General features: G+C 40.6%; 3 protein-coding genes across 4 annotated transcripts; 2 read left to right on the top strand and 1 right to left on the bottom strand.

Moving 5' to 3' along the window:
* Positions 1-93,289: 93,289 nt before the first annotated feature.
* On the bottom strand, positions 93,290-166,584 carry LOC124796354. Of its 2 annotated transcripts, none has more exons than XM_047260507.1 (4): positions 166,200-166,584; positions 131,557-133,363; positions 107,421-107,526; positions 93,290-93,505 (listed from the first exon to the last, which is right to left on the bottom strand). In XM_047260507.1, exons 1-4 carry the CDS (start codon positions 166,427-166,429, stop codon positions 93,369-93,371), a joined length of 2,280 nt encoding a protein of 759 aa, XP_047116463.1. In that variant the 5' UTR covers positions 166,430-166,584; the 3' UTR covers positions 93,290-93,368. The 2 variants fall into 2 exon arrangements, with proteins under 2 accessions (XP_047116463.1, XP_047116471.1); XM_047260515.1 differs by lacking the exon at positions 93,290-93,505 and adding an exon at positions 106,989-107,252.
* On the top strand, positions 166,577-209,011 carry LOC124796374 (selenoprotein M-like). Its single transcript, XM_047260539.1, has 4 exons — positions 166,577-166,771; positions 166,878-166,948; positions 167,754-167,823; positions 206,992-209,011. The coding sequence occupies exons 1-4, from the start codon at positions 166,676-166,678 to the stop codon at positions 207,106-207,108; spliced, it is 354 nt and encodes a 117-aa protein (XP_047116495.1). The 5' UTR covers positions 166,577-166,675; the 3' UTR covers positions 207,109-209,011.
* Positions 166,959-167,747, top strand: LOC124796365. The gene has a single exon (XM_047260527.1). It carries the CDS (start codon positions 166,983-166,985, stop codon positions 167,697-167,699), a length of 717 nt encoding a protein of 238 aa, XP_047116483.1. The 5' UTR covers positions 166,959-166,982; the 3' UTR covers positions 167,700-167,747.
* Positions 209,012-278,052: the final 69,041 nt, after the last annotated feature.

A 278,052-nucleotide genomic window follows, 5' to 3' on the forward strand; every position in this document is an offset into this window, starting at 1 on the left:
ATCTTGGTGCTTTGCCACATTACACCTCTGGCCATGAGCTTTTATTATGCGCAGTATGAATCGAATCTGAATTTCACAATTGGCGGCCTCCCCTTGTGAGTGGAGTCTTATCCTTGGACTGTCATGATCTTAGTTTATGTAATCGAGATTTTTCAAATTTTTTGTAGCAGGTGAATGCTTTTCTGTAGCTGCCAGTATTACCTGGGCATCACCTAACAGGGATGAATTTATTGCTTCCCACTTGGTTTTACAATGTGCTTCTGCTTTTCATGTAGTAGCACCGCCGTCTGTATGTAAGGAAAACTACACGGATAACAGAGTGCTTTCTTGTCAGTACCCTTGCTTAATTATTGTGGAATTTCTCATCAGCATCGTAATCGAACTGTCTACACAAGGTTATTGTAACTTCCGAAATATGGTTAGGAAAGTCCTACTCAAAACATATTTGCCACACTTTTTAAACGGGCATTCGGCATTCCAAACCACTTCACAGTAGTTACAGAACTGTTTGTTTTTTTGATTACGATGCACTGAACCACTACATAATGGAATGCTACCCATAAACACAAGAGCGACATTTTATGTTACACACTGCGTTCTTACAGTTTTTTGTATATTCAAAGATTAGTTTAGAGTCAAGTCTCTTTTAGATACGGAATGCAAATTATTAAGATGTTTATGAAACGTAGGCATAAATTCCACAGTGCTTTTGGTCGGTATCTGTTGAAAGCTAATCATTTTCTTGTAACTTTAGAGAGCTCCAACAGCAACAAACTTGAAACTGATTTGTGAGCAGTTTTAGGAGTAACTTCGTGATAACGCTGACAAATGATTAACATCTTGCAAGTGCAGTGTATCCTGTGGCTGGTTGGTTATGGTGTGAGGCACTTCATGTATGATCTGTCTCCCTGCTGCATGCGTCGCCGTTCGATCGCAGTTATTGAAGTTAATTACTGTAGTGGACCTGCTACGCAGTGCCAGTAAACCGTATCAGATTACTTCTTCTCCTTTGCATTTGGGGCGCCTTCTGAAAGAGAGCTCTTATCCATTTAAGCTATTGAAATGATATAACAGGTATGCATTTGCCCTTCTTTATTATAATAGTGACATTTCCATTGTACAATTACTTTTACAATGGTGGATGATGCAGATCGATCACAATTTGTAGGTCACTATACATCGTTACATGTTATGTGTGACGTGTTGAATGCGAAAGCGTATTTACGATTCTACAGCCACCAGGACACTGGCGTTTAGTCTTAAGATAAAGATTCGATAGAATATCTTGGTGCACTTAGTATTGCAAATAAATACACTCTAATACAAAAAAGACGCACCACGAAGAAATTACGAGAATGGGATGGAAATCAGCAGATGTGATGCACACGTACAGACACATAAATGATTACAATTTCAGAAAAATTGAATGATTTGTTCAAGAGAAAGAGCTTCACAAACTGAGCAAGTCAATAATACATTGGTCCACCTCGTGCACTCATGGAAGCAGTTATTCCGCTTGCCATAGATTTATAGAGTTGTTAGATGTTCTCCTGAGAGATATCATGTCAAATTGTGTCCAACTGGCGCGTTATATCGTCAAAATCCCGAGATGGTTGGAGGATCCCGCCAATAATGTTCTAAACGTTCTCAATTTGGGAGAGATCTGGCGACCTTGGTGGTCAGGGTGGGGTTTGGCATGCACGAAGACAATCAGTAGAAGCTCTCGCCGTGTGCAGGCTGGCATTATCTTCCTGAAACGTGAGTCCAGGATAGCTTGCCATGAGGGACAGCAAACTGGGGTGTAGGATATCGCCGACCTACTCCTTTGCTGTGAGGGCGCCGCAGATGACAAACAAAGGGGTCTTGCAATGAAAAGAAATCGGGCTGTATGGTGCGTGATGGTCAGGTTCATATCCCACCGTGCCCGGGACGCCTCCAGACACGCCTTCAGCCTGGAATCTCATTGACTGAAGTAGAATTGTCTTCAGTGACGAGTAACGCTTCGAACTGACCCTCGATGACTAGCAAAGACGTGTCTGGAGACGTCGGGACAGTTCTGAGATACCAGCCTCACTGTCGCCTGACAGCCGGGAGTTATAGTCTGGGATGCCATTTCATTTTGTAGCAGGACCCATTTTATTGTCATCCGCGTCCCTCTTACAGCACAGCGGTACGTCGATGACATTCTGCGCCCCTTTTGTTGGCGTTCATGGCAAGCCATCCGGGGCTTACATTTTAACAAGATCACGTCCGTCTGGACACGGAGGAGTTTCTACTACTTGTCTTTGTACGTGCCAAACTTTACCTTGGCCGGCAAGATGGCCGGATTTCTTCTTAATTGAGAGAGTTTGGAGCATTTTGGGAAGGGCCCTCCAACCAGCTAGGGATTTTGATGATCTAACGCGGCAGTTGGGCAGAATTTTGGACGGTTCCCTCAGGAGGACATCCAGCAACTCTGTCAATCAATGCCTAGCCGAATAACTAATAACTGCTTGCATATGGGCCAGAGGTGGTCTAAGCATTATTGACTTTCCTAGTTTCAGAAGCACTTTCTCTTGAAAACTCATCCAATTTTTTTGAAATTGTAATCATTTGTTCGTCTGTACATGTACATCACATCTACCGATTTCCATCCCATGTAGGTAATTTCTTCGTAGTGCGTCTTTTTTTGTCCTAGAGTGCAATGAAGTTTATTATTCTAAAGAAAAAAATTACCTGTTTTACTTACACAACACTTTTCTCGCGGGTGTTAAATATTAAGCGTGAGTATTCAAAGCTCCTATGTTTCACAGACGTATGGAGAAACTGGTGAGATAACGCTTCAGGTCAGTATCCTAATGATGGACGGATCAACAAGGCTAGGACGAGACCCTAATGCGGGAAAGACCTCCAAGGCTGAGACGCGTGACACAGGGCTGGTGAGGCAACGCTACAGACCAGCACTTTAACGCTGGATGGCCTACCAAGGCTAAGACGAATGACACAGGGTTACGTACAGGGGCTCTGGAGTAGGACATAAGAAATTTAGATCACCATGTTCCCAACATGCAAACACGACGTTCAATACGCCGAAATAGTGCAAGGAACTCCATCTGCTTCCAGTCACCAGGAACGCAAAACAAAAAGAACCAATCAAAAGCAGGCAGAGCAGCCTGCAGTTGAAAATGTAGCACTGATCCATTTCTCTCCAGTCAAGAATGTCTAAACGAAAAACTTCCCACCACTGAAACCTCTGACTCTCACGATGAACGAAACACAGGACGCAATTCCACGGCGCCTAATGTATCTGATGGCAATCCTTTAAACCTTGCGATAAAAAGGAAAGAAAAAATAATTGTATGGAAAATCTAAACGTCAAAGAAACCACCGAACTATTTTACACTCCACTACAGTAATTCATTCCAGCATACCAAGACATGGTCATGAAATTCCGAAAAAAAAGAAAACAGTGACAAGATCACTACATGTCAATTAGACTTAGGAACAAAACTTAAAACGACTGGCGCTACCTACCAAAGTAATTAAACCACACCGTCCAAAGAAAGCAGAAGAGACACATGACGGGGCTACCCTCAGCGTTGTAATAGTCGGGTTGACCACTCTGTAATAAAAAAAAAAAAAAAAAAAAAAAAAAAAAAAAAAAAAAAAAAAAAAAAAGTCTCGAACCTCAAAGCAACAATTTACAAGCTCCTAGCTCACTATTTAAGATTACTCTCTGCGCTACAGGAGTGAGAGCCACGTAATCCTTTAACGAAAGCAATGTGTAAAGGGCAGATAGTTCCCAACACGCATCGGAAGACTGCCGAAATTAACTCCACTGTGGAAAATGAACTGGACCACATGTAAATTTAAATGTACCCGAAAAAAGAAACCCCAAAATTCAGCAGCTACAATGGTACGAACGTTACTACTGACCCAAATTGCAAAGAAAAAGAAAAACAGCCTACGTTAGCCAACAAAACCGAAAAAGTGGAGTGCGCTACCTCACCCTGCCACTCAGATCAACATGAACGCGATCAAACAGAAAACTTTCTCCACACTTTCCTCACAACCCTTCTCAACATTACATCCGAAAAGAGATCATTTAGAACGGAAACAAAAGGTTTCTAAAAAGCACCTGCAACGACATTTGGAGATCACGCAAACTTGGAACAACATTCACTTCATCAGGCCGACGTATAAGAAGACCTAACAGCTAACTTATCATGGGACACTTAAAAGTAATTAGTCCTTAAATTCAGTCCTGAAAAAGATATTATCACCATCTGTTGGGCGTAGCTGAATGTTTCTGGGAGAAGAAGGAATTCTTTGAAGACCTAACGAGAGAAAAAGAAATTGCCATTATTTACTGCAGATATCTGGTGCACAGGCAGAGAAACTAATCTCCATAGCTACGTCTGTCATCTATTAGGCCGACCATAAAAAATCCGTAACGTACTCTCAAATGGATGTACTGAGAGTCTCATATAAAACACCTAGCTGCTATACGATTTAACCTGCCAGACAAAGTATATATTCAACAAGCAACTGTATTACAGGTTACAGCACGACGTAGGAACCCTCTCTCCCCTGCAACAATACTTATACCTCCTATCGAAAAACTGCCGATAGAACCCATTAATTACATATCCTAACTCAGTCCAGCTATAATTATCGGATATTTCGATGCTAGACCAACAGCATTTGCTGACAAATCAAACAACAAAAATGGTGAACTTCTCGCAGACACTTTGAGCGAAAATCTCGTCACTGCTCGCAGACTTTTCCCAATCACTGTGGCATTTTTATCTCAGATCACATAGTACGGACACCACAGGTAACAAATTGGCGTCACATATCTAGTGACCACCAACAACTTGTTATGGGGCTACATCTATTGACCATGAAAAACAATTAAAGCTGTATATTACACACTCAAGAAATCTGAACTTCGAAAACTTCAGATTCGAATACTTAAGCACAAACCCTAAGGTGCTGTAAGCCACAAATGAACTACAGAATTACAACCAACTCCTAGCATAACCAGTAGTATCTGTTATTGGAAAATCGCGATAAAAAGAATATAATACATCACAGAGAAACAGTCCCGACACGTTTTATAAACAAAATGGAAGAGGAAAGAAAGCTCTACAAACAATTAAAGCATCAAGCAATTGAACGCGCTAATATTAATTGGCCCTGACTCAGAGACCTAATAAGAAAAGAAATTAGCCATTTTAGGTCTAACAGATGGGCAAAAAAATTCACAGGAATTAATTCACATAATCTCAGCCTTTTTTTGAAAAAAATTTGGACGAATCGTAGGACACACCACTTTTAAAGAGCCAGCCTTAATGGTAGATGTCATTATGGTTGACTCTGAGAAAGTAGAAGTGTTTCACAACGTGCTAGAAAAACTCGGCAAAACCCTTTAAGAAGTGACAGCACGGTAACACAACTCAACAAGAGCTGCCTCATGAAATTACGAAATCATCCCTTGAGATTGACGGCACTGGAACGTAACATCTTAAATTATCCCTACCACAAGACATCTAAAAAAATTAAAACCTTTATTAAACGTGGCCTTAAACTTAAAACAGTTCGTGTTCAATGCAAGCAAACTAAAATCAAAACGACTCCGAAATCCAGTAAATCAAAAAACAATCCCAACTACTATAGACCCATTACCTTGTCTCTAGTGTTATTCGTTCAATACTTGAATATGGAATGAAGGCACAGCTAACGGTAGCTGGTCAAACTAACATCAGATCTACCGAAAAGAGGATGCTACAATAGCTGAACACCTAGAATATAACTTTCCTACTGCCTCATCACATGAAACGCCCAGTACAAAGAGCATACAAGATAAATTCAAGGAATAATGCACTAGATACGGACTCAGCAGAATAGAATACCCTGGATCCACAAAATCTCTCCTTCACCACGAACCCAAGACCTTCAACTAAACACACTTGCAATACATATCGCCTCTCACGTCGTTCTCGAAGCTACATCAGATATAAACAATGAAGAAATAAACGTGCTTTCATAGATCAAAAATATTTTGTAGATACATAGAGAAAGACCTGGCATCATTACATTAGCTAGAACAGCAAGGATATGACTCTGTCAGAACAGATCGTGTTGGTGTATCAACCCAACTACACAAAGCAACAAGGAAACATTTTAGACCTTGAAACATCCCCTTGAAAAATTATGAATGACAGTGCTGGAAAAACTCTTCGTTATTTGATTTTCAAACAGCTGAGCAAAACTCAACGTACTCAAACAGTTTTTTCTTTACTTATTCTGATCATCACTAAACTGACACACAATATTTTTAGCGCAACGCAATCTGACTTTCAACAATCCCTACAAAGGAATGGCCCTGACTAACAATAACCTATACCTTTCATGAATCACTTACCTCACAAAAAGCTTCGTTACTCGAACAACTGCAGTACAGCGAGCGCCAATACTGCCAGTTAAATAAAAGATTCTAACTACGGAAGGTACTAACTACTGATAGACATAGCAAATGAAAGATTTTGATATAGAACAAACAGTGTATTTACCTTAATAATGTTCAAAAGTCATCATATATATCTATCAATTACTGACAACTATCTTTACAAATTTCCTTTTTCCGTCGGACACATGTCCAGACCGTCCGCTTATAGCAACCTCTCAAAACTCTGTCATCTCTCTCTCCACATCCACCACTGCTGGCGGCTCACCTTTAACTGCCCAACGCTACGTACTGTTGACATCCAACTGCCCAACACTACTCAAGCGAATATTCCAACAATGAGTCCAACCAGCCACAGACTGCACACAACACAGTCAGTGATTTTCATACAGAGCGCTACGTGGCGTTACCAACATAAAAACCTAAACAGCCTACTTACAACCTCTTGTCTAAATGTCCTGTCTTTAACAGAATTACAGATCATTTACTTTCCAGAGCTGTGGTGAAAGATCTCCATACCAGATCACCGATCGCATGCACATGCAATACTACATAATCAGTGAAATCAGGAATTTTTAAAAGTGAAGCTAAGAAAATCCAACTCGCTAAATTTTTGAACAATACGTTGAATTATCTGTATTTATATTTTTAATGCCTTTAAATCTATGTAAAAACCATTTTACATTATTTTTATAGTTCTTGGCTGAAAAGAGGTTACATCTGTAGCCCACACCTCGCCCTTTTGGAAAAGAAAATGCTCTTGGCTCCATTTTCGGAAAGAAGCACGAGTCCCGTGCTTTAAGGCAATAATTACGTAGTCCATAATTTTCAAATGTTTTTGGCTCGGGGTTCACTTTTCAAACAGTAATTCGATGGAGACCTTCAAGGATGAAGTACACTATATCAGAAAAACATACAGATTCTGAAAATTTCTTTATTAAAAGATAGTAGCGGATGATCCGCATCGCTTCCTAAATTTGTCTTGGATCAGTAAATCCCCTTGGGCCTCTGTAGCTCTCTTCACATTGTCCCCGTTGGGGACCACTGGTATACAGCATGAAGCCTCACCTATTCAATTTAGGTCATTGACAATTGCTGTAAGTGTTTTCGAAAGGCAGCTGTTCCACTAATACTTAAGTGACTGCAGCATGTATAACGTCGGCTAAAAGAGCCAACGCTACTGCTCGAAGCAATAGCGAACTCTAAGTAAACGTGTTTACTGGAGCAGTTGCTGCCAAGATAAGAACACCGAGAGTGTGTGCGGAGAGCAAAACACTTAAGCAAGCAACAGCAACCATCCCTGAGGGTGTCTCTACAGGACTCTCGGGTGGTGCCTGAATATGAAGCCTCTCAACTCAAAATACAAAACAGTTGCGAATATCTCGTTGAGATATGGAGAATTATACACGGGGTGTATCAGGGAATCACTGACAAACACTGGAGGACAGTAGTTCACACAAGTGGATTTTTATTTTTTGTTTTTTTAATGGATCATATCTATAGGTTATGTGCATGACTGAGGTGCAGTGGTCATCGTACACAACGCACTGAAGCCAAATTCTCACTTGTTTATTAGCCTTCAGCGGACCTGAGAATTACTTAATTCTTGTATGGGTACTTGCAAGTATCTAAATCCTGCTCGAATTACGAAATTTTGTGCACGCTAACAGGATTATGCTGTACCGCGAAGATTGTGACAGTAAAACAGAGAATCGTCGCATCAACGAGCAACAGATTTTTGCAAGAAGAGATCCTCAACAAAGCACCTGTGCTGTGTTTCATCCGCGCCCTCTAAAGGAAAAAATGAAAAAAAGATTATAGCCGTAAGGATGACCTGGAAGCACCGAAATTTGTAGTTGCCATATTACAGTGATTTAGCAATACACTTTCAACCGATACGTTTCCTGCTATGGGCTTAAGTGACGTATCTGCTTGAAGACTACTTTTGGAGTGCAACTTACAGGAATGGTACATTCAGAAGATGCAGACACTGGGCCACCTAATTTCTTCCTTAGTATGTAATCTTTGCTGTGACCACTTCATCAAAGTGCTAAAATTTATAGTTGGTTGGTTGTTTGGGGGAAGAGACCAAACAGCGAGGTTATTGGTCTCATAGGATTAGGGAAGGATGGGGAAGGAAGTCGGCTGTGCCTTTTCAAAGGAACCATCCCGGCATTTGCCTGGAGCGATTTAGGGAAATCATGGAAAACCTAAATCAGGATGGCCGGACGTGGGATTGAACCGTAATCCTTCCGAATGCGAGTCCAGTGTGCTAATAAAATTTATACACAAGAGTTATTCACAGATGAGACCTACCTCATGTTTACCAATTATTTAAACCTTTCAGTAGCCTTCTGGAGGAAGATAAATTCTTCTTGATGTGGTAACGCTCTTAAGTGATTTTTAATGATTTTAAATGCAAGATTTATACGAAAATATACACCCATTTCCACATTATACTTTGTACACTTGTCTTCATTTTGCCGCCCCGTGTAGCCGTTCGGTCTAAGGCGACTTGCCAAGGTTCGCACGGCTCCCTCCGTCGGAGGTTCGAGTCCTCCCTTGGGCATGGGTGCGTGTGTGTGTGTTGTCCTTAGCGTAAGTTAGTTTAAGTTAGACTAAGTAGTATGTAAGCTTAGGCACCGATGACCTCAACAGTTTGGTCTCATAGAACTTACCACAAATTTCCAAAACATTTCTTCATACTGTGAACTAATACAACTAATTACGAAATATTCTCTGTTGTAATAGCCGACCGCGGTGGCCACGCGGTTCTAGGCGCTGCAGTCCGGATCCACGCGACTGCTACGGTCGCAGGTTCGAATCCTGTCTCAGGCGTGGATGTGTGTGATGTCCTTAGGTTAGTTAGGTTTGAGTAGTTCTAAGTTCTAGGGGACTGATGACCTGAGATGTTAAGTCTCATAGTCCTCAGAGCCATTTTTCTGTTGTAATAAATAGTTAAATGATAATTCCGAAATTACAATGCAAAATAACAGTATCAGTGTCCTATTATACAGCGAAATATAGCGAATCAAGCACATCTGTGTATTCTGGTGTCACTAGCTGCTGGACACTGCTACACTGAAAGAGATTTAGACTCAAGCAGTGTCAGATAGACCATCAGAGACAGAGCACCCCGTGTTCGTGCTGCTAATAAGCTGAGTACACCATTAGTTTGTTACATATTTTTATGAGCTTCAAACAGGAGCGATTGCAGTAAAGGGTTTGAACTGTGATTGTTGTGTACAGATGCGAACTGAGTTGGCAACCCTTCGCTCACAGCTCCAGGCTGCATTGGCTTCCATCATACAGCTTGAGGCTGCTGCCAAGGAACACCACTGTGGGTGGTCGGACGGGGGGATGCGAAGGGCATCGAGCACATCCCATGTGTCCCCCGATCGGTCCACTGCTGTGGCCACCCCGGGTATTGCCTGCACCGAGGTCGAGTGGGGGTTCATTCCAAAGTCTGGCACCTAGTGAAAAACTTTCCGAGGGGCCGATTGTAGGGCCTCTGCAGTTCGTTTGATGAACAGGTTTTGGGTGTTATCTGTGGCTGACGATGTCTCTAAGCCGGATACAGTTGCCCACCCTTTTACAGAGGAAGCTTCTCGGCCCACAAGGTCTGGGCATTCACAGAGGGTGGGTTTGCTGATAGTTGGGAGCTCCAATGTTAGGCATGTAGTGGAGCCCCTTAGGAACATGGCTGCCAAGGAGGGGAAGGAAGCTAGTGTGCACTCCATGTGCATACCGGGGGGAGTCATTCCGGATGTGGAAAGGGTGCTTCCAGATGTCATGAAGAGGCCAGGTTGCAGCTAACTGCAGGTAGTGAGCCATGTCAGCACGAATGATGTGTGTCGATTTGGATTGAGGAGATTCTCTCTGGCTTTGGCCAGCTAGCGGAAATGGTAAAGACTGCCAGTTTTGCTTGCGAGATTAAGGTGGAGCTCACCATCTGCAGCATCATTGACAGACCGACTATGGTCCTTTGGTGCAGAGCTGAGTGGAGGGTCAGAATCAGAGGCTCAGGAGGTCCTGTGACCATGTAGGCTGCAGATTCCTTGACTTGCACCATCGGATGGTGGTTTCTGGGTTTCGCTTAATAAGTCAGGAGTCCACTACACACATGAGGCGGCTAGTTTATGTTTAGTTTCATTAAATTTTATCTTATTCCTTGCTTATGAAATATTATTTTTAATATATTACTGAATTTTCTAATGTGATGCCTTCCAGTATATTCTTCAGAGAATTAATTTCAATGTAAGGTCTGTAATCCTAGGTGTACAATTAATGAAGTTACTATGGACTATTGTAAAAATATTGTTATTATCTTTCGAAAATAAATTTCATCTGTTGCAATGAGTCCTTTTGTTAGACAAGCTACCTGTCTTTTTAATCCATTATCTAAAGTGCTGTAGCCTCTCCACGTAAAGTGTTTCCTTGTACTGTGAAATCTTGCTTCTCGCCAAATTTTATGATTCTAGGTCAACGGGATTTATAGGTAGTTAGTCTGTGAGTATCAAAATATGTGACATAAATGAAAGCATTCATTCACTTGGAAACTTGAATTTTTTAACCCACCAGGGGACCATAGATCTTAATAAGTGACAAATTTGAACTTGATACATGTGCTCGCTCCTCAGAAAAACAGGTCTTAACAGATGGACAGACAGTCGGTTAATATATTACGAACATTTTTTTCATGTGATATAATTGCATATTAAAAATCTTCGGATTTTTCCTGTACCGTTACTATGAAGACTTGTTGCTTGTCAAATTTTATGATTCTATGTCAACGGAAAGACGCTGTAGGTGTTGATGAGTGAGTTTGCGAGCATCAAAATATGTGAGATAAATAGCCGTACCTTTTTATTACATTGAATTAGAAGCTTACATTTTCTACATCGCTGAGGGAACATAGACCTTAGTATGTTACATAAATTTCGACTTATTACGTCTACCCGTTCGCGAGAAAAACGGGTTTTAACAGGCAGACGGACAGACCGTCTAGTAAGAAGTCACAAAAATTTTTTCGTGTGAGGTAATTACAGATCAACAATTTTCGGATTTTTTTCCTTTAGGTGTATTGTGAAACTTTGCTTCTCATCAAATTTCATGATTCTAGTTCTAAGGGAGTGCCATATCGGGTTTGATGAATTAGTTGACGAGTATTAAAATATGCGAGAAATTGCCGCATCTTTTCACTGCGTTAATTTAGAAGCATCAATTTTTTGCACTGCCAAGGGGCCGTAGACCTTAGAATGTAGCATAAATTTCAGCTTGGTAAGTCTATCTGCTCCTGAGAGAAAGGGCTACTACCAGTCGGATAGAAAGAGACACGGACAGATGGAAAACAAAGTGGTCCTACACGGCTCCCATTTTTACCGATTGAAATACGGAAACCTAAAACTACGTAGGTTTCAATGTTGGCGACTCCAAGGTACGTTCCTTGCTAGGCACGTCTGGTTGTAGCTGTATAATACGATAGATTTTATCCAGTATATTCGACATTTTAGTTTATAACCAGAAGAGGAACTATGGGGCAGCTTAGGAGAACATAATCCCACGGTAAGGATCCTGTCAGCACACACAGATCTTATGTGCGGTATGGTTTGAGTGATTGCCCAATAACACTTCAGGGATTTGGAATCACTCGCGCACTCATACAGAGATTAGCGACAGCTGTTTTCGACGTTACATTTCATGTCTGTCTGAAGACTGCTCATATGCCACACATCACTCTTGTCACCTCGGCCTTCATTGCAAATAGTCGTCATTTCCTCGTCCGCTGTCATCCATGTTGCATTTGTCGTGAACACCTGGTGTTTGTGTGTGCCATCTTCCATGCCACAATCTACAATCACCACATATGCTGTTTTCAATCATCTTTTGCCATCTTCACTGCACCCGGTGACATCAGTGGCAGTATTATTTATTTTGAGCCATCTAGTTGTTTATAACTGTCTGCCACATATTACTGAGCGAGGTGGAGCCGTGGTTAGCACACTGGACTTGAATTCGGGAGAGCAACAGTTCATACAAGCGTCTAGCCATCCAGATTTAGGTTTTCCATGATTCCCTAAATCGCTTTAGGCAAATGTCTTTGAATGGACACGTCCAAATTCCTTTTCCATCCTTCCCCAAATCCAGGCCCTTGCTCCGTCTCTAATGACCTCACTGTGGACGGGACATTAAATGCTAATCTCCTCCTCCTGCTACATATCCCCATGAGCAGTGATAAATCTCCCTTCCGCAACATCCAAGAGTTAACTGCATCCTCCCCTCTTTCACTCCTATAACTGCACGCACTAAACCCACACTCCTTGGCCCCCACCTGTCATTCCGACCTTTCCCATCCAAGCTCAGCACTTACCTCGTTCCGATCCAAGGACAGTGAGCATTGTTATTGGATTTCCCCTTCCCCTGCAGTGTTGCCACATTGTGGTGGGATAAATCCAATGCCGCGCAAATCTACATCTACTTCTGATACCACTAAAGTGATCCACCCTTCCTTGTTCCACGCGTGAATGGTGCGTTGGTAGAATGATTGTTGCGTTGGTAGAATGATTGTTGGCATGCCTCTGTATTGGCTCTAATTTTACGAAATTTTCTCGTCGTGACCACTTCGCCGACTGTATGTGGGAGGAAATAATATGTTGTCCGACTCTTCCCAGAAAGTATGATACACAACGCTTGTTGTAGCGTCTCCTAATGGAATTTGGTGAGCATCTCTGTAACGCTTTTGCGCCGTAACGAAAGGCACAGCTCTTCGTTGGACCTTCTCTATCTCTTCTATAAGTTCTGTTTGGTAGGGGTCTCAGATTGATGAACAATACTCAACAATCAGTCGAACAAGTGCCTTGTAAGAAACTTTTTTCGTGGATGAATTACATTTCCTTCACATTCTTCGTATGAATCCTAGTGTGGCATCTGATTTTCCTACTATTTGTTTTTGTGGTCACTGCACAGAGTACTGATAGTTACTCCTAGATATTGCTTCCGGAAATTTGTCATCAATAGTGTACTTTTACAGTAGTCAATCTCTTTTCCATTGTATGTGTGGTATGTTACATTGCGTTCTGGGTCAACTGCCAGAGCCTGCAACATTCATCAATCCTGTGTCGGCCATTTTGTAGTTCGGTGCTCTGTTCTGACTTTGCTACTTTCTTGTAGACAATGACATCATTTGTGAACAGTCTTAAAGAGCTTCTGACACTTTCTGTTATATTATCTATGTCCATTGTAAACGGTAATGAATCACAATCACCTTGTTTCACAATGTAAAAACATCAGAAAAGATCTTGAGAAAGAAAATTCTTTATGACAGAAATCCCGTGTAAGACTAATCAGGAATACAAATTCCTCAAGTGTGCTAAGTTAAGACGGTGCTGCAGATACACCGAGCAAATGTTCTACTTCATCATTTGTCAACTTTTGTTACCCCTGTACTTTTCAGGCTTCGATAAGTTCCTCATCAGCAGCCTTTTACCTTTTTCATTAGCTACTCTGTGCACAATGCCACACACATCTCACGAAACAATTAAGACGAGAAAATCAGAGAAATTCAAGCTCACACGAGTCTTACTAACATCTCTTCTTCCTGTGCATTATTCATAAGAGAGGGGAAAATCACACAGTACTGAAGTTAATTCAGATAATACATGTAGAGACACTAAAATTACTCCAGATGATACATGTGATGTGAATAAGGGTGTATGTGTGTGTGTGTTTGTGAAAGATAAAGAACAGACCGCTGTTCACTAACATTAACAAATTTTATGGAACGAGCGAATGAGCCGTGGTAGGAATATCCTTAGAAAGGAATTTCGCGTAAGGGTTAACTGCTGAAAATGGTCGGTACAACGACAAGACAAGCCAAGTTCGCGAATTGCGTCAACTGTATGACAGTTCTATGCGAACTGCATCAATGATCAAGAGTGGGTTTTCAGTCCCCTGATATGGTGCTGCACAATTAAATGATAAATATCTTTGCAACATCTGTGTAATGTTTCGTCCAAAATTATCATCCTCAGTTTCTGGCCTTCCCTTAATCGTTCTCGCAACGACCTGAACCACATTTAATGAAATGTATTCGTAGTTGGTCGTGTGGACAGCTATCAGCCACATAACGGAATAAAAGCAATGAAAAATCACAGTAAGGGGGAAATCCGGGTTCGAGTCCCGCCCTTGCACAAATTTTCATTACGGTCATTCCATTATACATCTGATGGTTGCCTATATTCGCAACTGCAATTACATTTCGTGAATTTCATAGTGGCTCTAGTCGCCGCAGTGTCTGTTCCTTCGAACATGTATGCGTGTCTGAACAGACATTGCATCGTACTTCCGAACAAGCTAGGGGCTGCCATACTGCGTGAACCACAATTATCTTTGACAAGTAATACTGTGACATTCTTAGAGAATAGTTTGTAGTCAGGGAGTCTGTAAGACATCCTAGTCGTCCGCGCGGCCTCATTTTTCAGTTAATTTTACGACCCGTAGCGGCGCAGTAAGGAAGCATGCTGATGCTTCGGTCTCTTCCAATGACACACGAGGCGTCCGTCGGTGCTTGTTAATTAAGTGCGTCCGTAATACTTTCCCAATAGTAGTTGTTTACCTTGAATGAATACTTACGCTCGGACTGGAGCTGGTCATCTGTAGGTTGTTCCTGACGAGATAGTGCAAAGATATTAGCCATCGTCTACTGATGCTAAATGAAAAACTAGAAGATTTTATATATACAAATAATGGTTTTTACCATCTGCGAAGGCCAGAAAGTACGCATTCCTGATCCACTGATTCTAAAACTACTGCGCTAAAAATTATGTAAACGTACATATGACATTCTTGGAATAACAGTGGCGAGTTTCTCTTTGGAGAACAGATTTATTCCTGTACCTGTACGTAAAACGACCTTCAATAAACTGGTGTGCGGAACTTAAGGACGAAGTTAAATTTCGCAGGGTGTTCGCTGCTAAGTAATATAGTTCGATGAAACTTCGACCACACATACAAATAACTGCTACAATATAGTACAGAAGGTAACTGAAAGAAATGCACTACTGGCCATTAAAATTGCTACACCAAGAAGAAATGTAGATGATAAACGAGTATCCATTGGACAAATATATTATACTAGAACTGACATGTGATTACATTTTCACGCAATTTGGGTGCACAGGTCCTGAGAAATCAGTACCCAGAACAACCACCTCTGCCCTGAGATTTCTGGGTGTCGTTGTGTAGTTTTCATCATCATCATTCATCCCCATGACGGTCGGAGGAAGGCAACGGCAAACCGTCTGCATTAGGACCTTGCGTAGTACGGCAGTGCAGGTGTCCCGCATCATTCCCTTACGCTCTGTCAAGAAGCATGGGACTTCATTTCCATTCCATTCGCGTTCCAAGAGCACCTCCAGCTATGTTGTTCGAAGCAGTCGCGCATTGTCACTCACAAAAATGAAGCCAGGGTCTAAGGCATCCTGAAAAGACGCACGCACAGAAGGAGCACACTGTCACAGTCATGTTGACCAGTGAGTGTACGGTACTCAAGGATTTGTATGTCAGTACGACCATGCAACATTGTGCCCCCCACCTATGACACCTGGGCCGCCAAAATGATCATGTTCGAGAATGTTCCCCGGTGCATTGGCGTGTTCCCACCTCCCGCCATATGAGGGTGCGTTCAGAACCACTACTCAGTCTGAATCTGCTCTCATTCGAGAAGAGCACGCTGCCCCGCCCCTCATTTGTCCAGACCCCACGCTCTTTGCTTCACCGCAGTCGCTGCCGCCGATGTGAGACTGTAATCACAACACAATATACTGGTCGTCGGGCAAGGAGACCTCCCCCTATGCAGTCGATGTGCCATTGTGGAGCGTAGGGGTTGCAGGCCCGAGTCCTGTTAAATGTGCCCGCAGTTGCACTCTCTGACGTGGGTCTTTTCATGCCTCTTGTACAATGTCACAGTCATCTACTGCTATAGTTGACCCTGGTCCACCGCCTCCTCTCTTTCGGGCAGCAGTGCCTATGGTTCGTAACGCTCTTCATGCGCGTGAAATAATACTGTGAGCAACACCAAACTCGTCAGATTTCGTCCTTCTTCCAGTTTCTCGATGGTTCCTACCCGTGTGAAGCCTTGCAAATGTAATGAAGAACACACCACAGTGCACCATACAATCACGCTGGCCTCACACTAAGTGACTTGTAACCTTCTGCACACGTGTGGGAGACTCCTGGCAACATTCTCCCGTACTGTCATTCATTTCCACTAAATTGTTAACATGTTATGTTACTTTGTCTAACTCGTCGAAGTGTTGCAGAACAGCGTAGATCCCGTGGTACCAAAACTATATTGAAGAAATACTGAACCATAATTTCCCATTCTTCTTCTTTTTTCACGTTTCAAGTTCGCGACTATTAGACCAGTGGAGCGACCTGCATTATCGTGTGATGACAATTTGAACGATGCTTTCAGAACGAAAAAGACCTATGGGGGATTACATTTTCCAACGCGATTGCGGAACAACATAGTCTTGGCACCGTTCTAGCTATGCTACAAAATCTCCGTAGGTGTGTGATACAGTGATTATGATAATATGCAATGTACAAGTTGTATGGTACTGGATACAATCGGCGTGGGTTCGCTGTTTCACAGCGTTCACTTTCCATTTCCCACAAGCGTCCATTCAAATGTTCAGTAGTGATACTCGGAATTTTACACGTTCCCACCAACTGTCGTATCACTGAATTCTGTAGGATCTCACCTGCTCCATTACTGACGTACACGATATCAGGTTCTTCCTCATTGTCAGCAAGGCATTCGAGACTAACTCTGACAATTATAATTTTTTTGTACCACACTGAGACCGCATTTCACTATTATTTCGGAATTCTCTGCCCCAGCCGCTGCATATAAAGCAGAAAGAGGTTTGCTGCTTCTCTGCGCTTCATGCGCTACCATGGCTTCCATTTGAGTCACTTGCCTGTTTAACTTCTCGTTGCTCTTTCACACATTCCTCTAATTTCTTCGTTTTATGCTGTTTGCGAAAACGTGATAGCACTGTAGCTATGTGCGTACTTCATACCATAACAAACAATCTGAAAATCTACTTTTTTTCTTCCACTGCAGCACGTCTGTCACTTCTCGGTCAAAGACTTTTATGACTGAGAACTTAATTTCTTGCTGTCTCGCGCTAAGACTGAGTGCTGATAGGGTTTTCAATAAATGCATATTTCATTAGTTTACTGATGTTGAGTTCGAAAGGGTGATATGTAGTGATTACTTAGGCGAAGAAGAACTTCTTAACCAAGATTTCTACAAAAAACTTTACTGCAGATAGCCGTTTTCGGTAAAACTAAGTTACCATCTTTAGATCTGTAATAAAATTACGAGAAGCAATACAAAATATTGTACAAATAACGCAATATTAACCGATAGAAGATTCAAATGACAACTTACTTCATAAAGGTTAGTACGAACATCCTGTGCCAGCTACACACAAAATCTTTCCATTGTATTTCCAGGTACATAAAACATGAAATGAACAATGCGTTGGCGCATTAAAACTAAAATTACTACGTACATCACAGTTCGCCAAAACAACGTTCCCATAACACAATGCGTCATGCCTACCAGGGCGCCGCAAGACTAACTGTCAACACTCAACGCATGTGACGGACTGACAACAAGCGCAACAGGTGTCGCTGCAGTACATAGATTCCACCAGTAAAAGTCAAATACGTAATTTAAAAACAACTATGATACCAAATTTACAAATATCAGAAATTCTGAAATGTTTATAAAAAAAATTTTTTGATGATGTCTTCATGGCAGAAAACTGCTAAGAAACCCTATACACCATATTTACAATACTTGCGCTATATTATAAGAAAACTGCAATTATCTTTTTCACAGATTCGCTAAATATGCGAAAAAAGTAATTATAACAAAAATAGTGTTTTAAACTTATTATATGAAACAGATACTAGACTCTATGCCAAAAGAGTTTAGTAAATTATTAAAATAAAAATACAGCGGTGTTCAACCGAACATCTGAAGCTAGCGCAACCAATTCGAAAATTGGACCATTATAGAGCAACGCGTCATATTCAATACACCAAAAAAATTAGGCGATGCGATAGCCTATATCAGGGCCATAAATACTACATAGGATACCAAAGGGAAACCGTCAGCCGGCCGCGGTGGCCGTACGGTTCTGGGCGCTACAGTCTGGAACCGCGAGACCGCTACGGTCGCAGGTTCGAATCCTGCCTCGGGCATGGATGTGTGTGATGTCCTTAGGTTAGTTAGGTTTAAGTAGTTCTAAGTTCTAGGGGACTGATGATCTTAGAAGTTAAGTCCCATAGTGCTCAGAGCCATTTTTGGAAACCGTCAAAAATAAATACAGTCCACATCTTAGATTGAGTTCTACTGAAACCAGTTATCTACAATAAAGTTTTTTATAGCGATCTCGGCTAAGAAGTTCTTCTCCTAAGGAATACTTCATTAATCTGGGAAAGGTTGCTCTAGCATATAAATTTCCTTAATTAGTAAATTTATGAAAAATAGTATTGCTCTTGAACTGTGACTGATTGCTGTCTACCCTCATCTAACTGTCTACCGTCATCTAACTTGGACAACCGCGCTGAAAGCCAACGAGTGGCGAGGGACAGCGCCTGAGACGCTGAAATCCCATTCGCGAGCAGAGATCTCGAATTCCCTTCTGGTAACGCAAATTTAAATTTTAATAGGTTAACGAAATCGCTTAAGGAAAATGCTGAAGTCATTCCTTCAAAGATGGCGCGGCTAACTTGATTTGACATACTTGTCCAATTACAGCTTGTGTTCTGTCAATAAATATCTCATCATCTACGGGACGTTAAGCGCTAATCTTCCTTCCTGAAGAGGGTCCATACCACACACGGCCACGGGTACACAATATTAGACTGCATGTTTCCCAGAAATGAATGCTTCATTACTCAGCGAAAGGTTGCTGCAGGATATAAATTAAAGAGGAAAGAAATTAATGGATGCAAATAGGCAGTTCACACGTTCAAAGTTGCAAATACACAGGAGTTTGCAAAGAATGCTTGCAGCTTCGAAGCTAGGTCTGACTACTTTGGAACGTCGTGGGAACGAAGCGTAGCACAGGAGGTGACTCCGTCTCCTCGATTAGTATTCGTATCTCGGCTCGGTATAAGTACGTTCAGATTGAACTCCGTCGTCTTCAGACGAGGTCAAAGAATTCACGGACAAATTGCTCTACTTAAGATTAATTACGCATCCCAGTTCTCCACCGTACACATTTTCACTGTCGTAAATCTGGCCACCAGGAGAAATAACCAACTACTATTTCACGTCAGCATGTACTTATATCCTCTTCTATTCTGCTAGGATACTAAGCAGAAGAATCAAATCGTTGGGCCGTATGAATAAAGTGAAGTAAACGCTTTTCCTTGGAATTTCGAAGCTTAAGCTGTGGAATTTACGAATAACATGTGAAGAAAGAGCTTTAGCTCGTGGGACAAAATGGAGAAAAAAGATTTTCCTTACCTTGAGCTCTGGCTTCGGCATTAGATAAATTTTATGAATAAACAAAAGCTCTTACTTCATTCTGGAAGCAATACCTTCAACTATGTGTAGGCTGGTCAGCCGTGGACTCACGTTTGCAAGTTGCAGATATGGGTCAATTAGCAACACGTGTACGACGTGAAAAATGATTCAGACCACGTCGATGTCCACTAGGAGAGCATTATAGAACTCTGTATCGTTTCAATGAAGAAAATTTTAAATGGATCGCGAATCATTTTGCGGCAGACACGAAGCAAAGAAGAAGTGGACCACTGTCGTCAGAACTAACGATCAAGAAGTATGCAGCTGATCTAGGATTCCAGCACAGCAGAAGAAAATGAGGAATTGTCAAAATACTGTGAGTAAAACAGTAAGAAGAGTTTCTAAGATAACGGAAGAAGCTGACTTATGGATCAAATTTCCGTCGTCACGCATGAAGTGACTGTGGCAAAAAACGAATGGCTACTAAAATGTGAATTTTCAAGTGCTGTAGGTGTAATTGACTGTATGGACGTGCGGATTCCGAAACATTTGCACTGTGGCGACGAATATATGAATGGAAATGTTTACGCTAGTATAAACGTGCAACCTTTGTGCAGTGTGGGGAAACACCACACTAGCACTAAGGCTAGCTAGCGCGGAAGAGTATATGACAATTGGATGTGGAGAAATTTTAGTGTCAGGGAAGACCTAATTGAATTTAGGAGCACTGTTCTTTTCGGTGATGAAGGCTATTGCCTAAAGCCCTAACTGATGACCCCCTACCGCAATCCAAACGGAGGAGAGTCACAAATCATTCAACTGCCTTTTTTTATAAAAAAAAAATAGGGTCGTGATAAAGCATTGTTTTGGTTAGCAAAAGAAACGTTTTCCTATTTTGCGGTTTGTTTTATAGAGTTTAGAGTTTCCTTATCAAATGTTCGAATAACTACAACTCTCTGCTTTGTACTGCATAATGTTGCGAAACATCTACAGAATGAATATTTTGAAGATACGCTACAAGATTCCCATGACGATGGCAACAATGAAGAGAAAATTCCTATGAGAGTACGTGAAAAACGACAGCAAATTGTAGCTCTAATACAAAATGCAGGATTTTGAATTATTTTATTTATACATAGAAATATACAAAACTGCTTATCGTCTACAACGAGCTATTGGTAACACAGTCTAAAGAACAATATAATACCGGGTGATCAAAAGTCGGTATAAATTTGAAAATGATTAAATCACGGAATAATGTAGATAGAGAGGTACAAATTGACACACATGCTTGGAATGACATGGGGTTTTATTAGAACCAAAAAAATACAAAAGTTCACAAAATGTCCGACAGATGGCGCTTCATCTGATCAGGATAGCAATAATTAGCATAACAAAGTAAGACAAAGCGAAGGTGATGTTCTTTACAGGAAATGCTCAATATGTCCACCATCATTCCTCAACAATAGCTGTAGTCGAGGGGTAATGTTAAGAACAGCACTGTAAAGCATGTCCGGAGTTATGGTGAGGCATTGGCGTCGGATGTTGTCTTTCAGCATCCCTAGAGCTGTCGGTCGATCGCGATACACTTGCGACTTCAGGTAACCCCAAAGCCAATAATCGCACGGACTGAGGTCTGGGGATCTGGGAGGCCAAGCATGACGAAAGTGGCGGCTGAGCACACGATCATCACCAAACGACGCGCGCAAGAGATCTTTCACGCGTCTAGCAATATGGGGTGGTTTTTTTTTTTGTTCTAATGAAACCCCGTGTCATTCCAAGCATGTGTGTCAATTTTTACCTCTCTATCTACATTATTCCGTAGTTTATTAAGTTTTCAAATTTATACAGTCTTTTTGATCACCCGGTATATACAGGGTGCAGAAAAATCCGCGCATTCGGACTTCGCAGCGCGATTTCTCACGTACTAACAGTACAAAGAAGTCTCTCACAAAATTTCGTCCCGCGTATATTTCCGCAGTAAATCGACGTTCAAGATTGGCACTCAAGCAACACTGTAATCACATGTGCGGTAACTACCTCTGTCAGGATACAGCAATAGTGCTGAGCACTTGGTGTAGTGGATAGTGTTTAGGGTTAGCATGCAGGCTCGATTCAGCATCGATTCGTGTTTATCTTTATTTGCAAAATGTAGTATGGATGGTACTGTATCTGGTGTCTTGATCGTCATACAGCGATTACTGTGGGCCTTCTACAAAACATTTGCACATACATACCAAGAACAGAGAAATGGAAATACAATCGTTTTCACTGGTCAGAAACCTTTTGCACGTTGTGGACGCGAATTGTTTCACACCACTGCATCTACTAGATTTCAAACCTGTTTTCTGAGTACCCTTTATCAATGGTTCCATCGATTGGTACCAACTATTATTCTTGAACTGGTGCAAATGATGATGTAGTGTTATAAAACATAACATCCGAAGATGGTAACATAGCCTTCCGAAACCAGTTAGTCTAATAACTGCTTTACCAGTGATCTTGGCGTTTGAAAGTTTCTGCAGATCGATCCAGGAATATATAAGTAGGAAAATATCACAGACGAAACACACGGTCAGCTGAATGACACAAGGCAGTAAAGAACCGTTTCTCTTTGTTGGTAAGTAAGAAGTATTCCCAGATTTATGAAAATGTTTCGTATCGAATATTATCTGGGAAGATGTAACTTTTCATTGGTGGACAATATTTCCAGTAATATTCACCAGCGATGTTCTAAGTGACTAACATTAAAGGAATTTGTTCACATTAAAGCTATCACATTAACACCTCCATGTAAGAAGAGTTCTCAACGGCACATATTGCATTGTTTAATTGTTAATGAAAGTAAAGAAAGCTAACAAAAAGAAACACGTTACGTCAGATAAAACAGAATTACAAGCAGCTGTTAACTTATAATGCGCTTTAATTATCAGTACACAACAGAAGCAAACTGACATGTTTGTTGAAGATGAAAATTTAAAAAAGAAATCAAAACTTTCTAAGTAGGGATTCTGTCAGATATGGCAAAGGACTTTGAGGAGCAGTGAACGGAATGAAGGGAGGGACAATGCCTTTAACGAGGTTATAAGATGAATACTAACAGAGGTAAAACAAGGATAATGGAATATTGTCGGATTTCATTAGCGATTCTGAGGGAGTTAGATTTGGAAACGAGATACGTTTTGTTATTTGAGTTGTAAAATAGACGACATTCGGCGGAGAGAATATAAAACGCAGACTGGAAATAGCATGAAAAACATTCCAGAAAGGAGGATATTTATTAACATCTAACACAAATTTAAATGTTAGGAAGTCTTTTCTGAAAGAATTTGTCTGTATTGTGCCTTGTACGGAAGTGAAACGTAGACGATTATCAGTCCAGGCGAAAACAAAATAGAAATGAGTAAAATGCGTTGTTAGAGGAGAGTGAGAATATACTCAATCGAACTGAAGAGAAAAGAAATTTACTGCACAGCTTGACGGAAAGAAGGGCTTAATTGGTAGAACACATCATAATGAATTATTGGTTTCGTAGGGGCGGGGAGGGTGGAATTGTAGAATGAGACCAAGACAGCAAGTGGGCTCAAATGGATGTATGTTGCGGTAGTTCTGCATGGATGAAGAAGCTTGCAGAGGAAAGACCGTCGCTGCATGAAACTAGGCTTCGTATTAGAGACTCCAAGGACAAGATGATAGATCGTCAATAGGCTGTTAGTGGTTGAACTGCAAATTTTAGTGACTCGGATTCTTCTGTGACAGAGAGGGCGCAATGGTGAGTAACTGGACTAGCATTCATGGGGTTTGAGGTAAAGAAACCCTTCTGGCCCTCCAGATTTGGGTTTGCTTGGTTTCAGAAGGGCAACACCAGTTTCCTTCCCCATACCTGTCGAAACTGATCAAGTGATTCGACTTTAATGGCGTAATCGTCGACAGGAAGTAGTGCAACAGACGTGATACGTGGAGTGGCAGTCATTAAAATAAAGGCGTTTTTCGTTGCGACGGGATCTTCTCATGAAATTTCAATTACCATTTTCTTCTCCGATTGCGAAAACATTCTGTAGGCACCCACCTAACAGGGAGAAATGATCATCACGATAAAATAAGAGAAAGCAAAGCTCGCACAGAAAAAATTAAATGCTCCTTTTTCCCGCGCGCGTTTCGAGAGTGGAACGGTAGAGAGACAGCTTGAAGGTGGTTCATTGAACCCTCTTCCAGGAACTTTATTGTGAATAGCAAAGTAATCACGGAGATGTAGATGTAGGAAGTTAAACTCTAATATTCCTGTCTTCTTTTTTTCGCCACGATATTTTCCTCTTCTTATACTAAAGTGAATAGATATTAATGGATTATGATACTCTCCTCAGTTGTCTTGTAGCATTATACAGTTTGGTCAGAAACAATATGACAGGCTTGTCAGGGTGTTTCAGGGTAGAGTGAGCTGAGAAACAACTGTTAACAAAAAAATTCTACATGTTGCGCCGTTTCCGAGATAATTAGCATTGACCTTAGCCCATCACGTGTTTGCAAGAGCAAATTGAAGCCGCCCACCAGGTACAATTACTGTCAATTGTACTCAGAGCGTAGATGTTAGCGCACGAGACTGCTCAGCCTTTAGCTCGGGTTCGATCCTTGTAAAGGTGAAGGGAGAACAGTACTAATAGAATGAGATTTTCACTCTGCAGCGGAGTGTGCGCTGATATGAAACTTCCTGGCAGATTAAAACTGTGTGCCCGAGTGCACACAGTTTTAATCTGCCAGGAAGTTTCACTACTAATAGGTCTCTGAATACTTTTAATCAGTTAGTGTATCTGTTCCGAAACTTAGCAAGCTCTTATTATCTTCACTAAACAAAAGTGTGGAACAGTGCCGAATGTCTTCCTGGAGTCAATGAATACCGACTCAACCTGGACACAGCAGTCTGATGGACGAATAAAGCGAAATGAGTTTCACAAAAGCTAGTTGATTTTTATAGAGGCGACTTTCGTTATCCACAAACGTACTAATATGTGCGCAAATACATTCCAGAATCCTGCCACAGATCGACGTAAGTGACATAACTCTATAATTATGTGGATCTTTATGACGACCCTTCTTTATAGCTGGAATTTCCTGTTGTCTTTCCCAATGGCGAGGCACCCACCATTGCTTAAGCGAGTTGGGGTAAACCGTTGCTATAAGGCGAGCATAATTTCTGAAAATATCACAGGTATCTCAGTCGTTCTGTTTTTAGCTGACTTTTCGGCGTTTGTGCACTAATTGAAAGGAGGAACCGTATTACGATCTTCTCTGATAAGACAGCTTTTTTGGCCTTATGTTCTCTTCCGATTCGGTGCCAGTATGGTTACTAAGCAACTAAATAGACGATTTCGATCCGCTTACTGACGTTATGGAATACCAGAACTTAGTAAGATTGTTCGTGAGAGCTGTCAGCAACATTTTTTACTTTCACATTAATTGAACGCTTCTCTCATTTCTCTCCTTACTCTCATTTTCTCTTCGCTGAGTTCCCTTCTTCTTCTTTTTTTTTTTTTGCCAACTAGACTTAAATCTGTGATGACGCGTTTTGAACTTTCTAAAATGGCTGTTGATCCGCAGTGAGTTTTGCCGTCCCTCAAAGTCTTACTCGGCAAATTTAGCTATTTGTGCACCACATTCCCGTCCTCACCACATTCCTCAAACTACCTTTTTTCAGTTTTAATTGACAGTTCATAAGAAATAAATTATGATTCGAGTTCACTGCTAGCTCAGAGATAGCCTCTCGATTTCAAGAGTTCTATTTGGGATAGGTATATCTTTTTACATTCTGATTTTTATCTGAGCAATAATGATTTACTATACACTATTTCTTTAATGAAACATAACCTACAACAACGGTTTTGTCACGTTGAACATAATTATTAGTCAGACATACATAATACAATCAATAAGAGTAGTCAGTTACATTATCAGTAGGGTAAGGTGGGGCTAAACGAATCATTTAAATTTTTTGGGCCCCAAAGGGGTACTAATTATTTTATTACACTCATTAAATTGTATTGGAGAATAAGTCATAGTTTGAAGTTTTGTATGACATAGGCACATTGCTTCAAAAACTACTCTCCTTCAGTGTAGATAATAAAATATAGAATGTTGAAACATCTAGAAACTAAAAAAAAAAAAAATTGTGAGGTTATTTGAATCGTAATTGGGGCTATATGAGTCATTGTCATTTGTCATACAGTGATACAAACTATGTAAGATTGCACTTCAGTTCCAGTACTTTTACACGCATTCCCCACGGGGGAATTGTGTACGACCAGCAGCCCTTACGCAAATTAGTTCTAACTGCAAATGTTGATAAATCTGCGGGTCCCAAATACGATCAAAATGTTAAAATATCAGTCAGGTGTATAGTAACCCTAATCTGTGTCTCATACGTGCATCTATGTGTGTGGAGGAGGAGGAGGAGGATATTGGTGTTTAACGTCCCGTCGACAACGAGGTCATTAGAGACGGAGCACAAGCTCGGATTAGGGAAGGATGGGGAAGGAAGTCGGCCGTGCCCTTTCAAAGGAAACATCCCGGCATTTGCCTGGAGTGATCTAGGGAAATCACGGAAAACCTAAATCAGGATGGCCGGAGACGGGATTGAACCGTCGTCCTCCCGAATGCGAGTCCAGTGTGCTAACCACTGCGCCACCTCGCTCGGTATATGTGTGGAAAAGAGATTTATCGTTAGTAATCTGATGCATAAACCACTGCACAAACGTCAATATGTGATGTCGAGAGGTCCTGGTGTCTATACTTTCTGAATACGGGGTATGCCAACGTTGAATTCAGAAACTCATTTTAGTTTCGTCGAATAAAGAGCGTTGTAGAGAACGAAACACAATTTCTTAGAAAATAAAGCTCAGATCTATTGATAAACTGTGTTTATTAATCACCAAACGTACCTAAATATGCATGTACAACTACATACATACCCCGCAAGTCACCATATGGTGCATGGCGGTAGGCACCTCGAGCCATTATTAATCTTTACGTTTCCTTTTCCACTCGCAAATGGAACTAGGGGGAAACGACTGTCTATATAATTCCATAGAGTCCTGGTTTTTCTTACGTTGTCTTCGCTGCCATTACACAAGCTTTACGTTGATAGCGGCGCAATTCTTCTGCGGCCTGTTATATATAAACGACGAAACTTTAACAGCGTTTCGAGAAATGAACGTCTTCTTCCCTTTAGATATTCCCGTTGAAGTTCACGGAGCATTTCCGAAGATCAGTTAGTTAGCTTCATGTTCCATAGATCATCCGAATTGTGTGGAACCAGTCAATTTTCTCTAGTGTTGAACGAACCGACCGGTAACAGATCTAGCAGTACTCCTCTGAGTTGCTTCGATGTCTTCCTTTAATCAACCAAGACGGGATGTCAGACACTCCAGTAGTACTCAAGAATGGGTCGCACAACTATTCCGTACGTTAACCACTGCACCATCCGGGACACAGCGTCATGCAACTGCACGGACTATTTCGAAACGCCTCAAGGCTGATCCACATTCCCACCGAGTACCACCTATCTGTAGTCCTTGCCCATTTCCTCCAAGTTCGCTACTCTGAGATCCCCACAGGTGGTCGGGCGTGTTTGTGCAACCGTACAGAAGAAGGTTGATCCATTGCCCAGCTAGGCGTATCATTTTTATGAAAGTGTGATGTCTGTTCTTTCGGCCATGTTCATGCAGCTTAGGATTATTGCTCACCCTGGCCATCTGCTAATGTATGTAGAGAACAAGAGCGGTCCTATCACAGTTCCCTGAGGAACACCTAAAGATACCCTTCTCTCCGATGAACACTTCCCGTTCAGGACCACGTACTGAGTTCTATTACTTGAAAGGTCTTCAAGCCACCCACGTATCTGAGAACCTATTCTGTATGCTCAGACCTTCGTCTACAGTCTGAACTGTGGCACTGTGTACAACCCATTCTGATAACCAAGGAATGTGCAGTCTGCCTCTTGCCCTTCATCTACAGTTCGTGGTATATTGTGCGAGAAATATGGCAAGATAAGTTTCTCACGGCTGATGCTACCAGTCTTCCATGGGCAACTGCTACCTGAGTTGAACTTAACTGAAAGAGTGTTACCTGATCTGTGTATATTATTTTGCTGGTGACTCAGGTACCTTTCACATACATCTGAATACTTTGCATATTCATGCTTTTAGTAATTTTTAACGAGGAGCAAAAACATATCTAATTGAAGATTTAATGCTACTGGCAGCTTTTAGAAGCTTGTTTTTTTAGTTGATTCAAATGGTTCAAATGGCTCTGAGCACTATGGGACTTAACATGTAAGGTCATCAGTCCCCTAGAACTCAGAACTAATTAAACCTAACTAACCTAAGGACATCACACACATCCATGCCCGAGGCAGGATTCGAACCTGCGACCGTAGCAGTCGCGCGGTTCCGGACTGAGCGCCTAGAACCGCGAGACCACCGCGGCCGGCTTTTTTAGTTGAAAGGAGAATAGCGTCGAACAGCGAAATACTTTGACTTTTCGCGGAAAGTGGCTCTTGCTACACTTTCTACTAGTCTGTATCTATTACACATTCTGGCTCCTTTTAACATGACATAGAATTGTTAAATTTGTCTGTGTGGTGGGGTAGAATGCGAGGTTGCTTTTCTCTCTCTCTCTCTCTCTCTCTCTCTCTCTCTCTTTTTTTTTTCTTTTTTTAGAGAAAGGGGGACTGGGGACGGATTCTTGCGTGAGAAGATCAAATTGCATCGTCCTTTACCTCCACGAACTTCTATCACGCAAAACAACTACTATCTTCCTCTAATATATACAAACGCAAATAGAGCAAAAAATGAGGTGTAAGTAAAGTGGGCCGGCCGTTGTGACCGAGCGGTTCTAGGCGCTTCAGACCGGAACCGCAATGCTGCTACGGTCGCAGGTTCGAATCCTGGGCATGGATGTGTGTATGGCCTGAGGTTAGCTAGGTTTAGGTAGTTCTAAGTCTAGGGGACTGATGACCTCAGATGTTAAGTACCATAGTGTTTAGAGCCATTTGAACCATTTTTGAAGTAAAGTGATGTCGGCTACTGTCATTGATGAAACTGTGCTTACAGTTCGACTTAAAACTGTTCCTTTATTTACGAAAAAGTCTTTAAATCTGAAATCATATTTTAAATAAAACAACGAAACAAATGCGTAATTTTTGTAGCGAAGATGTCATTTGAGGCCATTTATTGTTCCAGGTCTCCAAGTAGGATAGCTGACTGTAAGCGTAAGCCGCTACTATGAAGTTGTAAACAATATTTTTATATCTTCTACTTCGTGTAAGACGTTGCAAAACATGTAGTCCAAGGTATCAAAACAGTGATAAGTCACTTCTCATGTAAGATTTACAAGTCGCCGAATTTACTATTTACCTTAAGAACAGGTTTTCTATCTCCCGGCGAAATTCCGGCCTTGCAAGAGAATTGCCCGCAAGGTCAATAAAGTCGCTATCGCCGAGGATCATTCAGTAGCACTCGACGCCGATTTCTCGAAAGCGAGATTGAAGGATCGCCACGCGCAGCGAATGTGCCAAGATGTTTTGCAATGCTACAGCTGTCCCTGTATGTGAAAGTCTATCGACTTGGCAGTGGTTAAAGCGATGAGAAATTGCGGACATGAAGCGTGACGTAATCGCTTCGGGACCTAGCAAGTGCGTGTTTACAGCTTTCCGCCCGTCACTGGCCCGTGAACCTGTTCATCGAATGCTTAAAGCCAATATAAACGACGCCCGTTCAGCTCGATCAACGAGTGCGTGGTGTTTCGTCAGACTGCAGTTAGTCGCATGTTGTGACGTCACTGGAAAGAGGCCTTACATATGTATCAAATACTGCGTTGTTTTTCTAGTGTAAATGACACAATGAGGCATGCTAAAGCATTAAAAGTCTTGAATGTTTTTTCTTTTTTTTCAATCACCGTGTTAAATGCTTAACTCGTCTGGTTCCTGTTTAAAATTTCGTTACAGTCGCTTTCTCTGTCACACAAGTCGTGCTCATCTGCTTAAAAACTAAATTCGTCTGGCATGAGTGGCTGGTAGCCCTTAAATAGGGATGTTCAGCCACTTGTTTGAAAGTTCTTTCAATTGAATGCCACTTCGGAAACTTGCGCGCCCTTAACCTGTCACAGGAAACCTGCTGAGGAAAGGGGACCTGCGGTTTAACGTGGAATCCGAACCACGTCTCGTTCTTGACGTACTTTCGCACCATTGAAATGTGAAAGCTAGCGTAAAGGCAGACTGAAAATTCCTACGATGTCTGACAAGGATTCGATCCCACCACCTTACAATCTGCAGGCTCCCATTTAATAATTTCATTTCTTTCCTTTCTTTCATTTCCGTCTGTTCCTTCGCCGTTTTTCTGTCAAATACCAGAGATTGGACTTTGACTCGCCTCTTTTTTCACAGAGTGTGGCCAGCCGTCTGACTGAGCAAGCCGCCGGCGACCACTAGACTGTGGAGCCCGACTGCTCGTCCCGCATTGTCGCTCGTATGCGCTGTGAAAATGAGTGAAATAGCTTCGTGTTCTGTAGAGAAGCGTAAGCACGAGAAACCGCGAAGAACTAGCGAGATGATTCTGCTTAATGTCTTCGAATGTTTACGGAAAAATAGTCCGTAGCTACCTACGCGTCAGCTTTCAGAAACAAGATCTGACTACGCGATTATAGAAGTAAGTGTCTTACGCCAGATTTTGTACACTTTCAGTAGTCCATTAGGACAACATAATGTGCGAGCGATAACGCTTACTACTTAGGAGATTTCGAGAAAATCGAAAGAGAAGTTTTACATCATGGGATGTATTATTACGCGCAAACGAAGTTGACACTTGGCGCGGTGGCTGATGTGACAGACTGCAAAGTCATTTCATATTTACAGCCGCTCCCATCATCCAGCGCGCCGAGTGTCAACTTCGTTTGCGTGTTTAATAGCGGTGCGCAGCGAACCTATGCACGCGTTCAAGCTCCGTAATCCTGTGTCGCTGGTTCGAGTCCCCCTTACCGTTTCTTTTTTTTAAATTTATATATATTTTTAGTTATATTATTTCGCACAAACATTCGAAAGGTAATATGATGAAAAAACACCTGTATTTGCATGAACTGTTATTGAATTTCCAGTGTTATTTCGCTGTTTACTACCTTTTATTACTACAACACATACACTGAAGCGCCGGAGAAACTGGTATAGGCATGCGTATTCAAATACAGAGATATGTAAACAGGCAGAATACGGTGCTGTGGTCGATAATGTTTATATAAAGCAACAAGTGTCTGGCGCAGCTGTTAGATCTGTTACTGCTGCTACAATGGCAGGTTATCAAGATTTAAGTGTTTGAATGTGGTCTTATAGTCAGCGCACGAGTAATGGGACACAGCAACTCCGAGGTAGCGATGAAGTGGGGATTTTCCAGTATGAATGTTTCACAAGTGTACTAAGAATATCAGGAATCTGGTAAAACATCAAATCTCCAACATCACTGCGGCCAGAAAAAGATCCTCCAAGAACGGGACCAACAATAACTAAAGAGAATCGTTCAACTTGACAAAAGTGCAACCCTTCCGCAAACTGCTGCAGATTTCGATGCTGGGCCATCAAAAAGTGAACGATTCAATGAAACATCATCGATAAGGGCTTTCGGAGCTGAAGGCCCATTCGTGTAGCCGGGATGACTGTATAACATAAAGCTTTACGCCAACACCAACATTGGACTGTTGATGACTGGAAACATGTAGCCTGGTCGGACGAGTCTCATTTCAAATTGTATCGAGCGGATGGACAAGTTTGGGTATGGAGACAACCTCATGAGTCCATGGACCCTGCTTGTGAGCAGGGGCCTGTTCAAGATGGTGGAGGCCCTGTAATGGCATGGGGTGGGTGGGGATGGAGTGAGATGGGATCCCCTGATATATGTAGATACGACTCTGACAGGTGACACGTACGTAAGCAGACTATCTGACCACCTGCATCCATTCATGTCCATTGTGCATTCCGACTGACTTGAGCAATTCCAGCAGGACAATGCGATAGCCCACACGCCTAGAATTTATACAGAGTGGTTCCAGAAACACTCTCCTGAATTTAAACACTTCCGCTGGCCACCAAACTCCCTGGTCATGAACATTATTGAGCATATCTGGGATACCCTGCAACGTACTGTTCAGAAGAGATCTCCACCCTCTCGTACTCTTACAGATTTACGGACAGCCCTGCAGGATTCATGGTGTCAGCTCCTTCCAGCACTACTTCAGATATTAGTCGAGTCCATGCCACGCCGTGTTGAGGTACTTCTGCGTTCTTCCGGGGAGGCCCTACACGATATTAGGCTAGTGTACCAGTTTCTTTGGCCCTTCAGTGTATTATGTATTAGGCAAGTTAAAAACATTATCATGCGCCTTCAGAATCGTTCGTATTTAACTTATAACGAACGAGAAATTGTGTTTTTATCCTGAAAAAGCTAGTAAAATACATTCAATCGAAGATCGCCAATTTTCGGCACCGATATTTACGGTAATGTTGCGTTACACATGGTTTACATCTAAATTGTAGAAAGGAAGAGAACTTTTTTCAAAATATCAGCGAGCTTTTTTTTTCTTTTTTTTTTGTTATCAGTCTACTGACTGGTTTGATGCGGCCCGCCACGAATTCCTTTCCTGTGCTAACCTCTTCATCTCAGAGTAGCACTTGCAACTTACTCCTCAATTATTTGCTTGACGTATTCCAATCTCTGTCTTCCTCTAAAGTTTTTACTCTCTACAGCTCCCTCTAGTACCGTGGAAGTCATTCCTTGATGTATTAACAAATGTCCTATCATCCTGTCCCTTGTCCTTGTCAGTGTTTTCCACATATTCCTTTCCTCTCCGATTCTGCGTAGAACCTCCTCATTCCTTACCTAATCAGTCCACCTCATTTTCAACATTCGTCTATAGCACCACATCTCAAATGCTTCGATTCTCTTCTGTTCCGGTTTTCCCACAGTCCATGTTTCACTACCATACAATGCTGTACTCCAGACGTACATCCTCAGAAAGTTCTTTCTCAAATTAAGGCCGGTATTTGATATTAGTAGACTTCTCTTGGCCAGAAATGCCTTTTTTGCCATAGCGAGTCTGCTTTTGATGTCCTCCTTGCTCCGTCCGTCATTGGTTATTTTACTGCCTAGGTAGCAGAATTCCTTAACTTCATTGACTTCGTGACCATCAATCCTGATGTTAAGTTTCTCGCTGTTCTCATTTCTAATACTTCTAATTACCTTCGTCTTTCTCCGATTTACTCTCAAACCGTACTGTGTACTCATTAGACTGTTCATTCCGTTCAGCAGATCATTTAATTCTTCTTCACTTTCACTCAGGATAGCAATGTCATCAGAGAATTGTATCATTGATATCCTTTCACCTTGTATTTTAATTCCACTCCTGAACCTTTCTTTTATTTCCATCACTGCTTCCTCGATGTACAGATTGAAGAGTAGGGACGAAAGGCTACAGCCTTGTCTTACACCCTTCTTAATACGAGCACTTCGTTCTTGATCGTCCACTCTTATTATTCCCTCTTGGTTGTTGTACATATTGTATATGACCCGTCTCTCCCTATAGCTTACCCCTATTTTTTCAGAATCTCGAACAGCTTGCACCATTTTATATTGTCGAACGCTTTTTCCAGGTCGACAAATCCTATGAAAGTGTCTTGATTTTTCTTTAGCCTTGCTTCCATTGTTAGCCGTAACGTCAGAATTGCCTCTCTCGTCCCTTTACTTTTCCTAGAGCCAAACTGATCGTCACCTAGCGCATTCTCAATTTTCTTTTCCATTCTTCTGTATATTATTCTTGTAAGTTTTGTGGCGGTGTTCGTAGCGACAAACACTTGGCTGTAGAAATGGCTTACGAAGTCACCGCCACACTTTTAATAGCGGGCCGACCGGTCCGCTGGAACAGTGAACAGAAAGATGAAAACCCAAACACTCTGATTAAATAAAAGTCGGTACTTATCTTTATTGATGAAGATACAGAAACACAATAGTGAACTCGGTGTCTACAGAAATCTGTCTAGTTCGAGTCGGAGCGGCTAGGTCAGCGTCGGCTGACGACAAACAACAACTCTGCTGCGATGAACACACAACTGACTAGCAAGTACACAATTCGGTGGCGAGTATACAACTGAGCGGCGAATACAGAACTGTCCTAGCGCTCGGGACTCCTGCGCTTAAGAAGCCAGTAGCCAGCGGTGGCGCGCGCAGACTTGCGGCGATTTGCTGTCTCGCTGGCGCTGCTTATGCGTACGGCGTCCGGACTTGGATACTGCCAACCTTTTGGCAGCGGGCTCGGGTGGCATTACTGGCTAGGACATAACAGTAAGCAGCTTCGATGCATGAGCTGTTAAGCTGATTGTGCGATAATTCTCGCACTTGTCAGCTCTTGTCGTCTTCGGAAAGTCAGATGGTATATCGCCAGACTCATATATTCTACACACCAACGTGAATAGTCGTTTTGTTGTCACTTCCCCCAATGATTTTCCTTAGCAAATTGTATTCATTCGATGTAGTAGATGCCGTTTTAATTTTTGTTTCCCCTGTCTGTAAGAAAACTATCGTTCTGCAACTGGTAATGTCGCAAGCACATCCGACGATTAACGGTACATTACCCTCGTTTTGTGGCATATTTAACTTCATTGTACTGTTGAGCTATGTTATTTACACCTTTGATTATTGATGTTAAACTTGGGTTTTCCAAGCCTGTCGCTTGTCCTTGAAACCTGTGTCCGCAGATCGAAGCGCCCAGGTGCAAAGCATTTCTCGATATCTTACCTGATTGCAAGTATAAGGGATATCGGAAATCGCGCCAGGCATACATTTCCAGGAAAACTACATGCCTCTGGTCGTTTGTATGTCGATCATTATAAATGTAATATTTGTTGCGATAACAAAAGTTAGTAAACAACTAAATAACATCGAAAATTCAATGAAGATTCATGCAAATACTCATCTTTTCGTCATATTATCTTTCAAATGTAGAGTGTATGAATCAAGCAGTTATTGCCCTGAGGAGGACCACTGCAAAGTCGGTCGAAACGTTGGCATCCTATTCGTTTCCTTGCTGCATAATGACTCCGCCTAATACTGAAAATCACTTTATTCAAAGTCCCTATATCTGCCACAGATTTTTTTGTGCTCTTTTCTCTCGTATACTTTACCTCCTGCTTGTTCCCTCATGAAGCTATGACAGAGTCTTATCGTATGTTATTTAATGGTGCTTGCAGTAAATAGAATCTGAAGCTATACTGTTTACCTTTTCTTCATCTTTTTCACGAATTTGTTGTGTTGTTCGGTAACGGACTGAAGGGCAGGAGGTAGAAATTGTAGAGGAAGTGAAGACACTTTTACAAGACCGACCAACGTGAAGAAGCATCTAACCCGTCAACAAGTACCGCCTTTCGTCTCGTATCTTCAACGTAATATGCACACAACAGAATTTATGCATCGTCCTGCTTTTATTTGCTGGTTTAGTAACCACTATTTCCATTGGTTTTAGCACTTCTATATCGATAAGTTAAACACAGAGTTGAGCAGGAGACAGGAGACGTTTTTATAGAATGGACCACTCGTCACGTGAACAACATTAACACTTCATAAATCTTTCGCGAAATAAAACGAAATTATCACGAAGCTATAACATTCATAAGGGTGAGTGTTTCGCGGTATTGTTAAAACTTGTAACGTTTTCATCTACCGAGAACTGAATCAACTACCACCGTCGTCATCATCATCATCATCATCATCGTCATATTCACGCATACCATTTCCCGCTTGTTATTGGCGTGTCCACCTTTCCTAGGCGCGTCTTTATTTTCAGCATTACCATAACCCGTATGCACTATTCGTCATTTACCCTCCCAGTTAAGTGTAAGAGTTCAATAGTCTAAACTTTGCCTATTTTTCAAATTATTACCACTAAATATTTCATAAGCTTTTTACAGTCCTAATACCACAGCTTCACTTATGCAGTCTTAAGCAGGATGGAGTGCCCGTACATTTATAGCGGAACGAAAATAAAACAGTAAAATACGTTTTGTCAACCAGTTTCGTGCCGCCGTATTCTGCTTATAGCTTCAAGAAAATTATGTAGTTTCCACGTAATCTAGTTTCTAGATCAGCATCTGCTGTAACACTTGTTCGGTGTTGTTAGTACGCAACAGGTAGATAAACTGGAAATAGACATTCGAAATAAGAAGAAAAACGCGAGGCCACTGCGGCTGCATGAGAACTTGCGCAAGGAATTCTGTTCGAGACAGGGGCACGCGCACTAGACCTTGACGGCGTCTACAGAGAAAATGGACTACCCATGACGTCGCGGTGTGACGTCTGCACTTCTGTCCCACTCTCTGGAGACATGAACTCTTCATTTAGTGGATACCGCATCTGAATCATCAATGGCAAACTTTGGATAACATTTACACCACTCAAAGAAAGACCAAAGGTTTCATGCATGATTCCTTACCTAAAGCAATCGTTTGCTACGCCACAACCAATCCCAAATTAAACAGCTATAAATCTGTATGATAAATTAACTGTTTATCAGCAATGAAAGTAGTTAGAATTTTGAAGTAAATAGCGCTGTAATAGAGCATTATAGGAGATGTGCAATTGAAGTGTACCATTTCAAATATCCAGCGACATGAAAATTTCGCTTAAATTAAGACATAAAAAATAAAGCGAAATCAGCGGTTTTTGTTACGTTGTGAATATCATATTTTCTCTGTCCCCATGCAGAAGCGTCGGAACGTTCAAGGCAGTAGCACAGTAATGTTGCCAAGGCTGTCAAATCTCATGAATGGCTCTGAGCACTATGGGACTCAGCTTCAGAGGTCATCAGTCCCCTAGAACTTAGAACTACTTAAACCTAACTAACCTAAGAATATCACATACATCCCTGCCCGAGGCAGAATTCGAACCTGCGACCGTAGTGGTCTCGCGGTTCCAGACTGTAGCGCCTAGAACCGCGTGGCCACTCTGGCCGGCAAATCCCATTAATGTTCAATATAAGTGGAGGCACATTACTGTCATGAGGGAGGTTCCGCATTGTTGGATATTACACATACCAATAGAAAGTAGATGAGGCGAGCGAACATAGTGATCTCAACACACATAGTACTCGTCTCTGACAAAGATGAGTAATTAAGGGAACAGAGTGAAATACAAGTATACGAGGTGTGTGAGAAAAGTAATGTGACTTTTTTTTGTCTACCAAAGTTTTTGTTTTCAAACAACAATTTTGTCCCCTTCAAAGTAGTTCCCTCCGGCAGCTGTACACCGGTGGAGTCGTTGTTCTCAGTCTTGGCAGCAGCGCTGAAAGACTTCATCTGGTAGAGTCTTTGACATGCCCGTCACATTCTTTTGAATGATCTCCAGAGTTCCAAAACGACGTCCTTTTAAGACAGTTTTCGGGTTTCGCAAAAGAAAAGGCCAAAAGGTCTCGGATAAGGTGAACAGGGTTGGCTGTGGAGCAAGGGTAAGGTTAAAAAGTCCGTGATGGAAGTAGCTGAATGACATGGGGCGTTGTCGTGATGCAGCATTCGCTTCTCTGCAGTGTGCAGCCTTTCAAGGACAACGTTGCAAAATACTTAATTGACAGTTTGTCCCGGAGGAACAAATTCCTTATGCACAATACCCCTACTGTCAAAAAAGCAAATCAATATTGTCTTCATCTTTGCTTTTCTCTTTCGAGGTTTTTCGGTGGAGGAGATGTCTCAGTGTGCCACTCCTCACTTTGCTGTTTTGTCTCAGGATCATACTCAAAAATCCAGGATTCATCATCTGTGATGGCATGACTGAACCATTCGTGGTCATTGACAATCCTCTAAGAAGGTCAACATACACGTTTCTTCGGTTGTCCTTCTGCTCAGTTCTGTGGTTTTTCGGCACAAACTTTCACAAGTGCAAATATTCGGTCAAAAATTGATGTACAGTGAAAGTGTATAACAGGTCACCCATCTTACTTATTGTTCGATGTCTGTCTTATCTCACAAGAGCTCGCAAACTTTCGACATTTTCGTCGGTTTTTGAAATTGATGGTCTCCCTGAAAGAGGTCCATCTTCATTGTGTTCTCGGCGTTCCAGAAATGATTTGTGCCAGTGAAAAACTTGTGCTCTTAATGAAGAATGTTTTCATCTTAGACCTGTTTCAATTTTCAAAGGTCACAATCGCGGATTCCCGAAGTTTAACACAAAACTTGACTGCATAACATAGCTCTAAACTGCGCTGTTCCTTTTTGATAAAACACATCAGAAACACGACTTCACTGATGGCGCTCTCAAAAATCACCTGATGGCTATACGGAGCTGCAATTCGGACTGAGCATCTGGAAGGGATGAACACACCAGTCTACACAAGCAGAACAACACAGCGTTGCCAGATCGGTCGCAGTGTTGTCGGTTTCATCACTTTTCTCACACGCCTGCTATCTAGGGGAATGGCAGCTAGTGTGAGATGGCGGCGAGTATGGGCCACTTTGTGTTTGTCGGATTTGTCGTTACGCAGCGAATGCATAAACTGCTCTGAATAAAGCTTAGGCACCACTCCGTCATTTGTTAGAATTTGAGTGGTGTAATTGTCGAGCCTGTGACACAAATAAACTTTGTGTTTGAGTGCCAAAGCTAGTGAACGGTGTAATTTTCAGCATGTTTGTACTGTTGCCGATAATATGTAACATTATCATAATAGTATTAACTGCAATAATGAAATTTCGCTCATTCAAGCCACTTTCTGTTTACGCCATGTTTTAATGTGCAATCTAGAGATGGGCAAACTCGTTCATCCTTGGGAACTAGTTCACTGGTGATCGCTCTTTTTTGGAAACCGTTCATTTTTACTCGTTCACCGACCATTTGTGCATGCTATATGGTTCTTATGAAAAACTGAAAATTTGTAGCATAAGCGACTGAAGGATGGGAGGCGCCAAGAGGGGATACTTGCCTCCTCCCTGGAGTACAGGGTCTTTATTCATTACATAATTCTCACACTTGTAGAAGTAAGTTCTGCAAAACTTCTCGTTTAGCCAACTGTAGCGTTATGTGGCTGATCGCAGTGAAATAAGATAAGGTGGTGTACGAAAAACCGGCTGCGACTACAGATTGCTCGCCAATTACGCACGATTTGTTGACCGCTACGAGCAGAATAGATAAACATGTAATAATTAGGCAGTAAAGAAGTAACAAATAAGCTAATCCAAATAACAACTTCGAAACAATAGATAACGATTGCTGGGGGCCGATTTTTCGTGCGCCAGCCTGTACCACTGAAATAATATTGTAGAAGATATCATATCCTCTTTACAAAATATGACACCAAATACTCGATTATGGAGCGCGAGCTTCATTCGATTGTAAGTCGGTCTGCCTTCCATAACAGTGAAACCGCTGTTTTACCTTGGATCAAAAAGGACCGAAAATGAACACTCGTGTGTGGCCTTTGCATGTGTAATAACAAAAAAACTTGCCTTTTTATAACTATGTCTTCTGCTGTTTATCTAAACAATGAAGTAAGCTAATATGCCCTTTTGTTACCTGAAAAGATGTATCTATTACATACAATGTATTTCTATGTAATTTACGTAATTATAAAATACATTTTAATTACCGGTCGAGAGTACGAAAATAGCCAGAAGTCCAGAATTCAAGAAAGGTTTGGAACAGATGATAAACGGGTATTCATTGGACAAATATATTATACTAGAACTGACATGTGATTACATTTACACGCAATTTGGGTGCATAGATCCCGAGGAACCAGTATCCAGAACAACCACCTCTGGCCGTAATAACGGCCTTGATACGCCTGGACATTGACTCAAACAGAGCTTGGATGGCGTGTACAGGTACAGCTGCCCATGCGCCTTTAACACGATACCACAGTTCATCAAGAGTAGCGACTGGCGTATTGTGACGAGCCAGTTGCTCGGCCACCATTGACCAGACGTTTTCAATTGGAAGGAGATCTGGAGAATGTGCTGGCCAGGGCAGCAGTCGAACATTTTCTGTATCCAGAAAGGCCCTTACAGGACATGCAACATGCGGTCGTGCATTATCCTGCTGAAATGTAGGGTTTCACAGGGATCGAATGAAGGGTAGAGCCACTGGTCGTAACACATCTGAAATGTAACGTCCACTGTTCAAAGTGCCGTCAGTGCGAACAAGACCTGACCGAGACGTGTAACCAATGGCACCCCATACCACCACGCCGGGTGATACGCCAGTGTGGCGATGACGAATACACGCTTCCAATGTGCGTTCACCGCGATGTCGCCGAACATGGATACGACCATCATGAGGCTGTAAACAGAACCTGGATTCATCCGAAAAAATGACGTTTTGCCATTCGTGCACCCAGGTTCGTCGTTGAGTGCACCATTGCAGGCATTCCTGAATGTCATGCAGCCGCAAGGGTAACCGCAGCCATGGTCTCCGAGCTGATAGTCCATGCTGCTGCAAACGTTGTCTAACTGTTCGTGCACATGGTTGTTGTCTTGCAAACGTCCCCATCTGTTGACTCAGGGATCGAGACGTGGCTGCACGATCCGTTACAGCCATGCGGATAAGATGCCTGCCATCTTGGCTGCTAGTGATACGAGGCCGTTGGGATCAAGCAAGGCGTTCCGATTACCCTCCTGAACCCACCGATTCCATATTCTGCTAACAGTCATTGGATCTCGACCAACGCGAACAGCAATGTCGCGATACGATAAACCGCAATCGCGATAAGCTACAATCCGATCTTTATCAAAGTCGGAAACGTGATGGAACGCATTTCCTCCTCCTTACACGAGGCATGACAACAACGTTTCACCAGGCAACGCCGTTCAACTGCTGTTTGTGTATGAGAAATCGGTTGGAAACTTTCCTTATGTCAGTACATTGTAGGTGTCGCCACCGGCGCCAACCTTGTGTGAATGCTCTGAAAAGCTAATTATTTGCATGTCACAGCATCTTCTTCCTGTCGGTTAAATATCACGTCTGTAGCACGTCATCTTCGTGGTGCAGCAATTTTAATGGCCAGTAGTGTATAATGGACATGCGCAGCGAACGAAAAAAAAAATAAAAACTCGATACTAAACTAGCAGCAGTCGGAAGTGGAACTGCGACGAGTGGCCACACGAAGAAGGACGTGTCCGGCAGAGGGAGACCGAAACAGAGACGGGAATGGGACCGAGGCTGGAATGGAATGAGACCGACCGACATGCCGTTCCCGTTCCCGGGAACTGTAAGTAGAAAGCCGCGATCGAAGTGAACTTTGAAAGACTGTTTCTTAGAATTCGTTCGTCGCTCCTTCCGTTCAATTTGGTGAACCGTTCCTTTGGACCCTTTGGTTTGCGAACGACCCATCTCTAGAGCAATTTCAGTTGGGTAGTAAGTGCTATACCAAAGTTGGGTGATATGTTCCACATACGTAAATCTTTTTTTGCTGTTCGGTGTCAACGTTCAAGAACATGCGTGCTGGTGAAGGTCGAGGGACCGGTCTGAGACTGCAGTGAAGCAAGCAGTTTGAAGTGTTTTGTAAGGCGAAATAATCAAAGTGACTGTTGCCGATCGTTTTAATGTTCCTAGCACTACAATGCAAAGAAGATTAAAATCACTGTAGAGAATCAGCAGACATCTTTGATACTTCAACTGGGGTTTTCCAAACCAACATCGTTTCTGGGGAATTTTCTTGAGAAAACTGGATTCATTGTGAAAGGTGTGAGGGCTGGGCACATGAATTTTTGTGAAGCCATTGTGGATTCACTGTGTTAAAATGATTTTTTTTTATTTTCAGCTTTGAAAATTAGACAAGTATTATTTAGTTAACTCACATAGTAAATTTGGACAGCGTGTTCCAGAGAATTAACAGCGATTTGGTGATACAACTGGATAAAAACAACTGTCTAGACCGCAATGGTATTTTATTAATGACCGGTTTCGACTTCATGTGGAACTCATCTTCAGAAAGTAAGCACTGTAAGCATTCGTGCATCTGGCTGCTGCTGGCGGCTCCTAGGATGCTCATGCGGCAACACAACCGTAAACTGTTGACTGATGGCTCCAGACCCACAGGTTAAGAAGTGTGCAAATTTCGCACTGAAAACGGGGCTTTAAGTTGTAATAATAATAATAATGGCGTGTGACGAGGGCTTCCCGTCGGGTAGACCCCTCGCCTGGTGCAAGTATTTCAATTTGACGCCACTTCGGCCACTTGCGCGTCGATGGGGATGAAATGATGATGATCAGGACAACACAACACCCAGCCCCTGAGCAGAGTAAATTTCCGACCCAGCCGGGAATCGAACCCGGGCCCTTAGGATTGACACTCTGTCACGCTGACCACTCAGCTACCGGGGGCGGACTGTAAGTTGTAAGCTCACTTATGTTACAAACATGAAAAAGACTACTTCTATAATGATCTGTAACTATTTACCTATTTATACGTTCGTATTAAGCTTACGATAATTTATTTTGTAAATGCCATCTAATGTCTCATTTTTCTGTGAAGCGTTTACTATTGGCTAGGGCTGACGTTAAATGTTTTTGCTACTATAAAGGTGCAATTCATGTTTGCTTTAAGTACACGATATAACGGTCGTGAGTTTTAGTTGCCTTTGAGACTGGACGTGGTGAGCTGATGTTAGTCACGAATGTCTTTAACGCCACAATGAACCATATCAGTCAGTACCCCACTGAGTTTTGAACGAGGTCGTGTAATTGGGCTACAAAAACTGGATATTCCTTCTGTGATTCTGCAGAAAGACTTCGCAGGAATCTAGCCACTGTACATGACTGCTGGCAGCAGCGGTCAAGAGAATGTAGAGTCTGCGTGTTTTATGGTCTGGTGTGCGATGTCATATGAGAGCAGAAGCACTGTTACCCCACACAGCCTGGCTGCAAATTTTCAAGTCCAACTGGTGACTCGATTTGTTGTGCCGCCATTCATGAATAGCATTCCAGGAGGTGTTTTCCAACAGGATAACGCTCACACACATATGGCTGTTGTAGCTCAGCATGTTATATGGAGTGCCGACATGTTATCACGGCCTGCTCGATCGCCAGATCTGTCTCCGAGCACATATGTGGTATCATCAGACGACAACTCCAGTGTGATCCACAAACAGCATTAACCGTCCCAGTACTGACTGACCAAGTGCAACTCCAGTCCACACACTGACATCCAGCATCTATACAACACAACACATGCACGTTTGCATACTTGCATTCACCATTCTAGCCGTTACACCGGTTATTAATGTATCAGCTTTTCACATTTGCAATGGCTTGCCACATGCCTACTGTAACTTGGAATCTAGCAATGTTAATCACTTAGATATGTTACCTAGACAGATGTATTCCCGAAATTTCATTCCTTTAAATTAATAATTTCTTATCTTCAATGTATTATCCTACATAATAAAATTTACTCTTTAGTTGTAACTTTTTACTTTATTTTTTAAATATATTGTACTTCTGATATACAGCGTGGATCAGAGAAAATGCATGTTTTTCACTATTGAATGACTGGGACATGGTTTGATAAAAATAATAAAAACAAGCATTAAGTGATAAGATTTCTAATGCAGTTTTGAAATATACATACTTTAATTAGGTTCGAAAAATAATGTCCTGGAGTTGACGTCCTTCTTGCTGGACACAAATTTGGATCCTCTCCCGAAATTTGCGCATGGCTCTCTCCAACATTTCATTCAGCACGGCTTCAGTTTCCTGACGAATGGAATTCTTCAGGTCATCGATTGTGCGAGGCTTGTTCATGTAGACTTTTAATTTTAAACATACCCACCAAAAGAAGTCGCATATCGACAAATCAGGTGAGGGAGGGGGCCAGTAAACATCACCACATCTCGAAATAACATGTCCATGGATGCTCTCGCCATATGAGCTGTGGCACCATCCTGCTGAAACCATATTTCTCTCATGTTCACTTGATGCCTTTCAAGTTCTGCACGAAGAACGTTGTTTAACATTTTAACTTAGTGCACTGATGTCAAAGTAACTGCAGTTCCTTCCTCTTCAAAAAAATAGAGTCCAACAATTCCCATCTTTGAAATGCAGCACCACACTGTTACTTTCAAACTGTGGAGAGATCTTTGGTGTAATTCATATGGGTTCTCCGGCGCCCAATACCGACAATTTTGAACATTGACACAACAGTCTACATAAAAATATGCTTCATCACTCATGAAGAATGTAGCTTCCGCATCTTCTGTAAAAATTTCGTCCATTACGCGACAAAACTCTCTGTGCTGCACAAATCCCTTCACTAAGCTGCCGGACGATCGTTATCTTGTACAGGTAAAACTTAAGATCATCATGTAAGATGTGGTGAAGCAAAAGACGTGACGTACCCAGCCCTACAGCCTGTCGTCTAGCCCATCGTTTCGGACTAGCAAGAACTGCCGCTCTCACTCGGTCTACATTTTGCGGAGTACAAACTGAATGGGGAAGACCAGGTGGTTTCTTTTTCATCACAGATCCAGTACTTCTAAACGCTGCAACCCATCGGAGTACAGCATTTCGATCAGGCACTGCACCTCGACGTCCAACTCTAAAATTTTGACGGGAAAGACGTTGCACTGTGACTACGGAATCATTGTTTCTAAAGTACTGCTCGACAACGAATACACGATGCTCTACGCTCCAACGCTCCATAGCGACTGAATCTGCATTGTATGAGCAGTCTGCCAACATTCATTCAAGGTCAATACCCCCTCTCGTCACCTTGTACTAGCGGTTCAAAAAACATGCGTTTCCCTTGCTCCACCCTGTACGAACAGATGACTTTTTTGTATACCACAAAAATACCTTTTATATTTAAGAAACTATATTTAGTTGTATGGCCCATACTCCTGATACTTTTATTAACATGTCGAATTGCAAGTCTTAAAAAATCTTTTCTTGCTGTGTGCCACTTCAGTTAGAATTTTTTTTTTTCATTATGTACACGAAACAAATGTTCAAACAAAGGTTTTATGTAGTTGCACCTCATCTCATTGTGTTAAACCTTTTACATAGGATAATATCACATAAATGAGTAGATTATAACAGAATTTTATATTTTTAAATTCGATGGCTAATTATATGAAATATTGGAAACTAAATATTTTTGCCCCTGGAAGCCGTTATATGGGCAGCATGCAGCTAGGACTGTGCACCATGAACGATCAGTTGGGTTAGTCCATTAGTAATATACACTGATTTGACAAGTCATAAGATAATGATATGTACAGGTACAGTTGGCAGTAGTATTGCGAACATAAAGTATAAAAGGGCAGGGCATTGGTGGAGCTGTCATTCATACTCAAGTACCTCATGTGATTGTGGCCGCACAACGGAAATTAACAGGCTTTGAATGCAGAATGGTATTTGGAGCTAGAGATACTTTCTATTTCACAAATTGTTTGGAAATTCAGTATTTCGCGATCCACAGTGTCAAGAGAGTGCCGAGAATACCACATTTCAGGCATTACCTGTCACCATGGACAAGACATTGGCCAATGGCCTTCACTTAACGACCGAGAGCAGCGGCGATTGCGTAGAGTTGTCAGTGCTAACAGACAAGCAACATTGCGTGAAATAACCGCAGAAATCAATGTGAGATGTACGACGAACGTATCCGTTAGGACAGAGCGGCGAAATTGAGCGTTATTGGGCTATGCCAGCAGACGACTGACGATAGCGCCTTTGCTAGCTGCATGACGTCGCCTGCAGCGCCTCTTCTGGCCTCCTGACCTCATCGGTTGGACCCTAAGACGACGGGAAAACCGTGGACTCGTCAGATGAGTCCGTATTTTAGTTGGTAAGAGCTGATGGTATGTTAAAGTTTTAAACATGGCTGCGTCCTCAGCGACCGTTACAACGTAAAATGAAAGCAATAAACAGCCCTCGGTCGCAAAATGAAATCTTTCTGACCTGGGTTTCGGCCACTTCTAAGAGTGCCTTCATCAGAAATAAAACATTTAAACTGGCGTGTCAGGTATAAAATAAATATCAAGAGATAAAGCTTTAGTCACAGATATTAAAATAGAAAACATAGGAGGCAAGCCACTATGGGCTGCTAGCACATGTCTAACTGCGGTAGCATCAGACTGCAGCTCGACATGTGTGAGCAGCCCATAGTGGCTTGCCTCCTATGTTTTCTATTTCAATATTCTGTGACTAGAGCTTCATCACTAGATATTTAAAGGCAAACCTACGTTTCTAGCATTTGTAGACTTAGAGAAAGCTTTTGACAATGTTGACTGGAATACCCTCTTTCAAATTCTGAAGGCGGCAGGGGTAAAATACAGGGAGCGAAAGGCTATTTACAGTTTGTACAGAAACCAGATATTAGTTATAAGAGTCGAGGGACATGAAAGGGAAGCAGTGTTTGGGAAGGGAGTGAGACAGGGTTGTAGCCTTTCCCCGATGTTATTCAATCTATTCAATCTGTATATTGAGCAAGCAATGAAGGAAACAAAAGAAAAATTCGGAGTAAGTATTAAAATCCATGGAGAAGAAATAAAAACTTTGAGGTTCGCCGATGACATTGTAATTCTGTCAGAGACAGCAAAGGACTTGGAAGAGCAGTTGAACGGAATGGATAGTGTCTTGAAAGGAGGGTATAAGATGAACACCAACAAAAGCAAAACGAGGGTAATGGAATGTAGTCGAATTAAGACGGGTGACGCTGAGGGAATTAGATTAGGAAATGAGACACTTAAAGTAGCAAAGGAGTTTTGCTATTTGGGGAGCAAAATTACTGAAGATGGCCGAAGTAGAGAGGATATAAAATGTAGACTGGCAATGGCAAGGAAAGCGTTTCTGAAGAAGAGAAATTTGTTAACATCGAGTATAGATTTAAGTGTCAGGAAGTCATTTCTGAAAGTATTTGTATGGAGTGTAGCCATTTATGGAAGTGAAACATGGACGATAAATAGTTTGGACAAGAAGAGAATAGAAGCTTTCGAAATGTGGTGCTACAGAAGAATGCTCAAGATTAAATGGGTAGACCACTAAACTAATGAAGAGGTATTGAACAGAATTGGGGAGAAGAGAAGTTCGTGGCACAACTTGACTAGAAGAAGGGATCGGTTGGTAGGACATGTGCTGAGGCATCAAAGGATCACCAATTTAGTATTGGAGGGCAGCGTGGAGGGTAAAAATCGTAGAGGGAGACCAAGAGATGAATACACTAAGCAGATTCAGAAGGATGTAGGTTGCAGTAGGTACTGGGAGTTGAAGAAGCTTGCACAGGATAGAGTAGCGTGGAGAGCTGCATCAAACCAGTCTCAGGACTGAAGACCACCACCACAACAACAAGTGACATGCCTGTTTAAATGTTTTATTTCTGATGAAGGCACTCTAATTAGAAGTGGCCTAGGTGAAAAAGACTTCCTTTTTTGACCGAGGGATGTTTATTGCTTTATTTATTTATTTATTCTGATGATATGGTCCGAGTATGGCACAGATCCCACGAAGCCATGGACTCAAGTTGTCAACAAGACACTGTGCAAGCTGGTAGTGGCTCCAGAATGGCGTTGGCTGTGTTTACATGGAATGGATTGGGTCCTCTGGTCCAACTGAACCGATCATTTACTGGAAATGGTTAGGTTCTGGTACTTGGAGACCATTTGTAGCCACTCACGGACTTCATGTTCCGAAACAGCGATGTGCCACGTCAATGGGCCACAAGTGTTTGCGATTGCTTTGAAAAACATTCTGGACAATCCGAGCAAATGATTTGGCCACTCTGATCTCCCGACATGTATCTTATTCAACATTTATGGGACATAATCGAGAGGTCAGTCCATGCACAAAATCCTGCAGCGGCAACACTTTCGCAACAACGAGGACGGCTATAGAGACACCATGGCTCAGTATTTCCGCAGGGGACTTCCAACGACTTGTTAAGTCCATGCCTCGTCGACTTCTACATCTACATCTACATCCATGCTTCGCAAGCCACCTGACGGTGTGTGGCGGAGGGTACCTTGAATACCTGTATCAGTTCTCCCTTCTATTCCAGTCTCGTATTGCTCGTGGAAAGAAGGATTGTCGGTATGCCTCTGTGTGGGCTCTAATCTCTCTGATTTTATCCTCATGGTCTCTTCGCGAGATATACGTAGGAGGGAGCAATATACTGCTTGACTCCTCGGTGAAGGTATGTTCTCGAAACTTCAACAAAAGCCCGTACCGAGCTACTGAGCGTCTCTCCTACAGAGTCTTCCACTGGAGTTCATCTATCATCTCCGTAACGCTTTCGCGATTACTAAATGATCCTGTAACGAAGCACGCTGCTCTCAGTTGGATCTTCTCCATCTCTTCTGTCAACCCTATTTGGTACGGATCCCACACTGCTGAGCAGTATTCAAGCAGTGGGCGCACAAGCGTACTGTAACCTACTTCCTTTGTTTTCGGATTGCATTTCCTTAGGATTCTTCCAATGAACCTCAGTCTGGCATCTGCTTTACCGACGATCAACTTTATATGATGGTCCCATTTTAAATCACTCCTAATGCTTACTCCCAGATAATTTATGGAATTAACTGCTTCCAGTTGCTGACCTGCTATATTGTAGCTAAATGATAAGGGATCTTTCTTTCTACGTATTTGCAGCACATTACACTTGTCTACATTGAGATTCAATTGCCATTCCCTGCACCAAGCGTCAATTCGCTGCAGATCCTCCTGCATTTCAGTACAATTTTCCATTGTTACAACCTCTCGATATACCACAGCATCATCCACAAAAAGCCTCAATGAACTTCCAATGTCATCCACAAGGTCATTTATGTATATTGTGAATAGCAACGGTCCTACGACACTCCCCTGCGGCACACCTGAAATCACTGTTACTTCGGAAGACTTCTCTCCATTGAGAATGACATGCTGCGTTCTGTTATCTAGGAACTCTTCAATCCAATCACACAATTGGTCTGGTAGTCCATATGCTCTTACTTTGTTCATTAAACGACTGTGGGGGACTGTATCGAACGCCTTTCCGAAGTCAAGAAACACGGCATCTACCTGGGAACCCGTGTCTATGGCCCTCTGAGTCTCGTGGACGAATAGCGCGAGCTGGGTTTCACACGACCGTCTTTTTCGAAACCCATGCTGATTCCTACAGAGTAGATTTCTAGTCTCCAGAAAAGTCATTATACTCGAACATAATACGTGTTCCAAAATTCCACAACTGATCGACGTTAGAGATATAGGTATATAGTTCTGCACATCTGTTCGACGTCCCGTCTTGAAAACGGGGATGACCTGTGCCCTTTTCCAATCCTTTGGAACGCTACGTTCTTCTAGAGACCTACGGTACGCCGCTGCAAGAAGGGGGGCAAGTTCCTTCGCGTACTCTGTGTAAAATCGAACCGGTATCCCATCAGGTCCAGCGGCCTTTTCTCTTTTGAGCGATTTTAATTGTTTCTCTATCCCTCTGTCGTCTATTTCGATGTCTACCATTTTGTCATCTGTGCGACAATCTAGAGAAGTAACTACAGTGCAGTCTTCCTCTGTGAAACAGCTTTGGAAAAAGACATTTAGTATTTCGGCCTTTAGTCTGTCAACCTTGCTGCACAACGCTGGGCAAAAGGAGGTCCGACACGATTTTAGAAGGTAAGGCATGACTTTTGTCACCTCACTGTAGATAATAACGGAATAATTAACAGCCTCTTGAGGTGAATCGATAGAATTGTCATGAATTTGAAGAATTGCGTGTTTGCCATCAGTTGTACGGATTTTATCATTTATTTTGTAGTAGTTTCGGTAGATAGGGCATGATTTCGATACCAGCACAAAATTGACTGCACCATAATTACACAGCATAATGCTGTTTCCGCTGACATGATTTGCAAGAGAGTTTCCATTAATGGTCATGTTACTGAGACATTGTATCAACTTCTCTTTTTCAGATTTGTAACAGATGTGTCTGAATAAGATCGTCGTGAGACATGCGAAGAAATTTTCGAAAATTCAGAAATACATTACGGTTAATTGTCCGAATTCTGACAAAATATTTAAATAAGTTAAAAGTTCAAGTGAGATCGGTCCCTCGCTAGTTGTAGAAACATCTTGGCGTTGTAGTCTTTCTGAAACAAAAACTGAAGTTGACTTCAAGGCGACTAGTGAAGTAATAATAGGCTAACAAATGAACTCTGACACAGAGGCATTTGACTTAGTTGATAGGGAAACACTAGATAAAGTGATCAGAGAATTTTGCATCAAATCTAAATTAGCAAACCTTATTCGTGAAGCGCTCACAGAAAGCAAATCAAAAGTAAAGTTTCAGGGTGAAATATCGAAGGCATTCGACATAAAAACAGATGTAAGGCGAGGTGATGGCCTGTCCCCACTCCTCTTTTACTGCTTACTAGAGAAAATAGTAAGATAATGGAAACAAAAACTAAAAGAAGAGAAGCTATCACCAATCAGACTGGGAACTAAAAACAAAGGTACTGAAATTCACTGTTTAGCATTTACGGATGATTTTCCAATTTTTTCTGAAAACCTAACAAATGCTGGAATACAAATCAATCTCTTAGAAGTAATAGCCAACAAAGCAGGTTTAAGAATATCTGTAGAAAAAACAAAATTTATGACAAATATAAAAAATGCTCCGAAATCCCTAGCAACAGATATTGGCCAGATGAAGAGGGTAAATAAATTTAAATATTTTCGAGAAATTATCCAAGAAAATGGCTTAGAAAAATTCGAAATAGGTGAAAGAGTACATAAAATGGAGGGAGCTTGTGGAATAACTAGGAATGACTACAACAAAAGGTGTCTGTCTAAAAATATGAAGATATAGCACTACAACACAGTAGTAAAACCAGAATGTCTGTATGCAAGTGAATGTTTAGTACTGAACTACAAATTACACAAACTTGAAGTCCTAGAAAGAAAACTCATTCGAAAAATACTTGGACCACCAAAAAATACGGAGGTATGGAAATTAAGAAGCAAGGAAGACGTTTATCGCAACATAGAAATCATAAATGAAACACTACGAAAGAGGCGACTGCTATTTTTTGGACACGTATACAGAATTAACAGCAACAGGTTAACTGAACACATTTTTAAATATCTTTGGGACAAGAAGTCAACAATAGCCTGGATTCAAGAAGTTAGGAAAGATTTGGAAAGAAACAAAATAAGTGAAAAAGATGCAACAGAAAGAGAGATATTCAAGAGGAAAGTGTTAAAAATGGAAGGATTCCAAGGCAAGAGGGAGAAGAAGACAGGGTCAAAATGTTCTGAGGAGAGAAAAAGGATACGTAGTGAAAAGATGAAAGAATACTGGAGGCAAAAAGAAAGAACAACAAAGAAGGAAGCATTGGAATTTGTGTGTGGTCCATAGATGACCCAAACGAAGAAAGAAAGAACTCTGAAAAAGGTAGAAGAAATGTCGAATTTGTTTATGGCAGTCTGCATTCAAGAAGCAAGCGTGTATAACCAATATGTTTTGCAGTTAATTGCAGTTTATTATCGCGACTTCATTCAAAACACTATACAGAAAAATTTTCAAAACAAGAGCTCACTGGCTCGCCATTGGGCCACTGGTTCAAAAATGGTTCAAATGGCTCTGAGCACTATGGGACTTAACATCTGAGGTCATCAGTCCCCTAGAACTTAGAACTACTTAAACCTAACTAACCTAAGGACATCACACACACCCATGGCCGAGGCAGGATTCGAACCTGCGACCGTAGCAGTCGTGCGGTTCCGGACTGAAGCGCCTAGAACCACTCGACCACCGCGGCCGGCTGGGCCACTGGTTCTCCATGATAACACTCGCCTGCAAATCGGAAATGTGTTACCCGGCACGCTGCTCGAACCCGATTGAAATATGTTACTTCATACTTCCTGCCATCTGAAAGTAGTTCGGCAGTACTTCCAGTTACTCCTATAGTTGAAACGACGGATATGTGGACATCGTTTCCTTCTCTTGGTGAGCTTGCTACCGCCGTTAGCTAAGCCATTTCTACAAATGAACGGAAAAGGTGCCTTCACTCAAAAAAACACACAGAAAAATTTTCAAAACAGAGCTCATTCTCTTGTCGTTGTGTCACTGGTTCTCCGTAACAAAGCTTCTGAGAGGTTGGAATCGCTCACCGAGACTGAGTGGAAATATATTAAGGAATGAAAAAGAAACGATAAAATGAAAAACTCTTTTTTGCGTCATCAGTCCTCTGACTCGTTTTACGCGGTCCGCCACGAATTCCTCTCCTATGCCAACCTCTTCATCCCAGAGTAGCAAGTGCAACCTGCGTTCTCAGCTATTTTCTGGATGCACTCCAGTCTGTCTTCCTCTACAGCTTCCTCTAGTAATTCCGTGACGTCTTAACAGATGACCTACCATCCTGTCCCTTCTACCTGTTAATGTCTTCCATATATTCCTTTCCTTGCCGATTCTCTGGAGGACTTCCTCATTCTTTACCTTATTAGTCCACCTAATTTTCAACATTCTTCTGTAGCACCATCTCTAATGTCTCGATTCTTTTCTGGTTTTTCCACAGTCCATGTTTCACTACAGTACAACTCTGTGCCCCAAGCACAGATTCTCACAATATTTCTTTCTCAAATTGGGGCCTATGTTCGATACTACTAGACTTCTCTTTCCCAGGAATGCCCCTTTTGCCAGTGTTAGTCTGCTTTTTATATCTTCTTTGCTCCGTCCATCCTGGGCTATTTTGAAGCCTAGGTAGAAGAATTCCTTATCTTTGTCTACTTCGTGATCACCAATCCTCATGTTAGGTTTCTCGCTTTTCTCACTTCTGCTATTTCCCACTACTTTCGTATTTCTTCGGTTTACTTTTCCTTGAGTGGTAGCCCAAGTATACAGTAATTAGGCTGTACAATTTATTTACCTTCAACTAAAAGCGAAACGAAAGAAAACGGACAAGTGAATGCAGTTAACGGCTATGTCGCTACGAAGAGCTGTTTCGTGGAGCTGGCAGAAACAGAAGTTTGCTGCAGCTGTAATCCTCGAGTAGATAACCGGGCGCCTTCGAAGAAGCTTTCCGCTCGCAAAGGACGTTACGTAACGGAGCAAAGGCGTACTGCATAACTATCGGTCTGCCTTCTCAGCGCGTCACTCGAAACCTGTCTGCTGAGGTACGTAGTCGGCGGGTTCAAGGTGCTTCCAAGCAGCGGCAGTCCACCACATAATACGTCACAACGACTGCGCAGAGTACACAGATCGCCTTCTTGCTGTCTGCGCATGCGAAGTACAGTCAGAAAAATTTCAAGAAAAGGCGGGAGGAGCTATGAAAATGCAATTTAAGGTGACTTAAAAAGGTTCAAGAGTACTTGAACAAGCTAACTTAATAGCGCGTATCCAGTGGTTTTAGGAACACAAATGTAGTTTACTGTGGAATTCGACACACAATTTTCACGACATACACGGATGTAGATTCGTACCTGTAATAAGAGTGTTTTGAAATTCGATAATCTTGTATCCAGTGGTTTTTAGAACACGAATGTAGTTTACTGTGGAACTCATCACAAAATTTTCATGACATGAGCTGATGTAAATTATTGGCAGTCATTAGAATGAACGGTATGGTATTTTGGTGACAACCACTAGTGCTAAAATCTGTATAGTAGTTTGGTGATGCGCACTGCTGCTAAAATCGTTTGGCATAATCAGACATAAAGAGAGCTGTCTCAAAGACTAGCTTTGAACTGGACGTAGTTCCATCGTAAAACATTGCTGATGAAGGTGGAAAGGCTTTCTGAAGGCAGTGTCACGGATATAGTCAGACCTGCTTTAGAGGCAATGTCTGTATAAAGGACAGTCGTGAACTGCACATAGTCATGTCGTAAAATGTTGTTGATGAAGGAACAAAAGTCTGTCGTAAAGCAGTGTCAAGAATATGGTTAGAGACAACCGTCTCTACTCTAGAAGGAGTTTTCTCTCTGCAGTGTAGTGTGCGCCGATTTTGAACCTGAGAGCTTTGCGTTCGCGAGTAAGTGCTCTACTGACTGGGATATCGAGGCACGACTCACAACCCACCCTCAAACGGCTAGGTCCCCAGCAACTATTCTCCTAGCTCCCAAACTTCGCAAAAGTTTTCTTATGCACCTTGCGTAAGTAGTACTCTTGGAATAAATATATTCTGGAAAAGTGGCTTAGCCACAGCTTGGGGGAGTTGTTTCTAGAATGAATTTTCGTTCCGCAGAGGAGTGTGTGCTGATGTGGAACTTCCTGGCAGAGCAGAGCTGTGTGCTGTTCCCAGGCCCTCTTTCCCATTGGCCACTCCGGGTAAGTGCCTAGGGCCCCGGGATCGATAGGGACCCCAAGTTCCTGCCAGATCACCAAACGATTACCGATATTTATTACCGTAAAACAAATTTATTTCGAAAACTTGAACGATAATGACTGACTACAGTACCTACAATACCTACTTGCTTATTAGCTTTGCGCAGTGCACAGTTCTGCACGGAGCGAATAGCGACCTAAAATTAAACGTGACCGACGGACTTAAATAAACCGACTCTACGATCGGGAATCCCCCTGTCTTTGTCTGCGGTATTTTGACATTTGTTTTGTTTTCATTTGTTACTGACTGTGCTCTGAGATATTCTTTGATTAAATCGTCGTTTGCCTGTTTTTTTTAGTGTTAGCGACTATTTTCGGTGTAAAAATAAATACTGAATTATAAGATAAAACGTCGACACCGTCAGATCCTAGTGGAGCTGCAAAAAGGAAAAAATATGTACGTCAGAAGGAAGTAATTGAAGAGTTACTAAAATTAACAGCATATTGTACTACTACTACTGGATCAGATTCTGTAGTAGCAATCAAATAATAAATCTTCCACAAATTGCAGGAATTTCTGAATGTTCATGCTTTACATCAATTTCAGATTTCTACCAATTTAGGAAAAGAGACTGAACCAGAAAGCGACCGTCCCTATGACGGAAGTGCAACAATTTCGTAACTTTACCAACACCGACAACTGTGTCAGTTGAAGAACAGTTTTCCAACACAGAAGAAATATCACACGATCCCGCTGATTATTTTCATGATTTTTTTGGGGTCATCAGTCTTCTGACTGGTTTGATGCGGCCCGCCACGAGTTCCTCTCCTGTGCCAACCTCTCCATCTCAGAGGACCACTTGCAACCTACGTCCTCTATTATTTGCTGGATGTATTCCCATATCTGTCTTCCTCTGCAGTTTTTGCCTTCTGCAGCTCCCTCTAGTACAATGGAAGTCATTCCCCCACGTCTTAAGACATGTCCTATCATCCTGTCCTCCTCCTTATCAGTGTTTTCCACATATTCCTTTCCTTTCCGATTCTGTACAGAACCTCCTCATCCCTTACCCTATCAGTCCACCTAATTTTCAACATTCATCTGTAGAACCACATCTCAAACGCTTCGATTCTCTTCTGTTCCGGTTTTCCCACCGTCCATGTTTCACTACTATACAATGCTGTACTCCAGACGTACATTCTCAGAAATTTCTTCCTCAAATTAAGGCCGATATTTGATATTAGCAGACTTCTCTTGGCCAGGAATGCCTTTTTTGCCATTGCTAATCTGCTTTTGATTTCCTCCTTGCTCCGTCCGTCACTCGTTATTTCACTGCCTAGGTAGTAGAATTCCTTAACTTCATCTACTTCGTGACCATCAATCCTGATGTTTAGTTTCTCGCTGTTGTCATTTGTACTACTTGTCATTACCTTCGTCTTTCTTCGACTTACTCTCAGTCCATACTCTGTACTCATTTGACTGCTCATTCCATTCAGCAGATCATGTAATTCTTCTTCACTTTCACTCAGGATAGCAATGTCATCATTGATATCCTTCCACCTTGAATTTTCAGTCCTGGATCTATCTTTTATTTCCATCATTGCTTCCTCGGTGCACAGATTTAACAGTAGGGACGAAAGACTACATCCTTGTCTTACAGCCTATTTAACAGGAGCACTTCGTTCTTGGTCGTCCACTCTCATTATTCCCTCTTGGCTGTTGAACATATTTTATATGACTCGTCTCCCCTATAGCTTACCCCTATTTTTCTCAAAATTTCGAATATCTTGCACCAATTTACACCGTCGAATGCTTTTTCCAGGTCGACAAATCCTATGAACCTGTCTTGATTTTTCTTTAGTCTTGCTTCCACTATTAACCGCAACGTCAGAATTGCCTCTCTCGTGCCTTTACCTTTCCTAAAGCCAAACTGATCGTCATGTAGCGCATCCTCAGTTTTCTTTTCCATTCTTCTGTATATTATTCTTGTCAGCAACTTGGATTCATGAGCTGTTAAGAAGACTGTGCAATAATCCTCGCACTTGTCAGCTGTTGCAGTCTTCAGAATTGTGTGGATCATGTTTTTCCGAAAGTCAGATGGTACGTCACCAGACTCATACCTTCTACACAACAACGTGAATAGTTGTTTTGCTGCCGTTTCCCCCCACGATTTTAGAAATTCTTATGGAATGTTATCAATCACTTCTGCCTTCTTTGATCTTAAGTCTTCCAAAGCTCGTTTAAATTCTGATTCTAATACCGGCTCCCCTATCTCTTCTAAATCGACTCATGTTTCTTCTTCTATCACATCAGACCAATCTTCCTCCGCATAGATGCTTTCAATGTATTCTTTCCACCTATCCGCTCCCTCATCTGCAATAAACAGTGGAATTCCCGTTGCACTATTAATGTTATCACCATTGCTTTTAATGTCACCGAGGGTTGTTTTGACTTTCGTGTATGCTGAGTCAGTCCTGCCGATAATCATTTCTTTTTCGATTTCTTCAAATTTTTCATACAGCCATTTCGTCTTAGCTTCCCTGCAATTCCTATTTATTTCATTCCTGAGTCTCCCGGAAAATATTTGTACCTCCTCCTTTCATCGATCAACTGAAGTATTTCTTCTGTTGTGCAATGGCACTTGTCATAGAATCTGCACCACGGATGGCCACCCGTACGTTATAAAGCTAGGCATCTTGACGCTTCCGAGCTTCTGCTCACGAAAGACATCGTTCTGGATTTATTGGCTTCAGGCATGCTTCGACTATCCGACAGCAACTGGTCTTCACCTATCCGCCTTGTCCCTAAGAAGGACGGCTCCTTACGCATGTGTGGGGACTACAGGTCCCTTAATGCTCGGACAATTATCGATAACTATCTCATTCCTCATATCCCGGATTTCACGCAATTATTACACGGCTCCAAGTTCTTCTCTATCTTAGATTGTTCGCAGGCATATCACCAAATCCCTATGCACCATTTGGATATTCCAAAGATGGCCATCATCACACCCTTCGGCCTATCTGAATACTGTTACATGGCTTACGGCTTGAAAAATGCTGCGCAGACGTGGCAACGATCCATTGATTCCATTTTGCCACCTCTGCCTTTTGCTTTTGCTTATTTGGACGACATTCTGATTTTTTCATCCTCTGCCGAGGAGCACCAGGTCCACTTTGGTGCTGTCCGGTAGGCCCTCACAGCCAACGGGCTGGTGATCAACCACAATAAATCTCAACTCTGTTCTACATCAGTTACATTCCTAGGGGATACTGTCTCGGCTGACGGCCTCCGACCAACGGATTCTCGTGTCGAAACCATTCTCGCCCTGCCTCTTCCTGAAGATTATGCTCCGTCGTTTTCCGGGCGTGGTAAACTTTTACCGCTGCCATATCCCTCAGGCTGTCTCCGTCCAATCGGCCCTCACCGATGTCCTCTTCGACAAAAATGCCACAGGGAAACGGAAGTTGGACTGGACCAAACCCATGCTCGACGCATTTGATAATCTCAAAACTGCCCTCACCAAAGCCAATACACTCGCCAACCCCGATAATGAGGTCCGTGTTTCTATTACAACTGATGCATTTGACTCAGCTGTGGGCGCTGTTTTACAACAACGCACCACTGACTCCACCCAGCCACTCCACTTCTTTTTGAAGAAACTAACTAAGAGTGAGTGTAAGTAGTCAGCTTTAGACTGTAAACGTCTCGCAGCTTGTGAGGCAATCAAACACTTCCGAAGTGACCTCGAGGGGCCACCTTTCACAATCTACTCGGATCATAAGCCTCTCGTGGACGCAATATGCGACCCGGCTAAGTACCTTCCGCCGAGCTGTTTCCGTCATATGGACTATATTTGTCAACATTCGTCGGACACTAGCTACATCTCATATCTTGGTGCTTACCGCACCCTTTAACTTAGATGACCTCGCCACACTCCAGACTGAAGACATCGATACACAATGATTGGTTTCGGACGGCGAGTCATCGCTTGCTATCCAACCTCTAATACTGGACGGGTCGATGACCCTGGTCCTTTGCAATGTTTCTACGGCTCCTCCTGCCCTCTTGGTTGGTTGGTTGTTTTGGGGAAGGAGACCAGACAGCGTGGTCATCGGTCTAATCGGATTAGGGAAGGATGGGGAAGGAAGTCGGCCGTGCCCTTTCAGAGGAACCATCCCGGCATTTGCCTGGAGTGATTTAGGGAAATCACGGAAAATCTAAATCAGGATGGCCGGACGCGGGATTGAACCGTCGTCCTCCCGAATGCGAGTCCAGTGTCTAACCACTGCGCCACCTCGCTCGGTCTGCCCTCTTGGTACTGCCTACTTTTCTGCTTGGGATATTCAGTGCTTTACACAACTTGTCCCACCCCGGAATGCAGGCCATGACAGGACTAGTCATCCATCACTTTGTCTGGCCTGATGTGTGGCATAACTGCTGCACTTGGACCTGCACGTGTGTCCTGTGCCAGTGTAGTAAAGTCAGCAGACATGCAGAGCTTCCACTAGACAAGTTCGATATCCAAAGGGGTCGCCTTCAGCATGTCCACATTTATATGGGCAGTCCATTCCCCCCTTCCGAGGGGTATGAATACATATTATCTATGATCGACCATGTAACTCATTGGATTGAAGCGGTCCCTCTCGTCGACATTACAGCAGAGACCATAGCTCACTCTTTCATATCCGTGTGGGTTGCGAAGTTCGGCTGCCCGCTTTCCCTCACTACTGGTCAGGGATGACAGTTCAAATCCATGCTTTTTGCTTGACTGTGTGAGCTGTGAGGTGTAGCAAAATTCCATATCATGGCCTATCACCCGCAGGTGAACAGCCTGGTCGAATGGTGGCACCAAACTCTCAAAGGTGCACTCATGTCCCATGGTGGGTTATGGTCTGAGGGCCTCCCTTGGGTCTTACTCGGCATCCATTCTGTCCATGAAGAAGACCTGAATGCATCGCTGGCAGAGATTCTATACGAGCCCCTCCTCTCTCCAGCAGAGTTCGTGGAGGATGGACCACTGGCTGCTGCTATCGATCTTCCAGCCTTTGTGGAATGGGTATGTGTGCATGTTGCTCACCTGTGCACCCCCCCCCCCCCCCCCCGCCTCAACCTCATGCCACACAACCAGTGTTCGTCCACAAGGAGCTTGCATTATGTGAATTTGTGATGCTGCTCGACGTCTCTGGCGTAAAGCGCCATATCTTTGGACTCCAGCGTCTTTGTGCTACCTTTGTTCAATGTACTCTCAGCATGCAACTTTTGTATTGCTATGTTGTTCTCGCTTACTTCAATGCTAAATAAACGTATAAACGACATCTGAAGTGTGTTATTACCGCCCTACGATACGTGATATAAACAAATGATAGCGTGGAAAATAAGGTAGTTGTACTCGCCTTCCAAAAGCTCTGTATTTTGTTTATCATGCTGCTTATTTAATCCTTCTGATGTAAATCTATGTTTTCCAGGTGGATGCAATGATTGGAAGCACATTAATCACGTAATTTTAACATATGAGAATAGCCCAAGACATAGGCAATCTACGATGACCTATCTGGCAGGAAGTAAAGTCGTTGGTAGAATTGATACAGACTTATTATCTCAACATCAAAAAGAATTGGATTCCTGGAGAAATGTATTTAAACGGATTGCAGTTGTTGTAAAATTTTTGGCATCGAAAGGGCTTCCATTTCGGGATGACAATGAAATCCTAGGATCTCCCAACAGTGGAAATTATTTGGGACATGTGGAATTATTGATAGAATTCGATCCATTTCTTGCAGAACACTTACAAAAACTTGGGAATTCTCGGAACGATAACACTTCTTATTTATCAGCGAATATGTGTAATGATTTTATTGACATAATGGGAAAACATGTCCTAAAAAATTATAAATGAAAAATTAGCGAAATATTTTTCCATTAGGGTTGACAGTACGCCCAATCTGTCTCACGTTGACCAGCTAACTTTTATAATTCGATAGGTAAAAGACCGTGTTCTTATTGAAAGGTACCAGAAGTTTATATCTATTAAAGACCATAAATGTATTTAGCGGAATTCATCTTGAATTTTTTAGAGAATCATGATATTCCAATTAAAAATTGCAGAGGACAAAGCTACGACAATGCTTCAAATATGTTGGGGAAGTATAATGGTCTACAGGCAAGAATCAAGGACAAATGTGAATACGTCACCTTCGTACCACGTGCTGGACATTCACTAAACTTGGTAGGTTTGCAAGTTGCTGGATGTGTATCAGAGGCATCAAAGTTTTTTGAAATGGTTCTGAAAGTGTTCAACTTTTTCTGGAGCTCTACCCACCTATGGAGTGTACTGACAGAACATTTAGGTTCAAAAAAGTTGTTAACAATCTTTCACAAACCAGATGGTTAGCCAGAGCTGATGCAGTAAGTGCCTTGCATGAAGGTCATAAACAAATTATAGAAACTGTGATGTGTATGGCAGAAGATACAGAGCAGGCAAGAGAAACTAGAGACGAAGCCCTTAGTCTGTCCGGAAAAATGGGAAAGCTAGAATTTATTATACTAATGGAAGTTTGAATAGCTCTATATCCGAAAGAATAGACAAAACTTGTAATTATCTTCAGAAAGAAACAATAACACTGCACGTTACACCTAATTTGTTCGCTTCACTTGATCATTACCCTCAGGGGTGAATTTGATGATTTCGGATCGTCCGCCAAAGAAAGAAACCAGTAATCTGATTACAAGGACCTGTCTCAAAGAACAAAATGTAGAAGCTCACACCAGAGTTTTTTGATGGCTCTGCACTGTCAATCCAACTGAATGGAAAAGAGAAATTCAAAGCAGAAACCTTTCTAAGCAGCTTTAATCTAAAGCAGTGGTTAAGTTTGTATGGGAACATTAGTCAAAGTGTAGGTTCAGTTTTTCTCTTGAAAACTTTGAATTCCACAGAGCTGAGACGAAGTTGCAAAGAATCTGCTGAAATGTATTATGAAGACGTCATCGAGTAAGAGTTGGAAACAGGATGTCTACATTTAACACAATACTTGTAAGTTGTTCATGGCAAAAATAGGAGAACTTATAATATACTGGAAATATGTCACCATCTGAAAGAAAACAAAACTGAAGACACATTTCCAAATGTAGAAATCGCATTGAGAATCTTTTTAAGCATGATGGTGACCAATTGCAGTGTGGAACGCTCCTTCTCCAAATTGAAAATAATAAAAAGTGAATTAAGAAGTACAATGCTCAAGAGAGATTAACCAGTTTATCGCTGATGTCCATAGAATGTGATATGCTCAAAAATATTGATTTTGAGGAAGTGATTAACGATTTTGCCTGTCTCAAAACTAGAAGGATACCTCTTCAATCAACATAGATTTTTAAACACTAACCTGTGAACGCTAAAAGAGTTACTTTTGTGGATTAAATTATATTATCTATTCATTTAATGGGACTGTAAAGAAATAAAAATACACTCCTGGAAATGGAAAAAAGAACACATTGACACCGGTGTGTCAGACCCACCATACTTGCTCCGGACACTGCGAGAGGGCTGTACAAGCAATGATCACACGCACGGCACAGCGGACACACCAGGAACCGCGGTGTTGGCCGTCGAATGGCGCTAGCTGCGCAGCATTTGTGCACCGCCGCCATCAGTGTGAGCCAGTTTGCCGTGGCATACGGAGCTCCATCGCAGTCTTTAGCACTGGTAGCATGCCGCGACAGCGTGGACGTGAACCGTATGTGCAGTTGACGGACTTTGAGCGAGGGCATATAGTGGGCATGCGGGAGGCCGGGTGGACGTACCGCCGAATTGCTCAACACGTGGGGTGTGAGGTCTCCACAGTACATCGATGTTGTCGCCAGTGGTCGGCGGAAGGTGCACATGCCCGTCGACCTGGGACCGGACCGCAGCGACGCACGGATGCACGCCAAAACCGTAGGATCCTACACAGTGCCGTAGGGGACCGCACCGCCACTTCCCAGCAAATTAGGGACACTGTTGTTCCTGGGGTATCGGCGAGGACCATTCGCAACCGTCTCCATGAAGCTGGGCTACGGTCCCGCACACCGTTAGGCCGTCTTCCGCTCACGCCCCAACATCGTGCAGCCCGCCTCCAGTGGTGTCGCGACAGGCGTGAATGGAGGGACGAATGGAGACGTGTCGTCTTCAGCGATGAGAGTCGCTTCTGCCTTGGTGCCAATGATGGTCGTATGCGCGTTTGGCGCCGTGCAGGTGAGCGCCACAATCAGGACTGCATACGACCGAGGCACACAGGGCCAACACCCGGCATCATGGTGTGGGGAGCGATCTCCTACACTGGCCGTACACCACTGGTGATCGTCGAGGGGACACTGAATAGTGCACGGTACATCCAAACCGTCATCGAACCCATCGTTCTACCATTCCTAGACCGGCAAGGGAACTTGCTGTTCCAACAGGACAATGCACGTCCGCATGTATCCCGTGCCACCCAACGTGCTCTAGAAGGTGTAAGTCAACTACCCTGGCCAGCAAGATCTCCGGATCTGTCCCCCATTGAGCATGTTTGGGACTGGATGAAGCGTCGTCTCACGCGGTCTGCACGTCCAGCACGAACGCTGGTCCAACTGAGGCGCCAGGTGGAAATGGCATGGCAAGCTGTTCCACAGGACTACATCCAGCATCTCTACGATCATCTCCATGGGAGAATAGCAGCCTGCATTGCTGCGAAAGGTGGATATACACTGTACTAGTGCCGACATTGTGCATGCTCTGTTGCCTGTGTCTATGTACCTGTGGTTCTGTCAGTGTGATCATGTGATGTATCTGACCCCAGGAATGTGTCAATAAAGTTTCCCCTTCCTGGGACAATGAATTCACGGTGTTCTTATTTCAATTTCCAGGAGTGTATATCTAGAACCTCGCTTATTTACTTTCTTTGTCTATTCTAAAAAAATAGTGCTCTGTCAAGGTCATAGGGGCACCATTATCCTAATGTGCCCAGAGCCTCCAATAGATTGAAGATGGCCCTGGCCATAACAGAACTTGAACTTCAGACCCTCTGCCACACACCGTCAGGTGGCTTGTGGAGTATGGATGTAGATGTAGATGTAGCTTTGCCATCTGCGAGCAAGTGCTCTACCGACTGAGTTATCAAAGCACAATTCAGGAGAATGGAAGGTAGGAGATGAGGTACTGGTGGAACTAGGGCTGTGGGGGTGGCTCACGAGTCATGCTTTGATATCTTATGTAGAGTCTTGACCATTGGAATCAAGGGAGAGGATGTTGTTTGGTGGTCAGTTTCCTCTTTCTACAACACAACTGCACACATGTATTAATAGGGTTCTTTATTTACATGAACAGAAAGCTACTTATCTTTAAGAGAGTCCATGTGTTGCGTTGCTAGCTCTTCCACAATATTCCTCATTAGCCTCACTGCTGGTGAAGTACAAGTCCCACTATAACCGCTACTCTGGTCGCTATACTCTCTCTTAGCCGGTGATGTGAACTGACAGACGCCAACAGGAATGAGAGTTAGTGACTGACTGACTGAGCTAGTGACTAAGTGACTGAGGCCCTCCGGTGAGCGCCGACGATCTCAATACTCGCAGTTGAGAGGGTGTTGGCAGCCTCTCTCCCGATAGCCATGCTTGATCCGGTGCCTACTATCAATCTTCTTGCTGCATCTTCGCCGACCGGTATTCTGGCGACAGCCTATTCCAGTACATTTTAGTTGGCAGAGCACTTGCCCACATGCAGCAGATATCTCAGTTCGAGTCCTGGTCCAGTTCTGATCTTCCAGGAACTTTCAACTGTGTGTATCGCTTATGAGGTAGAAAATGGACTACAGCTTTGTGATTTTTTAAAATATTCTTCCACATGTCTTAAAGATATTTAAGCTGGTATAATCGCTTTTAACGTAGTGTTGCACTTTGCTATTAGATATTTCATTAGGCATGCACTAAATGCTGTTTGGGACCTGTCACTATTAGAATCTATCTTTTAATCAAGAAACACTTGGCACTGCACTTATTTCCTATGACTTCATTTTTGTGTTGGGTTCAAGCTAGAAGGAATACAATTTTCCTCTCTTTAGTCTCAGGAGTTATTAAAAGAGTTTTAAAACATTAAAAAGAAGTAAATTGTTTGCTTTTCACTGAAAATGCGATGAAACACCTATGGTGTTAAAAGTTATAAATGTTTTAAAAGAATTTTTATGAAAGTGGTAGTGGTGATAAGAAGCACTTAAAAATACTGAACAGCAAGGAATCACAAAAGAGACTTTGCAGAGGGAAGGTTGGATAGTCCTGTTCTGGTTGAAAACGTGGTATAGTAATGAAGCAGAAGAGTTTTTGAGAGAGTGTGAATGTGGATATTTTTTTCAGGGGGGGGAGGGGGGAATGGGAGGGGGGCAAGGTAGATTGTTTTACGCAGACCAGCCACTAATGGGAACATTGTAACTTGTACAAAGTTATAAATGTTTTAAAAGAATTTTTATGAAAGTGGTAGTGGTGATAAGAAGCACTTAAAAATACTGAACAGCAAGGAATCACAAAAGAGACTTTGCAGAGGGAAGGTTGTATAGTCCTGTTCTGGTTGAAGACGTGGTATAGCAATGAAGCAGAAGAGTTTTTGAGAGAGTGTGAATGTGGATTTTTTTTTTGGGGGGGGGGGGGAGGGGGGCAAGGTAGATTGTTTTACGCAGACCAGCCACTAATGGGAACATTGTAACTTGTACAAAGTACGCAACACAGAATGTAAAGTTAGACTTTATCATAGTTCGAAAGAACACAAAAAGAGTTTTATGGAGACTATCGTCACATGCTTGAACTTGGTTTACTACGTATACAGCTGGCCATCAACATTACACCTCCATGAAGGCGGCACGCAACAAAAGTCAGTTTGTCACGAAGTGTACTGCATGCTTGAGTATGCAAATAATTGGCATTTCAGCACAGTCACAGTAAGTTGGAAGGCGTAACGCATCCATGTTCTGTATACAGGGAGTTCGGAAATTCGCATTACAAACTTCTAGGACTTGTAAAAACGGTGTAAGCAGGTAATATTTTGAATTGGAATCCGTGTCTGGAAACGCACCATTTATGTACTACAATCATTTTAAAACATATTGGTAACGTGACTACTTTTACAAGTAACTGATTAGGTGTGACCCAGTAAACCATTTGTTTATAATTCCACTAATTAATAGCCAAAGAAATTGCTCATGTACTTGTTGATGGGTTCTCTTCAACGTCATGCAGTACAGCCTCTTCTAATTCGGGTATGCTGCATCTTCTCAGAGCACCAAAGTCACGCCTGCTCACAATGAAGGCACACTTTCTTGAAGCCGTTGCATAATTCTGGCGAAAAGGATAAGCAATGGAGTCGGACATTGTGGAGAACATGTGGAGAACAATCTAAAGGCAACCACCATGTCTTCCATTACCGTGAACTTCACTATTCAGAAGGATCGCATCAGTTTATTCTGCAAATGTACTCAAGCATTTTGCTCTAACACTCACAGACATGTGAATGAGGCTCAAACCACGTCACAGAGGTAGGATAGATGTCAAATGACATCAGCTGATCCGACAAAACCTCTCCATGCCATTACTACACATGATTGAACTTGTCTACAGCTACCACAGACTGTCAGCACCGCAACAATTGTTGCACCTTCCCTTGTCGCAGCAACACAAAAAGGTTTGCTGGCAGTGGTGCAACCAACAAGAATGCTGAACCCAGGAGTGGCACCACGTTGCATATTCAGTTAAGTCCTGGATCTGCATACAGCATTGCTATGGATATATCTGTGTGTGGAGGCTCTGAGGAGAACAAAAGTTCCAGCATCTGGTGAGATGGTACAGGGGGCCACTATCTCCTCTATTTCACATGGCTTGTAGTTTGGACTGCAGCCATTACCATTCTGACATAAGTCATGTGACGCAGGCATTGACCTACCCATGGCGTGACAAGTGCTGCCTTCTTTATCAGTTGCATCATCACTCCTATCAGTAATTTCATCATGATCAATGGTGTCATGAAACCATGTTCTTCCCTCTCGCCCTCTCCAGCCATTCACAGTAAAGTTTCAAAATGTAGTTGTAGTGAAAAATTATTTAACCTTCACTTGAATATGTACCAAGGTCAAACACGTGCATTGTGTCTATGAAAGTCAAAAATATTTATGTAAATATATATACTTCTCTATTTAACCAGTACAATATTCAAGTGATGTGTACAAACGGCACCATTTGTACTATCTCCATGACAGTCAAAGATGTTTATGTCAATTACCATACTGAATAGTGTAAACACACACACACACACACACACACACACACACCGCACGCACGCGCTTGCAAGTCTGCACATGATTGATGAAAGCTATCAGGTATCAACTTGACTGACTTTGCAGAAACCAGACACGAAACAGTATCAACTTGCTCCATATCAACATCCTCGTGAATCTTTATCAGTTTTCCCCAAAATTTTATCCACTTGCCCGAGAAACTATATCAGCTTGATCGAAAACTGTATCAAATTTCTCCCCCAACCTAAAGTGTATCAGCACTTAGGGGACTCATTCTTTTTTTGTGAATATGTGCATGGTGAGCACAGGACCCAAAGCTGATGCAGCACCTACTTCCTTCCTTCTGCTATAGTCTCCCATCTCCATCTACGCTTGCTTTTCTTTCTCTTCTCATGGTGGCACCCTTTGATGTTAATCCAGCTATTTCCTTAGCTTCTACGTTCTTTCACCAACATCTTCACTCATTTACCTTACAACACTGTTTGGCTGAAGTCATTTTGGCCTCCTTCTGGGTTTAAGGCCCATTTTCAATTTTTGTTCTATATTGTGGATCAACAGAGGAAGAACACCTGAAATAGCGCCTACTGCCTCCATTGTTGATGACACTCTGCACACAATAACTATGTAGACTCAAATAAGTGCATTGAGTGAGGTGGCGCAGTGGTTAGCACACTGGACTTGCACTGGAAGGACAACAGTTCAATTCCTTGTCCGACTATCCAGAGTTTGGTTTCTCTTGACCTCTTTAAATGACTTAAGGATGGTTCCATTGAAAGAACTGGCAATTTTCCTTCCTCATCCTTCCTTAATGTGTGTTCGAGCTCCATTTCCAATGACTTCATTGTCGAAGGGATGTTAAACACTGATCTTTCTTCTTTTTTCATATATGTACTTTAAAGGTAATGCAGAAGCCGATCCAACGTGTTGGGGTCATTAGGTACCCTTTCAGCAGGGCCTCCTGACAACACAGGGATCACATTTCTGATGGCTGAGCTGCTAGCTCCCCGCACAGGCCAAAGAGTAGATGCCTGTCTTTCTCAGCCATCGAGCCATCTGCACTCGTGACAAAGGCCACCATGTCAGATGACTGGGAAGACGTTTTCCTCCCATGGTTACCCCATGGTAAGGGGGACAAACCAGATGAAAGGGAATCAAACAATTTACTCAGCACCTGTTGCACATTGTAACAGAAGGGTATACTTTTACAATGACAAAACCATTATTCTTTGTGGAGACATTCACTCACTAGGACAATTGTGCAATGGACCACTACTGATTAAGCTGCCTCTGCTGCAGGACCTCAATATTTTCATGCATGTGAACGACAGGTTGCCATACCAGTGACTAATGTCCCATATAAAATTTGGAATATGGTGCAAGGAGCTATCTTTCACAGAGACCTTACACCCTAGATAGACGAGGAGCTCAGACCTAATCTCGAATGATGAAGTGTACACTGTCTCCAGAGTGTACAAGAAGGTCCCAAGGATAACAAAAATCTACACAGGAACTTTTATCTTAGCCTTTGAAGTAAATGTTCTCCCAGAAAAAGTTACAGTGTAAAGGTGCAATGTGAAACCTTTGAGGAGTTCCCAGTGTTTATGCTTTGGTCATGTGATGGACTACCCAAAAGAAATGAAACTAATTTTTTGGTGGGTAAAGTTTTTGTAATATCGCATTTTGCCACTAGGAGCACATAGACCGAACATTCCACAGTAAGTAAGATGAGTTCTGAAGAAGAGCAGCACTACTTTCAACAGAGTTTATGGTGGCAACTGTTTTGTGTGATTGTCGTTTTAGCAATGACTACTTTCCTTGAACAGCGTGTGGCGATGAAATTCTGACTCTTTCTCTAAACCAGTGGAACAGAAACTGTTGAAATGTTAAAAACGGCGTACAAGGAAGATGCTATGGGGAAAACTCAAATGTTTGAATGGTTTTCCCGCTTAAAAAATGGTGAAACATCAGTTCATGACAAACAAAATGGTTATCCTTCCACGGGTCGAACACCTGAAAATGATGAAAACATTCATGCAAACATCAAGGAAGATTGGCGATGGACCATTGAAGAAATTGTGGAGCTGTCGATAGTGACTGGAGTTCTATGCAGTGAACTGTGACAGAAGATTGGGGAATGAAAAAGATGACTGCCAAATTCATGCCATGACTGCTTACTGTTGAACAAACACAAGGTCCCATAGAAGCATGCTGTTCTTTGAAAGATGAGTCCTGAAATGATCCAAACTTTTTCTCAAAAATTATCACAATTGACGAAACTTGGTGTTATGCTTATGATTCATCATCAAAGCAACAACCAAGCGGAAAACTTCAACTTCGCCTTGTCACAAGAAAGCTCGTCACATGAAATCAAACATTAAAACAATGATGATTTGGTTTTTCAATGTGAAAGGAGTCATTCATCCACAGTTTATTCCGCAGGGCTAGACAGTTAATCAGGCTTTCTACTTGGAAGTATTGAAAAGATAATGGACGTCCTCATGAACAAATTGTACTGAGCACCATCTACCACATTCAATAGTTTTCCCAGAATTCAAAAAGGAAATAAAATGCAAGAATACAAATCACTCAACAGCCTGACGTTTTCTGAGTGAAGTAAAAAATTTGAACGCCTACACCTTGTCAAAATGATGACCAGTTATGCAAATGTCACAGCTATCATTCCCCTACTGTTTTTTTTCCCAGAAAAGATCCACCACTGCTCTCCACTCTCGTGGTTTCAGAGACACCATCTTCAGATACTATTTCCCACACTCAGCTGGAGAAGCAGCTTACTTCCCTGGCATCTGTCACTGACAAGGCTCACTATCAGGACCCCTCTACCCAGAAACCAACAGATCAGAGGCCCAACACAAGCCAGTGGCTAAAGGTGCTGTGGCCTTTAGGTTACAAGGCTATCACTCTTCATTCCTTCCCACTCCTATAATGGATAAGCCCTCACATGAATCTCAGGCACCAAAAGATGTGCAAGAAAAAAAGAAGAAGAATGCAAGAAGGTTGCTCTGGTGACCCCAGAGGCAGCAGATCCCCCTAGGCCATTGTATTCAGAGTCAGTGTTCATTCATGTTTTCTCACCCACATGATTGAAAGACAGTGGTCGTGTAACATGACAAGTCCTCCTGGCCCCTTCACACCTAACCACGATGCCCTCAACATGATGACCCAATGGAACAGTAACAGATGCTACTGTCACCTGCTGGAACTGCAACAATTTATTTCCTCTTATTCTGCAGTCTACATCACCCTCCAAGAAACTCCATTCAGTGATGACTATTCCCCCAATGCTTCCTGGTTACTGTGCATTCTGTCAGAATCATACTGCCTCCAGGAGAACAAGAGGAAGGTACTGTACATTGGTATGCACAGATATCATCAGTGAGTGCATTTCCCTCCATACCAGATTTGAAGCAATGGTCCTCTTCCTTCTTACCTCTCTCATTAAACTCTAACTCTTCATTGGGCATAATATTATCCTCCTTTATTCTTAACACATTATTATCAATGATCAATTCATATACCTCGTCCTCATCACTACTGGATACATCATTGCTATAATTGCATGCATATTAAGCAAATACATAGACTTAATGTGACAAATCTCTCACAATAAATAAATTTTATGGGAAATTATGAAACTATCAACATGTTGTGGAACATCTAACTGTGAGACAGTGATGGCATTATAATAAGGTGATTACCAGAAACACTTTTATTAAAAATCCCAATATGGCACCAGCCTTTATAAAAAGCCATTTCCATCCAAATTTGTTCATGACCTACACAGTCATGGAGGGATTCATTTATCTCAAAGTCTTCATGTTGAGGACACGAAAGGGCAATCTTCGATTTGAAAAGGTCCATACATTCACCATAAAGAAGTGACAAGTGCAGATCAGTGAGTCATCTTGTAGCGCTGGCAATGCAGACTGTGATATCAGCCATAGAAGTGCACTATCTAGGTTATAAAATTATCAGATACATCACACTCCATCTCAGTCATTTCATTTCGTTTGTTTCTCACTCATTTACTGTGATTTATTCATTCTTTGTCAACTTGAACATGAGCACAGCAGTCTGCCACAATGCTCGGATCTCCATTAGCTTGGAAGCAATCTTGTACAGTCCAGGCTATTAATTACGTCAACTCATGAGGATATGTCACTGACAGACACAAGGTGTGAGGCCATGCATGTCTGGGTGTGACCTAAACTTACTTCCCATCTATACAATGATGTTAAGTTGGTAAGTGCTTCAGTTTATGCTACCACTTGCAAAATCTCTAAAACTCTCATGGATAGTTAATAATTCTGATTATTTCTTTCTGTAGTTTTCACCTGAGTGCATTTGAAATTTGAACCATTTTCATTGTTTTCTACACAAGCATAGAATGTGCCTAGTCTGATGTCATCTTGTTCTGTTTCTAACATGCTACTGGCTGGAGTAGGTGAACTTCTCTATCTTTATCCCTTTAATTCTTTTTCAGTTCAAACGTTTTCCTGTGAAACAGAGCTATTTCCACTAATCGGGTACTATCAATTAGTGGCTCCTGTGAAGGAATGGCTACTCAATGTCTGTGTGTGTTCATGAGTACACAGGTTGATTCAAAGAAATGTTTACAAACTCACATGGCACATTGGGCACACAACAATGATCAGTAATCACATAAGAACCGGGAGTCACAAACAACACGATAGGGCACTATGGTCACGAGAGGTCGTTGCAATACAAATTGCTAAGCGAACACAGGCAGAGCACATGGAGACTGTTAGCAATCATGTTGTGGAAGTGTTGAGAGTAACCGTGGCTGAGATCCTTTGATGAGAAGCCATGCGAAATATCCCAATAGAAAGGCATCTTGCCACACTGCATCACCAATTGTACAAAACCGGCTTGTTCCATGTGCAATAGAATAGATTAGATTAGTACTTGTTCCATAGATGATGAATACAACACTTCATAATGATGTGGAACATGTCAGGTTAATCAAAGGTGTCTATACAAGATATTACATTACACAAAATAATACGTGACACTTAATTTTTTGGGAGGTGGGGGGGGGGGGGGGGGGGGGGGAATTACCCACTTACTACATCCAAAAATTCATCTAATGAGTAGGAGTTGCCATTCAGAAATTCTTTTAATTTCCTTTTAAATGCTGTATGGCTATCTGTCACACTTTTGATGCTATTAGGTAAGTGACCAAACACTTTTGTGGCAGCATAATTTATCCCCTTCTGAGCCAAAGTTAGATTTAACCTTGAGTAGTGAACCACATCCTTTCTCCTACTGTTGTAGCCATGTACACTGCTATTACTTTTGAATTCGTTTGGATAGTTAACAACAAATTTCATAAGTGAATATATATATTTGGAGGCTACAGTGAAGACCCCTAGCTCTTTAAATAAGTGTCTGCAGGATGATCTTGGATGAGCTCCAGCAATTATTCTGATTACACACTTTTGTGCAATGAACACTCTTTTCCTCAATTATGAGTTACCCCAGAATATGATGCCACACAAAAGCAAGGAATGAAAATAGGCATGGTAAGCTAATTTACAGAGGTGTAGATCGCTAAAATTTGCAATGACCCTAATAGCACAAGTAGCTGAACTTAAAAATTTTCAGCAGATCTTCAGTGTGTTTTTTCCAGTTCAACCCCTCATCAATGCCTACACCTAGAAATTTTGAATATTCTACCTTAGCTACCGATTTCTGATTGAAGTCTATATTTATTAATGGCGTCATTCCATTTACTGTGTGGAACTGTATATACTGTGTTTTGTCAAAGTTTAATGAGAGCCCATTTGCAGAGAACCACTTAATGATTTTCTGAAAAACATCGTTTACAATTTCAGCAGTTAATTCTTGTCTGTTCGGTGTGATAGCTATACCTGTATCATCGGCAAAAAGTACCAGCTTTGCATCTTCATGAATATAGAATGACAAGTCATTAATATATATTAACAACAGCAAAGGACCCAAGACTGAACCTTGCGGCACCCCATTCTTGATTGTTGCCCAGTTTGAGAAATCACCAGCTTTTTACATATTATGTGAACTGCTTATTTCAACTTTCTGCGCTCTTCCAGTTAGATATGATTTAAACCATTTGAGTGCTGTCCCATTCATACTATAGTACTTGAGCTTATCTAGAAGTATTCTATGATTTACACAATCAAAAGCCTTCGAGAGATCACAAAAAATCCCAATGCGTGACTTCCAGTTACTCAGAGCATGTAATATTTTATTAGTGAAAGTATATATAGCATTTTCCATTGAAAACCATTTCTGGAAACCAAACTGACATTTTGTTAAAACTTTATTTTTACAAAAGTGAGAAGCTACTGTACAATACATTACTTTTTCAAGAATTTTGGATAAGGCTTTCAGAAGAGACATTGCGCGGTAGTTGTTGACATCAGATGTATCCCCTTTTTTATGCAGTGGTTTAACAATGGCATACTTCAGTCTATCTGGGAATATACCCTGCTTCAGAGAGCTATTACATATGTGGCTAAGAATCCCACTTATCTCTTGGGAACAAGCTTTTACTATCCTGCTGAAAATACTATCAATTTCATGTGAGCTTTTATTCTTGAGAGAGTTTATTATCTTCCTAATTTCAGAAGGAGAGGTGGGTGGGATTTCAATTGTATCAAATTGTGTGGATAAGGCCTCTTCCATTAACTGCCTTGCTTCTTCTAATGAACATTTAGATCCTATTTTCTCTACAAATTTAAAAAATGATTATTCAAAATGTTTTTGACTTCTGGCTTGTTATTTGTAAAGTTTCCAATCTCTTTGTTGGTAATGCCGTCATCCTGTACTTTTGGTTGCCTGTCTCCCTTGTAATAATATTCCAAATTGTTTTAATTCTGTTATCAGAGGTATTAATCTCAGACATGATGTACATGCTTCTGGACTTTTTAATAACCTTTCTTAACATAGCACAGTAGTTTTTATAATATTTGGCTGTTTCTGGGTCATTACTCTTTCTTATTGTTAGATACAGTTCCCTTTTGTGGTTACAAGATATTTTTATTCCTTTAGTAAGCCAAGGTTTTTTACATGGTTTCTTATAATTGGATTTAACTACTTTCTTGGGGAAACAGTTTTTAAATTCTCTTACAAATGTATCATGAAATAAGTTATAGTTTAAATTAGCATCGGGTTCCTTGCACACCTCATCCCAGTCTAACTGCTGAAGATTTTCCCTGAAATTTCTAATTGTTGAGTCATTAATTGAACACACAATGGTTTTGGCATAAACCAGATGCTGGTTGCCAATGAATAACACAGATAGATGCGGTGTAAGAAAATGTTCTTGAAAGACTGCAGCAAATGCCAACAACAAGTACACGTGGGTGTATCTTGTGCCATTGATATCTCCCAATCCTCTGTCTGGCGCATTGTATACAATGAAGGACTGCATCTGTTTCATTTCCACTGCATCTGGGCATTGCAACCATGAGACTACAACAAGCTCATAGAATTTGCATGGTGGTTTCTTCATGAAGCCACTGCAGACTGAAGCTTCACAGTGAGTGTCCTCTTCACTGATGAGATTGCTTGCTCGCTCAAGGATGTGTTGACCATTCACAACTTGCATATGTGGGGGGATGTGAACCCACATGCTATGTGTAAGCATGTCTCCCAACACAAATTAATACTTAATGTGTAGGCTGGTATCGTCAGAAACAGTTTAATTGGGCCATACATTCTCCCGGACCGACTTGATGGTCACACATATCTTGCATACCTGTGAGAGGTTTTGCTGGACTTGCTGAATGATGTTCCATGCCTGTTCATCACTACCCAGTTACATGGCCACCACGATCACCCGATCTGTCCCCAATCGATTTTTTCTTGTGGAGGTATCTGAAGGGCCTTGTGTACAAAACACCTGTTACATAGCCAGAGGATCCAGTGGGCAGGACTGTTCCATCAGGAGGATGTCTTTGAGATAACCATGTGCCTCTGAGAGGTTGTAGTGTCAATGTCAGACATGTCTCGATGCAGCCGGACAAAACTTTGAGCATCTCCTGTAGTGGGTGTCCATTTGTAACATGTGACTGAAGAACTGCAATACCATTTAGTAGCCCCAGATGACCTTTAGGACCCACAGTTCCTATGTCATTACTGATTCTTGTCTTATGCCTGATGTGCCATGTCAGTTTGTAAATGTTTTTTTGAATCACTTTGTATCGAAATTATGTTAAAATTCTACTGTTTCTTGTCTGTAACCTCCCCACTTGCCAAACACATTCATACAGAAAGTTTTGGCAGAAACACCTGCAGTATGACAAGAAGTCTGACTCTGCCACTGCCACATTAACAAAAGAATTTCTCTGGAGATAAGAAACTGCTTATCTAAACGGAGGGAAGGAAGTGATAGAAAAAGACTAACAGCCAAGATTTACAGTAGAATCACATTTTTTATAATAAGCGTATGTGAGGAACCAAACCAAATGCTTTCCAGTGCTGGATGGAATGGATGAAGTCCATTATTTAAGCTTAGAATTGTTCTAATTCTGCAACAAATGGACGTCAAGGATATAGGAAAGTGCTTTTTGGATCACTTCTTGTACATGGGTATGACCTGTGCTCATTGGGCAATTTTTGCTCGGGGGACTTACAGTACGTTAAGGTTACAGTAAATTAAGGTTAAAGGATGGGTAAATTTGGTACAGATTCTAGCAGGACTCTGGAACTCTGTTCAATTTTAGTAATTTTAGCTGTTTCTGAGGGCCATTAAAACCAATATCCATTTCATCTATCTCTGCAAAATAGTGTGACAGTTAAAGGGGCAGTACTCCTTGATTTACCTTTGTGAAGGGTTATTTGAACACTGAGTTCAGGATTTCTGCTTTTGCTTTGCTATCCCCGATTTCAGTTCCTGTTTCATTTATGCATGTCTGGACATTACCTCTGATATCACTGACAGCCTTTACACATGACCCAAATTTCTTTGTGGTTTGTGAGAATATTCTGCTATGGTACTTAGTGAAGGCTTCATGCATTGATGAATTCTTCTTGGGTTATCATGCAGTGCCTTGTTGACAGCAAATTCTGCTTAATTCAGCATCTATATATGCCCTATGCTTTGTTTTGCTCCTTTTATGCAGCTGTCTGTGTTTTTTTTTAAAGTAGTGTGTTTCTTGACTTCCAAAATGAGTCCAAAAACATATTACTCCATTAGTGCAACAATGCACATCTTTCTTGAAATGTCTGCCACTGAGGTTTGTTGATCACTTCTGTGACATGCTCATGATGATTAAACAAACCTGTGATGAATTGCGCAGCTCCTCTTTGAATGTGATCAATTTATTTCATTAATCCAATTTCTTGGGGTTCCTGTCTGACATATAGCATTCAAGAAGGGCTCAAACAGGAGTCTTGCAGGTGACTTCTCCTCTTCCTTCAGGGTTCACCATGTAACTAGTGCAAATGGATTGTTTGGATGGCAGCTGGTGTCTCTCCAGCCACAGACATAAAGGAAATTTTAAATAATTGCATCTAAATATTAATTTTTAAAATGAGTGTTTAGTGACATATGTTTTTAATTTTATTTTGAATTGGTTGGAAATGAAATGTGCCTCTAATTACGGCTGATTTGCATATTACCAGTTTTATAAACAGATATTACAACAGCATTTTTGCAACTGAATCACTGACTGCAGAACAAACATAGCTTAAGCAAAGTCAATAGGTTTTAATGCTCTGCCACATATACCATCACAGTGACATACATTGCTGCTTTTTATAATGACCCAGAGAATTCTGTAAGCAGGCTAGGGGTCATATTTTTAAAACTGTTGTCTGTTGGTGGTGCATCAGTGTATGCCGAAGTAAATGTAATGCATCTGTATTTGGTTATTTATTAGTGGATACAATATTTGCTGTCACTCTGAATTCTGTGGCCAAAAAATTTGTCATTTTTTTGCCTTAATTATTTTCTGGAAACTCAGTATCATCCACACTGCTACATTTGTCTGTTTCCTCTTCAACAGAGCTATAAATTGCTATTGTTTCAGAGGAAGACAGAACTCAAAATGTTTCATGGCTATGTTTAAGAAACAATTAAATTGTCGATCAACAAGTCTGACTTATAAATTTCATCCAGCATCATCCAATACATTCACTCTATACATCATGATCAAGTCAGTGTTTATGAATCCGTGACTGAATACTTTTTTTTCCTACAATCAGAACCTATCCGGTCAACACATTTTATCATTAATTTTTGACCATCATGATCAAATGACTGGCCAGTCCCTTCATACCTAAATAACTGATTGTAACTGGGTCATGAAACAAATAATCAATGACTGTTGCACTATGTCCTTCAATACTAATTGTGAAGTTTTCTGTGGTAAATAATACAAAGGTAGACATCAACAACTCAGTATGTTCTTCTCTTTTCCTAGCAACATAAATCATATTATTAATTTCTGTCATTTGCATAATATTGATAAATTTGGACTTATTGGCTGACAGCTACATGATAAACTTAGGGTTAAGTTTGTGCCTAACTTCCACTGTAACATTATCATAGCAGAGGCAACATCGAGGCTGACAATAAGGGTTTGTGATTGTGGTGTTACACGAGGCAGCACAATAGATTCAGAATACTCTTTGTAAGTGCAAATACAATACTATTCTGATACTATACAAACAGTGTGAAACTGTAACAGTATTTTAGCTCATAGGGCTTCCTGCATCTTGGAAACTGACAGTGGATGACAGCTGCAAAAATAATTTGAACAGGGCCAACGTGTTATCAATGATGGGTAATATTATATCAAATGCTATGCGTGTTTGTTATGCCAACCAGGACAATGGAGGACTGCACAGAAAGAGGTTCAGATAAAGACAATGATCTAAAAACAAAATATTTGTGTGCAGTACCGAAGAAATGAGTTGGCCTGATAGTGGATACAAAAACAGTGTGTACACATACTGTGGTAAGAAAGGCATTAAAAATTGTCAAGAAAGGGAATCACATCAATATCAACAAAACTTAATGTATGCAAAATCAAGAGTACTGAGATTGCTGCAGCACATTAGTTAATCTAAAAACAACTGTCAACACTGACGGTTGAGGGGATTGAAAAAATTTAGATAATAAGGACTAGATGTAAACCAATCCAGAGAGTTCTAATGAGATGGAAATGCAACACACTGCAACAATAGACAAAATAAACAAGACTGGGGATCGACAAGCCTCCCACCAATAAGGATTAGGACTGTGGCCTATTTCTGGTACATGTTAAAGGTATCTCTCAGTTTCCGAGCAACTCTCAGCATAATGTTAGTTGACTACATCCCATGGCAGTAGCCAAACTAATCTGTGAAGTTACGCCCATAGCAAAGGAAGCAACTGTCGATATATGAGGGTTGGAACTTAAATAGTGGCAACTATTTATTCAAAACCGATACAAATGAGCTACATATTTGCACCTGTTACTGTCCTTCAAAGTAGTCACCAGCATTGTGTAGAACCCATTGCCAGCAATGTGGAAGGCGTAGTATACCGTTAGCGGAGCCTGTTCTGTTGATGGTGTGAATGGAGCGGTCTACTGTCTGTCGAATCTCTGGAACAGTTCTGGAGCGAATGCCATGAAGCGGTTCCTTCATCTACGGAATCAAATCAAAGTCACAAGGACTAAGTCCAGGGAGTATGGTGGACGGTACAGTATTTTCCAGTCCCATCGACTGAACAGAGCAGCCACAGCTTGTGCTGTATGCACCTGCACATTTTTGTGCAAAATGATGGGTGGATTGTGCAGAAAGTGTCGCCGCTTCTTTCGCAAAGCTGGTCACAGGTGATGCTCCAAAAATGAACAGCAATATTGTGCATTGACGGTCTGCCGTGGAGGAATGTAATGCATTAGCATTACACCATCACAGTTCTACATGACAGTCACCATAACTTTCACCATACTGGAGCTCCGATGCACTTTTGATTTTCTCGGCGACCCATAATGATGCCATTTGTTGGATTGGCGTTCAGTTTTGGCTCATACGAGGTGGCCCATGTCTCATCCAGTGTTACGATATGGCATAAGAAAGCCTCTCCTTTGTGCTCATAGCGCTTCAAGTGCATCTGAGCAGTGTTGTAATGCATCCATTTCTGCATTTCCATCAAGTCATGCAGAAATCATCGTGATTCAATTTTTCACATTCCCAGGTGTTCCTTCACGATGTGAAACACAGTTGTATGCGCTAATCTGATTTTGTGGGCGAGCTCACAAATCATAAGGCGTCGATCACTGTCCACTGATGTGGCAACAGCCTGCACTTCTTCTTAAAAGACAATAGGACAACCTGCCCAATGCATGTCTGCCACAGTTTGCTGACCTTCGTTGAAGGCTTTTATCCACTATGCCACTGTTCTGTATGGCAATGCCAATTTCCCGTGTGTGAGACCTTGATGACACTGTCGTGCTGTATGACCTCTGGCACATTCAATCTTGATCCAACTCCATTGTTCCTGTTTCGAAAACATAGTGACACTGTTACGTTAGAGCACTCGCTCACAAGTGACTGAGTTTCCCTCGATTCTGCGCACGCCGGTGACGTGGGATGGCCAAGTCCATTTGCTCGGAGGTAAGGTAGTTCTGTCAACAACGTGTGCTATCAGTGACAATAGTAGATTCCATAGCATAGTGTCTCCACAGCAGTGTTGCCACTATTTAAGTTCCAGCCTACGTATCTATGAAAGACAGGAACTATGTGCAAACAGATTTCAAATCTGTGCAGTGGGTGAACAGCATTGCAACTATTGCAAGCCACAAGGAAGTAAAATTTTATATACTTCATTTCTTGGTCATCAAGTAGGATCTGATGCAAGAAGTGGACATCATCAATAAAGAACTTGCAGAGGAGTTACATGTCTTGTCTCAGGCAGTTAAAATTATTTTCACTGATCAGAGACTTCCAGCAGTGGTTTTGTTATGTATATGAGGTGCACTGTGAATCTTTATGTTCAGATTGTCATGCAGTGCTATACTTGCCTTAGATATGGGCACACCCAGAACCAGTTTCGCAGCGGTGTGCAATGTGCAAAATGTGCTGGACAACACAATATGACTGAGTGCAATTTCAAGGGAGTTACTCCATATACCTACTGCCAGGACCTCCATCTGGCTATGAATATAAATTGCACAGAATTTCTCATGCAGAAGTGTATTAAACATAATATGGCATACTACAATATGACCATGGAACAGGTACTTGTCAGATAATGATAGTTCATACGCATGATATGCTGCTTCTCTTCCAACAGTCTTTTGGGCACATGACTTCAATGGTCTATCGGACCCAGTTGCAAGCATGTGATGGACTCGCTGCCACTGCCAAGGTGTACTTCCAATCCAGTTCCAATGGCACTGCTTCAACTGACTGTGGCACTGCCATCCCTCACACCTACCCCAGCATCTGCTCCTGGCCCCACGGTTCATTCTTCTCAACAGCAGCTAGTGCTAGACACAGGAAGTACCATAAAATTTACAAGTAATCAGAACCAGCGGGCACAATTAGTGGTCCAAGTGCTCTGGTAATGTACTATAATGTACCTATCCCTACATCCCCAATAGTACAGAAGGCTTGTAAGTGCAAACCTGATCAAAAATTTAAGTGATGTATGTATGGTCATCATCATTAGTGTGGCTCACTCAGGGGCAGTCCATATGGATATCAAACACTGAATGCGCAAGTGATTGAGCACATTCCGTTAACCTTATACAAAGTAATGGTTGGTGTCGAATGGATAGATTTATCTTTGGGAACATCACATAGGTCCATTCTAACAGGGAAAGTTTGTGCTATTTATTGATAGAAAATAAAATTCATGTTACAGAATTTACACAAACTTGGCTGCAAACACAAGAGAACTTCTATATGCCCAAATATAATACAATGTGTAAAGACAGTGAAATCAGGTCTGGAGGAACTGCTGTAACAATATAAATGGGACAGACTTTAACCAACTACCTATAGAAATTGTGAGTGATTCCTTTGAGGTATGTGCTACTAGAAGTCGAATAAAAAAAAGAATGAAACACCTGTTGTGGTAGTACATCCAGCCACTTCAACTAGAGGTAGTTTGTTTGCTAAGATTGGTTACTCAGCAGTTATCATGAGAGATTAAAATGGCAATAGTAGAGACATAGGAAGTACAAAAATGATCAAGGAAATTTAGGAATACAGAAATACAAGTCATTTAAGAATGAAATAAATAGTTAATAGGAAGTGGAGGGAAGCTAAGGTGAAATGACTGCATGAAAAATGTGAAGAAATCGAAAAATATATGATCGTCAGGACTACTGACTCAGCATACAGAGTGTCAAAACAACCTTCACTGAAATTTAAAGCAATGGTGGTAACACTGAGAGTGCAATGGGAATACCACTGTTAAATGCAAAGGAGAGAATGGATAGGAGGAAAGAGTACATTGAAGGACTGTACTGAGGGGCAAGAATTGTCTGAAGAAGATGTAGAAGAAGAAACCGGAATTGATACAGAAGAGAAAGGAGCTGCAGTATTACAATCAGGATTTAAAAGAGCTCTGGATGACTTAAGATTGAATAAGACGGAAGGAATTAATAACATCACATCAGAATTTCTACAATCAATGGGGAAAGCGGCAACAAAATGACCATTCACATTGGTGTGTAGAACATATGAGTCTGGCGATATACCCGTCTGACTTTCAAAAAAAGTCATCCACATAATTCCAAAGACTACAAGAGCTGACAGGTGCGAGAATTATCACACAACCAGCTTAACAGTTTATGCATCCAAGTTGCTGACAAGAATAATATACATAAAACTGCAAAAGAAAATTGAGGATGTTTTAAACGATGATCAGTTTCACCTTGGGGAAGGTAAAGGTACCAGAGAAATAATTCTGACAATGTGGTTGACAACAGAAACAAGACTAAAAGAAAAAAAAAAAAAAAATCAAGACATGTTCATACGATTTGTCGACCTGGAAAAAGCGTTCAGTAGTGTCAGTGTCAAATGGTGCAAGGTGTTCAAAATTCTGAGGAAAATGTGAGTAAGCTACAGGGAAAGATGGGTAACATACAACATGCACAAGAGCCAAGACGGAACAATAAGAGTGGAAGACCAAGAACAAAGAACTCAGATTAAAAAGGGTGTATGGCAGGATGTACTCTTCACTCTTACAGCTGAATCTATAATCCAAAGAAGCAATGATAGAAATAAAAGAAAGATTCAAGATTGGAATAATATTCAAAGTGACAGGATATCAATGATACAGTTGACTGGTGATGCAGTTATCCTCAGTGAACATGAAGAAAAATTACAGGATCTGCTGAATGGAATGAACAATCTAATGTGCAGAGAATACGGAACGAGAGTAAGTTGAATAAAGATGAAAGTAATGAGAAGTAGCAGGAATGAGAACAGAGAGAAACTTAACATCGGGACTGGTGATCACTAAGTAGATGAAGTTAAGGAATTCTGGCACCTAGGCAGCAAAATAACCATGACGGGCAGAGCAAAAAAATGGTTCAAATGGCTCTGAGCACTATGGGACTTAACTTCTGAGGTCATCAGTCCTCTAGAACTTAAAACCATTTAAACCTAACTAACCTAAGGACATCACACACATCCATGCCCGAGGCAGGATTCGAACCTGTGACCGTAGCGGTCGCGCGGTTCCTGACTGTAGCGCCTAGAACCGCTCGACCACTCCGGCTGGCACGGGCAGAGCAAGGATGACATCAAAAACAGAGTAGCACTGACAAAAAGGACATTCCATGCCAGAAGAAGTCTACTGGTATCAAATATAGGCCTTAATTTGAGGAAGAAATTTCTGAGAATGTATGGAGCTCAGCATTGTATGGTAGTGAAACATGGACTGTGGGAAAACAAGAACAGAAGATAATTGAAGCATTTGAGATGTGGCACTACAGACGACTGTTGAAAATTAGGTGGACTGATAAGGTAAGGAATGATGAGGTTCTGCACAAAATTGCAGAGGAAAGGAATATGTGGAAAACACTGACAAGGACAAGGGACAGGATGATAGGACATTTGTTAATACATCAAGGAATGACTTCCACGGTACTAGAGGGAGCTGTAGAGAGTAAAAACTGTAGAGGAAAACAGAGTTTGGAATACGTCCAGCAAATAACTGCTGGCTTAGGTTGCAATTGTTACTCTGAGATGAAGAGATTGGGTACAGGAAAGGAATTCGTGGCAAGCCTCATCCAACCAATCAGAAGACTGATGACTCGAAAAGCACAGCATGGGAAAGTGGCAGAACGGACCAGAAGGGCATACTTGTGTACCGGTACACGACAATAACTTCGTAATCCTGAATGATGGTTATGCCACTAGAACAGTAAGACTAGGTGAAGCCCAGCAGTAGATGTTGTTTCTAGTGCCACCTCAGCTGACACAATCTGACATATGGGAGTTTCTGCATGACACTTGGGGTTCAGACCACTTTCTGATATACATACAAAATGCCGGTGGTAAGAATTACTGTTGGAGACATAGTTCATATGTTTGGAATATAAAAAAACGCAACTGGAAAAAAATACTATGAGGCAGGAGAGGAACAATTCTTGTCACACACTGAATCCAGAGACATAAAGAAAGACTACAATGGATTGGTATGGAGAATTAACACGACAGCAGCAACCCCCAACAGTGACAATCTGGTAACATATTTCATGGTCCTGTAATGCTATAGATGTGTGTGCATTCACACTGACAGACTGCCTAGTGACAGAAGAAATATTGTCCTGGTTAACCCCAAAAATGGCTAAGAACATGACTTTAAATGACCAAGTTGACAATGATGACCACCAACCTTTCAAATGGAACTAGAAATGGCTATCAAATCATACAAACGTAGAGCCCCTGGACTACATCTGCTTCCCAATGATAAAATTCTTTCCCTCACAGAGCAAAAAGATATTATTATCCACCTTAAACACTTTGAGGAAGGATCACATTAAGATGACAGAAATGAAAACGATATACATTATATCCACTTTAAAGAAATGTGAGCCAATTTATATAGACCGATATCCTTGTTAAACTTTGTGCATAAGATTTTGGACTATACGGTCAAAAACTGTTTAAATGGTATGCAGAAATATTTTCAACTAGTACCCAATTTTCAACTAGGTTTCCAGCGTTGAAAGGGCAAAACGCATATGCTATTGAAATAATAATGCTATTGAAATAATAATGAACATCCATCTGTATTACTCCATGAATAAATAGTTAATGACACTTTAAACAGATTTAAATCATGTATATGACAAAGTCGTTTTATATATTATGGTTCAGAAAGTGAGAAACTTGCAACTTTCATTGGCAGCTTGTGTCTCTGTTTCAGGAACCAGCCCAGTAATGTTTCTGGATCACAGCGCTATCGGACTGAGGACAAGAACGGGGCTGGCAGAAGGATCAGTTCTTTTGCCCCATTTTTTAACATTTATACCGGTGACCTCCGATATAACTTGTCACACAGAATTAGAATACTCAGATATGGTCATGATCTGTATACTTATGCTCCTTAAGCTTCCTTCGAGGCCATTCAAAGTAATTTGAGCAAAACAATACACCACTTCAGACATTGGTTACAGGAGAATGGATTTACCGTTACATCTAATAAGTCAGCAGTCAGTATAGACTCTTGACACAGATTCAGACTTCCAGGTTCCCTTTAAATGATGTGTTAAAGATCTAGGCCTTCATACAGAAACTATATTTTGATGGTCCCACCATTTGGCTCATATCAAGGACAGGTCTGAAAGCACTAGGAATATACTGCATGCCACGACAGGAAATGTATGGGGTATGGATCCTGTAATAGCTTTACATATGCATCACATGTTGCTATGACCTCAACTAGATTACATCTGCTCATCTAGGACAATTATTAGTGATTGGTTGTCTTAATAAACTTAAACAAAACAAAAAATATGAGAATAGAAGATTATTTTCTGAATACAACATCACCTTGCTAAAGAAAACTTTGGGTCAAGAATCTTGGGAATCAGTTTATAGAGAGAGGGGAATTGACATCAAATGGGAAGTATTTGTAAAAATTTTAACTAGACATATAGATATTACTATCCTGGCAAAGAAGATCAATGTAAATAAAAATAAACCACCAGTAGTAAAATGTGTAAAACTGGATGAAAAAACGAAAAGACTCAAAGAAGGAATGGAGTATATGTATAAGCTACACAGAGAAACCAGTCTTGATTTATATAAAGAGGCTTATAAAAATATAAATGTATCGCAAGGAAGTAAGGAGAAGGAAAGTAGAACATATTAGCAAACAGATCAGAAATTCTGATTGTGTCTCAAAGTCGTGCTGGGCAGTAGTTAATGATATGAGGAACACTGATTCAAAAACTAAAATTAATAATATAAAGTTAAGTATACATAATGATAATTTTTCTGATCCTTACATAGTTAGCAATATATTTAATGATTACTTTATAGATGCTATTGAAAATGATACTTGCATGAAACAGGAGAGGCAGTTTAAATATGATAAGGAAAAGGAACGGGACTCTTGTAAGCTACCTACAGTAACCATCAAGGACGTAACACAGCTAATTGACAGCCTAAAAAATAAAAGATCAGCTGGATGGGATGAATTTTCTCCTTTTCTACTGCAAAAATGCAAGGGTGAGTTAGCCAGACCATTAGTCCATCCAGTAAATTGTGTACTTGAAGAAGGTGTGTTTTCGAAGAAACTGAAACTTGCTATAGTTAAACCTTTATATAAAAAAGGGGAAAGAAAGCAACCACAGAACTACAGACCAGTTGTCTTAACCTCAGTGTTTGGTAAATTAACTGAAAAAATAATGCTAGAAATCTTAATCAAGCACTATAATACGAATAACTCAATAGATTTCCAACATGGCTTTGGAAGTGGTCGAAGTACCATATCTGCAGCAGTACAGTTTGTACACTGTCTGATGGAGAAAATAAATGAGGGTTACAAAACAGCAGGAGTGTTTTTAGATCTTTCCAAAGCGTTTGACAGAGTCTATCATGGCGATCTTTTAAGTAAACTTGCTTGTAATGGTGTCAGTGGGAAACTGTTGCTTTTAATAGAATCTTACCTTAAAGATAGACAACAATGCACAGAAGTTGCGTATGATAATGGAGAGGTAATCGAAAAAGAAGATCAAAGATAAGAAATATAAATTTTGGTGTTTGTTTGCTACATGAATGATTTCCCAAATTATTAGACACCAGTCATCGTATTACTACGTATGCTGATGACACCTCTGGGGTTTGCTGGGCACGTAGTAATGATGGCCTAAATTCAGTGGTACAGAATTTTGTTGAAAAAGCCCAAACACATTTTGAAAAAGAAAACTTGGGGGTCAATATTAACAAAACTAATTTAATTTATTTTAAGACAATTGGCTCAAATAAAAATACTGTTGTAAATTAGGACATTCAGGAAAATACCTGTTCAGAATGTAAATTTCTGGGGATATATATAGATGACAGACTTTCGTGGAATCAGCAAATAGATCATGTCTGTGGTAAAATAACATCTAGTCTGTATTTACTAAGGAGATTAGTTCAATATCTATCTTATGGGATTGTATTGTGGGGTGGGTATAGCCAATACTATATAAGAAGGGTATTTGTATTGCAGAAAAGGGTAATAAGAACTATGGCAAAAGTAAGACCCAGAACTTCATGCAAAACCTGTTTATTAATTTTAATATTATGACTATCTATGCAGTATATATGTTTCAATCAATATTATTAGTGAAAAAAGACTAAAAAGTGACAAACAGGAATATGGAAATCCATGATTACGATACAAGACATAAATCAGACTTTCATATGGTGAGCAGAAGATTGAATCTAACAACAAAAACCCCATTCATTAAGGGAGCAATATTTTATAATTCTCTGCCAAACAACCTGAAACAGCTATCTGGTAGAATTTTTAAAAATGAGTTTAAAAAATGGCTTATATTGAAGTGCCCATACAGTATGGTGCTGACATGATTTGACCTCAGGGATGCTATGCTAAATATACTTAAATGATCTCTTACTTAATAACATGTAATCTACATATATTGTGTATCAATAATCTAAGTGAAATTACTGTAACATTGCCCATGCATGTTAAATACATGTTTCGAGCTGTAAGATAAATAAATAAATGTTGTATGGTACAGCCTCTGCACAGCTGCTGTAGACACCTAACAGGTACCAATAACAAGCTATGTGATTATACATAGGAACTCTTGGATCTAGCCTGACAAACACGAAGCGCGTGTGCGTGTGTGTGTGTGCGCGCGCGCGTGCTTGCATGCACGTATGTAAAGATGATCTTTCACACTGTTTGAAATTTGACTGTTAACTTGGGGGCTGACGTACTTCTTTCAGTATCACTCTAAGATGTATGTTTGATTTTTAGTATTATTCTCCATGTAACTGACATTCTCTTTTTTTTTTAAGTTTCTAAGACACTGTAGATTTGGACTGGCTGCAAGGGTACAACCACAGCACAGAAAAACACCACTGTGTGTCCTCTATCAGTACTTTCTAAGAGGCTATCAACACTAAATTCTCCAAAACAATTATCTTCCAGCAAAGTCTGCATAACGTTTCCCCTCATCCTCACAACACATAGGTCCCTCTCACCCTGGGGTCTGAGTGACCTAGGATTCTTTTCTAAACTTCCCCAATATATCCCTCAATCCTTTGTGACAAAAGAACTAATAGTTATTAAACCTTAAATTAGTATTATCACTTTTCAATGTACCTATCAGCAGAGCTGGAATTTTGCCTCTTGGAGGTAAGCACTGCTTGTCTGTTACATCCATTTGTAATTTTATAGTTTTCTCAAATGAATGTTTCACCACATACAATTAACATGTTACAGCTGTTTTCAGATGCTTTATCAAGCTTAATGTTTTCCTTCCAGTAGCCTGTAAACTGGTAGAGTGTGTGTGTGTGTGTGTGTGTGTGTGTGTGTGTGTTTTTTTCCTTTTCCATAACTGTAGCATAGCATTGAAAGACACGTTCAACAAAATATTCATTAACCTGAAGGACCTGGGACTTAATTCCATTCTTTTTACATATACAAGCTTCCCCTTTCATCTTACTGCTTATAAAGTAGTGTGACCTCCACCCACTTGTATCCATTCTATTTGAGTGATTTCTATGTGATATTCTGATAAGAACACTACTTCTGCTGACATCCCAGCTGTCCTTTCATCTTACTGAATTGGTATTAAAATTGCAAATTTGTTATTAATGAGGTTTCTGATGTTTCAACAGAAGATTCTCCACAGCCATTTCAACTGTGTATTTTTTCTACAGCTTTGGCTTTCAGACAAATTTACCCTAAAAAGGCCTAGAAAAAAACATTGTTGGAACATCACGATTTTTCTTTCCACAGCCGTAGTCTTTGGAATGAATTTAGACACAACAGAACACATATTTGAGATGAAAACTGGTACAGTACAGCTCGACCAAAGTGGAATGTATATAATTCAGAAATCTACCCAAACAGTAAATATTTCAAACCTGATGCATTCGGTACACTTTTATATGATAATTTTTTGTGGAAAGCAGAATGTGCCTACTGCAGAAACAGAACGCAAATTTTAAGACTTAAATAATAATTCACCATATAAAGCGGAAACATTCTTATACAGTACTACGGTATTACAGTATACATTAGTTATTCGCAACTCTACAAGAACGCTGCTTTCTACCACAAAGATTTTACAGCCGTGACAATGCTGTTAAGCGGCACAAAACCACGAAAAGGGTTCAGCAGAGCGTGGCGCTATGGGTGTGGATATTAAGCTGTGGCACTCTGTGCAATAATGAACCAGTTACGCATAGTGTCAGTACATCAAGAGAAATGAGTTGTTCGTCAGCACTCTGTTTGTCAGTGTTTCTTGTTTTCAATTATTATTCAAACGTGCAGGCTCACACTGGAATATTGTTGCATACCTACGAACACTCTGCAGTAATCTCTGTAGTGAAAGAGGTGGGCGATGTTCCATTAAACAATGGTTTTACCTGGCAACATCAAGCATTTCAAAGAAATGCACTACCTGCATTATTTTCTGATGGGCGACCAGTAACACCTCAAACATGTGTTGCAAACTTTTAATGAAAAGATTAAGGTAACTGAGGTGAGAAAGACTCTGTGCATGAAATAAATTGTGTTTCAAATGTGCTAAAACACACATTTATGACACTGTAGGAAACAAGGATAAGATATGGTATGAATGGATGAAAGGGAATGGAGTAGTGAAATGAAAGGCGAAGGAGATGGGAAATGAAGAAATTAACAAGATTATGTGGGAATGGTTCATCAGTGCTTGGGCAAAAAAGTTACTTTTGTCTGGTCTCATGTTGCACAGTGAGGCTCTTAAAGTCACAGAATAGCTTGTAAATATGGAATTTAAGGCATCCACAGGATGGCTGGACAGTTTGTGGTGTTCTGCCTACTTATTTCTACGTTTGTTGTCCTCGGTGTTGACGTACTGCATTGCTACACTGGTTGAAAAATGGGGTGTGGAAGTACAACATTGACCACTTTAAATAATGTAGCCAACAAGTGCACATTTGCATTTCACAGTACTTTACTTTCACTGTTCACAACCCCCCCTCCCCCCCCCAATAATACATAGTTATATGGCCAATGCACTATTGTTTAACTTTTGATAAGCCTCATTAATAGGTTGCAAGCGAACATCCACATACTGCTTCAATAGTTTACTATTGTACACCTACGAGCAGTAAAAACTTAACCCCACAGTTCAAAAGTCTTGTAGAATATTGCGGTATGTATTTAACAGACACTGTCATTGTTTTAGCAAAAGACCTAATTGTGTTACACTTATTTCACAGTTAATATGTTGTTGTTCTAATCAACACAGGTTCTTGTCTGAAACTCGGCCATGGACTGACTGTCTCAGTACCAGAAATTGGGCCCTTATATATCCTCACAATAACAGGTGCTGAAACTATACATTGTTCAATGTTTAATTTACAGAAATTATAATTCAAACTTAACTCATTAAATTAACTGAATACATCGAAAAATTGGTTCTTTTTAACAGTTTCTTCTACAAGAGTTTGGCCAAATTATTTGTTTAAATAACAAATACTGTTATGCAAACAATACTTTTGACAAAATTGTTACTTTGGACCTCCAAATGTTTATAATTAGTACAGAATTTATATTTGTTTATAAGTCAACAATAGAATTTAAGTTATGAAACAATTACCGATTTCATCCCATAACAAAAGATACTAAGTGGGCACAGTCAAAATAAATTAGAAACTCAATTACACACATAAAACTAAGCACAAAATTAGATCTTGGGTTATATTCTTTAAAACTGAGGTTCAACCTTTCCCTTTTATGAGATGTAGATTATACTCACTTATTTTAATGCTAATTAGTTAAAAAAAAAAAAAGGAATTTAAGGAAGCACATGGCAAAACAAGAGAGGAAGTAAAAATATCCCAGCTTGCTCCATCACAAGTTTCGAAGCTAGGCACATCGTCATGTGAAATGAAGTGTATAGGATGTTAAGAATGTGCAGGAAAGTGTAGTAAGAGAATTGGAGACAATAATATACAACCTTATTGTTAATTATGACTGGAAAGGTTTGTCCAATGCCGATGAAATGGGACTGTTTTATTGCACACTGCCTTCACAATCTCTAGCAATTTGAGATAAAAAGAGCATCAGCAGAAAAATGCCCTAGGAAAGACTCACTTGTACTGCTGTGTGGAAACATGTTGGACAAAATGGAAAAGCAACTGGTGTCTGGATAGGTGGCAAATCACATTTTTTTTTTCAAATAAAAAAGGTGTGAGTTCTTTCAATGCCACAATGAAAACAAGGAAACCTCATTTTCCTTGACAATGCAACCTGCCACCCAAACATTAAGTTCAATGTGACGCTGGCTTTGTTTCCACACCATTCAACCAGCCTCGCACAACCTACAGACCATGGGATTATCTACACATTCAGGTCCTATTACAGGTGATTACTGATGCAATCTCTAATTCTTAATGTTGAAGAAGCTGAAAGTGTACTTGCTCTTTAAAAGTCAGTTTCTGTCTTGGATGCAGTAAATTGGATTGGCTTGGCAGTAAGCTTCTGTTGCCACCAAAGCTCAACAAAATCCAGCAGTAATTGATGAATTAATTAAAACACAAAATATTTCATGTAGTGCAGATGACTGCCTTCGAAGTGATGACATTCTGTCAGCTCACTCTGCTCTTATTTCAGCAACAGATTTAATAGAAATACACAACACAGAAGATGATAAGGAAGAAACAAAGGAAGAAGATGAAGAAGAAGAAGAAGAAGAAGAAGAAGAAGAGCAAAATGTTGTCCCTAGAAAAATTAATTCACCTGAAGAAGCTATTGCACGAATAAACAATCTACAACACACACAAATTCTTCCTAGGTGTTGCAACTATTGTACAGTGTGAAAAAATGTGAAGGAAAAACAGTTTCAAACAGGAAATTCAAACAGGTTTCCCTCCTTGATATGTGGTGAAAAAATGTACGGCAAATAAAAATAGAATAATATGTACACACATACAACAAGATCAAAATTTAAAGTTAGAGCAAAAATACAGAAATGCTGTATTATTTATCAATTAGTGTAATGATCTGTGTTCTATTGTACAATATACAACAGATGATCATACACTGCACAGGAGTGAAGGTACATAAATATGTGCACAATTACAAATTTATGCTTCTGTGCATGATATCTGGCACATTTTACTTAACCTAATGCATTTTGTTTAATCCAGAAACTTCTCCAATTTGAAAAATTACAGTTCCATTTTAAGCTAGTTTTACTGTGCTACAATCCCGTAGTGTACATTTTCTTCGCTGTAGGATGGTATCTCCACATTGGTGTGGGGGTGTATATTCTCCACTTTTTGAAAGAATTCAGAAAATCAGTCAAAGTTGTGTTTGTGTGGGATCTAGTCTCAACAAGAAGCTCTCTCAAAACTTGATTGCAGAACTGGAACCATATGGTTTATTTCTCTTAACGCCAGTGAAAGAAACCAAACATACACTTTGACTTGGATTACTGAAAGTGGTTATATCCGGCTATGACTTGTTTTTGAGAAACCTAAACAAGACTGTTCTTCTTGGAGCATTCGCTAAATAATTTAAGGCCATATGCTTAGCATATACAACAAGTTTATGAAAAAGAGGAATTTATCATGATTGTCTTAAACCATACAGAGTGGTTAATGGACTGGAATATTCAATATTGTAGCAAGCATTTTTCCACTCAGAACCTGTTCTGGAAAGATGTAACAGTGCCGCTGTACTATTAATCTCTCTCCTGTTTTTATATCTAAATTATCCTCTGGAAGCCACAATATGTTGTGTGGTAGAGGGTACACAGTGTACCTGTAGTAGTCCATTAACTTCTAACATATGGGACAGTGACAGTATAAGTGTCCCTCTACGAAATTTGAATAATTAAGGAGAAAAAGAGAACTCACCAAATACTACAAGTGTTGAGGTGTCAAAAAAATAATGAAAACTTCACTAGCTTTCAGACAAAAACTTTTAGGGAGGCAACTGGTCAGTGAGATAGGAACGTAGGAGTAAAAGGAAGCAGACGCATACGACAGGAATGCGACAGAAGGGCACATGAGCCAGTGAGTTTGTGCTACACAATACGATGATGATGATAATGATGATGACAATATGGAGGAGTGGACTAGGAGGGTATTGCAGGGCAGAGAAAAGGGAGACTGGTAGAGGGCAGGTTAGCATATACCGAGGGCCACAGGGATTATGGGAAGAAAGGGTGTGTTGCAAGAATAGCTTCAATCTATGTAGTTAAGAAAAACTGGTGCTTTGGGAGAAGGGGAAAGAGTACAGATAGCAATGGTTGTGAAGCAGCCATTGAACTTGAGCATGTTGTGCTCAGCAGCATATACAGCCACTGGGTGAACAACTCTGCCCTTGGTCAGGTTTGATCCACACAAAATGCTGTGCAGAGAGCCTGACGCAACCTCTCTCACCCCAATATACCTTCTGAACTACAGTCCCACCATCATGTGTTCAGTCAAAACACTGTAACTGCACAGGTGTGTGTGTGTGTGTGTGTGTGTGTGTGTGTGTGTGTGGGGGGGGGGGGGGGGGGGGGGGGGGCAGGCATGCTGTGTGTGCAGTTCTGACTGTATGTACTGCAGCTTGATAAAGAAGGATTCATCTGAAAGCTAGTGAAGTTTTCATACTTCTTTTGTGTGCCTCTTGATGACTCAACACTTCTACTATTTGCTGAGTTGTCTCCACACTCCAAAATTATTTCCAAAAAAATGTTCAAATGTGTGTGAAATCTTATGGGACGTAACTGCTAAGGTGATCAGTCCCTAAGCTTACACACTACTTGAACTAAATTATCCTAAGGACAAACACACACACCCATGCCTGAGGGAGGACTCGAACCTCCACCGGGACCAGCTGCACAGTCCACAACTGCAGCGCCTTAGACAGCTCGGCTAATCCCGTGCGGAAATTATTTCCATTCTGCCAGAACTTTCCTTATCATATCTCTATGAAATTTAATTCCTATAAGTTTACAATTCTTAATTCATATTTCTGATGCTATTGATAACAACAGTCATTCAGTGCACAAGATAAAGAGTTTATTTCCAGTCATTTATATACACAATATTTTAAGAGAAAAATAACAATTTAAGAGCTCATGGAAATAAAATTCTGACATCCATAAGTTCATTCCAATTCAGCTGATGAAGTTTCGAGTCATTCTCATTCTTCTCTGAATCTTCATTCTCAAGATAGAACCTTCCTTTTGGGGCCTCAAGATCAGATTCGCCAGCTGCACAACAGGAAATCAGTTATTAAATATATATAATTTAACCAACATAATCATAATTTTCTTTTATGAGTGTAAAAACAGATTAACAAGATCTCTAACTTGTAAGAAACATTTTGAACAGAAATCATCAGCAGTAAGAAAAAGATTTCAACTGCAAAGTAAAAATTGGTTAATTTCTTGAAGTCAAGCGTAGTGCTAAATGTGCAAAGAAATAGCAAAGCAAAGTGATCTCTGCCACTGTTTTCACAGAACATTGTGAATTTCATGTAACATTCATCAACTTGGAAACCTTCATACACTGTATCTTTGTACAGCTTCAATTGAACTCTAGTTTTTATATTACATGCCCATCTGCATGATTCCAAATCACACTAAAGCAATAATATTTACTTTAACACAAATCTACTGAGTTTAATTACTAAATTAAAAAAAAATGTTTTATGCAAGAAACTGGGAAACTTCATTAGCAGCAAGAATTTTAGAAGGGCTGCTCTCTCATTTCTAGTAAAAATGGAATGTTCTCACTTTCAGAGTAACTGCAATCTCTGGGTTCATGAAATTATTTTCTGTTCCTGATTGTACTGTTCTCCAAAACTATTTTCTGTAGAACAGCAGCCAACTTTGTCAATAATAAAGTACCTAGTAAATAACATTTTCAATTCTGAAGAGCACATCACCTGATAATATCACTCATTTTCTTTTTCAAGTTTAGAACTGCTAAAAGTGACAGACAAGGAAACCTTTTACAAAATTATCCCACCCATTTAACTATTTAAATCATCCATAATGAGATTTTCATTCTGCAACAGAGTGTGCACTGATATGAAACTTCCTGGCAGATTAAAACTGTGTGCCAGACCAAGACTCGAACTTGGGACCTTTGCCTTCCACAGGCAAGTGCTTTACCATCTGAGCTACCCAAGCACAACTCATGACCCGTCCTCACAGCTTTACTTCTGCCAGTACCTCATCTCCTACCTTCCAAACTTTACAGAAGCTCTCCTGCGAACCTTGCAGAGCTAGCACTCCTGAAAGAAAGGATATCAATAGTACTACCTTCTGTTGCATGTTGGACGCAATGTTGCTCTGTATTACAGAATAGGTGAAGCTTCGAGGAAATTATACCGACTGCGACATGTCATCGCACTGTATTTAGAAAGTGGATGCCCTCAAAGAAATAGCAAAAAATGTTCCGATACAGAGCAGAAAGGTTAAAGACAGGCATATAAGAATAACGGTTCCTAATTTTCTGATGTAGTGGACATCTTAACTTGACATAAACTTTACTTGTCAGTGTTTGCAAATGTTTTGTTATCTGCACAAAAGCCTCTGCTCATCACGCAGACTTTAGATGCTTTTGTTTCAGTTGTTATACTTACCATGGAGAAATGAACTATTGAAATTATTAGGTTGGTACATAATTTTATAGCATTTTTGTTTCGCATGTTGGTATTCTGATTGCTATGGGTTTATTAATCAAGTGTCATTTTTTCTTTATAGTTCACTGTTGCTATGTGAGTTTAGATATTGTCATTTTGTTATTTGGAGGCAGTGGCTGGAGCTGTGGGCTCTAGAGTTCCAAGGAGAGAAATTGTAAAATTTCTGATATATTCTTCAGTTTGAGTTCAATATATGGGTGACAGCAGCACAGGCAGCCATAATCATTTGTGTCTTGTATAGGGATAATTCCATTTGACAAAGCTTGGCAAGAAAATGGTTTTCTCATTTTAAGGAGAATCGTTTCAACATTAGTGACTCTCCACATTTAGAAGACCTTCAAGGTTTGACGAAATCGATTAAATGCATTAATTCACAATGATCCAACAAGAATCAGCAAATTTAATGAACTGTGATCATTCCACCATCGTTTGACATTTGCATGCAATGGGGAAGATTCAAAAACCAGGTACATGAGTACAATCAGGTGTATGGGTACCTCATGTTCTAGGCCAAAATAACAAAAATCAGCAGGTGACCATATGTGCGTCTCTGCTTGTTCACAATCAACTGTCTCACGAACAGCGCCGACAATTCCTACCCTCTATTGTTACTGGTGATGACAAATGGTGTCTTTATGCTAGCACATGGAAAAGAAAGGAATGGTTGAGCCCAAACAAAGAAGCATCTCCCCGTACAAAAACCTGCATGCACCAACAAAAGATAAAGCTATGAATCTGGTGCAACAGCAACAGCATGTTGTACTACAAACTGCTTTCCTGAGAAGTAACCATCACTGCTGACATTTACTGTCAACATCTCGTAGAAGCATTGCAAGAACAATGACCAGGAACACTGCGTGAAGTGATCATACTCCACGATAATGCCCACCTGAATTCCGCCAGACTGACAAAAAATGTTGTACAGGAGTTGGGTTCGGAAATTACTCCATACCCACCTTATTCACCTGATCTTGTGCCCTCAGATCTTCCCTTCTTCCACACTCTATTGAACGTTCAAGGAAATTCATTTCTGGATGAAATGCGCACCTCGAAACCATGTGCTTTCTAGAGTCACAGAATCAAGAAGTTACCCCAGCACTAGAAGACAGTCATACATAGTGAAGGGGAATATATTACTGATGACTAAAGTCTCTGTTATGTGTATCTGTTGTGTTTATTAAACTTACAGGGAAAACACAACGAACTTATGCACTAAGCCAATAATTTGTTACTATTGGTCACGGAATGCATTCTATGAAATTTGTTTACTTAGTTTTGGGTATAAAATTGTGTAACATTGTTTTTCTATGAAAGTGGGGAAAAACAGGTTTCCTAATTGCAGAACTGACACTGAAATTTAAATTTGCTGCCTCCAGTATGTAATTTTTTCCGAGCACACTCTCTGCATACTCATTTCTGATTTCCATGCACATTTTCAATCAGAATTAGAATATATTGCAGTAGCTACAGATTTAAATAACATTTATAGGTATATTTGCAACATTCATTGTATTTAATTATAATAGTTTCATGGAAAGAAAACAATTGGTAGCAAATTTCACATTTGTTTTGCACACTGCAGTTCTGCCAGCACTTTTATTATAACATACAGCTTTCTTCATCCCAGTTCAAGTTCAAAATGATGCATTACTAGACAGTGCTTTATTAACAAAAATGTTTAATTTCATGCTCTCTGTTATTTCAGAAAACTAGTAACAGCTATTATGATACACCTCCTACAATGTTACATTCAATCAACATTATTTTGAACATAATAAAATAAAAAATTGTCATATTCCATGTCTCCTGTTCTCTACTGCGGCTCTGAAAGAACTAACACATGAATCTTATGAATCATGAATGAATTGTTGTTGTGGTCTTCAGTCCTGAGACTGGTTTGATGCAGCTCTCCATGCTACTCTATCCTATGCAAGCTTCTTCATCTCCCAGTACGTACTGCAGCCTACATCCTTCTGAATCTGCTTAGTGTATTCATCTCTTGGTCTCCCTCTACGATTTTTACCCTCCACTCTGCCCTGCAATACTAAATTGGTGATCCCTTGATGCCTCAGAACATGTCCTACCAACCCTTCTTCTTGTCAAGTTGTGCCACAAACTTCTCTTCTCCCCAATCCTATTCAACACCTCCTCATTAGTTATGTGATCTACCCATCTAATCTTCAGCATTCTTATGCAGCACCACATTGCGAAAGCTTCTATTCTATTCTTGTCTAAACTATTTATCGTCCATGTTTCACTTCCATCCATGGCTACACTCCATAGAAATACTTTCAGAAACGACTTCCTGACACTTAAATCAATACCCGATGTCAACAAATTTCTCTTCTTCAGAAACGCTTTCCTTGTCATTGCCAGTATACATTTTATATCCTCTCTACTTCCACCATCATCAGTTATTTTGCTCCCCAAATAGCAAAACCCCTTTACTACTTTAAGTGTCTCATTTCCTAATCTAATTCCCTCAGCATCACCCGACTTAATTCGACTACATTCCATTAACATCGTTTTGCTTTTGTTGATGTTCGTCTTATATCCTCCTTTCAAGACACTTTCCATTCCGTTCAACTGGTCTTCCAAGTCCTTTGCTGTCTCTGACAGAATTACAATGTCATCGGCGAACCTCAAAGTTTTTATTTCTTCTCCATGAATTTTAATACCTAATCCGAATTTTTCTTTTGTTTCCTTTACTGCTTGCTCAATATACAGATTGAATAACATCGGGGAGAGGCTACAACCCTGTCTCACTCCTTTCCTAACCACTGCTTCCCTTTCATGCCCCTCGACTCTTATAACTGCCATCTGGTTTCTGTACAAATTGTAAATAGCCTTTCGCTCCCTGTATTTCACCCCTGCCACCTTCAGAATTTGAAAGAGAGTATTCCAGTTAACGTTGTCAAAAGCTTTCTCTAAGTCTACAAATGCTAGAAACGTAGGTTTGCCTTTTCTTAATCTTTCTTCTAAGATAAGTCGTAAGGTTAGTATTGCCTCACGTGTTCCAGTGTTTCTACGGAATCCAAACTGATCTTCCCCGAGGTCTGCTTCTACCAGTTTTTCCATTTGTCTGTAAAGAATTCGCGTTAGTATTTTACAGCTGTGACTTATTAAACTGATAGTTCGGTAATTTTCACATCTGTCAACACCTGCTTTCTTTGGGATTGGAATTATTACATTCTTCTTGAAGTCTGTGGGTATTTTGCCTGTCTCATACATCTTGCTCACCAGATGGAAGAGTTTTGTCACGACTGGCTCTCCCAAGGCCATCAGTAGTTCTAATGGAATGTTGTCTACTCCCGGGGCCTTGTTTCGACTCAGGTCTTTCAGTGCTCTGTCAAACTCTTCACGCAGTATCTTATCTCCCATTTCATCTTCATCTACATCCTCTTCCATTTCCATAATATTGTCCTCAAGTACATCGCCATTGTATAAACCCTCTATATACTCCTTCCATCTTTCTGCCTTCCCTTCTTTGCTTAGAACTGGGTTGCCATCTGAGCTCTTGATATTCATACAAGTGGTTCTCTTCTCTCCAAAGGTCTCTTTAATTTTCCTGTAGGCAGTATCTATCTTACCCCTAGTGAGACAAGCCTCTACATCCTTACATTTGTCCTCTAGCCATCCCTGCTTAGCCATTTTGCACTTCCTGTCGATCTCATTTTTGAGACGTTTGTATTCCTTTTTGCCTGCTTCATTTACTGCATTTTTATATTTTCTCCTTTCATCAATTAAATTCAGTATTTCTTCTGTTACCCAAGGATTTCTATTAGCTCTCTTCTTTTTACCTACTTGATCCTCTGCTGCCTTCACTACTTCATCCCTCAGAGCTACCCATTCTTCTTCTACTGTATTTCTTTCCCCCATTCCTGTCAATTGTTCCCTTGTGCTCTCCCTGAAACTCTGTACAACCTCTGGTTCTTTCAGTTTATCCAGGTCCCATCTCCTTAAATTCCCACCTTTTTGCAGTTTCTTCAGTTTCAGTCTGCAGTTCATAACCAATAGATTGTGGTCAGAATCCACATCTGCCCCTGGAAATGTCTTACAATTTAAAACCTGGTTCCTAAATCTCTGTCTTACCATTACATAATCTATCTGATACCTTTTAGTATCTCCAGGATTCTTCCAGGTATACAACCTTCTTTCATGATTCTTGAACCAAGTGTTAGCTATGATTAAGTTATGCTCTGTGCAAAATTCTACAAGGCGGCTTCCTCTTTCATTTCTTCCCCCCAATCCATATTCACCTACTATGTTTCCTTCTCTCCCTTTTCCTACTGACGAATTCCAGTCACCCATGACTATTAAATTTTCGTCTCCCTTCACTATCTGAATAATTTCTTTTATCTCGTCATACATTTCATCAATTTCTTCATCATCTGCAGAGCTAGTTGGCATATAAACTTGTACTACTGTAGTAGGCATGGGCTTTGTGTCTATCTTGGCCACAATAATGCGTTCACTGTGCTGTTTGTAGTAGCTAACCCGCACTCCTATTTTTTTTATTCATTATTAAACTACTCCTGCATTACCCCTATTTGATTTTGTATTTATAACCCTGTAATCACCTGACCAAAAGTCTTGTTCCTCCTGCCACCAAACTTCACTAATTCCCACTATATCTGACTTTAACCTATCCATTTCCCTTTTTAAATTTTCTAACCTACCTGCCCGATTAAGGGATCTGACATTCCACGCTGCGATCCGTATAATGCCAGTTTTCTTTCTCCTGATAACGAATGAATATGCGAAGGTTAAACATGCTGAGAAAGAATACCAGGGGTATAATGCTTTCATGGAGCAGGAAACTGAAAGACAGTTATCAGGAGCCCATGACTATCACAGCTAGAGAACTGGATAATAGCACAACCACGACCTACACGGCAAGGAAGGAAACTGATAAATTGACAAACTTACAAATTCTTCTTCAGATGCTACTCAGGGATGAATTATTGTAAAATGTAAGTACACTACATTTAATTTTATTTTTAAATTGGTTTAATTTATCTTCACCTCACTTTAAAACAAAAGGCTAAGTATTATAAGGATCTGTATGTTGAAATGTCTGGTGCTAGTAATTCTTTGATATGGAGTGTTCTGTGCCTACTCATTGCCTGGTATGCCTACACATTTCTGTAAGCAGACATTAGCACACTCACATTTAAACTGCAGTGAGTTGCATACTTCCTACATCACTGTCAATGGTGCTTTGTGAGCAATTTTTTCAGAAAATGTTTGAATCATAGCATCAAAGTCTGGGTGTGTTGCCAAATTACATTCAGTTGTCAAGATCTCTGAATCTGAGAGATGTTGTTGATGCATAGTTTATACAAGACCTTTTTAACATGAGTCAGACTTCTGAATAACCCTTCTACTTCGGCTACAATTGTAGGAATTGTGTAAAAGTTGCACAAAGCTTTATATTTGGCAATAAGCTTGAAATTTTAAGCTCAAGCATCTTACTCTCGAGGTCTAATGGTTCCAAAGAAATGTATTCAAAGTTTTAAGTACAAATTGTTTTCAAATATTTAATTTCTTCTTCTTTATCTGTTGTGACATTATTACGGTATTCATTGATAATTAACTCGTATGCTTTAGTGACCTGATCATCAGTCATCTTTGATTATTTCCACAAAATGCAAATGATTCATTTAAAACTGTCACAGTTTTGTGATTTTCAAGTTAGACACTAAATTGTGAATAATAACATACAATAAATTTAACTTCTGAATTCAAATCTGCCACTTCACTCCTGGTTTCGTCATGAAATAATTTCCTCTCGTTAGGGCGCACCTCTGTAAATACAAGACTGATATTAATTGCACGGGCAGCAACTTTAGATTAGGGAGAATGATGTCTCAATTTTCATGACAGTATTTTAAGTCATTTAATAAGCTCTCAAAGTATCTTATCTCAACATCAATTGTAGTATTTTGAGCTTGTAGTAATTTGCTTCTGTAGCCAGTTGGTACGAACAACTTGAGCTAAATTGATGCCATGATTAAACACTTGAATGATCTCACACAACCAAAACACACTGTACCACAGAAGTGTTTCAGCTGTCCAATTTAACTTACTGAAAGTTTCAACAGCAATGGCAATGTTATTCAAGTAAGCTGAAATCGATATTGCAGTTTCAACCTGAGCTCTCCAACAGGTTTCAGACATGGAATATAATGAACTTTCAATACACTGTTTCAGTGTTTATCACTGTTGCGGACTACTACTGAATAGTTTGAAAAGGAGTTGAATCACGGTGGGAAAAAAAAAGTATCTGCTTTATGACAAGTCTCAGCTGTGTGCACTCCACATAAGGCTGTGATAAGTACACAGAGAAAATTTTGCAACAGGACTGTATCTGACCTCCTTTACAAGAATTCTAATACTGCTTCCATTATCTTAACTTTGTCTGTGGCAATCACTGATAAGGACTAAATATTTCAGAAGTGTTGATCGTATTAAATGTGCAATAGCAACTCTTGTTTTCTGATTACTATTTATGGATTCCAAAACCATTCATTTATTTCATATTTATTAATTTCCTTCTTGAAGTAAATATAACACAGGATAAATGTCCTTAGTTCAATATGACTTGAATCAGGATTTGCATCAAAAGTAACTGAATAATTCTCATTTTCAGTTGGACCCAAGATGGTACTCTTGACATGATGGGCACAACTAAAAAAAAAAAATTCATTATGAGACTTACTTAACACATAATGCACTTTTGAACCCTTTCTAGCTTCTTTTGGTCTTTGACTTTTCCAAAGTGTTTTGCAAGGAAAGACTCATAGTGACTCAGAATCTGTAATATTCTGAGGACATTTCCATTACTTGGATCTCCTATTTTCTGAGTTGAACCTCTGAAGACCATGCCTTTGGTCAAGAAATAATGAAACATCAAGTAACAAGAGAGTTCACATGTAAGTTGGCTATCCTACGAGCGACCAAATAAGAACACACTTTATTTTTGAGCATCGATATGGCCAATGTACCTCTTGCCTGTCATTTCATTTCTTCACTTTTACATTTATCCCAAGACAACTACTTAAAAATAGAAATAATTTGTGTTTACTCTTAAATGCAAAATATTTTCTGTATACTTGTTTTTTGGAATCGGAAGTGCAATATCTTTGAATGCTGTTGACAAACCTACCAGATTATAACAATATTTCACAGCTGTTGCTGTGTATGTTTTTGGGGGAAATGTTTTGGTAGGATTTCCAACATCATTTAAAAGACTCCATCATAATGTGGTTTTAGAGCATGATGACTGAAGAAAATATTGAGCAGTCAAAGTTAAACATGAAACAGAATTGGGTGCAATTTATTGTCCCATATGACTCGTATAGAACTGAAGAACAGAAGTGGAAAGGAAGAGCCAGTTCAGTTATACTGGTGCTGGGGTAATGTTCTTTTATTTATTGTGTGATACAAAATTTGTTTTACAATAGCAGTGTGATATTTGCCTTGTGGGTCCAAACCTTGATAGACTTGGGACCCCCCCACGAGGCTTGGGCCCTGGGGATTTTGCCCCCCCCCCCCCCCCCCCCCCATTCGCCCTGTCCCCCTTCCCAACCTCAAGTCATTGGAGCTGGCCACTGCATGGTGCTGACTCAACACACCATGCTGGGATTGCAGTCTGGCAGGTGGAGTGGAGACTGTGTCAGATGTGGCGGGTAAAGGGAGAGAAAGGCAGTAGGCAGGAAGGGGGGTTGCTTGCTAGGGATGTGGGAGGAGGGGGTGGCACGTGTATGGTCTAAGCATGTGCAGCATAGGCACCAGAGCAGGTGGGGAGCAATCCACAATGACGGTGATGTGGACTGGGAGGGGGGGTGACAAGACAGAGGAAAGGCAAACTGTCGGGTGGAGGGCATGGGGACAGAGGGTTAACGGAAATTGGGGCCAGGACAGGTATGGGAGTGAAAGATGTGTTGAAAGGATAACACTCATCTGAATAATGCAGAAAAGCTGGCCACAGTTTAGCAGTGGCCATTCATTTTAGTGGACAGCTGGTTAGTTTTATATTGACTTGAAAAACTGTGTCAGTGATTGCAGCAGAGTTGGTATACACCATGGCTGCTTTAACAGGAGGCATTGCCTCTGATGGGGTAGTATAAACTTCCCTGATCTCAATTTCTGTTAATCCAATATTCTCAAAACCTCCATCCAACAGTTTCCATTTCCTCTGCCTTGTCACCCCTTCCTACTAAATGTCTCTGCATCACCTTCATCATGCTGTGTGTTCCTCCCCACCGGCTCTGGTACCTGAGCATCACACACCTAGCCCATGCATCTGTCACACCTCCCTCCCACATTCCTACCCAGTAAACTTATTGTCTTCCTCCAAGCTGCTAACTAACTACACCCAATCCCATTTACTTTCTCCCACCTCTCTCTCCCTCTACTAACCCCACCCAACACAATCCCCACCCCATCCTAGTCCATGTTCCGAACTGCAATCCTGGCATTGTGTGCCCAGCTGGCACCATGTAGGGCCTCTCTAGTTCGAGAAAGGATTCATTTTGAAAGCAAGCAAGTTTTCCTTCTTTTTGTGTGTGGCTATCAACAACTCAATGCTTCTGCTATTCAGTGAATGGTCTCCTCTATTCCCAAATTACTTACATTCTCTCAAAACAGTCTTACTATAATACCATTTATTGTTGTACAGGGTGGTATCTATTGTATCCGTCAATTGCAGTTGGCAACCCAGCCCAAATGTGCACTAAATGTTGCACACACACACACACACACACACACACACACACACACACACACCTATGCTATTGTGAAACATATGTTTTCTACTGACTGAATGTCCACAGCTCTTAAGGCAAGCGTTTAGAGCCCATGTTTACATGACTCTTTTTCCTTGTTTTGGTTCACATTACCCTATAATCTTAGTTACAACAGTTCTGGTATATGTATTCCACTATCAGAGATATCAGAACAATTTTCATTTACAAATTTCGACTCGGTCATTTCCAGATCAGGGGCCCTTATCTCAAATTGACATATTTACCCTTCTCCATCATCCCTGAAAGTTTGTATCCTCATTACAGAATCACTCCAAATCTGTCTGCAGCCTTCTGTGACTTGTAGTTAACGCGAATGATGAGATTCAGGCATGAAAATGTTATAATGCTACTACTTAATGCTTCCTCCACCACATGGCACTTCTCGTCAATCAAGATAATGTATTCTCAGCCAGTTATACTGTTATTCATTGTTTATGCCAGTAAGAGCACAAATTATGGCAGTTATTATCCTGAACAGAAAATAATTTCTCTAATTATTTTGGAGCTTGCTCATGATTAGATCAGAAAGGTTTATTATCTTTACAGCAACAATTGGTACATTAGTGCTGATTTGGTTGAGAAACAAATGAGTAAGAGCACAAATGATGCCAGTGCAATGTCCCAAAACATGATGGAGTTCTAAAATTTTAGTTAAGTGACTTGCTACAGCTGTCACAAACACGAAGAAATGCATGTTAGCCATCAGATACACAAATTATACTTCAATCTTTACTGATTTTGGTCCTATACTGCAATTTAAATTAGTTGCAGCTTGATATTTGACTCACTGGAGGAGACATGATTTCATTGCCCACGTAACACCTATTTGCGAGCCGGCTTTTTCTACCATGCCGCCAGCAGTTCAGTTAGTAAGGTGCCCCTCTTGCCATGCTGTGGATAAATAGAACTTCGTGGTGTCGCACATCAGATGCATATCTTGTGTTTGTCAACTCTCATTTTAAAGTGGTATTTTCTGGAATTGCAGTGTTCTCCAGGCATCAGGTATTGTCAATAAGTGTTTTGTGTTGGCATTGCATTAACAACAACAGTGCAGCACGTCTGAACACACATTAAAAGTTGTCATCCAAGAACACATTCACTGGCTGTGAAGATAATGTTATAAAGCAAAACATTCCTCTGAATTCAATGATAGTAATGGACTATGCATACCACTCTGTTATGATACATAAAGATCCAACAAATCAGTGGAGGAAAATAGATATTTTGCTCTGAGTGGTAGGAAATGCTCCATTGGATGAAGTTGAACTTAGAACGCATAAGGCAGTGTTAATGGAATTTTTAGTGCTGTACGAGCCAAACACTCTACACTACCAGATGATTCATGAAGGACCATGACAAGTTTTGAACACATAACTTATCTTGTGACCATGCTAAAATCTGCTTCTTTTGCCAAAACACAGCAGAGTGTCACTAAAATTCTAATGCATTTAAAACAGCAATTGTGACAGAACCTTGAAACAGTACCATATTAAACTAGCAACTGAGGGCAAGATAGGTCAACAGTTAATGAAAACGCCCATTCTCATTATAAAAATCAATATGCAACTTCACTTACATTGTTGTTGAAAAGCCCACAGAAATTCTCATTCCATCAGCTAAGGTCCTTAAAATTGCATTATGTCATTGAAAAATACTCTCCTCTCTGGGCGCATCATTTTCCAAAATCTTTTTTCAATAGCTCAGACCATTTATGAGATACGATGGATTTGTGAATATTTCATTCTGGCTTTTTCACTGGTGCATGCGTTCATCACAGAGCGCTCTTTACATGCATTCCATTTTCTCGAGACTGAAGACAGGTAGTGATATCCTTCCACATTTAAAGAATAATTCAATATGTTATCTATATTTCATACACAGAACATAGGACTTCACATGCACCAAACATAATATCATATTGATAGTTATTTTTCACTGTAAACTTTAAGAATTTCATGGAGTAGTTCACTTGATATTAAAATATCACAATAACTACGACCATTAGCAATGTGATAGCCAGTTCATCATTAAGCTATAAGATGTGCAAGGATCAGAGTTTAGTATTGAATAGTTTGTTTAAAATCATTTGAGAAAGACTGCAGATCAGCCAGCTTGTCATCTTGTTGTTATGCAGACAAGTGAGATTGACAAGTTTCGCGTCGAGTAGACCTGGCATTATCGTCATGCGCTGACGTATTCAGCACACACTGGCAACTATGCTTCGCAATTCATCTTTTCTTAGGTGAATTGAAAGTCCTCAAAGTTACAAGAGGTTTACTTAACCATATGTAACACCAGTACATCAGACTCTGAACAGCATACAACAGGCCGCACAAGAACACATCAATGAAAATGAAAGAAATAAAGTGAGGACTTATCTGAAATCATCTCATACTATTTCTTTCACACTCAGTTGTGACAATCTTTCATCCATCCTGGATTTTCCATTGTTTGCTAAACTCAGTTGTGAGTTACTGAGAGCTCAGACATCTCTTTGCTCAAAGAGAACAATGAGCTATGCACAACATAAAGAATTTGGTAACAGCTTTCATGCAATTGCTTGGTGAGGCTGGCAGCTTTGTAAACAACGTAGTTTAGGCCCAGCCTCTATTGGTATCTTACACAACCATAGTTCAAATTATCTCACACTGACATTGCTATGTTCAAGTGTCCACATCATCTCAGTTACAGCTAGCAGACAAACATAAAACTTTTCTTTCGGTATTATATAGGCCAAACAGGTCAGGATTTTATGATCAGAGTCAAGGAACATATCAGGCCAAACAAAAAAGACTGCTTTCGGCTAAATGGTCTGAATTTAAACATAATAATTTTTTTATTTTTAAAAATGATTCACAATTCAGTAAAGCAGTTAGCTGATGACATACCAGTAATTTATAAAATAATAATGTGATGCTGTATTTAGTTATAACATGATGATTGAGGGGGGGAAGAGGGGGGAAGGGGGAGGGGGAGGGAGAGGGATAGGGAGCACTTATGAACATATAATAAACAACTGATGGCATCTGTCAAATTTTTATGTATAAACAGCTAAAGATATCTATCAAATTTTGAACATATGAAGACAATCGTAAGCAGTCAGATAACATTTGTTACCTCGATCTGATGTAATAACAAATGCAGACAATCCATGTATATAAAATGCCCAAAAATTCTGTATTTCATGTTTTGTTAATAACATTGCACATTCTAATGTAGGCAATGGTTTGACAGTGAAAAAAATGTTACCTGCAACTTTGACAGAAGCCTTCATAAGTAAAATTAATCACAAATACAGTCAGATGCTGATCCTGATACCAACACAGTGCTGGAATTACACTCAAGCATATTTTATTGATTAACATTACTACAAAACTATATGATTGTACACATTTATTTCTGCCATGATGTGTGTTACTGTACATGAAGTAGAAATTTGCTGTGATTTATTTTAATCATTTTCTTTTTAAACACCACGTTTGGGACTATTTCCATCATCTGTGAAAGCAATGTACTTATTAAATTTTTTACATTTCTTTCTATTTAGTTAAGGAGAAAGAAGAGCAAGCAGAAGAAAATTTATAGTTGTATTTGTGAGTAGTGATGGATAAAATAAAGGGAAATAGACATTAACCTACATGTTACAATACAGAAAATTATACTAACCTTCTATCCGTAGTGACATTTCCAAAGTGTCTTCAGAAATATTCAATACTGTAGCAATTATAAAACCTGACACCTCAGGTGTGTAATTGCTTGTCATTTTTAACTTCTAGAATAAAAATAAACATATAAATATCAAACATATGGATTTGGACAAACATATGACAAACAAAAAGCATGTTGAAAGTACCTAAAACCACAGAGTTGAACATAGTAATACATTACCACCAAAACAAAATCAACTTAATAACTTACTGGTGACACCTTCGCCTGTTGAGGGCAAGTGCTCTCCGACTGATCTATCCAACAACAACTCACAACTCATTATCACAGCTTTGCTTCCACCAGTACCTCATCTCCTATCTTCCAAACTTCACAGAATCTCTACTGCAAAGCTAGTAGGACTTGGCTCCTGGAAGAAAAGATATTGCGTAGACATGGCTTAGCCACAGCCTGGAGGATGTTTCCAGAATAGCAGAGCACTTGCCCGCAAAAGGTAAAGGCCCCAAGTTCTAGTCTTGGTCTGGCGCACAGTTTTAGTCTGCCATGAAGTTTCAATTTAGCTTATGATTTACCAGTTACAATTGTCAATCCTATCTTTTACTCTACTTCTGAATCACTTTCCATATGTAATACCTCTTCAAGCTATTCTTCAATGCCTGTGTTAATCTATTATTTTAATCTTGTTGTGATCGTTGATTTAAGTTGTTATTTAGGTTCTGATGTATCTATTTTTGAGGTTTAATATTGATGTTTTCTGGTTTGCTTCCTTAATATTTAAATGTTTAACATTTTCATTACATTACCACTGCATTGTCAAAGATGACATTTACTGTGTACTCATACCTCACTCTCAACGTGAAACTTCTTTTTCAAAGTTGTTCATGAGTACTGTGTCTTCTCTGATGATGGCAATTAGCTGAAGTGTGATCATGACCTTATAAGTCTAAAACTGGTAAACAAAGTAACTTAAAATTGTAGAACATGCACAATATTGTGTTTTTGATTTATAATTACAAAATGTAAATGAGGTACACAATATGACAAAACATATGCAAATACATGGAGTTTTTTAGAATGAGAAGGAAGACAGAGTGACAGCTGCTCTGGTTATTTGTAGAACATTCTTTCAGATAAAAAAAACTGGGTGACAATATCTTAAAACTGAAGATGACTAAGTAATGAACTGTTGTTGCCTTAGGTTCTAGTGTACAACAACATGGCCATTTAAGTCCAGACACAAATACATAACATTATTTACATTAAGACTTGAGAACACTGCAACTATTTTTCGAAAAATTGGTGAGGGAGAAAACTTCAACCAAGCATACTTTTTTTAAACAACAATTTACTTTCAGTAATTAGTTTCTGGTCTGGGCCCAGCATCAAGCAGCAGTGAGGAAATCTTGTACAAATTTCTACCACTTATCCTATAATATAAAATAGTATAAGAGATTATATGATTTACAAAAGCTTTTACACTGTTCAACAACAGCTACATGTATACAGTTCTTTGACAAAATTATAAATTTCACAACCATTAATTTCAGGGGTTCTGAATTAAATAAAAAATATATCAAGAATACTGTGTTAATGTATGTAATGTATATTTTGTTAATGTATGGCAGCTGGAATTTTGGTAGTAACAGTTATTGTTACTACCAAAATTCCAGCTGCCATACACTAACAAAATAACAAGGAAAAACACAAGTAAGTAATAAAGTACATATAATAAGTAAGGAAAATGAATATACACACGAGGCAAAAGGGAAAACCTCATGATTCAAAGGTTCTTAAAAAAGTGGCCTCAAAAATAAATTAGAAACTTAGACAAAGCTCTCCCAAACAAGCTGATGTACATCTACATACACACACTGCATGGTGCACAGTGGAGGACACCTTGTACTAGTATTAGTCATTTCCTTTTTCCTACTCTCAAATGGAGTAAGGGAAAAATGACTATCTGCAAGACTTCATACAAGCCCTAATTGTTTTCAAGGTCCTTACATGAAATGTATGTTGGTTGCAGAAGATTCATTCAGCAGACAGCCACAAACACTGGTTCTTTAAATTTTCCCAACAGTGTTTTGTGAAAGGAAAATCGTTTTCGCTCTTGAGATTCCCAACGGAATTCACAGAGCATTTCCATCATACTCACATGTTGATCAGATGAAATGACAACAAATCTAGCAGCACACCCCTTAAATGCTTTGATGTTTTCCCTTAATTTGACCCAATGGGTATCACAAACATTTGAGCAGTAATTAAAAATGGGTTGCACTAATGTATTTAATTGATGTGACTGCATCTAGCAGCACACCACTAATACTGTATTGTAACATTATAGGATTGTTTCTCCTACTCATCTGCATTAAGTTACATTTTCATACACGTAGAGCAAGCTGCCGTTCATCACACCAAATAGAAATCTTGTGCAATTCATCTTGTATTCTCCTACAGTCACGCAACAAAATTTTCCCATTCACTACAGCTTTATCAGCAAACAGTTGCAGATTGCTGCTCATTCCGTCCATCAGCTTATTTATGTATATAGAGGACAACAGTGGTTTTTTCACATTTCCCTGGGGCATTCCTGATGTCACCCTCATCTCTGCTAAACACTCTTCTTTTTGAACAATGTACTGTGTTCTATTACTTAAAAAGTCTTTGAGCCAATCACTCACCTGAGATACTATTCTGTGTCCTCAGATCTTCATAAGTCTGCTGTGGGACAATGTGTCAAACACTTTCTGGAAATCTAGGTATGTGGAATCTGCCTGTTGCCCCTAATCCAAGGTTCACATGATATTGTGCAAGGAAAGGGCAAGCTGTGTTTTGTACGAGTATGTTTTCTAAATCTGTGCTGATTTGTGGACAAAAGCTTCCCTGATTCAAGGAAATATATTATATTCAGTCTTAAAATGTGCTCAAGAATTCTGCAGGAATTCTCTTAATTTTACAGGTCCATTCTTTTACCTTTTTTATATACAGAAGACAACTGCTCTCTTTCCCAATCACTTGGGACTTGATGCTAGGTGCAAGATCCATGATAAATGCAGGATAAGCTGTAAAACCAAAGTAAGATTCCATCCAGACCTGGTGACTTATTTGTTTGTAACTCTTTCATTTGCTTCTCAATGTCAGGGATTTTTGTTTCTATGTCCTCCAAACAGAAATGTGTGTAACAAATACATGATGGTATATCTTTTTTTGATCCTCCTGCATTAATGACATAATTCAAAATGTCAGATTTCATTTTGCTATCTTCTAACTGCCACACCACACTGGTTGATGAGTAACTGAACAGAGGACTTCAACCTGCTTAGTGATCTCATGGAGGACAAAAATTTTCTCAGGTTCTTGACAAGATCTTTTGATGGAAGTTGTTGCATGCTTCGTGCATCTACGTTTTTTTAGATGTATGAGTTTTCACCAACTTTTAACTGTTAACATTTCTGCATCCCTTTCAAACCAAGAGTGCAACAATCTCTATTTCCTCAGCATTTTCTGAAAATTTTTATTAAACCATGGTGTGTCCTTCCCATCCTTAATACACTAACTAGGCACGTGCTTCTCCAAAACGCAATCTACAATCAGATTAAACTTTGTCTATAACTTCTCTATTTCCATTATACTAAAGCTAAATGATAAAGGCAGCCATGCAGTATTAATTTAGGAAGATGATTAACAAAATAATAAGTTGATTTCTTGAAAAATAATAAGAAAAGAGAAGTCAATTCTGATTCAAACCTTAAATTAAAGGGAGTAAAAAGGTCAAAGAATAATTTTGTTGTACCGTCCTGTAAAAATCTGGATACACACTAATGAGTCAATGAGACACAAAGCTGTCATCAAAGCTTACAATTCATAAAGTGAACTGCCGGTGGCATCCAATCATTAACTAGCAAGAAGTCCATTCTACAAAATTAGAAACAAACTTAATGACTTTCTCAATAAAGCTTACAAATTTGAAGAGAATTTTTGAGTAAGCTCTAGCTATGGGCTAACAGTAATCAATGGCTCTCAAGAGATTCACATATTTTGATATGGGAAACCTCCATAAAAGTAACCAGTAAATGAGACAACTTCATTGGTTAAAAATAATCTGCTTAAATATAAAATGCCGTTTGTCAAATTATGAGTTTATTGAAATACTGACAATGGTGCTATTTAGCAACTACTTCAACTTTAATACTGAATATATCTAAAAATAAAGATGCCGTAACTTACCAAACGAAAGTGTTGGTATGTTGATAGGAGACAATAAAAACACACACACAAATTTCGAGCTTTCACAACCCAAGGTTGCTTCATCAGGAAAGATGGAAAAAGACGGAAAGATGAAAGGATGTGGGTTTTAAGGGAGAGGGTAAGGAGTCATTCCAATTCCGGGAGTGGAAAGACTTACCTTGGGGGGAAAAAAGGACAGGTATGTGTGTGTGTGCGCGAGTGTATACCTGTCCTTTTTTCCCCTTAAGGTAAGTCTTTCCACTCCCGGGATTGGAATGACTCCTTACCCTCTCCCTTAAAACCCACATCCTTTCGTCTTTCCCTCTCCTTCCCTCTTTCCTGATGAAGCAACTTTAGGTTGCAAAAGCTCGAAATTTGTGTGTGTGTTTGTGTGTTTTTTATTGTCTCCTCTCAACATACCAATGCTTTCGTTTGGTAAGTTACAGCATCTTTATTTTTAGATATATTTTTCCCACATGGAATGTTTCCCTCTATTATATTCATATCATTGATAATGAATATTATATACAAGAAGATGGATTTGCAATGGACAGTTGTCTGGCTAATCTGCATACCAACATTTACATAAATCATTTGGAGTGGACATTTTTTGGTGCTTCTTTTGGGTCATCCACCCTCTGATTGGGTTGACATTGCCTGCAATGACTTCCTCTCTTCACCTCAGAATAGTGCTTACACAAAATGTCCTCAACTACCTGTTCGATGTATTACAATCACAATCTTACTCTACTGTTACTAACCTTTACAGCTCCCTCTGGTACCATGGATGTTATTCCGTGATGTCTGATTGTATTTTTTCATCCTGTTCTTTCTTTCTGACAGTTATTCTGTGGAGAACCTTCTCATTCCTTATCTTATCAGTCCATCTAATTTTCAACATCCTTCTACAGCACCATATCTTAAATGCTTTGATTCTATTCTGTTTCAGTTTTTCCACCGTCTATCATTTGCTTCCATTCAATGCTGCACTTCTAGCATACATTCTTATACATTAATTCTTCAAACTATAGGCAGCATTTGATACTAGAGCACCTTTTGGCAAGGTGTGCCTCTTTACCTGAGCTAGTCTGCTTTTTATGTCCTCCATGCTCTTTTATTTATCATCCAAGGTAGCAGAGCTCCTTAACTACATGTAGTTTGTGTTTAAGAATTTTGATGTTAAGTTTATTGCTTACCTAATTTCTGCTACTTCTGATTACTTTTGCCTTTCTTCAGTTTACTCTCAATCCATATTCTGATGTCATCAGAATTCATTCTAACAAACATGTCCTGTAATTCTTTATATTTGCTTAGGGTAGCAATGTCATCAGAAAATCTTACTATTTATGTCCTTTTACTCTGAATTTCTATCTCTCTCTTGAACCTTTGTTTCATTTCTGTAATTGCTTCTTCCATGTTCAGATTGAACATTAAGGCCAAAAGACTCTATCCCTGTTTACACCCTTCCTTATCTAAGCACTTCATTCTTGGCCTATCATTCTTATTTTTTCCCTCCTGGTTCATGTATATATTGCATATTACCCATCTTTTATAATAGCTAACATATTTTCCTGATAATTTTGAACAGTTTGCACTATTTTGCATCGTTGAATAATTTTTATATGTCAAAAAATTTTATGAGATATCTTGATTTTTCTTCAGTCTCACTTACATTATCACGCACATCAGGACTACCTCTATGGTACTTTTACCTTTCCCAAGGCCAAACTGATCATCATTTAAGAGAGCCTCAATTGCCTTTTCCATTCTTCTGTATATTATTTTGTCAGCAACTTAGATGCATGAGTTGTTAAGCTGACTGTGCGATAGTTCCTGCATTTATCTGTTGTTGCTATCTTCAGAATTGTGTGGATGATATTTTTCTGAAAGTCTGATGGTATGCCTCCAGTCTCTTAGATTCTCTTCACCAACTTGCTGAGTTTTTTGTTGCGATTTACCCCAATGGTTTTAGAAATTTCAAAGGAACAAATTCAGAGCTAATACAGAAATAACCTTAAAATTTAAATACAGTGCAACCGCATTTATGCATCCCTCACCTCTAAGTTTATTTGCACTTGTACGTTGTATATTGTGCACTTTTTTGGTTTTGCATGCAAAGTTACCCCAGTTTCATACTTTTCCATTTATACTTTTTTGCATTTTTATGCTATTATTTGTCCTCACCACAGTCATTCTGTTGCCCTTATACAGGGTGAACACTAATAAAACCGACAAACCGCAGGAACAGTTTCCTGACTGGAAATGCAGGAAAAAAGTCCTATGAACATGTATCCAAAAATTAATGGTGTGCAAGCAACGACAACAAATCATCCCAGAAGCCAGTACAGAGCTGCATCGCGTCTACATCACACAGATGTTCAAGATGGCTTTCACGGAATGCAATGTCATGCAGGATACACATAATCATACTTTGGTATGCACCAGGTTGGCGGGTTTGTACAAAGGTTTGTCTCAATATCCTGTAGTACCCGGTGCTCAAAATCTGGTGTATACACAGTCTGCCGCCTCCCTGCATATTCATCTCTCTGAAAGGACCCATGATCACACATATGCATAAAAAGAGCTTGAAGTGGTGTGTGATGAGGTTAGTGTCTGTGAAGGTACTTGTTTTGGTTTCCATCTGCTTGGCCATACAAAAACACTATCTTAGCTTGTTCGTGACATGAATACCGACCATTCTCATTGCTTACAGTATGCGTGTCTATCACACAGCTTGCAACACACACAGAACACACAGCACATGGTCAGTGGAACTGTCATTCACCAGCGCCATCTACTCTGGCAACGATGCATTTCCACACACGTGTTCACAGGACCTTTTCTCCTCCATTTCCGGTCAGGAATCCATCCCTGCAGTTTGTGGGGTTTGTTAATGTTCACCCTATATATTATAAAGATCAAGAAATCACCAGGTAACTTTCTGTATATGGTGTGGCCAGTGATTGTTGATTTACTGTGTGCGTGCAAACTCTGTCATTATTATGGGCTATAGCTGCAGTCCAAATGGCTAAACTTTGTTCATGACCACGCGGCAGTTGGTTTCAGAGATAAAGAAGTGGAATGTGGTCCACGGTCCAACAGTCACAATTCATAGCAGTGGTATGCAGCTGCAGTTGACAGTAGTGTGAGCAGAGCACATTGAGTGAAACCAGGGGTGTTTCTGCTAAGGATAATTTTTAGTGTAGATTCCCATTTTTGTGCATGTGAAAAATGTTGCTTTCATCACAAAACAAAAGAAGATGTCTTTCCATTCAAGAGAAAATGAACATAATTGAAGAAGTGCAAAGAAGTCCTAGTGAACCTAAAGTGAGCATCAGAAAGCATCTCAAAATCTCATATTCTATCTGAACTACCACACTGACCAATGAAACGCAGATAAAATCTAGTGCTCCAAAAGCCAGGCCAAGCAGCAAGAAATGCATGTGTATCCAATGCTGAAAGTTCAAGGACTTGTAAAAAGTCTACAAAATTGTTTTCAGCAGCAGTGTGCAGCTAATGTCCCTATTTCAGGCCAAATACTGGAATAAAAGGCATCAGAAATCATGAACAAGTTAAATGTTGGAAACTCTCATGCTTCTTTTAGGCAGTTACACCACTTCAGAGTAAGACATGGCATCACTGGCCAAAGAGTTTGTAGGAGTCTGCTTAGTGCATGCATGCATCTTAAGAAGAGAAAATACTTTTTCTTCTGATTAGTTGTTCTGCTCGCACCTCCAGTATCACAGTTCAGAAACACAAAACTGGCACTTTTTAAAAAAAATTGCACGAGCAAACTTCAACTTCTGATTTTGGGCGCAACTGCTGCCCAAACACAAAGTACAGGAAGATGCTGGTCCAACATGTCTTCGCGAATCTCGACAGTGGAAAGTAATGTCCTGAACTGGATATGTTGCTTGTAAGCCAAAGAATGCATTGTGGATTAGGATACTCTTTACACATGTATAGCATTCCCTGCCATTTCCATCTGAACCATAGTAACAATTTTACAATTGATATGTTGTTGTTGTTGTTGTTGTGGTCTTCAGTCCTGAGACTGGTTTGATGCAGCTCTCCATGCTACTCTGTCCTGTGCAAGCTTCTTCATCTCCCAGTACCTACTGCAACCTACATCCTTCTGAACCTGCTGAGTGTATTCATCTCTTGGTCTCCCTCTACGATTTTTACCCTCCACACTGGCGTCCAATACTAAATTGGTGATCCCTTGATGCCTCAAAACATGTCCTACCAACCGATCCCTTCTTCTAGTCAAGTTGTGCCACAAACTTCTCTTCTCCCCAATCCTATTCAATACCTCCTCATTAGTTACATGATCTACCCACCTTATCTTCAGCATTCTTCTGTAGCACAACATTTCGAAAGCTTCTATTCTCTTCTTGTCCAAACTAGTTATCGTCCATGTTTCACTTCCATACATGGCTACACTCCATACAAATACTTTCAGAAACGACTTCCTGACACTTAAATCTATACTCGATGTTAACAAATTTCTCTTCTTCAGAAACGATTTCCTTGCCATTGCCAGTCTACATTTTATATCCTCTCTACTTCGACCATCATCAGTTATTTTACTCCCTAAATAGCAAAACTCCTTTACTACTTTAAGTGTCTCATTTCCTAATCTAATTCCCTCAGCATCACCCGATTTAATTTGACTACATTCCATAATCCTCGTTTTGCTTTTGTTGATGTTCATCTTATATCCTCCTTTCAAGACACTGACCATTCCGTTCAACTGTTCTTCCAAGTCCTTTGCTGTCTCTGACAGAATTACAATGTCATCGGCGAACCTCAAAGTTTTTATTTCTTCTCCATGAATTTTAATACCTAATCCGAATTTTTCTTTTGTTTCCTTTACTGCTTGCTCAATATACAGATTGAATAACATCGGGGAGAGGCTACAACCCTGTCTCACTCCTTTCCCAACCACTGCTTCCCTTTCATACCCCTCGACTCTTATAACTGCCATCTGGTTTCTGTACAAATTGTAAATAGCCTTTCGCTCCCTGTATTTTACCCCTGCCACCTTCAGAATTTGAAAGAGAGTATTCCAGTTAACATTGTCAAAAGCTTTCTCTAAGTCTACAAATGCTAGAAACATAGGTTTGCCTTTTCTTAATCTTTCTTCTAAGATAAGTCGTAAGGTTAGTATTGCCTCACGTGTTCCAACATTTCTACGGAATCCAAACTGATCTTCCCCGGGGTCCGCTTCTACCAGTTTTTCCATTCGTCTGTAAAGAATTCACGTTAGTATTTTGCAGCTGTGACTTATTAAACTGATAGTTCGGTAATTTTCACATCTGTCAACACCTGCTTTCTTTGGGATTGGAATTACTATATTCTTCTTGAAGTCTGAGGGTATTTCGCCTGTCTCATACATCTTGCTCAGCAGATGGTAGAGTTTTGTCATGACTGGCTCTCCCAAGGCCACCAGTAGTTCTAATGGAATGTTGTCTACTCCGGGGGCCTTGTTTCGACTCAGTCTTTCAGTGCTCTGTCAAACTCTTCACGCAGTATCATATCTCCCATTTCATCTTCATCTACATCCTCTTCCATTTCCATAATATTGTCCTCAAGTACATCGCCCTTGTATAAACCCTCTATATACTCCTTCCACCTTTCTGCCTTCCCTTCTTTGCTTAGAACTGGGTTGCCATCTGAGCTCTTGATATTCATACAAGTGGTTCTCTTCTCTCCAAAGGTCTCTTTAATTTTCCTGTAGGCAGTATCTATCTTACCCCTAGTGAGACAAGCCTCTACATCCTTACATTTGTCCTCTAGCCATCCCTGCTTAGCCATTTTGCACTTCCTGTCGATCTCATTTTTGAGACGTTTGTATTCCTTTTTGCCTGCTTCATTCACTGTATTTTTATATTTTCTCCTTTCATCAATTAAATTCAATATTTCTTCTGTTACCCAAGGATTTCTATTAGCCCTCGTCTTTTTACCTACTTGATCGTCTGCTGCCTTCACTACTTCATCCCTCAGAGCTACCCATTCTTCTTCTACTGTATTTCTTTCCCCCATTCCTGTCAATTGTTCCCTTACGTTCTCCCTGAAACTCTCTACAACCTCTGGTTCTTTCAGTTTATCCAGGTCCCATCTCATTAAATTCCCACCTTTCTTCAGTTTCAATCTGCAGTTCATAACCAATAGATTGTGGTCAGAATCCACATCTGCCCCTGGAAATGTCTTACAATTTAAAACCTGGTACCTAAATCTCTGTCTTACCATTATATAATCTATCTGATACCTTTTATTATCTCCAGGTTTCTTCCAGGTATACAACCTTCTTTTATGATTCTTGAACCAAGTGTTAGCTATGATTAAGTTATGCTCTGTGCAAAATTCTACAAGGCGGCTTCCTCTTTCATTTCTTCCCCCCAATCCATATTCACCTACTATGTTTCCTTCTCTCCCTTTTCCTACTGACGAATTTCAGTCACCCATGACTATTAAATTTTCGTCTCCCTTCATTACCTGAATAATTTCTTTTATCTCGTCATACATTTCATCAATTTCCTCATCATCTGCAGAGCTAGTTGGCATATAAACTTGTACTACTGTAGTAGGCATGGGCTTTGTGTCTATCTTGGCCACAATAATGTGTTCACTATGCTGTTTGTAGTAGCTAACCCGCACTCCTATTCTTTTATTCATTATTAAACCTACCCCTGCATTACTTCTATTTGATTTTGTATTTATAACCCTGTAATCAGCTGACCAAAAGTCTTGTTCCTCCTGCCACCGAACTTCACTAATTCCCACCATGTCTAACTTTAACCTATCCATTTCCCTTTTTAAATTTTCTAACCTACCTGCCCGATTAAGGGATCTGACATTCCACGCTCCGATCCGTAGAACGCCAGTTTTCTTTCTCCTGATAACGACGTTCTCCTGAGTAGTCCCCGCCCGGAGATCAGAATGGGGGACTATTTTACCTCCGGAATGTTTTCCCCAAGAGGACGCCATCATCATTTAATCATACAGTAAAGCTACATGTCCTCGGGAAAAATTACGGCTGTAGTTTCCCCTTGCTTTCAGCCGTTCACAGTACCAGCACAGCAAGGCCGTTTTGGTTAATGTTACAAGGCCAGATCAGTCAATCATCCAGACCGTTGCCCCTGCAACTACTGAAAAGGCTGCTGCCCCTCTTCAGGAACCACATGTTTGTCTGGCCTCTCAACAGATACCCCTCTGTTGTGGTTGCACCTACGGTACGGCCATCTGTATCGCTGAGGCACACAAGCCTCCCCACCAACGGCAAGGTCCATGGTTCATGGGGGGGAATTGATATATAAATTAAATAAATTAAATTAAATTTATTTTTACATATCTAGGCAATATAGTACATAAGGGCTGCTTGGGATCGGTTTAAGCCAAACGAATATGCAAATGCTTTCGAAAACCTGGCACCACAAAAGATGAAACTCAAGCTGAACCCAAAAAAGGTTGAAGATTTTGGTGTAGATTTTGATGTACAAGAAGACACTGACTGAGACTGCATTTCAAATGGAACTGATTTTGACGATTTTGTTTCTTGTGGTGCTCGATACTGCTGTGTGTTGTGTGTAAAGTTATGATGGAATCATTAAAGAACTTGTGTCACTATTAGCTGAAAAAAATCTGTTTCGAGGAATCCGGAGAATTGGATGATGAATATTTGGACCCCCACAGTCAGTCAGAAGTACTTTCTGCATTGAAAGTAACACAGCATTACGAATATCAAGAAACATCAGTGATGATAAAACACGAGTTTAATTGCATATGAACACTTGATCTACGAATGCACTGTTGCTTACAAAAAACAAACCACAACTGATTTATTCTTTACACCTAAGTTACTTTAACTTAAACAATGGCAAATACGGGATGGAATGTAACAATATTATGAAAGGAAAGTTGCTACTCACATTTTTGAAACCGCAGTCGTGTGTGTGTGTGTGTAGTCTATTTTTGATGAAAGGCCTTACTGGCCGAAAGCTGATCTGTGACAATAGTTTTGTTGTACCTATCTGCAACTCAGCATCTCCACTATACGGGGAGTAGCAACATTCCCTTTCATAACATTGTTACTTTAACTTAATTTAGACATAAGCCTATTTAAACTAATATACCAACAACTGTATGTTATATTTATCTTCTGTTCACATGCATCTAAAATTAATACAAATATATTAAGAAGTTTCATTTTAATGTTAATCTCACTTGTCCATTTATGTTATCACTCTCCTTCAAAAATGTATAAAAGAAGCTCTACTGTATTTCAAACACTACTGGATGATACACTTACCTTGTTGCCCCAAATAAAGAATAAATAGATGTTTTTGCCAAACAGCTCAACATAACACAACAAAACATAAATTATGGAACTGAAAGTGGCATAAATTTCACTGACTTAAAAATTTGTCCTAACAATGTGGCACGGACAACTGCTTCTGATGTACAGCTGTGCAATATTTGAATTCTTTTCAGCCATGAGTTTTTGCATCTTCCAATCGAGCCACAAATATATACCTTTCCTTATTGATATCTTTTGCCCCTCATATGTCGCAAGTATTGTGTTTTTCTTTGTTTTCTACAGTGAAGAAGATATTTTTGCTTTTTCATCAAATGACAGACCTTGACATTTGACATTTTCAATACCCAAGATACACTCCGGGAAACTGAAATAAGAACACCGTGAATTCATTGTCCCAGGAAGGGGAAACTTTATTGACACATTCCTGGGGTCAGATACATCACATGATCACACTGACAGAACCACAGGCACATAGACACAGGCAACAGAGCATGCACAATGTCAGCACTAGTACAGTGTATATCCACCTTTCACAGCAATGCAGACTGCTATTCTCCCATGGAGACGATCATAGAGATGCTGGATATAGTCCTGTGGAATGGCTTGCCATGCCATTTCCACCTGGCGTCTCAGTTGGACCAGCGTTCGTGCTGGACGTGCAGACCGCGTGAGACGACGCTTCATCCAGTCCCAAACATGCTCAATGGGGGACAGATCCGGAGATCTTGCTGGCCAGGGTAGTTGACTTACACCTTCTAGAGCACGTTGGGTGGCACGGGATACATGCGGACGTGCATTGTCCTGTTGGAACAGCAAGTTCCCTTGTCGGTCTAGGAATGGTAGAACGATGGGTTCGATGACGGTTTGGATGTACCGTGCACTATTCAGTGTCCCCTCGACGATCACCAGTGGTGTACGGCCAGTGTAGGAGATCGCTCCCCACACCATGATGCCGGGTGTTGGCCCTGTGTGCCTCGGTCGTATGCAGTCCTGATTGTGGCGCTCACCTGCACGGCGCCAAACACGCATACGACCATCATTGGCACCAAGGCAGAAGCGACTCTCATCGCTGAAGACGACACGTCTCCATTCGTCCCTCCATTCACGCCTGTCGCGACACCACTGGAGGCGGGCTGCACGATGTTGGGGCGTGAGCGGAAGACGGCCTAACGGTGTGCGGGACCGTAGCCCAGCTTCATGGAGACGGTTGCGAATGGTCCTCGCCCATACCCCAGGAGCAACAGTGTCCCTAATTTGCTGGGAAGTGGCGGTGCGGTCCCCTACGGCACTGCATAGGATCCTACGGTCTTGGCATGCATCCGTGCGTCGCTGCGGCCCGGTCCCAGGTCGACGGGCACGTGCACCTTCCGCCGACCACTGGCGACAACATCGATGTACTGTGGAGACCTCATGCCCCACGTGTTGAGCAATTCGGCGGTACGTCCACCCGGCCTCCCGCATGCCCACTATACGCCCTCGCTCAAAGTCCGTCAACTGCACATGCGGTTCACGTCCACGCTGTCGCGGCATGCTACCAGTGTTAAAGACTGCGATGGAGCTCCGTATGCCATGGCAAACTGGCTGACACTGACGGTGGCGGTGCACAAATGCTGCGCAGCTAGCGCCATTCGACGGCCAACACCGCGGTTCCTGGTGTGTCCGCTGTGCCGTGCGTGTGATCATTGCTTGTACAGCCCTCTCGCAGTGACCGGAGCAAGTATGGTGGGTCTGACACACCGGTGTCAATGTGTTCTTTTTTCCATTTCCAGGAGTGTATATGCACAGGATGATGATGTAACACATTTCAAAGGTCTTAATCCATTGTTCAATTCTTGGGTCCAAGTGTAACATTCACACTCGTAAAGGAGAACAGAAAACTTGTACAAATCATCAGTTGCAAACTGATGTCTCATCTCATGAATTTTCAGCTCTCACTAACACATTGCAAAAACAAATTTCAAATGTAAAGGAAATCTACTACAACTGAGGAGACCATCAGTAGCACTTCATAATACCCAAATGAACATAAAATGGCATATTATAGGGCAATTCCATTGCATACCGAAGACAAGTTATAAGAATATAGTTATTTAAGCTCATGGTAATAGTTATGGCTTTGTAGTAATAAACAAACTCCCAAAGAACACTAAAAACTACTACAATAACAGAAGTACCTCCACATTTACTAGCACAGTCCACCCACTCTCTTCCCCAGTACTGTAAAAAACATTGGTAAGCTGTTATTGTAAACAGGCATGCTAAAAATATCTAATTATTTTTCCCAAAACTAATAAAATGTCCCTATTCTATGAAACAGACATGAAGAATGAAGCACATCACAAACACTTGCTTTATAAATTAAACTACACTTCAAAAACAAAATTTTATATTGGCCAAATAGATAGGAGTTCCAGCATATGGTACCAAGAACAAACGGAAGCATTCATGCTAACCAATTTGATTATATTAGCTTTTGGTATCCACATTTTGTAGCAAGTTACTGTAAGGCCACCCAATGGGTAAATTAGTTTCTCCATCACTAGCTGTTATTGTCCAACTCTGTCTTTACAATGTGAACTATGACTGCCACTCTGATTACTTGGACTAAATCGGGTTGTGGTTGAATACTGACAGCTGTGCTTCTGATTTACTGTATTACTAGAGTGATGCGCCACATCGGGTTGTGGTTGGATACTGACAGCTGCGCTTCTGATTTACTGTATTACTAGAGTGAGGCGCCATATCTCCACTCCATAGCTGGTACAACATTTCTGTGTAATACTTCCATTTGATGAGCATGTGGTTTCCCCCCACAACACTAATTTGGAAGTGTGCTTAATATCATAATTGCAATATATGTGAAGGGGTATGCTTGGATCTATATTAATTTCAATCAGGGGCTGTTACTGTTTGGTTTAATTGACTAATGGACAATTTAATCTATTGGTGCAGAATGCTAATTTCTGATTCAATCAATGTTCAGTGTTTGCAAAGTGAGAGTAACTATAGACATACCATTTTCTTGAGAATGGAGTATAGATGAATTTATTTGAAGAATTAGAAACATATATAGTCAGCCACAAACTGTAACTGCATCTTGAATGATAAAACTAAGAAGAAACCAAATGTATCTACAACATTTCATCTAACTCCTACCATTTTGTAGGGAAAGAGAAAATATGGATTAATACATCAGAATCAGATTGTATTGCTCATATTTCACATGTAATTGCTAGAATCACAGGAATTGGCCAAATGTGGAAACATCATGAGAAATACACACTTCTAGATAAATGCCGATGCTAGCTGAGCATGCAGGCAGCGCTGTTGTATTTGATCACGAACACCACGTGTGCAATGTCCTCAATACACTGTGAGTGTAAGTCACAGCCAGAGCAGTGTCCTTTGTAGTTATGCGTGCATTATGTCAGAGCTAAGTGAACTGGGATGTGGGCAAATTTTTGGTGCTCATATGGTGAGTGTCACCCGAAAGCGAGAGAGCCAGTGTTTGGTGTTACACGAAGCACCATACCAAAGATTTATACCGCATATGGTGAAAGTGGAAAAAAATTATCTACTAAGTAACAAATCAGACATAAGTGTGTGTCAAGTGATCATGATGAACAATCATTGAAGAGGATTGTGATGAAAAATGAGAGGAAGACAGCTGCGGAAGTCACTGCAGCATTGAATGTTGCACTCATGAACCCTGTAAGCACCAAAACAACACAAAGGGAGCTCCATAAGCTGGGAATTGTAGGGTGAACTGGATTTCCTAAAGCACTCCTCAATTAGGCAAACACCCTTAGTAGCAAAATGTGGTGTCAAAGCCACAAAACCTGGACTACAGAGCAAAGGAAGACAAGTCGTTTAGTCAGATGTGTCTTGTTTCACACAGTTTCCAATCTTTGGCTGAGTTTAAATCCCAAAAGTGAAACATGGCAGGGCTATGGTGCTGATTGGGATGTGTATATCATGGTATTCCGTGGACTCCACAGTTACTCTGCAAGGTTGCATTACTGCTGAGGATTATGTGACTGTTTTGACTAATCAGGTTCATGGCACAATGTTTGTTCCCCAATTGTGGTCACGTGTTATAACATGACAGTGCCCCTGTTCAGAAAGCCCACATAATCTAAGATTGGTTTTGTGAGCACAATGATAAATAGTTGCATTTCCCTTGCCCACCGCAGCCACCAGACCTCAAAGTTATTGAACCTTTGTTGTCTATTCCATAATCATTACCTGAACTTGCCACAGTTTTGCTGGAAGAATGATACAAGATTCCCTTTAAAATCAAACAGCATCAGTATTTATCCATTCTGAGACAAACTGAAGCTGTTTTGAATGCCAACAGTTTTCCTATACTGTATTCAGAACAGTAATACGGTTGTATTTTTATTCATCCCTGAATTTGGACAGTATAATATTTAAATAACAAAACAAGTGCCCACTAGTTTTGTAGTAGTTTTACTTTGTTAGAACTTCAAAAAGAAGTATTAAATATTCCCTGTTAATGTACACATTTTATTACGATGCACATTACTGCAAACTTAAAAATTAAATATTTAGGGTCATTCACAACCAGGAAACTTTATATTATACAGCAAGAGACTTAACTTCCATCACTCTAAGTTCCAAAAGACCACTCAAAAATTTGACTTTTGGTGTCCAAAACAGTTTAGTTGGGGAAAAATGACTGCAGTATTTATACAAGGGAAATTATGACCACAGCTGTACCTGCTGTTATATGAGGGGCATCCACTAATTAATGCAACACATCTTTTTCTGAAAGCAGATCGTCTTTATTCAGGATTCCAATACACCATGTTATTCCCTACTCTTTTGCCTACAAAACCCTGTTTTTCAACATAATCTTCGTGCAAAGTGATGGCCTTATGTCACATTACTGGGAAGCCTGTATGCCTCTATGGTATCACTCAACTGGCTGATGTTGAGGAAAAAGTCATCAGTAACCACCCCATCATCTATGTACCGCTTCCTGTGGAGCACATCCTTCACTGGGACAAACAGATGGAGTTTAGGAAGGTGCGACATCCAAGCTGTGGAGTGAATGAGGAATAACAGTCCAATGAAGTTATGTGGGCTCTTCTGGGGTGTGCAGACTTGTGTGAACCCTTGCATTATCATGGATAAGGAGAAGTTTGTTTACATTTTTGTGGTGACGAACAAAATGAAGCTGTTTCTTCAATATCCTAAAGGTAGCACAATACACTTCAGAGTTGATTGTTGCACCACAAGTGAGGACATCAAACAGAATAACCCTTTCAGAGCACCACAATACCATCACCATAATTTTACCGGCTGAGGGTGCGGCTTTGAACTTCTTCTTCGGAGGAGTGGATTCCATTATGTTTTGGTTCTAATTGATGAACCCACGTTTCTTCGCCTGTGATGATGTTCGACAAAAGATCATCTTAATCAGTTTTGTAACACGCAAGCAATTCTGCACAGATGATCCTTTGGTGCTTTTGATGGTCTTCTGTTAGGGAGTGGACACACACCTTTGAGAAATGCAACTGGGAGATAAGTGTGTCAGCATTACCAACAGACGTCCAGTTGTGCAGCGAGAAATTTGATTGTGATCCATTGATCAGCTTGAATGAGAGTGTCCACACACTCCAATATTGCAAGAACCATGGATGCGTGTGGCCAACTGGCACATGGCAGGGTTTTGGACAGGTTTGTGCAACCTTGGTGGGATGATGACAGATGCCCCACCCAATGACTCACTGTGCTTTTGTTCACTGCCAGGTCTCCACAGACATTCTGCAAGTGCCTATGAATATCTATGATCCTCTGATTTTCTGCCAAAATAAACCCAATGGCAGCTCTCTGTTTGGAATGCAGCTCCGTTACAGACGCCATTTTTTTAAAGGCTCCTTACAGCACTGTCACTGATTGGAACTTCATAAAACTATAGGGGCTGCAGTGAGAATATTCCACAATGTCCCACTGTAAATTCCACATTTTTTCAACCAAAACTGGATTTTTTTTTTTTTTTTTTTTTGGAGGGGGGGGGGGGGGGGGGGGAATACTGCATTACTTATATAGTGCCCCTCACAGCATCAATATCACAGAAGTTAAAACTATCCCCTGTTATTATCACCATTTTATTTTATTTTTTTCCTTACATACAACCAAATCACTTGTGTGATGAAATGTAAATTGTATATGTGGATCCAAATTGTTGTACTCAATCTATCTCAAGATTTAGTATGGCAAACATCATGTCAAAGAAGCATCTCTATGATGTAAAGGTATAACCACATGTCTTTTTCCTTGTGTGCAATCACTGAAGCACAGGAATAAAAGCACATGCACAAGAAATTAGTAGGGAGAACGCATGTACACTTGTGTGTTCTCGTGTGCACGCATTGCCCCACGGCCCAAGCAGTTTGCTGCGCATCCATTTCTTTGTACGGCAATTCGTGCTGCGTTTAGTTTGATGAAAAGTGACATAAAAAGAAAAAAGGAACTGTAGGTAAAACAGTATACAAGCAACAGGGATACGAGAAATAAAAAGTAACTGTTATGCTTTGTAAATTTCAGAAGGTGGTCACAGTGAGATTTAAGATTTTCTGCATGGGACATTGCAGCAATAGGGATGACAATAACATTTTTTAGCTGGAAACAGGCAACTTAGGGCCTACATATCAGTACAAGATATTTATCTTACATTTTCAAAACAAAGCATTTCAGTGATTATTCCTGAAACAGAGAAATACTTAAAGAAGTTCTTAGCCATAATGTGAATGTTAATTTACTTTCAACACATCATAAAATATTTTCTTTTATAAAAAGTTGTTTACACAACTTCAATGAAAAGACATTACATATTGATTAATATTGTCTTAGACCCTAGAATACACTAGAATGGAGATTGAGTTTTCCAATTTTATAATTTTTTTTTTCTTCATCAATGTACTTCATTTCAATTTCTAATAGTATGTTGAGGAGATACACATATCCCATCTTTTCTTGTGTTAATATGTCATGCTCCTCAATTGTTGTGCTATTTAGTCACCACAGCATCAATATTCATACACGGTTTTCATATGCACTTTTCCTAAATTTTTATGATGTTTCTTCACCTCTGTCTTCCTACTCCACGACTTACATTATTCTTTACAGCAATATGATCAGAGACTTTTTATCTAATATTTGACACTCAGGGCATCACATCTCAAATGTTTATTCAAAAAATCTTTAGAAGCAGCATTCCATATGAATCCTCTTTGTCTGTTAATCATCTATAAATTTCTGCGAGCTTTCTTTGGAGCCAACAGACATTACTGCACACAGAGTGCCTTAGAACATAATCTAACACACTATACAACAAAACATACACGAGACCCAGGTGCCTGTCATCTGATAAGTGATACCCACTAAACCCAGGAAGTAATGCACTTTTATGTACAGCCTCCATTTCAAAGAAATTACACATGCACAAATGTACTGACGGAAATGTACACACATGCACAAAGTGAAAAAGAAGAAAGGCATCATGTGGACACACCTTAATAGTGTCTCTTTTCTTAAAATAAGTAGACTGTATGGACTTAGCATTAGCGTAAAAGTTTTTGGAGACTACACAATCAATGTGTATAATAAATCGTTGCTGAAGATAAATCTATGCCCACAACTAGCAACTGAAAAATAAATTTCATACAAACTCCCCAAAACTATATTAGGCTACATAAGTACATAAACTATTTAAAAAGCACGACAACCATTAAATAACAAAATAATTAAATACAGGCAATACACAAAAGTGTTTTTGAATATGAGTACAAAGATAAAAATTAGTTGTTTAAAAACTTGATTGTTTGTGCCAGTCTAAATAAAATGCAAAATAGTCCTTCTGAACAACTCTATCTCACTAGGCGTACTCATAGTTACACACAGCAAAAGAATTAATGTAAATGTCTACGCAATTTAATTTAGTGTAATGTTTTGTAAATAGTGATATTATTTAATCTTGCGTTTCATTTACGTTGCAAGCTATTGTTCCAATTAAACGGTGTCTTGGCATGGCTGCAGGTTCTGTGTTACAAATCTTATGAAAGATCCAGCACAAGCCAAAACTTTGGAATTATTAAATCTACAAAGTCTAACAAAGAAATATTTTCAGAAGAGTCAATACAATACTTTATACTTTAATAGGTTACTGAAAATTTTAGTTTCATAACCCAAAAATGGAGGGCAAATCATTATCCAGACTGTGAGCTGACCTATTTTAAGCATTTGGGTTCACTTGTCCAAAATGTGGTATACTGCTGTCCATATACTAAATGTGCCACATACTGATGGGTGCTCTTAATGGACAAGGAAACTTTGTTGTTGCTCACTTACAGTCACTCCTCCTCCCAATGATGCACGATTAAGTCCAACATAATAAGATCACTGCATGTAGAGACATGCTGCATTGTTTCACTGGAGGTAGCCTGCAGTTCTCCGTGGCTGCTGCATCACAAACCAATTCATTGCTTCCTGTGTGTCTTGGTATCAGCAGCTTATCCTTTTTCCCTACATGCCATATTTTTATTTATATGTTTACTTCATATGGAAACATTAGGGCTATCAGGCCCTCTCTTACAACTAGCCAGACTTCCTAGTTGGGTAGACATAACAATTCGTACGACACACAAGAAATATACACTGATCAGCCAAAACATTATGACCACTGCCCACCACAATGTTGGATGCCGTCTGGTGGCATTACGGGCATGTGACGCGATAACGAAACTATGTAAGCAGAGCAGACATGGACAGGGGATCACCCTGGCAAAGATATGGGCTACAAATGGGGAAATCCAAAGGGCAGGTTATTATTACACTGAGCCAGTGAATGAGTATCTCGAAAACATTGAAGCTCGTCGAATGTTCCCATGCTACTGTTGTGAGGATCTGTGGAAAGAGCTACAAAGACAATGAAATTACCAATAGGTGCTAAATGGTTGGACATCCACTACTCTTCACAGAAAGTGGGGTTTGCACATTGTCTCCTCTGTAAAGTAGAATATATTATGATAGATGGTGATCTGTGGCATCTCTGTTGCAAGAACACAATGATGGTGCATGCACAAGTGTTTCGGAGCACACCATATGTCGTACATTGTTGAACATGGAGCTCTACAGCAGACCACCCCTACATGGTCACATGTTGATTTAACGACATCATCAGTTACGATTGCAGTGGGCATGGGGACATCAGGATTTGGCCATTGATCAATGGAAACGTGTCAGCTCTTTTCGCTACACTAGATCTATGGTCATCTCCGCAAATGCTGTCACTGAGGTAAACGGCAGTTTGAAATGTGCAGTACGCCACAGATACAGGTTGGTGAGAAAAATATTTTACTATGGGAGACATTCAGACATTCTCCTGTGCTTGCTTGGACCTGTGGTAGTAATCGAAGATTCATTGACAGCTGCGAACCACTTGCTTCCCTTCATGCTTAATGTCTTCTCTGACAGTAATGTCTTCTTTCAGCAGTATAGCTGTCCACATTTTGGAGTCAGGACAATGCTACAGTGGTCTGAGGAGCATTATAGTGAACCCACGTTGATCGCTCAGCAGCCAAATTGGTCTGATGTAAATCCTATGGAATCCATCTGGTTCATTACCAGGTACCATCACAACATATGCAAATCAGCAGCCCACTATTTTAGCAAATTACATGACTTATGCATAGACATCTAGTGTCACACACCTCCAGAAACCTACCAACAAACTGTTGGATTCCTGATATGCAGAATCAGTGATGTATTTCGTTCCAAAGATGGACAAACAAGCTACTAACAGCTGGTCATAATGTTTTGGATCATCAGCGCATACAGGCAATGTAGTAGTAGTAGTAGGAGTAGTAGTAGTAGTAGCAGCTAATAACGATACATGTAGTAATGAATACAACAAATATAATAAATGTCAGCCTCAAAAATGTTAAGCAATTCCCTCATTGTCCACAGTTTGTGGTCTTGCGATAGAATTCTCACTTCCCAAGCATGGGGTCCTGGGTTCGATTCCCAGCGGGGTCAGGGATTTTCACCTGCCCTGAGATGACTGGGTGTTGTTGCATCATCTTCATCATCATCATTCATCCCCATTATGGTCAGAGGAAGGCAATGGCAAACCACCTCCATTAGGACCTTGCCTAGTATGGTGGTGCGGGTCTCCCGCATCATTCCCCTACCCTCTGTCAAGAAGCATGGGACTTCATTTCCAATTCCCTCATTATGTTATTATCAAACATGAGTAGGCACATCTAAACAGAAACATATAATAACAGAATAGAAGGAATACATGTGGAGAAGAAGTTGACTGGATGGACGAAAACAGAGAAATAGTAGGGTATGATTAGCTGTTGAGATGGAAAGAAGAAAACAGAAATGGAAAGCAATGAGAAAAGCATAGAAAGGGAAGCTATGCCGATGATAAATGATAAAGCTTTAATCTATACTTGAGTGCAGAAAGTGTTTTGGACAAGAAGCAAGTTGCAGGGTAATTTGTTCCACAATTGTATGAGGAAATGAAGAAGAAGATGGAGATAGTGAAAGATTTAGTGTTATGCAAGATGCTGGACGTATCCAATTTAGTAATGCGTGTAATGATAAGTATTTAGTATGTGAGGAGAGGTGTTGAGCACACCTGTGACTAAGAAACCAATGAAGTAAATACTGCACATGGAGACCATGTTGTCTACCTGGTTGCATCAATCTGAGTACAGGAAGGACTGATGTGATCAAACAACAGAATGTTGCATACATATCTTACGCAAGCATTCATTACCAGCTCAAGTCATCTGGAGTTATCACCATTTTTGCTATGTTGAACTACATCACATTATTAAAAGTTTCGTACGACTAAATACTTGGACTAATTTTTGTTTAATTTGAAACAGAAATATTTTTCTAAAGTTTTGGATTGCATATAGGCAGGAGAGAGATTTCCTGCAAGCTGCAACCATTTGTTCTTTCCAATTTAGACACTCATCCAAGATTATGCAAACATCTTTTACTGTTTTTTAAAGTGATAATTGGATGCCACTGAGAAGTATTGGAGGTACTGATTCACGAAAATGTCTGTTGATCGACTTTCAGTGAGATGTGAGAATGACCTGCGACTTCTTAGGGCTTAGTTTAAGAACTCAGTTTTATGCCCATCATGGTACAAAACAATGACTGTCATTCATATTTGTTATATCATTTAAAATTGTTACAGCAGCAACAATGCTCACAGTGTTGGCACTTATATACAACAGTGTATTGTCTTCATAATCATATAAGTGGTAATTACAAGAGGCACAGGATGAAGTCCTGGTTGGGTTGGACATTTTACATATTCCTGGAAACCAATATCTGTGCTAAACAATACACAGTCATTTATCAACATAGATTTTCTAAAAAGCCAGTAAGAACATAAAAACACTTCTAAAAATCATGTGCAAAATGCATTGTGTTCCATTAATTCCTCTTAGATGTAACTGGAAACACCCTACACAAAAGCAACACAAAGATCAGATGGGTGTTAAGGAAATACAAAATCTATTTTTACAGTGTACTGACCTTAAAAGCAATTATATCATTCTTCTTTGGTTTTCCTTCCAGTTGAGGATAATGAAGTGGATCAATAGCATTAGGATTCATTTTCAGGCATGTCATATCAGCCTGATCCACTACTTGTGTACTCTGAAAATCACTTGTTCCTTCAGAATTTTTGTTGGTGTTCTGTTTTGAGACCGGCATTAAGGATTCTGATGCAGATCCAGAACTGTTGCACTGACTTTTTCGTTCAAATACAACAGGAACTGAATTCTGTTTTCCAAGAATTAAGAGCTTCTGTAAAGATTCCTTTGTGTTCATATTCAGATCAGCAGTGTTTAATGCCCACTGCTGATGTAAAGGAATTTGGTTTGGCAAAGATGTAATATCACTTTTAATTATACAATTTTCAGGAGTACAATATTCAAAGCTATTTTTCGTGGGACAGTCCGTAACTTCAGTTTCTGGAATGAGATCATGTGTACTCTCATCATTGACATTTGGTGATGCTTTAGAGTCACAGGTTTCTTCAGTTGTATTATTTCTCATATCCATATCATTACTCAAAGGTACCTCTTCATTGCTTGTACTTTCTTTTAAATTTTCACCCATTGCATCATCAAATCTTATGTGTTTCCTTGGTGGAATACTATACTGTGGAACTGCATGTTGTACGACCACAGATGGTAATGCAACAACACTGTCATTCTGGATTCCATTTCTCTTTCTGTGTTTCCTTACACGGACCCTCTTACGCTTAGGCTTTGTGCCGATGGTTGTGTTGGTGACATTGTCTAGATGGTTTCCCAGGGCAGAATCATAAATGCTGGTACTGTCCTGCGACAGAAAGTCTGCAACTTCTCTAATCTTACACCCACCAGTAAAATTTGGAGTACTACTTACAGCTCTGTCTACAAAATCTGAACCTCCATAGTCTTTACTGTCACAGTCTTCTATGCCACTATTCACTACACCATCAATATTTTGGCATGTTAATGAAGATCCATTTTTGCACTTTTGAGCTCCTTTAGAACAACTAGTTAAAAATGTCGTGTCAGGTGTGAATTCACAACTTAATGATAAACTTTGGTCTTGTGCCACATCTGTTTCTGCATCACTTTGGTTGAGTTTTTTATTGCGTTTTTTCAAGTCTGTGGGATGTAGATGTTCTGAATCAAGACTCTTGTGGGCATCCAGTGATGCTAAGTCATTTTTTCTTTTTTTCTTATGTTTCTTGAGGCCTTTGGCAGTTTCTTGTTCATTGTGGTCACTTATGTTTTCAGGCGAATTGTGGCACAGCACCTCAGATACAACTTTGTCCTCTGTAACATCTCCATTAATTTCAACAGCTTTGTTTCTCTTTTTCTTTCTGTTAGCTTTATTGTCAAAATGTATGCCATCACTGTTTTTCTTCTCAAGTTCATCTTGAAGGGGTTCTATACTACTGCCATTGAGGACTTCCTTTTTTACTCTTTCTTTCTTTCGTTTACATTTTTTTTGATAGTGAATTTCAGGTTCAAGATCCTGCTGTAAAACATTTACACTGTTGGTAAACTTGCTCTTATCAATTTCTTCACGTTTTCTCTTCTTGCCTCGGGCTTCATGAAATAATGTTTTACCTATATGGGACAAACAAGAGTTGTTGGCTTTCTCATTCTGGTAGAAATCTTGAGAGTCAAAATTCTCTGAACTGTCAGTCTTGTTATTTTTTCTGGATTCTTGCTCAGGGTGAATCTCTTGTCTCAGATACTCTACTTCTTTATTGCTCTTTGTAAGATGGTCAGTTGTGGAACAGCTCTCCCTACCTTGGAAGTGAAAGGCTTTCAAGACTCTGTAACAAAATAATAAAAAATAGTTCTAGGATTACTTATTCAAAATGTTCACAAAGTGATAAGAAAGTTAAACTAATTGAGAACAGATTTTGTAACATTATAATCATTTTAGAAATTGCAGCTTAAAAAAGAAAGCTTATATAACTGGTATTGAGAAGCAGCTGTAAAGTAATAAATATCCCTAAAATATTTTGGACTATTACATGCTTTCAGTTTCCATTGTCTACTTTGGTTAAGTTATTTCTTACATTTTTTTTTTTTCCAAAATTCTGAATCAAGAGTCTTGTGAGTATCCAGTGATGCTAAGTCATTTTTTTCTTTTTTCCTTGTGTTTCCTGAGGCTCATGGTAGTTTCTTGTTCATTGTGGTCACTTATTTTTTCAAGTGAATTGACTCTGTCTTCTGTAGCATTTCAATTAATTTCACCAGCTATTCTTATTCTTTCTGTTAGCTTTATTGTCAAAGTGTATGCCATCACTGTTTTTCTCCTCAAGTTCATTTTGAATGTATTCTATACTACTGCCACTGAGGACTTCCTTCTTTAGTCAAGATGGACACCACAATGGTGCCCACATGAACCACCTCTGATTTAAGTGCATTTTCTTTGGGAATAAGTTTCTACAAACAGTCAATATTTGGAGCCGCATAAGCTTAAAGCATTAAGTAGTGCAGTGTGTTACTGGTTAGATTCAAGACTTTGTAAACTATGTAACAAACATCATCAAAGTTTTGAAGTGTGTTTGCTCGCAGCATACATGAACAAGCAGCTAACATCTACGTCTACATCTACATGGATACTCTGCAAATCACATTTAAGAGCCTAGCAGAGGGTTCATTGAACCACCTTCACAATTCTCTATTATTACAATCTTGTACAGCGTGCGGAAAGAACGAGCACCTATACCTTTCCGTGCGAGCTCTGATTTCCATTATTTTATTGTGGTGATTGTTTCTCCCTAAGTAGGTAGGTGACAACAAAATATTTTTGCATTCGGAGGAGAAAGTTGATGATTGGAATTTCGTGAGAAGATTCCATCGCAACGAAAAACACCTTTCTTTTAATCATGTCCAGCCCAAACCCTGCCCATCATTTCAGTGACACTCCCTCCCATATTTTGTGATAATACAAAACATACTGCCCTTCTTTGAACTTTTTCGATGTACTCCGTCAGTTCTATGTGGTTAGGATCCCACACCGCGCAGCAGTATTTTAAAAGGGGATAGACAGGTGTAGTGTAGGCAGTCTCCCTAGTAGACCTGTTACATTTTCTAAGTGTCCTGCCAATAAAATGCAGTCTTTGGTTAGCGTTCCCCGCAACATTCTCTACGTGTTCCTTCCAATGTAAGTTGTTCGTAACTGTAAGTCCTAGGTATTTAGTTGAATTTACGGTCTTTAGATTTGACTGCTTTATTGTGTAACTGAAGTTTAATGAATTCCTTTTAGCACTCATGTGGACGACCTCACACTTTTCATTATTTAGGGGTCAACTGCCAATTTCGCACCACTCAGATATCTTTTCTAAATCGTTTTGCAATTTGTTTTGATCTTCTGATAACTTTATTAGTTGATAAACAACAGCGTCATCTGCAAACAACCTAAGACAGCCTCTCAGATTGTCTCCCAAGCATTTATATACATAAGGAACAGCAAAGGGCCACTATTATAAGCATCTTGCATTGAAGTCTGCACTAAATTTCAAGCTTCTGTGAAAGATCGCCAATCTTGGGGGTTTGCATCTGTTTAAATTTGGCATGTTTGTTTCACTGTTTCTGCAACAGTGTTCTGACCCGTTTTGTGTACCATGGAAGATCAGCTCCATTGCTTGTTAATTTATTTGGTATAAATCTCTCAATTGCAGCTGATACTATTTCTTTGAATTCAAGCCACATCTGGTCTTCACTTATAATATTAATTTGGAAGGAGTAGAGATTGTCTCTCAGGAAGGCATCTAGTGAATTTTTATTTGCTTTTTTGAGTAGCTACATATTTTTCATTTATTTAATCTCGCTATGACAACCCTTGTTCACTAATCCCTGTATCCATTCTGATGCTTGTTATTACCTCAGGATTATTTGTTGCTAAGAGGTCAAGCGTGTTTTCACAACCGTTTACTATTAGCGTGGGCTATGAACTAACTGCTCAAAATAATTTTCAGGGAATGCATTTAGCACCATTTCGGATTATGTTTTATGCATACCTTTTGAAGTAAACATGGGTTTTCGCCAACATATTGAGGGTAAATTAAAGTAACCACCAACTATAATCGTACGAGTCGGGTACGTGTTCAGAATCAAACTGAAGTTTTCTTTGAACATTTCGGCAACTGTATGATCTGAATTGGGAGATCGGTAAAAGGATCCAATTATTATTTTATTTCAGTTGCCAAAAATGACCTCTGCCCATACTAACTCACAGGAACTATCTACTTCAATTTTGTGACAAGATAAACTACTTCCAACAGTAACAAACACGCCATCACCAATCATGTTTAACCTATCCTTTCGGAACACAGTTGGGTTCTTCGCAAAAATTTTGGCTGAGCTTTTGTCCAGCTTTAGCCAGCTTTAAGTGCCTATAACAATTTGAGCATTGGTGCTTTCTATTAGCGCTTGGAGCTCTGGTACTTTCCCAACACAGCTATAACAATTTACAACTGTTATTATGCTTCCTGTATCTACATTCTTCCTGTGTTCGACCTGCACCCTTTGAGACTGAATGGTCTAGCATCCTTCATGTTTCACCACTTCAGCAGGTGTGTTGTGATAACTACACTGTGCATCAACAACAGTAGCTGGGACACCGTGTTGCATCAGGATCTGCGGCCACTAGATGACTTCCTTGTCAGCCACAGCTGCAAGCACCACTAGGGACTTCAGCCAACAGCATCTTATCAACAAAATTCTAGAGGCATGCAGCCAAAACAATGTGTTCCTTTGTGGTAAAAACTGAGAAGACAGTGTCATAAGACAGAAAGTGAGTGCTGGCGCCTTGACAGTTAGGCTGACAGATGATGTAATACAGGATATTTACCAACCATTGAATATGGTTGCTATGACAACATCGTCAATTTCCTTCAAGAGGTGAAGGAAGTTCCCGTTGCTGTAATAAATGAACTGATGCAGAAAGTGTCCAAACGGGTCATGTTTTTGTCCAGGTTGCTTGGACAGATACAAGCACTGTGAGAGGAGAATAAAAGATTACATCAAGAAATCTCCGAATCAGATTTGGGAATACTGAAACCCCTTGTTGAGCTTCTAGAGCATGAGAGCTCCAACTTGACAGAAAAAGCGAGTATGTATATTCCTTCATATCCCTTTATAGCTGTTTCACAAAAACCAATGCTAAGTACAACAGCTAGATCCACTGAGAACACAGATGTGAAGAAGAAACTGACTGATGTAATAAATCCAAGGATGGATAAGAGTAGGATCTAACTGATATGGCCAGACATTAGCACTGTCCTAGTGGAAACAGAAAATGATGATTACTGCAAAAAGCTTAAAGAGGAAGCAAATCAGATATGTAGCATTAAATGTGAGCCACTGAAAAAGAAGAGGTATCTATTAATTGTGTGCAATGTGCTCAAGGAAGTGGACAACACTGACCTTTCCGAAGATATTTATGAGCTTAACTTGTCTGGGCACAAGCAAAAAAAGGAGTTTGAAGACAAGGTATGAAACCTATGTCAGTCACATAATGAAAGTTACTTCCCATGTTCGTAAGCTTCTGCACCAAAAAGAAAACATGTATGTCATTTTCCATGCTTTAGGAATAAATAAGTATGTTGACATGCCCAAATTTTATAAATGCTGTGACTTAGGTCACATCAAGAATATCTGTAAATGCAAAGAGAGAATGTGCTCCCACTGTGGAGCAGAGGGCCACCAGAAAAGTGTAAGCTCAAAAATCAACAAGAAACCTGTCACATTCCTTGTCACAACAGGAACATTTTGTGACTCACCTGTGAAAGAATGTGCAACCTATGCAATGCTTTTAGAATGTGAAATAGCTAGAACAGACTATGTATCCATCTAAAATACAAGCAATACGGTGGTCAACTCCGTATCAAATCTATGTATAGCAAGAAGCAGAAGGTATGATGCACAGGAAAAGGAAGTGCAAGAACCTGTCAACAGTAGCCAGAAATTAGCATCATGCCATAGCCTGGCAACAGCAACTTGGGATTATACTGCCAGGAAGACGAGTGTCACATTTTGATGACATTCGAGCACCAATATTGGAGAGTTTATTGAGAATTTCATAGATGACATAATACCGCAGAAAAGATTAGAGACAGCAGTTGCAAAGTAACTTAGATGACAGGCTCTTAAATGGGTAATAACCCAGGAAAAGATGTGTTGCACGAGAAATGAACTTGAGCTACAGAAATTTAGTGCAAGTGTAGCTGAACATTTAGGAAGCTTTAACACGAACCATATAACTCATAATGATCTGTCCTCAAGATAAGAAGACACTTCCTCATCAAGTGCGAAATCACACCAGATGAAGTTCGTTAACTTTGTTCAAGGACAGACCTTGTGGGGAACATCTGCATCAACCGAAGCTGCGGAGGCTGCTGACGGAAGAGATGTTCCTGGTGCAGTAACACCTGCAACAGGAGGCTTCTCGATTTGGCATCCATCCAACTCGACACTTCATCTACATGGAAATCCTGCCAAAGAATATGATAAAGATGGGGATGATCATGATAACATCAACACCGCATCTGCAGTGGAAGTAGACGCCCATGGAGCTTCGATATTATGTGCAGAGCCTACCCTGTTTCAATGTGGAGTGTGGTGACTGTGATAATACTGATGAGTACGAGAATCACACAACAGTGAAATGCAGTGAAAATCAGGTCCTTCTGTCAAATACAAAAAATATTTCTTGCAATTTGAGCCTTACTAAAAATGATTTTCAACTGCAATCTGACAAAATTTATAATAATTTAAAAGTTAATGTCCAGTTAAGTCATTCGGAGGATCCCAGTGTATTGCAAGTTGCTCTTAGACATTTTTCAGAGTTGGGCATCCTAAATATAAAATCTATTATGTATCCTGCACCCGGGGCATTAGACAGGACTCTTTTGAGAGTAATTAATTCATCAACAGAGTTTAAACCATTATGTGACCTCCTTCATCAGGCATTCATGAGAATAGATGAACCATTCGACTTTGGCCATTTATAAGTGGACTTTGCAAATGTATGAACAAGTTTTCTTCAACCCACCCCTCTCTTCTCCAAAGTGCTTTGTTCAGACTCAAAACACATAAAAGGATAAATTACTAAAGATTAGTCGAAGTAAAGTGGCAGTGACTGAAATACAAAAACTATTTGATGTGCTGAATGTTGACATAGTGTATTTGCAAGACCCATGCCGTACAATTGTTAAGCTCCCACATTTTCCTGTGGATATGGTAACAGTAACTGGTCACAATGAGGCAATGTCTGCGATTGGCCCTACAATTGGGAAATTCACTGTGACAAAGATGGCACTGCTGTGTGAGAAGCACATGGTCACAGCAGAAATGATGGATGTGCTGACAAAGTCTGTTGTAGTAAGCATATACATGCAGTATTCTCATCCCATCATACCTTATGCAGATAAGCTCTGGGTGATCGCTCTATATGGACAAGGTGCATGTCTCCTTGTGTTAACAGATGCAAATGTAAAATCCCCTCTGTGGCACAGGATGCAAACTGACAAATGTGGTGAGATACTAGAGGAGGCACTACAGGAGCTGCACCTCATTGTTTTAAATCTAGAAGGCCAGCTGAGCACATCTGAGGGAAAAGTAGATGGCACTTTAGCAAATGGCATGACAGCAACTAAGATTAAGAGTTGTCAGGTATTAAAGAACCTAACATCTAGTGACCATGATGCAATTTTGATTAAAGCGGTTATAACAATAACACAAGGAGACAAGCAGAGGAAAGCAGGATTGGATTAGACATCAGGAAAACAGATTGAAATGGCTTAGTTACCTACACTGCAGCATTTCCAATGGAACTGCTTCCAGTACATGTATACTTGGGTGCTAACTCTTGCAAAGATCACAAGATATTTACATTCCTAATATAAAGGTAAACAGTCAGGTTACAATCCCTTGGAGCCCAGAATGTTCCATGCTGAGGCGAATGGTAAGATCACGAAGAAATTTTAGGGCAATCAGAGGTCACTGCTAGCTCCATAGACACAGGGCAACTAAGGTGTGCTACAAAAAATTGCTCCACAAAACTAAAAGAATACATGGGAGAAATTTCTACAAAGGCGACTGCAGTTTGACATATGGGGAAGACTGTATAAATTATTGACTGAAAAGGTTAAGGGCCCTTCTGTCATGCCCACAATTCGTACAGAGGAAGGCTCAATGATGGGTGGATGGAGTCAGCGGGATATCTGCTAACTGTCCTACTTCCTGATGATAATATAGACACAGATACTGAAATACACACACAACATAGAAGTGAACTAGATAATGAATACAACAATCAGACATCGGTGATACCTTTCGCTCAAGAAGAAGTTGCTGTCGAAATTTCCAAGCTCAAAACTGAAAAGGCTCAAATGGCTCTAAGCACTATGGGACTTAACTCAAAACTGGAAAGGGACCTGGTCCGGGTGGTGTCTACCCTGAGCTCATATGGATGGTAGGTCCATAGATAATACCATATTTGACAGCATTACTAAATGAGGCATTGCGAATAGGTAGGATCCCAGTGATATGGAAAACAGCTAGAGCATTAGTAATTAAAAAGGGCAAGGATAAACAACCTGCATCACCAAAAAGCTATAGACCTAGTCACTTACTGAATGCCTTGGCTGAAGTTCAGGAATGGTTGTTCTGTGATCAGATATAGGTGCACAGGAAGCTCTCGGGTCTAAACTAGTGTCAGTATGGATTCAGAAACGGGATATCTATAGATGATATGGTTAACAGACCTCTTTAGATTGTAGAAAATACAATAGTGAAGTACGCAGTCATGCTCACGATTGACATGGCAGATGCATTCGAAAATCTTTGGTGGACTGCAATGTTCGCACATTTTTGATATCTCAGGGTCCCCAAATGACTGTATAAGAGCTTTGTAGATTATTGCAGTGGGTGCAGTATTCAGTGGCTTGTGGAGTAGAACAATGTAATCAGAAAGGTTACCAAAGGCTTTCCTCAAGGCTCCATAAAGTGGTCCACTATTCTGGGAGCTCAGAACTGCTGAGCCTTGGTTGGAGCGATGGTGTATTAAAGTAAACGTCGACAAGTGCGAAGCAGATCTGTTTACACGCAGACCGGAACTACTGTGCAAACATCAACACAGATAACGCTACATACACGCCCAATATGTTTCTGAGAGAAAGTCAGATATCTTGGTGTCTGGCTGGACCGGAAACTTACATGGGGGGGACCACATCGAATACATTGCCAACAGAGCGCACGTGAGGCTCAAACAACTCTACCCAATGCTCAACAGGGAAAGCACACTGAATAGGAGGGTGTCGAGGTCCATATACATGACACTGATTAGACCTCTGATGACGTACGCAGCTCCTGTCTGGGGATATGCAGCTCCTACATGACTGCGCCGCCTACAGATTATACAGAACAAAGTGCTACAAATCATTAGCAAAGCTACACGCTACACACGCACCGTGGATCTTCACCAAGAATACCACCCTGAAACCCTCAAGGAAGCATCCAAAAAACACGCCACACGACTATACAGGAACTGGAGACAGTCGAACAACCCTTTCATCCTTACTCTGGGAAACTACGATCACAACCATAGGTGGAAGCACAAGCGGCCAAAGACGCTACTATCTAGGGCATAGCCACCTATGGCCAGTTAACATATACCAACAAGTGACAAACGTAGGCAAGCCCCTGCAATCAGCAACGCTGACTAGAAATTACCAGCTGCTATCTGAGCTGACCAACAGGCCGCAGCAGGGAAACCGACGAGCTCGCCCACTGATGTACAAGCAATTCGTCAACATCACCCTACACTGTGTTCCGATATATGACCTATCAGACATAAAAACAATTATAAACCTAACTGTTGCAGATTGCTGAAGCTGATTGAGAGTTCACCACCGGCACCCAGCGGCAGCCGCCAAGCAACAGCACCGCACAACATCAAAGGTACTGACATGCATGATACCCACTACTAACAAAGCCTACCCTTGCACGACCTATCACAGGCAGCAAGACATCTGCTACTGCTCTTACCACCCAACCTATCACAGAGGTTTTTCCCCCTTGGCTCTTGCCTTGGCACTTTTTTCCCTCTGCCCTTCAAACCACTACCCTTCATTTGACTTCGTCCCAATCTATCTCCAGATGAGCGAATATTAATGGTTAACCTTAACCAGACATATGCAAACGTCACAGTAGCCACATCCCGCGACACCTCACTTTAGTGAAAACTAACCCTTATGCAGAGATGGCAGTAGACCTTTTGAGTTGGCCATCATGCCAGTGTGGGCATGCAGGGGCTCCACCTCTATTAAAAAAAAGGGATCTTAGTATTGAATCCCTATTACATCTATTGTATGGAGCACATGCTACTGAAGGTGGTGTTGCATACGCAGATGACATCCTAGAAGATGTGTCTGCAGAGTCCAGTGCGAGACCTGAGGAAAATTCAAATGATGTACTTGCTCAGATGCAGCACTGGTGCAATAACAACAAACTCACTACAACTGTTCATAAAACCACATACATACTTCTAAATGTAAAACTTTCTCTTGCCAGAAATTCTTCACTGAGGCTTGACAGAATACCGGTGAAACTGTATGTAGACATTTAGGCAGTCTACTAGACCAGAAAGGAAACTTCCTAGAATGCACAAAATGTGTTACTCAAAAAGCGGCCAAAATTAGGCATAAGATTGCCCATGCTGGCACTGGCTGACTATAAATTACCACTGCATGTGTTGTGGTTATACCAAGAAGCTGTCTTCAATGCCATTGTGGGATTCACTGCCAGTGACTGGGTGCATTGCCTTAGACTAGGAAGCTACAAAACAATACTGCTATGAATTCAGTGGTTGAGGCTCACCAGTGCCTTTCACATTACACCTCTGGAGGGTTTATTGAGGATCCTCGGGATATGTCTGGTGCATATCGTTGTATGTTACAGGACATGAGGAATATGATTTTGTGTACGAGATCACAGGAAAGCATGTTACTGATAAAAGACCTTTAGAATCCTGAAATCTAGATGAATAGCAGTCTGATTGGGGCACTAGGAGCACTGTGAGGCATGTTTACAGCATACTCCCAAGCATCAGGAATAGACTCAAACTGCGCTATATTGCACTATTCAAGGTATGGTGCACCTGTTAACAGGTCACAGTCCATATCCCAAACATTTTCATCAAGTGGGGTGTAGTTAAATATCAATCTGTGAATCTGCAGAGGCAGGTTCTGCTGATCATATTGTTCTTAGGTGCCCCATTTTCAGGTAATCAGATATCTAAAAGGCAACTGCTTCATTTCCAGTCTATCAGATCAAGTGGATGCTTTGAATATCAAAATAATGTCAACAGGTCAGAAGAAGCGTTTCTTCAGTTATAGGTAATGGTAGGCACATGTAAATGTAATTAAGATGACCTTCAAATACATATAAGAAAAAAATAAGAAAAAGAAAAAATAAAAACAAAAGAAACAATGCTATGGTTACCCACACAGGTATGCGCAGACTCGAGGATTGCTGAGGCATACACAGAGTTGGTGATATAGAATAGTGCAGCAACAATAGGTTGAGTATTAGGCATAGTTGTAATCAGCCAACAATCCTAAAGTTCTTTTGAGGCTACCAATAACATATTTAGTAATGTAAGATGGAAGTTATTCACTTGGAACCTGAGTCGATTTCTTTTATTTTACGTTACCAGTAATATCTCTAGTAACATAGCTTCTGCTGCTGGTGGTGGTGTTCTTGTTGTTAATGTAAGATTGAAGTTATTCACTTGGAACCTGGGTTACTTTGAGTTATGTGATGGTTTTTTAAAAATTGATAATTATTATTATTATTAGTAGTAGTAGTAGTCGCAAAGCTCCCAGAGTGGAAGACACTAAGTAAAGATGTTTCATTTTCCGTTCTCCTTGTTGCTTTTATTTGCCCACCATCAGTTTTTCATTGTTTGCGAGAATTTAGTTCTTCTTTCTTCACTCCATTTTGTTCCAGTTTTTCGGGCTTTTGTCTCTGGTTTAACCTCCCATTTTTCTACTTTTATTCTAAAATGGTTCGTTACGTCTATTTCTTCTTTGGTGATTTTGGCTAATTCCAAGTCTTTTTTAACATTTTGGATCTATTCTCCTCCATTGATGAGGATATCTACATATTTCCCTATTCTTTTTGTTAGTCTATGTTTGGGAAGCCTCATTATGTGGCCATAGAATTTGAAGCGTCTTTTTCTCATGCCTGTCTCTATGTTAGAATATTCTTCAATTCAGTACGTTTTCTGTAGTCTATATCCATTTTTGGTCCATCTTGGTCCCGAAATTTTCCTAATTATTTTTCTTTCTTCTTTCCTTAGATTTTCTATATCAGTTTTCCTGTTTAGTGTCAAGGTTTCACTGGCATATAACATCAAATGTTTAATTACTGTTTCGTAATGTCTAATTTTGGCATTTAAAGATAAACATTTTTTATTACAGAGGTTTTGCACTAATCCTAAACCTTTATGAGCTTTTTGTGCTCTTTTGTGTTGTGCATATTTTTCATAGATAATTTCTCCTACATATTTAAAGTGTGATACTCTGTTAATTTCTCCATGTTTGAAAATTTCTAAATTTGTTGTTGTAAACACTGTCTTTTCAAATGATATCTGCAGGCCGACTTTCTCTGGGCATTCTTTTAGAGTTTCTATCTGTTTTATAGCCATCTCACAAAAACCTGCGATTATTGAGAGATCATCCGCAAAGGCTAAGTGGGGATTTTTTTTTTTTTTTTTAATGAAATTGGTTTCCAGCAATTTTCTTCTTCAAATGTCTTTTCCCATTCTTCCATGACTCTATCTAGAACTGCATTGAACAACAAATGGGCGCGGACCACAGAGGAAGCACCTGCAGCCGTTGGTGGAGGGGGAAGGCCATAGGCATAAATACTGGACCAGGTCCACTCGAGGAGCAGTCTCAGGTCACACCTGACGAAGGTCACGAGCTACGTGACCGAAATATCGTGCAAGTACGACGCTGATATCTGGCAGAACACCCGACAACCCAAGATGCATGTAATGTGTTTGTGGACCTGTAATTCTTTCCTCAAGTTATTCCCAATAGCTCATTTGGTATACAATATCAATGAAGTTGAATCACAATATTGGATTCAACTGATAATGACAATACTGACTGCTTACTCCAACATTTGCCAGAAGTTGGTTGTGAAAGTTATATACAGCCAAATTAACTACAGTATAGTGATGTTAGAGCCCATCTTTCCTCAATAAGAAGTCTAGTCCTCACAACATACATATTTTGAGACTTGTTTATTGATTGAATGTTTATCTTCATATGCTTAACTAGTAGTTACATCACTTTTCCAGGAAATAATACTATAATGCATAACAGTTTACCACCTGCATTCCATTTCAAAAGCTGTCACTTATACTGTTAAGCCTCAACAGATCTTAACAACTGGGAGTAGACAGCTCTATACAGCTGGGTTAAACAGCCACAACTTTAATAACTGCCACTGTCTGGCACTTCATGCATTTCAGTTCTGGTTTGTTCCCCACATGTTGTCATCACCACAATCCTTGTCAGCAATTTGGCATCCAATACTGGACATAAGCTGCTTCTAGACTTTTCCATGCACTTTGGTCTTCAATGGTACATTTCAGTGCCATTCCTGCACACTTTTCAATGTCATCCACCCACCTTACATTAGATCATTATCTTGGTCTCTTCTTATCTCTTAGACTTTAACAACGAATTTCTTTTGTTAGTCTGCCATCCATCCTCCAGCATTATGCCCTCCAGACATCATCTAAAGTAGGACTTGCTTCCCTCTTGAGACATTTCAGGATCTCCTCCTCTGTAGGCAGCACACCACTGCTGATAGTGAGTTGGACAGCATCTGTGTGCTTGTTAGTAGGTGGCAGTTTTCAAATTACAAAGATATTTCATATCTGCAATAAGGAAACTACGAGCAATATCATAAGTTTTTTCACAAAAGTATGAACCATGGACCTTGCCATTAGTGGGGAGGCTTGTGCGCCTCAGCAATACAGACAGCCATACATATGTGCAACCACAACAGAGAGGTATCTGTTAAGAGGCCAGAGGCCTGAAGAGGGGCAGCGGAGTGAAAATCTCATTCTGGAAACATCCCCTAGGCTATGGCTAAGCCATGTCTCCGCAATATCCTTTCTTTCAGGAGTGCTAGTTCTGCAAGGTCCGCAGGAGAGCTTCTGTAAAGTTTGGAAGGTAGGAGGCGAGGTACTGGCAGAAGTAAAGCTGCGAGGACGGGGCGTGAGTCGTGCTTGGGTAGCTCAGTTGGTAGAGCACTTGCCCGCGAAAGAAAACTGTCGTCCTATGGATCGGAGTGTGGAATGTCAGATCCCTTAATCGAGCAGGTAAGTTAGAAAATTTAAAAAGGGAAATGGATAGGTTAAAGCTAGATATAGTTGGAATTAGTGAAGTTCAGTGGCAGGAGGAACAAGACTTCTGGTAAGGTGAATACACAGTTACAAATACAAAATCAAATAGGGGTAATGCAGGAGTAGGTTTAATAATGAATAAAAATACAGGAGAGCTGGTAAGCTACTATGAACAGCATAGTTAATGCATTATTGTAGCCAAGATAGACACTAAGCCCACACCTACCACAGTAGTACAAGTTTATATGCCAAATAGTTCTGCAGATGATGAAGAGATTGAAAAAATGTATGATGAGATACAAGAAATTATTCAGACAATGAAGGGAGACGAAAATTTAATAGTCATGTGGACTGGAACTCGATATCAGGAAAAGCAAGAGAAGGAAAAGTAGTTGGTGAATATGCAATGGGGTAAGAAATGAAAGAGAAAGCTGCCTGCTAGAATTTTGCACAGATTATAATTTGGTTTAAGAATCTTGAAAGAAGGTTGTATACGTGGAAGAGGCCTGGAGACACTGGAAAGTTTCAGATAGATTGTATAATGGTAAGACAAGTTTTAAATTGTAAGACATTTCTATGGGCAGATGTGGACTCTGACCACAGTCTATTGGTTAGTTATGAACTGCAGATTAAAACTGAAGAAACTGCAAAAAGGTGGGAATTAAAGGAGATAGGACCTAGAACTAGAAGAACTAGAGTTTGTAAAGAGTTTCAGAGAGAGCATTAGGGAACGATTGACAAGAATGGAAAAACGAAATACAGTTAAAGGAGAATGGGTAGCTTTGAGAGATGAAATAGTGAAGGCAGCAGAGGATGAAGTAGGCAAAAAGACGAGGGCTAGTAGAAATCTTTGGATAACAGAAGAGAAGAAGAAAATATAAAATGCAGTAAATGAAGCAGGCAAAAAGGAATACAAACGTCTCAAAAATGAGATTGACAGGAAGTGCAAAATGGCTAAGCAGGTATGGCTACAGGACAAATGTAAGGATGTAGAGGCACATATCACTAGGGGTAAGATAGACACTTCCTACAGGAAAATTAAAGAGGCCTTTGCAGAGGAGAGAACCACTTGTATGAATAATCAAGAGCTCAGATGGAAAACCAGTTCTAAGCAAAGAAGGGATGGCAGAAAGGTGGAAGGAGTATATAGAGGGTCTATACAAGGGCAATGTAGCTGAGGGCAATATTATGGAAATGGAAGAGGACGTAGATGAAGATGAAATGGGAGAATGATACTGTGTGAAGAGTTTGACAGAGCAAGTCGAAACAATGCCCCGGGGGTGGACAATATTCCATTAGAACTACTGACAGCCTTGGAAGAGTCAACCCTGACAAAACTCAACCATCTGGTGAGCAAGACGTATGAAACTTGTGAAATACCCTCAGACTTCGAGAAGAATATAATAATTCCATTCTCAAAGAAAGAAAGTGTTGTCAGGTGTGAAAATTACCAAACAATCAGTTTAATAAGTCATGGCTGAAAATACTAACTCGAATTCTTTACAGACGAATGGAAAAAACTGGTAGAAGCCCACCTCGGAGAAGATCAGTTTGGATTCCGTAGAAATGTTGGAACACGTGAGGCAATACTGACCGTACGACTCGTCTTAGAAGATAGATCAAGGAAAGGCAAACCTACGTTTCTAACATTTTTAGACTTAGATAAAGTTTTTGACAATGTTAACTGGAATACTTTCTTTCAAATTCTGAAGGTGGCAGGGGTAAAATATAGGGAGCGAAAGGCTATTTATAATTTGTACAGTAACCAGATGGCAGTTATAAGTGTCGATGGCATGAAAGGGAAGTAGTGGTTGAGGAGGGAGTGAGACAGGGTTGTAGCCTATCTCCAATGTTATTCAATCTGTATACTGAGTGAGCAGTAAAGGAAACAAAAGAAAAATTTGGAGTAGGAATTAAACTTCATGGAGAAGAAATAAAAACATTGAGGTTTGCCGACAACATTGGAATTCTAATGGAGACAGCAAAGAACCAGGAGGAGCAGTTGAACAGAATAGACAGTGTCTTGAAAGGAGGATATAAGATAAACATCAACAAAAGTAGAATGGGGATAATGGATTGCAGTCGAATTAAATCAGGTGATGCTGAGGGAATTAGAGTAGGAAATGAGACACTTAAAGTAGTAAATGAGTTTTGCTATTTGAGGAGCAAAATAACTGATGATGGTCGAAGAAGAGAGGACATAAAATGTAAGTCTGGCAATTGGCAATTTCTGAAGCAGAGAAATTAGTTAACATTTAGTACAGATTTAAGTGTCAGGAAACGTTTTCTGAAAATATTTGTATAGAGTGTAGCCAAGTATGGAAGTGAAACATGGGCGATAAATACTGTAGACAAGAGGAGAATAGAAGCTTTCGAAATGTGGTGCTACAGAAGACTGCTGAAGATTAAGTGGGTAGATCATGTAATTAATGCGGAGGTAATGAATTGAACTGGGGAGAAGAGGAATTTGTGGCACAACTTGACTAGAAGAAGGGATCGGTTGGTAGGACACATTCCGAGGCATCAAGGGATCATCAATTTAGTATTGGAGGAAAGTATGGCGGGTAAAAATTGTAGAGGAAGACCAAGGCATGAATACACTAAACAGATCCAGGAAGATGCAGGTTGTGGTAGTTATTCAGAGATGAAGAAGCTTGCACAGGATACAGTAGCATGGAGAGCTGCATCAAACCAGTCTCTGGACTGAAGACTACAACAACAACATATGGAAGTTTCATAATCCTTATGTGAGATTATTAGATTTTAGTAAAACAAATTCAACAGATTGACACAGCATCAAATGCTAAGGAAAACAAAGAAAGATACTGAATACACAGTAACACCTACTGTTCACATATTCGTATGCAGGCTCGTCTAAAGCATTCCAGCCAAATATCAGAAAGCTCTACTATTCAAGGCCATGACTAACTAGTTCTGATTGTTGCTACGATTGTGTAAGTATGTCACTGATATTCAGCACGTTGTGAATGAGAGAAATGATGAATAAGGTTTATGGCGCAAATTATTGATACGAATAGTGTTTCTATAGGTACTTGTGAAGCAATCAAGCAGAAGTTAAAAAATATTGGCACTAACATAAGCTTTATCCCACATTACAAATAAAAATAAAACCCTAAGGAGACCAGACGCTTGTACAAACTGAATAACTGATAAATGAAATGTTTCTCACTCCCTGTGGAATCCAGGATGTAAGTTGCTAAGGATGTAGCTCAGGAAAGCACCCACAGACAATGTCACATGTGAAGTATATATGGCTCCTGGCTGTTGGTGTTCAACAGCACTGCAAGTGATGGTAAACCTGCTTCTAAATGCTCTGACATGAAATGGGAATACTTTGATGGAGAGAAACGGTAGTGATGTGCTGGGGATGAAGGTCACTGGTTGCCACAAAATGCACAGCCTACTGTTAAGTTGCAATGGATCATTGGTAAGTTGTGCAACATGGTTACACAGTGAAAGCATAATATCAAAATGGTGAGAATTTGATGAAAACACGATGTGCCATTCAACGCCATTTTAACATATCACATAACCAGCCTTTTCTACCAGATAATTCAGTAAATCAAATGTGAATAAGCAATTTGAAGTGAACTGCTGACAGCTCAAAAAGAATACAGGAGTGTAAGAATTGTTGGGACTCCTGAAAACAAATCATCTGTTCAACAGCCAGACATGTCCTACACCTTATAATGAGAGAAGAAGTATTCTGTCTCTGCAAATGTGAAAATCTTTACAAACTTCGGATTGTGCAACCTCTTAATACAAACTACAAATCCAGTTCTGTGAAATTTGCTCAGAATTCTCTAAGAAAATTATGCCAAAGTTAACAACTTGTGGTCAAGTGATGAGACACACTTCCATCTCCCTGGTTTTATCAATAAACAAAACTTCAGAAATGTCCTCATTTACTTCATGATACACTACTTAATGCAAAGAAAGCCATAGTGTGGTGTGATCTGCTGCAAATGGTACAAATGGTCAATCCACCCTTCCCTGGCCCAAGACTGAGGCTGGTAATGCAGTGATTTGTTATACTATATGACTTGTTAAGTTGATAGTGTCCAGTATCGGCTGTAGAGGTACCCCTTCTTTGTGAATATTGGGCAGTCATCATGTGAAAAACTCTGCAGATTTCATGAGAATACTGAAGCACATCCAAATACAGAGAGATGACCTACTCGAGAGCTTCGATGTCACCTCCTTGTTCATGAAAGTACCTCTACAAGATGCCTTGGCACTCCTTGATCACCACTTCGAGCCTGAAACAGTGAAGCTCTTTGAATATGCACTTACGATCACCTACTTCAAGTGCAATGGAGAGCATTATGAACAAGTGGATGGAGTGGCCATGGGATCTCCTCTTGCTCCAGCGATGACAAATCTTTATATGGAACACTCTGAGGAGGTGGCCCTACAAACTGCTCACCGTAAACCCAGGCACTTCTTCCGCAATGTCGAATGCTTTCGTGATTTGGCAGCATGGCAGGCAGGTACTGGAGGAGTTTACGGACCACCAAAACACCATCCGTGAGAATATCACCTTCACGATGGAAGTAGAGGAGAATGGCTGTATTCCATTCCTGGTCATACTGATTAGGAAGAAGGTGGATGGCACGCTGGGCCATTCAGTGTATAGAAAGAAAACACACACAGACCTGTACCTCCATGCAACCAGCTGCCGCCATCTGGCGCAACATCAGTCAGTACTGACCACCTTGGCACACAGGGCATGCGTCATTTGTGACAAAGAAAGCTTCTTAGATGAATTACACTATCTAAGAGAGGTATTTCGGAAAAATGGGTACAAGGAAACACAGATTGGTAGGGCCTTCAAGAGGAGACAGGCTGGTAAATTTCACGAAAAGGAAGAAGAAGAAGAGGAAGATAACAAGAGACTCGCCTTTCTGCCATATTTGGGGCCCCTGTCAGCCAAAATCAGGAGGCTACTGAGAAAATCGAACATAAATACTGTCTTCCGACCACCGTCGAAGACGAAAGAGCTGCTGGGCTCAGCTAAAGACCCATTCAAACTCAACACACCTGGCATATATAGCATTGCCTGCGAATGCAGTGTACAGTAAACTGTAAAAAACACAGCACTGCATCTCGAAAAGGTGCGAGGAACACATCAGACACATCCGACTTCGACAGACAGAGAAATCTGCTATAGCTGAACATAGTATCAAAGAAAACCATACCTTTGATATCGAGAACACCAGGGTGCTGTGCCAAGCCAGGAGCTATTGGGACAGTGTCATTAAAGAATCGATATAAATACGGGTCCACGAGAATCTTGTGAACAGGGACATAGGTTATCAACTTAGCGTGGCCTGGAATCCAGCAATAGCCGCAATGCGCTGTGAATGCATGAAGAACCGTCCAGCTCGAGAGATGCGACTGGAATGCTCTGACGGAGACACAAACGGTGCACCCACTTTCCCCTCCACCCTGCCCGCCGGTTCTTCTGGATCCAGCCTCCCATGGCCAGGTGGTGCGGGGCATGCCGCAGGTATAAAGGGACCGGAATCTGCAAAGTCTTGGCACTTCGCCAGAAGATGATGAGTATGTCACTCATCGAAACGTCGCAGTTTGAAGACACCGTCACCCGACTGGAAGCTCGAGAACTCTTCACCAAATGCTGTGAATATTTTGTTTTTCTTTTTATTATTTCCTGCACAACTGATCTAGCTCCCAGTGACCTTTTTACAGGGGTGTCTAAAATTACAAGTGTTTCCGGCCAATGCGCTCACAAAAATCTGAGCTCTCTAACATATTGTTAATGAGATTATGACACCATCTGGCAATCTGCTGTGAGAGATCATACCAAGTTTCCAGGCCAGGCGTCAACAATGCTTTACTTGTAATTAAGGCCATTAGGTACTATTCATAATATAATTTTGTGTTGCTCCTCCAGTGACCTTTCTTGGACTTTCAACTTACACAAAATAAAAATTTAATCCTTCAAAAACCAATTAGATTTACAACTCTTCGTGTTTCATTAGCAGGCCCTATACCATGCTACTGGTGCGCTCTTTGTTATGGAATTATATACTTCTAAGCAGAGCAAAATTTGTTATTCACATAAAATTAATATTGTTGTCTTTTGTATACCAAGTTCACTTGGTAGTACACACAATGAAGCATTTGTTCTAGAGTGGGTATGCAGATAAAGAACATTGTACACATTGCACACACCAGTTATCTGGATGGTACAATTTCAACAACTCGCTCACTTGCTCTCTCTCAAATATTTACTCAATGAGTAATGACACAATGTTTAACCAGAGAATTTAACTTCACAAAAAGGAGTGAAGCCATTCTTTAGAGATAGTGCACATCTAATAGGTATATATATATTTTTCACCACGATAACAAAATTTCAGGATGCATACAATAAATAAAAATAAGAAAAGGCAATCAGTTACTTAAAGCTGATGGATTCATGACACACGCACAACCACACAGACAACCAAAAGCACAAAGTTATGGTGACAACTGCTAGCATATTCATTTGGATGTCTGCATGGTTGTGTACATGTGTATGTGTACATACCATAAGAAGGCAATATATCAAAAACTAGCTAAGTCTCTGAACTGTTATGTGTGGCTTTGCACCACACATCACTCCAGTAGCCTGTAGGTAAGTACATGCGTTGAACAGTATCGTAATACGGCTTTAAAAAAAAATGAAGTTCAACTTGAAGTACAACCACAAAAACAACAAATTAGCACCTTTCCACCATTAACAATTTTAGATTACCTCAGTGTTACGTTGCATGGTGGGAAAGATCATGTTACGGGAACATGTGGGTGCATGTTTGGGAATCTAGTCATTAAAGAGTCTCCACCTTTCCCCTGTACTTTGCCTTTCTCTCTCAATATTCCTCCTAGTGTTCCCATTACTTGCTTATGCATGCACCTACATGTTCCACAGGAGCATAATCTTTCTTAACAAACTCCTGCCTATCCTCCCTCTTCCCACTCCTTTTATTTCCCCATCACACACAATGGACAATATTGGTGCGCATCCAATTAGGCACACATCCTGGAGACAACAGTACCTGTGTGTGTGTGTGTGTGTGTGTGTGTGTGTGTGTGTGTGTGTGTGTGTGTGTCGAAGGCACTAAACTATGAAGTCATCAGTGCCTCCTCCACAGGTCCAAACCACTAATAATGGTTCTTCAAACAGATGATAAGAGGTACTTCATGTATATCACCTTGTCACCTTTAACAAGGGTCTTATTAGTACATACCAGAGCACCAAAGGATATAAGGAGTAATAGTACACAGGGCAGGATGGAAGAAGGCAGGTCACCATTTGGGGTCAAGTTTACGGCCTTCGAGATGCAAATCATACAGCCTATTCTGTCGCAGATCACAACAAAAGAATAATAAACTATGTTCTCCTTCACATCTAAATGGTGTGTGAGGCATGTGAAGGTTCTTGAAGAGTAAAGAGGTGAGAAGGAAGAATAAAAACATTTTAGGAGTGTAACCAGTATTTTAAGAAAACATAAAGGGAATAAAAGAGGTAAGACATAGGTATGGGGCGAAGACAATCGGGGCATCTTGGGTATCACATGTGACTTCTCTTTCTGGCATCACCACACTGTTGACATAAGCAGTATGAGAAAATTTCTCTTCTGGATGAGGCATCAAACCCAAATAGCTACTAGTTTATCATTGGTCAGCATAGAAGTAAGTGTCTGCCACAGAGTTTCCGGGAGAGGACACCCTGAAACTCAGTGAGCATACGTTAAATTACGAGTGAGACAATACACTTACATTGTGGAGGCTTTGTTGTTGAACCAGTATGACCAATGGAGATTTGGCATATGACAAACTCCCTCACAGAATCATGGAGGGAAGATCACCACACTGAAATAGTTACCTGAATCATGCACAGTTTCTTGGAGGGCAAAGAGAAGCTTATGTCATGATATCAGCACTCGCCACTGAATGAGGAATAACAATGACAAGGATAGCGACAGTATGGGTTGAGGGAGCATCTAAGACTTTAGGAAGTGTTGACACTGATATCATCTTCACCTTAGGTTCCTACTTTTTTGTGTATTTTGTATCTTGAGAAGCTTTATCTGATCCGAATTCTAGAAAAGGAAAACACAAGCCCTTACTTTCTGTTGTCCATGGCTCTGTCAGTACTGGCTGAACAAAGGACACTGGTTTATGGTATTCCTGGAAAAGGGTTCACAAGAGGGCACTTTTTTTTGCATGGTCCAGATGAAGGACCTCCTTCTATGGTCAAGATTGATGGTCAGGGTTTTGGAACTGATGGAGAAGGAAAGGGTGGCATTCTCTCCTCAAGGGGGCAAACATACCCACATTGCTGTGAAGGTTGTTGGTGGAAGTTAAAGAGTTATCTGGAGAAATCTTCAAGACAGTGGCACGCAAAGTAACAGGATGAAGACATTTACACTTCCTCCTCGGCCCAAAATATGTCAGGCAGACAAGGGTCTTGGATTAGTAGATTTTTCACTTTTTTTGGAGATAGTCAGTGAATAGGATAGGTGTTGTCTCTGGCAACTGACACTGGATGGAATTCTCATGGCACTGCTTTTTGCTGTAATTTCTGTAGTTAAGGGTGACGTTTTCTCTCCCAGGGGCACTGCCATATTGTAGCACTGTTTATGGAGGCCGGAGTTTGTGCTCTTCAATGAAGCAGAGAGCTCTATTGGTGATAGTGTAGCTACTGGCAAGTCAAACCTAACTGAAAAGGTCTCTGCGGAGGAGTCAGACAAAGTGTGCTTCACGACAGCCCGCCTTCCCTATTTTTCCATTCCTTACCATCCTGTATTTTTCTATTCCATATGGCAACAGGAAATCTTGGGGCATAGTGAAACCTATTCTCCTAGGGGAGAATGCCCTGACGACAAATCCCAGAAGCAGAAAAGTGGCACACTCACTACTGGGCTAATGCTGTGCAGCACCCATAACATGGACAGGAGAGATTTACCAATGTCAAAAACCTTACAAGTGTGTCTCAGAATACGATGTTTTGATTTAGGCGTTGGCAAACGGAATATTAGAATTCTATATGGACCAGAAGCTGCCAAAATTGTAGCAGGACAGAAAGACACATGTAGGCCAGCAATCGAGAAAATGTATACAACACACAAAACCTGAAGCAGAACCTTGTTGTGAGCTTGACGACCTTCCTCATAAACGGATACACAAAGGGACCTGTGCTTCTCCAGATGGTAATACCATCAATCAGACTGAACAAATTTCTGTAGATGAGCAGTATATGGGCTATACGATAATTTACAGATTGGTTGGTTCATTTTGGGGAGGGGACCAAATAGCAAGGTCATCGATCCCATTGGCTTTGAGAATGAAGACAGCCATGCCCTTTCAAATTAACCAACCCAGCATTTGCCTGAAGCGATTTAGGGAAATCATGGAAAACCTAGACAAAGATGGCCAAAAGTGGGTTTGAACTGTCGTCCTCCTGAATATGAGTCCATTACATATTATAAAGGGACTGATGCAGACACACACCTTTACCTAGTAATTGGCAAACAATAACTACAGCACATATATATATCTAAAACAAAGATGATGTGACTTACCAAATGAAAGTGCTGGCAGGTCGACAGACACACAAACAAACACAAACATACACACAAAATTCAAGCTTTCGCAACAAATTGTTGCCTCATCAGGAAAGAGGGAAGGAGAGGGAAAGACGAAAGGATGTGGGTTTTAAGGGAGAGGGTAAGGAGTCATTCCAATCCCGGGAGCAGAAAGACCTACCTTAGGGGGAAAAAAGGACGGGTATACACTCGCACACACACACACACATCCATCCACACATATACAGACACAAGCAGACATAGATATATTTTTCCTACGTGGAATGTTTCCCTCTATTATAACCATATATAATTTCCATGCTAGAGCTCATTTCGTCCAGGGCCTCGCTGCGATGGAGCACTTCCTTTCACGCTGATCACCTGCCACCCTACCTAAAACCTCTTTCCTCATTACCTTAGCCAGTTTCATCCTGACCCACAACTTTTTCACTTTTGAAGGCCAGACATACCAACAATTAAAGGGAACAGCCATGGGTACCAGGATGGCCCCCTCGTACGCCAACCTATTCATGGGTCGCTTAGAGGAAGCCTTCTTGGTTACCCAGGCCTGCCAACCCAAAGTTTGGTACAGATTTATTGATGACATTTTCATGACCTGGACTCACAGTGAAGAAGAACTCCAGAATTTCCTCTCCAACCTCAACTCCTTTGGTTCCATCAGATTCACCTGGTCCTACTCCAAATCCCATGCCACTTTCCTTGATGTTGACCTCCATCTGTCCAATGGCCAGCTTCACACGTCCGTCCACATCAAACCCACCAACAAGCAACAGTACCTCCATTATGACAGCTGCCACCCATTCCACATCAAACGGTCCCTTCCCTACAGCCTAGGTCTTCGTGGCAAACGAATCTGCTCCAGTCCGGAATCCCTGAACCATTACACCAACAACCTGAAAACAGCTTTCACATCCCGCAACTACCCTCCCGACCTGGTACAGAAGCAAATAACCAGAGCCACTTCCTCATCCCCTCAAACCCAGAAACTCCCACAGAAGAACCACAAAAGTGCCCCACTTGTGACAGGATACTTTCCAGGACTGGATCAGACTCTGAATGTGGCTCTCCAGCAGGGATATGACTTCCTCAAATCCTGCCCTGAAATGAGATCCATCCTTCATGAAATCCTCCCCACTCCACCAAGAGCGTCTTTCCGCCTTCCACCTAACCTTCGTAACCTCTTAGTTCACCCCTATGAAATCCCCAAACCACCTTCCTTACCCTCTGGCTCCTACCCTTGTAATCGCCCCCGGTGTAAAACCTGTCCAATGCACCCTCCCACCACCACCTACTCCAGTCCTGTAACCCGGAAGGTGTACACGATCAAAGGCAGAGCCACGTGTGAAAGCACCCACGTGATTTACCAACTGACCTGCCCACACTGTGAAGCTTTCTATGTGGGAATGACCAGCAACAAACTGTCCATTCGCATGAATGGACACAGGCAGACAGTGTTTGTTGGTAATGAGGATCACCCTGTGGCTAAACATGCCTTGGTGCACGGCCAGCACATCTTGGCACAGTGTTACACTGTCCTGGTTATCTGGATACTTCTCACTAATACCAACTTGTCAGAACTCCGAAGATGGGAACTTGCCCTTCAGTATATCCTCTCTTCTCGTTATCCGCCAGGCCTCAACCTCTGCTAATTTCAAGTTGCCGCCGCTCATACCTCACCTGTCTTTCAACAACATCTTTGCCTCTTTACTTCCGCCTCGACTGACATCTCTGCCCAAACTCTTTGCCTTTACAAATGTCTGCTTGTGTCTGTGTATGTGCGGATGGATATGTGTGTGTGTGCGCGAGTGTATACCTGTCCTTTTTCCCCCTAAGTTAAGTCTTTCCGCTCCCAGGATTGGAATGACTCCTTACCCTCTCCCTTAAAACCTGCATCCTTTCGTCTTTCCCTCTCCTTCCCTCTTTCCTGACGAAGCAACCATTGGTTGCGAAAGCTAGAATTTTCTGTATGTATGTGTCTGTTTGTGTTTCTATCGACCTGCCAGCGCTTTCGTATGGTAAGTCACTTCATCTTTGTTTTTATACACACAAAGATGATGTGACTTACCAAACGAAAGTGCTGGCAGGTCGATAGACACACAAAGAAACCCAAACATACACACAAAATTCAAGCTTTTGCAACCAACGGTTGCTTCATCAGGAAAGAGGGAAGGAGAGGGAAAGACGAAAGGATGTGGGTTTTAAGGGAGAGGGTAAGGAGTCATTCCAATCCCGGGAGCGGAAAAATATATCTAAAAACAAAGATGTAGTGACTTACCAAATGAAAGTGCTGGCAGGTCGACAGACACACAAACAAACACAAACATACACACAAAATTCAAGCTTTCACAACAAACTGTTGCCTCATCAGGAAAGAGGGAAGGAGAGGGAAAGACGAAAGGATGTGGGTTTTAAGGGAGAGGGTAAGGAGTCATTCCAATCCCGGGAGCGGAAAGACTTACCTTAGGGGGAAAAAAAGACGGGTATACACTCGCACACACACACATATCCATCCACACATATATCTGCTTGTGTCTGTATATGTGTGTGTGTGTGTGTGTGCGAGTGTATACCCGTCCTTTTTTCCCCCTAAGGTAAGTCTTTCCGCTCCCGGGATTGGAATGACTCCTTACCCTCTCCCTTAAAACCCACATCCTTTCGTCTTTCCCTCTCCTTCCCTCTTTCCTGATGAGGCAACAGTTTGTTGTGAAAGCTTGAATTTTGTGTGTATGTTTGTGTTTGTTTGTGTGTCTGTCGACCTGCCAGCACTTTCATTTGGTAAGTCACTACATCTTTGTTTTTAGATATATTTTTCCTACGTAGAATGTTTCCCTCTATTATAACCATATATATGAAATTGTGTGTGTGTGTGTGTGTGTGTGTTTTATTGTGTCTGTCTACCAGCACTTTACCGATTAAAAACAAAGATTCCATGACTTACCAAAAGGGAAAGCGCAATAAAAAACACACACACACAGAATTTCAAGCTTTCGCAACCAACGGTTGCTTCGTCAGGAAAGAGGGAAGGAGAGGGAAAGACGAAAGGATGTGGGTTTTAAGGGAGAGGGTAAGGAGTCATTCCAATCCTGGGAGCGGAAAGACTTACCTTAGGGGGAAAAAAGGACAGGTATACACTCTCTTGTCTACGCAACCCCAGTACCAAATGTAGAGACTCTTCGTGCTCGTATTGTGGACGGCTGTGATACAATACGCCATTCTCCAGGGCTGCATCAGCGCATCAGGGATTCCATGCGATGGAGGGTGGATGCATGTATCCTTGCTAACGGAGGACATTTTGAACATGTCCTGTAACAAAGTGTTTGAAGTCACGCTGGTACGTTCCGTTGCTGTGTGTTTCCATTCCATGATTAATGTGATTTGAAGAGAAGTAATAAAATGAGCTCTAACATGGAAAGTAAGCATTTCCGGACACATGTCCACATAACATATTTTCTTTCCTTGTGTATGAGGAATGAAGTTTGGCCGTACCTTTTTGTAACACCCTATATATATATTTTTGAATCACCCTGTATATGAATACACAAATGTCTGCTTGTGTCTGTGTATGTGTGGATGGATATGTGTGTGTGTGTGCGAGTGTATACCTGTCCTTTTTCCCCCCTAAGGTAAGTCTTTCCGCTCCCGGGATTGGAATGACTCCTTACCCTCTCCCTTAAAACCCATATCCTTTTGTCTTTCCTTCTCCTTCCCTCTTTCCTGACGAGGCAACCATTGGTTGCGAAAGCTAGAATTTTGTGTGTATGTTTGTGTTTGTTTGTGTGTCTATCGACCTGCCAGCGCTTTTGTTTGGTAAGTTTCATCATCTTTCTTTGTGTCTGTTTGTGACTCAACATTTCTTCTCCATGGTTAAGTAGCGACCTATCCTTCTCATAATATTGCTAGTACCTTAATTTTTTTGTATATTTCCACTTTTTAAAGTCTTATGGCATACATTTCTGGGTTAACACACTGTTTAGGAAGAAATTATTCATTAGCCAAATGGAGGCGGTAAGAAAATGCCTAATGTGTGTGCAAGCGTAGTGATCTTGCAGATGCCTCTTAGATAAAGTTACACATTTTAAATCGTTCTCCACAATAACAATAACTGCGAATGGAATTCATGATAAATAATCCATTGCACTTTTAAGAGAATAGTGATGTCCAGAACTACAACATTAGAAGAAAAAATTATCTTTATTATTCACCAACCAAAGTTGTCAGTAGTTCAGAAAGGAGTTCAATATGCTGTCACAAAATTCTTTGTTCGTGTGCCCTACAACATAAAATGTCAAATAGGTAGCAAAGTAAATTTTAAATTGTGCTAAAATTATTTCTTCTGCACAACAACACACATTCTATTCTGTAGATGAATCTTATCAATAGCTACATAAGTAGTACTAAGAACAATTATATGTTCATTACAATTAAATTTAAGGCAGAATGTTCTTTGAAAACGCACATATGAAGCAAATGACTACTTAACATCTAACAAAGAAACCGAGATAATGGAGGGGGTGGAAGTGGGGCGAGGGTAAAGACAGTATGAAAAATATACAGTAGTTCAGTCCATTTTTTGGCATATGGAATTACTGTGGGCTGGACAGCAAATACTTCTTTCACAGCACAATGTCTTCAGTCATGACATAAAAAGCTAATAACCACAAACTACCACGTGGTAGCAGTAAATTAAATGTCAAGAGCTGGCATTTCATGATGTGACTACTGTTCTCCCATTCGGGACATTCCATGTTAATTGTCCTAGAATAAAAAATAGTCCCCACTCGATCATCTCAGATTTGGTTCAAAACTTGTTTTTGTATACGTATGTATGTGTTAGGTCAATGTGCAAAATTTTGGCTCAATTGTTATAGTGGTTCACAAAGCACACGGCGTGAAGAATCAGTTAACTTTGTGCATCTTCTGTGATATCTATCACTCCGAATTTTTGTATCCTAGTACAACTTTTGTTGCTGAATGCAGCTAAAACATTCAGATTCCTTAGAAATGACTACCCATTATGCCACTTGGTCTGAAAGTGCCTTGTACAATTTATTATGAAAGATTCAAGCCCTACTTTAATCATCCTTTACTATAAGGGAAAGTCAGCTGGAACCTGGATTTTTGGACTGCTAGTCAACAACCAGGTGCTCACTATACTACACCAGTATTAACATTTATTAGTAAATAGTTATGATTTTATTGACCCTTGTATCAAGGGTCAAATTGAAAATTGCAAATTTCTAGCAATTTCAGGATCAGTTTTCTATATTGTTATCAACTCTGATCTTCTTTCTTTTGACACCACTGCAAAGAACCTTTCTATTGACACCACTGCAAAGAACACACTGTTGCTAAAAGGGACTTGAAAAAGTAGAATGGTAATTTTCCATATAAGGCATTTAAAATAGATTAAAAGAAACCTAAGCTGTTACGGTCACCACATGTATTACTGTGTTGGCAGCTGTTGTGCTGGAGAATGTCAAGGCACTTGTGATGTGATTTGCTGGCAGAAATTATTTGCAGCATGATACTTCTGTTCCTCTGATGTGCAGGAGCAACTGTTTCATATATTGGTCCAGAAATTTCTGGAAATTAAATATGCAGGTATGACTTTTATAACACAGGGCATGGGTTGCAGAAACTTCTGTAAATTAAGATGCTGTTTTATAACACAGGGCATGGATTCCGGAAACTTCTGGAAATTTGATTTGCTGGTATGACTATTTTATAACAGGGCATGGGTTCAAGAAATTTTGGATATTTGATATGCAGGTATGACTGTTTTATAAAAATATTCTTTGAAAACGCACATATGGAGCAAATGACTACTGAACATCTAACAAAGAAACTGAGATAATTTGCATGGATTTAAGAAACTTATATGCCGGTAGCCTACAACAGTTTCATAACAAGGCACTAGAAACTTCCGGAATTTTCTGTAATGTTCTCCTGTATCCTCACTTTATACATTCACAATATATAAGATGTAATTTGATTTGGGTAGCATTCATGTTTGTATGCAAATTGTCAATCATTTGTAGTTATTACCTGTGAATGTTTACATTGCAGTTTGGTTGAATCCTTCAATACACTATTGAATGATTGCTGAAGTTACAACTTGTTATGGCTTCAAACAATGGAAATATGGACCATTGGACAAATCAACAAGTCTGTGTGTCATTTAACTAAGTTCACCAAGGACAAATGCCTTCTGAAGTCAATTAGTGACCTCTCTGAGGAGGATTGGAATTTGCTGATCGTTGAGTTGGATGTTAAGACATCATGAATCAGAACTGTTGACTAGGTTTAAATATCTGCAGAAATCATGCTACAGTCTATTTTAAAAGAACAATAGTGTTCAACAAAGGTCTGCGTCCTGTTGATGTTGCAACAGCCGACTGTTTGGAACAACTTACAACAGGTGATGTTAAGCCTGGACAGAGGCTTTGCTATGCTTGTTGATATCAATGCAAAAAAGGCCAAGCCATTGCCATCATCAGAGCCTACAGTTGCTTCAGACAGCTTGAACTCTAGTTTGACAGCAACTGGTGCGTCACCACTAAAATTTCAGTGTGTTTCAAACTGGGATTCTAGTGGATATGCAAAATGAAAGATAAGGCAAGTTCAAATGATTATGGCTACCAAAATTGCTGAAATTGGTGGGCTTAGAGCAGATGATGTCACAGAATCGCAACCAGGTCAACTTCTGAGAAAATTCAGATTTTAATTTTGGCCCCTAGCAGGGGAAGGCATAGTAGCGAAACCAGATACAAAGCAAGAAAACGCTTTGCAAGAGATATTAAGGAAAGTGTAGCAAAATTCTATGACAGTGATGAAGTCAGCCGAATCTGCCCTGCAAAAAAGGACTTTGTTGGCATAAGGACACCAGCTGGTCCAAAAGTTCATATGCAGAAATGTCTGCTGCTTTGTAGCTTGAAAGAAGCCTATCAAGAATCATCATCATCAGTTATCTGCTATATTAGCAGGTCCTTTGCCTCTCCATTTTCTGCGATCCATTGCTTCCTTCTTAAGGCTGCTGTATGTTGTACCGTCCATCATGTCATCCAGTATCTGGAATCTCTTCCTTCCTCGCTTCCTTTTCCCTTCTACATAACCTTCTAAAACTGTTTTTATCAGTCAGTCATTCTTTCTTAATATATGCCCAATCCAATTTCTTTTTCTTCTCTTTAATACATCTAGTAACTGTCTTTTCTCTCCCACTCTTCTCAGTACCTCTTCATTTTTTACTCTGTCCATCCAACTTATTCTTTCCATCTTCCGCCATGTCCAGATCTCAAAAGCCTCCAGCCTTTCTCTGTCTTTTTTCCTCATAGTCCATGTTTCAGCGCCATATAGAACAACACTCCATACAAGACATTTTATGAGTCTCTTTCTGAGTTCTCTGTCCAGACCGTTGCAGAAGATTCTCCTTTTCTTATAAAACGCCTCTTTTTCCATTGCTATCCTTGTTTTAATTTCTGTGGTGCACTTCCAGTCGGTGTCTATTCTGCTTCCAAGATACTTAAAATTTTGCACATGTTCTAGTGTTTCTCCATTCAGCACAATTTTTATTTCCTTATTTCCTCCTATTGCCAATACTTTTGTTTTATTTGTGTTAATTTTCATTCCATATTTTTTCCGTTAGTTGCAATGGTGTCCACCAAATCCTGTAATTCTTTTTCCCCTGTGGCTAGAAGGACCATGTCATCAGCAAATCTCAAGCACCCTACTCTTCTTCCTCCAATTTCTACTCCTTAGTCATCTAATGAGCATTGGTCAATCATATTTTCCAAGTACAGGTTGAAAAGAGTAGGTGATAAACAGCATCCTTGTCTTACTCCTTTCCCTAGTCTGATCCAGTTTGTACTTTCTCCTCTCACTTTAACTGAAACTTTTTGATTAAGGTATAATGAGTTTATAAGTCTTCTGGTTTTCCAGTCCACTCTCTTTTCCCTCATAATAGTCGCCAGCTTGTCCCAAACCACATTGTCAAATGCCTTTTCTAAATCGATGAAGCACATATATAGGTCTCTTCCTTTTTCAATAAACCTTTCTCCCAAGATTTGTAGGAGCCCTATTGCATCTCTGGTGCCTGTATTCCGTCTAAAGCCAAACTGCTCCTCACCGAGATTCTCCTCTATTACTTTTTCAAGTCAAGAATACTTTATTCTTTATCAAGAATACTGCAGACAAAATTTACCAAAAGTTGGCTTTTCCAAACTTTGTGAGCTCCGGACAAAGTGGTGCATCATAGTTGGTTCAGCAGGAACACACTCAGTTTGTGTTTGTACAGCTCATCAAAATGTCAAGTTGATGCTAGCAGCAACTCCAATTAAGGATGACTACAAGAGTTTGTTAGCCAAAACGGTTTGCAATATGGATTCAAAAGATTACATGCTCTGACGACGTGACCAATGCCCTGGATTAGAAGTCTTGGAAAGATTTGTAGAAGCTGCATTTAACGAGAACAACACTGATGAAGCAATTTAATACAAGGAATGGATACACGCTGACCAAGATACCCAGGAGACAAAGCAGTCAACGATTGAAGAATTTATTCAAAACATTGTGACCAAAATTGTGACAAGAAAACAAAGAAAATCTAGAATGTGGAAAGTTGGTTTTTCTGATGGATTTTGGAGAAAATTATTCATTTATTGCACAGGACGCTGTATAAGGCTTCCTTTAGGAAAATAGTCAGGCCACATTACATCCCTTTGTTATTTATTACAAGGCCTTGACTGGAAAGATCGAGTCTCTTAGCTTCTGCATCAGTGCAGAATGGAACTTCTTCACCACAAACCATGGAAAGTCTCCATGTGATGGTATTTGGGGGACAACAAAGTGATTAGCAGCAAGAGCAACTCTCGAACGGCCAACTTCAGATCAAATTCTAACACCAAGTGATCTACTCAGATTTTGTGACGAACAAGTTAACAGAATCAAATTTCTTTTCATCAAAAAGGATCAAATTGATGCTGCAAGACCTTTTCAAGAAAGGAGATTTGAAAAAGGTTACATGATTGCAGGGACCAGAGAAAACCACTGCTTCAGACCAATCGATGAAAAACTGTTACAAATCAGCAGAGTTTCCAATGACACAGTGTCATTTATTGCAAGTGTTGATCAATCAGTATACTTCATGAGTGTTCCAATTGACAGCATCCAATCTGGGCAATACACAGCCTGCATTTATGACAGCAAATGGTGGATTGGAAACATCTGTGACACATCATTGGAAGAACAAGATGTCTTCATCAGTTTCATGCATCCACATGGTCCAACTAATTTGTTTCATTGCCCCTAAGGAAGGACACCTGCTGGATCCCAGAGCAGCAGATAATCAGCATTTTGTCAGTTCAAAGTGCAAATTCCATGGGTTGGAAATACACTTACGCAATTAGATGTGCTGAAGAGCATTGCAGAGAATTTTAGAGTCATGATAATGGTTTCATGAACTCCGGCAACAAATGTATTATACTTGGTTCATTTTGTGAACTCATTGCTTTGTTACATTCACAACAATGTTGTTTATTTGCTCATTTTTCTATGTCATTCATTAAAGCTATTCTGTCAAGCATGCGGTATGCGCAAAAGCAAAGGTATCTTTGAAGCTACTTTAGAAACCTTATATGTAAAATTACCATTCGCTTTTTAATGTTCCTTGTAGCAAAAAATGAGCTCTTTCCAATGGTGTCAGTTAAAAGAAGATCAAAGATGGTAGGGTAGCCATATAAAAAGCTGGTCCTGAAAAATTCTGTAAATTTTCTGTTTGACACTTCAGACAAGGATCAATAAAATCAGAACTATATACTCATAAATGTGAATGCTTGTGTAGTATAGTGAGCAGCTGGTTGTTGGCTAGCAGCTCAAAAATCACAGTCACGGCTGATTTTCCCTTAAAATAAAAGTTGCTTAAAGTATGACTTATATACTTCACCATAAATTTTACAAAGCACTTTCAGACCAAGTAACATATGGTATAGTAATTTTTGAGGAATTTGAGTGCTATAGCTCCATTCAGCACTAAAAGTTGTACTAGTGTACAAAAATCCAAGGTGCTAGATGTCACAACAGATGCACAAAGCTATACCAAAGTTGGCCAAATTATTCACCCCGTGCACTTTATGATTCGGTATAGGTCCACTCAAGTGGCCCTAGCTCTCGAACCACTGAAAGAACTGAACCAAAATTTTGCACAGTGACCTAACACATACATGTGTAAAAGTTTTGAACCGAATCTGAAATGGTCGAGTGGCGACCCCTAGGGCACTTGATGTGGAATAACCCATTTTAAAAACATCTGCGTTAAATTCTGGAAGGCTCTCAGGACTAATTCAATGGTGCATGTGAGCATGTGCTTAAATATAACACGACGAACGCGATTAAGACATTTAAAACCTATGTGCTGCATTACTGCACCTCTTTCAACACGTTTATGAAATAGTCTACATATTATACTAGTTGTTACAGGAGATATACGCATTCCGAGAGCACACAAACAGTTCTGTCGTACAATTTGGTGTCCAGGGTGACGCTTGTTTAATATCTGTTTCACTTAAATTTTAGACAGGTTTGTTGCTCATTAATGCTTACTTCACTACGTTACTGTTCCGCAGGACATTAACATTTTCAGACTCTGGCAAATAAAATCTTTCGTCCAACAAAAACAATGGTCGCTCAATCCCGAACACTTCCGAAATTCTGTCAACCACATCTGCTATTTGCCGGTCACGAGAGAGATCGACATAAACACAGGAGAACTTCTTGATGTCACTAAAGAACTGAGACAAATCGAGCCTGACTCTAAAACCACCGGCTTCCATTACTCTCCACTAGATAACCACAACATCGCACAGATTACAAAATAAACATAAACACGAGTACTTCCCAAAGACCTTCCTTTAAATAACAAAGAACACACAGCCCATGGGCCAGTATGAGCTGTTGCAAACATCTTTCGTAAAAGAAAGGGCACAAGCTAGACCGCACAAGGCCTGAACATTGTCTACGTACACTCAAAGCTAAAGTCTGCGAAGAAAGTAGCACTGTAGGTACTAGGTACGCCTACAATGAAATGTCAAATTGCTGTGTGTTTGTTAGCGTCTGTCGTCTGTGTGTCTTACGCAGATACTGCAAAACAGCAAGTAGCCAAAGCAAGAATAGAAGTACGAGATATTATGTGTAACTAGTCGAACATGTGGTACTTAATGGTAATTCAACCAAATTTTATGACTTTCAGCGTTAACTATAGTTTCATGTTCTTCTTTGTAGAGCTGTAAGGGATGTCGTCTGAACAGACTACCAGATGTCAAAAAGTTCATCTTTGAAGATGTTCCGCTGTAGTATCCTTTTGTTAGAATTGTAGTATTGATTGAAATGTTTTCGCTCAGAACTAAAGGGCGTCGTTATTCAAGTACGTTAACAGCCTCCTCCGGTAGCGGTAGTGAATGTTCGGTAATTTCAGTTCCAAAATCCAGACCTAGAATATTGATTGACGGTATAGATGTTACCCCGGAACCATTATTTGTTGATATTGAAGACGTATTTGTCAGTGAATACATACAACCAGACGTATCTCATGACGTGATTTCGCGACGAAAAGCTGGAACTCTAGTATCTAGAGCTCCTTCTCTGAAAGAAACTACCGATTCGTATTCAGTGGAGTATGCATTGCCTCAGAAACAGCCAGAGAATGGGAGAGTAGATTTTCAGACTTGCGAACAAAAGGCTAATTCCGTGGATATGTTGTACGGAAAGAAGATAGATGCAGAAGATAAACGAGTGGCCGATCTTGCGTTGCCAGACAAAATAGTAATTCGTATGCGCGAAACTCTGACGTTTTTTCTTTTGGATGTACCTAGCACAGTAGCAGAAAGAGATTTCGAGGAAGGGCAGCGTATTGCAGAGGACAATGAGTTATACGATTATTTAACTAAGGGGGAAGGTCAAAATCGGTACACCAGGGACACTGAAGTGCAAACTGTGTGGACTGTAAGGAAAAGTAAGGCAACGCTTGCACCTATGTGTGCAATGAGAGATAACTTTGCCATGGCGTCTACGTACGATCTGTATAAATCTTTTGGGAACAACTGAACCTTTGATTTTCGCTAAACTGGAAGACAGTTAAGTTCCTTAACGTACCTGCAGCGAAGATGTGACTTTCAAATCGGTGCCGGGGGCATCGCCGGAGCTTATATTACTAAACAAATTTGATCAGGTAAGTGTGATGATGCTTACATTAATTAATTGGCAAATCTCACACTGACAAGTTGCCGTGTTGCTGCAGTGGGTACCCCCTACCAATTTCGCCTGTTGAAAATCCACTTATTACCTCAGTGGCATTATGTTTTTACTTCACGTTGGTCGTTTCAGCAGTGAACAAATACTGCTCGTTAGTGTAGTGTAGTGTAACGAGTGTTAGAGTATGATTGTGGTATTGACTGGAGCCTCCTCCCCCACTCTCTTCTGGAAATCTTGATTGTGGTGACGGCTGAGTTGTAGCATAGCCTGATGTCTAGATTACGCCAGAAAGTGCTTATTTGGTTAAAAGGTGGTGAAGCTAATGAACGTGAATGCCATAGAAAGGTTGTGGCAACAGCTTTACTTAATGACATAGGTTTATATTTTCACGCCAGATTTAATGCACCTTTTGGCATAAAAGCTAAAGCTGCAGGGTAAATTCGGGAAACTTACATTGGATTGTGTATGAGACTCTGGTGAGTATTTTGATGAATATTATTTACATACAGAGCCTGACAAAAAGGATGAAAGTGCCCAGAAGACATGGTCAGATCTTGGTGTAACTTCATACATGCATCCACTTAATGGCAGGTACGTAAAAACAGTCAGAGTTGCAATGCTCATAGACCAGCAGAATGGCAACCAGAGTACATTAATTGCCATTGTTCATGTGTAATGCTATCATGCTTGGTAGAGTATTACATAAAGGGCATGAACGGTGTTAGATGTTGAGTGATCACTGTGAAGACTCTCCCTGCACACATAAATTATCTGATGTATAGAGTGAAGAGTATTCTGCAACTATTTGCTGATAACGCTGTAGTATTTGGGAAAGTATCATCATTGAGTGACTGTATAAGGATACAGGATGACTTCAACAAAATTTTTAAATTTTGTGATTAATGGCAGCCTGCTGTAAAGTAGAAAAATATAAGTTAGTGGAGATGAGGGGGGAAAATAATCCTTCACTGTTCAAATAGTGTGTGGTGTGCTATTTGCACAGTCATGTCGATTAAATATCTAGGTATAGGTAATGTTGCAAAGCAATATGAAACAGGATGAGCATTTGATGTCAGTGGTAGAGGAAGCAAATATTTGGCTTCAGTATATAGGGAGAATTTTAGGAAAGTGTAGCTCGTCTATAATGGATACCACATGAAGAAAACCAGGATTTGTGGCTTACTGTAAAATGATTCTATTGCCAACACATTTTGCGTGAGGACCACGAGGACAAGACAAGAGAAAGTGGAGCTTGTATGGAAGCATATAGACAGTTGTTTTTTTCTCCTCATTCCATTTGCCTTTTGTACAGGAAAAGGAATGACTAGCAGTGGTATAAAGTACTCTCTGCCATGCACCAAATAGTGGCCTTCAAAGTATATATGTAGATATAAAAGGACATGGAGATGCCACATACTCGAGTGAGGCAGCACTATTAAGAGTGTATGAGGGGCCTCATTTATTTGCATAATTGAATCATGCAGTATCTAGATTTGCTGGGCAATTTTATGTGCCAGATGATAGCCTGCGAGAGAATGTGAGGGCAGGCATACTCATCATCAGTGTTCCGATTGACATCATGACAGGAAGGATTGCTGTATTGTGCAGCAAGTACATCATAATCCCTTCACATCTCTGTCTACCATCTGAGAACAAGTGATGGATTCCCTATAACATTCAGCAGCTGGACCAGGTAGGCTGCTGTTAAGACCACAATGTGAAACAGCTGCGTTTGGAGTGGTGCTATGTCTGGGAAGCATGGGCTGCCAATGAGTGGCATCACATTGTGTTCAGTAATGAATTGCAGTTCTACACTACCACAGGTAACCATCATTGGTGAGTATGTTGTCAATCTGTGAAGAGATACCACCCTTCAAATGTTTTGGTGAGATGGTGAGAGACAGATTTGGTGTGGGAGCCAGATCACAGCTGGTTGGAGGGGTCTCCAATGGCACAAAGGTATGTCACCAACATCCTGTGACTTCATGTGCTGTCTTTCATGCTATAGTATCATGCTGTAGTATTTCAACAGGACGATCCCTTTCCGCATGGCACGTCAGATTTCAGCGCTGTCCTCGTCCCAATATCCAGGATATCAAGGACCACTTACAACACCTGTGGGCCAGCTTGTCCCAGAAGAGGGCACAATGGCTTTATGAAATCATTCCCAACCAACTCAATTCATACATGTAGAACAGAGGTAGTGTAATGTCATATTGATAATAAGTGGATAATACTGCCACGTTCTGTGTAAATTGGACTCGATTTTGTGATCACTGAAATTACGTCACATACCCTTTCAACATGTGAAGTTTCATTTTGTTTCCTCCTACATTTCTGGTTGCTGGTGTGTGTGTGTGTGTGTGGGGGGGGGGGGGGGGGCAGCCCATATCATAGATAAACTATGGAAAATGGAAGGTATTCCCAGTAAATGTGTCTTAGTGAGGTCAGCCATTTTGTCTCAGTTTTCAGAAGACTATTTTTCATTAATTGAATAAGAAAATACTGACAGCTGTTGTTAATGAATAATAAAGGTGTCAGGTCAGGTACAGATTATTTTCAGTAACTCATACTCTTCAGCTGCTCCACTGTCCAAAGGCACACAAACAGTTTTGGTAGCTTCTCTGTGATTGCAGTGTTCATATTGTGGCACAAAAAAGGCAATCAAATTGTAAAACACTTTTCAGGAGTACTATTCCAGGAGAAGCAGGGTTTTTGATGGGGACAATGGTGGTTGTGACACATATGATTGCTTTGCCACTTGCTGCCAAACAAAACTATGATCTCACAGTCTAATGTAGATCTTGTGGGCTATGTTAAAGATCAGTGTGTCACTACATTCTGCATTTACAGAAAATACAGTATCAGTGGTGGGGTCAATGGAAGCGTCCAGTCCCACCCATCGGCTTTGATGACCTGTGATTTAAGGCTGTTGTGGTGTGTGACATCATGACAGCACCGAGTTTAGTTTATGAGTGTGGTGTGTTTATAGGTGTTATTTTGTTGCGGTCAGTGGTGCCCTCTGGTGGTGTGTTTATGGATTGCGTGTTATGTGGTGTATTGGGTTCATTTTTGTGTTACTGCTTGAACCGTGAGGTATTGTTTAAATTAATTTGTTGCTACCTTAGTTAGGTATGGAGGATATGACGGATAAGTTCAACAGTGTGCATTTTCGTGCAGAGATGAGGGACAGTGCTTTGTCCCTCATCAAATTTTTGCAACTTTATGGGCTGTGTGTGTGGCTGTGTGTGATTGTAGTGGCTGACCTAGAGTACAGAGCTGGAATTTTTTTGTGGTAAGTAGTCATTCTTTTCGGTGTATTTTTGCGTGTTATGGTAGTTAGTGGGGTACTTCTGAGTTGTTTGGTTGGTGGTATTGGTGATTTGGTATTGTGAGCTGCTGTTGAGCTATATAGGTCAAGGGAAGTGTTCAATTCCAATTTTGTTTGTCTAGGTGTTGTTTTTGTGGTACCAATATTTGTGACGGTGGTGTAATTTTTGGAGTTTTATAATGTGGTATCGACAATTGCGGTTGAGCTGTATAGGTGAAGGGAACTGACCGATTCCAGAGGATATTGTGTGTAGTGGAAGTTGGGAATTTTATTTTGTCATGTGGTACGGTGGTGTGTGTTTATATTCAGTTTGCCCCACCCAAAAATCCCCAATTTCCCACACTTGTCCTGTTAGTTTGACTATATTTTTGGAAGAAGATGTGTGTGGTGGTTTTTCAATTTATTTTCACTTTTGTTGTCATGTTTACATAATAACGTCATAGGCGCAATATTAAAGTCATAGTGAATGGTTGTTACCGCCATATTGGCGATGTCATGGTTCAAAGCAGACTGGTGGAATCGGACGCTTCTGTCTTCTGTATATCATTGTTAAATTCGGAGTGCCAGTATCACAATCTTCAGTACACGCAAAAAGTTGATAAGTTCTCTTTCATAACCAGGCTACTCACCTTTTTGTAAAATATTCTCTGTCATTGAAGTCTTTTGTAAGACTGAAACACCCTCCTCAAAGTGACACACTAATGATACCTTCGGCATAAGGTAAGCATTCTGGATTATTACTATTATTAAGTAAATTAATTATTTGTTCTAGCTAAAGCAACTTTTGTATGCACTTTTTGTCCTTTTGTATGGGGAAGCAATAGAGTATTTCATACAGTGAGTGTGAAGTAAACAGGTATTTGTAGAAATGTTTCAGGGTCCTATATAATTTATGGTATTTGTTAAATGAAATTCGAAAAACTTTGTCTTGGAACATAATGACACGTTAGAGTGAGTTTTTGTGATTGAGAATGCTGTTTAGTCCTTCAGTTTCTCCTATGTGGTATTTGACACTATTCTGTTCACTGTTTGCCAGCACTTCACTTGGACTGCTGTGTGATTTTCATCCAAATTAGTGGCATGACAATATTTATAGACATTTTAAAATTCTGATTCATGCAAACGTATTTGATTGAAATACATTAATGTGCTTGGTTTATATTAGTGGAAATTATGGTGCAAGTGTAACCTTGTAATAATACCACTAGCTACTATGCTTGTAGACCCATAGATGGATTTCTTGTCCTAAGATGATTTCTAGTGTGGCTCATCGTGACACTAGGTCTAAATAGAAATGTACAGGGGTTCAGTCTTTAGTCTGTCCATATATTTTTATAGTCACTTATTGTTTATTTCACTTCTCACATCAATTAGTGTTTGTAAAAAAAACATCAAGCTATGCCATGGTTCTGACCATACTAAACTGTTGGCCCCTCTGTAACTGGCTGGGTACGTCAGTTCAAATGTAAGAGGACAAAGGCCACCTCCATAATCACTGTGTCTGTTGAAGAACAATGGTGCTCCTTGTAAACTTTGGATTGATGCTAGCTTTACATTTTTACTTTTATTGAATCTAATAGGGGACCTAAATTGGCCATTGGCACAGACAAAGATGAATAGGAGACTATTTCAGAAAGTTAATTGGGGAAAAAACAACAGTAAAAATCCAAAAACTTCACAAGAGATTTCTCTATTGTGACACATGATAGTAGTAGACCTTTTACTCGTGAATTTAAATTCGTTTGTTTTGCTAACTTGCAATCAGATTTTCACCCTCCTGCCTATCAAGTGCTTGAGCTGTGCTACCTACAGTTCAAAAACATAGAATGAAATTTGGAAAATGCAAAAATTAAGGCAATTTTTGATGATCCAATGTAACGGCGAATTACATTTGAAGAATATCAAATGGTTGCAATTTCAGTACTCAAAATATAGCACCTCATTTCTTGCTTATTAATATTCACGTAGAACCATTACCTCGTTGCCTATATGAAGCAGACCAATTGGCGATCAATTTACCTTACAGTATAATTTTCATGTGTGGCTGGAACTGTTTCATTTTGATATTTGAGAATTTATTATGACAACAGCATAAAAGGTACAATGAGATAATTTTTTACAGTCTCCAGTGATGATCGCTTTCAAAAACACAACAGTCCAATAACTGTTAAAAGATTCTCTCTCTCTCTCTCTCTCTCTCTCTCTCTCTCTCTCTCTCTCTCTCCATTGAGCTGTTTTGAGACTGATGTGGCACACACTGTGAAAGCTGAGCCTGTTATGGATGGTGTTATTTGCAGAAGCATGACTAGTGTATATTTAGTTTCCCACTTCATCAACAGTTACTTATCAACGAAAATAATCAGTTATTGATAATATAATGTGAATGGGTACATAAAAAATTTACTCACCCTGCAGCGGCAGGGGAACACATACGCAAAATGGTTTAACTTTTACAAGCTTTCGGAGCTAGAGGCTCTGTCTTCTGGCAGAAGAGTTGAGACTTACGGTTATACAAAATCAAGTAATTGACATGGCTCAATGTTAGCATCAATAGTGGATTGATTTGATGTCTTCGTGTGCCCTTGTTCTCTATGCTTATTCAAAGCGCTTTTGAATTGCTTGGCACACTGGTAAACACCTTGCTTTCATCAAATATTGACCATATTGCACAATTTGTCTCATATTGTGTTGCAAGTGGAATTCAGCTCCTGGTACACCTCCAGTACTAAAAAAAAAGCAGATTACAGAACACTGTTTTTCATTGGTGTAAACAGAGAGGGAAATACGAAAGCATCCGATCCCACCCATCTGCTTTGACCCATGATGTCACAAACATGGCGGGAACGACCATAAACCACGATTCCAATATGGCACATATAAAGTCGTTACGTACAAATTATGAAGAGGAAAATACAAACACACACATGTTCCACAAAAAACCTAATGACACTAACGGGACAAGTGCGGGACTTTGGGGGGGGGGGGGGGTTTGGGTGGGGACAAACTAAATATAAACAAACTTAGACACCAACCCTATACAAAACCACACAAAACGACGAAAAAAACTGACATCACAAAACTCCCCAAATACCACTAAACACAATATCTTCTGGAATCGGACACTTCCCTTGACGTATATAGCTCAACAGCAGCTCCCGATCCCACAGATTAGGATCAAACACTTCCCTTGACCTATGTAGCTCAAAAACATCTCCCGATACCAACATTCACAGCCACACATTGGGATCAAACACTTACTTTGACCTATACAGCTAAAAAAAATCTCCCGATACCAATACCAACATTCACAGCCACACATTTCTATAAAACACTTCCCTCGACCCCAACACACAGCACATACACTAAAAACAAAAGAATAAAAACTTACCACAAAAAAGTTCCGGTGCTACAAACTAGGCCACCACACACACACACACACACACACACACACACACACACACACACACACACACACACATACATACAAACCAACGAAAAAATACTCAACCAAAAGAAAGCCCCAACCCACTCACAACTCAATCTCCCCCCCCCCCCCCACCATCCCAACCTCCCCCCTCACCCCATAATAAAAAACCCATAAACAAAAATCTCAATCACACATTACAACTCAACAAAAACTTCAACAAAATAGATCCTCCACAACTATAACACAAACCAACACACTCCCCCCCCCCCTCCCCCTCACACTCTAACACGAAATAAACCACCCTAACCAACTACTTTTGGCCTATACATTTTACTAACAGCCCTTAAAAAACCCGAAAAATACAATAGCCCTCAGGGACACTCTTCCGCCAACAGTACTCGTCTAAATGAGACTGAAGGTTGGAAGAGTGCCTCTTCCCCCTTCCAAGAACTGACTTAACAGCCCCCCACAACCCCTCTATTGTATTTGTGCAAGCCCCCGTCTCATAATTTTTGAACTCTAAGCTATGGTTAACGACTAAATGATTTAATCCCCTCTCACCCAACCCCCTATATGAAGAAAATGCATCTGAAACTACTGTGGACTCCAGTTCTATGTACTCCTCAATTAACCCCACTAATTCTGCCTTAGACCTCCCTTCCACAAGCCTAAAAACACATTCACAACACCCCCCCCCCCCTCCCGGAACAACAGCCCCCAACACCCAGCCCCCCCCCCCCTCCCGGAACAACAGCCCCCAACACCCAGACACCAACCACAGACTAACCCCTCCCATACTGCCTTTTCCCAAACTGTGACTCGTCCGCCTCCACAACAGCCCCATGCACCCCCAGCTTAACCCTGTACGTAATGAACTCGGAACACAATTCACGGCAAAAAGAAAACCAATCAAGCACACTCGTCTCTCTCACACCAGTCTCATGTGCGCAAAAACTGTGTGGGGATCTATAACAAAAATAATAAGTCACCAGTACAATCTCGCGCATGCCCAACCTAGAGTTCTTGAACCAGGAACCACACTGTATGGAACGCCAAATGTCATCCTTTCGACAGTGCCACATATAACCGTCCCTGGTCCGAGACATCGGAATTTAAGCCAACTTCATTTCTTCGCGACAAATAGAGCACTTCACGACCTTGGCAATTAAACCGAACAGCTGCAGAAACTTTATCAGTTCCAAAGTGGTGTTCCCCATAAGTTCCCTCAGATGCACGCAATTAATTTTATCCGTCGTATCAATTCCTGAAGAAAAACCGCAACCGATTAATTTACTAAGATTACTACACAACATAAAGTGAACAACAGTAAATTAACCTTCACACAAAACCACAAAATCGTTAACTCACTGAAACGAATTCCACTACAAACACAACCAACACTCGAACAATTCTGTATAATGAGCAAGAGCAAACTGAGCCCATTACACCACACAAACGAAAGCCCTTAACATACCACCAGAGGGCACAACGAACCACAACACGACATCTGGAAACATGCCACACACACAAACCAAACTCCACGCCATCATGACATCACACACCACAACACTCTTACGTCATGGGTCAAAGCCGACGTGTGGGATCGGATGCTTCTGTCGACCCACAGAGTGTGACACAATGTCAACTTCGCAAGAGTGCAAAGCGAAGTGATGTGACTATGCTGAAACCTGCCACAAGCAAAGAAAATGGTGCCATCTAGCAGCTGGTGAGTGTACTAAGCAATACTGCCAACCTGAAGACAATTAGAATGAAAATTTATTGACTTATGCTTGTAATTCACATTTATAGAGTCATGATATGTGAGTTTTGTGGTATTCAAACAGTATGAGCTGTACATTAAATTGGTTTATATTGAGAGCTAGCTCCCATTTTTACAAAACAATGATAATCTGTAGGTCTTTCTGCTAGTGACCCCTTCTCTACATAGGCTGTTTCTCCTAAGGGTCATCAGGTGCATTTTCTGTGTTGTTTCAGCTGATATTTGCAATTTCTTTTTTGCAACATGTAGCAAGAGTCAGCCCAAACAAATACTGCTCATCACGTCTTTCATGCAATGCCCAGCATTAATCGAAAGCAAAATGGAATTGCAAATATCTGCCGAAACACCAGAGAAAATGAACCTGATGACCCAGAGTAGAGGCACCTGATATATTTCATTTGTAAACAAGACTTACCGAATACATACACACACACACACACACACACACACACACACACACACACACACACACTCTTATAACACAAAGAATGAACTCCAGCTGCAAGTGAACAACACAACTTTATGATGGTAGCAGACTGTCAAGTAAGACAAGACAGATCACACAAGGAAGATGTGACAAACAAATGTTTGCCGACATGGTGAATTTTAGTGGACACTGGGGATTGTAATTTTAATTTATAAATAAATAAATTTCAAAACCATTTTGATTTTCTAGGAGGTTTCAAATTGATGCTCACAATTTGAAAATTCATTCCAGAAATAAGCCCGTATATTGTGGCGAAGCCAATTTTCTGCAGTATCTTTTCTTCCAGGAATGCTAATTGCTATTGTGGTGAAGCCAATTTTCTGCAGTATCTTTTCTTCCAGGAATGCTAATTGCACAAGGTATTCAGGAAAACTTCGTAGAAGTTTGGAATGTAGGAGAGAAGGTAATGGTGGAGGTAAAGCTGTGGAGGGTTGTATATGAGATGGTACACATATATACACAGGGTGTTACAAAAAGGTACGGCCAAATTTTCAGGAAACATTCCTCACACACAAATAAAGAAAAGATGTTATGTGGACATGTGTCCGGAAACGCTTAATTTCCATGTTAGAGCTCATTTTAGTTTCGTCAGTATGTACTGTACTTCCTCGATTCACCGCCAGTTGGCCCAATTGAAGGAAGGTAATGTTGACTTCGGTGCTTGTGTTCACATGCGACTCATTGCTCTACAGTACTAGCATCAAGCACATCAGTACGTAGCATCAACAGGTTAGTGTTCATCACGAACATGGTTTTGCAGTCAGTGCAATGTTTACAAATGCGGAGTTGGCAGATGCCCATTTGATGTATGGATTATCACGGGGCAATAGCCGTGGCGCGGTACGTTTATCGAGACAGATTTCCAGAACGAAGGTGTACCGACAGGAAGACGTTCGAAGCAATTGATCAGCGTCGTAGGGAGCACGGAACATTCCAGCCTATGACTCGCTACTGGGGAAGACCTAGAACGACGAGGACACCTGCAATGGACGAGGCAATTCTTCGTGCAGTTGACGATAACCGTAATGTCAGTGTCAGAGAAGTTGCTGCTGTACAAGGTAACGTTGACCACGTCACTGTATGGAGAGTGCTACAGGAGAACCAGTTGTTTCCGCACCGTGTACAGCGTGTGCACGCACTATCAGCAGCTGATTGGCCTCCACAGGTACACTTCTGCGAATGGTTCATCCAACAATGTGTCAATCCTCATTTCAGTGCAAATGTTCTCTTTACAGATGAGGCTTCATTCCAACGTGATCAAATTGTAAATTTTCACAATCAACATGTATGGGCTGACGACAATCTGCACGCAATTGTGCAATCACGTCATCAACACAGATTTTCTGTGAACGTTTGGGCAGGCATTGTTGATGATGTCTTGATTGGGCCCCATGTTCTTCCACCTATGCTCAATGGAGCACGTTATCATGATTTCATGTGGGATACTCTACCTGTGCTGCTAGAACATGTGCCTTTACAAGTATGACACAACATGTGGTTCATGCACAATGGAGCTGCTGCACATTTCAGTCGAAGTGTTCGTACGCTTCTCAACAACAGGTTCAGTGACCGATGGATTGGTAGAGGCGGACAAATTCCATGGCCTCCACGCTCTCCTGACCTCAACCCTCTTGACTTTCATTTATGGGGGCATTTGAAAGCTCTTGTCTACGCAACCCCAGTACCAAATGTAGAGATTCTTTATCTCGTATTGTGGACGGCTGTGATACGATTCGCCATTCTCCAGGGCTGCATCAGCGCATCAGGGATTCCATGTGACGAAGGGTGGATGCATGTATCCTCGCTAATGGAGGACATTTTGTACATTTCCTGTAACAATGTGTTTGAAGTCACGCTGGTACGTTTTGTTGCTGTGTGTTTCCATTCCATGATGAATGTGATTTGAAGAGAAGTAATAAAATGAGCTCTAACATGGAAAGTAAGCATTTCTGGACGCGTGTCCACATAACATATTTTCTTTCTTTGTGTGTGATACATTTGTCCCACTGCTGCTTCCACTGTTCAAAACATTTTTTGTAGTCGCCTGTAGACATGGCTTCATCAGTGTTGTCAAATTGGTGTCCTTTCATGCCCCTTTTCGTGCGTGAAAATAAGAAAAAGTCACATGGAGTCAGATCAGGTTAGCAAGGTATGTGGGGCAGCAGAACCATGCCAATTTTAGCCGAAAACTGTCTAACACAGATGGCTGTGTATAGGGTTGTGTGTTGTCAGTGGAAGAACAGTCTTCTGTCTGTCACAAATTGGGTCTTTTTTAGACGAACACTTTTGTGCAATATTCTTATAATGGTCTGCGAGTACAAGCTCTTGAACTTGGTCAATATTTTCGTTGATTTGGCCAGTTGAATGCCCAGAACGAGGTTTGTCATCAATCAACATGTCTCCATTTTTAATTGAAGCAAGTCACTCATACACTTGAATGTACCCATAGCGTCATCTTGGTAAGCTGTTTTCAATAGTAAAACACTTTCAGCAGCATTTTTGCTGCATAGAAAACAATAACTTGCCATCATAAAAAAAAAAAAGAAAACAAGAACAAAACAATGCTAGCAAAAACAATCCCCGCAGTTGAATGGAACAAGCCAGGTCAACACCACTGGCGGCATTGAACTGGCACTGAGCCATGGTATATACGTTTTGCGGTAGAAATGTGTTCTGCACAAGGTCCACCCATGCGTACTACATAAGTCATGTTATTCCGTTTTTGAGTATCCACTCACAATGTGCTTGGATAGATCTGCCAGTAGAGCACTCACCCATGAAAGGCAAATGTTCCAAGTCTGGCAGACAGTTTTTTGCTAAGAAGTTTGAAATCAACTCATACTCCACTGCGGAGTGAAATTTCGTTCTAGAATGACACAATTGTTTTCATGGACTTTTGCAAACAATTTTGCAGTTGTAATTTGTATTACTTTGTCTCCAGTCTTAACCATTTCTACTAACTTGCTCATCTCCAGATGCTTTTCCTTTCCTTATACCTTGAGTGGCTTTATAAACTTCTTCTATCATTGCCTGTAGAATGACATCATTAATTAACATGTTTTCTGATTCATCTCTTGAACTAACAAACCTTTAAAGAAATCATCTGATGCAAGTTAAATCTCCTCTCCACTGATCGTTACTGGGCCATTTGCGATCCTAACTCAGGATGTCAAGTTTCTGTTGTGTTTTTATTTTTGCTCTTATTGTTTTCAATTGTTTCTCTTAGCAAATTCCTATTGTACCTTCTCGAATTCTCAAAAATATGTTTTAAAGTAGTTCTGTTTAATTCACCATAATCTGGTGAGTCACTGCTTACCATATATGAAAAATAACTGTATTCTTGTTGAAAATTGTTTGAACCTTGTTAACACTGCAAGCTCCCCCCACCCAACTGTCCCTATAGAAAACAACTACACATACCTGCCAGTAACATTGTAGAGGCACATACCTTGCAAGCTTATACCATGGGGGGACATTTGTGGCTGACAGCACCTGTATGTTTTATCCTTGAGATGGTGCTGGATGGGTTATGGCCTTCTCCAAACGTTATCGACTTGTTTTTGTACCTTCAGTTGCAAATAGTCAGAAACACAACAGCAACAGGTGGCCAGTCATTGTGTGGCTGGTCTCATTGTTTAACAAAATTAGAATTCAAAGATGTCTTTACAGAAATTTTATTGTACTAGCAATGTTTCTAAGCTTGATAAATTGTTAAGTTTCATAATTACATACAGTACACAGTCAGCAGCCTGTGCTATACACAATATCTCTCAGTAAAATCAAATTAAATCTTTGTTACTTGTGACATGGAGACATAATTATATCTTGACATGACCCTAACAATCCACATGCTGGCTCAAGTCAAACTGAAGCAAAGTAAGATGTCTCCTTGTAAATATTTGGAAATCTTGAGCAGATTACAAATAACAATCCTAATGCATATTTGGAAATCTTTAGCAGATTATGAATAACAACCCTAATGCTAATGTCTTCTCCCACCCCCCAAAAAATATGCTGTTCACATCTCTTTTTGAGAGTGCATGCACAGCAAGCATGGACTCCAAGCAGTTGCTGTACATCTTTTTTTCCTGTGTTGCATTCTCACTCTCTAACTGCATATTTTCTCAGACAAAGTCTCTAGGTTATATTTCCTCGCAACAACCTAGCTTGTTTGTATGACATCAGTTATGGCTTTTCCTACTTAATGATTTATTTATGCGTATATTTGTTTTTTCTACTTTTTTTATTAACTCATGTTCGTTCCCAATAACTGAGCTTGACCTCCATGATTCCAAAATTTTTTACAGAAGTGCAGGCCATAAGGGGGATGTCATCCAGTACCTACCATGGTAGCAAGTCCATGTGGGGGTTGCCAGGCATCTATACAGTGGTAGCCCCAACAAGGCAGGGCACCCGCTATTGATGTCAGGTTTTACCTCCCTTTTGCGCATGCTAAGAAGTAGGTGCCCATCTGTTTAGGGCATTGGGTCTCCGAGCAATGGCTGTCATCAGAGATGGCCAATGCTCTGCTTCAGCAATGCCCATGGTGAGAGCCCTTGTTTGGAGTAAGTGGCATTGTGATGGATATTTCATGCAGTGAAAAGACCAAAGTTATCAACCAGTGGCTGTGAGACCATGGTAATCTCTTCAAACAGACCTGAATTCTTTATATATATCTGTGTGTGTGTGTGTGTGTGTGTGTGTGTGTGTGAAATCTTATGAGACTTAACTGCTAAGGTCATCAGTCCCTAAGCTTACACACTACTTAACCTAAATTATCCTAAGGACTCGAACCTCCGCCGGGACCAGCCGCACAGTCCATGACTGCAGCGCCTTAGACCGCTCGGCTAATCCCACGTGGCTGAATTCTTTAAGGCATATTGCTACAACCCTAGCGCCATTCCAAAGAAGGAAAGCAAAATAAAGTGAACTGAAGAGTGGCACTTCTTTCAGTTTTTGATGGAGGATCCTTTCTGTCTGTTACTCTCCTTGTAGACAATATTGAAAATGTATCAAGACAAATGTCTTCTTCAGTACTGTATTAAGTGATTCTGTCTTAAAACTTCAAATCCTACCCAGTCCTGAATGTTACTCTCTTGTGAAAAACTTTGTAATGTTTCTTTGTAACATTCCCTAACAGCCTGGATGTAGCAGAGTGTTAAATTTCTCTCTGTGACTTGACATTGCATATGGATGAGGGATTATATGAAAAGTGGGGGAAGTGAGGCTTCTGATTTGTATATCATGTATGTGACATGGAGCCATATTTCCTATACAGGGTTATTACAAATGATTGAAGCGATTTCACAGCTCTACAATAAGTTTATTGTTTGAGATATTTTCAAAATGCTTTGCACACACATACAAAAACTCAAAAAGTTTTTTTAGGCATTCACAAATGTTCGATATGTGCCCCTTTAGTGATTCGGCAGACATAAAGCCGATAATCAAGTTCCTCCCACACTCGGCGCAGCATGTCCCCATCAATGAGTTCAAAAGCATCGTTGATGCGAGCTCGCAGTTCTGGCATGTTTCTTGGTAGAGGAGGTTTAAATACTGAATCTTTCACATAACCCCACAGAAAGAAATCGCATGGGGTTAAGTCGGGAGAGCGTGGAGGCCATGACATGAATTGCTGATCATGATCTCCACCACGACCAATCCATCAGTTTTCCAATCTCCTGTTTAAGAAATGCCGAACATCATGATGGAAGTGCGGTGGAGCACCATCCTGTTGAAAGATGAAGTTGGCGCTGTCGGTCTCCAGTTGTGGCATGAGCCAATTTTCCGCGGGCTACGCGTGAAACTTGCCCGCACGCGTTCAACCGTTTCTTCGCTCACTGCAGGCTGACCCGTTGATTTCCCCCTACAGAGGCATCCAGAAGCTTTAAACTGCACATACCATCGCCGAATGGAGTTAGCAGTTGGTGGATCTTTGTTGAACTTTGTCCTGAAGTGTCGTTGCACTGTTATAACTGACTGATGTGAGTGCATTTCAAGCACGACATACGCTTTCTCATCTCCTGTCGCCATTTTGTCTCACTGCGCTCTCGAGTGCTTTGACGGCAGAAACCTGAAGCGCGGCTTCAGCCGAACAAAACTTTATGAGTTTTTCTACGTATCTGTAGTGTGTCGTGACCATATGTCAATGAATGGAGCTACAGTGAATTTATGAAATCGCTTCAATCATTTGTAATAGCCCTGTACTATGCTACGCCTTAATACACCAAGACATCAGGCTTGTCTTCCCATTGCAGGAACAATCCAGTTTGTGGAGATTGTAGTCAGCTGCTTCTTGAAAACTCACCACATGATCAACTGCCATTCAGTGTCAGTTATAGAGATGATCGCCCTCCATGATCACTGGTACATGGTACCCTAATGAAGGAATGTAAAATCAAGGAACTTATCATGTTTTGAACCTGTAAGAAGCTTGACCATTTATATCCTATACTAGCATTATTGCATTTGACAATATTGTGACCACGTCATTGGCAGTACATAGAGTACTTACTCCGTCCATCCCCTTAAAATCGGTCTCCAGTAGCCATGCAAGTAGACATCTTTGGGGTCCTAAACTTTCGACATCCAGACCAGCCATATCCTCCACTGGCATCTACTGCTGAAAAGGATCCCTTTAGGGCAGGCTGTTCCAACCAAGCTCCAGGGAGCTGGAGCGCTCACTGCGGCAGTTTGGAGCCCGCGTGGAGGGGGAAAGCGAACTCACTGCCCCCTGGACGCATGCAGCCGCAACTGACGCAATAATCCGTGTTCAATGACAGCTATGACTAGCTGCGGGAACCCTGTACCTCTATTGGAAGATACCTTTCTATTGATTGAGAGGGATGGTCGTCCGCATTGTCTTGTATGTCATAAAGTATTTAATTCTGCGAAGAGGTACAATATACAATGACATTATACACATCTTCACGCAGCACACTACGATCAGGTAGAAGGCGTTGCATGCAGAGAACTGGTAGCCAGGCTTAAGAACGACATACCAGGAGACGTAAGTTCAAAAACGGTTTCGTAATACGGAGGGTATCAAAACATACAACATAGTTCGTGTTCTGTAATGCATTTATAATTTTCAGGTGAATGAGAGCGGGGAAAACACTACTGAATCTGCAATTCGAGCAAGCTACAGGGTCGCTCACATCATTGCGACGAGTGGCGAGCCGTTTTCCGTGGGACCACTCGTAAAATCGTGCATGGTAGCAGTTGCAGAATGTTTGTTTCCAAGGGAGGTGCAGACAATTGAAGGGGTTTGCCTATTGAAGCAAACAATGTATCGTCGAATCCTGGACATGGCAGCGGGTTTAAAGACAGCTCAGGAAAAAGGCGGAGAGCTTTGTTGCATTTTCGCTAGCGCTTGACGAAAGCACCGACATATCGGACTGTGCTCAGCTTGAAGTCTTTGTGCGTGGTGTCGACATGGAGCTGCAAGTAACTGAAGAACTCTTGGATGTGGTACCACTCGATTACACCGCAACAGGATGTGACATTTTTAAAGCTGTTTGTGAATCAGTGGACAATATGAATTTGCCGTGGGATAAACTCCATTATGTAGCAACAGACGGTGCACTATAAATGACCGGACGTCACCAAGGTTTTGCTTCTCTTTTGAAAAATAAACTCAGGGACGAATTCGGGAAAGACATTTTGACTCTTCGTGTCTTGTGTGCTGAAACAGTAGAGCTAGGTGGCGTAATGAAAGATGTCATGAAGTGTGTGAATTTTGTGCGGCGTCAAGGTATGAATCATCGCCAATTCAAAGGATTCCTGAAAGATATGGAAGCGGAATATGGGGATATACCTTACCACAGTACAGTTCGTTGGCCGAGTCGGGGAAAAGTTCTTGATGTTTTCTTTGCCATTCGTGAGGAAATATCCCTTTTTCTCGAAATGAAAGGGGAAGAAATGCGTTGTCTGAAAGATATAAAATGGATATCAGACCTCACGTTCCTAGCTGACATAACTATGCATCTGAATAATTTAAATCTGTCATTTCAGGGCAAAGGGCAGCTAATCGTTGACATGCACGACCAGATCAAAGCGTTCATGGAAAAGTTACGTTTATTTGAGAGGCAGATGAGTAATGGACATTTAACGTCCTTCAATCGTCTTGCTTCTTTAAAACTACCTGAAGGTACTACTTTCGGCAATTTCCAAGCATAGTTAAAGCAGCTCATCACGTAGTTTGAAACACGATTCCGAGACCTCACTAGTTTGGAAATGGAACTTAAGGTGTTCAGCACTCCTTTTTCAATTTCCCCCGATGACTTGTCACCGTCACTTCAGTTGGAGATTATTGATTTGCAAAATTCAACTTTGTTGAAAGAGAGGTACTACAACACGTTGGATTTGTCACGATGGTATCATCCATTACAGCAAAAAGCATTTCTCAAGCTTCACAACAATGCCGCTCAGATCATGTGCATGTTTGGATCTACGTATTGTTGTGAGCAGCTTTTCTCAGCAACGAAAAAAGTACAACGTAAGGAACAATCGTTTCTTCGGGATGCAACAATGAAGGCCATCCTCCGCATTAAAGCTGCGAACACTTTGACGCCTGATATTTCCGATCTAGTATGCAATTTCTTGTAAAGAAGTTGTTTTGTATTTATTTCCTAATCATCGTATTTCCTGGTGTAGCATGTCACCACGTCGTAGCAGCTAAGAGTATGAGGTTGTCGATCTTGTAAGACACAGCTGGCACATCAAAACGCTTGCCTTGCCGCCTGCCTCAGCCTGCCGTGCCGGCCCACTCGAATGGTCACAGCGAGCGACACGGCTCCCTGGAGCAGGGAGCGCTCCGCGGCTCACTACGGAGCCAACAAGCTGGAACAGCCTGCTTTAGGGGATCCTCTCCTTGGAAATCTACAGACCAGCAGTCTGACACTAGCCATTAGTGAAAAGAGCCATAGACTGTGATCCCAGTGTTGCCCACTCCTCTTCAGTTCCTATGCTCACAGCAAATACGCCCCCATAAGAGTCTGACACTCTAAAGTAGTTACTTAGAAAAAAAAGACTATTCTGGTGACAATGGAGGTGCCAGCGTCCCATCTCCTTGGGGGACTCCATGTTCACAGATGTTGTTCCACATCCAATGGTGACAGTGATCCTGGGGGTGACCTCTCTCTTTGGCTCCTCATGCCTAACCAGGACGCTCTTACTGTGAAAATTCAATGGCACTGCAATGCATATTACTGTCTCTAACCAGAATACTACTACTGCTACTACTACTACTACTACTACTACTGCTGTCATCCTATTTTGTGATCTGTGTTGCTCTTGTAAGAAATGCATTGCACTAATGACCATTCCCCAACACTTTTGAGTTAACTGTTTTTCTGACTGAACCATACTAGCCCAGAGAGAGTATATGGAGGTGTGTGATAGTTTACATAGATGTCATCACCACCATACCACATGGGAAGTAATATCAGTGCGTGTGTGAACAACCCAAGAGATACAATGTTTATTTGCGCCTGGGCAGGATAGATACATACCTTGATATGGCCACTTTAATCCAACAGCTCTTCACCGCCACTCCCTCTTTTCTCCCACTTATGGATTTTAGCATACACCATTCCCTGTTGGGGCTCTGATGTCATCTGGTAGGGGCTTTCAGATTTACCAATTATTTTCCAACCTTGATCTGTGTCTCCTCAATGACAGTACCTCTATATATTTTATTGCTGCGCAAGGCACCTTTTCAGCAGTTGACTTTATGATCTCTTCTCCTACGCACATAAAAGACAAGTTGATGACATCCCCCTATCCTTTTTCCACTTTCCCACTCCCTCCCTTCACCCCTGATGCTCAGGTGCGTGATGAACCTTTCACTGACTGGTATCTGCTATTGTCTTCATTCCAATTCTTACCCTGGGTATAAACCCAATGTCCATCAACAGCTACCGACTGATTAACCTCACCAACTTGCTCTACAAATTGCGATATGATAGCCCAACAATTATGCTGGGTTCTCGACACAGGAGTCTTCTGTCCTTCTATCAATGTGGTTTCTGGGAGTGGGGTGATCCACATGTGACTATCTAGTTATGGTGGAAACAGTTATTGTACAGGCTTTTTTTTAGCTTCTGTCCTCTCATTGAAATCTTTTTCAACCTATGTGAGGCATACAACTCTGCTTGGTGCCATTACATTTTACTTATCTTCTGTGACTGGACCGTTCTAGGATTGCTACAGATTTTTATTCTGATCTTTTCATTTTGGAGAAGGTACAGTGCTCATCTTCCCATAGGTCGTAGACAGTGGAATCCCCCTAGGTTCCATGCTGAGCATTACATTTTTCTGTATTGCTGTCAATGGGCTCGTGACCTCAGATGGACCATTGTTTGCCCCAGCGTCATATGTTGAAAATTTTTGCAGTAGGTATAGCCGTGATCTGTATCCTTGGCTGAACACCAGTACAAGGTGCCATTTGAAGGGCTTCTGCTTGGACCCTTTCATATGACTTCTAGCTTTCTTCCACAACAACGGCAGTCATGTATATCTGTCATATACTGAGGTCCATCCTGACCCAGAACTCTTCTTGTGTACCCAGTGCATGGACACTGTTGCACAGTCACAATTTTGGGGACTCCGCATTGATAAAAAGTTGATATGGGTGCATGTAAAATTGTGCACTTCACAAAATGAAAAAACAAGTAGTACCTAACCTAACCTAACCTAACCTCAATATCAGTGAGTCATTGATGGGATCGGCCATTTCTTAAAATACCTGGGTGTGTAACACTTTGTAGGGATATAAAATAGAATGGATTACATTGACTAAGTCGTGGGTAAAGCAGGTGGTAGACTTTAGCGTATCAGTAGAAAACTGGGTAAGTGCAATCATTCTACAAAGGAGATTGCTTACAAATCATTTTTGCCAAGAGTTCTAGAATAATGCTAAAGTTTGTGAGACCTTTACTGAATGGTACCAACAGGAGATATTGGAACATATACAGAGAAGAATAGCATGAATGGTCACAGATTCTTTTGATCCATGGGAGCGTGTTACAGAGATACTGAAGGAACTGAACTGGAAGACTCTTGAAGGTAGATATAAACTAACATAAGAAAATGTGTTAACAAAGTCACAAGAACTGGCTTTAAATGATGATTCTAGGAATATACTTCAACCCGCTATGTATCGCTCACATAGAGATCACGGGGATGAGATTAGAATAACTGCTGCATGCACTGAGACATTGAAACAGTCATTCTTCGTGTGATCCATACATGACTGGGATGGGAAGAACCCTAATAACTGGTACAGTGGGACTTACCCTTTGCAGTGTACCTCACAGTGGCTTGCAGAGAATAGATGTAGATGTTGATGTATTCTCCTGTAACCCTTGCCCACCCCTGCCTGGTGCATACCCAGACCATGAATTGAATAACAATTAGCAACAGTGATCCAAACACCGAAATAGAAATATTGAAATTACCATGTCACTGGTTCCAGACAAGTGTGTTGCAGTTTAGCTAGAAAGATCCAAGCAACATCTCTCCATCCCGTATTTCATTTATAGCAAAGGTGAACCAAGTGCTGTCTGTTCTCCAGTAGGGATCAAAGTCCTTCAGATGACGTCAATGACAGTAACAAAATGCTGTTATATTGTTTCTAGTGTTGTACACTCTCAAGCAATATTAATCATGTACCTGGCAAAGAATGCAGTTGAAGAGGAAATGAGAAATGAACTAGAATTTCCTAAAACACGCAAAGAGCAAAGGATGTTGAAGGATTTGAAACAATCATAGTTGGTATGATATTGTAGTGCCTATGTTGTTCTGATTACAATGCAAAGTTCCTTTGGACACACATGCATGTCCAAAGGAACAGGCACTCCAGCGACAACAGCCGTTACAAAATCAAATTTTCATTCCATTCTATAGTTGATGCTAGTCCTTATTCACAACTGCGAATTCATAAGTAGGCCTAACGTTTTAGAAAAACTACCATACAAATTTTTTTTTCAAACCAAAATTTATTTTTACACGAAAGAGCATTCTTGAAACGACTTTTCTACATAGTTGCCACTATTGTTCAGATTTTTTTCCTAGCAGAGAACCAACTTTTTATCCCCTCTTCATAGAAAGATGCCACCTACGAAGACAGTCACTGCTGAACACCATTTTTTGTGTTGTCATAGCTGTCAAAGTGCCTCCCTCCAAAATCAGTTTTCAGTTTAAGTTCAAGAACATATGGCAGTCAGAAAGTGCAGATTGGATGGTCGAACTGCTCCCAGCTGAATTGTTGAATGTTTTGAGTGACACCTATAGAATGGGGATGCGTGTTGTAATGAAGCAACACAATCGCACACCAAAGTTTTTACACTTTTCCACAGCATCATACTGCATGGGCAGTTTTTCACCTCTAGGAAGGAACCCAGCAAGCATAAAGCAAAAAACAGTGATTAGTGCGGGGGATAAACAAAATTTACACCAGACAATTGCAATAAATAACAATTCACTTACTTACAAACGCTTTGCTAAACACAGTGCTTTCCTGTATTTGCTCCCTATTTCATTGTTACTTACAAACTCCTTCATGTACTTACAAACTCTTTGCTAAACATAGTGCTTTCCTGTATTTGTTCCCTATTTCATTGTACTTATTTTATTCAATTTGTCTAAAGTTTCTGTGAAAACCTCACTTAATGTGGTTTAATTACCAGGTATTTTGTTCCCTTGAAGGCTTGTTATTTATTGAGTAACCTTTTTCTGTGCCTATAGAATCATTATTTTTTAAGATATGAACTTGTTTGCTGAAGGCGATATGAAATCTACATCTACACATCACAAGCCAACTGATGGTGTGTGGTGGAGGCGTACTTCTGATGTCACTATCTGTTCTCCCCTTCCCTGTTCAATTCACGAATTGTACATGGCAAGAATGATTTTTGCTAAGCCACTGTATCAGCTCCCAATTTCTCGAATTATCTCATTGTGGTCATTTCCGAGATGTTTTTGGGAGGAAGTAGTAAGTTGTCCAACTCTTCTCTTCTTGGAAAGTAATTTCTTGAAATTTTGATAGTAAATCTCTGCTTGATGGTCAAAGCCTCTCTTACAGCATCTGCCACTGTAGTTTGTTGAGCATCTCCTTAATGCTCTCCGCCAGAGGATGCTGTAGTGAAATGTGCCTCTCTTTGTTGGATCTTCTCTATCTCTTCTATCAGTATTACCTGGTAAGGGTCCCAGACTGATGAACAATACTCAAGAATCAGTCTAACAAGCACCTTGTAAACCTCTTCTTTGGTGGATGAATTACATTCCCTTAAGATTCTTCCTGTAAATATCAACCTGGAATTGCCTCTCCTGCTAGTTGTTATATGTGATCATTCCACTCCAGGTGGGTACCCCGAGATATTTTGTTACATTTATATACATTCAGTGTCGCTGCCAGTCCCTGCACCAATCATCAACCCTTTGTAGGTCCTTCTGCCTTCTGGGATAGCTGCCTTTGTACAGACAATCACATCATCATCGAACAGCTGTAAAGAGATTCTAACACATTCTACTTGATCATTTATATACATTGTAAACAGTAACGGTCCTATACTTCTGTGGGGTGACCCCCCCCCCCCCCCCCTCTCCAGAAATGACCTTAACATCTGTTGATTTTGTTCTGTTAAGAGCGATGTGTTGAGTTCTGTCTGTAAGAAAGTCTTAAACAATTGCAAATGTGATGCAATATTCAGTAAGCATGCATTTTTTTTCTTCACTAAATGGTAGTATGGGACAGTGTTCAAATGCCTTCCTAAAGTCGAGCAACACATCATCAACCTGAGTGCCAATGTCTACAATGCTGTGGATCTTAATGACAAATAGAGCAAACTGAGTTTCAGAAGCTTTCTGTTTGTGGAATCCATGTTGCATAATTCTACGACAGATTGATATCAGTGATATAGGCCTATAAGAATGTGAACCTCTTTTATGACCCTTCTTCAAAACAGGAATGACCTGTGCCTTTCTTCCAATTGTCAGGTACCCTTCATGACAGATTGTTGCTAGAAGGGAAGCAAATACTGTCACATAATCTCTGTAGAATCTTACAGGTATCTCATCTTTCCATTACAAAGTGATGGTAGTTGTTTTATTTTGTGATCACTTATCTCAGTATCTGCCATTTCAAAGTGTGTGAGATTTTTGAAAGCAAGATTTCTACTATGATCTTCTGCGGTGAAACAATTTCGGAAGTCTGAATTCAGTATCTCATCCTTCTGTCATTTTCTGTTTCAATGCATAATGGTCACTGAGTGACTGAATAGATGGTTTCCTACTGCTTATTGATTTTACTTATAAGATTAAAGAAAGCCTCTTAGGGTTTTCAGTCAGATCTGTTGCCAAAATTTTACTTTCAGTGTCATTAAATACTTCACTCATTGCTCTCCTTGTGCTTATTTTTGCTTCACTCACCTTTTATTTGTCAGCTGGGTTTTAATTCTCTTGAATCTGTGATGAAGCTCCCATTTTTTATGTAGCAGTTTTCTAATACAGCTATTAGATCATGCAGGGTCTCTTCCATCACTTAAGATCTTGCTCAGACCATACTTGTCTAAGGCATATTGAATGATGCTTTTGAATTTTTTCCAGTTACATTCCACATCTTTGACCCCCACACTGAACATTTTATGTTGACTATTCAATTTGTATCATGTCATTCTTGCTAAGCAAAAATATTTTTCTGTCTTTGTTAACATTCCTTATAATAACTGTAGTCATAGACACTATCACAGCCTTATGATCACTGATACTATCTATGTTAACAGATTAGGGGAATTCAGGTCTGTCAGATGCTAGGAAGTTTAAAATGTTAATGTCATGAGTTGGTTTTTCTGTCCATCTGCTTGAAGTAATTTTCAGACAAGACATTCAGAATAATGTCACACAAATCCCTGTCTCTTGCACCAGTTTTGATGGCATGACTCCGAATCTGCACCTGGCAAGTTGAAGTCGCCCCCTATTACAGCAGCTTGATCAGGAAACTTATTCATGAAATTCTGCAAGTTTGCTCTGAACTGCTCTAGCACTACAGCTGCTGATGCAGATGGTCTGTAAAAACATCCGATTACCATTTGTGACCCACCTCTGACGCTCAACTTCACTAAATTTTATCGAATTTTTTGCTGCAATAAATGTGCAACAACCATTGGCAACTACCCTATCCTTATGATAGATTTTCCAATCTGAATTTAGGACTTAGTTGCTATTCACATCCGATTTCAACCGACTTTCTGTTCCTGATACTATCTGGGCTTTATAACCTTCAATAAATTATACCAATTCTGGGGGCTTACAATGGATGCTCCTGCAGGTTACTAATAGGTTACTAATAGTACATTAACCTTTTCTATTTCTGCCATGCAGGAACAAGCATTCTCTGAGAACAATGTTCCTCATGTAGACTACCTTTGATTTCGGCCGGCTGTTCATCACGCAATAGCAGAAGTTCAGAAATTCTCATCCAATAATTTTGTAGACTTGTCTGAGCCTCTGATTAAACCTTCCACTCTGCTTTAAACCTGAGGACCATGATTGACCCTGGGTACAATGCTACAGATAGTGAGTTAAGCCTGCACCTTGTGTGCAATGCTAGCAGTCTTCATCAAACCAACCATCTGCCTGTAGGAATGACATTAGCCAAGAGTTGCAGCCAGTATGCTTGATAGTCACTGTAAGAGCCACCTCTTCATTTTGGATGAGACCGCCCCCCATATCAGGTACACACTGGCATTCTTTCCTGACCAGTGTGCTGTTTCTCTGAGGGGCTCTATTATTTGCCCAACATTGGAGCATGACTAGCATATCCGCTGTCTGCACTTTTCTGGACTTGGTTGGAAAATTGTTCGCTGGTCCAACAGGAGAAACATCCTGTGCTCGCTCAGAAGTTTTATCAGCACTGGGTAGCACATCTTACCTGTTGTTAAGGTGTTAGGAGTCAGTCATGCGGCCAGTTCCCACCTTTGCCTTCCACCCAGAGACATGCAAACCCATAACTGTCCACCACTCACTCTGGAGTCCAGACAGACCAGTCAGATGTTGCGTATCAGAAGTCTCAGTGACAGTCAGTGTCACCAGTAGATTCCAGTGGCACCAGAGGTCTCAGGTCTCTGATGTCACAGTGTCTCCACATCTTTGAGCAGTAACCAGAGGCCTGTTGACTGTGGCCAGTTTTCCACGTGTCCACACGCACAACAAGCACCGTTCCTATCCATATTGTACTGTGTCAAAATCTGTGTGAAATCTCAAAAAATACAAACAAAGTGATTTGGACTTACTGGGAGTGAACGAGCAGAGCCTTGCAAAATCAAATGACACTAGTGCTACTGATTGTGTGATGCTACAATGTAAACTGGGATTTCACAAAAGCTACTGCAAGAAACAAATGAACATGCTCCAGATACAAACACACTAGTGAATCAGATAGAAACACAGGTTATTTACACACTGTAACAGATGCTTGTTTAAAAATAAGGCACTGCACTAAACTAAACGCTGTGTACTAATGCAAGCTGCTGGCACTGGCCATTGCTGGTGCTTCCATTGCTGGCGATCCTCCTGTCTGGGAGGCATTGTACATCCACACTTATCAATGAATTCTCCTTGGTGGGCTCACAATTCTTTGATGAGATCATGTATGGCAAGCGCGGGGTGCTAAGCTGTTGCATCACCTACATTCTCTCCTGTGCTTCAGTCTCTTATTGCTGGACTATCCTTCCTTTTCTTACACTCTTTCTCATGGTGGAGCCTTTGATGCTGACCCATCTGTTTTCTTTGTTGTATCTTCCTTTCTTGAAATATTCTTTCATTTGTCAAGTTTTGGGTGAAGTAATATGAGATCCTCTTCTGTATTGACCTCCATTTTCCAAATTTTTTTGTAGAATGGACCGGCTGGGGAAGAATTCCTTAAGTAGCACCTATTGAAGATTGCATGTGCAAAATACCTCCAAAGGCTCATATTTGCATTCAAAGCCAACACGACAGCCAGTCTAATGTGGTGGTGTCATTATGTATCCATTCAGCTGAACCCCCGGACAACACATGGGCCATACTGCTGAGCTAGTAGCTTTCCATGCATGCCAAGGAGTAGATGCCCACCTTTCTTGGCCATGATAGCATTCAGTAATGGCCATTGTGCCAGATGGCCTTTGCTTACACCAGTGTTGTGACTGTGGGGAGAGCCCGTGATCAGATTAGGTGGCATCAGTGCGAACAATTCAAACAAAATTCATATTAAGTTACACCAGAACAATAGCTGTTCTGATCTGACCATCTCTTCTGACAGGAATCAAAACTTAGATGTCGACAGTTACAGCACTACTGCTTTCTCTACCCTGGCTATCCCATGGGAAAAGGAACAAACCAGATGTCAAGAAGTGAAACAATTTATTCAGTACTTAGTACAAACTGATGGGGATACTTTTATTGTGACAACTGATGGGGAGACTTTTATTGTGACAACTGATGGGGATACTTTTATTGTGACAACTGATGGGGATACTTTTATTGTGACAACTGATGGGGATACTTTTATTGTGACAACTGATGGGGATACTTTTATTGTCACAAAGCTGGAATCATCTTTCACTCAGATCTTATGGCTCCAGACAAGGAGCTACTGCATAATCTTCAGCTGCAGGGCATCCATTTTGTTCAACACATCCAAAAAGGTTGCAAGGGTAATAGAATAGATACAGACATCCAAAAAGGTGTCAAAGATAATGGAACAGGTACAGACACTTTTATCTTAGCCCTGGAAAGGAATGTCCTCATACCTTGGTGGTGAACTAAAGTTGCAATAGAGGCAGGCAAGGGCAAATTTAACAGGATGAATTGCAAGTAGTCAGGGGCGCACAGAACCTAGAAGCTGCCAAAAGACCCAATACACCAACCAAACTACTGACCGACTAACCAACCAACCAACGGTCATTCTGAACAAAATCACAAGCAAGGGAAAAGGTTGCAAGTGAATCACCATCTGACAGCTTGTTACCAAGAGGCCACTTCGATGGACGGCAACACAATGGGTGGCGGTGTCAACAAACTTTCGATGAGAAACCGGTAGCTATTAACCTCTCACAGAATGGAGCCTTTGTTCACTTTCCACACAATTGGCTCACTGTCGTCCCAACGGCTTCAGCTCGGTGCTCCAACTTCCTCCCAGCACTATCCAAACGAGATATGCATGCCGCAAAAATTCAGCCCACTGGGCATGTTGCAGCGATAGCATCACTGGACGACAGGAGGAGAAAACGAGCAGTGGAAGTTGCCCAGAAAGGAAAGCGATACTAGCTGACACAGCTCACTCTGGAAAACGTTTTTCATGGTGTCCAGTGTGATGTGAAACTTTGTCCCACCACCAATGAGCTCCTTGCGATGATTCCACTTTGGTCATATATCATCCTGCCACATGTCGGACCGAAAATGTGGTAATTGTGAATAACTACCTTTGTGTGTCAATTGTACAGACACCTGTCCTCCATGTTCACCAGTTTGCCCGTTCATCAAAAAAGGATAGGAAAATACAAAAATTTAAATCTACTGACCACCTGTTGTATACTGAGGCACGAAAAAAGTATGAATGCTTACATTCTCTTGGTATGATGGCCAATTATGTGAACATACAGCCATCACTCCCTCTACCTCAGTTTTTCCCCAAACAGTTCTCCCAGTGCACTCCTCTCTTAACCCTTTTAGTGCCAAATACGATCTGATCGTGATCCAGATTTTCGGCGAAAAATGCCAGTAACGATCTGATCGTGATGCCTTTCTCATTCATTTTTTCCGCGCTTGAAGGCAAAGTTGTTAGTATTTCCTAGCGAATGAGAAAGGCATCACGATCAGATCGTTACTGGCATTTTTCGCCGAAAATCTGGATCACGATCAGATCGTATTTGGCACTAAAAGGGTTAAGGTTCTTGTGGCATCATGATCGGGAACTGCTTCTTACACCTGGCCGGAGCAGCAGCTTCCTCCTCCGACGTCTACCAGTGACAAGACTCCCTTTTAGGACCCTCTGCCCCTCCTTGAAACTCACTGATAAGAGGCCCTACACCAGCCAGCGACTGAATGAACAATGGCCTGTGGGTCCCAGGGCTGTCTGCTCTTCATCTGCCTCACACTGGTCACAGATAAGCCATTGCAAGAATCCAAGCAACCAAAGGCCATGAAGAAGAAGAAGAAGAACAACAACAACAAGGAGGTTACTCTGGTGACCTAGAGGCACCAAATTCCTCCATGCTGTTGGAATCTGAACCAATGCCTATTGATGTGGGTCCACCACCATTGGTACAGGCAGTGATCTTCACACCCAACAAGGACACCCGTAGTGTGATCAATCAGTGGAACTGTTACGGGTATTACTATCACTTGCTGAAACTTCACTGATGAACATTCCTCAAAACTCCCTGGTTATGATGCATTTTGTCGAAATGTGCTGGCCCTGAGAAGGCATCTGGAAGGTTCTGTACATCAGTTCATACAGGTATGGTCTGACAGATCATTCCCCTTCATACCACATTGGAAGAAGTGCGAGTGCGGGTGACCTTAGCAAACCCCATTTGCATAAGCCTCCAGGCCATTTACTTGGTCACGTAAGCTCTCCTTTCCCCACTTTTCTCCTTCTTTGGTGGGAAAGTATCACTTTGTCTGGTAGGGTCCTCCTACTTCATACCAACCAAGATCTGTGTTTACTCAATGATGGTACTCCGACACACCTCAGTGCTGCCCATTGCATCTTTTCAGCTATCAATCTAATGAGCCACAGTCTCATGGCTGCACTGTATTGCCGCTGCATGACGATCTTTATGTGACAACAGTAACTTTCTGGTGGCCCAGTCACTTCCGTGCCATCACCAGATCGACTGACAACCACATTAGGCACTTAGAAGAGTTACTGGCAGTTGTATGCATCGGCTGTTACATTTGCCCTGTTTCTGTCAGATCGCATTGACAAGGTTGTGCAAGCCATCTCCCGCATGATCATCCACATTGCAGGAACTGGTATTCCCCTTTCAGCAGCTCCCCTCCATGAGGAATACATTTGTGACCATTGATGTGCTTCAGACAAAGGCACACATGCCTGGGTTCAACCGTGGTTCCATAGACAACCACAAACATTTTTTGATGAGGGCATTGACCATCTGGTCCCACAATGAGATACATGTGTTAACAGTTATGGTGATTAAACAGTTTACTTACTTTTTTCCATCTGTCTTGTTTTCATTTTGCTGCTCCTTATGTGTTGGATTTAATAGCAAATAGACCTGACCTCTTTGATGATGTTCACTGTGAACTGTTGGCTGTCAAGAGGGCAATGCATGAAGCCTTTGTAGACTACCATATCAAAATATTATCGAAAGATTTCTCTTAAAACACAAAGGAATTCTGGTCGTATATAAATGGTGTTAGTGGTACCAAAGTTGATGTCAAAACAATCATGAACGAGACAAGGACTGAGAATAGTAAAACAAAAGCAGAAATGCTAAACTCCATTTTCCAGAGTTCCTTAACAAAGGAAGTATTGCCCCTATGTAATCCTTCTGCCACTGCATTGGTGAATGTTGTAGATTGTCAGTAGTGTTGAATGAGCCCAATGAAATCCCTCTCAGATTCTGGACCACATTTGAGACTGAATTAGCCCCTCTTTTAACCGTAATGTACTGTAAATCCCTTGGAAGTAAAAACCATGTCCAGTAACTGGAAGAAAGCACTGGTCACAGTTGTCTGCAAGAAGGGTCGCAGAATTGATGCACAAAACTAGTGTCCAATATCCTTTACATCCATTTGTTGTAAGAGGATTGAATGAAAAGTAATCCCTTCACCTTCGTTAATTGGGTTTGGATGGGAATATTTAAATAAATCAAATGCAGAAATAATCCTTGGAATGTGATCTTTAGTCACCAGTATTCACTTTTCCACATAATCACCAGCCAACTGGATACATTTCTGTCAATGATGAACAAGTTTTCTGAAGCCATCATGGAAGAAGTTGACTCTCTCTCACAGTGCTCTCAGCATCTTCTTCAGAAGCATAATCATGTTCCCGCAGATCGTCTTTCATTATCGGGAACAAATGGAAGTTAAATGGTGCTAAATGTGCGCTTTCATTTCACGAGTCAGCATCCGGGGTACCCATCATGCACAGATCTTCCAACAGCCAAGCAAAGCAATAATGTGACCCACATATTCTTGTGAAATGCCGATTGTGTTTGCAATTTCTCTCTGAGTGATAGGATGATCGCCTTGAATCAGTCTGTCAACATTTTGCTTGTGAAACTCGGTGGTTGCTGTCACGGGACGTCCAACTCTTTGTCACTCATGTTCCCTCCTCAGCATCTTTAAACTTAATCTCTCAACGACGCACAATACTCACAACAACACAAGCACCATAAACTGCACGCAGTAAACTGCCACTAGAATGAGTTACTACATATGCCATTTGTCTTACTGCTGTAGCTTATGTTTTTGTGTATATTGCAGAGAAATAAGGATGTTTCACAATTAGTTGTTTCTGTCAGCAATATCCAACAGTGTTTCATAAATTCATGTTTTAGACAGCCTTTTCTTCAAAATGACTTGCCCATATTATGTTCGGTTGTTAATTTAAATTTTATTTGGTTGAACACACTGATGTTCTTCTTCTTCTTCCTCTTCCTCTTCTTCTTTAATGTTCGACACCAAAAGTTTGTAGTAGTGTGCCAGTGCACTTTTCTGTCTACAGACCTCTTCATTTCCGATATGTAGCGCATCCCAAGTTGTTCATAATCTGCTGTGTATACAACATCCATAGTAGTCATCCCCAGCAATTCCTTTCCTCAGTAGCTCCTTCTCCTAATGTTCCAGTGATGTTATTGTGTCTTCAAATGCGTGTCTTCTTGTTTGGATGTGCCTCCAGAGAGATTTGGTTTTTTGTATTATTGGCAGAATCTCATCAGTGGTAATTATCGCTCCAGCTATCTTTGTCATCCTTGTCTAGAACCCAATCCCCATGGCTTCTAGTTCTCTCTCTCTCTCTCTCTCTCTCTCTCTCTCTCTCTGTGTGTGTGTGTGTGTGTGTGTGTGTGTGTGTGTGTGTGTGTGTGTTTGTTTGTTTCACACCCGTATAGGGCCATACTCGTAACAAATGCTTACATGATCAGTTGATTTACAGTTCAATTATTATTTGTATTGGGTGTGTGAGTTAGTTCTAGCTTTTTGAAAGTCCGTCAGTAATTGTGTGAGAGAAGGCTGTCTATCATCAGTATGGCTGCTTTGGATTGTGTTTGTTGTAAAGTAATATTTGCTGCTGTCAGTCAGGAAGTCAATAAAGGAAAATTGTTACTGTAGGCAGCAAATGTTGTAAAATAACAAACACAGACATTGTTTTCTTTATTACTGCCATGATTATTTTAACTTTGGAATACTACCTGTAATTTCATTAAGCCCGTTGGTGCCAGCATGATTTCATCTGATGTTATAACCTTCTGATTTCTTGTTTTTAGTCTACTTATTTTTGCTGAACACTATTTTTTCATGATGTTTGAGTGATTACTTCTTTTGGTTTCTGATTTTATGTCAACAGCTGATTATGTTTGGTCATTGCTGGTTTGATGTTGGTTTCCATTTAATGTTATTTGTATTTGTATGTTGGTAAAGAGCCTTTCCACCAGTGTAGTAACTATTTTAAAAATATGGATACCCACAATCATACTTCACTAATTTTAGTTTATTGTCTGTCAGATTTGAACATTACTTTTCTAAGTGATGACCCCCAAAGTGAACACATGTTCTCAGTCATTACCATAGTATGCCTTGGCGAAACTGCAAGACCTTCTTCTGTGTACTGGTGGCAAGTTTCAACTTCTCCTTTCTCACCACCACCACCACCACCACCACCACCACCAACAACAACAGCGACATAAATATGGTATTGTGCTATAAACGCTCTCATTACAGTTGCCTACATTTGAAACTTATACTAAAAACAGCTCTTGAAAAAGAGTCTACCAGGCACAATGTTTCCATCTGACAAATGGAACATCATCAACATTGTCGTATACCCACACACTTCTACATCTGCATCCGTACTCTGCAAACCACCATGAAATACATGGCATAGGGTCTGTCCTAATGCACCAGTTATTGGGGTTCCTTCCCATTCCATTCACGTATGTATCACAGGAAGAATGATTGTTTGAATGCCTCTGTTATTATAATTTTGTTCTCAGAATTCATATGTGAGTGATTTGTAGGGGAGTTGTGGTAAATTCCTAGAGTCATCATTTAAAGCCGGTTCTTGATACTTTGTTAGTAGACTTTCTTGGGATAGTTTACATCTATTTTCAAGAGTCTGACTGTTCAGTTTCTTCAGCATCTCTGTAACACTGTCCCACGAATCAAACAAACCTGTGACTACTTATGCTGCCTTTCTCTGTATACTTTTAATATCCCCTATTAGTACTTACTTGGGGTCTCTCTCACTTAGCAATATTCTAGAATGGGTTGCACAAGTGATTTGTAAGCAATCTTCTTTGTAGACTGATTGCACTTCCCCATTATTCTCCCAATAAACTGACATCTGCCACCTGCTTCACCCACAACTGAGCCACTTCATATCCCTACAAAGTGTTACATTCAGGTATTTGTATGAGTTGGCTGATTCAAATTGTGACTCATTGATTCTGTAGTCATAGTATAGGCTACTATGTTTTTCATTTTGTGAACTGCACAATTTTACATTTCTGAGCATTTAAAGCAAGTTGCCAATTTTGCACGACTTTGAAATCTTATTAATATCTGACTGAATATTTATGTAGATTCTCTGTGACAGTACTTCGTTAGAGGTAACTGCATCATCTACAAAACATCTGAGTTACTATTAATATTGTCCACAAGGTCATCAATATACAATATGAAGAGCAGCGTCCCACCTGAAGGTGCTTCTGCATCTTCTCCATCCAAGATAACATGCTGCACCCTGCCTACCAAAAAGTTCTCAATCCTGGCACAAATTTCACTTGAGACCCCATATGATCGAACTTCTAACAGTAATATAATTGCATAGGTTTCCGCAGCCAGAGTCAGTCGACATAAAAGTTTTCTGAGTATGGTACCGCGTCTTAATGTATAAAACTACTGCTGCTTGAGAAAAACCAACATTTTGACCACAGTTGCAGTGGCCTTCTTCTGGGTCTAATGGTGCGTTCTAGCTATGCATGTCCTTTATATTTTGTTGTTACTGTTCACTGCGCATGCCATTATGTCATAATTTTAAAACGGTAGTTAGTTTCATTGGTCACTTAAGGAAGAAGGAGAGGGAACATTATTTTAATAGGTTATTGCGGTGGAAGGAGAATGTAACCTCTGTCGTCTATTGTCTCTTGCGTTATGTGCCATGATTGGTGGTCACCATCAAATGAGAAGTTGGCTGCTGTTTACCAACTGGTGGACATCGGCCATGTGGTGGCAGTTACTCACCGTTAGTGCTCGTGCCTCGTGTTGACAGTGCAGTCTATTGGGCTCTGATTGCTGGCAGCCAAGATGGGGCAAGCCTGGGTACATCCTCCCTGTTCATGTTATTTGGGTGTTTAAGTATTTCAATGGCCTCTCTGATTTTTGCGTTTCATTATAACAGGCTGCTGGTCCAACACACAGGCTTCACTGAATTTTATTTCTTTTCCGCAATCTTGATGATGTTCTGCCACTGCAGATTTGTTGTGTTGTCCTAGACGAATATAGCACTCGTGTTCCCGAATGCATGTTGCTATTGGCCTAACAGTCTCTCCGATGTATGCCTCTCCACATTCGCATTCCACCTTGTAAACGCCTGCAGTGTGAACGCCTGCAGTGTGTAATGCATCAACCTTGTCCTTAGTGAAGAAACACAAAATCAGAGAGGCCACCGGAAATACTTAAACACCCAAATAAAATGAACAGGGAGGTTGTACTCAGGCTTGCTCCATCTTGGCTGCCAGCAATCGGAGCCCAACAGACCGCACTGTCAACACGAGGCACGAGCACTACCAGCGAGTAAATGCCGCTGCGTGGCCGATGTCCACCAGTTGGTAAACAGCAGCCAACTTCTCATTCGACGGTGACCACCAATCATGCCACGTAACGCAAGAGCCAATAGACAAAAGAAGTTACATTCTCCTTCCACCGCAATAACCTATTAAAATAATGTTCTCTCTCTTTCTTCCTTAAGTGACCAACGAAACTAACTACCTTTTTAAAATTATGACATAATGGCATGTGCAGTGAACAGTAACACAAAATATAAAGGACACTGCATAGCTAGAATGCACTATTAGACCCAGAAGAAGGCCGCTGCACCGTGGTCGAAACATTGGTTTTTCTCCAAAAGCAGTAGTTGTATACACAATGACACAGTTCTAACAGTAAACATACATGTGGTACAGTCAAATGCTTTATGGAAACTGAGAAATACTGCATCTCTGTTTGTCTTGATCCGAAGCTTTCAGTATGTCATGTGAGAAAAGTGAAAGTTAGGTTTCATGTGATCAGTGTTTTCAGAATTCATGTTAGTTTAGTTGGCATGGAGGAGGTCATTCTGTTAAAGATGTTTGAGATCAGAATACATTCTAGGATTTACAACAAATTGATCTCAAGGATACTTGATGATAGTCCTGTGGATCACTTCTATATGGGATATGATAGGGATTCCATCAGGCCCTGGAGCTTTGTTTAGTTTTAAGGGTTTCAGCTGTTTCTCAACACCACTAACACTAAAGCTGATTTCACTCATCTTCTCCGTGGTACGAGGATTAAATTGGGATAACTCTCGTGGGTTTTCCTTCGTAAAGGAACATTTGAAAACAGAGGTAAGTATTTTAGCTTTTCTTTGCTATCCTCAGTTTCAGTACTTATCTCATCCAATAGTGACTAGACATGTAACTTTGGTGCCTTGAACAGACTATACAAATAACCACACTTTCTTTGGTTTTTGCGAAAGGTCATTTGACAGTATTCTGCTACAGAAATTGTTGGAGGCTTCACACATTGCTCTCTTGACAGCCAAATGCATTTCATTCAGCATCTCTCTATCTCTAGTCCTATGCTTTGTTTTACACCTGTTATGTAGTGGTCTCACCCCCCCCCCCCCCTCCCCCCTTTTTTTTTGCAGTGACTGTATACCATGGAGGTCCCTCCCATTACGAACTACTCTACTAAGTATATATCTGTTCAGTGTATAATCGACTATTCTTTTAAGCTTCAGCTGTAGTTCCTTTACATTCTCCGTCCCTGTGCTCAAAGTGTGAAGTTCCTGATTGAGATATGACACTATCGATTTTTTAGCTTGTTTACTGAACATTTTTTTTTTGCTTGTTTTAGTTGTCCTTTGTGCTTTGGTAATCATTGTTGCTACAACTGTCTCACAGGCACTGATACCTGATTTGATGTGGACATCCTCAAACAGGTCAAGTCCATTTGTTGCCATTAGATCCAATATATTTTATCACGAATGGTATCCCAAACTACCTATTCTAGGTAGTTTATAGAGAAGGCATGTAGTAATGTTTCACAGGATGTCTTATCGTGACCACTACTAACAAAACTGTAATTCTTCCAGTTAATTGTTGGATGAATAATGTCTCCACTGATGATTACAGTATGATTGGGGAATTTATGTACAAGCGAACTGAGGTTTTCTCTAGAGTTTCTGGAACTATCAGGAGATGAGTCTGGTGGACAACAGAAGGATCCAATTACCATTTTATGCCCACCCATGAGATACTGAGTCTTGCTCAAACAATTTCACATGCAGCTTCAGTTTTTATCTCTGTGGATTTGAGTTTCCTGTCTACTGTGACAAATACCCCACCTCCATTTCCCATTAGCCTGTCCTTTTAATATATACCTCAGTTTTTCCCATAAATCTTCCAGCTATCAGTGTCAGGTATCAATCTGCTTTCTTTACCTAGTATTATGTAGATTCACTTCTTTTCAGGAGCCCTTTGAACTCTGCGAATGCTTCAGCAGTTAACCATTAGGGTTATAATACTCTCACCTGTGTGAGGCATTTTTTTCGATCTTACACTGATACTTTAGGGTTTCTTACAGCTGTCATTATCTGAATTGGACGGAGAGTCGCTGTATGTGCACCCCACACGCACTTGGCTACCTGGATAGTAGCCTCTGATGTGTTTTGCACACCTGTTCCTTTTTGGGGCCCTAGGGTTCTTAACCTTATGGCTCAAGTCCAAGAAGTCGCAGCCTAGCTTGTCACAGAACTTTCAAAGTCTCCAGTTCAGTCCTTCCAATCGACTCAAAACCAAGGGGGCCACGATCGGTTCTGGGCATGCTGCTGCAAATTGTTAGCTTCATTGAAACTCGTGCTAGGCTGGTCTTTTAAACCTTTCTACTGTCGCTGAAATGATCCAAGTATGACTTTGGTGCCCAGACAGTAGGCATCATTTGTTCTAATGTACACCACAAGCTGCAGTTGCTTGCACCTTGTTCCCTCAGTGGCTGCTGGAATGTTGAATGAGGCCCCCAGGAATACACACTGAGTGCACCTGGTGTTCTCTCCTGTGCCTTGTTGCCACTTCCCTAAGGGACACCATCATTTGTCAACAATTAATAGACCCCTACCCTTTTGCGTTTGCCTCCTGTTGACACTGAACAAAACAGGTTTTCCCAAAACAGGTGAAGTGAGTCCCACTGACTTAGTTCCTGTTGCAGTGGAAGACAGCACCTCTATCTTGTTGGTTGGGGAATCAATATAACACCCCGAGTCTTACATGGTCCCTTTCCCCACTGTACAGGATGCCTAGATTACCATTGAAATGCCACTTGCAGTCAAGCGGGCAGGTAAGTACAGAGCCCATACTTTCTGCAGAGCAGACAGGATTCACAGCAGAGGATAGTACTTGAGGTACCTTTGGTACCGGTACTTGACTCTCTGGAGCTCATCCAACACTCCAATTTGCGGCTGCTGCCAATCGTTTGACAGTAGTCAGGGCAATTTCCAGCTGCTTATGAACATTAACCAAATTATCATGTTCGAGAACAGTGGGACTGCATTGTGGCTGGTGCAGTATATTACAGGTAATTGAACAAATAACTTAAAAATAAGCCTGCTGATATCTTTTATATCTCTTGAGCTAAAAGGATTACTAATTCCTTACAAGAATTGAAACATAACGAGATTTCTGTTGAGGCAACAGAAAAAAATTACTAATTTCGTAAAACTTTTTTGAGGTTATTTATAATTATTAGTGAATTTGAATATAGAGTTAATTTATGATAAATGTAGGTAATATATAGTCTTCTTTGAGGGAAAACTACATGTACACAATATGTTGGTTAGAATATCTGCTGCATTGATTTACTACAAATTAGATTATGTACAGGACAGTGGAAACTTCCGAAAAGTCTCAAAAGTGCACATTTATTCCAATTGATATACAGTGAAATTCAGGGTGATGTGTTCTTTGACAGTAATTGTGAATCACAAATGCTGATTTGCTATGAAGTAAGTTATCCAAAAACACTTGTACTGGTAACTTACAAAAATTCGTGTTGTCTGTATTTGAACTGACATGTCACTGGCAATTGAAAATTTTTCCTAATTTGAACATTGAGCACCTGGAAATCTGCAAACATTGGTGTCTCTATTGTGTACCTCCTTTGGAAGCACAACCGTATAAACAGTAGGGGTGCGATGCTGTGATAGAGTGCTGCGTTGATTTACTGGAGTTTCCTTCAAATTATGAGGAGGGAAGATTAAAGTTTAAGGACTTGTTGGGACAAATAGGTAATTTAGAGATGGAACACATGTTTGGATGTAGAAAGGAAATAAGTTATGTTCGCTATGAAGCAGTCATCCTGGCAAATGCTTTTATCAACTTAAGGAAGCCATAAATCTTGATGGCCATCTTGGTTGGTGGTTGATATGAGCTGACAGTCCTTTGATTTTTGCGGTTTCTATGAATCATGAAAACATTTTCTAGATTGTTTACCATTGAAGTAGTCAAGGGTTGAATTGTCTTACCCTTTTACAACTACTCAGTCTCCAGTAATTTCAGTATCATTACAGCTAGGCTGATCTTGTAGATGATTCATTTGGAGTCTGCAAACCATTAAAAGAATATTTAATTCTTGAGGTGTGTAGGTGTATCACTGAGAACTATAGTTTTTAGGACAACTAATAGAAGTAATTGATGAGGAAAACAGGAATGTTGTATCATGGAACACGTATTTTGGGGGAAGGTACTTAAATTTGATGTATTTTACAGTGTAACAGGCACTTTCAGCATACTGTGCTCCATCTCTCTAAAATACTACAGGTTTGGCATAAAATATCTTGCACAAACAGATGTTACTGTTGAAATCAGAAAAATTATTTAACAAAATAGAATGTGTATGTTATTTCAGGGTATTGTTTGTCGAGATATGCAGTTTATATTTGAAGTCCATTACTAATCTGTCAGAGCTGCTCTTTTTAAAAATATATTTATTTTGTCAGACTAATCCTGACTAACCTATTTTGCTTCTAGTTTTGGTTATTTCCCTTTTCTCTCACTCTCTGAAAATAAACTTAAGTTGCCCCAAGAAGTATAATATATGTGTGAAATGTTGGAGTGTAGCTCACATCACTGAAGTATTTAAAATTACAATATTTTTTAATTAAATCAGTGATCATATGTAGAAAACTTTGATAATTTATGGGAAATCAGACTTACGCCCAGGGACCTCAATACATGGTAATGAAAATTTGTAATAAATTAAAAGGGAACAAGTTGATGCAGATGAATTTAGGCTCGTTTAAAAGAAAGCTGTATGAGGTACTGACACTGAAATGTTATTACTCAATGGATGAATTCATGCAGGACAAACTGGAAATAAGAGCTGGATACAATGTGTTATATATCCCAAGAAATATCCTTACAGTGTTATTATTTATTGCAGTGCTATTATTTATTAATATAAAAATCATTGTAAACATATTATAAATTTTTGACATGTCTCCTATACGCAAACCAAATGGATTGCAAATGTACATCATGAGATGAACAAAACACAATTCACAAATGTTCATAATGATTGTCCTGAACAATTTTTATAATATAAAAATGTGTTTTCAATTTTTTTGTGTACTTTCAGGAATTGGAAAGGATTGACCTGGCACCATTGTCTCGAAAGGATTGCAACACCTTACTTGTGGACCGAGGATTTCATAAAAAAAGTGAAGCAGAAACAGTGAACCGAAATGAATTTTGACGATGGTGGTGGTTTGTCTTTTGCATGAAGTCCTTCCAGTTCCAGTATCTGAAGGAAAAAGGGAAAAAAACTTTCCCATTTGGTTTCATTAAATTACTTCAATCACTGTAAATAATGTTGAATATTGGTATAAAATCTGTTTACTTTATTGAAAACAGTATTTGTTTCACTGGGTTAATCAGTTTGTGCTTAAGGCTCTGAAGGAGCTTCTGTCTTGCGTGGCTTAAGACTTAAGGCTTTTAAATATACAGAAACCATAATAAACAAAGGTCCAAAAAAAGTGCATATCACTGTAAATCAAGTAATCCAGACATTAGACTATAGCTTTTTTTCTTGTTTCAAATCTTTCCATCTGTTCCCTTCATATCCACTCATTTTTCTTATTGAAAAATATAGTTTATAAATGAAAGTATGTTCACTTTTATCAGTTTTGACTTGATGCCATTTCCAAATTGAAAGTAAATTCATTTGATTACAGTCTTAGTGAATTTATTTGATTACAGTCTTAGTGACATGGTTGCTGAAGTGGAACTTGTGTCTGTGTCAGTAAAATTAATGCAAATTTTAAATACCGAAGAAGAATTTCATAAAATGATACGTGAATGCAGGTTGATAAACTGTATATGCTTCCATATAAAGTAGATGTTTGTAACAAGTAATTAGTGATTGTCAGCTGTAGTTTGTGACATATCGTCCATGATGCAATTGGTCAGTGTCATAGTGTAGTTTACTCAGTCTCCTATTAGTATTGTGATATCTTGTTATAGTTAATGTGCTGCATGTATTCATCCAGAATGTGTAAACCAATTACTTACAGAAACACAATTGTCATGGTTGCCTTTATTCAAACAGTTTCTCATTGAAGCTAAGTTGAAAAATAATGTTTTATGTAATAAATTAATCGAGGATACTCTTGTAGAAATGGAAACACTGCACAAATGATGAATTTAGCTACATTTTTAGTTCAAAAACATTATGCGGCTCCTTCATCACACCTTTTCCAAAAACTGTTAGAAATGTTTCCCAAGTTGCACTAAAGTCCATGTGTTTAAGCTGTAGTCAGGATTTTAGATAGTGTTGAAAGTAAGCTTATTGCCAATATCATGTAGTTGTTATAAAAGAGTCCGGAAACTAATTTTTAGCACTTTATAACGGTTTGTCATTTCAGCCACTGTGTCACTGTCATAATCTTGTTTTGGCATTGCCACATTTTGCCAATCAGTGTAAAGTCTTTCTGGAAGTTGTATGTATACAATGATGTGCATTTTTCTTTTTGTAAATCACATAAATGTTAGTTCATACAGTGTCTATAATAAGGTACCCTAAGCACGTTGTGTTTTGGTAATGGTTTATTTTGTAATTATCAATGGAAAGCAACCACATTTGCTCCTCCATTAAAGCTGCAAGCTGTGATACAAACCATGTACAATAATGTAGCTGCATCAGATCTGGTGCAGACTTTTGCCTTTCTCATCTGTGCATGTGGCATAAACAAGCTTCTTTCATGTGTAGTGTTTATCATATACTGTACTGGTGAATTGTATTGTCACAATATCTGTGTGCAATTTTTACACACAGTTTTCATATTTACACAACGATAGTCGACCACTGCCCATTAAAAACTCATTTTGAAACAGTGCTCCTGAAACTAAAAATAACTTTAGAACAAGAAAGAACGCACAAACTTGTAACATAGTATTTCTCTTTACTGTATTGTGATAGGGTATACAAAATATCTTGGTGTTTTGTTGTGCCTATAGTATCAAATTCGTCTTTTTCAGGTAAATGTACTTATAGACATTCCAGTTTTAGGAATATTTTGTAAATAGTCTGTTACAGGCCTATCTTCATGTTATTGCCTAATTTCCAACCAGTCACAATAAAAATGCAGAAATATAACATTTTACTGGACTTTCTTTTCTTTGGAATTTATCCTCTCATGATTCCAAGGTTGTATAAAATGTAGTAATGAAAGCACTGAAATAATGTGTGTGGGATAGTGAAATTTATGTAGATGAGGTGGAGGTAATTTGCTACAGTGAGTGATTGCAGTTTCCCGTAATGAACAGACATACAACAGGTTAGTCCAATGAAATTTCACAGCACACACACACACTCTGCCTGAACCTCAGCCAACGTGGTAAGTGCACTGTTTCACTGGATTTTTACTGTGATACTGGGTGACGAAGTAAAGTGTGATAAGGAGCAAAGACATCCTATTATTCAATCTTGCACACCTTTCTATTTCAGCACACCCACAAAGCTGTTCTGATTTAAATTCATTTTCCAAAGTGTTGCAGTTACTGGTGGAAATTGAGAGTACATATCCAATGGCCAATTTTCAAAATAAATACAATGCTTCTGATAGTAAATGTGTTGTATATTGCACTCTTGTTTTGTTTTGTCTTTCTTGTCTTGTGTACAGTGACCATTAATTATAAAGTTTTTTAACATTTGAAACATCAAAATTACATTGATATGGACTATATCCATAAAAGGTCTGTCTTAATGAACAGATTCCAATTGAGTGAATGTATAACAAGATTTATCTTGTCTCTGTGACGTGCGTAAATAAAACATACACACAAGCAGTGGATTATCATTACAAAAATAGTTTATAGTGACTATCATCATTCGCTGGTTCAAAAAATGCTTGTGCAACACATCAATCACCAAAGCAATTCATTACATTAAAGATTCCACCTCTTAGGCGAATGTTGTCTGAACTGTGAAGCATTATCCAAACATTTAATATTAATATCTTTTGTCTCTTAGATATACAACCATAGCTGTACTTGTATCTCATTTGCAATAAATGTACTTATTCATGTTTAGTACATATGGAATGCTCCACGATGAATTTTAAGCCATCTATCATAGCCATATATTTGCCTCAACTTCACTTTGATTATGTTTCTTAACCTTTTTACTAGGTAATTATTCTTTTAGTTTGGATATGGGACATAAAATTTGCAAAGAGAGAGAGTGGAAAAATCTTGTTTTTGACTCAGCAGATGAAATGGTTTGTTTGCTGAAGAGTCATGCATTGTTGCTGGCTGTGTGCAGCTGAGTATGTGCACTGCTTCCCTACTCCCTCATTACTGCTGTTTCTCTCCTTCATACCACTCCCCTCAGCTTGCAGTCAGTGCTGCCACCACTTCTTGCCACTAGCCTAGTAGCTGCCGATGAGAGGCAGGGAGTCATTAGTAGTAGTTTGTTTGGATCTGATTCTCAGAGACTGTAGAAGCAGTGGCCAGGGATGGCAGGTGTGTGTGTGTGTGTGTGTGTGTGTGTGTGTGTGTGTGTGTGTGTGTGTGTGTGTGTGTGTTATGACAAAAGCTGTGGCTGAAAATTAAGTTGCAGTCATCTTTATGGTGAGTTGTTTACCTATCCTCGTTATTATTGATTCTCAGAGTATTTGAACAAGTTATCTGCTGCATAGGCTTGATCACCATGGTCTTGTGGTGGAGCAAGCTGGGATAATTTTAACTCCCTTCATGTTTTGCCATCTTCCTCCTTAAAATTCATTTTTTCATTTTTAACTAATTACCATTAACATGTTGTTGTTGTTGCTGTCTTCAGTCCTGAGACTGGTTTGATGCAGCTCTCCACGCTACTCTATCCTGTGCAAGCTTCTTCATCTCCCAGTACCTACTGCAACCTACATCCTTCTGAATCTGCTTAGTGTATTCATCTCTTGGTCTCCCCCTACGATTTTTACCCTCCACGCTGCCCTCCAATACTAAATTGGTGATCCCTTGATGCCTCAGAACATGTCCTACCAACCAATCCCTTCTTCTGGTCAAGTTGTGCCACAAACTTCTCCCCAATCCTGTTCAATACAGGGCTATTACAAATGATTGAAGCGATTTCATAAATTCACTGTAGCTCCATTCATTGACATATGGTCACGACACACTACAGATACGTAGAAAAACTCAAAGTTTTGTTCGGCTGAAGCCGCACTTCAGGTTTCTGCCGCCAGAGCGCTCTAGAGCGCAGTGAGACAAAATAGCGACAGGAGACGAGAAAGCGTATGTCGTGCTTGAAATGCACTCACATCAGTCAGTTATAACAGTGCAACGACACTTCAGGACGAAGTTCAACAAAGATCTACCAACTGCTAACTCCATTCGGCGATGGTATGCACAGTTTAAAGCTTCTGGATGCCTCTGTAAGGGGAAATCAACGGGTCGGCCTACAGTGAGCGAAGAAACGGTTGAACGCGTGCGGGCAAGTTTCACGCGTAGCCAGCGGAAGTCGACAAATAAAGCAAGCAGGGAGCTAAACGTACCACAGCCGACGGTTTGGAAAATCTTACGGAAAAGGTTAAAGCAGAAGCCTTACCGTTTCGAAGTCATTGATGGGGACATGCTGCGCCGAGTGTGGGAGGAACTTGATTATCGGCTTGATGTCTGCCGAATCACTAAAGGGGCACATATCGAACATTTGTGAATGCCTAAAAAAACTTTTTGAGTTTTTGTATGTGTGTGCAAAGCATTGTGAAAATATCTCAAGTAATAAAGTTATTGTAGAGCTGTGAAATCGCTTCAGTCATTTGTAACAACCCTGTACTTCCTCATTAGTTATGTGATCTACCCATCTAATCTTCAGCATTCTTCTGTAGCACCACATTTCGAAAGCTTCTATTCTCTTCTTGTCCAAACTATTTACCGTCCATGTTTCACTTCCATACATGGCTACACTCCATACAAATACTTTAAGAAACGACTTCCTGACACTTAAATCTATACTCAATGTTAACAAATTTCTCTTCTTCAGAAACGCTGTCCTTGCCATTGCCAGTCTACATTTTATATCCTCTCTACTTCGACCATCATCAGTTATTTTGCTCCCCAAATAGCAAAACTCCTTTACTACTTTAAGTGTGTCATTTCCTAATCTAATACCCTCAACATCACCTGACTTAATTCGACTACATTCCATTATCCTCGTTTTGCTTTTGTTGATGTTCATCTTATATCCTCCCTTCAAGACACCATCCATTCCATTCAACTGCTCTTCCAAGTCCTTTGCTGTCTCTGACAGAATTACAATGTCATCGGTGAACCTCAAAGTTTTTACTTCTTCTCCATGAATTTTAATACCTACTCCGAATTTTTCTTTTGTTTCCTTTACTGCTTGCTCAATATACAGATTGAATAACATCGGGGGGAGGCTACAACCCTGTCTCACTCCCTTCCCAACCACTGCTTCCCCTTCATGCCCCTCGATTCTTATAACTGCCGTCTGGTTTCTGTACAAATTGTAAATAGCCTTTCGCTCCCTGTATTTTACCCCTGCCACCTTTAGAATTTCAAAGAGAGTATTCCAGCCAACATTGTCAAAAGCTTTCTCTAAGTCTACAAATGCTAGAAACATAGGTTTGCCTTTCCTTAATCTTTCTTCTAAGCTAAGTCGTAAGGTCAGTATTGCCTCACGTGTTCCAGTATTTCTACGGAATCCAAACTGATCTTCCCCGAGGTTGGCTTCTACAAGTTTTTCCATTCGTCTGTAAAGAATTCGTGTTAGTATTTTGCAGCTGTGGCTTATTAAACTAATTGTTCGGTAATTTTCACATCTGTCAACACCTGCTTTCTTTAGGATTGGAATTATTATATTCTTCTTGAAGTCTGAGGGTATTTCGCCTGTTTCATACATCTTGCTCACGAGATGGTAGAGTTTTGTCAGGACTAGCTCTCCCAAGGCCGTCAGTAGTTCCAGTGGAATCTTGTCTACTCCGGGGGCCTTGTTTTGACTCAGGTCTTTCAGTGCTGTGTCAAACTCTTCACGCAGTATCGTATCTCCCATTTCATCTTCATCTACATCTCTTCCATTTCCATAATACAGGGTGATTCAAAAAGAATACCACAACTTTAGGAATTTAAAACTCTGCAACGACAAAAGGCAGAACTAAGCACTATCTGTCGACGAATTAAGGGAGCTATAAAGTTTCATTTAGTTGTACATCTGTTCGCTTGAGGCGCTGTTGACTAGACGTCAGCGTCAGTTGATGCTAAGATGGCGACCGCTCGACAGAAAGCTTTTGTGTTATTGAGTACGGCAGAAGTGAATCGACGATAGTTGTTCAGCGTGCATTTCGAACGAAGTATGGTGTTAAACCTCCTGATAGGTGGTGTATTAAACGTTGGTATAAACAGTGTACAGAGAATGGGTGTTTGTGCAAAGGGAAAAGTTCTGGACGGCCGAGAACGAGTGATGAAAATGTAGCACGCATCCAGCAAGCATTTGTTCGCAGCCCAGGAAAATCGACTCGCAGAGCTAGCAGAGAGCTGCAAATTCCACAATCAACCACATTGGCCCTTATCTGTCCGTAACTACCTGAACGTCAACTACCCGAGGCGATGGATCGGCCGCCAGGCAGCCCGTGACAGAGCACTTCATCACTGGCCTCCAAGAAGCCCTGATCTTACCCCCTGCGATTTTTTCTTATGGGGGTATGTTAAGGATATGGTGTTTTGGCCACCTCTCCCAGCCACCATTGATGATTTGAGACGAGAAATAACAGCAGCTATCCAAACTGTTACGCCTGATATGCTACAGAGAGTGTGGAACGAGTTGGAGTATCGGGTTGATATTGCTCGAGTGTCTGGAGGAGACCATATTGAACATCTCTGAACTTGTTTTTGAGTGAAAAAAACCTTTTTAAATACTCTTTGTAATGATGTATAACAGAAGGTTATATTATGTTTCTTTCATTAAATACACATTTTTAAAGTTGTGGTATTCTTTTTGAATCGCCCTGTATTGTCCTCCAGTACATCGCCCTTGTATAGACCCTCTATATACTCCTTCCACCTTTCTGCTTTCCCTTCTTTGCTTAGAACTGGGTTTCCATCTGAGCTCTTGATGTTCATACAAGTGTTCTCTTATCTCCAAAGGTCTCTTTAATTTTCCTGTAGGCAGTATCTATCTTACCCCCTAGTGAGATAAGCCTCTACATCCTTACATTTGTCCTCTAGCCAGCCCTGCTTAGCCATTTTGCACTTCCCGTCGATCTCATTTCTGAGACGTTTGTATTCCTTTTTGCCTGCTTCATTTACCGCATTTTTATATTTTCTCCTGTCATCAATTAAATTCAATATTTCTTCTGTTACCCAAGGATTCCTACTAGCCCTCGTCTTTTTACCTACTTGATCCTCTGCTGCCTTCACTACTTCATTCCTCAAAGGTACCCATTCTTCTTCTACCGTATTTCTTTCCCCCATTCCTGTCAATTGTTCCCTTATGCTCTCCCTCAAACTCTGTACTACCTCTGGTTCTTTCAGTTTATCCAGGTCCATTAACATACGTGAACATAACCTTCATTTTTATGAAAAAGAAAGATTGGCCCTTATTTTTAAAGAATACAACACCAGATCAAATTTTGTGCTCAGTGTTAGGTAAGTAATTGATTTTCTAATTTATTTCAACTATTCCTAGTTAGTATCTTTTATTATAGGGTGAAATCAGTAATTGTTTCATAATTTAAATTCCATTGTTGGTGTATAAACAAATATAAATTCTGTACTAATTACTAAATAAGATGAATATCAACAAAAGCAAAACGAGGATAATGGAGTGTAGTCAAATTAAGTCAGGTGATGCTGAGGGAATTAGATTAGGAAATGAGACACTTAAAGTAGTAAAGGAGTTTTGCTATTTGGGGAGCAAAATAACTGATGATGGTCGAAGTAGAGAGGATATAAAATGTAGACGGGCAATTGCAAGGAAAGCGTTTCTGAAGAAGAGAAATTTAACATCGAGTATAGATTTAAGTGTCAGGTAGTCGTTTCTCAAAGTATTTGTATGGAGTGTAGCCATGTTTGGAAGTGAAACATGGACGATAAATAGTGTAGACAAGAAGAGAATAGAAGCTTTCGAAATGTGGTGCTACAGAAGAATGCTGAAGATTATATGGGTAGATCGCATAACTAATGTGGAGGTATTGAATAGCATTGGGGAGAAGAGGAGTTTGTGGCACGACTTGACTAGAAGAAGGGAACGGTTGGTAGGACATGTTCTGAGGCATCAAGGGATCACCAATTTAGTATTGGAGGGCAGCTTGGAGGGTAAAAATCGTAGAGGGAGACCAAGAGATGAATACACCAAGCAGATTCAGAAGGATGTAGGTTGCAGTAGGTAATGGGAGATGAAGAAGCTTGCACAGGTTAGAGTAGCATGGAGAGCTGCATCAAACCAGTCTCAGGACTGAAGACCACAACAACAACAACAACTAATTATAAACATTTGGAAGATGAAATACTAGTAATCTTAAAGTATCTATTTAGCTCTATACGAAAACATGTTAGCAAAGCCAGCCCTTAATTAATTCCAAAGTAATCAACTGTTTGTCAAAAGTATTGCTTGCATAACAATACTCGTTAATATCATGATTTAAACAAATAATCCGGCCTAACTCATGTAGTAGAAGAAACTGTTAAAAAGACGGAATGTTTTGACGTATGCAGTTAATTTAATGAGTTAAGTTGTAATTGTAATTTCTGTAAATTTAACTTCGAACAATGTGTAGTTTTAGTACCTATTATTGTGTGGATATATAAGGGATCGGTTTTTGGTCACGAGACTGTCAGCCCATGGCTGAGTTTCAGATGAGAAACCTGTATTGGTTAGAACAAATACAATGTTTAACTTATCAGTGAAATACAGGGTGTTTCAAAAATAACCGGTATATTTGAAACGGCAATAAGAACTAAACGAGCAGCGATAGAAATACACCGTTTGTTGCAATATGCTTGGAACAACAGTACATTTTCAGGCAGACAAACTTTCGAAATTACAGTAGTTACAATTTTCAACAACAGATGGCGCTGCGGTCTGGGAAACTCTATAGTACGATATTTTCCACATATCCACCATGCGTAGCAATAATATGGCGTAGTCTCTGAATGAAATTACCCGAAACCTTTGACAACGTGTCTGGCGGAATGGCTTCACATGCAGATGAGATGTACTGCTTCAGCTGTTCAATTGTTTCTGGATTCTGGCGGTACACCTGGTCTTTCAAGTGTCCCCACAGAAAGAAGTCACAGGGGTTCATGTCTGGCGAATAGGGAGGCCAATCCACGCTGCCTCCTGTATGTTTCGGATAGCCCAAAGCAATCACACGATCATCGAAATATTCATTCAGGAAATTAAAGACGTCGGCCGTGCGATGTGGCCAGGCACCATCTTGCATAAACCACGAGGTGTTCGCAGTGTCGTCTAAGGCAGTTTGTACCGCCACAAATTCACGAAGAATGTCCAGATAGCGTGATGCAGTAATCGTTTCAGATCTGAAAAATGGGCCAATGATTCCTTTGGAAGAAATGGCGGCCCAGACCAGTACTTTTTGAGGATGCAGGGACGATGGAACTGCAACATGGGGCTTTTCGGTTCCCCATATGCGCCAGTTCTGTTTATTGATGAAGCCGTCCAGGTAAAAATAAGCTTCGTCAGTAAACCAAATGCTGCCCACATGCATATCGCCGTCATCAATCCTGTGCACTATATCGTTAGCGAATGTCTCTCATGCAGCAATGGTAGCGGCGCTGAGGGTTTGCCGTGTTTGAATTTTGTATGGATAGAGGTGTAAACTCTGGCGTATGAGACGATATGTGGACGTTGGCGTCATTTGGACCGCAGCTGCAACATGGCGAACGGAAACCCAAGGCCGCTGTTGGATCACCTGCTGCACTAGCTGCGCGTTGCCCTCTGTGGTTGCTGTACGCGGTCGCCCTACCTTTCCAGCACGTTCATCCGTCACATTCCCAGTCCGTTGAAATTTTTCAAACAGATCCTTTATTGTATCGCTTTTCGGTCCTTTGGTTACATTAAACCTCCGTTGAAAACTTCGTCTTGTTGCAACAACACTGTGTTCTAGGCGGTGGAATTCCAACACCAGAAAAATCCTCTGTTCTAAGGAATAAACCATGTTGTCTACAGCACACTTGCACATTGTGAACAGCACACGCTTACAGCAGAAAGAAGATGTACAGAATGGCGCACCCACAGACTGCGTTGTCTTCTATATCTTTCACATCACTTGCAGCGCCATCTGTTGAAAATTGTAACTACTGTAATTTCGAAAGTTTGTCCGCCTGAAAATGTACTGTTGTCCCAAGCATATTGCAACAAACGGTGTATTTCTATCGCTGCTCGTTTAGTTTTTATTGCCGTTTGAAATATACCGGTCATTTTTGAAACACCCTGTATGTGTTACACTAATAGGCCGTGTGTTCAGCCGATGACAGTGTCTGCTCCATATGTACTTGATTATTCTTCAAAAACTGTAAACTTTGTGGTTAGGTTTTACTGCTCGTAGATATTCAACAGGAAACTATTGTAGCAGTATGTTGATGTTCGCCTGCAACCTCTTGATGAGGCTTATCGAAGGTTAAACAATAGTGCACTGTGTAATTGGTAATGGTGTTCTATTAAATGTTGTTGTGGTGGTGTGTATGTCTTATTGTAAAACATATGAAAATGTAGCAGCAAGAATAACAGTATTATTTGAAAGAAAGAAATAATCTCTGATAATTTTTATTTATGTGCTGCTGAGCCCTACTATAACGAGTTTCAATAATTCTTTGACATTAAAATGTATGCACCAAATAATTAATACATCACACCACAACCTCTACCCATAACAACACTGGTGCCATAAATATTTTTATTTAAAGTCACTGATAAATTAATCTTATGCACCAGCTATAAAATTATTTCATTTACATAAAGTCTAAGATTGGTGTCAAACAAAGTACAGTCTGGACTGTTGCGGACACAAAACTTAAAATATTCATAGTTGTTTACAAATAAGTCTGTACACTAGAATTCCCTTTAGTAAATTGTATGTTATATTTTTCTTTTGATCACTTAGGACTACCTTTTGCAATATTTAGAACAGCCCTCAGCGTATCTTCGATCTCATCTGCTTCATACATCATAGAAAAGAGGAAGAACAGGAGATTTCCACAGACAATACAAACACAATAAATTCTTTTAGTGGTATTATCTATTGTTACATGATTATTGTTTGTAGCAGACTGGTTGTAAAATAATAAAACATGTTATTTCACTATGTAATAATAAGTCACAACATAATAATAAGTCACAACATAATAATAAGTCACGAACACTGTCCCAGACACTGGCGACACAAAATATTGGCAATGACATTATAACTGGCCATATCACTGTATGTTATTCGTGGGTTGTGAACAACAAAAGACAGTGAAACGTAACTGCGCATCTGTTGGCTTCATTATTTACCGTAGTCAGTGTCTAAATTAAAAACCCCATTTTTCAGCCAGTGTAGCAATGCAGTACATCGACATCAAGGACAACAAATGAAGAAATAAAGCAGGTGGAACTGCTACAGTCTCATTTTGTCAACAAGTTGTCTGTGGCTTGTGAATAGCTAGCCACACGAGTGGATTTCTGCAATGGGCCAAAATTGCAGGCCGTTTCTGTGGCTATCTGTAATGGATTGGGCCTGCCGATATGAAGCCATTGGGTTCCCACTAGCGTGCAGGCCCTGCCCGATGGATCTAGTCTCACCAATCTGCCCACAGACCGGGTGTATTTGTGTGTGGCGTAATGCAGCAGATTTTCATGGTTTATTCTTGGACCCAGGACTGTAGTGCTCCTCAGAGGCCAAGGGCAATGGCTTTCAGAAATTGCGACTGTCTCATCACAAGTACTTTGTACAGTTTGGTGTTTTACAGACATTTTATTTGTTCTAGTACATGTTGGCATTTCATAAGTAATTTATATGTTAGTGTTTGGACGATAAGAAGAAGAAAATTGTCAGTTGCTGGGAGTTTGTACACTATGTACTCATATTTCTCAAAAGAAAAATCACAAAATACCTGTAAAATAATAGATATAACACAACAGATAATAATCAACAATAACGAATATAGTAGAACCAACATTTTATTGGCAGTCAGCTACAGTGTCTTCCCTGCCTTACACTTTTCTTTCAGGAGACCTACTTTTTTGTGAGGTTGTTTTTGAAATCAGTCAAGGTATTTTAAATCTGTCTTGCGATTCTAAGGAAATGTGTATTTTTTTTGTCAGCAAATGTGTTTTGTGTTATTGAAATAAAAAACGAACATCAGTGGTTTTAATGAAAAACATATACCATTTGGCTTGCTTCCTCCATCTAAAAACAGTTCATTATAAAAGATGTTGGTCTAGTACTTACGATTTTTGCTCACATCAGGAAATTCCATCCGCTTGATAGTGGTTTTATTTAGATATTTCTTCATTTGCACTGTTGTTTCTTGTACCATAGCTGCAAAGGGAGACTGTCTCAGCTTCCCCTTAGATATCAAAATTTGTCAGGGAAAAATGTTAAAACGTGTCTGGAAATCGGGGAGTATCACTTGGGAACACTTTGGCAATCTTGCATATGCATCAGGTCATGTTTTTCTTAGAACAATATGTATGACATATTCTTCCTATTTCTTTCGTTATCCTTTTAGAGGGGTTGGTTAGTGGTTGATATTTTGAAATAAGCACGTCCTATGCCAAAAACTCTTTGACAGTACTTATAAACTTACTTCCATTATTGGCGAGCAAGTGATTTGGTTTGCGTACATACATGAAATAATGTCTTAGGCAATTGATCACAGTAGTTCTGTTTGCTAATTTGATGGGATATAGCATTACATACAATGTTAGCTAAAAACAAAGGATGCAAGCATGAAAACAAGCAATAGAAACTCTCACCATGTGTTGGCAAACATTATCTTGCTGCAATGTAAGCCCTGGATGGCTTGCCATGAAAGGCAACAAAATGGGGGTGTTTAATATCATTGATGTACTACTGTGCTGCAAGGCTGCAGCAGATGATGACAAAAATGGGTCCTGCTAAGAAAAGAAATGTCACCCATTTGCCATCTGCTGCACCAAATCATGTAGTGCTTTAGGAATTACTAGATATGAAGATTACAACTTATTAATACTGTTTTTATTTCTCTACTTACATTTTTTAAATAATAAAATTTTGTCATATGTTGGATGCATTTTTGTGTACTGAAATATCCATATCCCTTGTGTGTGAACCAAATCAGAACCTCTACTACACTTCAGGTACACACAGCATCCAATCATATGACTTTCCATGTTGTCTCTCAAATAAAGAGGATTATATTTTGTTTTGTGATAAGTTATTCTTCGTGTTCAGTCATGACTCACTGGCTATGTTGCTAAACCTCCATCATTCCCTGAATTTAGATTTACAAACTGAAGTTTATGTATGAGAATTCTTTGTAAATAATTCAACTGTTTTTCAACAATAACATACGTAGCACAGTAAATGAAGCCACAGAAGAATAATAAAACTGCACAGTGTCAATTTTGTTAGGTAGATGGTAGTGTGTCTCAAGAAAACTGAGCCTAATATCTGAAAACTGTTTTCATTTTTGAGTACAGGACCCACAGTGTAGCGAAAAAGAATTCTTTTTTTTTTTTGTGTGTCAAAAAAATCTCAAATTTCACTCTGGTGTGGGCCCCCTAATAAATCTGCAACATTACCACAGCAAATTTCACCCATCAAGCAACTGTCATTGTGGGGAATGCCTAACCCTGTGTAGTTGGTCTGTCTTCTTTGAAGATTTTAACTTTCCTAAACGTATCTTTGGTTCTGTTCCCAAGTCCTGCTAAGTGTGTCTCAGGCTTCCTCCACAGTGCTTAACGTGCACCTGCTTTATAACTCTCCTATTGTGGCTCAAGTTTATTACACCCCTTCAGATTTGAATTTTCCTCCTTTGTGCATATGTTGTACCCACTATTGTGTTGCTTTGACTCTCTCATATGGCTAATATATACTCTTTGTTAAACTACCCTTTTTTTAACCTACAGAGGAGTGATACTAGTTTTCAGGGGCGCACTAGTTTGTGGGTATTTCTTCTTTCTGGCCTGTTGTCAGACAGGTTCAGGTGCCCAGCCATATAATACTGCTTGACAAAGAAGTGAAGCACACAGAATGCAAAGAGGAAATGAAATGAAATTTCCCTATCTGAAAGGATGTGTGATGGTATTTCAGTGATTACAAAATTGTCAAATTCACAGAGAACTTGGCAATAAGATTCCAGACATCAGTATGATGTTGCTCTCCCTGTAGCCAGAATCCGTAAATTGATTCAGCTTGAAGGATGCCATAAAGCAGTTGTACACTCTCCTGAGGCAAGCTCAAACACAACCGTTGAAACTGGCCTTGACATCCAGGACCCTGGGGCAGAGTTGATATCCAGGCTGATTCCAGACATGTTGTATTGGGGACAGATCAGTGGATCTTCCTGGCCACAAGAGTACCTGAACATCGTGGAAATAGTTCATAGACACATGTACCATGTTTGGACAACCATTGTCCTGTTAAAAAATGTTTCCACAATACTGTTGCACAAGAGGTAACATATGACGACGAAGGCTGTCCACGACATACTGTTGTGTTGTAGATGTTCTCTGTGTCACTTGCAGCTGTGACCTAGAGTTGTGCCTTATGGCTCACCACACCATGACAGAAGGAATAACACCATTATGCCTTTGAACATGTTGGAAGAATGGGACCTCTCTTGACTGTCATCATACTCACCAGTGATGATTATCCTGATCTATGCAGAACCACATTCATCACTGAACACAGTGAAATGCCATTCATAAGCAACCTATCCTTCCTGATCACAGCACCTATCAAGATGCAGACATTTGAATTGTGGTGTTAATGGTGTCTTATGAATGAGATTGTAATCCTCTAGCCTGGTTGCTGCTAGTTTCCAGTCAATAGGGTCGAATGACACAGAATGTTGCAGGAGATCCATTTCTTGTTGTCAGGTTGCAGGCAGGGATATGAAGGGATTATAGTGTGCTCGATGCACAATATGGTGATCCTACCTTGTGGTGGTCAGCTGGAACCCTTGTGAAGAGAATGCCTGTCCTCACATTCCCATGCAGTCCAACATCAGGCCACTGTCACTTTCAAATGCCCAACAAAGCTGGATAGTGCAATGAGACCTGTTCCAAAGTTTGTGAGGTGGTGATAGTGCTGTTTCACACAAGTACAAGACCTTAACTATGATCACTCAATATCTTATGCTGATAATACTCCTTACATACCCTACCAGGCTTGGTAACAACACTAAACACAAACATTACTACTGCATCCTGGTGACCGTGCTACCTGTTGCAGAGAATTGCAACTCTAATGATCTTATGGTCTGCATACCCTCCAATGGTGCAAATTTGTATGAAGTGACAATGACAATGTCTTATGGGTGAATAAATTTATTTATTTTGTTTTCATGCAGTGCATATTAGTACCAGTGTTTAGCCCCTCTGCAACCCCCCCCCCACCCCCCCTTTTTCCCTTAGAGGGTGGATAATGGTATTTCTGAACAGGCGTGTCCAGGCACAGGTGTAAAGTAAGATTACAAAACAATCAAGAGATATCGTGGGGGTAGTTAATATGTATCTGCAACCAATGTGTGGGTTCAGACCATAGGATCCCACCAATGTAACAGAAAGAGAGGTAATGCTTCTCTGCCATGTGCTTAACAGTTAGGCATTTTCCACTTCAGCATTGTCGTACACTTCTTTCAACTATACGTACAGGGCATCCCTTATTAGACACTGTGATGCTCTTTGTGAGGTTGAGCACCATCATCTCAGTGTTACATTCAGACTTCTGTCAGTCTCAAGACCTACACAGTTGAGCACCAGATACTTGCATAAATGAAGAATGGTACTTTGATGATGAACCAGTGTTAGGAATGGTGCATATGTTATAAATAACAGTTGTAATTTGCAGAATTTTTCATTTGTCCCTTTGTGCACTGTTATGAAACTTTGAATTTAATTTGTTTGTGAGACTGAGACTGCAACCGAAAGTCTTGTCTTTCAGAGGCAACACACTTATTGTATAAGCTTTTAGGCGTGACCCTTGTGCACCACAACCTCAAATTCTGTCAGCTACACTACAGATTCCACAGAAGTTTCCTTTAGAATTAAAGTGTCTTTCTTTAGAAACTGTATGTTTTTGTGTTCTCTCACCCACAATCACATTTTTTGCCAGTTTTAAAACTTATAAAAATTAGAAATACATCGGAAAAGGGTTAAAATTATATGGCAGAGAAATGGGGTTGTCTGCAATACTTCAAAGGTGCCAACCTAAAAGTATAGGCTGAAATCCTGGCAATGTACACAAAAGTCTATCACACTCATAATCAGCTAAAAATAAAGGACACGTCCCTGCTTCAATTTGTCTAAACCCTCCAGACAAAACATTAAAACTGTAGCACATGAGGATTTGTAATTGATGAGGAACATATGCTGTGGATTGTCCTGCCAGATTATGAAGCTGTGCATATTTATTCATGTTTATTTAGAGGTGGGCCAGGTTAAGTTCATTCTGTATGGGTAACTAGTGTGAGGTATACCACAGTCAGACAATTCGTTTTACTAAGAACATCTTATTGTCCCTTAGCAGCAGCCACTCCTACTACGACAGCTGCATTTTCCTGACTAAACTGTCAGATGACAGCCCGCAAGCCTTCTTGACTGCTGTATTGGCTTGCCTGTTGTTCCCAGAACCCACAGGCTGTGGCACTCATGCCGTACTTGTTTTCACTGCTTTATATGGGCATAGTTTGGAAATTAAAAATAAATAAATAAAAATCAAAGTTTGAAGTAGTCTCTCAGAATTAGAATGAATATTTTCAGTTAGAATATATATTTCTAGTTTTGAAGATATAGATGACAAAAACATATGCAATAGCGACATCAGTTAGTGAACAAAGTGTCTTTGGTAGAGGCAGAGAGTGAATATGTGGCAATCAAACCAGTTATTAGACACATACGGGCACTGGCGTGTTGTAATAAGCTATTACAATAAGCAAGAGAAAAACAGTTGGACTGAGGTTTTGACTCTACAGCCACCTGGAAAAAAGTGAATGACAAAGAGAAAAGGTAGGAAAATTATTCCTTGAAAGCAAAAAAATGTGATAATGCAAATAAGTTGTGTTTTGAATGAGTAATCTGTAAGTAATTCAGTGGACTTTAAAATGTAAAATGTATCATGTTTTGTGTTAGCAGTTTCCAATAAAAACACATGTATTTTGTATTATCTGTGATTTAGTCTCTTATTGTACTGCACTGAATATACACTGAAGCACCAAGGAAACTGGTATAGGCATGCGTATTCACATACGGAGATATGTAAGCAGGCAGAATCTGGCACTGTGCTCGGGAACGCCGATATAAGACAACAGATGTATGGCGTGGTTGTTAGATAAGTTACTGCTGCTGCAATGGCAGGTTATCAAGATTTAAATGAATTTGAATGTGATGTTATAATTGGCACACAAGCAATAGGACACACCATCTCCGAGGTAGCGATAAAGTGGGGATTTTCCATATGACCATTGCACGAGTGCACCATGAAGATTAGGAATCTGGTAAAACATCAAATCTCTGATATCACTGCTGTCGGAAAAATATCCTGCAATAAGGGGACCAAAGATGACTGAAGAGAATCATTCAATATGACAGAAACGCAGCCCTTCCACAAATTACTGCAAATTTCAATGCTGGGCCATCAACAAGTGTCAGTGTGCAAACCATTCAACAAAACATCATCGATATGGGCTTTCAGAGATGAAGACCTATTTGTGTATCCTTGATGACTGTATGACACAAAACTTTACACCTCGCTTGCGGCCTTCAACACTGACATTGGACTGTTGATGACTGGAAACATATTGTCTGGTCAGACAAGTCTCATTTCAAACTGTATTGAGCGGATGGACATGTACGGGTTGTCTGCATGTCAGGAGGGGACTACTCAACCTGGTGGAGGCTCTGTAATGGTGTGGGACATATGCAGTTGGAGTGATATGGGACCCCTGATACTTCTAGGTATGACTGTGACAGGTGACAAGTACGTAAGCATCCTGTCTGATCACCTGCATCCATTCATATCCACTGTGCATTCTGAAGGATTTGAGCAATTCCAGCAAGACAGTGCGACACACCACATGTCCAGTATTGCTACAGAGTGGCTCCAGGAACACACTTCTGAGAATGAACACTTCCTCTGGCCACCAAACTCCTCATACATGAACATTATTGAGCATATCTGGGATGCCTTGCAACATGCTGTTCCGAAGAGATTTCCATCCCCTTTGCTGTTCCGAAAAGATTTCCACCCCCTTGTATTCTTACAGATTTATGGTCAACCCTGCAGGATTCATGGTGTCAGTTCCCTCCAGCACTATTTCAGACATTAGTTAGGTCCATGCCACATCGTGTTGCAGCACTTCTGCATATTCACTGGGCCCCTACACAATATTAGGCAGATGTACCAGTTTCTTTGGCTCTTCAGTGTATCTATACAACAGTGCAAATTTCAAAGATATGCACAGTATGTCTTGTTTTGAAACTAACTGTTTCATTCACTCATGGTATTTACTGGTAACAACAGCAACATCAACCTTACTCTTCATCCTGAAAGTTGCATTCAGCACTGCTCAAAGTGTTTCTGTCAACTTTAGTTGTGCATTAACAGTCTGTACAGGTTAACTGATGGAGATTTCGGTAAATATGCACTTTGTGCATGGGTTCGCTGAATTCAGTGGAAAAGTGTGTCCCAACAATGCTTTACAGACCTGCTCCCACAGTAACACCAACCAGAGATCATAGAATTTTTCATAGTATTTTTGCATGAGAAGGCTGTTGTGTTACTGAGCTTTTTGGATTCCGTACGCCAGTCTGTGCCATCCAACCTTGATATAAGTCACGGATATGATCTGCACTCATCAATACACAGAAATCCCTGGTGCACATTCCAAAAAATGCTGTGAAATGGTGGTGCAGCACCTCAGTAAAGATATTATACAAATAGAATTGGTGCTAGAAGACCACAGCCAGCCAAATTCCCTCATTGTGCCCCAAATCCATCACTTTTAAATAGGATGTTCTGGCAGGTCCATTGACAATGCAGCTATTATCCATCTGGGGCTGCACACAAAGGCCCTGTAAGACTAGAGGAAACAAACTCTGTCTGCTTCCCATGAACTATCACAAAAATGTTTAAAAGATTCAAATTTTTGGTGCTGTACTTTTAGGTTCCTAAAGTGTACAACCAGGTGAGGTTAAAATTGAATGTGAGACTCAGAAAAGAATGACTAATGAAGGAAATAGATTTCTTAGTCAAGAGTTTAAATCATTTCTTCTACATCTGTTCTTCAAACCTCCTAGTAGTGAGCTGCAACAAATTGTTGTATTTGTGCTGGATAGGTTGAAGTTAGATATAGTGGGACTTCTGGTCAGGTGGATACAGGCTTATAAATACAAAATCAAATAGGGGTAATGCAGGAATAGGTTTAATAATGAATAAAGAAAATAGAAGTGCGAGTAAGCTGCTACGAACGGCATAGTGAATGCATTATTGTGGCCAAGAAAGACACAAAGCCCACAACTACCACAGTAGTACAAGTTTATATGCCAACTAGCTGCACACATGACGAAGAGATTGAACAAATGTATGATGAGATAAAAGAAATTATCCAGATAGTGAAGGGAGATGAAAATTTAATAGTCATGGGGGACTGGAATTCGATAGTAGGAAAAGCAAGAGGAGGAAAAGTGGTAGGTGAATATGGGATGGGGTAAGGAATTAAAGAGGAAGCCGCCGGGTAGAATTTTGCACAGAGCATAACTCAATTGTAGCTCACACTTAGTTTAAGAATCATGAAAGAAGGTTGAATACATGGAAGAGGCCTGGAGCCACCGGAAGGTTTCAAATAGCTTATATAATGGTGAGACAGAGATTTAGGAACCAGGTTTTAAATTGTAAGACATTTTCATGGGCAGATATGGACTCTGACTACAATCTATTGGTTATGAATTGTAGATTAAGACTGAAGAAACTGCAAAAAGGTGGGAATTTAAGGAGATGGGGCCTGGATAAACTGAAACAACCAGAGGCTATAGAGAGTTTCAAGGAGAGCACTTGGGAACAATTGATGAGAGCAGGGGAAAGAAATACAGTAGAAGAAGAATGGGTAGCTTTGAGAGATGAAGTAGCAAAGGCAGCAGAGGGTCAAGTAGGTAGAAAGATGAGGGCTAGTAGAAATCTTTGGGTAACAGAAGAGATATTGAATTTAATTGATGAAAGAAAATATAAGAATGAAGCAGGCAAAAAGGAATACAGACATCTCAAAAATGAGATTGACAGGAAGTGCAAAATGGCTAAACGACAAATGTTAGAATGTAGAGGCATATATCACTAGGGGTAAGATAGATACTGCCTACAGGAAAATTAAAGAGATCTTTTGAGAAAAGAGAACCACTTGTACGAATATCAAGAGCTCAGATGGAAAACCAGTTCTAAGCAAAGAAGGGAAAGCAGAAAGGTGGAAGGAGTATATAGAGGGTCTATACAAGGGCAATGTACTTGAGGGCAATATTATGGAAATCGAAGAGGACGTAGATGACGATGAAATGGGAGATGTGATACTATGTGAAGAGTTTGACAGAGCACTGAAGGACCTTAGTTGAAACAAGGCCCCGGGAGTAGACAACATTCCATTCGAACTACTTATAGCCTTTGGAGAGCCAGGCCTGACAAAACTTTACCATCCGGTGAGCAAGATGTATGAGGCAGGTGAAGTACCTTCAGACTTCAAGAATATAATAATTCCAATCTCAAATTAAAGCAGGTGTCGACAGGTGTGAAAATTACTGAACTATCAGTTTATTAAGTCATAGCTGCTAAATACTAACATTATATATGTACAGACGAATGGAGAAAATGGTAGAAGCTGACGCTGGGGAATATCAGTTTGGATTCCATTGAAATGTTGGAACATGGGAGGCGATACTGACCCTACGACTTATCTTACAAGATAGATTACGGACAGGCAAACCTAATTTCTAGCATTAAATTCTGAAGGTGGCAGGGGTCAAATACAGGGAGCGAAAGGCTATTTACAATTTGTACAGCAACCAGATGGTAGTTAAAGGAGTCAAGGGGCACGAAAGGGAAGTAGTGGTTGGGAAGGGAGGGATACAGGGTTGTAGCCTATCCCCAATGTTATTCAATTTGTATATTGAGCAAGCAGTAAAGGAAACAAAAGAAAAATTTTGAGTAGGAATTAAAATCCATGGTGAAGAAATAAAAACTTTGAGGTTTGATGATATTCTTTCAGAGACAGCAAAGGAATTGGAAGAGCAATTGAACAGAATGGACATTGTCTGAAAGGAGGATATAAGATGAACATCAAAAAAGCAAAACAACAAGGCTAATGGAATGTAGTTGAATTAAATCAGGTGAGGCTGAGGTAATTAGATTAGGAAATGAGACATTTAAAGCAGTAGATGAGTTTTGCTATTTGGGGAGCAAAATAACTGATGATGGTCGAAAGAGAGAAATTTGTTAACATCAAGTATACATTTAAGTGTCGGCAAGTCTTTTCTGAAAGTATTTGTATGGAGCGTAGCCATGTATGGAAGTGAAACATGGACGATAAATAGTTTAGACAAGAAGGGAATTGAAGCTTTCGAAATGTGGTGCTATAGAAGAATGCTGAAGATTAGATGTGTAACTAATGAGGAGGTACTGAATTGAATTTGGGAGAAGAGGAATTTGTGACACAACTTGACTAGAAGAAGGGATTGATTGGTAGGACACATTCTGAGGCATCAAGGGATCATCAATTTAGTATTGGAGGGAAGTGTGGAGGGTAAGACTTGTAGAGGGAGATCATGGCAAGAATACACTAAACAGATTCAGAAGGATGTCAGTTGCAGTTGGAGATGAAGAAGCTTGCACAGGATAGAGTAGCGTGGAGAGCTGCATCAAACCAGTCTCTGGACTGAAGACCACAACAACAACAACAATGCTGTTGTGCTTCTGAGCGTCAAGGTGTATGTTTTGGTGATTTTATATTGCAGTGATCTTCAGCAAAGAACAGAAGACTGGGTTATTGTGTATGAATAAAGAACACAAAACTGGATTTTCTTTCTGGACATCGTACCAAATAATAGCAGTAATATAATGAGAAGAAAAACCATATGGAGAAGGGTAGTCCTCAATGGAAGCCCCTTTTATATAGATTTCCAAGGATATTATGCCTTTGGGTAATTTTGAAGGGTAGCAAAAAACTGTTGCTTGGTGTAGCTGCAAGAAACTGTTGAGTAGCTGCCTCCAGCAATGTCATGTTGTAAACAGTGGAGTGATAGCTCTGGAAACCACAAAACTAAAGAGCTATTACGATTGCAAGTTACAGGCAAGACAACAGTTTCTGATAGTTCCTACACAGTTGCTAAGAGTGACACTAATATAGTTACTTGGGCATATATTGTCATCCTCAGTTTTAAGGTGCTGGTTGAAATAGCCACCTTCCTTGAATAGCTAATTGTTCTGCTACTCAGTGAGGTGCCACAAATCCTATTATGGATGGGTGAAGTGCCACAGGTGATAGAATCCAGAGTCCATCTTCCACAAAGATAACAAGGGTTTTTTTCTTTATCAATGGTGGAAGCACCAGAATCCATCTTTCATAGGATAACAGGGCAGCTATGTTATACTCCTTATGGCTGGTGGAACCAAAGCATCAAACCACGTTGTCAGTACCACTGTGGTAATGGACCACTGCATCTTTATTGCCAGTGACGGTAAAATTGCACAAAGACTGAGGGCTATATTTTTAGAATTGGTCTGGAGATTTTAATTTTACAATAAAGCAACACTTGAGCACCTTTACCAGGAATTCTCCTGCTGATCTCCCATAAAACCATATTCCCCTTGACCCAGAAACGCTAGCTTTTTTCAATTCTTGTGGCTACATAAAGCTACCTGCCTGGCAACAACACTCATCTACCTATTAGCAAACAGACTACCTTGATTATTGGCTGATTGGGATAAATGCTTCAGTGGCATGGCTGGCTGTGTTTTTAATACTAGATAGTCATTCTCAAATACTGGTGCAATGCCTGTATCTTGGACGGAATGATAATTGACTAATACTTCGGAAAGAACCAAAGTTGTGTGATCTCATGGCTTTGCGCGAGACCTTTTCCATTTGATCTGTTTGATGCCTTGTTTTGATTCAGGGGACACTGGTGAACCAATGCTACCAAAGCCTTGAGTTGTTTTCCTTGTCTACCTGAGACAAGATATTCTATAATCTGTTAAAAATTCCTTTAGGATTGATGTGAGTGCTGCAAAGACTGATAACTTGCTTTAAATGCTCACAAGTGTAAACTAATGAACTTCACTAAATGGGAAAAAGAAGTATCCTATGACTAAGTTAATGAGTCACAGTTGTAACCGGTCAACTCGTACAAATATATGCGGGTGTAACAATTTGAAGAGATATGTAACACAAGTGGCAGACAGCAGTTCTTCGATGGAATAATAAGGAAGTGCAGTCAGTCTACAATAGAGACTGCTTACAGTGTCTTTGTGCAAGCCATCCTAGAATATCACTTAAGTGAGTGGCACCAAAGAGGAAGAACTGGGGATGTTGAACTGATACTCAGAAGGGCAGTACAAATGATCACAGGTTTGTTTGACCCAAGGGAGAGTGTAACAAAAGTCCTGAAAGAACCACAGTGGCAATGCTTGAAGATAGATGCAAACTATCCAGTGAAAACCTTCTTAGAATGTTTCTAAAACCAAATTTAAGTGAAGAATATACAAGTGTATTACAACTCCTCTACATATTGCTCCTACAGTGATATTGAAGACAAGACTGTACCAATTACAGCATGCACTGAGGTGAAGATCCTCTTTGACAGAGTTGCTACATGATACCCTCACCCAGCACACCACCGTGTTGCTGTTGCACACTGTCAACTGTTTTTCTGCCCTGGACTCCACAGGTCGACAGCAGAAGAACGTCAATGCTTCTGTTGACATGGAGCAGGACCCTTCTGCTTCTGTGCCCTGTAGCAGCAAGACTTCAAAGGCTGGCACTCGGCAGCCACTGAGGTGACACCCCTTCATTTTTTCCCCATCATGACTCTCCTCCAATGGAATGTTTGTGGCCTTCGATCCAACAAATCAAATTTACAGCTGCTCTTAGAATCACAGCATCCACTTGTTCTCTTCCTTCAGCAAACAAAACTGCATCATCGTGACCACCTTGAGCTCTTGCATTTCTTCCTGGTCCGTTTTGACCTTCCCCCTCTTGACCTTTTCCTTTGTACCATTTACATCCATCCATCATTCGATGTCATCAGGGCAGACTTCCTCCAGATTATTGGGAAGCCACCTCACCCCTTTCTGCTATTCTGTGACTTTAATGTGCAGCATCCTCTTTAGGGTTCTCCCAGAACCTGTCCGAGAGCTGCCCTCTTAATCAACTTAACCTCTTCTGCCTTAACACAGAAGCATCCACGTTCCCTTCAGACTCCACGCACACATATTCCATTTGGACCTATCCTTCTGCACTGCCCAGTTTGCCAATCATCTCAAGTGGTCCATTCTCTCTCACACATACTTGAGCGACCATTTCCCATGTGCTATCCGTTTGCTGACTCCTACCCCACCCTCGTGCACTCCCAAATGGCAGCTTACTAAGGCTGACTGGAGGCTTTATTCCTTCCTGGCGGCCTTCAATGAACAACATTTCCCCAATTGTGATATCAGGTGCAATATCTTGCAAATATTATCTTTACTGCCACACAATGTTCGATTCCTTGCTCTTCCTCTTTACCACGCTGTTGTCCTGGTTCCTACGTGGCCTGAAGTGTGCTGCAATGCAATTTGCATGCAGAGATGTGCTCTCCTTATTTTTGTCCATCATCTACAATGGCAAACTGCGTTCATGATAAACAGATGCGTGCACAGTGTCATTGTGTTCTTCAGGATAGCAGAAAAGTTAGCTGGATTTCATTCATTAGTTCTTTTAAGAGTTCCACTCCCTCTTCCGTTGTGTGGGACAACCTCCGTCGGCTCTCTGGGACCAAGATCTATTCCCCAATTTCTGGCCTGACAGTAGCAGACAATGTCATTGTGAACCCTATTGCTATCTCCAACACCTTGTGCCGCCATTTTGGAGAGATTTCAAGCTCCTCCCACAATCACCCTGCTTTCCTCCATCAGAAATGAGCAGAGGCGGCTCAGGTGACACTCTTCTGTTATTAGATCGTGAGCGCTACATGCTGCCTTTACTATGAGGGACCTAGACCATGCTCTCACTTCATCCTGCTCTCATGGAGCATCAACAATGACTTTCAATTTTTCCACCAAGAAAACCATTTGCATGAATTTCTATTGGTGCAATTGATTTCTTCCACTGTCTTTACACCATGAACCTGTTGCTCTTCCTTTCATTGAAACTACAAAATTCCTGGGGCTCATGCTCAACATGAAACCTTCTTGGTCCTCCGATGTGTCTTACCTGGCAGCCCGCTGTATGCGGTCCCTCAATGTCTTACATGTCCTCAATGGTACTTTTTGGGGTACAGATCAAACCACCCTCTTCCGTTTGTGCTGGTCCCTGGTCCGTTCAAAACTAGACTATGGGTATTTTGTTTATGCATCTGCATGTCCGTCTCTCTTACACTGTCTCAGTACTGTGTACCATCGTGGCATCCATCTGGCAACTGGCGCCTTTTGCACTAGCCCTTCTGAGAGTCTCAGTAGATGCTGTTTGTCTGCCATTCATGGCCACCTATCTTACGCCTCCTCCTTCGATGACTCCTTTCGTCACCTGTATGGGGGGCATCCTCCTTCTCTGTTACCTCTTGGAGTTTGATTTCAGCTCTTGCTCTGGCAGCTTAACTTCATGCTACTTGCAGCTTTTCCGGTGGGTGTGAACACTTCAACACCTGGGCTTCATGTGGCGGGCTGTCTCTGCCTTGATCTTCATTTGCTTCCTAAGGACACTTCTCCAGCCTCACTCTATTGCCTTCAGCTTCATGGTATTCGCATGGAATTTCATGATAGTACATTTGTGTACACTGATGGCTCTTGGACTGACCTGGTGTTGTGCATGCCTTCGTCATTGGCACCGACATTTTTCAGTATCGGATTACGGAACCCTGCTCAGAATTTACAGCAGAGCTCTTCCATCTGTACCAGGCCACGCAGTACATCTGGTGACACAGGCTTTTCAATTGTGTCATCTGCTCAGACTCTCTCAGCACCCTTCAAAGCCTCTGTGTGCTGCACATCATCCATCCCTTAGTGCAACGGGTCCAGGATAGCTGTCACCTCCTCATATGCCACTGCTATGAGAACAGATGCAGCCCCATCAGTTAGAGTTGGCTCTCAGTGCCAGAAGGCTACACCTGCCGCCTTGATGGTGGGGGGCACTTCCGCCGCTGTTGCTCCCACACCACCTACCTCGGGAGCACTGCCCCCCCCTCCCTCCCCCGACCATCAGGGACACCAGTCCCCATTTCTCAGCTGAAGTGCCCAAAAGCAGTTGGTCATAGGGCTTCACAATCATCCTCAGTCCCAGAGACTGAATCAGTGAAGCCTTCCCAGCCAGAGAAACCCAAGGAGCAGCAAGGAAAGTCCAAAAAGAAGACCCCTAAGACCAAGGAAATTGTGGTGGCAGCCACACCACTGCTACCTACAAGTTCTGCATCTGGAGATACGGTGGAGATTCTAGAATCTGCTGAGGACCTAGATCTCGCCAGACCCTCACACACAATGGATATAGACTGCTCAGGCAATAAGTCAGTGGCAGCAGGTGAACCTGAGGCGTAAATTACCTCACCGAATGTTCCCTGCCTTCCCAGTCTCACGATGATGTCATCCTCCAGTGGAATTGCGGCAGTTTTTTCCACTGTCTGGCTGAGCTACAGCAGCTGTTACGCTTTACACCTGCTTTCTGCATTACCTCCAGGAAATTGGGTTCCCGGCAATGCGGACCCCTGCCCTCCGTGGCTATAAGGGATATTACAGGAACTGTAGCGACTGTAATCAAGTGTCAGGTGGAGTTTGCGTTTATGTCCTAATCTCTGTCTGTAGTGAAACTGTGCCCCTTCAAACCCCTCTTGAAGCTGTGGCTGTCAGAATAAGGACAATGGAGGAAATAACTGTCTGTAATGTATATCTTCCTCCAGATGGTGCAGAACCCCTGAATGTATTAGCTGCACTGATTGATCAACTCACTAAACCTTTCCTACTTTTGGGAGATTTTAACGCCCATAACCCCTTGCAGGGTGGCACCGTGCTTACTGGCGGAGGCAGAGATGTCGAAATTTTACTGTCTCAGTTTGACCTCTGCCTCTTAAATACTGGGGCTGGTACACATTTCAGTGTGGCTCGTGGTAGTTACTTGGCCATTGATTTATCCATTTGCAGCTCAGGACTTCCCGTCTATCCACAGGAGATCACATGACGACCTGCATGATAGTGATCACTTCCCCATCTTCCTGTCACTGCCCCAGCGCCAGGCCCATGGACACCTGTCCAGATGGGCTTTAAACAAGGCAGACAGGGAAACTTTCACCTCTGGTCACCATTGACTCTCCCCAACACGGTAACATTGATGTGATGGTTGAGCAGGTGACTACAACAATCATTACTGTGGCGGACAACGCGATCCCTCGCTCTTTAGGGTGCCCCCGGTGAAAGGTGGTCCCTTGGTGGTTGCCAGAAGTCGCTGAGGCAATTACGGAGCGTTGGCGAGCTCTACAGCGGCACCCATCCCTGGAGCATCTCATAGCCTTGAAGCAGCTCCATGCCCACATTCGCTAGCTTATCAAAAGACAGAAGCAGAAGTGTTGGGAGAGATGTGTCTCGGCCATTGGGTGCCATACATCACCTTACCAAGTTTGAATGAAGATCAGATGTCTTTTTGGGTACCAGACCCCAACAGGTGTCCCTAGCATTAACATCAATGGCATGTTATCTACCGACACAAACGCGATTGCAGAGCACTTTGCTTGAGCCTCTGCATCAGAGAACTACCCCCCAACCTTTCACACCCTCAAACGGCAGATGGAAAGTCCTCTCGTTCGCTAATGCCACAGTGAACCCTGTAACGCCCCATTTACAGAGTGGGAGCTCCTCAGTGCCCTTGCACATTGCCCCCTTGCCCCAACACAGCTCCTGGGCCAGATCTGATCCACATTCAGATGATTAAACATCCCTTGTCTGACTACTAGTGACATCTCGTCATCTTCAACCGGATCTGGTGCAATGGCGGTGCTTAAACCCGGTGAAAATGATGTGGATAGCTACAGGCCCATCAGCCTCACCAACGTTCTTTTAAGCTGCTGGAACATATGGTATGTCAGCAGTAGGGTTGGGTCCTGGAGTCACGTGGCCTACTGGCTCCATGTCAGGGCAGCTTCTGCCAGGGTCGCTCTACCGCTTATAATCTTGTGTCTCTCAAGTCTGCCTTTTCCAGATTCCAACACCTGGTTGCCGTTTTTTTTTTTATTTACGAAAAGCATATGACACACTCTGGTGACATCATATCCTTGCCACATTATATGAGTGGGGTCTCCAAGGCCCGCTCCCAATTTTTATGCACAATTTCCTGTCACTTCGTACTTTCCATGTCCAAGTTGGTGCCTCCCAAAGTTACCCCCATATCCAGGAGAATGGAGTCCTGCAGGGTTCCATATTGAGTGTATCTCTATTTTTAGTGGCCATTAATGGTCTAGGAGCAGCTGCAGGGCCGTCTGTTCTCACCTTCTCCGTATGCAGACGACTTCTGCATTTTGTACCGCGCCACCAGCACTGGTGTTGCTGAGCGGCGCCTACAGGGAGCCATCCACAAGGCACAGTCATGGGCTCTAGCCCACGGTTTTCAGTTTTTGCCCGCAAAGTCATGTGTTATGCACTTCTGTCGGTGTCGTACCATTCATCCGGAACCAGAACTTTACCTTAATGATGATCCACTCGCCGTAATGGAGACATGTCAGTTCTGAGGACTGGTTTTCAATGCCCAATTGACTTGGCTTCCCCACCTCCATCAGCTTAAGTGAAAGTGCTGGCAGCACCTCAATACCCTCTGCTGCCTGAGCAACACCAACTGGGGTACAGATCGCTCTACGATGATGCAGCTCTACAGAGCACTTGTCCAATCCCATCTTGACTCTGGGAGTGTGGTTTATTGTTCAGCGGCACCCTCAACATTGCGTTTACTCGACCCAGTGCACCACTGAGGTGTTCGCCTAGAGGCAGGAGCCTTTAGGATGAGTCCGGTGACCAGCATCCTGCTGGGGTCCCTCCATTGCAGGTTAGGCGTGCATAATTGCTCTCCAGTTACGTTGCACACATTTGTAGTTCTCCTGCACATCCGAATTACCATCTTCTTTTCCCACCCATGGTGGTTCGTCTCCCTCATCAGCAGCCCAGGTCAGGGTTTACAATTGCAGTTCACGTGTGATACCTTCTCTCCAAACTGGAGTCCTTGCCTTTACCACCTATACTTAAGGATCATTTATGAACACCTCCATGGTGTACACCTAGGCTGCGGCTTCACCTGGACCTTACACATGGCCCTAAGGACTCAGTTAACCCTGTGACTCTCCGCTGTCACTTCCTCTTGGTTCTTCACATGTACCAGGGCCACGAACTCGTTTACACCGGTGGCTCAATGGCTGATGGTCACGTTGGCTTTGCCTATGTTCATGGAGGACACATAGAACAGCACTCCTTGCCAGATGGCTGTAGTGTTTTCACTGCAGAGCTGGCGGCCACGTCTCATGCTCTTGAGCACATCCACTGATGCCCAGGCGAGTCATTTCTCCTGTGTACTGACCCCTTGAGCAGCCTACAAGCTATCGATCAGTGCTACCCTCGTCATCCTCTGGTAGCAAATATCCAGGAGTCCATCTATGCCCTGGAATGGTCCTGTCATTCAGTGGTGTTTGTCTGGACTCCAGTTCGTGTCGGAATCCCAGGCAACGAACTTGCCGACAGGCAGGCCAAACAGGCTACGCAGAAACTGCTTATGAAGATCAGCTTCTCTGAAACTGATCTATGTTCAGTATTACGCTGCAAGGTTTTGCGGCCTTGGGAAATGGAATGGCATAACCTCAGTATGAACAACAAGCTGCATGCCATTAAGCAAACTACGAATGTGTGGAAGACGTCTGTGCATGCCTCTCGCAGGGACTTAGTGATTCTCTGTCAGCTCTGCATTGGCCATACATGGCTGACACATGGTTACCTCCTCCATCACAAGGACCCATCTTGGTGTTGCTGTGGCTCACGAATGACAGTCATCCATCTCTTGCTGGACTGCCCACTTTTAGCCGCTCTGCGGTGGACTTTTGACTTTCCCAGCACCCTACCTTTGGTGTAGGGCGACAATGCCTCAACAGCAGCTTTAGTTTTAAGTTTCATTCATTGTGAGGGTGAGTTTTATCATTTACTCTAAGTTTTAGCACATATCATTTGTCCCTGTGTGACCCCCATCCTAGTACTTTCAGGATGGAGGTTTTAATGTGTTGCAGAGTGGCTGGCTTTTCCTTTTTATCCTCATGGTCAGCCAGCCATAGTAACCTGCTTTCTTGTTTTAACATCTTCTACCTGTTTCTTGCATCTTTGTGGTTTTCTTGTCCCCTTTTGTCCATTTAAGTGTTTGTTGCCCTTCAGTTGTTGTTGTGGTGTTTCCTTTCATTCGGTTTTGTGTTATAAGTCTTATTCTCACCCTTGTGGCATTGTTTCCTTCTGAACAATGGACCGATGACCTCATAGTTTGGTCCCTTCCCCCCTCTTTTAAACCAACCAACCAACCAACCAACCACCCACCCACCCAATTTCTCATGGCTTGCATATGCTGAGACATCCTGGCAATAAGTGAGTGTTTGTCATATACCTGCCTGTGGTGCCCTGTGTTATATTCAACATACCCCAGCTAGATTTGCGTTATGCTTGCAACACATCAACACAATACAAAGAAGAAGAAAAAAAGAGAGAAATATGGAGGGGATGGCAGACACCACACACACACACACACACACACACACATACACACAAAGAGAGAGAGAGAGAGAGAGAGAGAGAGAGAGAGAGAGAGAGAGAGAAGGTAGCAGGGAGACACAAATCCCAATTACTTCACTGGAATTCCAGAGCCTCAAATGCTGCCATCAACTATACAGAGTTGCTCTTACGCGTTTATTCAAAGAAGCATCTCGGCATTTCATACAGTTAAAAGGAAGTGTTATAATGTGTATATAAAACAATACGCAAACAATGGAAACTCCTGGTAGGAATATCAACAATGTAGGAAAAAGGCAGACTGCTACTGGGCATAAAGAAGACATGTCAAGTTGCAGACAGGCACAATTAAGAGTCACATATAGCTTTCAGCCACAGCCTTCACCAGTAAGAGAGAGACACAAACTATTCACAGACACAAGCAAGCACATCTCATGCACATACGACCACCAACTCCAGCTTCTTGGGCCAGAATACAATAATACGTGGGATGCAAGCAGCAACCTGGAGGGGGCGGGGAAGGGGAAGGGATGGTGTGCAGGTGGGGAGAGAGATGAACACAGTCTGGTAGTGTGTGCAGGGATTATAATGTCAACAGATGCAGCATCAGGAGGTTGTGGGGCAGGAAGGTGGGGGGAAAAAGGAGAGGAGTGGGGAAAGAAAGGCGGATGAATTGGCAGATAGCTACAAATAAGGTGGGAGATGAGAATGGGGATGGAAACTTTTGGATGGAGGGCATGCAGATAGTATGTTACCATAGGTTGAGGCCAGAATAATTATGGGCACATAGAATGTGTTGTAAGGATAACTCCCATTTGGACAGTTCAGAAAAGATGGTGTTGGAGGAAAGGATTCAGCCGGCTCATGTAGTGAAGCAGCCATTGAAATCAAGTATGTTGTCTTCAGCTGTATGCTGTGCCACATGGTGGTCTACATTGCTCTTGGCCACAATTTGGTGATGGCCATTCATCCTGGTGGAGAGCTAGTTGGTGGTCACACCAATATAAAAAGCTGTGCAGTGATTGCAGCAGAGCTGTGAAATGACATGGCTGCTTTCACAGGTGGCCCAGCCCCTGATGGGGTAGGAAGTGCTGGTTCTGTTGATTGGGCAGGGTTTGCATCTGGGTCTTCCACAAGGATATGATCCTTGTGGCAAGAGGTTGGGATTGTGAGTGGCATAGGGATGGACTCGGATGTTGTGGAGGTTGGGTGGGCAATGGAGCACTACTTTAGGAGGGTGGGAAGTATCTTGGGTAACCTATGCCTCCTTGTGTCAGGGCATGGTGATAGGTAATCAAAGCCCGGGAAAAAGAATGTGGTTCAGTTGTTCCAGTCCGGGATGGTACTGTGTGATGTGATACTGTGTGATGAAGAGGACACTCCTTTGTGGCTGGTTCTTCAGGGTGGTAATAGGATTGGATGCATGAAGGGAAATGGCATGAGATACCTGTTCTTTCAAACTTTATGCTAATCATACCTACTCCTAATTTGAAGGGAAAGTGTATAAACAAATCTGTAGCACAGACATGGGCAGCCGCATGGCACCCTACTGTGCCAACCTTTCTATGGGCCATCTAAGGGAGACCATCCTAGCCTCCAGAAACACCAAATCCCTAGTCTGGTTCAGGTTCATTGACAGCATCTTTATGATGTAGACTCAGGACCAAGACACCCTATCTTCATTCCTTCACAACCTCAACACCTTCTCTCCCATCCGCTTCATGTATCCTCAAACCAGTGTGCCACTTTCCTAGACGTTGGCCTCTTCCTCTCACTTGAATCCATCTGCACTTCTGTCAACGTTAAACCCACCAACCATCGACATTACTTGCATTTTGACAGCTGACATTCCTTTCACACCAAAAAATCCCTCCTTACAGCCTGGCCACACAGGGACAGTGTATCTTCAGTGATAAAAACTTCCTTGCTCAGTATGCTGAGAGCCTCACCAAGGTCTTTACAGAGAGGCACTATCCCCCAGACTTTGTTCACAAACAGAACTCCCATGCCATTTCTCCTCCTTGTACATTTCTTATTGCATACTCTATCTATCTCCTTCTCCCTAATCTGTCTGTCCACATTCTCCTTCCCTTTTTTATACCCTCCTCCCTCTCTCTGCCCTTATTTATCATTATTGCAAATGAAACCTTGATTGGGAATAGAAGTGAAAACAAACATGTAAATTGGTTGAGATCATTAGTGCATGGGCTAAGAGAGAGACCTTTCCAGCTGCTGGATCTGTGATGATAGTAGTTTTAATGATAATATTTCACATGGGTGTAATCTCCGAACAAGTAGGATTATGAAGTTAGCCATATACACAACTTTGCTGTTTTCTGTTAATATGACTGTGAGGAGGAAAAGAAAATCACACATTTTCACAGCATAGTTCAGTAAATTCTTTCTCGCAGCCAGTTTAACACAAAGTGTTCATTGTAAATATACTGTAGCTATTTCTCTAGTGGCTTAGTCTGTGCATTGTCTGTCTGTTGGTCAAGAAGGAATTCATTCAATTGAACCTTTACTTGAATTTGTACAGATTGAAACAAAACAATTTCAGTAAGATCATGAATTTATTCAAATAAAAGTAATTGGAATTCAGTTCCGGAGTCATAATGGTGCTTGAAAAATTGTTATTTGATTTGCCTACAAATGCTGTCTATGCTCTACATCAGTTTCACTAACTCAATGACCCTGTAGTTGGCTTGCACACCGACTGGTATTTCGATACCCCACTGTTGGCATTTTTTCAAAAAGAAATAAACCACAAACTGAAATCAATTGAATGTTTGCAACACACCAAAGATATGATTACCATTGATAACACACTGAAATATTTTCAGTTTTTGTGTGTGACAGCAGGACTGCCAAAGCAAAAATCAAATTTCTTTCATTGAGATTTTCATACAAAAATACCATCTAAATTTCTGACTTTTCCAAAAATTTTCTTTCATACAACCTTGTTCTGACAATTATGCACACAGTAAAAATAATTATCAGCCAAATAGATCGAGCAGTTCACAAGTGATGATGACCTTACGTACATGGGGCATTTGATTTTTATTTATGTAGATATTAGTTGTATAAGCTTCCCTTTTCTAAGGTTATTGACATTATAATGCAGAAGCCAATGAATCGTTTCCTCAATCTGCTTTATCATGGTATGTGCCCTGTCAACAACAACTGAATCGTAAGCAGCATTTTCTAGAACAGTTATTGTTAATAGTTTGCTCAGATTGTAATTAGTGATTCTATGAAGCACTTTGTAAACATAAATGAGTTCATTTTGTCCTGATAATCTGCTGTCTTCTCTGATTTAAAAAGCAGGAGACGGTTTGGGTGAAAAATTTATGTGGTGCCACCATGAAAAGAATGCATGTCCCCCTTGTCAGTAGGCACTGCTGTTGTTCCTTTAGTTATGTCACCCATCCTTGGTAATGTGACCAGAATTGACTCATGCTTCATCAGGCTACATCATTTTCTCAATATTCTAGTCCAGATATGCCTTAGAAATCAACTTTGTCATGCAGCAATATCCCCCCTGACTGTATAGAGATCCAAGGTTGTGCAAATCTGTGAATAACAATCTGAGACTGGTTTGAAAAACAACTGATACTACAAGGGTGACCAATAATGTTAAATGTAATAATTGCTTTCTGTGGTAGCGACAAATTACAACCCCAGCAAATGAGTCTGTATTGGTAGCCCACACAATGTTTTTTTCCCTGGAGTTGCAAGTGTCAATGTTTCTCCAGTATTATTTTCTTTCTGGAAAATTTCTTTGCCAGTCTTTGTAACAGTGGCTTTGTTTGTATTCAAAGTGGCAGCAGTTCTGTCAGTTACATTGATAATGGAGAGCAGTGGGCCACCCTTAAGTTTTTCACCCTCAAAGTAGGCACTTAATGCGCAAATAATTTCTCTCGACTGACCCTGTACGACATTGTATTTTTCCACTCACTATTTTCAACGAACTTCCTTCTGAAACCACCAGTGGTCTTGCCGCAGTGGTAACATCGGTTCACGTCAGACCACTGAAGTTCATCAAATCACTGAGGTTAAGCACTGTGACTTGAATGTGTGAGTGCTTTTGGCAGGCAAAGTGCACTTAGGCCTTGTGAGGCCAACTGAGGAGCTAGCTGATTGAGAAGCAGCAGCTCTGTCACTAAAACCGACAACAGCTGGGAGAGCAGTGTGCTCACCACATGCCCCTCCATATCTGCATCCAGTGATACCTACCAGCTGAGGATAGCATGGCAGTCAGTAAGTACTGCTGGACCTTCCGAGACTTATTTGGGCAGAGTTTAGTTTAGTTTTAGTTCCTTATGAAATTCTACATCTGCATGGGTACTCCGCAAATCACATTTAAGTGCTGGTTTGGTACCACACAACAAATAACAGTAACAACAAATAAAATAGTAACTCCAGCAACCATAAAAATGAAAACTAACAAAATTTTAGGGTGCAGCAATCGCATAGGACTGAAAGCTTTCTGAAACAGAAGCACAAGCACAGTACAAGTGGAACGGCTTTCTCCTGTTCCATTCATGTAGGAACTACGGGAAGAATGATTGCTTAAATGCCTGCCTCTCTCTCTCTCTCTCTCTCTCTCTCTCTCTCTCTTTTTTTTAGGGCGCAAACACAACTAGGGTCACACCTGCCCACGTCAAAACTGTAGAGCATGAAGACAAAGAGAGAAGTTAAAGACGACTACAGATCAATCCTGATTGATGGTAAAGAATACAGTTAAAAACAGGGACATGGAGAAAGGTCTATAAAATACACCACAGAGGAACGGAGGTCCAGAACCAAAAATTAAATGGCCTTCACCATACTGCTACCACGGATAAAAAGTAAAACGTGGTCGACAGCCCACACGTCATTTGCTAAAATGGCTGATAACTCAGATGGCAAACACAAATGGGAATGTAAGCAGCCTTTTTTTTTTTTAAATCATTCCATCACAAAATGATGGACATTCAAAAGTTGGCCCCAATGTGCACAAACTGGTGAGGGAGCACCACTTAACAAATGTCAATTGCTAAAGAGACAGTCCCCAATATGCAACCTTGTTAAAATGATCTCCCTGCGGCAAGAGAGTGTTATCCAAGCCACTGAGGGAGGCTTAATAACCCAGAGCTCATTCCCTTGAAGGGAGGACCAGTGGTGATACCAAAGTGACACCACCTGCAGACAGATGGCAACACAAAGATCATCGGAGGGAATGTAAGATCTAGCGATCTGAGGTACAAGGACTGCAGCCTTGGCAGCAGTGTCAGTGGCCTCATTTCCTGTCAGGCCGACATGACCAGGAACCCACATAAACACCACAGTAGCTCCATCAACTGTTCTCGTGGCGGCGGCATATGAGGAGGTCATAGTCACAGGATGTAGGCAGTATCTTTTCTCTTAGCCTCAGTGTAGGTCAGTCAGTCCAGCGTCTTGTATTCCATGATTTCCTCTCTTTCTGTAAAATCCTGCAGTCTGGCGAGCATGGCGAATGATGCTCTCCGCAGCTGACACATATGGGAGGCGGGGCAGTAGACCATCATCTTGACCTCCTCAGGTAAGGTGTCACCCTGGAAGGCCAAGATGAAGGCACCAGTGGCAACCTATTGTCTCTCGGACCACGATGGACGCACCACACGAAATGAACACCATGCCACTTTAAATTGGCACACAGCTCGTCGTCAGACTGCGAAAGAAGGTCCCTGTGGAAGATAATACCCTGGACCATATTTAAGCTCTTATGTAGCATGATGGTAACAGAAACATCTCCAAACTTGTTACAGGTGAGTAAAGTCCATGACTGGGCAGAGGATGCTGTTTTTATCAAGACTGACCCAGATCGCATTTTGGAAAAGCCTCCACCTCCCCAAACTTGTCCTCTAAATGCTATACAAAAAACTGTGGCTTCATCAAAACGAAGTTCTTGTACATATGAGGTTCCAAGGTGAATACGGTTTGCTGACATCCTTTGCCTGACTTTCCTCCCATGGTGTGGCCAGGGAGGGGAACAATTTAATATCATACTCCTTACATTGTACTGAGACTTGGAACACTTAGAGACTGCTGGTGTTTCATCACCAGCAATTGATGATGTGGTACGCTTCATCGTGTGTCATCCGCCCTGATGCCACCCACTCCGACCAGGGGCCCTCCCCACGGGCACCACCCAGCCGCAGTAAAGGCCACCTTGTAGGATGGCCATTGCTGAGAGTCTCGATGCCCCAGGGTGATGGGCATCTACTCCTTGGAATACATAGGGAGTTAACGGTGCAGGCATCAGCAGAGTGATCCATGTGTCAGGGGGCTACAACAAACAGGGTTCATGACAGCCCCACCACAATGGACTGGCTACTGTGCTCGATATGAGGTGCAAAGAAAGAAGTCCATGGTCATCGTCTGTGCAAAAAGTGACACTGCATAGTGCATGGTGGAAAACGCACCCAGAAAGGCATCCTCGCCCAAGAGATGGAGATGAGCTGGACTACAGTGCGACGAGGAGAAAGTGAGCTAAAGATCTCAAGGCACAATGGACACAATGCACCATGTATGGTTCCCTTCCCCAATAGACTTGCTCTTCTGGAAAATTTTGAAAATTGGTGGTCAAACCGTACAGGGGAACATCACATAAAGGCCAAAACGTGAGAGACTCCCTCTAGCCACCTCTTAAGACAGGCAGGAATACCCCGTGCCTATTCTAATCCCTGGACCTGCAGGGGGTCAAGCCATGAGAGAGAGAGAGAGAGAGAGCACCCTGCCACTCGTCCAGTATTATGGTATCAGTGTGCGTGAAGTGGTAGCCAGGTGCAGTATTCAACCTTGCTGTGCGCAGAAATGAATTAAGCTGTGGTACACACCAGAAGTAATCGGTCTGCTTCAGGGGTTGACTTTAGGAAAGGTGTTGACTTCTATATGGGATGTCCATTTTTATACTTCGTCCAACTCAAGAATTAGACAAGTATCCATGGCTGTTCGCAAACCGTTTGCAACTGCTTATGGGATGCTGGCCTTAAGAACCCATAAGGCTACTAGTAAAAGAGGTCCTCTTTCATGATCACAAACTTTATAGGTTTGCCTTAGCTGAATTGAATATAGACCATAATGGGTACCACATCATCTTTTCACAAGTCAACATTTAGTTTAGTGAACGAGGGTGCAGTGATGGTCTAAAGGCCATGGGGAGCACATTACAATACAAATTATATGGTTTAATTTTTGGGTGTTGACTGCATCACAGTCTCATGCTGGACGTGGATGTCATCAGATGGGGGAGGGAAACTTCACTGAATTTATGGTCATCTCGCCACAGATCAGTATGAGCACATCATGAAACATACTATGGTACAGTGTGTGAAGATGCGCTGTCCCAATGGAGTGATCCAGTTCCAGCACTCGATGGTTCAACATGAGTCAAAACCAGTTCACATGAGTTGAATTGTTCACAACAGGCAGATGTCGACCTGATCAACTGGCTTATTCGAGCACTGGACGCAACTGGCTTATTCGAGCACTGGACGCGAATCCCATTGAAAATTTGTGGCCCAAAATGAAGCTTCACATGAACTTACACTGGCCCCTTACTCACGTAACCAACTGTGGGACCTAGTATTGCATGCATGGGAGAGTCTCACTGATGATGAGACATATTTCCAGAGGCTGACTGGCTCTGTGCCTCGTGAGGTGACACAATGATTGATACCAATGCTGGGTGGACATCACACTTGCTTCATCCTTTATGTGAATCATTCCTGGTTTCACATTACTCCACTTTGTATTACAGCATTTGATATAACTATATTTTTAATTGAAAATCTGCAGGAAACCATTGTACTATAAATGTTCTCTATTGAATTAGTACTACTTAAAAAATTGAAATAGTGTCTTAATAAGAGAGAGTCAGAGAAAACACTTAATATTGACAAATATAAGAACAAGTAAACCCTAAAATAATAATAGTCTCTATCTTACTGCCTTGCCAACATTTTTTTTTTTTTTTTTTTTTTTTTTTGCGACAAAAGTACAGTCAGGGCATACAAAACATATTTTTTAAGCTGACATTTTTCAGAAGCCCTACGGTAGCATTCCATGCACTGTGCTCATTTCTCTATATTAGTCTTCAGAGAAATGACCACCGCAGAATATGCATTCAGTGTCTTCTTCATATTGCCCTCTGATGCACTCTCCTCAGTTAAATTTGTAGCAAGCTCTGAATGACTGAAAGGTTATATTTCCTCTGTTTCTTTCGTGAACACAACTTTTGGTCCTGTCTGCTTTGATTCCACTATAGCTTTCTTCTCTTTGAATCATTTCAAATGCATGGAGATGATGTTAGCTACTTAACAGATTCAGAGCAATCCCATGAATTCCACACATAAGTCTGCATTTTATGTGTGGAATGGGGTGATAAACAAACAGGGATACAGTTTTCTCTTGCTTTGTGTACCACAAAAATGTGAAATGATGCCCGTCAAGTATTAGTATGACAGGATCATCCCCAGATGGCTTCACAAAGTGTACAAAATTGACAAACCACTTAGTAAAAATGAATATGAATTGAGCTACTAAATGAGATACCATGTCCTAATATGAGATACTGTCATGTGTTCGGATACCCATGGCATCATGTGTTAGGAATAAGGCATCTCCTGCTAGAAACTTAGTCTCATAATTCAGCTTCTCAGTTTGAAGGACATCTCATTATAGCATATGAAAAAGTAAATATGTTTCAACAACCACTCAATTTCAGATATTAAATCCCTACAAACACATGCACTCGCAACTGTGTAATTCAATACTTTTAAAAAACAAGCGCTCTCAACAATGACCAGCTCCATATTGGTCTACTGTCACTACCCTATACCTAAGGTGCTATGAGAACTAAGTTCTTACACTTTCCAACAGAGCTGAGCTGTTACTTTTAGTCAGAATCTAGCTGTATCACATTAATTAACTCTCCCATAACAAGTACCTTTCCTCTACATTCAAAATCATTTTCAGCAATGATAGTATCTTTTGGATAAATTAAAAACAATCTCAAATCAGAACACAAATAGTCCTTTTCTCAGATTAAATTCTAACTGCACTAAGGCAAAGCATGGTGAATTCCATCACATGGTGTCTGAGTTTTGTACCCACAGACACATGAAATTATTGGGTTTTATTTTCCTTCAAAATGAGGAGAAACAAGCCATAATTTCCCTCAGAAAAATTTTCTACGCTTGTCTTGGCAGTTAGAAGGTTGTGCAGTTTCATATCTGCTTATCACTTTTGGTGCATTATACATACCCAACCATACTTCAATAAATATGGTCTGGCAGAATTTAAATGTTTTATTCAGAGCCAATAGTAGGCTGAATAGTTGAACTTACTTTCCCACAGAACATATGTAATTTTACTTTGAGACCAAAATTTATGAGCTCATCATTACACATATATTCTCCTCTCGTACTCAGATTCATCTTAATGTGTGTGTGTTCCCCCCCCCCCCCCCCCCCCACGAAACATAACAATGCTAGTTGTTCATAGAATTTACATTTTCCAGAATAATTCCTATAAGATTTATGACTTTTGTCACGATACTGTCCCCTTCTCCTAGGATCAGCACCTATTCCTTGCCTGTGGGTTGACATCATGAGAGCACTTCCTCTTTCCATTCTGACAGGAATGCCCCTTACAAAACATCTCTATTTTTAGGCCACAGATTGTCCTATCTCCATGTAGGTATGCCTGCCCTTCATACTTAGTGGATGCTGGGTACACCCCCCTTATCCTTTCTGAGTAGGCCTCACGGTTCATTAACCTAGTATACATATTTATGTATAACATAATTAAGTATTTTCTGGAATGAGATTTTCACTCTGCAGCAGAGTGTGCGCTGATATGAAACTTTCTGCCAGATTAAAATTGTGTGCCGGACCGAGACTCGAACTCAGGACCTGAGTTCAGGTCTCGGTCCGGCACACAGTTTTAATCTGCCAGGATGTTTCAAGTATTTTCTGGTTAAGATATAAATCTATCTTAAGCTTACATTTATTCTTTAATACATCATTTACTCCCCAGAGTCCTCCTCTGCTTATCAACTTCTATACTTTCAATAGATACTATGTTAACATATACTATTCATGTCTCATTATCCTTCAATTCATTAGAGTATTTATTATACTGACATTTCTTATTGATCATCATGATTAACGTTCTCTCCTGCTTTGGTTCTCTCTCTTTGCTCATGCCTCTTTCTTAGTTTATATACACCTTTTATTATGTATATTCAATGCAGAACCATCATAGCTTCCTATATATGTGTGCATATTTCTAGATGTACCCACATTTTCCCCTATAACACATTGTGACAGGCTTTCTAGTCTGTAATTGTATGTCTGTGTCTAAGTGTATACTTGTGTATATGTGGGTGCGTTCGTGTAGTCTGAGTCTTCGGCCTTCTTATCTAAAGATAAGATGTAGGTTATTAGAAACCACGGAAATAAGGAAAGACTTCATCGAAAGAAGTTTATGAACAGGGAAAGAGGGAAAAAATAGACAGGTCCTCAAATGAGAAGTAAGAAAGGAAAAAAATAGATGTGGATGTTAGGATTGAAGAAGACAGAGAAGATAGCATCAAAGAAGGGAAAACCTTCCCCCCCCCCCTTCCCCATGATCCCTACCTCTCTGGTACTTAAATGAGACACTGGAGGTGGTTTGGTGTTAAATCGTCTCCTACAGAACGGACTTGTTCCACCTTCACCGTCGAAGTCCCTGAAGAAAATCTTAGCAACCCTATGGAAACAGCAAATGATGATGAATCAGGCACACTTGTTTGTGGGGGTTGTCTGTAAGGTGTGCTGTATGTTTTGTGTTAGTCATGATTTACCTGTTCGTGTAAATCATGCTCTTGTCTACAATATCCACCCCTTCCAAAATTTTATACAAACCCTCCCATCTATATTACATCTCATAAAAGGTATAAAATACTCTATACAAAATAGAAAATCTGTACACTATGGTATAACAATTGTTCGGCTAGTCACATATTATTATATTTTCCATAAATATAATAATCTAGTCAGTTTATTTCGTTTGGATATCACTTTATTTCTATGATTCTCTTAAGTTGTTCTCTATTTTATGGTCATATTTGGTTTTTTAAGCAATAAGATTATAGGATAGTTTTAGATTTTAAAGGAATTTGGTGCAGGAAGACTATTTTGGAAGAAACAATGAAAACAACTTGGGATCCAATGGTCGTCACTCCGCCCATTAACTCACAATGTTAACATCCCTAGGGGTAGATGACTCTGCTCGGGTCCCACGGATCCGATATTAACTTTTCTTATGCACTGGCAGACCAGAAATTTTCTTTATATTTCTTTTGAAAGTCCTCCCAAGAGGAAAAATTCTTTTTACTGTACCCCATCAGAGGCTTCCCCTAGAAGCTACCCCACAGCAAATTCAATCTTCTTAGAATCTTCCCAATTTTTTGGTAGTGCTTGGTTAAACCTTTTTTAAGAAATGGGTCAGATGTACAGCTCCGTCTGGCTCAAATTTAGGGAAATGTCTAGATAACCCTGAATTAGCCCCCATTGTAAATCAGGCATAGCTTTACTAGTTAACACCACATTAGGTGACATTACCCTTTTTTCTACTTTATCCTGGATAAGCTTGAATTGTCTCCACAAGTCATCTATACCCTTCCTGGTATCACTAAGTTCAGAAGACAGAATAGGCGATACATTTCTGGAGGTTATTCTCTCGGTAACTTTTCGATCTATAATTTCTTCAAATTGTTCTCCAAACTACTTACATTTATGATATCAAAGTTCGTTATTTTCTCTTTGAAATTTCTTTCTACATCATCTACTCATGTACTGGCACCTGTAATTTGCGACTGAATAATCAGTATTAATTCATTATTCTTATCTACACTCTCTTTCAAAGTATTAAATTCCTGCTTTACAGTATTAAACTTAACATTACACACATTTTCAAAAGATACTAACTTTTCATTAATTTCGGATTCCACGTTATTATATCTGTCCTCAATCTTAAATTCTAACCTTTTTGATAAATCTTGGAAATTGTCATTCTGTTTCTGAATAAGGTCAGTAAACATTTGATTTACATGAATGGTCAAATGATTAGTCAATTCATTCTTTAAATCTTTTTTTAAATTCTCTACTCTACTATTTAAGGCCTCAAATACAGTCTTAAGAGCACCCATGCCTTCGCATAGATTACTAAACTCTTTGCTTTGCAAGTCGACTTTGGCATTTAGCAAACCTAGATTTGTTGCTTTATTATTTAGAGTTTCACCCTGGGCATTTAGAGTTTCCCTCTGAGCATTCAAAACTTCACTCTGGGTATTTAATTGTGAACCTAATGAGTTTAACTTAAGACGCTGAGCATTTAATTGAGAATTAACCAAACTTCGAGTTGCACTCTGAGCTTTGATTAAATTTACCAACTCAGCCTAGTCAGGTGTTTCTTTGCTAACTCTCATAGCTGTAGGTGGTTCTTGAGTGTCCTCAATTTGTTGTATATTGTCCATGTTTTTATATGATTTAGCCCTAGTAAGCATTTAAAAGTAACTTTAAATACTATAATTACACAATAAAAGTTCACTCAACAGTATGTACCAGTTCATACTAAATAATGAAGTTTTGTTTCACGCTCATCCAGTGTAGAAGCCTCGTTGTGTAGGTGAGCGGATGCAGAGGCAGGTCAGCAGTGGTGAACAGCAGCAGGTGCCGGTGGCATCGGATGTAGGTTGGTTTCCGCATCTGCGTCCACGCGATTTGTGTGAGAGCTGTATACTCCCCGCACTAGATCATCTTGGTTGAAGTGTTCTACACATATTTCTTCTTAGACAAATGCGTCAAAATCCTCTTTGCTGCTTTATAGTTGTGAATTTTCCATGTCTTCAGCATTTTTCATTCAAATTATGCTTCATTGGATACTTGAACATATTCCAATATCTCAGAGTAAATCCCTTGTCATGTTATTTTTGGTTGCTGGGGCAACACATAACAACTTCTTCGTTAGTTTTTGACTTACAATTCCCATTTTCTCAGATTCTTTCACACAGGTCACCACGTTCTAACATTTTTGATGGCAATTTAAAGCAAGAAGTAGACGTAAAAACATCCCACTTCTTTTATACGAAGTGACGTACTCGAGATTCGCAGCCGATCTTCTTTGCTGGCTAGCTGGCAGCTAGAAAACTCTGACATTGTCTCCGTAGAATGATGCTAGGTACGGGATTATTTAAACCTCTCTCTACTTGTGAAATAAGTAGATACAAGAACTTTACTTTTCGTCAACCAACGACTTATTTGGACTCCATACAGAATAAAATTCTCACTTTCCACATACATATATGACTTCCAGTAAGTCACTCGCTCTGTCCAACATCAGAAACAAATTTAATTTATAAAAGAGTTGGCTTAATAACCATGACTCCACTTCACATGAATCATAAAAAAAGGTCTTGCCTCTAACATGGCTGAATTAAGAGTTCACAAGATTACTTTTTCAACTGTTCTTCTTTCACCTGACAATAGGCACAGAGCTGCATAAAAACTCCATGGTTCTTCCTCTAAAACATCTGTGGATTGTCCAACAAGTACTTGTTGGTGCCGTTCGACTGCCTCATCTAGTTTCTTCTCGCAACTGACTTTAAACCTGCACGCCCAAACATGTGACGCGCAGTAGGTAGGATTTTACCATCCCACACTCATATCTAGAATATCATGTGTTCTGGACAGTAGAAGGCTCAGTGGTTCTAGAATTTACACAGAAATTCACGAATCACTACAGGGCTTATGAGCAACAAATTGCAAATGAAGTTCATCTCAGGAATTCAGTATGTATCACATAAAATTGTTTACAATTGCTGCAACACTTAGGTATTACTCTTTTTTGTGTCATTTTCATTCTTTCCTCTGATGCCAGCTGGCCTATTATTGTTTGTGCGTTATGTACCTACTTTGAGACTGGAAACTTAATGGCAATCCAATGCTCTCCATTTTCTCATAATGATAAGCACACACAAGTCTTATTTTTTTCAAAGTTAGAATTACGTAGACAGATCAAAAAACTTAATAATAGGTTAATAATAAACCTAGCAATCTGTTTCTTGTAACAAAACCATATGGGTGATAGCTTAGTACTTGATGCTTAAGCAGCCCATTGTGCATCATATTTAATTGAAACTATCTCATTTTAGAAAATTCTGACGAGAGTTCCGGTCTGGAGTACATGAAAATGTGATGCTTTCTTAAGATTTTATTAGCATAATGTATTTACTTAAACTTCAATGAGAACAAAGTTTCCCACACGCCAAAAATATGGTAACGTCGTAAGCAAATGCATTTTCATAAACTACCCATATATTGTATTAATAATCTGTTGCCACTAAAAAAAAGAAAAAAAGAAAAAATTAAAAAAAATAATAATAGAGAAGCTCTTCCAGAACATGCCAATGCCAATTTCATATTTGTAGAAAGAATAGCTTGCCTGTTTGGGTGAGTTGATTGATATGTAAGATCATGCACCTGTCCTATGTGGGATATGGCAACTCTGCTCCACACCTTCCACGTGCTCCTGTTAAAATGTCAGTCCTAAAGTAATTTTGCAATATTGTGAATAGGTAGGAAGGTGCCACACTCACCATGTGGCAGAGATGCAGAGTCACATACAGTCACAACAAAAAGACTGTCACAAATATAGCTTTCGGCCAGTAAGGTCTTCGTCAAAATTACACACACACACACACACACACACACACACACACACACATTTTTGGTAAGCCTTTGTGAGAGCTCAAGTCTGTCTAATTTTACATTCATAGTCTTTTCTCAAAATATAAGTAGGAGCTGCTGTGTAAGAGCACAGGAGCAAGTGAACACCCTAATGTTCAACACCTTGTGGATTTATTGGTTATTTTTTCTTTGAATACTGCTAATCGTAACATAGATGCTGCAATCTGAAAGATACTTCACTTAAATCTACCGTGCTACTTCTCCTCTAGATTCTGTGAACCTTGGCATCAGGGTAGCGAGCATACCTTCAGTAGTGCATGTTTTAAGGAGTTTTTGCGCATACACAACTCGTGTGCTGTAATTGCCTTGTGGGCCAAATACATACAGATTTTACAAAAAACATGCGCAGTTCACAATGTGCACTCTCCACTCAACTAGAAGTTTACATCAGCGCTACCAGGTGCTCACTCAATCGCTAAACATTAAAACGTGGTCAAGGGAGGCCTGTTTAATAAAGTAGAGAACTCTGTTAACAGCTGTAAAACACCACATGTTCCTGGATATGGATGGTGTTGCTGACCAGAAGGGAATGTAAAACTGTATCATCTTATTCATGAGTTTAGAGCTGTTATTGTAAAAGATGGTAGCACCATGAAACTCCAGGAGGACTGAATGTACCAGATGCCGAAGCTCCTGGGGGTTACAGACACTCTTCGTTTACATTCCTGACATAAATGTTGTCGGTAGATGTAGAAGGGCATCCTGAACGACGGTCATCTTTAATTTCTATCTGGCCATTCTTAAACTGTGTGAACCATTTGTAACATCTAGTACGTCATAAGCACTCATCACTGGAGGCTTCCTTCATCATTTGGTGTATGTCCGTTTTCTTGAGTTTTGCGCAAAATTTAATGCAGATGTGTACTCCTCTAACCCTGCCATTTCGAAATTCACAAACTGTGTGACCCAATGTTCTGCTCAATACAGCACTTAAAAATAGTTAACAGACATACAACAATGAAACTTCAGGTAGCTACACGTTAAACACAAGCATGTGCAAGGATGCTATCCGCATTTTGTCCCAACGGTGGCCTGAAATTATAAACGTTCTGGAATTTTTTGAACAGACCTCCTACATCAGGGTGTATACACGGACAAGGAAAAAACAAAATTCCGGATTTCTCGGTTAAAAATACACTTTCTCCTGGGTGGAAACATAGTTTTTCCCTGTTAATTGACAGTATATTTTCTGTCCATTATAATTATCCGGGCTGTTATGCCGTGGTCGGTTGATGAATTCTGTGGTGATTCCCAACGTTTCGTCTCCGACTGCGGGAGACATCTTCAAGGGGGTCCGTAGCTTGATGGAAGGTCCAACACACACACTGGCTCGCTACTGACTGCGAGCCAGTGTGTGTGTTGGACCTTCCGTCAAGCTACGGACCCCCTTGAAGATGTCTCCCGCAGTCAGAGACGAAACGTTGGGAATCACCACAGAATTCATCAACCGACCACGGCATAACAACCCGGATAATTATAATGGACATGATATTTCCGGCCGTGAAAGTTTACATTTTAGTATCAGTATATTTTCTCTCGGAACTGTATAACTTATAAATCCTTTGAATGGTTATGGTTTTATACATGGGCATAGAATTCCCCGGCGCTTTAGAAAACGAAACTCAGGGGAGAAAACACCTTTTGGAAAGATGTTTGATGTGCAGTAACATATACGCTGCATATTTTCGTATTACGAAAGTATAAATTCGAATTCCATCAAACACCGCATGTTACTTTCCAAAGTATTGAAATCGAGATTTCGATGCGTGTTTGTAAGCCAGTCATAGCTCATGTCACGTGATGTCGCCAGCCAGATATTCAGAGCTTCGGACACATGGTGTAGTCAGCCAATAGCAACATCACTAACAAGTAGCACGAACACACGAACAGGAAAAGTTAATGGTTTTCACATATAATATTGGTCCTAAGGCCAATACGCTGAAAGAGAAGCTAAGCTTTCACATATAATGTTGGCCTTTTATTCACGTATTACATTTTAAGATATATCACACAAATGTGTCAGTAAATTTTTTAATAACGACACAAAAGTGTGATCTTCTGGGCTATAAGTTCTTCTACATGGCTCGTCATCAAAGAGCTGATTTTTAAATGAGTCCCAGTGAAGTAGGCATCGACCTGATATTAAGCTTTTCAGTGTGGTTTCGGGATGTAAATTTCCTTGGGTACCAGTAGTTTGCTATCTCATGTCTGGTTCTTTGTTATGGCATAATGCCATACATGCTAGAAGATGAAAACGTACAGTTGAAATGCACCGAACAGTTGAAACTAGCCAATAGTTTAAATTAAACCCTTTGTTTCAAATATATTGACTGCCTCAGCGGAAAAGATTAATAAAAGAAAATTTCTTCAGCATACCGATAAAAATGACTTCATTGTTCTGCATGGCAATTAATGCTTGACTATCAGAAAGGTGGAAATAAAATAAAATCTGAAAGTAATAATATATTTTAGCCTTCCGTAATTATGTGAATGCATTTTAATTCACATGTAGCTCCCGGCCAAAGAAATCAATTTTGTTTTCATTTGACGTGAGTGCAGTAGACAAAGAGGAAACAGCAAAATCACTAAATGTAAACACGGGTCACGTTGGGACTACCCGCTTCCCTATTATAACTAAGGCTGCTCTGCGCATCACACCCATATCTACGATATTTCTCTCGTTCATGTTTTATTGCTGCAGTATTATTCTGCAGTAGCAGGATACAGTAATATCCTTTGTTAGAGTATTGGTTCTTACCAGTCAAAATTACAAAAATTTAGACACCCTGTACATACACACAAATGTCAATGGTGAAATACCATGAGCAAAGCCATAATGACTGACAGTTAGGATTAAATTACTTATCATGATTTTTTTTTTCTTAACATTCGCTACTTGCTACTCAAGATGGTTGTTTTGGGACCAGTTTTGAGGGGCTGTACAGATGAAACCAGAACAAATCTGTTGTGTAGTGTATGTAACACTCTTCATCCTCTGACATTTTGGTGATGAATCTGGCAGGGAGGGAGTCATAGGGACTGGGATGGGAATCTGTTGTCTTTGTTTCTTAGATCCCAACACACCTACTCTTCATTTCTTTCTTCTCCAGTAGGAGTATTGGTTCTATCTTCCCTCTTTACAGATATGTATGATTCTATGGCGGAAACCTGCACGAAAGCCAGGAGAGAATACAAGTAAGAAAGGGTAGCACACATAAGGAAGTGACAGAGACAGTACTATGTACAGACAGCATGTTTTTAACGTAACATGAATTATAGGATCATTTACTTTATTATCTATGAGCAGGTTAGCAATGTCAAACAAAGGAGAAAGCTAGTCTCTCATCTGATTAGTTATGTAATAACAGTTTGTGTGGGTCCAACAAGACATTAGTTGTAAATAATGTTATAATAATTAAAATCACCATGTCGCAAGCTGTTGTAATTAGTCGTTTAAGATGGTTTACACAACATATTTCATCTCAGCATGGGGATATGAAGTGTGACATGACATTTTTATGTAATGACTTGTCCCACTCCCAGGCTTCCGTGACAATGAAAGATGTTTGTGACATTACGTAGTAAGTGAAAATTCTTCTGGTCCTGATCTTATTCAAGTTACATCAGTTTTAAAAAGATCAGTCAACCTGCACTGTACATGAGACTATATGTTGAGACACAATGATTTTGTAAGAGAAAGTGTTAATACAGAAGGTTTAAGTTAAGTCATTTAAGTCATTCAAGTAGCATACATCCACACAGAAGGAGTAGTAATCCTGAGAAAACTGCTGCAACACAATTAGGTGGAACTGAATAACAGAGCTACATCAGCAAACATCAAGAACAGCAAACGACAGAAACTTAACTAAGTAGATCTACAGACAATTAACATAGGAGGGTTACAGATCTCATAGAAGAAATATAAATTTGATACCATACCAAACACCATCTACATTGCATTTGATCATGCAATATTAGTAGGAGATGACTTTAACCTGCCAAGTATAGACTGGGATATCTTTGGATTCGCTGCAGATGGTACAGACAGACATCATACTTTTGAACACGTTTTCTGTAACTGTCTTGAGCAGTTAGTTAAACAGCCCACTTGTAATGAAAATATGTTAGACCTTGTGATACAAAACAGGCCTGACCTTACCGACGGTGTTAGTATGAAGATGGGTATTAGTGATCATGATCATAGTAATGATGGGTACTAAAATTAATAAATCAATCAAGAACGCTAGGAGAGTATTTTTGCCGGAAAGAGCAGATAAACAGTCATTGGCATCCCATGTAGATAATGAATTGACACCATTCAGTTCCAATGCAATGGACATAGATGAGTAATGCACAAAGTTTAAACAGATGTTAAGTTGTGCTTTGGAGAAGTATGTGCTGAGTAAGTGGATTAAGGACTGACATTTGGAAAATGTTGAGGAAGCAAAGACTGCTGCACTCCTGGTTCAAAAGAGAGTGTGCAAATGACAATAGGCAAAAGTCAGTAGTGATTTGTGCAACTGTAAAAAGATTGATGTACAAAGCATAAAACAGCTACCACTATCACACCTCAGTAAAAAATCTTGCCGAAAACCCAAGAAAATTCTGGTCCTATGTACAATCGCTAAGCAGGTCAAAGGCTTCTATCCAGTCACTCATTGACCAGTCTGCTGTGGCAATAGAAGATAGAAAAATGAAAAGTTTTAAACTTCACATTAAAAAAAATCATTCACAAGAGGTTCATACAAATGTACCATCATTTGACCACTACACAGATTCCCATATGGAGGACACAGTAACAGACATCCTTGGTGCATAGAAACAACTGAAAGAGTTGAAAACAATTAAGTAGCCAGGTCCAGATTAAATCCCAATTTGATTTCACAAAGAGTGCGTTACAGCCCTATCCCCTTACTTAGCTTGCATTTATCGCAAATCTCTCATCCAGCTCAACACGCCCAGCAAGCGGAAACAAGTGCATGTAATTCCTCAACATAAGAAGGTTAAAAGTATGGAAAATTGCAGACAATATCCTTAACATCACTTTGCTGCAGAACTCTTGAATATGTTTTCAGTATGAATATAATTAATTTCTCAACACCAGAAAGCTTCTGTCCACAAATCAGTGCAGTTTTAGAAAGCATTGCTCATGCAAAACTGAACTTCCCTTTTCTCACACGATACCCTACGAAGGGTATGAAGGGCAATAGGCATATTCCATATTCCTGGATTTCTAAAAAGCATTCAAGATAATGGCTCACTGCCGACTGTTAACAACGGTATGAACATACAGAATAGGTTCCTAGAGATGTGAGTGGTTCAAAGACTTCTTAAATAATAGAGCAGAGTATGCTGTCCTCGGTGAAAAGTGTTCATCAGAGACAAGGGTATCATCACTAGTGTCCAAGAGAAACGTGATACAACTGCTTTTATTCTCTATACACATAATTTTTTTCATGGACAGGGTGAGCAGCAATGCAGCTATTTACTGATGGTGCAATGGGATATGGGAAGGCATCATCATTGAGTAACTGTAGAAGGGTATGAGATGGCTTAGACAAAATTTATAGTTGGTATGACGAATGGTAGAAAGATCTAAGTTAATGCGGGTGAGTAGGAAAAGCAACCCTGTAATGTTCAAATACAGCATTAGTAGTGTACTGTTTGACACAGTTGATTAAATATCTAGGTGTAACATTGTGAAGTGATATGAAATGGAATGGAATGAGCAAGTATGAATTGTAGTTGGGAAGGCAATTGGTCAACTTTTGTTTATTGGGGGAACTTTAGCAAAATGAGGTTCATCTGTAAAGGGGACCAAATATAGGACACTAGTGGAACCCATTCTCGAATACTGCTTGGATGTTTAGGACTCCAACCAGGTTGTATAGAAGGAAGACATCAAAGCAATTCAAAGGCGGGCTGCTAGGTTTGTTACCGGAAGATTCAAACAACATGCAAGTGTTACAAATGCACTTCAGGAACTCAAATAGGAACCTCTGGAGGGAAGACAATGTTCCTTTCACAACACACTATTCAGAAAATTTAGAGCACCGGCATTTGAAGCTGGTACAGAACAATTCTACTGCCACCAACATAAATTTTGCACATGCACCACGAAGATAAGAGAAATTAGGGCTCATACGGAGACATAGAGGCATATATATAGCTGCTTTTCCCTTGTTCTATGTGGAACAGGAAATGAAATGACTAATTGTGGTACAAGGTATCCTCCCACACACCATAAAGTGACTAACGGCGTACATATGTAGATATAGAAGTGTGTGAAGTTTTGATTCCCGTCTGAAGAGATGACCAAATCCTAATGGCACATTTCATGTGCGAAATGTCTACCCTGATACAACCTAGACCAATCAAGGGCTCTCCCCATGGGTGCCACACAGGCACAGCAAGGGTCATCTGACACGATGGTTGTTGCTGGGAGTCCTGATGCCCTAGGAAGTTAGGTATCTACTCCTTGGTATACATGGGGAGGTAACAGCCCATATTGTCAGCTCAATCAAAAGGGTACATAACGACACCACCATGTCGCATTGGCTACTGTGCTGGCTTTGAAGCACAAATAACAACCAAAACAGGTATTGTCGCAGAAGATCTTTAACACTGCATGCAGTAGGCGATATATCATCCTTTGAACCAAACTGCCATCTTTTTATTTATCATGAATGAACATTTTTAATTATATCATCCATGTGTTAAACAAAAGTATTATTACAATATAAATAAAGCTGAGAATACAATCAACAGCAGAATCCATAACATATAATTTTACGTTGATCCTTCATTTCAAACCTATAAAAAGTCGTTTCAGTTCTTCACGCTTAACCCTCACAAGTAAAAACACTATTTGTGATACAGCTGAAAACGTGCTCTTCTGTTCATCGTACATAATTCAACTTTGCACATGGAACATATTCTTGTTGTTCTTTGGAGATTTTGCTTGCTGATGCAGTAGGTACACCACTTAGAAGTGCTCTTGACAGACGCTTGTGCTGCTTTATCAGTATATGCTGCCATTGAGATGTAGGGCTTGAAATGACTTCTTGGACTATTTGATTTCCTCCACCCAAAAGGGGATGGACATATGTCCCAATAGATCCTATAGCACTCCTGCAAGACTTCAATAATAACTTCGGCAACATATTGGGACATTTATACAAAATGTAATTGTTCATAATACTGACATCAATGAGGTGCTAAAATATTCTGGGCCACCATTTTCTGTTTTTGTGGTTATTGGCATATGCTGCCTTCAAGATGTTCTTTGTCAACGAATCCCATTTTTTTGTAGTACTCCACAATCTTTCAACAGTTGATTTTAGTTATGCTCCCATCTTTTTCTTTTCTGTTCACAGTTGTGACGAAGCAAGTAGGGATATTTTTTACTTCCCCTCTTGTTTTGACATCTGCCTCCTTAAAATTCATTTTTTCACTTTTAACTGATTATCGTTAACATATGTGAATATAATCTGCATTTTCATCGGTTTTAAAGAATATAACACCAGGTCTAATTTTGTGCTTAGTTTTATGTATGTAACTGATTTTCTAATTTATTTTGACTATTACTAGTTAGTATCTTTCATTATAGGTTGAAATCAGTAATTGTTTTGTAACTTAAAAAATTCCAAAGTAATTAACAGTTCAGTCAAAAGTATTGTTTCAATAACGATATTTGTTAATTTCATAATTTAAACAAATAACTCGGTCTAACTCTTGTAGTAGAAGAAACTGTTAGAAAGAACCAATTTTTCGACGTATTCAGCTAGTTGAATGACTTAAGTTTTAATTGTAATTTCTGTAAATTAAACATCGAACAATGTATAGTTTCAGGACCTATTATTGTGAAGATACATAAGGGCCCGATTTTTGGTCCCGAGACAGTCAGTCTACAGACAACTTTCAGACAAGGAACCTTTATTGGTTAGATCAACAACAATGCATCCATGAAATAAGTGTAACACAATTAGACTGTGTTTTAAAACAATAACAGTGTCTGTTCTAGATATACTTTATTATTCTACAAGAAATGTGAACCGTGTGGTTAGGCTTTTACTGTACGTAGATGTTCAACAGTAAACTATTGTGGGAGTATGTGGATGTCTGCCTGCAAACTATTAATGAGGCTTATCATAAGTTAAACAATAGAGCACTGGCCATATATAACTGAGTAATATTGGGTGGTTGTGAACAGTGATGTGAACAGTGAAAGTAAACAAATGCGAAATGCAACCGTGCACCTGTCGGCTACATTATTTACAGCAGTCAGAGTTGAAATTACAAACCCCATCTTTCAGCCAGTGTAGCAATGCAGTACGTCGACACCGAGGACAATCAACAAAGAAATAAAGCAGGTGAACGTAACACAGCGTATATTTCATTAGGCGATAGAATACTTGACAGTACTGTGTGACAGCATTTGTTCTTCGACTTGATGCATGCAAAACCATTATCACTTAAAAATCCTGCACTTTTACCTCTTTGAAGATCGCTATCTTTTGGTAAAACTAGAAGGTTACGTCTGTTTGGCCTCAGAGTTTATACTTATCACTGTCACTTAGATGGAGTAGACATCATAATAATTAAAAATAAAAGTTATATCTAAGAGTATTTCACAATAAGATAACTGATTTATAAAGTGATTTGATAATGTGTTCCATTTTCAAAGATTCACACCACAGAGGTTTCAACGGACACCACAAATATAAAATTTTATACATACTTAATATAAACTAATATTTCGAAGCTGACACTATTGCCAATTATATACAGGGTGAGTCAGGAGGAGAGGTGCATGCTTTGAGGAGTGATGATTCTGAACAAAAAATTTGAGATGGGCATATACCCTATTTCAAATGGTTTCCAAGATAAACACATTTAACATAATTTTTGTGCGCTTTCCTTGAATAACTAAAAAACCACACCCTCTAGTGTAAAAGTGTCAGTACATAATTAAACTACATTAAATTTCCTAAAAAAAATTGGTCATATTCATTTTTTGTCTAGCACTAATAGTTTGGGGAGAGCATGCAAGAATGTTGAAACTATTGCACAATGCACAGGGGATGTAGTTTAAGTGGTTTTTGTAGGCCAATATGAAGTAGTTTCTTGACTTGATAGACCACTAGTGTCCTGCAACAAGTTCTTTATCTCAACTTATTCTACAGTGCTGTAGTATGTTGTAAACAACAACAATATTTAAATAATACAGAATATAAAAAAGAAGTACACTAAATGAATTCTATCTCTGAAACTATTTACAATAGGGTATATGTCCACAGAATCACTAATACTATCACATCCTGAGGTATGTACCTTTCCTCCCGACTCATCCTGTTAAGAACAAAAACACACAATTATTGCAAATAAACTAATGAATGGGAACACTACAAACTTATCCTTGATTTGCCACTTACCTTACAGAGGAGATGCTGTCACACATAGGCACAACAAAGAGACTGTCACATAATACTGTTACATTCCATAGTGGATTATCCATTGTTTGATATCCTTAACTTGTATTTGTTTCAAGTAGCACTGAGCCTGCCTACAGCACATAGTTCCTGTTCTGCTGCACGATGGTTGAATGTATTAATGCTGTTGAGGTGGATCGAGTGAGCAACTATCATTGCAGTAGGCACTAGTTGAAAATATTATGGTGGTTTCTCTATGAAACCATTTAGGCTGAAAGGGTTAAAGTGTTCTTCACCAGTCAGCCCACACTTCAGAAAGTTTGGAAAATGAAGGTCAAAACTGGAAGAGGACAACAAATTACTCCTACTTCAGCAAAATAGTGGTGAATGAAATACTCCCAAGAAAGGAAGACAGAACCTAGACAATAGCTGGGCCGACATCAAAGAAAAAGAGAGCAAGAGAAGGAAGGATAGTCAGGGATGAGAAATTGCAGAATAGGAAAGATAGGAGATGCTGCAATGGCTTGGGACCATATGTTCACCTCTCATGCATGCAAGAAAGAGTCTTCATCAAACAATGGAAAATCCAGGATGGAATGTAACAATACCAGAGAAGGAAAGTTGCTACTCACCATATAGTAAGGTAAGTTGTGATACGCACAACAAAAAGATTCACACAATTATAGATTTCGGCCATTAAGGCCTTTGTCAGCAGTAGACATACATAGACACACGCACACAAGCATGCGCGTGCACACACACTCAACTTGCCAACACGTATGCATCTCAGAGAACTGAAAACACACTGCGAGCTGCAGCACAAGTCCATCATTGGAGGAGCGACTGGGTGGGGGTATGGAGGACGCTGGGGTGGGGAGGGGGAGGGACAGTATGGTGGGAGACAGTGAAGTTTTGCAGTTTAGACGGAGGGCAGGAGAGAAGGTGCGGAGGGGGGGGGGGGGGTAGTGGAAAGGAGAGAAATTAAGACTGGGAGTGGCGGTGAAATGACGGCTGTGTAGTGCTGGAATGGGAACAGGGAGGGGGTTGGAGGGTGAGGACAGTGACTAATGAAGGTTGAGGCCAGAAGGGTTACAGGAATGTAGGATGTATTGCAGGGAAAGCTCCCACCTGTGTAACTCAGAAAAGCTGGTGTTGCTGCCCAGGAAGGATCCATATGGCACAGGCCGTGAAGCAGTCATTGAGATGAGGGATATTATGTTTGGCAGCGTGTTCTGCAACAGGATGGTCCACTTCTTTTTTGGCCACAATTTGTCACTGGCCATTCATGCGGACAGACAGCTTGTTGATTGTCATGCCTATATAGAATGCAGCACAGTGGTTGCAGCTTTGCTTGTAAATCACATGACTGGTTTCACAGGTAGCCCTGTCTGTGATGGGATAGGTGATGTTAATGACTGGACTGGAGTAGGTGGTGGTAAGAAGATGTATGGGACAGGTCCTGCATCTAGGTCTATTACAGGGGTATGAGCCATGAGGCAAGGGATTGGGAGCAGTGGTTGTGTAAGGATGGACGAGTATATTGTGTAGGTTCGATGGACAGCCGAATACCACTGCAGGAGGGGTGGGAAGGACATTTCTCATTTCAGGGCACGACGAAAGGTAATCTAAAACCTGGCAGAGAATGTAATTCAGTTGCTCCAGTCTCGGATGGTGGCCGAAAGCTATAATTGTGTGAATCTTTTTGTTGTGCCTATCGCAACTCAGAAGGAGTCTTAAGTCCCTTGGGGATCCTATTTAGAACTGTACTGGTATCCCATCACCTCCAGTGACCTTTCTTCTGTTAACTGATTTTAGTTGTTTCTTAATCCCATGATTATTTATTTTGATGCCTGTCACTTTGATGTTCGTGCAATGATTTGAAGTAGGAACCACAGTACAATCTTCCCCCCTTGGAACTGTCTTGGAAAAAGGCATTTAGGATTTTGATCCCTCTGTTACCTTCTGTTTCAGTGCCATTATGGTCACAGTGTGTCTAGGCAGATGGCTTTCACCTGTTAACTGATTAAACATAAGACCAAAACTTCTTACGAGTTTCTGTCGAGCTGGCAGATAGAATTTTACTTTTGATTGTGTTGTGTGCTTCACACATGGCTCTTCTTTCGCTAATTTTTGTTTCATTCACTTTTTGATGTCTGTGAGATTTTGGCATGTTTAAATTAACATTGGGGCTCTCTCTGCTTTCATAGCAGCTCACTATCACAGCTGTAATCCTCTTGAACTTTTTCCATTGATGCTCAACATTTTCGTCCTGGAGGTGAACTTTTCATGTTGACTGCACAAGCTTCTGGATTATCATTATTATTATAATATTTTTTTTGCAGGGTAGTAAAATATTCCTAGCTTACTTTACATTCCTATTTCCAGTCATATTCAGTGATGGCAGCCTTGTGATCACTGATTCCCTGTACTACACTAACCAAGTCAAATATTTAGGGGCTGTTGTTGACTAATGCCTTGCCTTCAGGAGTCTTTTTCTGGTCTGCTGCTCAAGGCAATTTTCAGATAAGGCATTTTGAACGATTTCTTGTATAAGTCTCCCAGTCTACAGCTGGTAGTCTGAAATCTCCACTTAATACTATGGCAAGAGCAGGAAATTCAGGCAAAATCTTCTCCCAGTTTTCCTTCCAATCTTCAGCCACTACTTCTACTGAGGCAAGGTGTCTGTAACAGCACCTGATGACCATCTTTAACCTTCCTTAACATTTATCTTTACCCAAATTATTTTGCATTTGGAATCTGTACTAATCTCGCTAGATGTTATTGTGTTTTTTACAGCTACAAACATGCCTCCATCACCAACTTTTGACCAATCTTTGCAAAATACATTTCAACTGGAATTTAGAATTTAATTGCTATTGACACCTCGTTTCAGCCAGCTTTCTGACCTTATTACCACACTGGCATTGCTACTGTTTATAAGTCAGACTAGTTCTGGGTCTTTCCACAGAGACTGCTTAAGTTAGTTAATATTATATTGACATTTTATTTCTTTGATCTGTCATGATGAACACAACTCTCTTTAGATAATGGGGATAACATTCTTCCCTGTTTGAAATTATAACAAACCATATCGGGCCTCTGGAGTGATTTCTCTACCCTAAAAAACCCACATGTGCGCATCACACATGCTCCGCTATCCTAGCAGCCACTTCCTGTGTGCAGTCAAGCCTGATCTATTAAGTGGACCTGCACATTTCTTCTTTGATACCAGTGGTTGTGAAATATGCATCCAAGTTTGTCACAGAATTGTCTGAGCCTCTGGTTTAAGCCTTCCACTTGGCTCCAAAGAAGAGGACTTGCTGCTGCAAAATGCTAGTTATGCTTCCATCCCACACCGAATGAACCAGCTGCCTGTAGGAACCAAGGGTGATCTCTGAATCCAGGTGGCAGGTGTCATTTGTGCTGAAATGCAGCCAAGTGCAACCACTGTGCTCAATCACTGCAAGCAGCGCCTTCTCCATGTCTCGGAAGTGACCCCTGACTAGCAAAACAAGTAGACATTGGCCTTTCTTCCTGGCCAGCTCCTACTTCCCTAAGTGGCTCCATAACTTGCTTAATGCTGGAATTCCCAATGACAAACAACCCCATCCTCTTGACTTTTACAGACCTTTCTGGAAGATCCCAATGGATGAGATATACTGTGCTAGCTCAGATGTACATGGTGATAACAATTAAACTCTCAAAACGTAGAAATAACACCACTGGTCAGAATCACATAAAATTGCAACTGCATGTTATCGGAGAAGGGGGAAAACATAAGGCAGAAGAAAAAACATCAGTTTGAAAATTGATCAATAGATGGCGCTGTATGTGTCAGAATACGTAAATGAAAACACCTGTCATGCACACGACTCATTGAAGTTGGTATAAACACGACTGGTACACGGCTTTTCCTCCTTTCGTGTCTGTGATGTTCGCAATGACTGTCTCAATGCAGGATCGCACACTACTTGTAAAGCCGTGTTACAAGAATGATGACTGTGCATACATTACTCTGCAGAAGTTCTGGACACTGAAGGGTTTGAAAAAAGGCACTGGTCCGACAAATGCCGTGGGTCTGGAAAAAATGATTCAGAAATTTGAAAAGACGGGTTCTTTCGGTGTGTAACCTGGTTGAGGGGGAGAAATGAATTGATTCGATGTCAGTGGAAGCAGTGGCCACAGCAATGCAGGAGATGAGTTGTGGTGTGCAAACTTGTAGTGCACACAGAATTGCCCAAATATTGGACATACTCATGAGCACGGTACATAAAATCCAACAAAACATCCTTCTTCCCTATTCACTCAAAATTACCCATATGCACAAGTTGCTTCCTGTTAGCCTGCCAGCAAGAGAGACCTTGGCTTTAGAATTTCTTGCTTGAATGGAAATGGACAATGACTGGCCATGGAAGATTTTGTGGAAACCCACTTCCATCCGACAGGTTATGTCAATATGGGCAACGGAAAATTCACACACAAATCAACTAGTACAACTTCATCCTGAGAAGGTGGCTGCATGGTGCAGGTTTTTGGCATCATTTATCATAGTGCCATATTTTTTTTGAACAGACAGGTGCTTTCGGTCACATTACCTGTACCGTCACTGGTAAGCTCTGTTGAGTGTCTTTTGCGTGCAACCACATCATTCCAGCTCTCCAACAGTGTGGATGGGATCATTTTTATGCAAGATGGCGCACATCTGCACATCACAAATCCAGTTAAGCAGCTGCTGAAACGCCATTTCGGAAATGCTAGTATTATCAGCCACCATTTTCCTACAACCTGGACATCCTGATCACCTGACCTTAATCCGTGTGATGTCTGGCTGTGGGGCTGTATAAAAGATGATGTGTTCAGTGTTACGACTGCAAACTTAGCTGCACTGAAGGCATGCATTGTACAACACAGTCTGAACGTGACCCCACGAGCTCTTTTATCAGTTGTGGAACATGATGTTTCACATTTCAACTTGCAGAAAATGGTGGGCAGCATATTGAACATTTGGTGCCAGCCACACAGAAATTAACAATCCAATTTGATTTTGATTGATGCTTTTTTTGGCCTCAGGGCAAATAAAAACTGATTTTTCCCATCCAATGTGATATGACCTTGCCATGGTGTATGGGCTTACTAAGTAACATTATCACACCTGTACACCCATGCACACTGAGTACTACAGATTGTTTAATGTCAAACATACACCTTAGGCATTGTTGTATCATTCATTTGTCATTTGTAGTTGACCACTATTAAATTATTATGCTTACAGTGCCATCTATTGCTACATTTTTTAACTATTAATTTTTCTTCTGCCATACGTTTTCCACTTCTCTGATAATATGCTGTTGCAATTTGACCTCATTCTGACCAGTGGTCTTATTTCTACAGTATGTTGAAAGTTTACCCTTAATTATTATCACCTTGTACTTATAGCAGTGGACAGCACCTCAAATCTGTTTCAAAGGTGTAAAGGGACAGCTGTGCAGCCAGTACCCATCTTCCGTCCAGAGATTTGTGAACTCACCATTGTTTGCCATTCACTGCAGGTGGGTGTTGACCAGCCGGACAAGAAAATCTGAAGGTGCTGCAACATAATGGACCCTAGGCGATGCTATAAGCACCAAAAATTTGAAAGTGTCCATCTCAGGTGTCCAAACGCCACCACAGCAGTTCGAAGCCTGTCAACCATGGCCAATGCTGCTTTCAGCATTGAAAGTGTCCATCTCAGGTGTCCAAACGCCACCACAGCAGTTCGAAGCCTGTCAACCATGGCCAATGCTGCTTTCAGCTGTTTACAGTCAATGGACAATTACCTTTGCACCCGTGTACAATAGGTGCAACCCTATCCGTCTTTAATTAATGTTTATCTATACTACAAGGAATACACCACTAACCCAAGTAGTCACTGGACACATTCAAAGTGCTGCTGTTATGCTACTTTTGGTTTGTGTTATAATCTAAAGCAAGCTTACACAATACAAATGTGCTACTCTTTAGGCAAAAACGTAAAACTTAGAATAAGTTAGCACACAGTAGTCAGCACAGTAAAACACAGAGATAAAATTCACTTCTCTGCAGAAGCACATGAAAACAAAAACTAAACTAGTCCTATGAATAAACAGATTCTCCTGCTGCCCTTGGTGCGTCTGCCCAGCTCCATGTTAGCAGCTACACTTACCACTACTGCCACCATACTGTCCATTCTAAGAAAGCAAAAAACAACTGGGGTTCAACCATCAACAATGAGAAGGTCATTAGAGGTAGGTACATTATAACCACTTATCATGCAGGAAGATTTGCAGTTGCAAGCACAAGTGCAGATAGTTTCACTTTTATAGACTGACAATTATTATTAATACCTTTCTCTGATACATACTCATTTGCTGAAGCAAATGACTATTGAAGTAATTAGCTGACTGGTCTTAAATGGTTTTTTCACCCTGAGTACTTGATACATTGAGTGGGTACGCGATCTAACTTTTACTCTGAGGTGAAACAAAGCATTTAAGGACACTCAGCCACTCCCCTTTTTCCTCTCTAATGAAGGCTGGGCAATCCCACTCAACATTGGATGTTTTCCCGAAAAATTCACATACTTATGCACAGCAACAAATTATATATGTAGAATCAGATCTGTGGCATAGTGCTTTCTTTTTGTAGATCACAGTTGCATGTTCATGACGATGATGATTTTGGCTATAGGGTGGTCAACATCATGTCCATCAGTGCCCTGATGAAAAGTCAGCATGCCATTCTTTTGGGGGGGAGAGGGGGTGTAAAATGGCTGTCCCCACTTGAGTAGTAGTTTATAATGCATTGAAGGTCACCTCCCCTCTGCAGCACCTTAGGGACAAGGTCCGATAGAACCCATATAATAAATGGTCAAATGGTGTCAGTGTCGGCATGCATGGTGAGCAGATCTGCTGCCAAACCAGGAACTATCCTAATGCCAGTATATAAGATACACATAGTTAAAATATGCTGAACTGAAAGTGGCACATCACACACTTCACACAGCGTGGTGGATCCTCCTGCCAGAGGAGGAAACCGTGCATGTCCTACGTGCAGTCAAGTGAGCAGTACTTCCTGCCACTGGTGAGGGTGGCATGGAGTCTGCCATTTCTGTATGGTCAAATTGAGTGACTACAGTTTGTTTTCCTGCTACCTCCAACCACTCAGTTTCCTACTGAACCATGATTCATCTGTCAGATAGTGACATGATGGTGGAGAAGGCGAGGGCACATCGATGTACACCACCTTTTGGACATGCTTCTTCAGCTGCTTTGCTGACTAAGTTCCAGGTATCTAGCAAAGGACCAGACCAATGTCCTTCCACAGTGTTGGAGCCACTGTAAGGACACTGTAATGGATAAGTTGAACTGACTGGTCACATGAGAAATCTCATACTGGGTGCCTGTGAATTCACTCCAGTGGCATCATAATTCCACATCATCATTTGTAAACTGTTCCAGAAAATATACTTTGAAACCCATATCAGAGAAAACAGCTGAGCAACTGAGGGCTTCTCTTACTAGGATAAATCTGTATAAGCAATGATAAAGTTGTAGTACCTACTTAAAATTGAAAAAAAAGGTGACTTTTAAAAAATATAATATGGAGTATGAGTATTCTCATTCTTCATACAGCTTAAAATCACTTTGGGTCTTTGAAGACACCAAAACGGCATTCTGTTCCATTCCTGGCAGCGTAGTCGGAGATCTGATGTATTCAGATCCTTGAGACAGTCTGTGGCACATATTTCGAATAGCTTGATAATAGGGACAATTCATGAACAGCTGCTCAAAGCTGGAGTGAATTGTCCCACTAAATGCCGACAAATGAGGCAACCTAAGATTTCCAGGTCCTGTCGAGCCAGATGAGGGCACCATCGAATCCAGAGTGGTGGGTCAACAGCCTCTGCACACAGACTCTGAACTGGGCTGGTCCAAAAGGCTCCAGGCAATGCCTGAATGCCCTCATAATGGAGAGCATATAACGTCTTAAAGTAGGAAATATGGACTGATCTGTACACCACACTCACACAGTCTAACTCTGATCTGTCAAATGCCCCATAAAACTGCAGGAGGCATGACCAGTCAGCTTCACCAGCCTTCCTGCTGAGCTATTTCAAAATATTCAACAATTTGGAGCCCTTTGTTTGCAGGTCTTTGAGTCAAACAGTGGATCCAAAAAGCACAAATTGTCCTGAAAATGTAAAATATTGTTTCCCATTGTCAGCTATGGTTGGTTAAAACTTTGATGAGCACAGTTAACGTTTAAATATGTAGTTCTCTCTAGTGAGAACATAAAAACAGTTTTATTGACCCAAGCTTCCAACCTTCAGGTGGTCAGCTGTAGTTGCCTTGTTACAGGAAGATTGGAGGAAGAGTAGAAGATTGCAAATTCATCCACAGAGCATTTAACAGGACTCCTAACTGTGGAGGACATGCCACTAACAGTGATTGCAAACAGTGTGATACTAAGTATACTGCCTTGGGGGAACCCATTCTCCTGAACACAGCAGTCAGACAAAATATCATCAAAGCAATACTGAAAGCACCGGTCCTAGAGCAATGATTGGATAAGAAGTGGAAGACATCGACATAGCCCTCACTCATGAAGCTGGCAAAGGATGTCGTACCACCAAGTGGTGTCGTACGCTTTTTCATTGTCACAAAACACACCAACCAAATGGTTATGGTGTAATATGGTACCGTGTTTTGCTGTCTCCAGTAGAATTAAGTTGTCAAGGGAGGAATAGTAGTGCCTGGAACCACAATCGGGGTAATATAGATTGTTGTAGTATAGACGGAACTCAGGATTCGAGGGGCCAGTTGAGAATGTGATTGACCATGCGCTCGAGAGTGTTATCAACACAACTGGTCACGTTTCACTACAGTAACTGTTAGGGTCAGTATGATCCTTGCCTGGTTTCCATAAATGAATTAATATTGCCTCCTTCCAAGTCATGGGGTACTGTCCATCAAACCAAATATCAATGAAACAAGATAGGAGCTTTTTGCCTTTGGCTCCAGGGCACAGATGACAGATCATGGCTTAATGAATCTGATCTGGAGCAGTGTGTCTGGCCATGGATGCAGCTGAGTCCAATTCCCACATGGAGAATGAAAGATTTTGGCATCTGGGGTGATTGCTAGACTATGGAATGGAATTTGAGGCAACTTGTTGGACCATAAGGTGATATGGTCCACTATCTCCTGGGCACAGTCCTGTTGTTCGAAGATGGCCTGCTGACTGTACTGCTACCAATTTACGCTTTGAACCATTCATCTTCACGGTCTCCTGTCAACGAATGTCCAAGTCAGTAAACAAATCCACACTAGACAGTGAGCACTGAACTATGGCCAGTTTCCACTGAACTGAGTCTACAATAGCTGGGATGCAAAAACATAGGTCAAACATATGGTCAATAATCACCATAGCACATTCTGTGCAATGAAGTCATTCATCTGAAGGAATGGGCAGGGAAGAGCCTAGAAGAGACCTGTCAGTGCATCTCCATCCAACAGATCGTGAGGTGGAATATAAAAAGAGCATACCATTATTTCTTCTGGTGTGAGAACTTTCACTGCAGCTGCTTGTATGGCTGTGGTAAGATGGACATATGAGTAGCGGCATCTGTCACTGACTAAAACAGCCACTCTACACTAAGCCCTGTCTCCAGTAACAACGTCCTTCTTGTAAATGTGGTACTCCCTCGATGCAGGTGTGTAGGTGACTTTGAAATGAGTTCATTGTAAGTGTATGGAGAACTTTCTTTGCTGGACCACGGGTCCAAATGTGATTGGTATCTATTTAAGTTCTACTGCAATAGGTAAGTCCCTTTGTGAACCACTGATTAGTGATGGTTGTCCTTGTCCATCTCCCTTGTTGGTGGTGATTTACCTGAGAAGTCAGGGGAACACGGTGATTGCCTAGGTCTCTGGTTCCTCCATGTGTGCATCAGTGTCCTTGACAGTAAAGTCGCCACTCTGTTCCACTTTCTTCAATTTTGAATGACTTTTTGTGTGAAGTTTTTTCTTGCTCATAAGAATAGTTGCTTTCATTGGCAGAGAGGATGGTTCAGTGGGTTCTGGTGCTGTGCAGTGGTACATGGCTGAGGTTCCAAGTCTGTAACTGTAAGTTACCGAATGATTTCAGGTTCAAGTGAAACTTTTCACCCACAGGTACACTGACAAGTACACGTTCTCATACTTGAATTTTTGTGTGGAGCCACCATGCTTGGCGACTAGCTTCTTAAGGGCCAATGCAAAAGAAGTAGTATACACCAGAGGTTTCATAGCTTTGAGAGCATTTTTAACTTCACCATACATTATGCGTCTAGTAACTTTCTACTCCAGGATTTCCCTTTCCTCATTACTTACTGCTCCATACTGAATGATCCCTGGAGAAGTTTATACATTTCAGAGGAAGTGTACATGAGTTGTCTGATTCATTAGTTAAGCCTCCACAATTTCCACATGTAACCCTCCCATTACATGGCATAGTGGTGCAACCAAATCTTCAGACATTTGAAGCACTGCAATGGGTTGGGAACAAATGATTGGTTCTCAAGACGGATGTAGCCTGCAAGAATATGTTCAAGTAATTCCAGAGTGTTTAATGTTAGAATAAACATTGCAGTTTATTCCAATGTGCCATGACTGTCTTCATACAGCTTTTTAATTCTGTGATGCCCATGTTCATCCATTCTTCATGTAACTCCTCAGGGTCCAGGTCCACAATATCAGAGCAGGTAATCTTGCCTTTACAGAAGTTAAGGGTGTTTGTAACTAAGCCACAACAGTGTTGTCACCTAAGAACTTGAATCCCAGAAGCATAGAGACTTGGTTTGACATAGCAGTTTGAACTAGAAGTGTTCCATTACAAAGTCGTTTAACACTTTTTAAGCCAGAAACACTCTCCAACACATTGTGAATATAGAAAGGGGAAACCTTCTCAAAGGTTTCCCCTGCTCTCTTGATTATAATGGAAGTGTAAGGACAGACTCTTGGCTTGTTACAATAATTCTGAGATTACTTCTCACACAGACTGAACAAGTGAGCTCTCTTTGTTGGGTGGGTGCAGGTACTACCTGATGGTACACCTGTTCAATCAGGAATATATGTTAACTGAGGTCACTCCATAAGATTGGGTGGGTGCAGGTACTACCTGATGGTACACCTGTTCAATCAGGAATATATGTTAACTGAGGTCACTCCATAAGATTCTGAAAAGGCATTAGTGCAGGTGTTGAATCAGGCAGTGCCCCAGGTGGCTGAGCAAGTTTTATACAACTTTGGGGATGGAAGGTTCCCCAGGGGATGCCTTCTAGAAACTGTTTATCCTCAATAGCCATACACCTCATCAGCACATGCACACCTCAAGGTTGAAGTTTTTTTTTATATAGAGGAAGGACCTTCCTTGCAGTCCAGGTGGTGAGCCATGGTCCCCGTCCCGTAGAAGAGGTCTGGTGGTGGCAGCCAGTCCCCAACTTGGGAAACTGAGGTCCCCATCCCTGTACCTGTACCAAACCACCCTGGGAAAAAACACAGCCTCCCCTTCCCTAACTTGTGGGGCACTCTTCATCAGGTCCCTCCGCTGACGTCTGTCCAACTTGGGTGGCCCTATCTGCAGCTATGCTAACACCAAAATAACCCTGAGTATCACTGAGGCAAAACCTCTTGCCCAGCACTAAATGTTCCTAAGATTTGCTGTGTCCCCTGGAAGGGATACTATTTGAAGCAGAATATTAAACTCAGTATATAATTCTTTACTTCCAGACTGATGAAACCTGGTGTTATATATTTGGATAATTTTGGCACATTGGCATTGTCAGAGGGAGTGGTGGAACAAGAATAAAAATTCTTTGTGGAGGGTTAAAAATTAGGTTCAATATTAAGAATTGTGTGAAAATGTGAGGAAAAGCAAATATTTAAAAGAACAGTTTCTTTACACTTAGTTGTATGGTTAAAGGTGAATTCTGTAGACAGAAATGGCAATGCTGAAGAATAAAGGGTTTCTGAAGACATCTGTGACAGCAACAGCTGGCTCACGAGTTCTGCATTAAAATGTGTCTCAGAGGGGAGGGTCTGGTGCTGGGAAAACTTTAAAAAGTTTGTCACGCTCACGCTGTGTTTGTGCAGGAGTGTGGGTACACAAGCAATAAAAATTAATAAAGTTGTCAATGTAAAATTCGGTATTAGAAAAGCTGAATGGAATGCAAATAACAGAGAGAGCAAAAGAAAACACACACCATCCAATGAGACACTAAGTGCTGACAGGCATGTATACAAATTGAAAACAATGAAAGCTTTCACAGCCAATACTTATTACACTTTTGGTGGTTTTAGTTGAATAGATAAGAGGGCTATCCACAAAGTACATTACGTTTTGGAATTAAAAATAAATAAAGTATTGGAAATTTTTTTTATTATATACAGATGATAGCCACACTTAAATACTACTTTTCTACATAGTTGCCATTTAAATTAAGGCACTTATCGTAGCGATGGATGAGCTTGGAAATTTCTTTGTCGTAAAATTCGGCCGCCTGCGCCTTCAACCATGTGGTTAATCAGTAACCCGGTAGAAATACGATTTTTGTGGATTTCTTGGAAAGAGGCACTACAATAAACTCTCAAAGGTATTGCCAAACTCTGCACAACCTCAGAAGAGCAATACAAAACAAGCGCAGGGGAAAGTTGGGCTCAAAGATCTTGCTGATTCACGACAACGCCCGAGCCCACACGGCAAATGCCACTCGTGAAGTTCTCGAATCTTTTAAGTGAGAGTTGTTTCCTCATCCGCCGAACAGTCCCAACCTGGCACCGAGCGACTTCCACTTATTCCCAGCAATGAAGAAGTGGTTGGCTATGCAGCGTTTTGATGACGACGCACAGCTTCAAGAAGAGGTAACCACGTGGTTGAAGGCGCAGGCGGCCGAAATTTACGACAAAGGAATTTCCAAGCTCGTCCATCGCTACGAGAAGTGCCTTAATTTAAATGGCAACTATGTAGAAAAGTAGTATTGAAGTGTGGCTTTCATCTGTATATAATAAATTTTTTTTCCAATACTTTATTTATTTTTAATTCCAAAACATAATGTACTTTGTGGATAGCCCTTGTATAATGGTGTGGTCTGTATGTTTTTACGTACCAGGTGGTTATAATTAAACTGACGCATGTTGCCAGCGCTGCAGTGTAGTGTGTATACATCGCAGGACACTGAAAGATCATAGGTATGTTCATTAAGCTGGTACGCTTGTGGAGTATGCTGGGGGGGGGGGGAGAGTTCCATTTTCTGCCACCAGGTGAAAATATGACACTGTAATCACTGGGGGAGTGGTACAGGTGTAGGAAAAGGGAAGGAACAATCAAACACGTGATAATGGTGGTTCTGGCAGGTTTATTAGGATATGGTCACAAACTACAACATGTCCTCGGAGGGTCTGATTCAGCAACATACTTCATCCATAACATGGCATGGACGACAGTTGCTCGCAGCATATCTGATGTAATCAGAGTGACATGTCTTGTATGCTATCTTTCAGATCAGGAAGAGTTCAGAAACATCCCTGATAGACATGATCTTTCAGATACCTCCACAACCATAAGTCACATTTAGGTTAGGGCATCTGGAAGGCCTAACATCTTGAAATTTCCTAGAGACGATGTGGTTGTTACCAAACGTTTCTTGAAGCAAATCTTTCACTTTTAAAGTGACATGTGATTTTGCATGACAGCAGCGGTGTGGACACAGTTGTGTTCCTACAAAGCAGGGACCACATGTAGCATAAGGAGGTCTTTTAATGTCCACATGTCTGCATACACCTAACAGGCCATAAAGAGTCAATCTTCTTTGGGAATAAAAAGGAGCTTGTTAAACCAAACCACGCAGCCAGATAAGCTGAGTGCAGTGGTTGTTCCTGTACATGTGGCAGAGTTGAACTCCAGTGCAACATTTATATTGCATTCACAGTACCGTGCAGAGTAAAATGTGCTTCATTCATCCAAAGAATATTCCCTGGCCACATTTCATTCATTTCTACACATTTAAAAAAATGAAGGGCAAAGTCACAGCATTATAGCCTACCTTGAGGTTTCGTTTGGTGCACATTCTGAATCTTGCAGGGATACCAGTGTAGAATACCCCACAAAATCATTTGAAATGTTGACCAGGGGAGACAGAATTTCTGTGACACAGCTTGGGCACTGCCTGCAGAATTTGTGGTATGTGCTGCATGGTCAGTTGTAGACTTCGACAACTGCCATGGGAATGGGCCGCCTCCCTCTCCCTGCTGCGCTACCAGATTCTCCTGTGCTCCTTCAGATTTCTTGGTCATATTCTTTAGTCCACTTATTGACATAGGGCCTTTTCACAGCTGCTTCTCCGGTGATATTCCCGCAATGCAGCGCTGCTACTGCTGTTGTTCTGATAATTTTACCTGCAGTGCAGTTTCTATTCTTAGCAGACATTGTGTTTTGTGCAGAACATTTCAACCTTCTTAACCATTACACCTACAGTCACTTCCCGAAATCTACATGTGTCACCAAGTGACAAACAGCATATTGATGTCAAAACAGGAAACCTTTCACATTTTCACTACTCTCAGCACAACATTCTCATGTGGTGACAGAAAGTGGAACTATTATTTTTTCAGCATACTCTGCAAGCACACTGAAGTGCCTGTTAACTGTTCAACTGTTTTGTGATTATACATTTTTATTTTCTTCATTATTTATAATGTAACCTAAATTCCAAATGAAAAGTTACGACATATACTAAAATTACACATCAGATGTGTGTGGTTTGCTGACTGAGCCAACCATTCTGGAAACAAAGTTAACACTTATTATCAGAAAGTGAAATTTTGACAACACAAACTACATAAATACAGACTACTGTAAAAGTGTAGCAGATTCGAGGTGTGTTATCTCTAAGATTATTTTGACCTGTAATAGTAATGTGCTCTCAGCTGAAGATATCGTCCTCATGTATGTGAGCATCATACGTCTGAATCTTGGAACAGAAAGGAGTTACATCTACAACAACTGAATAAAGTAACAGGAAATAAATTTCTGTGTTTGGAATTGCAGAAAGAGTGAGTGGGTGTTGAACTGCATCAGACAACATTAGTATTTTCAGAGACTAAAAGATTAAAATAGCACAAGTATTACTGCAAAATGAATAAAATTAATTTATTATGGGACTCACCAAGACAAGATGATGTCTGAAATATAAATAGCAGTAGTTGTCCTGATCCACAGTTAGAAGAAGCAAGGGTGAGGAGGAATATGAATTATCACAGAAAATATATTTATGAGAGAGATGGCGGGATATACCCTCTTCTTGTACATGCATGCTCTTTTTCCTGCTAAGAAACAGTTTCCTTGGAATTTTATTTCATTATTCTTTAATTTCTTGCCATATTCCCTCTATATAAAAATGTTACGTCACAGGACACAAAAAAGGTTATAGTCTAACTTTCATTGTGTATAAGAAAGCATATGCTACAATTACTTTTGATGGAGGACTGATTGTGAACTAAATCTTCTAAAATTGGCCAATACATTATATACCCTTGGATTTACTATGTGACAGTAAGAAAAATATAAGGCATTTTTTGTGAAAGTTGTGGATGCATTAACTTGAATAAAGAAACTTAGTGCAATGAAACATGATATCTGACATTTATGATTACTATAAGCAGTATCATCAAACTACAGAGCTATCCAAGCTAGAATATTAATTGAAAATATTATCTTA

The sequence above is a fragment of the Schistocerca piceifrons genome, chromosome 1 (genome assembly GCF_021461385.2).
Source record: "Schistocerca piceifrons isolate TAMUIC-IGC-003096 chromosome 1, iqSchPice1.1, whole genome shotgun sequence".
Taxonomy (NCBI): domain Eukaryota; kingdom Metazoa; phylum Arthropoda; class Insecta; order Orthoptera; family Acrididae; genus Schistocerca; species Schistocerca piceifrons.

Coding starts and splice junctions, on each gene's coding strand:
- LOC124796354 (XM_047260507.1), bottom strand. CDS start 166,429: ATGGAAGCCGGTGGTTTTAGAGTCAGGCTCGATTTGTCTCAGTTCTTT. Junction 133,364..166,199: donor CGGAACAGTAACGTAGTGAA/GTAAGCATTAAT, acceptor ATTTTGTTACAG/AGTCTTGAAAGCCTTTCACT. Junction 107,527..131,556: donor ATGATATAATTGCTTTTAAG/GTCAGTACACTG, acceptor TTTTTATTCTAG/AAGTTAAAAATGACAAGCAA.
- LOC124796365 (XM_047260527.1), top strand. CDS start 166,983: ATGTTTTCGCTCAGAACTAAAGGGCGTCGTTATTCAAGTACGTTAACA.
- LOC124796374 (XM_047260539.1), top strand. CDS start 166,676: ATGAAATGTCAAATTGCTGTGTGTTTGTTAGCGTCTGTCGTCTGTGTG. Junction 166,772..166,877: donor TAGCCAAAGCAAGAATAGAA/GTACGAGATATT, acceptor TCTTCTTTGTAG/AGCTGTAAGGGATGTCGTCT. Junction 167,824..206,991: donor TACTAAACAAATTTGATCAG/GTAAGTGTGATG, acceptor GTGTACTTTCAG/GAATTGGAAAGGATTGACCT.